Raw genomic sequence first — 211675 nt, 5'->3', positions numbered from 1 at the left:
TTCATGTACTTATTTGACATTTGTATATCTTATTTGGAGAAATGTTTATTCAAGTCTTTTGCCCATTTTTTAATCAGGTTCTTTTGTTGTTGTTGAGTTGTAGGAGTTCTTCATATATTCTGATTATAACCCTTTATTAGGCATATGAACTGCAAATATTTTCTCCTATTCCATATATTTCCTTTTCACTCTCTTGACTGTGTCCTTTGATGTACATAAGTTTTAAATTTTGATATAGTCCCTTTATCTATTTTTTTTGTTGTTGCCTGTGGTGTTATATCCACGAAATCATTGCTAAATCTAATGCCATGAAGCTTTTCCACTGTTTTCTTTTAAGAGTTTTATACTTTTAGCTCTTATAGCAATTTGATCCATTTTTAGTCAACTTTTGTATATGGTGTAAAGATCCAGTTTCATTCTTTTGCATGTGAATATCCATTTTTCTCAACACCATTGTTTGAAAAGACTTTCCTTTCCCCATTGAACGGTCTTAGCACCCTTGTCAAAATCATTTGACCATATGTGAGAGCTTATTTCTGGGATCTCTATTCTACTCTTTGGTCTATATGTCTATCTTCATGCTAGTACCACACTGTTTTGATTACTACAGCTTTGTAATAAGTTTGGAAACCAGGAAGTGTGAGACCTTCAACTTTGTTGGTTTTCAAGATTTTTCTGGCCATTCAGGATCCCTTGAAGTTCCATATGAATTTTAAAATGGATTTTTCCATTTCTTAAAAGAATGCCATTGAATTTTGATAAGAATTGCATTAAATATGTAGATTGCTTTGGGAGTATGGATATCATAAGAATATTAAGACTTCTAATCCATGTACACAATGATTTTCCATTTATTTGTGTTTTCTTTAATTTCTCTCAGAAACATTTTGTGGTATTCATTATATAGGTCTTTTGCTCCTTGGTGAAATTTATTCCTAAGTATTTTATTTGTTTTTATGTTATTGTAAATGGAATTGTTTTCTTAATATCCTTTATAGATCATAGTTAGTGTATAGAAATAGACTGATTTTTTTTCTGTGTTGATTTTTTATTATGCAACTTTACTGAATTTGTTTATTAGTTATAACAGGTTTTCAGTGGAATTTTTAGGGTTTTCTGCATATAAGATCATGTCATCTATGAATGGAGGTAACTTTATTTCTTCCTTTCCAATTTGGATGCCTTTTCTTTCTTTTTCCTGCCTGATTTGCTCTGCCTAAGATTTCCAGTACTCAATAGAAGTGTTGAAAGTGGGCATCCTTGTCTTGTTCATGATCTTAAAGGAACAGCTTTCAGTCTTTCACCATTGAGTATGGTGTTATGTTTCCTGTTTCTTAAGATGAGAGACATAGCATGATTGTATGAAGATGTAAATAATCCCGTTGAGGAAAAATATGATGAGGCAGGAGAAAGAAGGAAGTCTTGCTAGAGCAATATTTTTTGTTGTTGTTGTTTGTTTTTTGAGACAGAGTCTCACATTGTTGCACGGGCTAGAGTGCCGTGGCATCAGCCTAGCTCACAGCAACCTCAAACTCCTGGGCTCAAGCGATCCTTCTGCCTCAGCCTCCCGAGTAGCTGGGACTACAGGCATGTGTCACCATGTCCGGCTAATTTTTTCTATATAATTTTAGTTGCCCAGCTAATTTTTTTCTATTTTTAGTAGAGACAGGGCCTCACTCTTGTTCAGGCTGGTCTTGAACTCCTGAGCTCAAATGATCTACCCTCCTCGGCCTCCCAGAGTGCTAGGATTGCAGGCGTGAGCCACCGTGCCTGGCCTAGAGCAGTGTTCTTGAGTAGCTAAAAGGGACTGGTACCTAGTTCACAAGTGGAGGGGTTGGCCTTAGTGTAAGAACAAAAACAGTCAATTTATAGTCCCATGCTGGAAGGCAGGAGTATCTGGGCAAAGATGCTGGTGGGTAAATGTGGTAGCAGGAATATGAAAATGAAGCTCTAACCACAGATCTTAAAATGGCAGTCATCCTTTCATTGTTTAGAATTCATCTCAAATGTCACCTTATCTGAAGGAGCCCCCCCACCATCATTTCTACCACAATATCCTGTGCTATTTTCTTCATAGCATTTATCTCTATCAGAAATTGTCTTCTTTATTTATATCTTTATTTATTATTGGGTTGAAAGTTCAATGAGACCAGAGAGCATCACTCTTGTTCAGTTCTGAATCTCCAGCCTCTAAAGCAGTATCTAGCACATGGAAGGTACTTCATAAATCGTTACTGATTTCACTGATTCAATGAGAGGAGTGGACTGAGGACTGGACTATGAGGAAAGTGAGAAAACAATGAATAGCATTTTATTTCACTAAGGTCAAATAAAAAGATTTGCTCAACTGAGTTTGACGACCATAAACTATGTGTCAGGGTTCCAGTCTCAAGCCTTGTAATTTTTTTTTCTGGCAGTACGCAGCAGCCTGGGAACAGGATTCATTCATCCAAGGTCAGGGGTCGGGGTGCAAGGCATCTCCAGCAAGGCCCAAAGATTGAGCAAGTTGTCCTAATAAAACAAGGCTAAATAATGTGCCATAAACAGAGGAAGAAGTGTGGCAAGGAAGGAAAGATGTACTGAGAAAAGCAAGGGCTTCACTTCTACATGGCACTTTGTGGTCAGATATTTGGTGTGGTGTGACGGATTTTATGCTGAAAGAGTGGAATATTAGTCATAGGACTTCCTTTTCTGATCCCAAATTGGGTTCCCTGTAACTTCCTCTTTTGTTCCTGTTCTGTCATCTGGAACCAAACAGATTTTAGTTCTTTTCTATACTAAGTCAATAGTTTTTTCTCTCAAAACAACAACAACAAAAAAGGTTTTTCTCATTCCTATCTGGTCTTCTCTTCTCCAACACAAATCCCATTGCCACTTCTAATGCTCAGAGCTCCTCATTCACCAGATCATGGGAGGTTCTTTATGAGCCACTGAAAATCACATACAGTGGAAAAAATAGAACACTGACTTGAATCTTCAAAAGCTGTTCATAAATTGCTAGTTCTTTTTTAGGTATGATATTATGTATGACTGTATGATGTTGTGGTTATGTTTAAGAAAGAATAGTTGACAAAGATATAACAAGGAAAGAAAACTACAAATAAATATCTCTTACAAATATGGACACAATAATCCTGAACAAAATACTAGCAAACCAAATCTAGCAACCTATAAAAAGAATTATATACCATGATCAATTGAGATTTATCCCAGGAGTGCAAGGTTGGTTTAACATCTGAAAATCAAGCTGGGTATGGTAGCTCATGCCTTTAATTCCAGCCGTTTAGGAGGCCAAGGCAGAAGAATCACTTGAGGCCAGGAGTTTGAGACCAGCCTGGGCAACATAGCCAGACCCTGTCTCTATAAAAAATAAGAAAATTAACTGGGCATGGTGGCATATGCTTGTAGTCCCAGCTACTCCAGAGGCTGAGATGGGAGGATGGCTTGAGCCCAGGAGTTGAGGCTTCAGTGAGCTGTGATCAAGCCACTGCACTCCAGCCTGGGCAACATAGTGAGACCCTGTATCTACAAAAAAAGAAAATTTAAAACAAAACTGAAAATCAATGTAATACATCAGATGAATAGAATAAGAAATAAAAGTATGTGACCATCTAAATAGATGTAGAAGAAATATTTGACAAAATTCAACACCTTTCATGAAAAATCACTCAACAAAAGGAAAAGAGATTTTCCTTGTACGATAAAAAACATCTGCAAAAAAATTAGTTGGAATCATACTTAATGGTGAAAGACTCTATGCTGTTGCCCTATGATCAGCAACAAAATAAGGATTTATGTTCTCACCACCTCTATTCAACATTATACTAGAGGTTCTGACCATAAAAACTAGGCAAGAAAAGGAAATATTGGCATCCAAATTGAAAAGCAGGAAGTAAAATTATCTAAATTCACAGATTATATGGTCATGTATATTACAAATCCTATGGAGTCACTAAAATACATTCGAACCAGTCAACGAGTTCAGCAAGGTTGCAAGATACAAGACCAATATAGAAAAATCCATTGTATGTCAATACACTCAAAATGAACATTCTGAAAATTAAATTAAGAAAACAATTCCATTTACAATAGCAGCAAAAAGAATAAATACTTAGGAATAGATATAACAAAAGAACAGCAACTTACACTCCTAAAATTACAAAATGTTGTTGAAAGAAATTAAAGAGCTAAGTAAATGGAATAACATCCCATGCCCATATATCTTAATATTGTAAGATGGTAATTCTTTCTTAATTCATCTACAGATTCAGTGAAATTCCTTTTTTACCCCGCCTGGTGCATATGAGCTATTTACCAATTGCTTCTGCGCCTGTTGCCCCTTGCCCCGGCCCCTTGCCCCAGGATGGGGGCTTAGATCCAGGAGGGTGGGTGGTCCTGCCCAGGGGTGGGTCCCAAACAGACGGACAGATTGGACCTTCTCTCCCTCCCCAGGCCATGGAGGCTGCTGAACAGAACCAAAAGTTTTCTGTACTGGTTTACTATGCATAGAGGAGAGGGAGCGCAGTCCTTCTTGGCAGCTGCTTTCCTCGTGGCCACAATGAGTTTGCTCAGCTCCTCTCGCTTCCTGTTGGTGAGGATGTGTGTCCTCCCACCCTTTTCTTGATAAACTTGAGGGCCCGTTTGTCCTTGGAGACCCTGGCACCTCCATGGCATGCCGCTTGTGTGGGGCAAAGCCACACCTCTCAGATCACACCCCACATGAACTTGGTATTCTTGTTGAGGTGCCCGCGGGAGCGGCTGTGCCTTAGCTTGCACCTGTGCTTGACCACCTGTGGCCCTTGCTGAGGCCCAGGGCCATGGGGTAGCACACAGCCATGGCTGCTACTCTTCGATCTCAATGAAATTCTTATAAAAATCTAAGCTGGTTTCTTTGTCTAAATTGACAAGCTTATTCTAAAGTTTATGTGGAATTTCAATGGATGTAGAATGGACAAAATAATCTTGTGAAAGAAAAACAACGTTGGAGGACTCACACTTCCTGATTTCAAAACATATTGTGAAGCAACAGTAATTATGACAGGGTGACACTAGCATAAGGATAAACTTAGAGATCAATGGAATAGAAATGAGAGTCTAGATATAAACCCATGTGTCTATGGACAACTGATTTTAACGAGGGTGTCAAGAGCAATCAATGAGGAAACCTTAGTCTTTTTTTTTTTTTTTTAAGAGGTGGTGTTTCACTCTGTCCAAGATCATAGCTCACTGCAGCCTCAAATTTCCGGGCTCAAGTGATCCTCTGCCTGAGTAGCTGGGACTATAGGCATGAGCCACTGTGCCCAGCTAGTCTTTTCAACTAATGGCAGGGGACACCTGGATGTCCACATGTAGATGCATGAAGATGGACCCTTACCTCAGATTACACACAAAAATTAACTCAAAATGGAATAATGGCCTAAATATAAAAGCCAATACTATAAAGCTCTTAGAAGAAAACATAGGGACTAATTTCATGATCTCTCATTTAGTAATGGATTATCAGATATGACACCAAAAGCCTGAGCAACAGAAGAAAAAGTAATAAACTGGACTCCATCAAAATTAAAAACTTTTTGTACATCAAAAGACATCAAACAAAGTAAAAATGCAACCTACACAATGGGAGAAAATATTTGCAAATTATATACCTGGTTATGGTTTAGTATCCAGAATTTTATTTGGAGAGAGTTTTTATAACTCAGCAAAAAAAAGACAAATAACCCAAATAAAAAATGGGGAGAGGATTGAATAGCCATTCTCCAAAGAAGATACACAAATGCCTACCAAGTACATGAAAAGATGCTCAACATTATTATTCATTAGTAAAATGCCAAAAACCAAATAACCAGAATAGAAACTGGGCAAAGAACTTGAATAGACTTTGCTACAAAGAAGCTATATGGCTAAAAAGCACGCGAAAATGCTTAAAATCATTGGTCATTAAGAAAATCCAAATAAAAAATGTGATACCACTTCACATTCACTCATATGACTCTAATCAACAAATAAACAAACAAAAAATGAAAACAAGTATTGGCAGGAATGTAGAGAAAATATGAACCCTCATACATTACTGGTGGAAATGTAATATGGTGCAGCCTTTGTGGAAAACAGTTTGGTAGTTCATCAAAAAGTTAAACAGGGCCAGGCACAGTGGCTCATGCCTATAATCCTAGCACTCTGAGAGGCCAAGATGGGAGAATTGCATGAGGCCAGGAGTTTGAGACCAGCCTGAGCAAGAGCAAGATCCCATCTCTACAAAAAATAGAAAAATTAGCTGGGCATAGTGATGCACGCTTGTCCCAGCTACTCAGGAGGCTGACGCAGGAGGATCACTTGAGCTCAGGAGCTTGAGGTTGCAGTGAGCTATGAAGATGCCACTGCATTCTAGCCCAGGTGACAGAGCAAGGCCCTGTCTCAAAAAAAAAAAAATGTAAACACATAATTAATTACCATATGATCCAATAATTCTACTCCTAGTTATATACTCAAGAGTATTGAAAAGGGTATTCAAACAAAGTTTTGTACCAAAATGTTCATATCAGCACTATTCACAATAACCAAAACATGGAAACAATTAGAGTGTCTATCAACAGATGAATGGATAAACAAAATGTGGTATATACATACAGTGGAATATTATTTAGTCATGAAAAGCAATGGTGTACTGATACATGCTACAACATAGATGAAATTGAAAACATTATGCTATGTGAAATAAGCCAGAAACAAAAGCAAAAATATTGTATTATTCCACTTATATTAAATATTTAGAATAGGCAAATTCATTGAGACAGAAAATATATTAAAGATTACCAGGGTCTAGTGGGAGAGGAGATAGGGAGTTATTGCTTAATGGGTACAGAGTTTCTGTTTAGGAAGATGAGAACATTGTAAATAGTAGTGATGGTTACACAACATTGTGAATGTGATTAATACCACTGTATTGTACACTTAAAATGGTTAAAATGGCAAATTTTATGTAATGTAGTTTATTCGATTTTTTCTATTTTTAATTTAAATTTTTTTTTACTTTTTAAACTTTTTTGTTAAACACTAAGACACATATACACACATTAACCTAGGCCTACACATGGTCCATATCATCAATATCACTGTCTTCCACCTCCCCGTTTTGTCCCACTGGAAGGTCTTCAGGGTCAACGACATGCAAGGAGCTATCATTTCCTATGATAACGTCTTCTGGAATGCCTCCTGAAGGACCTGCCAAAGGCTGTTTTACAGTTAACTTTTTTCAATAAGTAAGGGAGCACACTCTAAAATAATGATCAGAAGTATAGTAAATACATAAATCAGTAACATAGTCATTTATTACCATTATCAAATGTTATGTACTATATATAATTTCATGTGCTATGCTTTCATACAACTGGCAGTGCAGTAGGTTAGTTTACACCAGCATCAGCACAAGTGTGTGAGTAACGCACTGCATCGCCACGTTACAACAACTAGGGTGTCATTGGGCAACAGGAAGTTTTCTGCTCCATTATAATTTTATGGAACCACTATTGCACATGCAGTTCCTCTTTGACTGAAACATTGTTATGCAGTGCATGACTGTGTATATTTTATCAGAATAAAAAATAAGACAAAAGATTTCCAGTCAATATCCTAACTTTACACCTTAAGGAACTAGCAAAAGAGCAAACTAAACCAAAAGCCAAGAGAAGCTAGAAAATAATAAAAATTAGAGCAGAGATAAACAAAATAAGAAATGGAAAAAAATACAGAATCAACAAAACCAAAAGTGAGGGTGGCCTGGGGAATCCCACGCTTGTGGCTGGCGTCTGGAGTGACGGCAGTCATGTGGAAAGCTGTGCCCTTATCCTGTGAAGTCTGGTCCAACTCCAGGTAGTTGGTATCAGAAGTCATTGCAGTTGATATTAGGCAAAGTAGAGTTTACTAGAACAACCCTGACTCACAAATGTATGGTTTGTGAAGAGAAAGACTGAAAAGATGGAGAATTAGGAACCTGCAATTCCTGAGTGGGTGGCCACAGGGTCATCCATGGTATGGAACAGCAGCTGGGCTGGGATCAGTTACCGAAGGTAAAAGTTACCAGTGGAATTTAGAAATGATTGATTCAACTCCTGCATGCATGAGGAAATGTAACTAACAAGAAAAAAAAAAGCTAAATATACAGCCCCTTGGTTATTGTTCTGATTTTTTGTATCTTTTTCTTTTTTTAGAAATGGGGTCTCACTCTGTCGCCCAGGCTGGAGTGCAGTGGCACGATCTTGGTTCAGTGCAGCCTAGAACTCCTAGGCTCAAGGATACTCCTGCCTCAGCCTCCAGAGTAGCTGGAACTGCAGGCGTGTGCCACTGTGCCAGGCTTGAATCACATACTTTAAATGGGTGAATTGTATAGTATATTAGTTATATCTCAGTAAAGCTATTATTAAAAAGAGTTTTTATCCTTTACAGATACATACTGAAATAGTTGTGGATGAAATAACAGGATGTCTGGGATTTGTTTCAATATAACTCATGGGGGAAGCTCGGGGAACAGGAGAAATAAGAGTGGCCAGCAGGTGGTAATTGGTGCCGCTGGCTACTGTGCATCATACTATTCTCCCCACTGTTAGACATGTGTGAAATTTTTTTATAAAAGAAAAAAAGAACCCCATGCAATATTCTCTGAGAAGAGAAGGGAGTGTCACTTCCCTTGATAAGTTACTGTCCAGAGCCACCCCACCCCCAGCCCCTGAGCCCTCAGATGAGGGACATGAATTATTGAGGGGAATCTGAGCAGTGTGGCAGCCATGGAGTATGGAGAGGTGGCGAGTGCAGGGGCTGGTTTGTGCCAGGCAGCTCAGCCCCTTCGAGGGACCCTCACTGCCTCTCCCAAGCCGCATGCCATGCTGACCGTGGTGGTAGAAGTGGAGCTGGGGAAGGGGTCAGGTAAGAAGCCCCCATATTCATACTAAGGAAGCCTCTTGGGAGAGGAGAAGGGCTGGGCCAGGTCAGGTTGGGAAACTGAGGCAAAGGTGGAGGGCAGGACTCAGGGATCCTAGAGCTCAGTTTCCCTCATGAGAGCTGATCTGAAGTCTACCTTTCTCAGGCCCTGAGGAGACCGGTACCCCCACACTCCTTCTGGAGGGGCCCACAAACGTCTGCCTGCTTCAGCCAGGGGCGCAGGAGACTCAGGTAGAGGGTGCGGGGTGCGGGTGCGGGCAGGGGAGGACGGGAAGGGCGCCGCTGACCCCAGCCCTGCCCGCAGAAACAAAGCTTCGCCTTTGACAGAGTCCTGGGCCCTGATGCTGCTCAGGTAGGGGGGCTCAGAGGGCGATGGGAGGAGGACGGGAGTCCGCAGGCCCCCGGATCCTGGGGTGCTGACTGCCGCGCGAGCCCCTTTATTCAGGGTAGGCTGGGACAGGGCACCCGAGACAGAGGGACGTGCCTGTGTCCCCTGCAGGAGGCAGAACAGGAGCTGCTGGCGCGTGTCCAGTGTGCACTGGGCTCTGTGGGCCGAGGGTACAGCGTGGCCCTGTTGCTCCGGGGCAGGGAAACACAGGCGCCCCGGCTGGTACCTCAGGTGAGTCCCCGAGGAGCCGGCAGGGCACAGGCCTCTCGAGGCTCAGGTGTTGCCTCCTCCTCCCCCCTCAGCCGGACCAGGCGTCCCTCCCCGGGGCCCCCACGGCTCCCTGGGGTCCAGGCCGGAGTCTCGTCAGGGCCGGTCACGCAAAGGGGAGTCTGGGCGGACAGGCGGAGGGTGACGGAGGGGCGGCGAGCAAAGGTCAGATCTCCAGGGAGGTCTCGTCTTCACCGTTACCACTAATCCTAATAATGAAAATAAACTTGAAAATGTTGTTTTTGAGCCTTCACAAAATACCCCCGCATCAAAATAGCTGCCTCAGATCTCGTCCTGGGCCCCGGACCGGCAAACAGCAGGTCCCACTGAACATGTCTACTCACTTTCCGGCTCGCCGTGAACGTGAGGGCTGGTGCTATTTCTGTCCTGGACACCACGTCCCCAGCGCCCGGCACAGGGCCTGGCGCAGACTTCACCTCAGGAAACGCTGAAGGCCGGACGAAGGCTTCCTCAAGGCCCACTGAGCGCTTCTCCGCTTTAGCTGCTGCGGACGCTGTTCGAGGAAGCGCGGCCGCGCGGCCGCTCTGACCCCGCGCTCAGTACGCTCAGCCTGGTGCAGGTGAGACCCCTGCGGGCGGGAAACGGCGGCACCTGCGGGCCGGGGCCACGGTCACGCCGAGAGACAGCCCGGGGCTGAGAAGAGCTTGGGTCCAGCTTCACTCCCCAGCGCGGGCTTGCCCCTCTGACCGTGCAATGGCTGGATTCTTGGTGCCCCGTCTGGCCCACAGGAGGATCGCATGAGCCAAAGGTAGGGGAAAGGCTCAGTCTGTAACAGGTGTGCTTGTGTGATCCCAGCTCGGCCCCAGTGGAAGGACCCGGGACCTGCTCTCTGCAGGGGTGGAGAACCTGTCGGTGCTGGATGTGCCCCCTCTGGGCTTGTGAGTGTTCAGGGCCCGCTGGAGTCTGAGGGTGCTTGTCCTAGGCAGGCAGGAAGCTCTGGGCTTGGGGTCATGCTTACGGGGCCAGGGTCTGCTCTGAGGACCCCCTCACGCCTCCTTCCTTCATCCACATGCCCATCCCTCTCACTCCTCTCCCCCACTTACACTTCTTCAACTTGACCCCAACCTCCATGTCCTGACTCAGTCATTATCACAATGGGTGATTTTGAGCATCACACTGAGTAGGACTTCAGTTTCTCCATCTGGAAAGTGGGGGCAATCCCAGCTACCCTGTTTCTTTCACTGTCAGATCACAGGAGGAAAAATAAGGTCATGAACATAAGAGGATTTTAGGGAGATATACTGAGCCTGGAGCCTTTGGGATGACTCTTACAGGCTGTGGGGACCTCTCTGGGCTCCCCAATGCAGACGTTCTAGGGGGCTGGACAGAACCCTGGTGCTTAGGAGCTGAGTTCAGCCTCCCCTTCCTACAGGGTGGTGGAAGATGCCAGTGAAGTGGAGGTGTCTGACTCAAGAGCTGCCTCAGAGTTGTACTTGCAGGCCACAGAGGGTGATGGCAGGTAAGGACAGGAGGGTACCTGTTGCCCTTTACCCTTTAGACATTTAGCCTTAGCCCACCCTCTCCTTCACAGGGCCTGCTGTTTGCTCACTCTCACCATGTCCTGCCCAGGGCCTGACCCTCCTCAGGGGCCTGAGATCTGGGGTGTCTGGCGAGGGGCCTTGCGGATCCTGCAGCTTCCAGGAGCCCCGTGAGTCTGAGGGGTCTTCTGACTGCATTGGGGGCTGAGGTTGGGGGTTGAAATATGGATGTCAAGGCCTAGGAAAGCATCAAAGTGTCTCCTTTCCTCAATTCCATCAGTAAGGGCATCCCAGAGCCCAGGCTAAGATCCTTTGTTGGCAGACAATGTGGTCAAAAGCAACTGGGTAGAGAATTAGTAAAACCATTAAATAAAAATACATATTTTCAGCCATTGTTTTTTCAAACGTTGGTAAGTACACCAAGGGAAGTTTTGCAAATAGTGTTCAAGTATTTTTGTCTGATTTTTCAGATTTTTTGTTTTTCTACTCCTTTTTTATTTTTTTATTTCTAATTCATTTTCAACCACTTATATTTCTTCTGATCTATCAGACTGAAAACTTGGAAAGACCCTAAATGTTCAAAACCAAAATTGGGAAATTCCCAAGGAACCATACCTTCATATCCTTTACATCCTTTACTCAGTGCCCAAAAGTTATGAAAACATGATGTGGTGATAGAAAATAATCATCTCAAACCAACTTGTGCAGTTTGTAATATCATGGAAACATTGCCAAATTCAAAAGTGCCTTAAAAAAAATAGAGAAAATCAAAAAAGAAGAGGAAAATGTACCCTAAGTTCCAGACTATTCTAAAGTCTTTCTTTGATTATGTAAGATTCTTTTAAAAAAATAACATCTCTATTGAAGTATAATTTACATACCCTAAAGTTCACTCTTTTAAATGTACAATTCAGTGACTTTTATTAATAGTATATTTGCAAAGTTGTGCACTGACCATCACTATCTAATTTTAGAACATTTTCCTCACCCCAGAAATGAAACCTGTTCCCATTTACAGGCATTCCCCATCCTGCCCTGACTCCCAGCCCAAGGCAACCACTAATCTACTTTCTGTCTCTATAGATTTGCCTCTTCTGGGCTTTTCATATAATATGTGATCTCTTGTGTCTGGCTTCTTTCACTTAGCACAGTGTTTGCAAGGTTCACCCATGTTGTAGCATCAGAACTTCATCCTATTTTTATTTTTTATTTTATTTTATTTTTTTAAGACACAGGGTCCTGCTCTGTCACTCTGGTTGGAGTGCAGTGGTGTCATCACAGCTCACTGTAACCTCAACCCCCTGGGCTCAAGCTGTCCTTCTGCCTCAACCTCCTGAGTAGATGGGATTATAGGCATGTGCCACCCCACCCAGCTAATGTTTTTTTTTTTATTTTTATTTTTTGGTAGAGATGGGGTCTCATTATGTTGTCCAGTCTGGTCTCCAACTCCTGGCGCCAAGTGATCTTTCTGCCTCAGCCTCCCAAAGTGCTGGGATTACAGGTGTGAGCCACCACACCTGGCCAGAACTTCATTCTTTTTTATTGTCAAATAATATTCCATTGTATGGATATACCACCTGTTGTTTATCCATTCATCCATTGATGGAAATTTAGGTTTGTTTCCACTTTTGACTATTATAAATAATGCTGCTATGAAGAGTTATGTACAAGTTTTTGTTTTGACATTTGTTTTAAATATTCTTAGATATACCAAGAAGTCATATTGCTGGGTCATATGGTAACTCTCTTCTTAACTTTCTTTCTTTTTTTTTTTTTTTGAGACAGAGTCTCGCTCTGTTACCTGGGCTAGAGTGCCGTGGCGTCCTCCTAGCTCACAGCAACCTCAAACTCCTGGGGCTTAAGCGATCCTTCTGCCTCAGCCTCCCGAGTAGCTGGGACTACAGGCATGCGCCACCATGCCCGGCTAATTTTTTTTTCTATATATTTTTAGTTGGCCAGATAATTTCTTTCTATTTTTAGTAGAGACGGGGTCTCACTCTTGCTCAGGCTGGTCTCAAACTCCTGACCTCGAGCAATCCACCCACCTCAGCCTTCCAGAGTGCTAGGATTACAGGCGTGAGCCACTGCGCCCGGCCTGTTCTTAGCTTTCTTTCTTTCTTTGTCTTTATTGAGGTGAAATTCAAATAATATAAAATTAACAATAAACCATTTTATAATGTACAGTTTAATGACATTTAGTACATTTACAGTGTTGTGCAACTATCTAGTTCCAAGACATTTTCATCCTTCCAAAAGGAACCCTGTACCCACTAAGCAGTCACTCTCCATTTCCCCTTTCCCCAGCCTGTAGCAACCACTAATTGGTTTCTGTCTCTATGGATTTACCTATTATGTATGTTTCATATAAATGGAATCATATAATGGGTGACCTTTTATGTCTGGCTTCCTTCACTTAGTATAGCTCTCCACATTGTATCAGCACTTCATTCCTTCTTATGGCCAAATACTCTTCCATTGCATGGATATACCACATTTTTGTTGATCCATTTATCAATTATTAGAAATTTGGGTTGTTCCACCTTTTGGCTATTATAAATAGTGCTGCTATGAACATTCATGTACAAGTATTTGTTTGAATACCTCTTTTCAATTCTTTTGGGTATTTACCTAGAGGTGGAATAGCTGGATCATATGGTAACTCTGTTCAACTTTTGAGGAACCACCATTCCACAGTACTGCACCCTTTTATATTTCCACCAGCAATATATGAGGGTTCCAACTTCTCCACATTCTCACCAATATTTGTTATTTTCCATGTTTTTGATTATTGCCAACATGGTAGCTATAAACTAGCATTTCATTTTTATTTGATTTGCATTCCCCTAATGGCTAACTATATTGAGCATCTTTTTATATGCTTGTTGGCCATTTCTATTTCTTTAGAGAAATGTCTATTCAAATTCTTTGTCCATTTTTAAAATTGGGTTGTTGTATTTTTCTTATTGAGTGGTAAGGGTTCTTTATATATTCTTTATACTGGACCCTTATCAGATCTATGATTTGCAAACATTTTCTTCCATTCTGTAGGTTATCTTTTCACTTTCCTGATAGTATCTTTTGATGCACCAAGGTTTTTAATTTTTATGAAATCCAATTTATCTATTTTTTTCTTTGATTGCTCATTCTTTTGGTGTCATAGCTAAGCAACCATTGCCAAATCCAAGGTCAGGAAGATTCACCCCTAGGTTTTCTTCTAATAGTTTTATAGTTTTATCTCTTATACTTAGGTCATTGATTCATTTTTAATTAATTGTATTAGTATGGAGTAATGGTCCCACTTCATTCTTTTGCATGGGACTATCTACTTCTCCTAGCATTGTTTGCTAAAGAAACTGTTCTTTCCACACTGAATGGTCATGATACCCTTGTCAAAATTCAATTGACCACATATATATGGATTTATTTCAAGACTCTAAGTTCTATTCCATTGATCTCTACATATCCATTATCATATTATTAAATTTCCCTTTTATTCCTACTGTGTTGAGTATTTTTATCATGAAAGGGTGTTAGATCTTATCAAAGGCTTATGCCAATGCCACACTGTTTTAATTACTATAGCTTTGTAGTAAGTTTTTTTTTTTTTTTTTTTTTGAGACAGAGTCTTGCTTTGTTGCCCAGGGTAGAGTGAGTGGTGCCATGGTGTCAGCTTAGCTCACAGAACCTCAAACTCCTGGGCTCAGGTGATCCTACTGCCTCAGCCTCCCGAGTAGCTGGGACTACAGGCATGCACCACCATGCCCAGCTAATTTTTTTCTATATATATTTTTAGCTGTCCATATAATTTCTTTCTATTTTTAGTAGAGACGAGGTCTTGTTCTTGCTTAGGCTGGTCTCGAACTCCTGAGCTCAAACGATCTGCCCCCCTCGGCCTCCCAGAGTGCTAGGATTACAGGTGTGAGCCACCGCGCCTGGCCTTGTAGTAAGTTTTGAAACTGGGAAGTGTGAGTCCTCCAATTTTGTTATTCTTTTCAACATTGTTTTGGCTATTCAGAGTCTCTTGCGATTCCATATGGATTTTAAGATTGGCTTTTCAATTTCTGAGGGAAAAAAAAGCCATTGCGATTTTGATAGGGATTGCATTGAGTCTCTAGCTCTCTTTAGGAGGTATTGTCATCTTTATGATATTAAGTCTTCCAATTCATGAACAATGAGCTTAGGGTGTTTTTCCATATATTTAGGTCTTCTTTAATTTCTTTCAGCCATGTTCTGTAGTTCTCAGTGCATATGTTTTGCATTTCCTTGGTTAAATTTATTTCTGAGCATTTTACTCTTTTTGATGTTGTTATAAACAAAATTATTTTTTTCATGTCCTTTTGGGACTGTTTATTGCTAGTGTATAAAAATACAACTGATTTGTGTGTGTTGATTTTGTATCTGCAACTTTACTGATTTGTTTATTAGCTCTAATAGTTATTTTTGTGTGTGGATTATTTAGGATTTTCTCTATATAATAAAATAAAGATCTATATAAGATTTCAAATCTGCCTGGTGCTGCACAAAAGTTGTTGGAAATAGTCAACCTTTCCCTCAGAATGTGATTCTGTCCAGTTTCTTTCCCCATCCACCAATGGACTTCTTTCTTCCTCTCTCTCTCCCTCTGGCAGAGACTGCCCCCTGCTGCGGGTGTTGGCTGGTGAGGTTGCTGGTGAGGAGGTAGAGGGCTCTCTGCCCTGGATTATCTCAAGGCTTCTGGAAGGAAACAACTACAGTGGCCTACTTCTCCACCTGGACCCCCAAGGTGGTCAGGGGAAGGGTGTGGGGTTCTTTGGGAAGCTCTGGGATGTGGCCTTAGGCCTGCCTCATAGTCACCCAACTAGCCCCAGCCCCAACCCCAGCCCAGAGAGGGAGCCTGACCTTTTGGGAGGGCCAGCTCCCATTGGGAGTCCCAGAGTACCTAGGCTGCTGAAGTCTGGGGAGGTAAGGGCAAGGTCAATAGTACAAGCAACCCCTCACCTTTCAGAGGCTTTCAACAGTTTACCAAGTATTTTTGCACTAATACTTTCAATTCTAACTACAACCCCATGAGGCAGATACAATTTACAAACAAAGAAAGGGAGGCAGGCCTAACTTATAGATGAGGAATGGGAGGATCAGAGAGGGGAAGGGACTTGCCTATTTTCACACACCCATTAAAAATCAGGCCTCTGAAAGGATATGATGTCAGGGATTTGGGGGAGGTCAAGATGGAGGGTATAGATCAAACAAGAATGGCTATGAGTTGATAATTATCCACGCTGGGTGGATGTTTGAAATTTTCCATAATAAAAGAGTAACAAAAGGGTCTGGCTCTCTGTTTCCAAAATCAACAAACACACATTCACTTGGCCAACAAGCTCCCAGACATCCCCGTGCCAGGCCCTGTGGAATGAGGAAGCTAAGTTGGGGCAGTTCATACCCTCGAGGATAAAGCAGCGAAGGGCAGACATGTTTCTCTCTAGGCCAGTTTGGTATCATGATGAAGGGCACGAGCTTTAGTGTCAGACAGAACTGGGCTTGAATTTCAGTTCTGCCACTCACCAAGAAGTCGCTGGACCTCCTCAAGCTGCACTTGCCTCATCTGGAAAATGGAGGGGGAGGCAGGCTAGATTAGCGTTTCTGCCTCATTGGAGTGTGGGTGGATAAAAAGGGGAAATCCATGAACAGCCTTGGCAAAGTGCCATCGAGCATGTATAAAAGCCTAATAGGGTTAGATATTTTTATGACTAGTACTACTAATCAAAAGTAAAATTATCATAGGTAGTGCGCTTTGGAGTCCACAGGAAGGAGTAATTCACTCTCAGTGTCCTTTTACTAGGTATCTCCTTGAGTTTGCTCCAGGCTGCTCTGCTCGGGGCCTCAGGAAAGAGGATGGAGGTGAAACAGGTGAGGCCCACCCTGTGGGATGCAGTAGAAGAGGCTCGGGCCCGCCGGGCTGGCCTGAGCACCCTACGTTTAAGCCTCCTTGGGGACACTCTGACGGACAATGGTTTAAGCCAGCTGGGCAGGGCACTGAGGGAGCTACAGGTGAGCAAGGTGAGGCCTGGGGGCACCTGGGCCAGCCATGGCCAGTGCCCACCTTGAACCTTCTCTCCGTAGGTGGTAAAAGCATCAAGCCAGTGCCCAAGAAGCCAGGCGCTGAAAGGGGCCAGAGCTGAGGGGCTGCCAGAACCACAGGTATGTCTTTTCATCCAACCTTCTGGGAGCTCCATTTATATCTGCCTTCTTGTCTTCTGTTAATAGAGCACTATGAAGAGGCTCCCCCTCCATTCATTCATTGATTGATTGTTCCCAAACATTTATTGACCACCTACTACGTGCTGGACACAGTGCCATGCAGGCCGTGGGAATTCCCTGTCCTCATGAAGTTTATACATCCTGGGAAGAAATAATCACAACCCCATAATCAGTGCTCTGAAAGGCGTATAAACGCAGGGTTCTATGGGGCATCTAAGTTAGCTTTGGGAAGAGAGGGAAGGAAGACTTCATGGAGGAAGGGATCCCTAAAGGAGGTCAGCAAAGATGAGTGAAGAACATTCGAGGCAGAATGACAGGTACAGACTCAGAGGTAAGCAAGTGCCTGATCTCTTTGGGGGACTACAAGCAGCTCAATTTGCTGGAGAACAGAAATTGAGGAAGAGAGTCAGGAGAGGACTGGAGAGGGCAGCAGGGGCCAGGTCATACGGACTTTGTAAATCTACTGAGGTGCTTGGACTTTGTCTTGAAGATCAAAGGTGAGCCACAGAAGTATTTTAAGCAGGGAAGACAACATTGCTCCCATTTTCCAGGTGAGCACACTGAGGCTCAGAGAAAACACGTGAAAGATGTGAGCCCAGGGTCACAGGCATAATCAGGCAGCAGAGGTGCAATCACGGTCCTTAGGCGCCTACTCTCCTGCTCTTTCCTCTCTGTAGGTCGCATGGCCTTTCTTATGCCGAAGGCAGTGCTGTCTTCCATGATTTGCCATAGGGTGGTTGAAAGGCTGCACCTGTCCAGCCTCTCTTGATCCTTCTCTTCCTTTTTCATAATTACTTACAATTTGTTCTCACAGCCTTGCTCTTTGGGAAGTAGGCTCGTTAGCTCGCATTTACTGAACGAGTGCCTCGCTGCTCAGTGCTTGAGGTGTATTGCCTCATTTCTTGCTCTCTATGGCTTTTATCAGCTCTATTTTATGCAGAAGGACATGGAAACTCAAAAGGCTAGTCACTTGCTTGAGGTAATATAGCTAAGAAAAGGAGGGGCTGAGACCCTGATCTGATTTCAAAGCCGTGAGCTTAATCTACGCTGTCCTGGGAGGAAGGGTGTGGAATTTTCACTCCTGGTATCTTCTCAGCAGGTGACAGACTCAGCAGCAAGCCATAGCTCAGGCCTCAAGGGGGAGCTCCAAGGTGGGTCTGGGGCTCAGGGGATAGCTTGGGGTGGGGAGTCTTCTTCACCTTTGAGGTGATCGAGCACATTTTCCTCTAGGGGCAGGAAGAACAGCATCTCTAAGTCCTGGGCTCCACCAGAAGAATACTCATAGGGACTCTGAGGAACAGGTAATCCCGCATGTACCCCAGGAACAGCTGGAAGCTGTTGAGGGAGTGAAGAGTTGCAGAGGCCAGTCTGCCTCCTGCTTACCCTGCCCGACATCAGGGAAAAGCAGCAAGCTTCCGGCAAATAAAGGACCTGAATGGCTACTGCATCCCTAAGGGAGGAGCATGAGGAGGGACTATTTTCTTACTGCGTTGGATTAGGGGTATGGGAGCCAATATTTTCCCCCTTCCTCCACGGCCTTCCGAGTCTCTGCCCAGGCTATAGGCTCTTCCAGGCCACTTATATCCTGGATGTAGTTTTGGGAGTAGCCTCTGCACTCACGGGCTTATGGCTAAGCCTAGACTAATGCCACCTAGGCCCAGCAGGTCCCAGATATGGCCCTGCAGTTCTTCCTGGCCCAAGCCCGGAGGCAAAGACTGCGAGAACAGCACCAAATTTGGATCCGAGAGAAGCTCAAGCATTTGGAACAGGAAGAGGAGGTGGCAGGTGACCAGGTCAAAGGCCTGGAGGAGGTGAGGAGGGTCAAGTCAGGGCCCTGAGGCTCTAATTGGTCCAGGCACCTCGCTGGGGGCTGGGTCCAGCATCAATCTCAGCAGACTGATCCAAACCCTCTCGTGGCCCTCACAGCCCAGTGGGGATGGATGAGGCAAGTCTCAGTGCCAAGTGCTGCGATGGGGGAAAGTGGGGCTTGTGGGAAGGAAGAGGTAGATCTGACTCAGGCTGAAGGAAACCAGAGATAGTACCTAAGCTGAGGCATAAAAGACAAACAGATGTCAGCCAGGGGAATTCACTAGACTCTGAGCTTCATAAGGGCAGTTAGTGCTTATCATATAGGGCACTCAATAAACGTAACTTGTGTGAACAAATTAAGCAACAGAACCTGTGTACGTAGTGGTGGGTGGCCACTGCAAATTATCCAGGCTGGCTGGAGCCGCACAGGTGCATGGTCGGAGGCAAGGCTAAACAGACAAGTTGCCACCCTTCTGGGTTTGGCTTCTACCCCTAGGAGGACGGTGAACCGTTGGAAGGTATGAGTCAGTCGTCTCAGCTCTGTCCTTCACTAGCCATGACAATATGGGCAAGTTAGGTCACTTCTCTGATCTACTGTTGCCAAATCTGTAAAATGGCAATGCCCCATATGGTTATTTGGTAAAATGAGCTAACACACAGGAAGTATTTAGCACAGAGCCTGGCACACAGGTGGCACTCAACAAAGGGTATGTATTACCACTGAAGGCCTGTGAGGAAAGGCAGAGATGGCAACAGGAGCAGACAGTGCTGAGACTCCAGCTGGAGGCCCTTGAGGCAGAGCGGGACGCCGCAGAGCAGGACCTGGCAGTCCTCTATGACCTGCACGTACAGGCCACCCGAGCTCGGACCTGCCACATGCTGCAGGTCAGTGGGGATGGAGGGCGGCCTCGAGCTGGTTCCAAGGCTGGCTCACTGACAGGCATCTCTGAATTTGGGCACAGGTATTCCGAGCCTGGCAGAGGCTGTGGAAGGAGCAGGCCATGACCACAGGGCATCACCACCGCAGCCTGCTGGCTGGCGTCCTGCAAGACACCATCAATCTGGCCACACAGAATCAGGAACTCCAAGCCCAGAACCAGCAGCTTCGGCAGGGTGCAGACTGGGCTGGGGCAGTCTTGCTGGATCCCTGCCCTGGGGAGAAATCTGGTGATCAGGAAGCCTTCAGGGGAAGTTTCCTCTCTCCTCATTCTTGAGGGTCCTAGAAGGGAGAGGGAGGGACACAACAACCAAGCTGATCTTCATTATGGATAATTAACAACATTAACCATGTCTCATTGTGCCAGTCCGTCTCTACTGCTTACCATTTCATTTAGCCTTTTCGGCTACCCCATATGGTAGGTACCATTTGATCCTCATTTCAGAGATAGGCAACTGAAGCTAGGAGAGGTTAAGTAACTGCTTAAGGACAGTCAGCTAAGTGGCAGAGGCAGAATTCAAATTCAAGTCTGGCCATAGTTCGTAGTTCTACATCACAGATAGTAGTTGTTCACAAACTTTAACGTACATCAGAATCACTTAGGGAGCTTGTTTAAGGGGGAAAAAAAGTCCCAAACCCTACTCCCAAAGATTCTGCCTTGATAGGGCTTGGATAGGCCTAGGACTCTATTTTTACAAGCTCACCAGGCATTGTACCACGGAAACAGGGCCTGACATTCCTCTGGCCATGATTTTAAGACAGATGACAGAAAGGAATCATCAGTGAGGGAACCAGAGGAAATGAGAATTAAACCCACACCGGTGTTTTTAAGAGTTTTCTAGCCTAGAGTCTAGTTTGTCTTGCTGGGCCCAGTATCAGGGAAATTTCAAAAGCTCTGTGACAGGGAACAGTCTCAGATCCATGGAGCTCCCAAAGAAAATAGTACCTCTGACAACAGCTTGAAGAAAACAACTTTTTCTCTTAGTCTAGAAGTTACCCCAGAATTAAAATACTCAAGACTCCAGGGGAACAAGACTATGTTTGAAGGGGGTTGTGCAAATAGAAAACACAGGACAATCATGGCTGTGGTTGTAGGAACCACCCTACACTCTAGAACACTTTATTAAGAATTTATTGCTTATGCAGTTAGAGACAATGATTGAGCTACAGAAATTTCCTGTACCTGGTCCCAAGTCACTCTGTGTAGAGCTTCCTCAGGCTACTGGGAGCTGGGACACTACTAGGCAGAGGCAGGACCCAGAGTGGGAAGGATGGCACCTCCTAGGAGCCTTAGAGTGGGCAGTGGGCTCAAGAGGGCCTTTGGGATGAGCAGAAAGTTCAGGAGTGTAGGCTTAAGCCAGGGCCCAGGGGCAACATTCCCTGAGATGAGTCAAACCCCAGCTATCTCTGGGGTTTCCAGAACAAAGGCTGGGTATGGGAAGCAGCACTGCAGATGGAGAAGGGGTGTCTCCAGGCATTGCTGGAACTGGGGAGACCGGCAGAATGGTCTGGGTGAGGGTTGTATAATCTGTGGCAATTTATTGGGCTTTCCTGCATGACAGTGGAGTGGTTGAGCACTCCTTATGAGGGAATCATGCACCACAGCTGGGCTGAAGCACCCAGCACCAGGCATGGGGGCAGTGGGTCTGCTGGGGTGACTAGGTAAGGAAAGCCACCTGTTGCCCACACCCCACTTTGAGCAACTGTGTTCATGCAGGACAAGGCAGGGAGCCCACCCCCATCAGGGGGAGCCCACCCCCATCAGGGATGGGGTCATTTATCAGGCCTAGGTATTGATGCTACGCTAACTCCTTAGCCTGAAAGCTTGGTGGGGTGGGGTGGGGTGGTTAAGAGTTTCCATAACCAAACCCACTCTTCGCATCTGCTAGGGGTACCCATCCACCCACCTCCAGAGACTAACCTGGCTGCTCTCACGTCCCCAGCTTTCCTCACAAGGCACTTGTTACAGGGCTGCTGAGAGGAGGGGACGGGCGGCCTGGGAAGAGGTTCTGATGGTGACACCCAATCCACAGGGTCAGGGGCTAGCGGCTGCCATAGTACAGGCGCACAGCCAGGCCGATGAGCAGCGTGGCCAGGAAGAAGGCGCCTGTGAGCTGCAGCCGCAGCAGGGCTGCTGAGAGCACGGCATTGACCACCAGCGAGCAGGACACAACAAAGAGGCGTGTGATGCTGCTGCCGTGCTTCATGACAGCTGACATGAGCAGTCCATTTAGCGCCTGGCTCAGCACTACAAGTGCTGCCCAACCTGAGAAACCCTCCAGGAGGCCTGGGCCAGGGCCACCGCCAGCATGCAGACCTAGGTTCAGAAGCACACCGAAAGTGTAGAGGAAGAGGTTCTGAAGGGCCAGGGGCAGCCGCTGTTGCTTCATGAGCAGTTCTGTGTACACAGATGACAAACCTGAGATGAGGCAGTACAGGATGAGCAGCAGCAGTCCCAGCGGAGTGATATGCAGGGGCATGGGGCTGGCATTAGCAGCTGGAGGGGGCCCAGAAAGGGTGTTCCGGGGGTCTTGAAGGCCACCTGCTGCATAGCAGGCCCCTGCAGCCATCAGCAGCAGCACTGCTAACCCTTGGCGTGCAGAGAGGCGGTGCCGGAGGCAGAGGCAGTAGAACAGCGCTGTGCTTCCAATCTTGAGATTGCTCAGTACCTGGTAGGTGCTGGGGTCCATGTAACGCTGAAGATAGATCACCAGGTTGTTGTTAGCGCCATAGAGCAGGGCTGATAGTGCAAAAGGAGCAGCCTGGCGCCAGGGTGGGGCCCCCTGGGGCCATGCTTGCCAGCCCACCAGGAGGGAGAAGGCGCACAGCAGTAGCTTGGTCAGCTCAGTCAGCAGCACAGCTGAGGAGGGGCGGAAGGGCACTTGGCCATCCACATGGCACAGCGCCAGCAACGGGGCATGGGCACCATACATGGCAGTGGACAGGAGTAGCATCAGGGTCCAACGGGCCTGCCTGGGACGGCCCAGGCCTGGTATACCCCCGTCCTCTACACTCATGCCCACAACAGACCCTAGGTGGCCTGCGTAGTTAGCAAGGGGCAGTAGGGATTGTGACACCTTTGGGGGAAATCAAGTTATGGGGCTGGCTCCCAGGAGGGAGGAGCTGTGGTACATTGCCAGAGAGAATACTGAGGATCAGACTCAGCTGCAAACTCCATAGTCCGGGATTGAAGAGAACGGGCTGGTGGCCCTTGAAACCAGAGTCTTGGGGCCAGTTCCACGGAGTTAGGGAGGAAAGGAGTCCAGAGTGTAGGATGACAAGCCACTGTCCACACTCTGCAGGAAAGGAAGCAAGGATGAATGTGGCAGGAAAAGCTGGAGACAGCAAATGGATGATAGCTGGGGAAGCCAGATAGAATGTCTGTGGTTGAAAGACCTCCACCTGCAGGCCCCAGCTGCTCATCCTGCCTCCCCCATGGCATCCAAAGCTAGTCGGGCCCCTTGCGCAGTGACCGCAAATAGTCCCTCAATGTCTTCTCCACGTTGGGCACGGCATATGCCTGAGCTGCGTAGATGCCAGTGCAGGTGCCCACGGCAAAGCCCAACACTGCTGATGCCCTCAGTTTGGCCACCACATAGCCAGCCAGGAATCCCTTGAGGAATGGAGAGGACAACAGCGAGCCATCCTGCAGAGAAAAACGCAGAAGGAAACTCAGCCAGGCTCTCCCCACTTCTCTGCCCAGGAGCTACTCAAGCTGGGATTAGAGCATTCCATCACTATTTCCTCCTCCCTCTAAACAACTGTGGTATTTTCTCCAAAGATTTTTCTCAAGGTCTGGAGCCAGAAAAAGAATCTAGGGGTCCTGGTCACACAATCTCAGAATCTTGGGGTCAGAAGGTTCCAATCACAGAACCCTACTGCCAAAAGGCCAGAGATGCCCCTGGGGAATCTGAGCCCTGCCTGTTTTTCCACCCTCATTTCTTAGCAGTAGTTCCCCCACTACTGCAGCCAGACTGACCTCCTCTCACCCCTCATGTTCATAATGCTACTTCCCATCACAAGGGCTTTGCATATGCTGTTTCCTTATAATGTTCTTTCCTCTGCTCTTTACCTAATTAACCCCTACTCAAGATCCCAGGTCAAGTGCCATTTTCTCAAAGAAACTTTCCTCAAGGTGAATGAGAACGGACCCTCAATAACCATTTGCTCAATAAATCTCTACTACCCACTCATCACTCAAGAGCACATTCATTGGACAATAAAGCCTAAGGTGGGGGCCGGGGTTGGGGGAACAGTCCCTACCTGTCCCACGCCACTGTTGACTTCATCTTCTACACGCCGCTGCAGGTGCTCCAGCTGGTTCTTGAGAAATGCCAGGTCCTTAAGCTTGGGCAGAGAATCCTAGGAACAAGGAGAGGCTAGTTCCAGCAGTTTGACCCAGCCCCATCCCTTGCTCAATTCTGTAAGAGGCTGGGAATTGGAGGGGTTGGGGTGAGGCAAAGAAACCTCTTCCTATAAAAGCTTCCTGAGATGGTAGTGGTAAATAAAGGAAGAAAGGCATCGAAAAGCACACAACTCACATAGGGGCCAGGGAGTGGGTGACAGATGGGATCTGCACCAGTAACTTTCAACACTCTCTACAAGAATTTTATATAGCAAGCAGTGCATAGAGAAGGCAGGAGGGACAGCTAGGGGACCTTCAATTAGGTCTATCAGGGAAGCACTACTGATTCGACTATGAACTCCCTGAAAAATGTTTTTGGCTGCTGTGTTCCAGTGCCTGACATAGGGACTGGCAAATACTTAGTAAATGTGTGGGTGATGCCAACATTCTTGACCAATGGTGCGTAATGCACTGAGGTAGTTCCCTGGACAATTTGGGGGTAAACCTGATTTCTCCCTTGGCTTTATCCCTTTCCGCCCAAGGCCATCCGAAACTGAATGTGAATGACTGCATGCGAGAGGCAATGACTGTGGGCAAGCGTGTGAGTAAATGAACTGAGTGATTTTGACCACACGTAAGTATGAAATTCAGAGTGTATGCGAGGGAGTGTTTGAATGAGGGTATTGTGAGCGTCCGTGTGACTGAAAACACCGCGTCTCTGGGAGGGAAATTTCGGGGGCTAGGGAGTGGGGCAGAGTGAGGAGGGTTTCAGGGTGAATGTGTTTGAGTGTGTGCTACTAACTGGGGATCGTGATGGCTCCTGGGAGAGGACACCTGGGGGATCTCCGGCTCCACCCGCCTCGCCTAATGCTACCCCCAGGCCACCCTCCACTGTTGAGGCAGTCGACAGGAGCTCCAGAGATAACAAGGGACACCCCCACCCCCGAGCCGCTCCAATGTCGCTTCTCCCCAGAACTAAAATGACCATGGAGCGCGAAGACCACCCACGACTGCGGATCTCCCCTACACGTTCACTCACCTTGTCATCCGCCATCTTCCCCGCCGAACTTGTTGCGCAGGCGCAGACCCGCCTCCCACATGCCACGTGGTACGGCCATCTTTATTGAGGGCGAAGGCATTTCCGGGGCATTTTTAGAAAGGGTGAGGTGGGGCTTTCCTAGTGACCAAACCCTGGCGGTCTCCGGTTCGCAGATACTTCTACGTGACCCCTCGCGTCGAGGCCCACGATGCGTGTGCGCGCGCATACGGCCAGGGCGCGATGATCTCACTAGTGCGCGCGTCGCTTGGACGGTCTTCCGCCACCTGATGAGGTCATAGTTGTGCGGTGGTGTCTGCTGGTCGGGTGACATCCTTGCGCCTCCCCCGGACCCACGCACGGAAACACGCACCCACTCGGGGATCCAGCCGCCAGTCTACACGCGCCACCCCTCGAGCCCGCCCCTACCCGCCCCCAGGACCTGCCCCTGTTCCGCCCAGTGTTTGTGCGGCGCCAGCTGGCCCGGCCGTTTGCAGCTTCGGAGGTCGCGCTGGGCTGAGAGTGCTCGCTGGCAGAGCCCGGCGGGGACGCAGCCGGCGCTATGCTGGGCAAGGATTACATGCTGGCCATCATTCTGGTCAACTGTGATGGTGTGCACGGAGGGGTCTGGTGGAAGGACTAGGAGCTGAGGGGGCACGAGGAGTGCAAAGGGCTACGGCAAGGCTCAAAGACAGGGTGGGGAATATGTCTCGGTGTGAGGACCAGGTCTAAATGAACCCTGATCTTTAAATGCGGTATCTTCAAGATTGGGGAACTTGGACCTCCAGGCTAAGAGCTGCTCCCTTTGGGATGGAAGGAGGGTTATGACAGGATGTTATTCTGAACTCACAAATAATATGCACCCCCTCTCCAATCCTGTGTTCATATAGATGACTTGTGGGTGGACCAGAGTCTGGAGGGGGAGCCAGGCCTGCCCCCTGGCTGGAGGAAGATCCGAGATGCTGCAGGTACTTACTATTGGCACGTACCCAGTGGTAGCACCCAGTGGCAGCGCCCAACCTGGGAACTAGGAGATTCAGAAGACCCAGGAACGGTAGGTGGAAGTACGAGGAGGGGTCCTGAGCCCATGTGTGGACCTAGGCCTGCTGCAACACTGACTAACCCCCACTCTGCAGGGGTCCGAGGGGATTTGGGGACTGCGGCCCCCCAAAGGGAGATCCTTCTCCAGCCTGGAGAGCTCACTGGACCGGAGGTAACAGGGATGGCCATGCAAAATGAAAGGCTTGGGGTTCCATGGCATTAAAAAATGCAGCTGAACCCCACAGTCTGCTTTCCAGCCCAGGTTCTGGACTCTGTTGATGTTTTGGGTTGTATTGTGTGTTCTTGACTCTCAGTATTTTGAATTTTGTCCCTTGTTCTAAGCTTGTCTTTATGTGTTCCTTTCCATATTCTCAGTCCTGACCTATCGTTTTCTACAAGTTGGCCATTATCTTAGGCTTTGCCTGTGGGGGTTCCTATCCTGTGTTCTAGGGTCTCTTGTTCCAGTTTGGGGCTCTGGTCCACATATTTGACCCTGTTCCATGTTTATGACTTTTATTCTATATCCTGTGTCTGGGTCCTGTGTCCCAAATTTTCCTTCAAATTCTAAGTCACACTTCATATTAAGCTAACTTAATAGGTCCTGGGCTCTGCCCCACTCTGGTTTTATTTATGGTGTTACATTCTTTGTCTTGTTTCACATCCCGTGCTTATCAAGTAGTCTGGGTCTTACCAATGCTACCACTGTAGGAAATGTGGTCCTCTTACTAGCTCTGCTCTGTTCCAGTAACTCTCTGTCCTGGTATGGTGAGGAATCCTACATCCAGAGCATGGAGCCAGGAGCTAAGGTAGTGACTTGGGCCTGAGGGTATTGGGAGGTCCCAAGGGAAAGACCTGGGGTGGGATTGGACTTAGCAGAGGTGATCAAGGGTGAAGGCAGGGGGTACCAGAGGGTTTACACATGTGGAGCCTGTGGCACCTAACACCCTACTTCACCACTAGTTACTCCTGCCTCTTCCTCTAACCCGTCAGTGCTTTGCAGTCCGCTCTCTGGGCTGGGTAGAAGTACCCGAAGAGGACCTGGCACCGGGAAAGAGCAGTATTGCCGTCAATAACTGCATCCAGCAACTGGCCCAGACCTGCAGCCAGAGCCAGCCCCCAGATGGTGCCTGGGGTGAGGTGAGCTGGCTGGGCACCCCCCACCCCACTGCAGCGGTTCAGCCCAGGGCCCAGCAGAGGTAGTTGTCCCTGAATTGCCTGTTCCACATAGCAACCACCTGTATCTGAGCTCTAGGCTGGCCTCTGACCTTGGCAGGGTCAGAACATGCTGATGATCCTGAAGAAGGATGCCATGAGCCTGGTGAATCCCCTGGACCACAGTCTGATCCACTGCCAGCCTCTGGTGCACATCCGTGTATGGGGCGTGGGGAGCTCCAAGGGCCGGTAAGGATGTCTACATTCCCCCAAGCGAGAGCTACTTCTCCCTCCCCACCTGCAGGCTGTGATCCCCACTGATGCTGATCCCCAGTACTTGAGCCCCTGGATACAGATCCTCTGACGTGGACCCAACACTGCCTACCCTGCCTGGTCCAGTCCTGGCTGGGGAGGGTGGGTCCGACTCAGCAGGGACAGATTGGGGAGAGCCTGAGAGGTTGGGCTGATTCTCTTCTGTGCTCCCACATGCTTCCGGAACAGTGACAGGTGAGTGACAACCAGGTGCCCTGAGCCCCAGCCCTGACCTCTCTACTCCATCTGTGCCATATCCCTAGCCTGACTTCACAGCCTCCTGCGGGCACTACAAGCCCCTGCCTCTAACCAGCCTCTACCCCAGCCTCATCTCTGCCCCTGCCAGGGACTTTGCTTTTGTGGCGGGTGAAAAAGACAGCTGTATGCTCAAGTGCCATGTGTTTCGCTGTGATGTCCCTGCCAAGGCCATTGCCAGTGCCCTACATGGGCTCTGTGCCCAGGTAAGGGCCATGGGTGGCACAGGGAATGTGGGTATAGGGCTGGGTCTGAAGCTTCCAAGGTAGCTGGGCAAGGGTGGTATTGGCCTCTTTACCCTAATCCTCCCCTCTCCCTGTGGCTCATGCTGGCTGCATTGTGTTTCAGATCTTATCAGAGCGAGTAGGGGTCAGTGGTGATGCCCCTTGCTGCTCCCCAGACCCCATCTGCCCTGAAGACCTGCCACGGCAAGGTATGGGGAAGGAGGTGCTGCATTGCTGCCTTAGGCTGCTTAGGTGAAACTTGGTGTCGGGGAGGGGGGGATGTTCCTGGTTGTTTAGTACTTCTCTGGAGATAGGGAATTTCTGAGAGGTGTGGTCCCAGGGGTCCCAAGCTCTGAATTGGAAGAGCATCTGTAGGCCTTTATTCTATTAGTACCAGCTCTGGCCTGAGTCCTGACCCACTCATAAGGATGGGGAAAGGGGTAGTTGAGAGAGCTCTCCCAGGCCAACTTGATGTATATGTTTATTTCAGTGGAGCTACTGGATGCAGTGAGCCAGGCTGCTCAGAAGTATGAGGCACTGTACATGGGGACCCTGCCAGTCACCAAAGCCATGGGTAAGGACTGAGGGGATTAGATGGAGTGGTCTGCCTAAGGTCAGGGGAAGGTGGGTGAGCCAGGGTCTACTGTCATTTCTCAGTCCTCACATGGCCTTGTATGGTCTGGGATGTACCAGCCTTCCTAACTCAGAATTCTAAGCCCAGCTCCAGGTATCCTATTCACATTTCTGAGTCCCAAGTCAGTGAGAGGGGTGTAGATACTCCCTACAGACCCTTTCTTTCTTTACAATTGGGAGACACCATGGTGGGCATGTTCCCCCAGGCATGGATGTACTGAACGAGGCCATTGGTACCCTCACCGCCCGAGGGGACCGAAACACCTGGGTTCCCACCATACTCAGTGTGTCTGACTCTCTCATGACTGCACATCCCATTCAGGTATCAGAAGAGGGTGAAGTTGGGGGCTGTGGAGGGGTGAGCAGGGATGCTGAGGGGTCACTGCTTGCTGCTGGAAGAGTTCAGTGGGTCTAGCCAGTCGTTGGCCCTCTAGTGACTAGGCCTCGTGTGGGCAGGCAGAGGCCAGTGCAGAGGAGGAGCCATTGTGGCAGTGCCCTGTGCGCCTTGTGACCTTTATTGGTGTTGGCCGTGACCCACATACCTTTGGCCTCATTGCCGATCTGGGCCGTCAGAGCTTCCAGTGTGCAGCCTTCTGGTGCCAGCCCCATGCAGGTGGACTCTCCGAAGCTGTGCAGGCTGCCTGTATGGTGAGTTAGGGGTGGGAATGGGTGGGTGGGATTGCCCTGCAGCTGCTCTCTACTGTTGACTGGGGCTCAAGATTGGCAGCTTCTCCAGAGATCATAAACCTGGGCTGACTGTGGCTCACTAGTGTTTTGGCCTTAAATGCTTTTTTTAGTAAGTTTTAATTAACTACCAATATTTAAGTCCAGGACATTTCACATAATAACTGCTATTCCTGTTTTTCTTAAAATACTAGGAGCTCTGGCACTGCATTCATGCATATAAATGTCAGCATGCAGCCAGAGTTGTGTAGGGGCTATGCCCTATAAGGTGGGCATTGTCTGTGTTTGTCTGTTTGTCTCATTTAGGTTATTTCCTGGCATTTGTGGGCATTTGAGTGTGAGATGCTTACACTCTGTTAGTTTGGTTCACTCATGCATTCAACAAATGAGAGTGCCTACAGGCTATCAGGCACCATATTTTTTACTTATTTATTTTTCAAAATGTAGCCATGCTTGGACAGGCACCATATTTGACCCTAGGAATTCAGTGGTATGGAGGGCACAACTTTTGCCTTCACAGAACACTTAGGAAGGAGGGAGACAGACCAGAAAGAACTTGTACACCACAGATTGATGGAGGAGGTGGCCCCTTCAAGGATCAGGAAGGGCCGGGCGCGGTGGCTCACGCCTGTAATCCTAGCACTCTGGGAAGCTGAGGCTGGTGGATCGCTCGAGGTCAGGAGTTCGAGACCAGCCTGAGCAAGAGCGAGACCCCGTCTCTACTAAAAATAGAAACAAATTATCTGGCCAACTAAAATATATATAGAAAAAAATTAGCCGGGCATGGTGGCGCATGCCTGTAGTCCCAGCTACTCAGGAGGCTGAGGCAGTAGGATTGCTTAAGCCCAGGAGTTTGAGGTTGCTGTGAGCTAGGCTGACGCCACAGCACTCACTCTAGCCAGGGCAACAAAGTGACACTCTGTCTCAAAAAAAAAAAAGATCAGGAAGGCTACTTGTAAGAGGTGATAGAAAACCAAGAGTTAAAGGTTCCAAGGAAGAAGTTAGCTAGGTGAAGGGGAGTGGGGCAGGTGTGCCAACCACGGGGAACCTCAGCTGTGAAGGTGATAAAGGTGTTAGTGGATTGGAGTGTCTGAAAGAATCTAGTGTATCTGGCATGCAAGGGCAGATGTAGGGAGAGACAATGCAGAGAAAATGGCAGAAACCAGGTCATAGAGGACCTTAGAGGCCAGGGTGATGAGTTTATTTTATCCTGGGGCACTAGGAACTGTTGAAGGGTTTTGAGCCAGGCAGGAAAGTCAGGTTTGTGGATTAGGAGGACCACTTAAACTATACTATGGGTAAAAGATTTGGAGGGCACAGGAGGGGTGGTAGGAAGGCCAGTTAGGACCCCATTGAGTAGTTCAAATGAGAGAAGATTGAGGGCACTTGCATTGGTAATGAAGTTGGTTTGTACACCCTCCCCTTGACTAGGGAATCTGCTTTGCTAGGGACTTGGTCCACACCAGTGAGAGATGGAGGAGAGGCAGCATATTGGTAGGTACAGCTAAGAGTACAGGCCACAGTCAGAACTAGGTTTGAGTGCCAATTCTACCACTTTCTGGCTATGTGACCTTGGGCAAGTCATATACTCTGAATCTCAATTTCCTCATTGCAAAATGGGGATAATATGGTTCATAAATAACTGAGTTATACAAAGCACTTAGCATAGTATCCAGTCCTCTTTAAGTGCTCAATAAATATTGTTTTATGTTTTTGTTATGGGGAGTGGTGTAGGGACTCCAGATGTGGCCAACTACTACCTTCATATCAGACAGAAGCCTTGGCGAGTTCTCTGTCCTACAGGAGCTTTCAGGGATTCCAAGGGCAGAAAGTAGCTTGATCCTCACATTCCCCTTCTCCCTAGGTTCAGTACCAGAAGTGTCTTGTGGCCTCTGCAGCTCGAGGCAAGGCCTGGGGTGCCCAGGCCCGGGCCCGTCTGCGGCTCAAGCGGACCAGCTCCATGGATTCCCCAGGAGGTCCCCTGCCCCTCCCCCTGCTCAAAGGAGGGGTTGGCGGTGCAGGGGCAGCCCCTCGAAAGCGGGGTGTCTTCTCATTTCTTGATGCCTTCCGACTGAAACCTTCTCTGCTCCATATGCCCTAAATTTATCTGGAAGGGCTGGGGAAGGCGGCTTTGGGTCCATGCCTAACTGTATCTATACCCCTTCATTACCCCGAAGCCTGCACCCTCTCACCCCTTGGAGCCTTCTCTGCCTGTCCTTCTGATCCTTGGCCATCCTTTATTTATTGCCCAGTTTATTGTTTATATGGATGACTGAGAAGCCCTGTACCACAGCCTAGGACCCTGGCTCCCCTTTCCTTGGGTCCTTATGTTCCTTGCCCCTGTCCAACCCTGGACAGTTGGCTCTACCTCAGCAACACTTTATAGCAAAATCAGTGCAAATAAAAATCCCTCAGTGACCTCACTGGGTGTGAGTATATTGGAATTGGGACAGGGCTGGGGGCTAACAACCTGTGTGAGATAAGTGTCTTTGTGTCTGTGCCTGGTGTTGGTGGCTGCCTGTAGTCATATGAGGGCATGGGTGTGATGGAAATCTTACTTCATTCATTCAAGGAACATATTTTCTAAAGTCTCCGTGCCAGGCACTAGGCTAGGAGCGGGGGATGTAATAAAATAGTTAGGGAGAGGAACAAGAGTCAAAAAAAGCAACACATAAGATATGGTGTAGTAGAACTAAGAAACCTTGGTTGTGGGAGCTTACGTGAGACACTTAACCTGGCCTGAGGCATTAGAGAAGGCTTCCTGAAGAGTTGACATCTAAGCTGAGTACTAGGTAGCGAGGCTAGAGAAAATGAATGTGTTGATCGTGCAGGACAGTGAACAGAGTTGAGGCTCTAGAAGTCGAGCTGGTCAGATCACAGAGGGGCACGTGTGGGACAGGAGCTTCTGGTGGTTCGAACTTGCTCCTGAGAGCAAGTGGGAGCCACTGGAGAGGTCGGACCCAGAGAGGACGAGCGCTCCTAGAGCGCCAGCTCCTGGAAAACAGCCCCGTTTGGTGCCTTGTGACCAGGATCCCGAAGGTTCATTAGCTGGAGACCTCGAGTCCCTTAGGCAGTTGGCGCAGGGTCCTCACAAGTGGCTGCGCACGGCTGCGGACCGTCCCAGCAAGGGCTCCAGGCGACTAGCCTATGGGGAGCCACGCCTCTGCGCGCCGGCCGAGCGGCCGCCCCGGAAATGACGCGCTGCCCCGCTGGCCGTGCGGAAGTGGCGATGGCGGAGCTGTACGTGAAGCCGGGTGAGTGCTGCGGCCGGTCTAGGGGCGCTGGGTTCTCGCGGCGGGCTGGGGGCAGCCAAGGCGCGGGGTGCAGACCTGTCTCCCTCAGCCCCCATATAATCCTCCGGTGAAATCCCAGTGTCGCTTCACCTCCGCAGGCAACCAGGAGCGCGGCTGGAACGACCCGCCGCAGTTCTCATACGGGCTGCAGACCCAGGCTGGCGGGCCCAAGCGCACGCCACTCACCAAGAGGGTCGCCGCTCCCCAGGATGGATCCCCCAGAGGTGCGTGGGGACCCTTTGCGGGGAGACCGGCGGAGAATGGATGGTGTCAGGGATAAGCATGTTCCGAGGGCCTTTCTCTTTCCTCCGAGGACTCCCTAAGGAGAGAGATTGGGGCCCCAGTAAGGGGCTCATGGCAGGCACTTTTCCGAGCCCCCTCTCTGCTGCTCAGATTAATAAATGGTATGTTGGTTTAAAAAGACTTTCTATATTTTCACCTTAGGTGATCATATCTAGACCTGTGGCTTTTAAATTTTCAAATTTGACTTCCAACCTAGACCTCTGCCCACAACCCCATAGCGGTATACCCATTTGTCTATTCTACCTCTTCATTTGGGTATATAAGAAGCATCTTAGACTTAATGTGTTATTCAATCATTCACTTATTTAATCACTGTTATTTACTGAGCACCAACAATGAGCCAGGCACTGTTTGAGGGTTAGGTAGACAGCAGCGAACAAGACAAAAGGTCTCTGCTTTCAGGGAATCCACACTCTAACACTACAGTAAAATAATAATGGTAAGGGGTCCAAGACAAATAAAACAGAGTGATGTGATATGTGACTGATGAGTTAGCTGACTTAGGGGCGGACATTTAAGCCACACAAAGATCATGCAGAAAAGCTTTCCAAGCGTCAGAAAACAGCTAGTGCAAAGGCCCTGAGATAAGAACACATTTGGCCAATTCAGAGACTGAGGGAAAACAGAGTGGCTAGAGCATAGTAAGTTTTGTAAACCAGGATACGTAAAGTTGGAAGCCACTGAAAAGTTTAAAGCAGAGGCTGCCTTTCCCCCTGAGAATTTCCTAGGGTATTAAGTGGGGTGTGGCCCCCAGAAAGGGGCTCAGGTTTGATTCTTTCAGCGACTTCCATTCTCCACACCTTTTCCACTCCAGAAAAATATAAGGCAGAGTTTCTCAATCTCACCACTATTGGTATGTTGGGCCAGATAATGCTTTTTTATGGGGGAATGTCTTGTATATTGTAGCATGTTTAGCAGCGTTGGTGACTTCTACCCAGTAGATGCCAGTAGCACCCACTTGGTGGTGAGAACCAAAACTGTCTCCAAACATTTGCCCACGGGCACAATCTTCCCAGCTTCAAAACCACTTCATACATCTTAAAAAAATCACTATGCCTACAGTGTGGAAGACAAGATTTTAGGGAAGAAGTGGAAAGAAAAAAAAGTGGAAGAGGGAAGCCTAGAGAAGATAAGAGAGGCTGGGATGCAGAGTATAGCTGGAGAGATGGCTTTTGAAAGGTGCAGGAACCTTTCATCTATTAGAGGAAGAAGGACAGTGGCTACAGATGCAGTTGGGTTAGAAGTGGTGGTGGGAAGATGAGAGCTCCTATTAACGAGCTCTATTTTTCTCAATGAAATATGAGGCAGAGTCAGAAGTAGACAGCACAGAAAGGGAGAGAGGGGGAGAAGGTGGAAAAGTTTAGATATATGAAAATAGTTGCTCTAAATAGTGGAAAAACGAGGCAAAGTGTCCAGGCAGTGTTTGATACCTTTTAAAATCTGTGGCCATGAATTTAAAGTGTAATTCATTAGCATGGTTCTGTTTTTCCTCCCAAGTACAGGCAAGTTGGCTTTAACCAGGAAAGTTGGACAATAGGAGGTGATAAAGGAGGTAAGAGTATTTATAAGGGAGTGATTTTAATGCACCATGAAGTCAAAGTAGCTAAACTGGAAGGGTAGGAGGGGTGATCAGATTTTGGAGGTGATAGTGTCGTTAACAAGGCAGAGGGAAATGAGAGGCTGAGGTAGGGTGGGAAAAAATGACTATTGGAGTAAGGAGGTCAAGTATTCGAGAGGCCAAATTATTAGATGAATTAATTCATGTGGATGCTGATACCCAAAAGTAAATTCTTGACTTTTCTCTAGTCTTTTTTCTCAGTGATTCCCATTACCCAAGGGTCATCTTGACTTTTTTCTCCCTCACCCCCAATCCACCAAGTTCTATTGCTACCTCCTCCTAAATAAACCTCAGACCACTCCATTTTCCCTCATGTACTCTTTCACCCGAGTCCACACCAGCATGCTCTCTTTCCTGGACTACTCAACTCCTCAGCTAGTTGTGTCTGCCTCCGTCCTTGACCAGTTCTCATCAGTTTTTCATAGCATACATCAGTGTTAATAATTTTCAGACACACAGGCCTTGTTTCTGTCCCTTGAACAAGTCAATACTTTTCCTGCATCTAGGCATTGCCCTTACCTACACCCGGTACATATTCCTTCAACTCTTCATAGCTGCATCTATCTCATCCATTATTTCTCAACTTAATAAAAACAGCTAAGGCTGGGTGCGGTGGCTCACACTTGTAATCCTAGCACTCTGGGAGGCCCAGGCAGAAGGATTGCTTGAGGTCAGGGGTTCAAGACCAGCCTGAGCAAGAGCAAGACCCTGTCTCTACTAAAAATAGAAAAAAATCAGCTGGGCGTGGTGGCGTGCTCTTGTAGTCCCAGCTACTCGGGAGGCTGAGGCAGGAGGATCGCTTGAGCCCAGGAGTTTGAGGCTGCAGTGAGCTATGCTGATGCCCTGCACTCTAGCCAGGGCAACAGAGATTCTCAAAAAATAAAAATAAAAAAATAAAAACAGCTAAGTTTGAACCCAAGCTTAGAAGTTAAAAGTAACTCGCTGAAGGTCAGAGTGGGTGAGCTGGGATAAACTTAGTTGTCACATCAGAAGACCTTCCTTGAACTCTTAGTCTAGATAGATCCCCCTGTTCATCTTTATTACATAATCCATTTTATTTCTTTGTAGCATATAACACAATTTGGTAATTTTCTTGTGCCCCCCCGCCCCGCCCCCGCCTAGAATTTAAGCTTTCTGAGGTCAGAAACCTAATCTTTCTGTTTTACTTTTCTTATTTTTGGTCCCTAGCACATTGTCTGGCATATGGTAGAGACTGCATAAATACACATTTTTGAATGAGTTGTGCCAGAAGCCCTTCTTAGAAGGGGCAAATTTAACATTGAGCTTCTTGCATATTTAAGTCATCTTGCTTGATCCTGCTCTTACCTTTTCAATCCCCACCTCAGAGACTTCTGGGCTTCCCGCAATGGGGCCTCCACCTCCTTCAAGTAAGGTTCCCAGGCCCCCACCTGTGGGGAGTTGTCCTGCCTTTGGTGTGGAGCCCACAAGTTTCCCAGTTGAGTCTGAAGCTCTGATGGAGGATGTGCTGGGACCTTTGGAACAGGCATTGGAGGATTGCCGTGGCCACACGAGGGTAAGCCCTGGCACTCCAGAGGGTGGAGAGGGCTCCCAGTCATAGCCAGATGTGGGTACAGCGCCCAGAGGTAGACCATCTGACACTATGGGCAATGGCTATTAATTCTTTTAGCTACAGACCTTTTCAGAATCTGTTAGGGCCTTCCCAGAAAAATGAACACAAGATTTCAGGAGGGTTCAGAGGACTTCAATAGAAGAGGCTTGTGGGAACAAGAGTTGAATTCAGCTCCCATTAGTGAACCGGTAACAGCCTGATTTTCTGTACCTCCAAGCCATTCAGAGCAGATCCTGCTGATTTTGTGCTCAGGAAATTATACTGTGCTCAGTCTGGGAGAAAGAAATCTCATTTATACTGTTTCCTAAGTCTGTGGAGGCAAGGGATCTAAGGAATGTCTTAAAGGAAAGAAAGAGGGAGTGTCGTGGTAATTTCACCTCTTTGGCTTTTAGTTTCCTTATTTGTGAAGTAACATAAGCTTCTGAGGGTCTGAGAAGCCTTTGAAATTTAAAAATTCTAGCCATACATGCATTTTTCTTGGGAGGAGATCTATAGGTTTCATCAGGTTCTCAGTGGGTGCTGCTAACTTTTGGGTAAAGAACCAGAACTCTGAAGATGAAGTGTAAAGTTCCTAGGCCAGAGAAAGCAGGTGCTTCCTACATGGTGCTGCCATCACCTCCCCCTGTTGGGTTGGCAGCACTGAATTGGGAGGGGCTTCTGTCTCAGAAGCAGGTATGTGATGACATCAGTCGACGCCTGGCACTGCTGCAGGAACAGTGGGCTGGAGGGAAGTTGTCAATGCCTGTAAAGAAGAGGATGGCTATACTAGTGCGAGGTATGGGTGGGTTCCTTGGTACAGCCTAAGTCCCTCATCTTGCCATGACTGGCTGAGCTGGAACAGGTGCTGAGATTTTGACTGATTGGGAGGGGAGGTACAGGAGCTGTCTCTTTTATCCTAGGCTGCTTGCTCAACCCCTCTCTTTCCTCAGAGCTTTCAAACCACCAGTGGGATGCAGCAGATGACATCCACCGCTCACTCATGGTTGACCATGTGACTGAGGTCAGTCAATGGATGGTGGGAGTTAAAAGATTAATTGCGGAAAAGAGGAGCCTGTCTGCAGAGGAGGAGGCCAATGAAGAGAAATCTGCTGCCACAGCTGAGGAGAACCAGACCATACCAGGCTTCCAGCAGGCTCCATAATCCTGTGGGTTCCCCAGACTCACCTGACACAATCTCCTATGCCTTGGTGTGGGAGGCCTTCTTTCACTTGGCTTCCTCTTACCACCAGGGAGGCTGTCTGTCTCATTCAACCTGACTTACCTCTGTGGGAAGAGGTTCCACCTGGGCCAGAGGGATGTCGTTTGTTACCCATTAACACATGCAATTCAATAAAAACATCTCAGTGGTGGGCTTTGGGTAGGTGGGAGAGATAGATGAGCCCTTCCTATGCCAAACTGGTCCCCTCTGTTGTCCTCAACTTCCCTGCTCCCTGTGTACCCTGCAAACTGCTGTTCTCCTTCCTCCATTTATCATGAAGGGCCTTGCTGGGCACGACCAGATTGCTGACTACCACTTTCCCCAAGATTAGACTAAAAAGCACATTCCTCAAAGACTGTCCTGTTTGCACTGTATCACCCTTGAGGTGCCACAGAGATTAGAAACACATTGGGGTTTTTGCTGTGTAAACTGAAGGATAAAAAAAACCAGATTACTGAGATTTGGGATCATAACTTTATCTGATTCACCACAGTAGCATCTGCCTCATACTGGCCTTCAACGGGGGCCCTAAAGTCTGTTCTAACCCTTTGAGAACAGAGCTGCGTGGAAAGGGACAGAGAGCTCCTTGGTGGATATCATCTTGTGAGAAGGGAGGTTACATGTTTTCAGTGTTGGAATAGGGGGACTAGTGAGAAGCAGAAAAGGCATGGGGGAAAGACTGGGGATGACTATAGGCAGGGACAGCACCTCTTTTCCAAAAGTCCTGCTTTGGATAGGGGAGGAGCTGCTGGGGAGGCTCAGTCCCAGGAGTGTCGCTTCCTTGAAAGGCAGGAACAGCCTTTGGCAAGGGCCTGGCTACTGCTGTGTATGGTTTGGCAGCTCCACTAGCCTGCCTCATTCATTGCTGCTAAAAGTGGGCCGGGTGGAAGCTGGGAATGAATGGACCTGGGGCCCTTAGCTATATGGCTGAAATGGGGCGATAAACATTGAGGAGAACACTGGAGCCAAAGCATTTCTCTGAATGTTTACTAAGCAACCAGAAGGTGACATACTCCATCCCCCACAGTCCCAGACCCTAAGCATAGAGGGCTTGGGGTTGAGAGGAGTCCCTACAGACCAAAGAGAAAGCAGAACCAAGGGCTTGGCAAGTTGCCCACTCCTATCCCTGGTCTAGCTGCCTCAGAACTAAAGGAGGCCCAGAACCAACAAATCACTCCCTTCCAGATAAGATGAGGCCAGCTGGCCTCTGGATACCCCAGAAGAGGGTGGCAGCAGTGGCCGAGGGATCCCTCTATAACTCCACACACAGGGTCATCTGCACTGGATTAGATGTCCATTTCAAATTGTGCATCACCTGGAGACAGAAAAGGGAGGAGGACTGGTTGCTGGTCTGAGAGTCTGCAGGCTCACAGCATCAGTGCAGAAACCCCTCTTGGAAATGAACCCCCACTCTACTTCACAGGGGCATTTGAACTCAAAGGCCGGGGCAATTCTTAGTTTCTGCTTTCCTTACCGGGTATCTCTTCCTCTGTCTCCTTCTGCTCCTTCAGCTCCTCCAGCTTGGAGGGTGGGGCTGTTGGGGGAGTTGTGACCCCGGGAATCTGAGGAAGGCAGCAGGGTTGTGTCCGGGCAATGAGTGAGTTCTTGCACTCCAGCAGGAACTTTCGGTCGTAGTTGATCCTGGTGCCTGTCAAGGGGTAGGGGCTACGGTAAGAGTCAGGAGTTTGGGTACAGAGGCTACTGGAGCCCCAGACACAGGCCTTCTAGGAACTGGGGGTTGTGGGTGGTGGTGTCACATTTCCCTGTGTATCAAAGGGCATCTGCTCTGCAGTCCTGCTAGGATCTTAACTGACAAGACTTCACAGCAATTAAGTCTTCTAGGCGTAACCAAGATGTGGCTAAAAACCATAAACAACTGGGGGATCCCAGCAGGTTCAGGCAGGGGCTTTAGGTTTGGGGGAACATCAGGTCTTGGCTCTAAGAAGAGCACCAAACTTGGAGCTCAGGTACTGAAGGCTGCTGCTCTGGAACTTCCTTGCTTTGGTTCACAAGATGGGGCCCAGCCTTCCAGCCTCACTTAGATCAAGAGGTCAAATAGCAGTTGTGAAGGGTTTCACCCAGTGTTACCACCTGGGCTATTATCTCCTGCAGGGAGGAGCTGCGTTCCCAGTGAAACACAGGGACATGCTGTTCTTATCCTGACCCCTCCCAAGTCCTATAAGGCTCAGCCTAGCCGAGAGGAACTTGGCCTGTGTGGTGTCCTCAAAAGGCCCTACCCTCTTCTCTCCCCTCCCCTGTGGCAGGAACTTCTGGGTCGGGTACGCAGCAGCTCGTGATCCCAGGCCATCAGCCAGCTGCACGTAAACGGAGCATCCACTCCCAACTGCTCTAGCTTTGCAAGACCGGGTGTTTCCTGCCCAGGCCACGCTCAGTTAGGGGCCTCAGCTGTTACACTCAGGAGGCAAAGTCGCAAGGGGTGGGAGCATGTGCAAGGCGCCCAGAACCCAGCCCCCTGTGAAGGATTACAGCCACATACCGGAAGCCAGGCTTATGGCCTCGCTGCATCACTTCAAGGTTTTTGGGAACTGAGCTTCGGCTCCAAACATCCTCACCCAAAGCTACAAACAGCAGAGGGGCCTGCGCACGCGTCCAAGGCCCGCAAATCCACACCCCCCCCCCAACCCACGATAGCACGCACGCGCTGGTTTGCCCGCAGCCTGCGGACCCGGACCCGGACCCGGCCCCGGCCACCTGACCTCCCGGGGTAGTGGCGTATAGTGTGCCCCCTGGCGTGGTGCTGTAGCAGTCGGGCAGCCGGTCCCGACCCCCGGGAATCGGGCAGCTTGTGGACGTGGACATAGCGGGCAGAATCAGGAAGGAAACCAGCTGGTGGTCGCGGAGCACTGCTGAGTCTGAGGCGGACTCTGCCGACCACGTGCAGCCGCGGGCAACAACACTAGGACTACGTCACGCCCGCCGTCATTCAACCTGGCGAGGGGCCCCGCCCTACCCGCTAGGGACCAAGCCTTGGCTCAGAAAAAGCTGGAAAGGGTCTGAGTCCCAGTCCCCACACCGACCTCCAGTTCCTCCTGGCCTAGCACTGGACAACCTGCCTCTGAGTGCTGCAGCAGCTCAGCTATTTACTATTTACAGCTGCGCACTGGGGGCAGGTGAAGGAGGGCAAGTGTTGCTGTCCAGTGGTAACTCATCCATTCCTTGCAGCAGTTTGGACAGTAAAGCATGGTTAGTAGCCAAAGTCATGTATCCTTTAGGAGAGGAAGCTGGGATTCAAACCTGAGTGCATCTGATTCCAGAGCCTGTGCCCTTTCACCACAGCTGTGTACTGCCTTCCATAAACAATAATAGTACAGGGTGAGCACCTAGAATGGCCTGGAGCACAGCAGGAAGGGGAAGGTCAGGGAGGGCTGGCCGGCTTTCTGAAGAAGTGATACCTGCACTCATTTAATTAAAAGGTAAGTAAAAGCTGGGGCATAGGGGAAGCTACATGAGGCATCGCCAGTGGGGAAGCTTGTCCACTGATCTCTGGACTACAGTTAACTAAGGAAGGGCAGGGGGGTGGTGAGGAGGGCTTGGTCTTTAGCTTTCAGAAAAAAAGTAGGAGAGACTTTGGCCTTGGAAATAAGATTTTTTGATGTAGGAACAAAATGATAGGCAAGAGACATGGTGGTAGAGTTAAGTACTACGTCTAGTAGCTATACACACTAAAAATCTTGACTTCATCTAGTTGTCCTCTGTTTGGCTTCCTCAAAATCAGTACTGCCCCATTCCCACCCCGCCCCCCAAAACTAAGTGAACTATTTGCATGCATTTATCAATATGACCTCAGCTCAGACTTCGTATTTTCCCTTAGCTCTGATTACTCATTTTTAAAAAATTGTACTTTATAAATCAGTGCTGCTCAAACTTTAATGTGCATATAAATCATGTGGAGATCGTATTAAAATGAGAATTCTGATACAGGAGGTCTGTGGGAAGATTCTGGATTTTTAATACAATCCCAGGTAATGCAGATGCTTCAAGTCCTCAGAATCACATTTTGGGTAGCAAGGGTATGTATATTTTTTGTCCCCTCAAAAGGTTTTTGAGTCTCTTACAAAATGGTACATGCCTAAATGAAGTGTTTTAGCAGTGCTGGAGGGTAGCTTGCAAGCAGATTGTGGAGAGCCATTTAAGATAACTCAGCTTTGTGTTTTTTTTTTTTTTTTTGATAACTCAGCTTTTACACAAGGTGATGAAGTAGTCTGATGGGGGGAATGGGGTAGAGGATGGTGAGATTGAAGGTGGGGAGTCCAACCCAATAAAACCAGTGGGCAAAAGAGCAATGGCTATGGGGATGGAAAGAAGTGGATGAGATTTCAGATACACAGAGGAGGAAGAATAAGATGATCCATTAAGGGTGGGGGTGAGGGAAAGGGAGAAAAGTCTGGATAATTCTCAATCTTTTGGCTTGAAAGTCTTGGTGGCTAAGTAGTCCCAACTAATACAATAAGGAAAACAAGAAGATGGGCATATTATTGGTTTCAAGTGCAGAGGGAGAACCCTGGGTTAAGTGACTCCGATTTGGGTGTAGTGAAATCCAAGAGAGTGGGATGAGATCACTGGGGAAAAGATACAGTGTAAGAGGAGGCCTGGGCATATCAACATTTATTTAAGGGGTAGTAAAGAAACAGGATTCACCAAAAGAGACTGAGAAAGACCAGTTAAAAAAAAAGAGTAGGAGAGAAATGTCAAAGGTTTTCAAGAAGGATCAGTGTGGAAGTGAGGTCTTCCTTCCACTAATCTCTACTACAAAACAGCAGCAGCAATTACTACTACTATAATGACTACTGCTTGCAGCTAACTTTTCTGGAGACACTGTGTGCTATAAGGGCTAGGGACTTGGTATTTGGCTTTAGAGAGAAAGCCAGATTCATTATCCATGCAACCTGGATGAAGGAACAGGAGTTTAAATCAAAGGGCCAATACTATTTCCCCATTAGAACATGGAAGCTTTAAAAACAAAATACCTATGCCCAGGTCTACCCCCAGAGATTATGATTAAACCCACAAGGAAATATCAGGTCTCTGCTACCAGGCAAAGTGCTCTGGACTCACACCAGTAATATTAAGATAAAACAGGAATGTGAAAAATAATTACAAAATAGGTTTGAAATCAGATCATCTGATTTATGACCTTGTTTTTCAAATTAGGTCTTGAAGCCCAGAATTAGGGCCTTTATGAGAGGTAGTCTTAACACACTTAAGTTTTTGATACTTAAAACCACCTTTCACCCATTGCCTACAGGAGACAGAGTGAAGGTGAAGGAACCTGCTTGTTGGCTAATGACAAATCACTGAGGATGAATAGAAAATGCAGCATTATCAGAACCCCTCACCCCAAGACAGGGTCCATTGGGAGGAAATCACAACCAGCCACACTTCTTGGTAGAAGTGCTTCTTGCTAGTCAGAGAACAAGATGTTCAGCAACTGTTTTCCTACAGGCTTGCTTGCCTCTTCCTGGGTTTACAACGTGGTCCAAAGGTCTTAAAACAGTTAGATAGAACCACCTATACTAAGTACTCCTTTTTGTTTGGCTTGAAACTATAATGTGACCAGCCTTTCCCCTTCTATAAGCTAACTCAAACCCCCAAGGATGGTCTCCTCTTGCACTAGTATTGAGATTTAGAACAGGATTTGGCCACAATCTACATGAACAGATGGAAACTGTAGTTTCAAGTCCTGGGATTTCTTACCTCTGGTTAGGAGAGGCCACCATTGGCTGTCCAACTCTCTTCTTTGGTCTGGTTAGCTGAGTTGATGGGATTTCCCCTTTGAGAGCAGGGACTGAAGGAAGCAGACTGGCCTATAAAAGGGCAAGTCAGCACACTGTAGCCACAATAGGTTTAAAGGGTCTTAAAACATCAATAATTTTATTGGTGGTAGAATTTTATTACATTGAACACTATTTGAAATAAGTGGGTCCAGAAACCTTGATAATATAGTTTTATTCCTTGAAAGAGCTATTATTCTCACAGGGTTTGATCTATGACTTAGCAAGATGTTTCTTAATGACTTGAGGGCTCCCTATGGATATGCAAGGTTTTCTTCTGCCTCCACTAAAATCTCAAAATCAATACGGGCTTCCTCAAGAGCAAGCTTTTGATTCCTTATCAGAACCAATGCTAGGGGCTCTCAAACCACAGCACTGTAAACATTCTAATGGCTTCCAGTATTCCCATACATTATATTCTCATTCACAAGAAAAAGAAGAAAACCTGTGTTAGAACTAGAAGGCTCTTTTGAGTTCATTTAAGTTCAATTTCATTTTCATGTTTCATGTTTACCTCAATTGATGAGGTAAACAAAGCCCAGAAAGGTGAAATGACTTGTGTAGCGTCATAAAGCTTCAGTGGCAGAAATGAAAATAGAATTTAGGCTTCTGGTTACTGTTGTTCCACTGTATCCATGCGTCCTCCCCCCATATCCCTTGTATATTTTGAAAGTTATTGAGTTCTTACCTGAGCTAGGTTTTATCCAATGCTGAAGTTGGTAAAATAGTAGAAAAGGAATGCCAGGAAGAGGCAGGCAGAGGAAGAAGAGATTATAGCAGGAGAAATGAGGTTGGGAATAAGCTACTGGGATCCAAATAGTCAGAAAGAAAGGAAGGAAGTGCTTGTAAGAGGGAAGGGAGGATAGCATCCCAAAGAACTATTCCCAACTGCACAACTGATGTTTCTTCCCAATTCTCCTAAAAGTTCCTCATAATTGCGTCCCTTCCTTTCATGGGTTTTTGTTTCTGACCTGAGATAAAATTTCTCATTCTGTTGTCCTCAAGGTACAGAGTATGAATTTAAGGGCTCCTCCAGACAATTAAAATATACTGTAGATAGTTAAGATAGAATAAAACTCACCTTTTTGTCCCACTGAATAATTTACTAAATGTTATCTCTCATTAGTGTATATTTCATCAGGAGTAGTTTCATTCATTTCACTAATTTTAGGTAATTTTTTGGTTGTTGGTGGTAAGTGGAAACAACAATATATGTAGGTGATCTGAGGGGGTCTTTTGTCCCCCCTGCAAAGGTCAAGGGGCCTCTTGAGAATACTTGATGTGGTTATTGATCACTACAAAGGCAGTAGCTTCAACGCCAGTGACACTTTCCAAATCCATTCAAAATAGAAAATAAGAAATGAACTTAAGGAAGTTTTCCTATATGTAAGATGATATGGAAGACAAAAGAACCAGGTTATGTCTAACATAGAACAAACATGGTATGTCTGATCTGATGCTGGCCTTAGGACCTGGGCAGAGAAGATTAAGAATTTCTGTTGGCATAAGAATAGAAAAGTGCTGCTAGTATGCTGCTGCCTCTAGTTACTACTCTTTCTCTATGCATCCTCCTTTGCCTTGATAAGTTTTGGCTTTTCTATCAGCCTCAAACATTTTCTTTTCTTTTTTATATTGCCTATAGATAAGACCAGGAAATTCAGCTATATTAAAACAAATAAGTTGATGACTATCATTTTCAGTGGGATAACTCTTCCTTCTTTTTATTTATTTATTTTTTTTTGAGACAGAGTCTCGCTCTGTTACCCGGGCTAGAGTGAGTACCATGGCGTCAGCCTAGCTCACAGCAACCTCAAACTCCTAGGCTCAAGCGATCCTACTGCCTCAGCTTCCCGAGTAGCTGGGACTACAGGCATGTGCCACCATGCCCGGCTAATTTTTTTTTTCTATATATATTTAGTTGTCCATATAATTTCTTTCTATTTTTAGAAGAGACGGAGTCTCGCTCTTGCTCAGGCTGGTCTCGAACTCCTGAGCTCAAACGATCCACCCGCCTCGGCCTCCCAAGTGCTAGGGTTACAAGCGTGAGCCACCGCGCCCGGCGGATAACTCTTCCTTCTTTATTGCATCAGATTCTTGGCATAGCCTTTAGTTTGTCCAAAACAACGCATCCCAGTGTTCCTGTGTTTAGCTTGTTAAACATACTGGCTCTTCATTCTTGGGGCCATGGAACTAAAGCCCAAAGTGACATATTTATAAACAGTACTCAGCTGATTCAACAATACAACAGAATGACAGGAGTCACCCCCCCTCTTATGTCTTAACTCAAATAAAACTTAAAATACCTATAACCAAATAAATCTTTTAGATTTAAAAAAAAAAGTCAGAAAGCACCAAAGGAACCTGAAGTTGATGATTTGGTTGTTCCTCAGTTTGTTTAGTGTCATCTGATTTAAATCCAATGATTCTTATTGACAATCTCATGATCTATAAAGAGCAAAACCTATCAATGGCCTATCTGCTAAAGTTAGGTAAGATACATTGCCAGGGCTTGAAACTTTGTCACACACAAAATGATATGGAAGACAACAAGGAAACAAGGAATGTTTAACACAGAATAAATAGATAACTAGTCTTAAAAGTGCTTTTTCAAGGCAGTCTAAGAATGGACTCTAAAGTGTAAAATGTTAGAAGCCTGTTACAAATACAGTATTAATGATCTGGTTCATTATGATGTGGATAGGGTGGTACCTGCATGACCACTGAAAGGATCACACCCCACTTCTAAACACTGTTCATCTTTTTATTGAATATTCTGGTAAATATTTCACATTAATACAGGCTACATTAAGTAGAGCCACTATATGACAAGAAATTTACTCAACTTTTTCCTTTTAAGTATGTAAACAATTATACATGTATTTACCACCCTAAAAGGTTGAAATATGTAATCAACTAATTCTCGTCTGCATACAAGTAGCATTCAGTATGTTTAGCCAAAAGCACTAAGTTCATCTGATCTTAAGTTCAAAATGGCTAAACTAACCAGAGAACATAATCAGGTGGATAGGAATCAGTTTGTTCTTATACAATGGACAATCAAATTTCCATTGCTCAGAGAAAATTTCTTAGTTAGGCACATTAAAAAAAAAAATCCCCAGGGTTCTTCCAAAGTCATAGGTTTCTCAAACAAGGCTAAAGAGTTAAGACCTTCTAACTTAGTTGACATATTTGAGATGCATGTTTCCAATATGAGGTGCCCACGTGCCAGGCCAAATCTGAAAAGGGGGAGGAAAAATTGGAATTTCTAATTAGGAATCTTTAGATATTTACAAAATGAATATATAAATGCAATGGTAATTCACTGTTTCTGCCTACGAAGAATACACATACATGAAATAAAATGTTTAGTAGCATCATCTTGATATTGAAAAACTTAATTCAAATCAAAATGGTTGGTTCATGACTTTTGACATTCAGAATTTGCACTACCCACAGAATTAAAAGTATGACACAACAAATCTGAAAAATTAAAGAGCATTAAAGCCCATTTTACCTGTTGGGCATCAGTGCATTCAGTAGAATTTTGGATAACTTTTATCATAGGATTCCAAGCAGGATCTGGGTTGTGAAGTCCATTAAACAGAGGGCCTCCTGGAACATCAGCAAGCTGAGGATGGGAGGGTATTATGGTGCCTCCATACATGGAAATTGGCAGTCCCTAAAACAGGAAAAAAAGGTTTAATCATAAAACTTTTATAAATGATCCCAGAATACCAGCTTAAACCTCTTCAATTTCCCTCATTCAAAGAACTCCAGGGCTAGGCATGGTGGCTCACACAGGAGGATCACTGAGACCAGGAGTTTGAGATCAGCCTGGGTAACATATCAAGACCCTGTCTCTAAAATAAACAAAGAACTCCAGAGGATCCTGTAATATAGCATGGCACGATGTTGAGAAAGCAAAAGTGTTTACCTGTATCCACATTTCTCAACAAGGAAGAAAAAAACCTAAATTCAATATCAAGTCATCAGGAAATTTTCCATATTCCATATTTGATGAAAACATTTAATACCCTCAACTTTCCCATATTTTAGTTTCACTAATAAAGCATGTGCTAAGAAGAAAAAAGGGAACTCTACATGATTACTTCCATCCATAATCCGGCTTTCTGGTAGCCAGAAAGCTGTCAGAACAGACAAGAAGGCATCAGAGAGCTCATGGCCAACTGTTTAGAGAGACAGAGGCCTCTCTCAAAGCTGTGGCAGCAGAACACAAATCCCTCAGATGTTTTAGGTGGACAGGGACATCTTCAGGATGATGTGAGGACAAACTAACTGTGGACAATACTACCCACTCTTGAAATTGAGCAAAAGATCTGGCAACGTCACAGAAACAAAAGGGACAATTACTTCAATACAAACTATTCTTTAACATGTGACTACATTGACTGGTGAAGTGTCAAACAAGTTACAATGATGTTTGTCAACTCACTTTAGAAAAATCCACAAAACCGCTTGCCATAGGCTGATGAAAAATGTTAGAGGGGGCTACCATTCCAGAATCGTCTCTCTCCATTGGTTGGTGCTGAGAGAATGTGCTTGGGTCTGATAATTGTTGATGCATTGGATGGTTCCCTATCACAGACTGCGACCAACCTGATAAGCCTTCTAGAAAGAAGAATTGAAAACAGTGTTTGATATTTATTTAGATAAAACAATAATACATTACGACTTTATTTGTTTTTCATACTAAATGTGATCAAAATCTTTTCTCTGAAGAGCTCAGGCACATTCATCACAATCTTACAAGCCAAAAAAAAACAAGTTCCTGGAAAACTGGGTGAAGTCCCTTGAATACCTCACTCCACTTTGTCTTTCAAAAGATAAAGTGCTCTCTGAAAGAACTCAAATGATTGTTTAAGAGGGAAAGGACACTCACTTTGAATCTTTTATTTCTGATCAACTCTATATATCATCCCAATTAACATTCCAGACCCTGAGATTGGATTGGACTCCTCATAAGTGTAAATACCCTTCCCTGACTGTTAAGCACAGGAATTAAGTTTTGTTTGTTTGTTTCTAAAAAACTAAGTTTTAATGGCAAACTCGTAACTTATTTGAGATACCCTTCTAGAGAGAGGGTAAGGTAATTGTACCTGACACAGCGTTGACACCAAATGACCAGATTCCACTGTGTCCAACAGGAGCGACAAAACTGGTCCCCACAGGGGCTTGTGCAACAGACCCTCCTTGCCGAATCCGGGCCAGTCTCTCTGTTCCAATCGGGGGAGGTATTTTTCGATCCTGACTGGCACTGCCTCCTTTTGGTTGGCCCAATGTTGGTGGGGCAGAAGTGGCTGAAAGAGGTGAAGATGATCCCGAAGAAACAGATGGAATAGAAGAGTCACCTGGTGGCAAAATATTTCTCTATTGTTTTATTACATATAAAAACTTAAGAATATGAGAAGCCTTGTTGGAAAGATCTATTCCACAACATAGGTTCTGTAGAGAAATATTTCATAAGATCATTCAAATGAAAATATGTAATTCTATAAACATTGGCCTAGACTACTTCTGCCTATATTAAGCATAAAACAAATAGTCTAAAACATTTTTTCCTGATTGAACTGATCAAGGCTAGAAAGGAAACAGGCCACGTTTTGCTCTAGCTCTAAATAATCTTCTCAAAACATATATTGTCACATTTTAAATTAACTAAAATGTGGCAATGTTCACACAGTACCAAGCGTATTATATGCAAAACAGTTGGTAGCCCTCTATACTTACTAGTTCTTTCCTTTTTTTCCCTTTCTATAGCCTTTTTTTTCCCATAAAGAAGAAACATTAAATGTTAGCAAAGGATTGTAGGCTTAATTCAAACCTCTGATTCTTAATGGTACTCTTAAGTAATTTGGGTAGCTCTGCTTGTCAAAACATCCAGTACACTGACTACCTCCTGATGCTCATTAAAAAAAAATAAAATCCTCTTCAATTCCACATACTTAAGCTATTCTAAATATTGAAACAAATAAGTCAGAACAAAGGAATACTTTTACTTATAAATGGCAATAATGTAGTTTCATAAAATAAATGAGAAATCATACCAAATTAACCATATATATAAATTCAACAACTTCTCAGATTTGAGAAATGATGTCACAGCACTGCCCCCAAAGGGTCCTTTTGTAAAACTACTTGTAGTACCTCCTTTCTTGATCCAAGTCCCAGTACAAACATTTCTGGGTTGGAATAGCTTGACCCGTCTCATGTTTTCTATCCTACAAATGACTGACAATTTTTTGACAAGACTGCAATACAAACCTTGAGTATCTGCCTACCATTTAGTTTACTAATGTTTAAAACATAGTGTTCCCTGAAATAAATGATTTAGTAACTTATTCAAAACTCTCTGGGAAGAGTTCCTCCAGGATTCCTACATGAGTTTGAGGCGCTTGTCCAAGGATGGGGAGAAAAATGTTGTCTGTTGAAACTAGGAGTCCCAACAGGAGCTGGCCCTTGCAGGAAAACCCTTGTTCCTGGTATGCCGGAAAAACTTGTCAGAGGAGCAGAAGTGGAAGATGGGGAGCTGCCTGATGGGTCAATGGATGGTAACCCTGAAATAAAACATGTCCAAGACATCCAATTAGCCAAGGCTTTAAAATTAAAAGTTCGAGGTTTACTTATTCCCTTTTGAAAAGGAAGACAGCTTGTGGCTCATTTTTGTGGATCACAGCAAAAATAATCCATTTATGTGATACTGTATTGGCCAAACCCTTTTTTCTTCTTACAATCCAGAAGAGTATCACCAAACAGCACTAGATATAGAAAAGTGAACCCAATGGCAGTCACCTGTAGTAATATTTTGGACAAATCTCAAAGCTTTTAATTGAAGGAGACATGAAATGAGAATATGTTGTAATAAAGTGGTACTCATCAATAACTTCTTTTGTGGTAAATCTGAAAGTACAACTTTTCATCTATATAACTACAGTCATTTCCGATGGAAGATGAGTAACAAAATCTACCATCATGTCCTTCCTGACAAGGAAGAAAACCATACTATGAAACTAAGAATAATTTCAGTATTCTATCTGATAAAAAAAATCAACAGTTACAAACTATATCAAAACTTCTATCTAGTTTCTATAAAACTGAACTTAGCCATCTTCTCAAATTCCATTTATTTCTCTGGAGAAATGTATTAGGAAAGGGGACAAGGGCCTGAAAAAGAATTATAGGTGCTTATTTCAGGAAAAAATAGTTAACATGAGCATCAAAATTGTCAAAACTTATCTCAAGCAGATGTTATTTTCAAAGTTTTATTTCCCATCCTTTTTATAAAACAATTTTGACATGTAATTCAGGGATTTTAGTATATTGACAGGATTGTACAACCATCACCACAATCAATTTTAGAATATTTTTGTCTCCCTTAAAAGAAACTCCATACTCATTATCTGTCCCTCACTGTCCTTCTCACTGCCATATTTCTGCTTTTAAGCAACTGCTAATCTACTTTTTGTCTCTACAGATTTGCCTATTCTGGACATTTGGATAACTTGATGTGTTTTCTACTTATTGCAGACTTTCATTATGGTGCTCGGCAACTATTACCCTGTGCCCTTTTCTGAAAATAAATAAATAAACAAATAAAATTATATTTTCTAGTGCTAATGAAAGTAGATGTTAGGGTAGTGAGAATTCTGAATGCAGCTTTAAAAATTCTATAAAGTAGGAAAATAATCATTCCTATCATAGCCTCTTGTTAATATTTTTACAGTGAAATTTGTCAGTCTTTTGTAAAGATTATAATACCTGCATTTTAGGCAAATAAACAGATGCTACATAAATGTATTTTTTAATAGCTTTGCTGAGATTTAATTCACAGACCGTACGATTCACCCATTTAAAGTTATACTGCTCAGTGACTTTTAGTATACTTACAGAATTGAGTATTCATCACCACAATCAATTTTTGAACATTTTCATTATCCTTAAAAGAAACCCTGTACCCTTTAGCCATCACCCTCTCTCCCTGTCTTCCTGCAATCCCTCCATCCTAAGTAACACTAGTCTACTTTTTGTCTCTATAGATTTGCTGATTCTAGACATTTCATATAAATGGTATCATACAATATTTGGTCTTTTTTTTTTTTTTTTTTTTTTTGAGACAGAGTCTTGCTTTGTTGCCCGGGCTAGAGTGAGTGCCGTGGTGTCAGCCTAGCTCACAGCAACCTCAAACTTCTGGGCTCAAGCAATCCTACTGCCTCAGCCTCCCGAGTAGCTGGGACTACAGGCATGCGCCACCATGCCCGGCTAATTTTTTCTATATATATATTTTAGTTGGCCAGATAATTTCTTTCTATTTTTAGTAGAGACGTGGTCTCGCTCTTGCTCAGGCTGGTCTCAAACTCCTGAGCTCAAGCGATCCACCCGCCTCGGGCTCCCAGAGTGCTAGGATTACAGGTGTGAGAATATTTGGTCTTTTGTGACTAGCTTCTTGCACTTAGCAAAATGATTTCTAAGTTCATCCATGTTTTTGTTTATTTTCTTATCAGTTGATGGACACTGGGTTATTTCTACTTTTTGGCAGTTATGAATAATGCTGCCATGAACATTTGTGTACCAGTTTTTGTACAGACATAGGTCTTTTGCATAAACCTAGGAGTGAAATTACTGGGTCATTATGGTAACTCTATGTTTAGCTTTTTTAGGAACAATGAAACTGTTTTTCCAAAGGGGCTGTACCACTTTACATTCTACCAACAGTGTATAATGCTTTCAATTTCTCCGGACGCTTCCCCATCTTCTTAAGTATTTTCTTCTTACCTGAAAACTAGAAGAGTAAACTATTTCCATGAAAGAAGAGCATTAACAAAAGAAACCAGAGGGACAATGAAGAAACGGAGCCGCGCTTATTAATCCTGGGCCCTAGAAAGAAGGTCAAGGATAAATGTTTCTATCACAGCCTAGGCACTTCACCCTGGAGCTTCTCAAAATCTGTTCCAGTTTCCCAAAATGAAAAGTTATAATAATAAATGCCTATTTATAGAAAAGAAGAAAACAAATTCTAGAGAATATTTTGGACCACTGTCTTACGCAGGCTTATATTTCTATTTGAAAGATGATATAACAGCTGTGTTTTCCTGAAAAGTAAATGGAAATATATCTGAAATGAAAGCTAAAGCTATACATATCTATAACTCACAAATAATTTTAAACAACATAGATCAATTTATAATTAGCAAAAAAGGTAGCATGGGCTATGGTACAGTTTTCCAACTGGAATAGAAATGCTAAGTGGTAGGAGGCTTCTTTTTTTTTTTTTTTTGAGATGGAGTCTTGCTCTGTCACCTGGGCTAGAGGGCCGTGGTGTTAGTCTAGCTCACAGCAACCTCAAACTTCTAGGCTCAAGTGATCCTCTTACCTCAGCCTCCTGAGTAGCTGGGACTACAAGCATGCACCACCATGCCTGGCTAATTTTTTCCTATATATTTTTAGTTGTCTAGCTAATCTCTTTCTATTTTTAGTCAAGATGGGGTCTTGCTCTTGCTCAGGCTGGTCTCGAACTCCTGAGCTCAAGTGATCCTCCCACCTCGGCCTCCCAGAGTGCTAGGATTACAGGTATGAGTCACTGCATCCAGCCAGCAATAGTGCTTCTTACCCCCATTATGGGTCAGCCATGTTTCTAATTTGTTTTTCAGAATAGTGCAGATTGGATGACAATTTGGCTCTTAAACTCCAGAAAATACATTATGGTTCTTCAAATATCTTTAAGTCAAAACTGGTCTCATATCTATCTATATCTTTCTTAGGATGCGTCAGCAACTAATTTCTAATTTTTAGGAACCAATAGCTGAATCTAAGTTGGTCTTTTTAAAATAAGAACCTATAAATGATTGGATCTCTTCAAATAGCTGCATCTAATATTAATAATATAGAGTAATACTAAGCAAAGTTAAATCATGGTCTGGTGCCTAAACATCTTTGCAACTTCAATTTTTAAAATCTGAGAACTGTAAACAATCACTATAATTTAAAAAAAACCTGTAAATTTGGAATCCTTAAAGTACCCCATGAGCCCTTTTTATTAATCCTCTGACACCAATTCTAAGAAAATGGACTGCCATAAGGTATAACCTCCTTACTATGAGAGACAAATCATAGAGAAAATATAAAGCAGCTCATTGTATATTAGTGATTTACCTATAGCTCTTCTTTTTTGTCTGCTCTATCAGCATCATTATAAAGGGTCTTTACTATTTATGATACACTCTAATTTTTTTTTTAGAGACAAGGTCTCACTCTGTTGCCCAGGCTGGAGTACAGTGGTATGATCATAGCTTACTGCAGCTTTAAACTCCTGGGCTCAAGTGATCCTTCCATTTCGGCCTCCTGAGTACTCAGGACTACAGGCGCATGCCACCATGCCCGCCTAATTTTTTTTGTTATTTTCTCACTATGTTGCCCAGGCTTCTCAAACTCACGGCCTTGATCAAGCAATCCTCCTGCCTCAACCTCCCAAACTGCTGGGATTACGGGGATGAGCCACCACGCCTGGCCTCATTTCCTTAAAATCATGCATTAGGTACAAAACAAATGCTTTATTATTTTCTTGGAAGATTAAATTAGGCTGTGAGAGCCCCAAACTGAGCTACGGCAGTAGTTAATAAATAACTTACCAACTGGACTAGTAGAAACTCGCTGGGAAGGTGGTCTGAAGCCAGGTGCCTTGGAATTGTCAGGGTGCACATTTTCCAAGTGTCCAAGGACAGAGTTACCGAGGAACGCTGACTGAACAGTGAAAGAGGCATCTGCAGCAACTCGTGAAGACAGCGGACCATCTCCCCAACCCTGGTTTGCTGGCACCTGACTGCTATCAAAAAGACTGCTGAAGTGATTGAAAAGTGTAGCTGGGCCAAATGTAGGTGGCAAAGATTTATTTGCTGGGTTTATGTGCATTTGAGAACCATTCATAATGTTCATGGCTGACGAAAGCTGCACTGCAGCTGGTGGGCCTTGAGGTGCTGTTAAAGGAACTGGATTTGTAACAAAAATAGACTGGGGATCCTGGTGTATAGTTGCATTTGGTACCACTGAGTAAAAAGAACCTCTAGGCTGCATTCGATGAGAAACTCGAGGTGCTGGTACAGCTAATTGAGGTAAATTACTGGTGTCTTGATTATCAGTAGCAACCAGTCTGGGTGATGCCAAAGTCAATGGAGCAGGCTCTGAGTTAGATGCAAAAGGCATTGACATAGGACTTAAATCAGACACACTTGATGGCTGTGCCTCCTCCTGTGTGTTACTGGAGGGAGGAGTGGGACTACTGGATGGGTGAGTTTCTGGAGCTCCTGAGGTGTTGCTGGCAGAGCTACTGCAACTATTTGCAGTTGAAGATGGGATACATAGGTTTGCCACGGGCTGGTCCTGTGTGGACACTTTCTCTTTGGTGGGTGGCACGGCAGAGAAAGACTCCATCTTTTGTGAAGAAAGCTGTGCTTGAGGAGTACTTGCAGGTAGAAATGTGGTAGGAACTTGCCCACTAGTGATAGGTGCAGAGGAGACAGAAGGCAGGGAACTACAAGTGCTTGTCACAGAAGAAATCACTGTTGCTGGAGGACTTGTCTTAGGCACACAGGCAAACAACTGCTTTCTGACTGATGAAGGAGTCCGGGTATTAGTCACACACATTTGCTGACTTGCAGCAACTACAGAAGAGACAGTGATAGGACAACTGGCAGTAGCTAGTCCAGCAGACTCTGAGGGTAAAACAGTCCCATTCTGGTTAGGTAGACGGCTTGTATTATTATGCTTTGGAGAGCTATTTGTGTTTCCAGGATTCACAGGTCTTACTGGGAATGGTCCCCACGTGTTAGGAGAAGGTGAGAAGGTTCCTCCAAACTGAGCCATGGGTAAGCGAGGATGCCGGATCTGTTGCATAGTTTGAGCAGCCAGCAGGGCAAAATGAGGATGGGGATAAGCTAAAGGTAGAGAAACTGGGAAAGAAGAACGTACATTTGTTGGAACATTCTTATTAAGTTTATTAGTGGGCTGGAACGTAGATAATGTTGTTGCCTGTGAAGTTACAAGAGTTGGAGCACCCAAGGCAAATGCATTTTTACTGGAAGCTGCTGTGGTACCTACTCCAGATGAGAAGTTAGAATGAATGGATTTGGTGCTGGCAGGTGTTCTGATATGATTTTTAGGAATCAAGTCTTCCAATTCCTTAGCAGGATCTTGAATAAGTGCATTGATAAGTTGAACTGCATATCTTGTTGATTCTGTACCACCCCTGGGGAAAAAATAATAAAAACATAAAAAATCCAGATAATATTACCATCAAATAAAATTCTTAACTGTACCATATCTAACCAAAGTATGCTTCTTATAAAATATAATTTTTACTCAGAACTAGCAACATACATATTTCACAATTACCTTATTGTGATCATTCTCTCTCCATTCTTATCTTTTTGTTTATCCACATCAATGTGGGCACCAGTAACATCTTGTATTGCAGTGATGTTGCATCCTCCTCTTCCCATTATTCTGGACACCACTGAGGCTGGAACAGATAATTTCTTTGACCTATAAAATGAAGACTACATATGAGCTTATGAAATTCAATGTCTATGAATAGTAAATGTCTTTATTAAAACAGACATATCAGTAAGTATGTTCATGGACATCTACAGAATATTATTCAAACCTTAAAGAGGAAATTCTTAAAATTGAATGGGCTGGGTTTCTTTTGTTTTGTTGTTCTTATTTTTCTGATTGGTGCTGGGAGTTGTCATCATATTGGCCCTTTTTCAGAAACTGACCTCTTTTACCACATTGAATTTAATTTAATAAAGTTAAAAATTCCATTGCGATTTCAAACAAAAATTATATTTAAATCACTCAAAATCTAAGCATTCAAATCTGCCCAAACTATCACATATCAACTAAGATGTAATGGCCATATGTGTTAACTTTTTCTAACTTATAATAATGAATGCCATATTACTGAAATCCATACAGAATAATATATGCTAGCATATTCATTTTAAACCAATATCAAAGCTCATACTTAGTAATAAAAAATAAAGCCTCAGGTCGATGATGAGCTGGCATGTATTCTGAATCTAAAGTTGATTTTTAGTACTTTAGCTCTAGAATTACTGAGACCTGGAAAAAAAAAAGTCTCATATTTAAACTATAAAAAAGCAACTCACAGGTAATCCAAAAAAGCCAACATTGCTTGTGTTATATAAAATATGCATGCAAAATTTATATATAGCTTCTATTAATAATTTTGCTTTAGCATATTCTGGATTAGTACAGCACTGCAGTTTAAAGTAGTAACACATCCAAATTATTCATTAATTAATTAGGTAACCATTTCACAAGAGAAGGAGAAAGTTTATGAAAGTTAAAAAAGATGAGACTAATTCTACTTACCTCCGTACAACTTCTTTCCACCCTTCTTCTCTTTTCTGGCCCCTTTTAGGGCTAGTGAGATTCAGCTTTATGTTTGGAGAGCTTAATGGCAATGACACTGACTTGTAGCTCGTTGACAAGGAATTAGGATTCACTTCACCTTCAACTCTGAGAAGAGAAAAAAAATCGAGTCCAGTAAAATTTTTTTTTTTTTTTTTTTTTTTTGAGACAGAGTCTCGCTCTGTTGCCCGGGCTAGAGTGAGTGCCCTGGCATCCGCCTAGCTCACAGCAACCTCAAACTCCTGGGCTTAAGAGATCCTACTGCCTCAGCCTCCCGAGTAGCTGGGACTACAGACATGTGCCACCATGCCCGGCTAATTTTTTCTATATATATTTTAGTTGGCCAGATAATTTCTTTCTATTTTTAGTAGAGACAGGGTCTCGCTCTTGCTCAAGCTGGTCTCGAACTCCTGAGCTCAAATGATCCGCCCTCCTCGGCCTCCCAGAGTGCTAGGATTACAGGCTTGAGCCACCACGCCCGGCCTAAATTTTAAGATAGAAACTCAAGAGAGTATTCCTTTATGGACAAAGTTATGCTGAAATATTTCAATTAAAACTTGGCATATCAACTAATGAACAAGTCAGAAAAACAGAAACAGAGCAAAGAGTCCTTAGTACTTTAGTATTAAAATGAATTCCGAGGCCAAAAATTAGACCATAATCAATAAAAATGACATAGATAAAAATCAACGCATGCTAATATTTTCAACTTCAGACTATGAATCTTATAAAAATTTCCAATAATCTCACTTTCTAAGTGGCACATGATGAACATAACATGGATAAATTTCAGTTTTGAATATTGAAGACAGATAATGTGGTAAACTTAAATTGTTCAACACAACTTGTTCTTGGATAATGTACTTCAAATTCTTGTGCCAGGCATGAAGAAGGAAAGGTGAATGTAAAGTTAACAAATCAGAAAAATTTACCGTGTTTGAGTTTTAGAAGTGGCGGTACTCATCTTTTCTTCCTGAGAATGGAGGAGTAGTGAGGGGTACCTCCTATCACTAGAGCAATTCACATCCATAGTGAAATTTAACTCTTGGCTTTTACCACCACTGCTACTCTCACTGTTGCAGTCTGTGCTGTCCAAGTTATCTGAATCACTATTCCCACCTGCACCACCACCTCTAGGTTCTCCATTTATTTTATTTTTATCTGCCTTTTGCTGTGCTAAAGATATATGCTGTTCTGGTAAAATTAAATGTGCCGTGGGAGGGGTTTCCTTTGTTTTGTTCTTCTTATTTTTCCGATTGGTGCTGGGAGTTGTCACCACGTTGGCCCTTTTTTTCCCAAACACATTTGTGAATGTTGCAGATGTTGCAGAGATTCCAATTGTGGTCGTGGTGGTTGCACTAGGAGGTTCTATGGGAACTTCTTGCTCCACTGAAATTATCAAAAAGGATAAAAATCACACTGAGAGCCACAGATCTCAAAACAAATTCTGACAGAATATACCTCAAAACTCATAATAATGCAGTCCTTTAGGTCATATTTTCTTTTTACCAGTAGTCACTAATAAATAAAGAAAACTTTACTATTGTTAGAACAAATATACAATTTTATATTTTGATGTCTAAGTTGGTATAGTATATGCACACCATTAACATTCTTAAGATCTGAAATGCTAGCCTCATAAACTAACTAAAACCACAATATAGTTTGAATTTAGGAAATTTTTCAAATAGTACCTTAGAATTAGAATTTAAGTAGAGCAAAATTATTTGCTTACTGCAAGTACCGCCAGAAGGCACAATAAACAACTCATTGAGAGTAATGAACTCAAATCTTTACTGACATTTCACCCCTCTATATAGTCGAGCCTGAACCTAAGAATTTATTGAGAAACTATACCTCTTCCTAGTTTCTAATCAGGGGAGGAAGGGGTAGAAAACAACCAAAGAAATACTGGCAAACTTCTTAATGTATCACTTTTAGTATACATGTGATGTTTTACACAGTGACTTAAATTACAAATGAACTTCTTCAAATTATGTGCCTGCTTTTTTACCCTTCTGTTTTCTTGTATTAATATCCTTTATAAAGTAAAACATTTAGAAATATTTACTGTAAAAGTCAGGTGTCAATTTCAGATTAAAAGTGATCAAATATTTAACTGGAGTTAATTAGAGCAAAAGCACTCAAATTGATTAAAAAAGGAGAATTTTATCAGTCATTCACATGGTTCATTTCTTACCATCTTCATCATTCTCCTCTTCATCTTCATCCTCTGGTAGTTCTGAATTCTCTTTAGGTTTGTTTTCCTCATCTTCTTCCTGTTTCCTTTTCTGCTCCTCTTTTTTCTTTTTTCTCTTTTCTTTTCTTTTCTCTCTTTTAGCTGCAAGAGCCTGCTTTCTGCTCTCTTCTCTTGACTAAAAATAAAGTAGGTATATCATTTTACCAATAATGTAATAATTTAAAATAAAGAATGAAATGATATTTTTGTTTATGATACATGGGGCTTCCCATGGATGTCACTCTAAAAACACATTTATAAAAGCAACAAAGAAAAAATAAACTAGACATCATCAAAATTAAAAACTTTTGTGCTTCAGAGGAACCACCAAGAAAGTAAAAAGACAACTCACAAAATAGGAAATATTTTTGCAAATCATGTGTCTGGTAAGGGACTTGTATCTAGAATATATAAAGACATCTTACAACTCACTAAGGAAAAGATAACCCGATTACAAAATAGACTATGAAAACATCAAGTCACATACCTTAAATATATTCAATTTTTATCATTTATACCTTCTTTTTTTTTTGTTTAGAGACAGAGTCTTGCTCTGTTGCCTGGGCTAGAGTGCCATGATATCAGCCTAGCTCACATCAACCTCAAACTCCTAGGCTCAAGCAATCCTCTTGCCTTAGCCTCCCAAGTAGCTGGGACTACAGGCATGTGCCACCACACCCAGCTAACTTTTTCTATTTTTAGTAGAGACTGGGTCTCACTCTTGCTCAGGCTGCTCTTGAACTCCTGAGCTCAAGCAATCCTTCTGCCTCGGCCTCCCAAGAGTGCTAGAGTTACAAGAGTGAGCCACCATGCCCAGCCAATAAAGTTATTTTTAAAAAATGAAAAAAGCATCTGAACAGACATTTCTCCAAAAAAAATATACCAATGGCCAAAAAGCACATGAAAAGATAGATGTTCAATATCACAAGCCATCAGGGAAAGGCAAATTAAGACCACAATGAGGCCGGGCGCGGTGGTTCACGCCTGTAATCCTAGCACTCGAGGTAAGGAGTTCAAGACCAGCGTGAGCAAGAGCGATACCCCGTCTCTACTAAAAATAGAAACGAATTATCTGGACAACTAAAATATATATAGAAAAAATTAGCCGGGCAGGTGGCGCATGCCTGTAGTCCCAGCTACTTGGGAGACTGAGGCAGTAGGAACGCTTAAGCCCAGGAGTTTGAGGTTGCTGTGAGCTAGGCTGATGCCACGGCACTCACTCTAGCCTGGGCAACAAAGCGACACTTTGTCTCAAAAAAAAAAAAAAAAAAAAGACCACAATGAGATACCTACTTCATACCCACTAGAATGGCTATAATCTAAAAGACAGATAATAACAACTATTGGTGAGGATGTGGAGAAACTGACCCTTCATACACTGTGGATAGGAATGGTACAGCCATATAGGAAAATAATCTGGCAGTTTCTCAAATGGTTAAATATGGAATTACCCTATGATCCAGTAATTCCATTCCCAGGAATACACCCAAGAGAAATAAAAACATGCTCATACAAAAACTTGTACACTTATATTCATAGCAGCATTATTCATAACTGCCAAAAAGTAGAAATAACCCAGTGTCCATCAACTGATAAGGAAATAAAACAAAGTGTGGTATATCTAAAGAACAGAATATTTTTTGTATTTGGCAATAAAAAGAAATGAAGTACTGATTTATGCTATAACATGGATGAACTTTGAAAACATTTTGCTAAGTGAAAGAAGCCAGTCACAAAAGACCAAATATTGTATGATACCATTTTTATGAAATGTCTAGAATCAGCAAATCTATATAGAGAGAAAGTAGATTAGTGGTTACCTAGGATGGAGGGATTGTAGGGAAAGAGGGGCAGGGTTTCTTTTTAGGATAATGAAAATGTTCTAAAATTGATTTGTGGTGAGAAATACGCAATTCTGTAAATATACTAAAACCCACTGAGAATTGTATAACTTTAAGTGGGTGAATTGTATGGTTTGTGAATTAAATCTCAGTAAAGCTATTAAAAATACATTTATGTGGCATCTGTTTATTTGTATTATAATCTTTACGAAAGACTAACAAATTTCATTGGAAAAATATTAACAAGAGGGTCAGGCATGGTGGCTCACACCTGTAACCCTAGCACTTTGGGAGGCCTAGGGGGAAGGACTACTTGAGGCCCGGAGTTTAAGATCAGCCTGCGCAAGAGCAAGACCCCATCTCTGCAAAATTAGAAAAATGAGCCAGGCATGGAGATGTGAGCCTGTAGTCCCAGCTACTCAGGAGGCTGAGGCAGGAGGATCACTTGAGCCCAGTAGTTTGAGGTTGCAGTGAGCTATGATGAGGCCACTGCACTCCAGCCTGGGCAACAAAAAAAAATTGACAAGAGGCTATTACAGAAGTAATCATTTTTCTACTTTATAGAACTTTTAAAGCCACACATTCAGAATTCTCACCACCCTAAAGTTTTGCTAACATCTACTTTAGTTAGCACCAGAAAATGTATATATATTTTTTCAGATAAGAGCACAGATTTTGAACAATTTCTAAAAAGGAAAATTATTTTCCCACTCACCTTTTCCAGATCAAGTTCCTTTAAAAGAATACTTGCATTCTTATTTGCTTCTGCAGCCTGCTGGTCTTTAGCCTTCACAATCGTCTCAACACATTGGTGACATTTTTTCAACAGTTCCTATAGAAGAAAATGGAATTATGTGAATATAGAAATACATAATATAAAGAGGCCAAATAAAATTTGAGCTGATGAGCACACTAAAGTGCAGCGATTAAAGCTGAAACAACTGAAAATTCACTAAACCAAATTAAGCTATCCTCAATCTTTCATCAAAATAAGGTACCATTTCCTAAAAAAGTTGCATGTTCTTAGAAAACCTAATCAAGCTAATGGTTTAGTAATGAATCTTAGGTGTAGTCACTGTAATTATGGCCCATAGTAGGAAGGAAATCTCAAAATAGTTTATCAAAAGCATTATTTGGTCAGGTGTGGTGGCTTACGTCTGTAATCCTAGAATTCTGGGAGGCCGAGATGGGAGGAATGCTTGAGGTCAGGAATTCAAGACCAGCCTGAGCAAGAGGGAGAGGGAGAACCCATCTCTACTAAAAATAAAAAAAATTAGTTGGGTGATTAAAAATAGGAAAAAAAAAATTAATTAGCCAGGCTCGGTGGCACATGCCTACAGTCCCAGATACTCGGGAAGCTGAGGCAGGAGGGTCCCTTGAGCCCAGGAGTTTGAGGTTGCTGTGAGCTAGGCTGATGCTAGGCACTCTAGCCCGGGCAACAGGGACTCAAAAAAAAAAAAAAAGATTATAACCATCTATTTTGCAAATGGAGAAACAAACTAAAGGATGAAAAGGTCAAGTGATCAATCTTTTAGAGCTGCGGTTCCCAACCCCCAGGCTACACAGCTCCACCACTCTCCCCACCCACGGACTCCCTGTCTGTGGATAAATTGTCTTTCATGAAACCAGTCCCTGATGCCGCCAAAAAGGTTGGGAACCGCTGTTTTAGAGGACAAAAAGAACAAGTTCCTAACTGCACACCTAGGCATATCTTTCCACAAAGAACAAAAATGTGCTTCAATAGCCTATTTTTTTTTAGTTTTAGTTTACTGTCTCACAGAATTTTTATTTAAAAAAAATTTTTTTCAATAGCATATTAAACTTACCTTATCTGTAATAGTTGCTATGTATCTCATGCATTCTATATCAGAAGGGAACTGATTTACTTCCTTCACCAAATATTGAACAACTTTTACATGACCCTGTAAGAAGTACAACAAAGAAAATACACAAAAGAATCCCTTAAAATTTTGCCCATATGCTTAACAACTTAAAGAGTAAAAAGGCAGATTAATAGGTTGAGATAGTTTACTAAATTTAAAATTAAAATTATGAAAATAACAACAGTGTTCACTTTATAAACAGAAAAATGTAAGCACAACATGCTCAGGAATATATGGTGGACTAAAAGTCATTTCTCCTAGATTTAATCAGTATACTTCCAACTGAAAGTAGAAAAGTTTTTGTATAAAAATATCTCCTAGAACAAATCTATTAATAAGATAAAAATTGATGATTTAAAATGAACTTCAGTGTAAGAGGGAAATGAGTCCTAAACAAAGAGGATTTCCTAGATTTCAATGCATTATTTTGGTTCTACCTTACTAAACTAGACAAGGTAGATGATCACATTTTTCTGAGCCCTATGACTTGAATCTAAATAAAGCACTTTCTAAATGCCATTATCAGGGGCAAAATGCTCTGTAATCAATTCTAAACACATCTATTTCTCCTCCTAAGATTCTAAAACATCTTCAAGAATTAGTCTGAACCAAGAAAAGAAGAGTGAAGACCCAAATAAAACTAGAAATGAAAAAGGAGAAATTACAACACTATAGAAATACAAAAGATCATCAGAGACTGTTATGAACAACTACACACTTACAAACTAGAAAACCTAGAGGAAATGGATGAATTCCTTGAAATTACAACCTCCCAAGATTGAACCAGGAAAAAATAAAACTTCTGAATAGACCAAATATAACAATTAGCAAGAAAGAATCAGTAAGAAAAAGTTCTTAGAGTTTTCTGGGTATAAGATCATATCATCACCAAACATAATTTTACTTTCTTTTCTCCAATTTGGATGCCCTTTGTTTTTTTTTTCTTGTCTGATTGCTCTGGCTAGGCCTTCCAGTACTATGTTGAGTAGACATGGTGAAAGTGGGCATCCTTGTCTTGTTCCAGTTCTTAGGGGAAATGCTTTCAACTTTTCTCATTCAGTATGATGTTGGCTGTGGGTCTGTCTTGTATGACTTTTATTATTTTGAGTTTTGTTCTGTCTATGCCAAGTGTTTTAAGGGTTTTAATCATGAAGGGAAGCTGGGTTTTATCTAATGTTTTTGCCACATCTATTGAAATGATCATATGGTTTTTGTTTTTAATTCTGTTTATGTGGTGAATCACATTTATTGACTTATATATATTGAACCTCCTTTCAATCCCTGGGATGAAACCCACTTGATCATGGTGAATTATCCTTTCCATGTGCTGTTTGATTTGGTTTGCTAGTATTAATATATTGTTGAGGATTTTTGCATCTATGTTCATCAGAGATATCAGTCTATAGTTTTCTTTTTTTGTTGCATCCTGTCCTGGCTTTGGTATCAGGGTGAAACTGGCTTTACAGAATGAGTTACAGAGGATTCTCTCCTTCTTGATCTTTGGAACAATTTCAGTAGGATTGGCATCAGTTCTTCTTTGTACAAATGGTAGAATTCAGCTGTGAATCCATCTTGTCCTGAGATTTTTTGTGGTTGTTGGGAGAGTTTTTGTTGTTGTTGTTGGGCGAGTTTTTGTTGTTGTTGTTGGGCATTCTTTTTTTGTAAGACAGTCTTGCACTTATACCTAGGCTGGAGTGTGGTGACATGATTATAGCGCACTACAACCTTAAATGCCTGGGCTCAAGTGATCCTCCTGCCTCAGCCTCCTACGTAGCTGGCACTACAGCTGACACCACCACGCCTGGCTGATTTTTTAATTTTTTTATTTTTTGTAGAGACGGGGGTCTTATTGTGTTGCCCAGGCTGGTCTTGAACTCCTGGCCTCAAGCAATTCTCCTGCCTCAGCAACCCAAAGTGGTAGGATTACAGGCATGAGCCAACTGTGCCTGGCCTCAATATTGTTAAAAAGACAATACTGCCTAAAGCAATCTACAGATTCCATGCAATTCCTATCAAAATACCAACATCATTTTTCACAAAATTAGAAAAAACAATTCTAAAATTCACATGAAACCAAAAAAGAGCCCAAATAGCCAAAGCAATCCTAAGCAAAAAGAACAAAACTAGAGGCATCACATTACCTGACTTCAAATTATACCACTAGCGTATAGTAACCAAAACAGCATGGTACTGGCATAAAAGTAGACACAGAGATCTATGTAATAGAATAGAGAACCCAGAAATAAAACCATACACCTATAATCAACTGATCTTTGACAAAGCAGACAAAAACATACACTGGGGAAAGGACACACTATTCAATAAATGGTGCTGGGAAAATTGGATAGCTGTATGCAGAAGAATGAAACTGGATTCCTATCTTTCACCATACACAAAAACTAATTCAAGATGGATTAAAAACTTAAATGTAAGACCTGAACCAATAAAAATCCTACGAGAAAACCTAGCAAAAATTCTTCTGGTCATTGGACTAATTTTAGGCCCTAGGCAAAGAATTTATGACTAAGACCCCAAAAGCAAATGCCACAAAAACAAAAATAGACAAATGAGACTTAATTAAACTAAAAAGCTTCTGCACAGCAAAAGAAATAATCAAGAGAAAACAGAGGCCAGGTGTGGTGGCTCACACCTGTAATCCTAGCACTCTGGGAGGCCGAGGCGGGTGGATTGCTCGAGGTCAGGAGTTCGAGACCAGCCTGAGCAAGAGTGAGACTCGGTCTCTACTAAAAATAGAAAAGAAATTATCTGGCCAACTAAAATATATATAGAAAAAATTAGCCGGGCATGGTGGCGCATGCCTGTAGTCCCAGCTACTCGGGAGGCTGAGGCAGTAGGATCGCTTAAGCCCAGGAGTTTGAGGTTGTTGTGAGCTACACTGATGCCACGGCACTCACTCTAGCCAGGGCAACAACGCGACACTCTGTCTCAAAAAAAAAAAAAAAAGGGGGCATTATTAAAAAGTCAAAAAAACAGCGACTTCGGTTTTGATGTTGGCATGGATGTGGGGAAATGGGAACATTTATACACCATGGTGAGAATGTAAACCAGTACAACCTCTGTGGAGATCAGTATGGAGATTTCTCAAAGAACTAAAAAGTAGGTCTACCATTCAATCCTATAATCCCACAACTAGATATCTACCCAGAGGAAAATAAATCATTATATCAAAAAGATACCTGTACTCATATTTTTATCACAGCACAATTCACAATTGCAAAGATACGGAATCAACCTAGGTGTCCGTCAACTGATTAGTGAATAAAGAAAATGTGGTGTGTAGATATATACCATGGATTTCTACTCAGCGATAAGAAAGAATGAAATAATATCTTTTGTAGCAACTTAAGATGGAACTGGAGGCCATTAGCCTAAATGAAGTAACTCAAGAACAGAAAAATAAATACTGCATGTTCTCACTTATAAGTGGAAGCTAAACTATGGCTAGACAAGGACACACAAAGTGGTATAACGGACACTGGAAACTCAAAAGGGGGCATGGTGAGAGGAGGTGAGGTATAAAAAATTACCTATGGGGTACATGTTCACTATTCAGGAGATGGGTACACTAAAAGCCCAGATTTCATCACTATATAATATATACATGTGACAGAATTCTACTTTTACCCCCTAAATCTATTAAAATTACATTGACACAATTAAAAATAAAAGAATTAGTCTGATCGAGATAAAAATCAGAAAAGTGGTACCTCTAGAGCAGGGCATGAGGGAACCTTCTATGGTTATGGAATTTTGTACCTTTATGGGACATGGATTATATGTATGTATACAGTTATTAAAACTCATTAAATCCTGCACCTTAAGATTCATGCATTTCATTATATGTAAATTATACTTCAATTAAAAGAAAAAAAATTTTAAGAATTAAGTTTAGAAAATATTTTAAGACATATAACTTACATTGCTCTCATAGCTATTTAGTGACCACCTAGTATGTGTCTGACACTGTGCTAAACAACTGGGCATATAAACAGTGCTGAAAAAGATGGTCATGACTCTTAGTCCTCGTGGAAATTCTAGTCTTGTTGGTGAGATAGATATTTAAAAGGGTTTGAATATGTAATTACAAACTGGGATAAGGAAAATAAGAATTCAACTGTAAAAGAGAACTACAGGGACCTTTTTCAGATTGATTGTTAGGGAAAGACTTCCTGAGAAGTTACGTTTAAAATGGGAGCTAAAGAATGAGTAGAGAGGTGCGCCAAGAGAAGAGCAGGGGAAAACATTTCAGGAAAAGAAAACCAGTGAGCAAAGGCCCTGAGGCAGTTGAAAGTTTAGTGCATTCTAGGCCAGTGACTAGAGTATATAGTAGAGCAAAGGGGGTGTCAGCATGAATGATTGGTCTGGGGAGGTTGCAGGGTTTTATAGACCTTGTTGAGTAGTTTATAGTTTATCATAATTGCAATGGAAAGCCTTCTTCAAATATAGCAGATAAATGAGCCTTAATAAATATAGGAGGTATGATAAGTTTTTATGAGTCCACTCCTTTTTGTTCCTCCTTAGGTAGAGAAAACATTCATCTACATAAAACATCTTTCCTTAAATCTCATGTTTTATGTACAACAACACAACAAAAATAGTCAAGACACCAAGTGATTTAACAAAGCTGCTTATAGTGAACTCCCACATAGCTCTTAGATTTAGGCACAAAAGAATTTTGGGAAGATAGCAGTGATTTTTGTATGGAAATATACTCAATTCTTTAAAATCAACTTATCTTTCTCACGTGGTTTCAACTTAGAATTGGCTTAAAGTTATAATTTTACCTTTCCCCACCCCCCCCATATCAAATTACCTTGCGAAATGCTGACATAAGGGGTGTGATTTTCCGGTTATCTGCTGCATCTACATCAGCACCTGCTTGCACTAGCAATTGTACTACATCAAAATGACCACCATTGGATGCCAGCCAAAGTGGTGTATTTCCCTTCTTGTTACGAACATCAATGTGGGCTCCCCTATAAACAAAGAATGTTAATACAGTTTGTTTCCATAAGAGACTCACTTCTTCTAGTTTCCTCTGTCACCTTTTATCTTTTACAAAATAACATGCAAATAACATTTCTTTAAAATGTCAATAAAAATAATTTGATTAACTTAAAAGGCTCTGAAAAGTGAAAGGAACCATAGAAAGTTCTATATATAGTAATAGAAAATTACTCACCTATGAATCAGGAGCTCACAGAATTTGTAGTGACCTTTGTCTGCTGCTATTGTTAAAGCAGTATCTCTTGAGGAAGGCACAGGCGGGGCATTGACATCTGCTCCTTTATCAAGGAGAACTCTTCCAACCTCCGCATATCCTCCAGAAGCAGCTTCCATCAAGGGGGTGAGACCAGTCTGTTCAAACCAATAAATTATGCAACTAATTTACATAATTCCTTTAAAAGATTAATTAACTTTTAAGAGGATTCTAGGTTAGGCACAGTGGCTCATGCCTGTAATCCCAGAATTTTGGAAGGCTGAGGTGGGAGGATCACTTGAAACCAGGAGTTTAAGACCAGCCTGAGCAACATAGCAAGACCCCATCTCTACAACAAAATAGAAAAATTAGCTGGGCATGGTGGCGTGCACCTGTATTCTCAGCTATTCAAGAGGCTGAGGCAGGAGGATCATTTCAGTCCAGGAATTTGAGGTTCAGTGAGCTACAATCACACCTCTAACCTTATGCCCAGGCAACAAAGTGAGACCCTGTCTCAAAAAAAAAAAAAAGAAGATTCTAGTTCTGATTTGCTCTTAGAGCTAAGCAGTAAGTGTCCATCAGTGGATGAATGGATAAAGAAATTGTGGTATATATACACAATGAAATATTATTCAGCCATTAAAAAATGAAATCCTGTCATTTGCAACAACATGGATGGAACTGGAGAACATTATGTTAAGTGAAATAAACCAAGCACAGAAAGACAAATCTCACCTGTTCTCACTCATATGTGGAAACTAAATATTAAAACAATTGATCTCGTGTAGACAGAGAGTAGAATGATGGTTACCAGAGGCTGGGAAAGGTAGTGGGGAGTGGGGATAAAGTGGGGATTGTAAATGGGTGCAAAAATATAGTTATCATTAGATAGAATGAATAATATTTGATAGCACAACAAAGTGACTATAGTCAACAATAAGTTATGGTATACTTTAAAATAACTAAAAGAGTGGAATTGTAATGTTCCTAACACAAAGAAATGATAAATGCTTGAGGTGACAGATACCCCAATTACCCTAATTTGATTAATACACATTGTACTCCTGTATCAAAATCACATGTACCCTATAAATTTATATAACTATTATTTGCCCATAACAATTAAAAATTTAAAAAAGAGCTAAGCAATATTCAGTCTTGAATTTTACTAAACAGCAAGTGAAAATTGTTAGATTCAGTTAGACATGCTAGAATGAACTCACTTATAACATACTACCACCTCATGCTAAAAGAAAAAGAAACAATTTCATAACTTTAATACTTTTATAAATGTACTCAGAGAATAACTTCTTCATACAATGAAGAGATATAATATAGATTTCTCTAGGATTTTCAATGGATAAGTGTGCCATAGTGAATACCTATACTAGAAATAGACAAACTGAATGGAAAGACTCATTTCTCTTTGTGTGATAAAGAGTCCAAGAGAATACTATATCACCTCTATTCTAAGATTAAAAGAATGTAAATGTTGCATTAAACTTTAAGAAATATAACTAAGGAAATTCAAGGAGAAAATTTCCATTCAAACCTTTCCAATTTGAAATGACTACCAAATTGGCTGTTGGCTGATTATAATCCACCTAAGCTACATTTTTCTAGTGTTCTAAATATCTAACAGTTCTAAGCAAAGACATTCAAATCACAGACATACTAACTCCTATTTTTTAAATGCCAAATAGTCATGAAACTGTCAGAATCTGTCATGGTCAGATTAGATTTTAGCTGTCCTAATTTTATAATCTATGAACTAATTTTTTGCTTGGGGTTTTTGCCAATAGTAAGCACATGCCTCATTAAAGAAGTTCTTTAAAAATCTACATTATAAGACTAATACGAAATAATCTTACTACATTCAAAAGTTGCAAACTGCAATGAATGGTGATAGAATGTCACCAATCACTATATAGCATAATTCCCTGGCCCTGCCTTGAGGTTGAGGTTATCAGTTTTAACTTATGACAATTTAAAATATTACATTCAATTTGAGTTGAAATGCCATGTTCTTTCTCCTAGAAATATATCTGAAATAGTTGACAAGTTATAAAATGCTTACCTTTGCCCTATGTTCAACATTGGCTTTTCGGTCCAGAAGCAAACTCACTACTTCTGCTCGGCCCTGGAAACAGGCCAGGGTGAGAGCTGTGTTCCGATTGGTCTCTATCTGGGCATTAATATCTGAACCCATATCAAGCAGCAGTTTCACTGCAGGAACATGTCCATTCATTGCAGCCAACATCAGGGGAGAAATGCCTAGTTTACTCCCAGTCCTAAGGGGGGAAATGTGCTTAGAAAATTAAAATAATATGTTGCCTATTATTTTTAAAAAGCATTAAAGATGAAAACATTTCACTAAAAAGAAGGGTTTGTAACGCCAATGAATAGATTTTGTTTAGATCAATAATAAAGAATTCCTATTCTTTATTATTTTAAATCTCTTTAAATATTATTTATATTTTAAAAATCAAAATTTAAAACAATCCCTATTTAGAGATTTCCAACTATGTATTAATATAACATTTCTAACTATACATAACAGAATACTTTTTGAAATGAGACCTCTTTAAAGCAGCCACATTACTAAAACAAGCTGGTATTACTTATAACAACATTATAGGAATAATTGTTGGCTTTGCAACTTTAGTACTATCTGAATTTAAAATGGTATCTGTTGGCCGGGCGCGGTGGCTCACGCCTGTAATCCTAGCACTCTGGGAGGCCGAGGCGGGTGGATCGCTCGAGGTCAGGAGTTCAAGACCAGCCTGAGCAAGAGTGAGACCCCCGTCTCTACTAAAAAATAGAAAGAAATGATCTGGCCAACTAAAAAAAAAAAAAAAAAAATTAACTGGGCATGGTGGTGCATGCCTGTAGTCCCAGCTACTTGGGAGGCTGAGGCAGTAGGATCGCTTAAGCCCAGGAGTTTGAGGTTGCTGTGAGCTAGGCTGATGCCACGGCACTCACTCCAACTCGGGCAACAGAGTGAGACTCTGTCTCAAAAAAAAAAAAAATGGTATCTGTACAAACATTTAAAGGGTAGAAACTTAACTGTAAGGTAGTAACTTAATAATCATGAGTAATAAAATGAACAGTTGATACCTTGAATTAATTTCTGCCCCAGCATTAAGCAGAATCTTAATGATATTAACATATCCCCCAGATGCTGCTAGACTCAGCGGTGTATAATCAGACACGTTCCTATGTTCTTTATTTGCACCTCGAGCCAGCAGCAAGTCTACCACCTACAAAATAAAATATGAACAGAGAAAGAGTTTACACCAAGGGTTCAGCTTATGAAGGAAGCACAAAGAAATGGGACATACAACTTCCTTGTCTAAATATCTGACTTTTTAATCACATTTCATCAGTCCCTAAATATTAAAATGTCAGCACTAGAGAAATGGATTCAATTTAATATCAAGAAATTTAGGCCGGGTGCGGTGGCTCACGCCTGTAATGCTAGCACTCTGGGAGGCCGAGGCAGGTGGATCGCTCGAGGTCAGGAGTTCGAGACCAGCCTGAGCAAGAGCGAGACCCCATCTCTACTAAAAATAGAAAGAAACTATCTGGCCAACTAAAATATATATAGAAAAAATTAGCCGGGCATGGTGGCGCATGCCTGTAGTCTCAGCTACTGGGGAGGCTGAGGCAGTAGGATCGCTTAAACCCAGGAGTTTGAGGTTGCTGTGAGCTAGGCTGATGCCATGGCACTCACTCTAGCCCGGGCAACAAAGTGACACTCTGTCTCAAAAAAAAAAAAAGAAAAGAAATTTAGAACTCTGAAATCCCAATTATATTGAAATAACAGGATGTTACCCTTTCTATAGGTCAATTATTGGGCAATGAATTTGCATTTCATATGCATTAGAACTGTGGTTCATTCAATTCTACTAAATGTTAGGATAAAGGGAATTTTTATTTGGCCATAAGGACAAGAAACAGATTCCTTAAAACGTCAAACGTCATTTATATTCTAATTAAACTTAACAAAAGTATCTCATTCCTCATAAAGTATATGGAACATGTCAAAACATGCAAATTTTACTCAGGCAGCTAGAATATTAATTATGTGTATATATTAAAATACAAGTAAAACATTTACAAAATGAAAATTAAATTAACAAACCTCCTGACGGCCACCAGAACATGCCAATGAAAGTGGAGTATCCTTAGTTCGTTCAGACTGTGCTTCTATATCTCCACCTTTATCTAATAGGATTTCAACAACTCCAACATGTCCTGCTGTTGCTGCCAGGATCAGTGGTGTGAAACCTAAATCAGAAAAAAAAAATCTTTGATTCCAATCGTTGTTCTAAAATATTAAGAGGAAAAAAAAAAAAGAAAAGAAAACAAAAATCTCAAACAAATTTATTTTGTATTTATTTTAAAGCCACTATTTTCAATTCTCTATTATGTTAAAAAAAAAAAAAAAAACTTCAGGGCAGTTACTAATTGATATTTAACATAAAACTGCTCTAAACCCCAAGTTGTTAGTGACAAAAACATATAAATACCTGATAAAAAAGAAATGCTAAGACAATAAAAACTATTATATTTATAATGAACTTTGATGTCTCTGAACAAACTACCGTTGAATTAAGGAGAAGGGCAACCGCAACTTGTTCTACTTCGCTAATAATCTATTATCTAATTTTTTGAATTTTTGGAGAATTATTTGGCTCTGCAGATTAATGAATCCTGATATTCCTAATTGAAATATGCTTATCTTTCTTATCACCAAGATGGTCTAAGAACTATTCATTGGTAGTGAAAAACCTACAATTGTTTTCTGATGTATCTACACTCAGATTTCATTTCTGACTGACATTTCTTACCTTTTTTGTCTCTGTGCTCAATTTTGGCATCCCGTGCAATGAGTACGGATACAAGTTCTTCATGGCCACCTGCGCAAGCTAGTGTTAATGCTGTGTCATGATTGCTCTCAGTCTAGAAGAAGAAAAAAATAAGTTAGGTTTTTTTTTTAACAAAAGCATTATCAATTGAAGAGCAAATAATATTTCTTTTCACAATGACTTTACAATGATAATTTTCCTTTCCAAAGGAAATCAGAATGTGCAAAATAAGTTTAAATAAAAGCAATCTACTCACATGTGCATCAATGTCAACTGAAGGATACACAGGGGGCACAGATTGGGAAGCCATATTGCCTGGAGTCTGTGAACAGGGTTCAGGTGTAAGACACTCTGTGGTCTGAGAGGAACTGTTTGAACCAGTGGGCACTCTGCTACTCACAGCTGAAAAACAATATTCATATTGCTAAATTCCACTTAAAACAGTAAGGTCATTTGTACACAGAAAAACACAGAAAACAGAAATTTCCATAGCAGTAATATATAATAGTAGTTAAATCATAAGCTTTGGAATTAAATAGACCTACAGTTGAATACTACTTTCAACACTAATTTTCTGATCTTGGGCAAGTAACTTCTCTGGGCCTCAATTTTCCTTATATGAAGAATGGGGATAATAATAGTCACCTGCACTGGAAGGCTGTTGGAAAGATCACTTGAGATAATGCAGGTAAAATACTTAACACAGCAGCTGATACTTAGTGCACATACAATAAATGGGTAGCTTTTTACAAGGTCAACAGGCAGAAAAGAGTTTCTAATAAAAAAATAAAAGGTGTTTTATATCTTAGTTTATAAAAGCCAACTAAGTAAAAATATCCTGTGGACAATGCAAAAAAAAAAAAAAAAGGAAGGAGAAATAGGGGAATGGGAACAAGTTAAAATATTTCTCATATAAATAGCAGGAAGTATGTGTTTTTAAAATTCAATCTTTATTTTGAAAATTTGCTAAAATAAATCAATGTCTGAAAGTCCAAATATTTTTAAAATGAACATCAAGCTCTACTTGGGATCTCAAAATTTGGTGTCTGAATTAATTGAAATCACATATTTTATATCTCTAAGTATTTCTTTCTTTTCAGAGACAAAGTCTCACTCTATCACCCAGGCTGAGGTGCCATGGTGCAATCATAGCTCACTACAGCCTTGCACTCCTAGGCTCAAGTGATCCTCCTACCTCAGCCTCCCGAGTACCTGGGATTATAGGCATGAGCTGCCATGCCTGGCAAGTCTCTAAACATTTCTTATGTTTCATAAGAGATAAAGTTTGACTTACAAAGGGGGAAATAGGACTTATCTCAGAGGGATATTGGGAGTAGTCCAGGAAATACTATATATAAAGCATTTAACACAGTGTTTGGCACATAGATAGTACTCAATGAATGTTATTATCAGATACTTTATAGCACTTTAAGTACTATTATTCACTGTATTAAAAGATAAAAACATTACTATCCACTCAACAAACAAAAAACCTCAGAAAAAAACATATAATCATTAATAATATACAGAAAGTTAACAAAGCTTCAATGATGGCAATAACGTTATATTTATACCCAGACTAAAAGTCAATCAAAAATACACAAGATTTATAGGAAAATATAAGCATTTTAAGTGTTAGAAAATGTTTTCTCTATAGAATTCTGATATCACTAGATCCCATTCAAAGATACTGTTCACAAGTATGAATGACTCAGTTTAATATGTTATAATTTAAATAATTTAGCAAAGTTTAAGATGCCTGTATATGTTTCTACATAAGATATCCCACCCTCCTCCTCACCAATATGTATAACCATCTTGACAATAAAAATTTCCTGTAGTTTCTGTCATCACACAAATAACATAATTTATTCAGTTACAAATGGGAATGATTACCATATATGTTTGTTTCACCTATAAGAATATACAAAATGGAATCAAAGCTTAAAAATGTTTGTCATTCAATAAATTAAAAGCATATAGTATTTTGTTATACCTCCTCCATGCAGCTGATATGTTTAAAAAACAGCTCAAAAAAAACAAAATACTAAAGATCGATATATTGTAGGACCTTTCTAATAGGAAGACTTTAAGAGTGGTCCCATAATTATTAACATATACCTTAGTAAAGAATTACTTTTCTATTATTATTTTATTTATTCGTGTTATCTTTTTTATGACAAAAACCAGATATTTTTAAAATTTTAAAAAGTTGCATAGAGTGTTATGTCAGAATATGAGGCTGTAAGAGACTTCTTTGGAGAGTTGGCTTTTAAAAAATACTTTTGTGCATTTAGCAGGTCTGTTACCAAAAATGTGTTATTATCAATTACTGCACATTTTTGTATTACATTATCCTAGAAGCGTTTTTTCTCCCTATAATAATGACAATCAGAAACATCCCACAGAAAGTGACTTTAACAGGATTAATTACAAATTAAAAGTTACAAAAATAAAACTAAAAAGTAGCAAGTGATTTAAAAGGTACATGTGAAATAAAGGTTGTATTAAGAGAAAATTATACCAGGATTATAACATTTTCAAAAATTCTAAAACATTTCCTACTTTTGAATGAAATATCTCTAAAAATGATTACTACAAACTGCTACCACAAAGGTCAATATGTAATTCAAATTAAATGTATACACTATCCTAAAATGGGGTAAGAGAAGAACTAGGTGTAATATTCTACTTGATTCTTTATGAAATTGAAGATAGTTTTGTAGGCAGTATGGAAGAAAATAATAAATTTTACTATAAAAAATTCACTGATACTAGGTATACATAAAATATATTATGAGGTTTTAATAAATTTAATGGCTATAAATTGTTCTTTATAATAGTAACTTTATTAAATAGTTTCATGTAAATAAAAACCTACACATACAATATTAACATTAGAGAAAATGATTATTTAAAGACATTTTATTGTAAATCCCCTCAAGATAAGAGGATTTTCTGATTATTTATTCTTAAACCCACATTGACTACCACAGTTACTTAAAGCAAGATACTTTAAAATTGAAATTTGTTTTAAGAGAGCCTATTAAGGTACCAACAATAGTAACAATGCACTAAAAAGTCACAAAACTATAATAAAACTTACATGTACATCAAATCTTAATATAAAAATAAGGGAACTATTATTTAATAGAATTTAGAAGTCTGAGCAAATAACATTATCTTTAAGCTAAATCAGAACTTTAAGCTGAAACAGATGCATTCTTATTACATCTAAGGTTCTTAATCCTAGTTGAACTAAGTTTGAATCTTGGCACTTACTAACAACTTAATTTCCCTAAGAATTAGTTTTTTAACAGAAAACCAGAGGTGGGAAAAGGACCTATTTTATAGGATTATTATAAATAGCCCATGAGATAATATATATAAAGCACTTAGCACAGAGCTTGGTGCATGGTAAGTGCTTAATAAATGTAAATAGATTGATATTAGTTAATTTGTAACCAATGTTCTTTTTACATTAGAAATGAAATTTTTATTAAATGTTTCTAGAACTGTTCAATGGTGAAAGCTATTTTGAATTTCTTTAAATTGCTTTAAGTTTCCACATTCAAACTTTGAGAATCACTTGCTATTACAGTATTACCTGTTATAAGCCCAACACTCACTTTCAGAGGAAAAGGACTTGAAGAACCATGCTCCTAATCAAGAGTTTATATACATTCCGTCTGGGACTATACCAAGTATGACACACATAGTAAGTAAAATGCAAAGTTAGTTAGCTAGTCAAGTCACAACATTAATAAATTATGTATATAACCAACTCATTATCACAACAATATTTTGAGAGAACAGCAATAAAGAAAAAATACTCATATTTAAAGAGTGAAATTTACTATTATATACACATATTCTCTAAAGTAAAATTTTAAGGTGTACAGTATTCTCTCCTTTATTAAATATGAGGGGTGAGAACTAGATTTAATTTAGGTAAAATTAACTATATCTTTGGCCTGCTCTATAATCTTACCAAAATATATTAATATATTTTACAATTGTAGAATTAGGTAGTAACCTAATTCACCCTAATTTTTTCTACTTTCAATTAAGAAAGTTAAGAAAAACTTGGACTTAGAAAAAAAATATTTTTAAATTTTAAGTAAGACAGGTCATCCATCATGACCTGATAAAGAAAATACAATTATTGCCATGTATTTAAAAACAGATAACCTCCATAAAAATGAAAATTTTTATATGAAGATAATTTTTGTACTTATGGCTGATTTAAAAGTTAAAAACTTATTAATAAAAGAATATTTTATAATGTGGTAGCCATTAATGTCTAACACAAATTAAATTTTGTTTATATTAATATTATATATAATTAAAAGATTTTCTAAGCCAATTTTTGTTTGTTTGTTTGTTTTTTTGAGACAGAGTGTCGCTTTGTTGCCCGGGCTAGAGTGAGTGCTGTGGTGTCAGCCTAGCTCACAGCAACCTCACACTCCTGGGCTTAAGCGATCCTACTGCCTCAGCCTCCCGAGTAGCTGGGACTACAGGCATGTGCCACCATGCCCGGCTAATTTTTTTTTTTTCCTATATATATTTTAGTTTGGCCAGATAATTTCTTTCTATTTTTAGTAGAGACGTGGTCTCGCTCTTGCTCAGGCTGGTCTCGAACTCCTGACCTTGAGCGATCCACCCGCCTCGGCCTCCCAGAGTGCTAGGATTATAGGCGTGAGCCACCGCACCCGGCCCTAAGCCAATTTTTTTAAAGTTTCATGTGAAATTTATAAAAGACCAATTTAACAAATAACTTCAGTAATACTGATAAAATTTCACTTTCCATATAAGAACCATCTGTAAATACTACCATAAAGTTAACACCTTCAAGTTCCCGTTAGAGCTCTTTTTACATTCCTTAAAAGAAAAAAAAAAAAGTTCTGAGTTATACCATAACTGAATAGATCAGTAATAGGAGTTTCTACAAACCACATACTTACTTCGGAACATTACAATGCTGGTTACAGAACCCTAAGTCTTAAAAATGTTATTCCTAGTTTACCAGTTTCCTCATTATTCATAAACATACTTCACACTCCAAAATCTACTTTTACCCAGATTAGAAATTAGAACTATAAATCAACTATAAGAGTGTATTCATAATTTATAACAACTTTCAATGCTAATGATACAAATTAATTTAAGTGGCTATTGGCTGAAGATATAATAACCCAATTTAAAGAATAAAGAGCCTAGTTCCTTAAAACATTTCCCAGCATTTTAATTTGTTTTAAGGAAACTAAGACATTCCTCCTCTGCACAATGATACCTATTATATATCAGAGGATCCTCAAAGGCAATAGCATAATTCTATAATCATTGAAGTCATACACAGGCCCAACAAAATTCCTGATTGAAGTAATCTTATTCCACATTTTAAAGGATTCAGTAAAGATTAGGAAGACTAAAGGCTCACAAAGAAGAAAGAAAACTGAGATAGCATAATTGGAATGGGAGGAGGGGAGGAGAATATAACAAGAGGAAACAGACAACAGTAAGGAAAAAAATGTTGCAATCAAGAGACAGAGGACTGGCCTGCCTTTGAATATCACTCCAGCTACATCTTAGTTCTTGGTCTTCATCCACTGTCAACAGCCATTCTGGCTGCATTTCTGAACTGGGCTCTCATGGAGGTGATACATTCACCAGCCATCTTTAGGAAGGTAAATGATTAATTGCACTGTTTTCCCACTGCTGCAAGGACAATGAAAGGGAAAGTAAACTTGTGCACCTCAGTTCATATCTAGATGTAATTTTCCACACAATAACAAACAAAAACATATACTTTTAAGGTTATCAGGCCTTTCTTTTTTTCTTTTCATGTGTGGGTATGTGTTTGGTGAGTCTGGATGCTTTCATCAAGAGTCAATATAAAAATCCCAATCTTCAAATCATCAAGTGATGATAACCACAAATCTAATAACATAGAATGCTTACTTTTCTCTGAATGATCCATTTAATTAGAAACATTTAAATTGATCTAATGAAATTATAAAGAAAAAGTAATGTGATTTAAAATTACGATTTCCAAACATGAAAATCACCAGCAGGAAAATTTAATGTATGATCTTATGTAAATATCTACAAAGCCTACAAAGAAATTCCACTTTGAGATTGCCTATCCAAGACACAACACAGGGTGGTTTTGATACCACAGGACTAAAATAAAGGATTAGGGCAACTTTATTTCTTTGCCTTTACAATGTGACAAAAAAGAAGAGGGGGAAACACATTTTTGTGTGTTAGTGTTGTTGACCTTATTTAAATTCACTTCCAAAATACCTCAAGAAATAAGTAATTTTATAAAGACAGTTCTAAAATGGAAAATACAAAGTCTGCATTTTGGGAGGGGTGTGTAAAGAAGTGGAGCACACAGATTAAAGAGAAATTATTACAGATATATTTCTTAACCCACCTGCTATCAGGTCATCAAGAGTGTCGGTAAGCGTCTGCGCTGGAGTTGCAACCATTAGTCCATCTGGTTCTTGAACTAAGAGCCCCTGATCATGTCCAGTAATAGCAATCTGAGGCTGTCCTACAATCTGCTGATTACCTGATACTTTCTCAAGTTCAAGAGAATTTGTCCCATTAGAACCTAAGCCACTGGAAAAGTTACACTGTGGAGATGATAAAGGCTGGACTGGGACAAAATCAATTTGTTCTGCTGATGGTGGAGACTGTTGTTCTTCATCAATATCATTATCTTTAAATAAGATTGTGTCAACCTGAGATAACTCTGAAAAGTGATCCTCTGGGAGACTACCATCTCTTTCCCCTTCTGGGAAGACTCCTCTATGAGAGCACTGCTGGTGTAGAGAGACTGTGTCTTTCTGACCTTTGGTTTCCAAGTATTCTTTGGTAAATTGCTGCTGTGTTTTCATCTGCAACTGCCTTTCCACTTTCTGCAGTTCTTTCAGTATTTTCTTCTTCTTCTGGACTTGTTCTTCTCTGTTCTTTTTAAGTTCTTCTATCTTATCCTTGTTCAGAGGTTCACCTTGAATTAACTCCAATGACTTAAGCTGTGCTTTTTCAATAGCACTAATTCTTTGTCCCAGTTCATTCAGCTTGCCTTCAGTCTCCTCTACTATGCACTCCAAAGGCTGGTATGGGTGAAAAGGTGGCAGTAGGTCCTGATCTGCTACCTGCAGGGAACTGGACTTCTGCTTGGATGTACCTAAGCACATGAAAAATGTTTGAAAAAGTGCCATGCTAAAAAAAAAAAAAAAAAAAAATCAGCCTCCCCTCCCACAAACACGGACCTCCCTCCCAAAACCCTCATAACTAATTCTGTAGAATGAATGTTCAAAGAGTCACACCAGTATTAGGTAGATTAAAGCCTATATTCTCCAGAAAGCAGAGTCTGAGAAAAGCAAAGAGAAAAATTTTTTTAAATTAATAAATAAATAAATAAAGCCTACATTCATCTGTTTCACACAGCACAAACTGGAATGTTGCCAATTCAAAAAATGAGAATTTTTAAAAATCTACACTTTAGGATAGGAAGATTTTGGAAATTAAGACAGAGCAGAGAGAAAAAAACAAAGAGGAAAGAAATCCTGCTGATTAGATTGGACTTTTTAAGGAATATCAAATCTAAAGCAGTACCAAAATAGTGTTGAGGATACCATTAATGCTAGCTTAATAGCCATTTAGAACAATTGTTCTTTTAGCAATATTAACTGTATTAAGTAAAGGTTATTTATGATAAGAGACCAAAACTTATACATCAAAGTAGGGAAAAGTACTTTTCAAGTTGTCAAAATATTTTTCATCTTATATTAAAATATGTGAAATCAGTTTTTTCAAGACACATCTTTCTAAAATTCTCCATTAAATAAGTCTTTAAAACTTCTGCACCAGCACACTATATTAAACTTCTATCACAAAGGACAATTATCCTGAGTTTAAATAAACCCTTCAAGTAAAATCTATAAGAGAAACAATGAATGATCCTAGGAGAAAAATCATACTTTGCATATAGGGTTACTCATATTGACAGTGTTTGTTAAAAACAAAGGAAGTATATATTATTTTAAGATTTTAAATTGCGTTTAAGTTACTCCCCTCATAACAAGTCAGCTGAAAATAATTAAAAATAATATTAACAATCCTAACATCTGGATGTGAAATGGGGGAAATATATTTTTTCATGTACAATAACTACTCTGAGACAAATTCAAGTCTTTATCTTATTTAGGAAGAACAAGGACTATTCATTAACAAAAAGGAACAAACTACTGATACATGCTACACAACATGAATGAATCTCAAAAACATTATACTAAGTGAAAGAAACCAGACACAAAAGACCACGTATTATGCAATTCCATGTATATAAAATCTGTAGAGAAAACGCAAATCTATAAGGCAGAAAGGGAAGTAGTGGTTTCCAGGGCTTCTAGCAGTGAGAATGAGGATTAATCACAAACAGGCATGAGAGATCTTTTTGGGGTAATGGAAATGTTTTAAAACTAGATGGTGGTGGTGGTTACACAACTCAGTAAATATACTAATATTCACTGCATTGTACATTTAAAACGAGTCAACCTTACAGTGTATAAATTAAACAATAAAACTATTTTTAAAAAAGAAATAACTGGGTAAAAAATGGTTATCTGTTATTTTGGACTGCAGTCAACATATGTAAATAACATAGGTAATTTGGGAATTTTTAAAATAAAATCATCTAATGTATTAAAAATTATTCTTTTTTTTTTTTTTTAAGACAAAGTCTTGCTCTGTTGCCTGGGCTAGAGTGCTGTGCCGTCAGTCTAGCTTACAGCAACCTCAAACTCCTGGGCTCAAGCAATCCTTCTGCCTCAGCCTCCCGCATAGCTGGGCTTACAGGCACATGCCACCACACTCGGCTAATTTTTCTATTTTTAGTAGAGATGGGATCTTGCTCTTGTCAGGCTGGTCTTGAACTCCTGACCTCAAGTGATCCTCCCGCCTCAGCCTCCTAAAGTTCTAGAATTCCAGGTGTGAGCCACCCCAAATGACCTGGAAATGATTCTTAAGTCCAAAGGAAAAAAAGTGACTTAGATGTTAAAATGCTCTGAATTGCAAGTGGATGACAAAACCACTGAAGGAAGGAAGAAGAAAAAAAAGAGAGATTCATCTGCCTTTTGCTAAAATGGATCTCAAAACCGCAGGTAGCTCAAACATACGCAACACGCATTATTACTGAAAAAATTATATGGTTTTCCCCTAGATACTCTCTTTAACAAGGTAAGAAGACCACAGTTCCAATATCACTGCAATCATTTTCAGAGGCTTAATCATTCCTTAAAAGTAAATTTCAGCAAAGTGCATTGTCTATATTCAATTATATATTTCTTTCTGAGTAAAGGTAGAGAAACACTTTATTCTTTCAGAGCAAAAAAACAGATTTGTAAGCTAAGGTTTATTACTACTTCCATAAGACTGCATAGGAGTCCATGTTTTGATTTACAGTATTTGTCTAAAGTGCCCAAAGACAATCAACAAACAGTTAAGAAGAGGAAGGTAAACAGTCACAAATAGCAATGTATAAATCCACAGCACAGCAAGGAAACATTCAGTCCTGTAATAAATTCAATGACATCAGAAGAGTAAATTTAGAAGTTCTGCAAAGACTGAATGCTCCTTTAAACACCTGTTAATTTCAAAACGCCCTTATATAGCTACAATGTAATTTATATTTAAGATTAAGGAAAACTAGGTAACAAGACTGGTTGGTCATTATGTTGTGACCACGTTGGACATTCACAGATTTAAAATCTTTATCAATAGTAAAATAATCCAAATTAAGACTAGAATTTTGAGGATAGAAACAGATAGGAATGGCCCTATCTAGTTAACAAATAATATGCAAGAAGCTTGGAACAGAAGATTACTAAGAGTACTTTATTTAAATCAATAGAGAGACTATAAGTTCAAAACGTGTATAGCATTAAAAATGGAAGACAGTGAAGGTAATGCACAAAAAGCAGTTCTTCCCAAAATAGCCAATGGCTGAGGATCTGTAACTATGGAGTAAGATTGCCTAGATACACATCAAAGCTCTAACACAAGCTATAATATCAAGAATAAATCAGGTTGGTGGAAAACAAATAATGTCACCTAATTATTGCTTGAAGCTGAAGCAACATCTTTAATTTTGGAATAAAGTAGATTGTGACAAGTATTCTTTTAGCAACAAAATTTTCAATAGGCAGTGCTTCTGGTGTTATAAGACACCAGAAAATAAAGGTTCTATGTCCTTCAAACATCGCCCCTGTCAGATACAAACAAATAAATCTATTCATTGGTATTACTCAGTGGCACCATAAAGTACTATTTAGAAATACAGGTAAAGTCACCATCTTATCTTTTTGGTTTGGTTTCTATCCTACATCCTCTGCCTCTTACTATTCCTCCATTAACAAATCTAGATAAAGTTTGCAGTAGAAGCCATGATAACAGAGACAGGTTAAACATGGCCTTTATTTTTTTACGGGTAGTGAGGGAATGAGGTGGACATATACTTGTCAAATATTTAGTTTACTATCGAAATGAACTTAATTCTATTAGTTATTTTTGTATCTAAAATAATTAGTACACTGTGCAATAGAAAAATAATGGCCAATGGAAAAAAATACATGATATAAAGATGGATTTAGACTAGATTTCATATTTCCTTACTTGGTTTTATCTAATCAAACTTAGTCCTTGTTCTGCAATTCTCTTGCTTTCTTATCTTACATCATCACACAGCACCCTACCAGAATGATTTCTGAACAGCATTCCCACTGGGTCTTAAATAGAAAATAAAGTTGATTAAGTAGAACTGAAAATAACACAGTACGCCAAATGTGGTAGAGTATTTATTACCTAACAGAATTTGTGTTTTGATAAATAGATATATGTTGTGTCCTGGGTTTCAAAAATACTTCTTATTGTGATCACAGTCAAAAATAAAAGCCACTGGCCTAGAATTGGTTCATTTTTCCACTATGTCTAAATGTGTGTCTCAAAATTTCCCAAACAGGGCACATTATACATCTTTAACACAGCAGTCTCTTAACCAAGAATGTTCAAAGATAGAGCATCTGTGTTACATGCTAACAGATTAATTCAACCTTCTTCCTTTTACTGTAAGAACTTATATTTTATTTATTTATTTTTTTTGAGACAGAATCTCCCTCTGTTGCCCAGGCTAGAGGGCCGTGACGTCAGCCTAGCTCACAGCAACCTCAAACTCCTGGGCTTAAGTGATCCTCCTGCCTCAGCCTCCCCAGTAGCTGGGACTACAGGCATGCACCACCATGCCCGGCTAATTTTTTCTATATACATTTTTAGTTGGCCAGATAATTTTTTTCTATTTTTAGTAGAGACAGGGTCTCGCTCTTGCTCAGGCTGGTCTCGAACTGCTGAGCTCAAAGGATCCACCCATCTTGGCCTCCCAGAGTGCTAGGATTACAGGTGTGAGCCACCGCGCCAGGCCAGAACTTATATTTTAAAAGACATTATTAAATTTGGGCATACGTAAATCCACATAAGCATGATTACATAATAGAAATTGACTAAAGAATATTAGCAGTAAAATTTCCAGAGTCTATTATCATTCACTGTATATATAATTTTTCTATATAATTTTAATGATTTGATATAAAAATGTGAGAACTTTTCATGTTACCTACTCCAAAATACAACTCTAAGACATAAAGCAGCATGTTAATTTAATTCTTACTTTACATGTATACTTCTGTTTTCAATCTCTTTCCCACCATTCTAGAATGCTACTTCTTTATTTTTTTAAACATCCTCTTTAACCACAGTATCTTTGTTCTCAAAAATCCTTAATTTTCTTCTGCTTTCAGGACAACCTATATTCTTAACCTGGAATTCATTTATTTATCCAACAAATCTAGTACAAGCAAGGCATGGTGGACCATACAAAGATAAACAACATAAACCCTGCCCTTGAGGAGCTTACAGTCTAAGAGGGGAGATAATATCCCAAAGCAATTCTTACACAGATCCATAAGGGGGCTAGTACTAGGATTTTCATCATAGCATTGTCTGTGGTGGTGGCAAAATAGAGGAAATCTGGGTACCCATCACTCGAAGAAAGCACAACTAAAGCGTGGAGGATATAAACGGTGAAGCACTATGCTGCAGGTATAAACAATCTAGAGGTAGAAACATGGATAGATCTTAAAAACAGTGTTGAGTAATAAAAGTAAAAAATAAAATGAGATTATTCTATAGCACAATACCATTTATGTGAATTGAAAATATACACAAAATAATAATTTACAAGAACTTTAAGAACAAAAGTAAATACACACCAAACAGTAGAATGATTGCCAATGGGGGAAGTAGAGGAATAGGAAGAGGAATAAAAGAGAATAAATAAAACAAGAGAGAAGCCATGATGACAAAACACCAGAAATTGATTATGATTAATTCAACCCTCTACATTTAAGCTCCAAAGGGGAAGGGAGTGAGCAGGAGTGACAAGAGCCAGAAGGAAGATCCAATAAAGCACTGTAGATGTTCAGAGAAAAGAAATTACTCCTCAAGATGGCTTGAGGTATACATAAAGATGTACTTTTTTTATCAACATCATTTTAAATGTTTTGCAGCAGATTAGTTCTAAATCATGCAATTGTAGAAGATCAAAATGAGCCTTCTCTTTTAGAATCTCTGCAGAACCAGTTATTACACGCAAGTTAGATACAGAAAGTGGCTGCAATCAGAAAATTTCTTTACAAAATTGATTTTGGAAAGGGAAAGGGATTACATTATTTATGCATCCTTTCCTACCTGCATATTTATGACTACAAGTAATAAAGTTAAATAATGCTAGAACACTAAGCATATCATGCTCACTTAGTTTCATATTTTGTTTATGGAAGTGATTCTGAGGCCTCTGTTAGATGCCACCTAGAATCTCAAATCCTTGAAAACCAACAACAGATAAGTGAGATTAGTTGTCTTAATCAGGAGGATATGGATCAAGATGGATGAGCCTGTACAAAATGGTACAGTACACATCGGACATAAAAGAGAAGAATCTCTGAGTAGGACACATATCAAACACCTGGGTAAGATTTAAGGGCACGAAAACATTTTAAAAGAATAGAGATATGAATAATAAAAAGATTTATTGAAAACAGGAGCAAAAGGTTATAAGAACTTGAAATGATGATTGCTACAGAAGGAAAAGAAAAGTCCTAGAAAGTAAGAATTCTTTGTCTATCCTTAATCATATACACTACAGAGAAATAATATATGGACTTAGACAAAGCAAAAACAAAAGGGTCAAAAAGCAATTTCTTCACTCAAGGGAGATTTTTTAGAAACATAAAAGAGAAGCTTTAAGAAGAAAAAGCAACTTTAAGGAGAAAAAGTAATAATATATCTTTAATTATTTAAGATAGGTTTTTCTATCCCAGTAATGCAGTGTGCACTTTTACATCATCAATTGATTTTTCTTAACTCAGAGTAACATAAGAATATTATGATGTACACAGTTTATACTAACATGACACCTTAATAAGATGCATTATCACACTTTGATCCTGCATAAGTGTTAGGCTGGAAATGCCACTGGTTGATATCAACAGCAAGTATTCAAGTGTTTAGATATAAGCATTAATTTTCTTCCTCCCCTAATAATTTGGTAAAATTAAAGATTCCTTAGAAGGCTAGTTTATTTTTATACTATTCAGTAGGTAATAAAATATCAACATGAAGAAAATAAGTAAATAGTATATTTCAGTAAGCAAAATTATGATTACTCACACTTGAGCACCAACTTAATTCACTATGCAAATAGTTCAGATCATACATATTAAATCTAAATAAAAAATGTTTTATTTCCTCTCTGCACATATTCTGTCTAACTTATTTCTTGGTTACTCTGTGGCTTTATGTTAATATTTTTTAAAAACTATTCTTATTTAGTACTGAATTTCCCAAGCCAAACTTAATACAGTTCTCTATAGGGGTTAGCTGTACAAAAGCCAAAAATAACAAAAATAGAGGCATTTAGCTTAAAATATTTCACTAAAGGATGCCAGCTGGTTATGATGCTCAGATTCCTTAACAAGTACATATTCAATTTGCTTTTTAATTACTAAGATTAAAAATAAGAAAATCTTGAATAGCTAGGTATCTAATAGAAAACTGCTAAAATAAGCTTAGAGAGACTACAAGTATTTCATCTCTAAAATTAATAGTTTAGAAATTAAGTAATCCTTGGTGAATGCCCTCAAAACTTTAAATTACTAAAACCGGCCTAATTTGAAGGAAGCTTCTCTATGCTGCTCTAACAGTTGAAGCCAACCTACTTTTCTTGTTTTTTGTTTTGTTTTTTGAGACAGAGTCTCACTCTGTTGCCTGGGCTAGAGTGCCGTGGCGTCAGCCTAGCTCACAGCAACCTCAAACTCCTGGGCTTAAGCGATCCTCCTGCCTCAGCCTCTCGGGTAGCTGGGACTACAGGCACCTGCCACCATGCCCAGCTAATTTTTTCTATTTTTAGTTGTTTGGCTAGTTTCTTTCTATTTTTAGTAGAGACGGGGTCTTGCTCTTGCTCAGGCTGGTCTCGAACTCCTGAGCTCAAATGATCTACCTGCCTCGCTCGGCCTCCCAGAGTGCTAGGATTACAGGCGTGAGCCACCGTGCCCGGCCTACTTTTCTTAAACCATAGTATTAAAGATACTAATATACATTTACACATCTCATTGTGATTTCAATAATCTAGGACTTGATTATCATATACTAAATGAACCATGTTCATAAATTTGTTTTTATGTAGATTGATATATAGATATATGTGTGTGTGTGTGTGTGTGTGTGTGTGTATATATATATAAAAAACAGGGTTTCACTCTGTCAGCCAGGATGGAGTACAGCAGTGCAATCATAGCTCACTACAGCCTTAAACTCCTGGGTGTAAGTGATCCTCCTGCCTTAGCCTCCTGAGTAGCTAGAACTACAGGCACACACCACCATACCAGGCTAAAGTTTTTAAAATTTCTATTTAGAAATGAGACCTAGCTGTGTTGCCCAGGCTGGGCTTGAACTCTTGGCCTCAAGCAACCTCCCTGCCCTGGCTTCCCAAAGTGCTGGGATTATAGGGGTGAGCCACCATACTCACCTCTATGTAGTTTTAAAAATTCTACACATTACCTATTTTCTTTATTTCAGAGAACTCATATATTAAAACTGGACATGATTATCAAATGAAGGTAAATCTATACATGAAGGTACTTTTCATTTACAAATGAAAAGAACAGAAACTATCCAAACTCATAAATTTCAATCCTTTAAATAGTGTATACTCCTTAATAGTCATTTGGATATTATTTACATACATTTTGATAGTTATTTGTCCAGGTTCACATATTGATAGATGGTAACCCACTATATTCAGCATTACATGAATGAAACTATAATTCTTAAACTTCTCACTCATTAACTAAATCAATGTTATAAAGACTAAACTAAATAGCAAACACTTTCTTCATGTTATACTATTGTTTAAAGAATTGTCAAATGGAAAATCAAGGTCTAATAAATTTTTGCTACTTTAATATAACCAAGAACTTGGTTTTGTTTCTTAAGTATTTTCATCTCTGTCAGATGAAAGCTACATCTAGCAGTGTGTTAACAGGGAAATAAGAAGTAGTCATTTTTCCTAGCCTTTATGTCTTTTCTATTTTAAATAGTCTGTAAGACTATTTGAATTTGTCAGAATTATTTACCTCAATTAACCATGGGTACACAATAGCTGTGTACATTTTTTGATTTATTAATTAGGTGAAAAAATACCCATTGTAAGAAAATAATTCAATAACTAACCTTTTTGTACTCCTAAAAGGGCAGGAGAGTTCTCCTGCGAAGTTCTGTCAGGTTCCTGGGGAGGTACAACCATGGCAAGTGTATGCATTGGTACACGTGGAACCTAAAAAATCAACTCAAAAAAAAAATCATCTCAGACCAAAAGAATAAAATAAAGGCTCATAAATGAAACAGAGATACTGTTTTAGGTTTCCTTCCTATACTACCAAATTCACTTTATTTCTTAAAGCTTAAAGAAAAAACAAAAAAAGCCTTCACCGAAGATTAATTTCTGAGAATAGTGATTGAACAGTCAGGTAATCTATAAGTAATCAATGATTTAAACTAAATGGAATTAATATTCCTCTCTTGCTGAAGATAAAGACTTGCTGGTTCCAATTATACCTAAACCTAGGAATACAAGCCACATATTCACTATTTACTAGCCAATTTACCCCTGTTCAAATTCTACACGTATTAAAATAACCAAGATATTTCTTGAATTGGGGTATGCTAGCAATTCTCAGGAAAACTTTGTAGAAAAGAATTTAGGATTTCGCTGAACTTAATACACTTGGTATACTCTCTACATTCTCTCCATAACTTTAGGTAAAGTTTAAAGTTACTTCCATGAATTTTTAGTGCATACATCCTGGCTATCTATACTTTCCTGGTTGACAAAAGCCATTATCTCTATGATAATATGGGCCTTGGAGGTATTATGAAAAAACTTTTTTTTGGTTCAGGATTATGCTCAATGTATTCATTAAAAAACAGACAAAAACCTGGAAGATCTAGTTGTAGTAAGGTAACAACATGGAATACTTATGATTATATTTGATATTAAGTGGTTTTTAAGCACCACTATTTTCAATAAATAAGACAATAAAAAATTCCATGTACCTTTGAAGAAAATAAATCCTAAAGAATTTAGAGTCATGATTTTCCTAATACATAACAGAAAACAGAAACAAACCCATTTTGCTTAAAACTGATTTTAAACAAAACTTCCAATCACTTTGAAGAATATTTATATTAACAAATAAGCTCCATTTTACTTTACCTGAGATTGATCTTGAGAAGGTGGGGTGAGGTGAGACACATCTGTGCTTGGAACTGACAAAACATTATTCGGATAATCCAACAGATAAGAAACAACATTAGTATGGCCACCCTTTGCAGCTTCAATGAGCATTGTTGAGCCATCCTGAGGAAAAATTGACATCATAATTAATTCTTTGTAAATTTCTTCTTATAATCCAATTGATACACATATTTAGTTTCCTAGCAGTTCATATAAAATCAAAACTCATTTAAACAGTAATAAATTCTAGCACTAAGAGATTGAACATATATATTTTTACTTTTTTTTTTTTTTTTTTTGAGACAGGGTCTCCCTCTGTTGCCCGGGTAGAGGGCAAGTGTTGTCATAGCTCACTGCAATCTCAAACTCCTGGGCTCAAGTGATCCTCCTGCCTCAGCCTCCCAAGTAGCTGAGCCTACAGACACGCGCTACCATACCTGGCTAATCTTTAAATTTTTTGTAGAGCCAGGGGTCTCATTATGTTGCTCAGGCTGGTCTCAAACTCCTGGCCTCAAACCTTCCACCTCTGCCCCCCAGAGTGCTAGGATTACAGGCATGAGCCACCACACCCAGCCCGTTTTACGTATTTTTATAACAATATATTTATTATTTACTTATTTTTAAGTAGAATACCTTGAGTCGATGAGTAGGGTCAGCCCCATGAGCCAAGAGTAGCTCAACAACTGCCAGATGGCCTCCTGCACATGCCAGTGACACTACAGTATGATCATTATTAGCTGTAGCCCTATTCACATTGGCACCTTTGAAGAAAAATAAACACAAAACTTAGAGAAGGATGAAATCAAGACAGTATCATTTAAAGATTTTTTTGAAGTGTAACGTAGATACAATAAAGTACACAAATCATAAGTGTTATAGCTAGAAAATTTTTCACAAAGTGAACACACCTGTGTAACCAGCACCCAGATCAAGAAACAGAACATTATCCACATACCAGAAGCCCCATCTTGTGCCCTCTTTCGATCACAACCCACCCCACCAATGGTAACCACTACCCTGACTTCCAAACTGGTTTTAGTTTTTGAACTTTATATGAATGGAATCATACAATGTACTCTTTTGTGTCTGGCTTCTTTCGCTCAATATTATATTTGTGAGATTCATCCACATTGTTGCACGTAGTTGTAGTTCATTCATTCAATATCACTTTTAAAATGGAAAATCTAGAAGACTAATAAATATATAAAGGTTAACGAAAGCATCAAATAATATCATTGTATGTAATTCTCAAAATGTTTCCAAGACATTTTTTATTTACTTCTACAAAGTGGCAATATAGCCAGGTCTCAAGTAGAGAAGACAGATTTTTTTGAAAGCAATATTAAAGAGAAATATAATTCTTCATACTGTGTATTTTTAAGAGTCTGGGGAACCTGGATATGAAGACAAGGTTATCCAATATCCAAATATGTTAGTTGAAAGGGTATTTAGTAAGTTGTTCAATAGCTCTGTATAATATGACCTGAAAAAAGTCTGAAGGCAAAATCCCTTAACTTCATAGCTTCTTTTTTGATAAATTATTTTTGACCCCTGAAAAAGGAAATGGTTTTTAGTTCAGCTACCTTTAACAATCCCAAAAGGTCTCAACTAGAAAGTTAAGACTATAGAAATATTCATTCTTCATTCTTCCTTAATTTGACTTATAAAATAAGTGAGAGAAAAATAAGCCAATACTATTATTATTTCATCTTCAGAAAATAGCCAGCTGAACCTAATGCTAACTTGCATAAAAGTACCTTTTAGGAAAGGTAAGACATAGCAATGAATATCTTTACATTAGCAACATGAGATTATTTTAGATGACGGGATTATTTAGTCTAGAAAAGATAAAATCAATGTGTTCCTATTCCTGACAAGCCTGATTATATTCTTAGTAGGTTGGATATGACTAAATTTCCTTTTTAGTAAAGAAACATAAAAGAACTCGAAGGGTATTTATTACTTCTGTGTGGTTGAGGTAAACAGCTTTTACAAATTATGTTACAGAACTTATGTAAAGATATGTCTTACTTGGCAGCAAAAATGTGATATGAATAAAATAAACCCAGTTTTATCTAATTAAAGAAGAAAACAAGTATATTTAAAATGACAAGATCTTACCCTACATTTTTAATGTCACAAAATGTCAGAATTCTATTAGAATATAAATATAAAATTTTTATTTTAATAACATGACACCACCTGAGTAGATCTTCCTTGCATTTTTATCATCCTATCCTAGGACCTTTTATCAGATGCCAGTGTACCTCTGACACTATACAAAGAGTTAGGTTGAACAAAATGAAATTGCTGACATTACCATTTTTGATCTATAAATAACGATTTTGTGTGTGTGAGCTCAGACAGAAGAGCATATAAATGACAATTTTATTAGTTCAACCTAACATTGGTTCAGCAGCATTTCACTTTTCTATAGTGAACAATTTTGAACTAATCATTTATCCATCAGCTGAAATTCTTTGCCTAAATATATTCTTCTAATAATAGAATTTCTAGAGGAATATAAAAATAAGACCCTATAAACTCAGTTAATTCAACTGTACCAAAAACAAGTACCACAATAGCAAACTTTCTCTCTGGCTTCCACCCCCATCTCCAGCAGAATTGCCTTATGATTAAGTGTTGAACATCTACCTAAGTAAGTATAGCTGGGCATTTTATATTTTGCTTTTCCAACTTTTGGGAGCAACCATATGCTATCTGGTTGATGAAAATTAAAACTCATAAAGAAAATCCCCAGTACACACCTCACAAACTCTATGCTTACTAAATAAGATACAACAAAAGACTAGAAATTTGTACTGCAGGTAAAGCAGCCTTAATATAAATATAAATTGCAAATTGCAAGTTTAGGAATTTTCTTTTCAGAAACTGTAGCCTCTTGGAAATGATAACTTGTACTTTCTTTACCTTTGCTAATAAGAAATTGCACAGTGCACAAATGACCAGCTCTTGCAGCTTTCATCAAAGGTGTTCTTCCACCTTCAGATTCATGCTCCTAGTAGAGAAACAGAAAAATTAATCTATCAGTGCCAACTGATTAACCACCTATTTTAAACACTTAGTACTAATGATATAAGAAATAATGAGGATTTAAAAAAAAATTTTTTTTAATTCATTGAGGTGCTGGGGATTGAACCCAGGGCCTTGTGCAAGCCAAAATGCGGCTTTAATACTTAATGTAGCCACTTCTACTGCCCACCTCAATTCTTCTAACATATAGGATTTTCAGTCCACACTAGATGGTATAACATTTTTAGGGCAAGTTCAGTTTTGCATACCGAACAATAACCATTAAAGATAAGACTAATGTTTAGTTTGGTTTCCAAACAGAAATAACTGCATTCTAATTCTCAGTTTAAAAAGATGTTTTCCTAACTATTCATCTGGACTGTGAAAAAGGAACCTTACTCCTGTGAGGTGATTAGAAAGATCTTGATCTTATATCAGAAGCCAATAAGAGCTCTATCAAAGGATGGAAACAAATTCCTGAAGAAAAACAATATGGTATTTAAGGAGTAAAGGAAAAAGAAAAATAGACCAATGGGTAGATTTTTTTTTAAGTAAAAAGTAAATACTTGAATGGTCAAATGTTAATGGTGCAATCTCATAATAGCAGAGATTGCTATTCTTTCTAGGAAGTTTGCCAGCAAGAGGAATGAATGATAAAACAGCTTCTAACCATACCTCATACCAAATGCCACTAAAAGAAATTTTCTTATATGGTGAGTAGTACTATTTGTAGGGAGAACTGTGAACGCATTACATTCATCTAAGTATTAAAATGTAGCTAATATATTGCTTCCATGAAAAGTTCTCTCACCTATCCCCTCTTTCACTATGTATGTATGTATGTTTCACAAACATACAATTTCTGTTGTTCTGGTTCTCCTTTGTTACTAAGAAAAACTTGATAAAGAACGATGACTATGTTAAAGCTTTATTTCAGCTCTATCCTTTTAATTAACTCGGAAAAATCCTAGACACTCTGCCAACAGAATACAATTTAGTCTGTTTACATAACTGTATCTGATCTACAAATCAGGCAAAACAACAGTAAGATATCAGAGTAGATTGTCAATCCAATAGAAATTTGACAAGTGACAGAAATCCCACTCTAAAAGATGTTTCAAAAAAAATCTTTATAGTGCAGTTATCCCACAACCTCCTATAAAAATTAGTTTATGTTTTGACTTTTTAATTGTTATACATGTTATTTAGAAAACAGTCTTCATTAATTCTAGGTTATGGAAAAGATGAATAACTATAAATAACGCCAAAATAATTTGGCTTTAGAATAGATCTTGAACTCATATTCAAATGTAGGTAAATCTAACATTCTGGCAATTTATTTCAAACAAAACAGAATATATACCATTAAAAGTGACTCAGAAAGACCTAGAAAATTGTTTGTCCAGTTTTTCCTTTTTCTTTCTTTCTTTCTTTTTTTTTTTTTGAGACAGAGTCTCACTCTGTTGCCCGGGCTAGAGTGTCGTGGCATCAGCCTAGCTCACAGCAACCTCAAACTCCTGGGCTCAAGTAATCCTACTGTCTCAGCCTCCCAAGTAGCTGGAACTACAGGCATGTGCCACCATGCCCAGCTAATTTTTTCTACATATTTTTAGTTGTCCAGCTAATTTCTTTCTATTTTTTTTAGTACAGACGGGGTCTTGCTCTTGCTCAGGCTGGTCTCGAACTCCTCAGCTCAATCGATCTACCTGCCTCGCTTGGCCTCCCAGAGTGCTAGGATTACACCTCGCCCGGCCATTTGTCCAGTTTTTCCATCCAACTGATTTCTGAACAATCATTACAACCAATTACATCCTGGAAACAAACTGTCCCTTTAACAACTTGTTATTTCCACTCCTGACTAGATCATTTCCTATGATTGACTTACACCTCTATGAACTTCTCCGTCATAAACTGCAATCATATATTAGTTTGTGTCTCCTCCTAGAAATCATAAGCTCCATGAGAGCGATAATCATATCCATTTTTGCTAACCATTGTACACCTAATGCCTAAACAATGAAGTGATATATTGAATACTGTTTACCAAGCAAGAACCTAAACATAAATGATCTCTCAAATACTCCCTCATAGTACAGAGGTGTGAAGTTTTTATTTTCTATTGGGTAAATAAAAGTTCACTAAACATGAAATTAAAATGCTAGCTAAACTTGAGAGAAAGACATTGATTATCTGCATTTGATAATACGTTATTACTAGAACATGCGTGGGCAATATTAATGTCACTTTTCCTTTCTTTCCCTTTTTCTCTTTCTTATTTCTTAAGCCTGGCAGTGACACCCATCAACATAATCAGGTCCCATGAGTAATGGCACAGACTAAAGATTTTGAAAGCCCTGATTAGAATGAAATTTTTTAAATAACTTAATTTTGTATATTTAAAATATTACTATAACTGTTAAAAGAAATAAGAAAGTAAAGTCCCAAGACCCTTACCCTAAGTCGTTTCAAAATTCAACATACTAAGAAAATTCCTGAAATAAAAGGTGTAAAAAAACTACCTATTTTATTTTCTTCCCTATAAATTCATTCATTCATTTGGTTTTGAACAATACAATTACATTTGGGGAAATAGTTAATAAAACAATGCCACGTCTTTATAATGTATTTGTAGTATTTTATGTCCTAAAATTAATAATGCACATCCCACAACATAAAACATTTGCCCAAAGTATCTGATGACTAAATCCTTCTTTTAAAATAGAATCAAATTTGTATGTGCTCTACTACTTACTTTTTTGAATGCTGTATTTATTAGTATAGACAATATTTGTTCAAGACCAATAAAATGTTAGGATATAAATTATTTCTGATTTTTTCCCTTCATAAACACAGAAAATTATTTTCCAAAGCTACAAACTTAGATATTGTGCAGTTTAAGTTTAACATTTCTTTTTATGTTCTTGGGAATAGCTAGAATAAATTATATATGAATTATCCCTTGAAACTTTGTTAAAATTCATTCATAAATCTATCTGGACTCCTTACCTTCATTGGATGTATAATTTTAAACTGATTCAATTTATAATATATGGTTATTGTTCTATTGAGGTTTCCTATTCTAGAGTCAATTTTGATAATTTATATATGTACAGCAAAAATCAGTATTCATTTTATCTGAGTATTCAAATTTATTGATGTTCATGACTGCCTTAGGAATTTTAAAGATTTCTACTGTATCTAATAGTTATAAGTCACTTTAAGTTTATATTCTTTATCTGTGCTTTTCCCCCTAAAAAAATCTGTCTGGCTTACTTTATCTATTTTTAGTAGTCTTTTTTTTTAAAAAATCAACTTTTAATTTTGCTCTTCATCCTATATTTCCTTTCTTATCTCTTTTTTTATTGTTTTCTATTGTATTAACTTTTTTCCCCAAAATATAAAGGGGGTAAAAATGTTTTAGGTTACATGGATCATTTCTGTAATGCTTGAGTCCTGGCTATAGGTGTGCCTGTCACCCAAATAGTGTTCAGAGTATCCATTATGTAGGTTTTTCCCCCCATCCCCTCCACCCCTACCCCTCTGGTTAATTTCACTGAGTTTTACTTCCCTCTGTGCGTGTGTGTGCTCATTAGTTAGTTCCAATTTAATAGTGAGTACATGTGGTATTTGCTTTTCCATTCTTTTTTTTTTTTTGATATAGAGTCTTGCTTTGTCACGCGGGTAGAGTGCAGTGGCATTATCATAGCTCACTGCAACCTGAAACTCCTGGGTGATCCTCCTGCCTTAGCCTCCTGAGTAGCTGGGACTATAGGCGGGCACTAGCACGCCCAGCTAATTTTTTTTTCCTTCTATTTTTAGTAGAGACAGGGTCTCACTCTTGCTCAGGCTGGTCTTGAACTCCTGAGCTCAAGCAATCCTCTCGCCTCAGCCTCCCAGAGTGCTAGGATTACAGGTGTGAGCCAACACACCCGGCCTGTTTTTCTATTCTTGAGATACTTCACTTAGAATGGTCTTCTGTTCCACCCATATTGCTGCAAAAGGTATTAATTCATCTCTTTTATGGCTGAGTAGTACTCCATGGTATACATATACCACATTTTACTAATCCACTCAAACTGATGGGCACTTGGGTTGATTCCACATCTTCACAATTGTGAACTGTGCTACAGTAAACATTTGAGTGCAGGTATCTTTTTGATGAAAAGTCTTCTTTTCCTTTGGGAAAATACCCAATAGTGATGGCTGGATGGAATGGTAGGTCTGCTTTTAGTTCTTTGAGGAATCTCCATAGTGTTTTTCATAAAAGTTATACTAATTTGCAGTCCCACCGACAGTGTATAAGCATTCCTTTCTCTCTGCATCCATGCCAGCATCTATTGTTTTTGGACTTTTTAATAAAAGCCATTCTGACTGGGGTGATATCTCATTGTGGTTTTAATTTGCATTTCCCTGATGATTAGTGACGATAGGCATTTTTTCATACGTTTACTGCCCAATTCTCTTTCTTCTTTTGAGAGGCCTCTGTTTATGTCTTTTGCCCAATGTTTAATAGGGTTGTTTGGTTTCTTCTTGATGATTTGCTTGAGTTCTTCGTAAATTCTGGTTATCAGCCCTTCATTGGATGCGTAGCTTATGAGTATTTTCTCCCATTCTGTAGGTTGTCTATTTGTTCTGCTGATTGTTTCCTTAGGTGTGCAGAAGCTTTTTAGTTTAATCAAATCCCATTTATTTATTGTATTAACTTTTGCTTTTATCTTTATTATTTCCTCCTTCCTTTGTGCTGTTGTTCTCTTATTAGCTTTATTTAATTTTTTTCATTTTTAATATATTTATGTATAAAGCTGTAATTTCCCTTCTAAGAACCATTTTAGCTGTATTCTCCTCACCCCTCCACCAAGTTTGGGAGTGTAGTGTTTTTCTAGTAATTCAGTTCCTACTTTGTAATTTTTACTGGATGCCTCTAACCTCCTGAATTATGCAGATGTATTTTTCTTCAATTTCCAAATGTAAGGGACTAAAAAAGATTTTATTGCTGATTTGTAATTTTAAAGCAATGGAGATTAGAGAATGCAGCCCATATTATAAGGAGTTTAGGAGTTTCTCAGGACTTTTGTGAGGCCTAAAACATGGACGATTTTTATAAACATTCCATGTATTAGAAAAGAATATATAGTATATTTATTGGAAGCAGAATGCTAGCTCTCTGTAAGAGAAAACTTAATTTTTCTATTTTTAACGATTGTTTTATCTATTTGATATATCAGTGTCATAGAGAAGTGTGTGAAAAAATCCCACCACTACAAATGCAGATCTGGCCATTTTCCTTATAGTTTTGTAGTTTTCTATTTCATTTAGAAGATAAATTATGAGTTGCTGATTAGTAACTGATTATTATATCAGTTGGAGGAGTACCTGTAAAAATGCTTTTGGCTTAAAATTCCATTTTGTCTGATTAATATTGCCTTACATAACTTTGTCCATCACTCTATCAACCTTTTCCTGTCATTTTGCTTTAGGTTTGTCTACTGAAAACAGCATTTGCTAGATTCTGATTGTGAATCTGATTTCAAAAGTCTATGTCCTTTAACAATGGAGTTCTTTAATAGCTTTATATTTGTTCTAATTACTGATATATTTTCTTAAAATTAATCTTTTAAAAGTTATTCAGTACTTTCTCGTTCTCCTTCTGAACAACAAAACGATTCTAGAATAGCTTTTTTAACCCTCTAATATATCTTTTTGAATTTTATGGTATTGTCTAGAATTTTAGTACTACTAAAATTTTAGTTTTAAATATAAAAATTTAGGTTTTTAAACTCAAAAATTTCTATTGGTAATATGTTTTATCAATTTTTTGCTTACTGTAGCTTCTCGTATCCCATACCTTCCTCAATTTTCTTCTTATTCACGTATGTATCTTCTAGCAGTTCTTTTGACAAGGGTCTAACGGTGGTAAGCTCTTTTATTCTTTGTAGATTTGAAAATATGCTTATTTTTCCTTCTCAGGAATGGTAGTTGAGTAAAGAATTCTATATTGTGTTATTTTATCTTGGTATTTTGAGAACATTACTTCCCATTTTCTTTTGTGATTTATTATTGATGAGACTATCAAAAATTTGATGCTTGCTCATTTGTAGGTAATGTATTTTCCCCCTTGGGTAGCTTTTGAGATATTTTTCTTTACCCTTAAAAGTCCACATTTCATTTGTTCTGCTTAGTGATTGATATGAGTTTTCAGTCAAGGGTTTATGTCTGCCTTCAATTCTAGAAAATTCTCCATTATTATCTCTTCAAACATTTCCTCTCCCTTTCATTTCTATCCTCTCCTTCAGGAACTTCTAACACATGGATGGTGGAGCTTCTTAATCTATCTATTTTTTCTCAATTTCTCTTTCATATTTTCTGTCTCTTTATTTTACACTATATGGGGTATTATTTCTTGTTTTATCGTCTTATTTGTTAGTTCATTCACTCCCCCTTATTCAACTGTGTCTAATTTACTGTTTTACCCTAAATATTGAATTTTTCCCCTCAAACTTTATTTTATACTCTGTTCTTCATTCGGTCTTGGCCTTCTGGCCAAGTACCTGCCTGTTCTTAATATATTGTTTTATTATCTCACATTGTTTTGTGGCTATTGGTCATAGTTTAAAATAAACATGTTTAGAATTCTCAGGAATAATGTATTTTATTTCAGTTTCCTCGGGTATGTATTCTCCTGTTTTGCTGCTTTTTGTCTTCTTACATTTTGACTCTCTCTCTTGACAAAGATTTGCTCTTGAGCATTATAATTTTTATATTTGAGAAAGCTTGCTTTGCATGGGAAGTATTTTGTTTTGTTTTGGCCATCTACAAATGTATCCCTTAAAAGATGGTTTGGAAGTTGCCTCAGTCTGGCTCTTAGAGTCTGTTTCAGAATTAGGTCTTTCATTGGCAATTTAAGGGTTCTTGTCCCATAGAGATATTTCAATTCTGTTCCCATATCAAAGAATGGTATCCTACAAGTTTTTATAGTTACATTATTATCTTTGCTTCCTACATCAATTTGCTAATTTCTAACTGTAACTCTGGACAGTTGGTCCAGTTTTTTCCCATCTTGGTTCACAGGTAGGACAATATTATCCTGGTTCCTTGCTTTATTCAAGTAGACTAAATCTACTGGCCTGCTCTATGTGAGATGCATTCAGTCGAATTCTCCTATACAATTTGAAATCCCAGCCCCTACTGCCCATTTTTTTAGCATTAATTCTCCTTGGCACTGTATCTTCAGCTTGATTTCTAGTCCACAGAGATCTTTAATCTTGTTTCTGGCAGGCACAACTACATATTTTTAGATTCATTTTTCTCCCATATTTTATTTATAATTTCTATACTTGAAATGGTATGCCAGAGACGTTTCCAAATATACTAAAAGTGACTTTACCTTGTTGACTAGAAGTCATTTGTACTTTTTTATTTTTTTTTAAAACAGAGTCTCGCTCTTTTGCCCTGGCTAGAGTGCCAGGGTGTCAGCCTAGCTCACAGCAACCTCAAACTCCTGGATTCAAGCAATCCTTCTGCCTCAGCCTCCTGAGTAGCTGGGACTACAGGCATGTGCCACTATGCCTGGCTAATTTTTTTCTATATATATTTTTAGCTGTCCAGACCATTTCTTTCTATTTAGTAGAGACAGGGTCTCACTCTTGCTCAGGCTGGTCTTGAACTTCTGACCTCCAGCGATCCTTTTGCCTCAGCCTCCCAGAGTGTTAGGATTACAGGCGTGAGCCACCGCACCCGGCCATCATTTGTACTTATAATTAAACAACCTTGAGATACCTGAGAAGAACTCATTCAATACACAATAACCTAGAAAGAAAGAACTTCGCCTTTAAAATAAAAAAAAAAGTATTATTAGCAGTTTTGTATATTTTACAGGTAGTTTTAGATAAAAAATTGACAAGTTTCCCAATTTTAACTAGTACAATTTAAAAATATGCATGTATGCTATTCCTTAATAAAAAGTTAACATTAAAAAGTGAGAGGTGGCCAGGCGCGGTGGCTCACGCTTGTAATCCTACCACTCCGGGAGGCCGAGGCAGGTGGATCGCTCGAGGTCAGGAGTTCGAGACTAGCCTGAGCAAGAGCGAGACCCCGTCTCTACTAAAAATAGAAAGAAATTATCTGGCCAGCTAAAAATCTATATAGAAAAAATTAGCCGGGCATAGTGGCGCATGCCTGTAGTCCCAGCTACTCGGGAGGCTGAGGCAGTAGGATCGCTTAAGCCGAGGAGTCTGAGGATGCTGTGAGCTAGGTTGATGCCATGGCACTCATTCTAGCCTAGGCAACAAAGCGAGACTCTGTCTCAAAAAAAAAAAAAGTGAGAGGTCAGCCAGGCACAGTGGTTCACATGTGTAATCCTAGCACTTTGGGAGGCTGAGGCAGGAGGATCACTTGAGCTCAGGGGTTCAAGATCAGCCTGAGCAAAACTGAGACCCTGTTTCTACTAAAAAATAAAAAAATTAGCCAGGCATAGTGGCATGTGCCTGTAGTCCTAGCTACTTGGGAGGCTGAAGCACGAGGATTGCTTGAGCCCAGGAGTTGGAAGTTGCAGTGAGCTATGATGACGCCACTGTACTCTATCCCAGAAAACAAAGACAGATCCTGACTCCAAAAAACAAAAAAAGGCTGAGAGGTCACATTTAAAGTTTTTTGTTTTTTTTTAAACGAGACAGGGTCTTGCTTTGTTGCCCAGGCTAGAGTGCAGTCGCATGATCATAGCTCACTGCAACCTCAAATTCCTGGGCTCAAGCGATCCTCCTGCCTCAGCCTCTGGAGTAGCTGGGAGTACAGATGCGAGCTACTACACCTGACTGATTTTTCTATTTTTTGCAGAGACAGAATCTCGCTCTTGCTCAGATTGGTCTTGAACTCCTTGCCTCATGCAATCCTCCCTCCTTGACCTCCTCCCAGAGTACTTAGGATTACAGGCATGAGCCACCACGCCTGGCCTCCATGTTTAAAGTTTATTAAGGTAAGCTAATCACTAACAGGTAAAAGATATTGATAAGTATTAGCTTATTAATTATGAAATGTCCGATTTCCTTAAGTACTAAGTTTGACAGTTGATCTCTCTGACATTTCACTTTGACGCTTTATTTTATTTTTATTGTGAAGGCATGTCCTCATTCTTTCAAACACATGGTTTGGCTTATTGTTATCTTTCAATTTTTTTTTAGAGCAATTTTTGTGAAACCATGGCTAAGTCAAAAATTCGTGTTATTTTCGAATATTTCCGTTGTGGAACCAATCTGTGCAGACAGCTCAAAATATCAACGAAGTGTTTGGGAAGGATGTGGCTAATAAACACACAGTGTGTCAATGATTTGAGAAGTTCAGTTCTGGTGATTTTAATCTTGAAAATAAGCCACGTGGGCAACCTGAGACCAAGGTGGATAATGATGAGCTGAAAGCTGTAGTGGAAGCAAATCCACCTCAACCTATGCATGAATTAGCTGCAAGGTTTGACATTACTATTCCAACCATATTGGGCCATTTCAAACAAATCAGCAAGGTAAAGAAACTGGATAGGTACCATATGAATTACACTAGTGTCAGGAGAGAGATTGTCTTGTTTCGAACTTTGCCTTTCTTTGCTGCCGCAACATAAAAGTGAACCATTTCTACACCGTATTGTTACATGTAATGAAAAATTGATTCTTTTTGACAATCTCAAGTATTTGGCACAATGGTTGGATAAAGATGAAGTGCCAAAACACAGTCCAGTGCTCCAGTGCTGGTTTTATCCACTACAGCTTCATGAAACCTGGTCAATCGATTACAGTGGATGTCTACCGTAACCAACAGGACAAAATGACATGGATGCTTATGATTAAGCAGCCAAGCTTGGTCAACAGAGCCAGGCCAATCCTCTTGCAAGACAATGCTCGACCACAAACAACAGCTGCTCAAAAACTACAGAGGCTGTACTTAAAAACTCTGTCATCCACCACATTCACCAGACCTTGCACCAATGGACTACCACTTCTTGCAGGGTTTGGGCCACTTCTTGCAAGGAAAAGTATTCAATTCTCAACAAGCTGTGGAAAACACCTTTCCTGATTTCATCACCACTAACTCTCCAGGATTTCTTTGCTGCTGGCATAAACAAGCTACCGTTAAGATGGCAAAACTGTGTTGACAGTTTAGGTGCCTACTTTGATTAATTGTACTGCTTCTTGTTTGAGATATAATAAATTACACTTTTGATTCGAAATCGGACATTTCATATTTAATGATATTATAGATAATTAAAGCTCATAAGCTCCCTAAAGACTTGTTTATGAAAAATAACACTGCAAAATTCTGGTTCTAATGAATGAGCACTATGAAAAAAAAGGTGGAATTTTTTTCTGTTTGGCTTTAGATAACAAAACTTAATTTTAAATGAAATTAATTTTCTTTAAAATAAGTTGATTTCCCTTAAAATCACAGCCACAGAGCACCCAAGAAATATATTTAAGAATTATAACTATATCATAGAGGCAGTATCTCCTGGAGCTGGAGGGAGGACATTCTCTAGGGAGAATGACAAATCATGGGGAAAGGGAAAGAGACTATTTTATACACTATGTACTAGAGGATTCTGATACTCTCCCAATGGGGGGTATGTTCCTCCAACCCACCACTGTGTTTCAATTACCCTATTGATCTACTATTACTGATCGGATTCTTATCTCTCAGGAGAACTGAGATAGCAAAAAGATTAAGAGGCACTATCCTAGGGCTTGTGTTTAGCACATTTTCTAAAAACCACAAGTAACAGAAAAACCAAGTTATTCTGTTTGGATGGAAGAAGAATGATGAATTATAAAGCAAAGATGGAAAAAGAACACAACTCAACAACAACACAGAATAATCTGTACCGATTCTAGCAATGTCTCAAAGTGTGAAGTAGGGAGAACTCGTCCTCAGAATCTCCTGGGATATCAGTTAAAATGTAGACTCCCCATTTCAGATCTACTAAATCAGAACCTCTAAAAGTAGGGCCACAAACCTCATTATTCTGGAAAATCCAAATTTTGAGACTTGCAGCTAGAGAGATTTACAATAACATTTCCTCTAACAAATCCAGGAAGAAAGAAGTACTTTATCTGAAATAACACTCAGCTTTACATTCTTGATAGGAGCCTACAAATATCATGCAAACTGAGTAAAAGCTGACATTTTCACATAATATTTTATGAAATAAATTTATATACTTAGTTCAAAATAGAATGAATACAACAGCTTTTCATTCAATAAGCCAAGAATGAAGATACTTAATAAGCATCATAGTTAAGAATGGCTTGATACTGAGAAATGTATTTTAAATGGCCTAAGTTACTTGTGATCCAATCACAATTTATCCCTAATTTAAAAATTAAGAACTGCTCCTGAGTTTAAACAAATCTCTCTGGATTACAATCCATATTAAATTTGTTTGACTTTTAAAACTACCAGGTACAAATTTTTCACACATTTTTTTCCAAAAGAAATGTTTCATTTGAACAAATATTCACCTTCTTAAAAATCAATTTCAGGCCAGGTGGGGTGGCTCACGCCTGTAATCCTAGCACTCTGGGAGGCTGAGGTGGGAGGATTGCTTGAGGTCAGGAGTTCAAGAGCAGCCTGAGTAAGAGCAAGACCCCATCTCTACCAAAAACAGAAAAAATTAGGTGGTCATGATGGTGCACACCTGTAGTCTCAGCTACTCAGGAGGCTGAGGCAGAAAGATCACTTGGGCCCAGAAGTTTGAGCTTGCAGTGACTTATGATGACACCACTGCACTCTACCTGGGGTAACAGAGTGAGACTCTCTCTCAAAAAAAAATTCAGAATGAGATAATATGAGACAATTTTAAGAAAATTTGAAACTTTTAGTTTATAGAAATTAGGGCATAAGTAATACATAGTAAATGTTTCACTAATTTTTTTTTGTTTATTTGAGGATTATATAGAAACAGTTCAATATATCACTCTAAATCTGAGTTTCAGATTTTTGATGAACAAAGTTGAATGCAAAGGACTTTATAATTGAGACTTTCTCCGTAGGGTATCCTAACTCTCCCAATAAAGGAGAATGCAAAAGAACTATGTGAGTAAGAAAATCTATTTTCACCTAAGAGATTTTTTTAGGAATACCACTTAGAAAGTACACTAAGAAAACAAATTACTAGTAATGCAAATCTCTTTTTATTGGGACTTAATCTTTTTCAATTGAAGAGTATTTCCTTTGTCACCCAGCAGGGTCCTGGAACATGTTGGCTGGAATTCAGATATCCAAAGTTCTGGTTACCTAGAACATCTATTCTTTATGTAGTAGCTTACAAGCATCAAAGGCTACCCTCACCTGATGCTTGGCCGGATCTATGCCCTCCAAAATAGTCTTCGTGTCCTCCTGCTTGTCCTGCGAAAGGAAAAAGAAGAACTCACGGATCTTATTCCAAAAACGAAAATCACTCTTGGCCATGAAGACCTCGTGACTGGTACTTCAGATGCTGGGCTTTGTTAACTCAGGATCTTCAACTAAAAAGATTCTCATCTTTCGAGACCATAATCTCATGAGGAGAGTATGAATAATTTTTTTTTTTTTTTTTTTTTTTGAGACAGAGTCTCGCTTTGTTGCCTGGGCTAGAGTGAGTGCTGTGGCTTCAGCCTAGCTCACAGCAACCTCAAACTCCTGGGCTTCAGCGATCCTACTGCCTCAGCCTCCTGGGTAGCTGGGACTACAGGCATATGCCACCATGCCCGGCTAATTTTTTCTATATATATTTCAGTTGGCCAGATAAGTTCTTTCTATTTTTTTAGTAGAGACGGGGTCTCGCTCTTGCTCAGGCTGGTCTCGAACTCCTGACCCTGAGCGATCCACCCGCCTCAGCCTCCCAGAGTGCTAGCATTACAGGTGTGAGCCACCGTGCCCGGCCATGAATAATTTTTTAGGGTGTGATAATGTGGTTTTCTACCAATAAAACTTCAATATAAACCTTTGTATATGCAGAAATAATTCTGTTGAATTATTTGAACTCATGACTTTGTTTCAAAATAAAATTAAAGGCATAAAAACATGAGCAACATTTAAAAATATCTAGCCACGGAAAATAATGAAATCAAGAGATTTGGGAATATCAGAAGTTGGGGGGAAAAGGAGAAATACTATAAGATAAATAGTTATGTAGCTTTTCCCCCCATTATAAATGTACTTAGTGCTCATGTTTTACAACTAAAACAAGAACCTTGAAAGAACTTGAGAGATATAATATCTGGATTTTCTCTAGATCTAGACTTGACAGAGAGAAACTATCTGATGGTGAGACATGGATACAATTGAGGAAACAGTGACAAGCTTTCCAGTCATTGACCAGAGTCAACTAAGTCTCCAAATAAAAGTAATCTGACCTAGAGAAGGCTCCACTCTAAGTCACTCCAATTTCCTACCTAAGTGATGTATTTACCCTAAGGGGATACATGCTCCTATGGTATAGATTCAGCAATAAAGTATCCAGAGACAACTACATGATTTGAAGAAGCTGACTATTAAGACTCACTTCCTTTCCCTGTCACCTACCCACCCAATATTATTTTCAACAAATAGCAAGCCCCATTTAAATATGAAGAATAAGCACAAAGTATCCAGCATGGAACCTATCAAGAAGTTCCTACCAAGACAGTAACAGAATAAAATTTTAGTCAAATATTCCCCTATTCTTTCAAATAAATTAAAGAGAACAAGGACTGTTTAAATAAATAGCTAAACAAAATGATACAACAAGAGATTTAAAAGTTAGTTGGAAAAGTAGAAGAAACAGGTTGACCCATACCTAATCCAAAAATCTGAAATCTGAAGTGCTCCAAAATCTAAAACTTTCTGAGTGCCAACATCATGTTCACAGGAAATGCTCATTGAAGCATTTCAGATTTTGGATTTTCAAATTAGGGATGCTCAACGGGTATATATTCTGCAAATATTCCAAAATCCAAAATCCGAAACACTCCTGGTCTCAAGCATTGCAGATAAGGGATACTCAACCTGTAATAATGAAACCATGAAAACCACATTAGAAACAGCAACAAGTATACAGAAAAAAAATAGTGACCTGGATGATAAGCTTAAGAAAGAAACTGCAGGGGAAAAGGACAAAGAAAAGAAAGGTATTAGAGAAAGATAATACAAACACGATACATATGAATAATAAATACCCCAAAGGAAGACAACGGAATAGAAAAAGAAGTATTCAAAGATATAACAGAAGGAAGCTTTCCTTGGGGGGGTGGGGGATGAGACCTAAAATCTTCACACAGAAAGCATTCACTGCTCTTCAGAAAAATCTGATATAATCAACATAAGACACATCCTGGTAAAATCACAGATGTATAAGTTTCATGAAAGAATCTTATGATAATCCAGGCAGAAAAAAGAGTCACATACAATGAAGAATAATCTAGCAGGCTTTGGTAATATTCAATTCCAGAAGATAGCAGTATAAAGGGTTTTTAGACTTTTGAAGGGAAAAAAAACAAGTGATTCAATAATTTTATAAATGGCTATATTTATTTATAAATACAACATACAGTATTCTCAAAAATGCACATAATTATGAACTCCTTTTTTGAGGAGAATAAATTCAAATCAAAATACCAGTACTAATCAGCCAAAAGATGAGTCAAGTTAAGGAACTCAGAAGTTAAGAAGCTATATAATGTGAACAAATAGTAAACACTGAATCCACTTACATATAATGTGGATATGTATATTTAAGGTTAAAAAACTGTGAGAAATAGGGCGATAAAACAGAATGTAAATGTTAAATGTAAATGAGAAAGTTAAAATAAAATAACTCATAAAAGTTCTATGGTGGAAGATACATTAATCTCTTTGTCTTTCAGAATGTAGTCGATGCTGTCTGAATATTTGATTTTTAAAAATCTATTTGATTTTTTAAAAAATTTCAAAATATTTCAAAATTTGCATTTGTAAATGATGTCTCAACACTCTTCCAGAAAGTAACTTTACTCCTGTGTTTTCTATAGTTCACTAAAGCTGTGGGAGCAACAAAACAGGGCTACTTGAAATATAATGAGAACATTTTTTTTACATAATGCAAACACTGGGACTATGATCAGAGACTGGAAAATTAAATCATTTCGCCATCCCCCAAAAAACAGAAAGAAGGAAGGAAGGAAAGAGAGAAAGAAGAAATCTATTCATGTTTGTGAGAACGTGGGGTATCAGAAGGTCTCAGTTGTTAATAAAGGTATAGACTGGTTCAACATTTTTGAACACTTTGGCAATAGTTATTAAAATTTCAAATGTAGACCCCTTGATAACCAGCAATTTCACTTCCAGGAATTTATCCCTATAGATATATTCACAAAAGTAGCAAAGATACATAAATTTGCTTAACAATATTTACTGCAATATCATTTAATACTTAAAAACTGTTACCTACTCAGACATTTTTGAGTGGATAAATGGTTACATGTAGAACACTGTCTACCTGTGAAAAAGAATGAGAAATCTATTGGAACTGACATAGCAGGATGTTACATTACATATATAATATGTATATGTAATATATTTATGTGTATTTGAATGTATAGAAATGTCCAGAAAGATACACAACGTATTACTTAAATTAAAAAAAAATCTTATAAAAGTGGGCCTGGTGTACATTTTCGATTTTTTAATATTTAATATAGAAAATAAACTGATTCTGGCCGGGCACGGTGGCTCATGCCTGTAATCCTAGCACTCTGGGAGGCCGCGGTGGGAAGACTGCTTGAGCTCAGGAGTTCGAGACCAGCCTGAGCAAGAGCAAGACCCTGTCTCTACTTAAAAGAAAGAACTTAGCTGGACAACTAAAAATATATATATAGAAAAAATTAGCCGGGCATGGTGGTGCATGCCTGTAGTTCCAGCTATTCAGGAGGCTGAGCCAGGATTGCTTGAGTCCAGGAGTTTGAGGTTGCTGTGAGCTAGGCTGACGCCACGGCACTCTAGCCCAGGCAACAGAGCCAGACTCTTGTCTCAAAAAAAAAAAAAAAAAATATATATATATATATATATATATATATATATATATATACACACACATATATATATATTTCTTTTAGATCCTAGTACTACATAATGCTAATATATTTTAACAAAAACTTTCTTACAAGAGTTTACACCATATTATACCTGTAGTCACACCAAATACCAAAAACAAACCTGGGTCCAATAAACAAAGATGCTATGCAGAGAAGGGACACATAAAGAAATAGTCTTCATTTCAGTACACAATCATTTCCATTATAGTATTTAACAAGAGATACACATAGCAGAAAGATATAGACTGATTTGTTCAAGGCTCTCTGCTTATAGCGTAAGCTCTATGCTTATAAAGTAGTTAAAATGATTCTGCATATTAAAGAGGATGAACTTTCAAAAAACCTTGGAATTAATGGATGTTTTAGTTCATTTAATTTTTTTATTTTCAAAACGAACATTTTAAGTGGCCTATTTAAGAATACTAGTGTAAAAATTTTAAATAATAGGATTATTTAAATTTAGACAATTATTAAGAAGTTAGATAAGCTCTATAACAATGAACAAAAATATCCATATTCTCTAAATATAATGGATATTCAATGTGCTTCTAATGAAAAATATCTGTATTTTTAAATCAAAATGTTTTTAAAACTAGAGAAAATGAAGTTTCAAAACAACTGTTTCAAAAATGCAATTTAGAACATGCACATATTTTAAAGATTTACCTGAAAATGTTCAAGTATATCCACTGTTCTGGCTGTGAATTTTTTAAAAGCAACACATAAAATTCCTAGATTTCCTTTAAAAACTGAGTTCTAAATTATGCCTACTATACATTTAGAATGAAAAGTCCTAAAACATCTGTTTCATCTCAGGAAACAATAGCAGAAAACCAAATTGGTGCATTAAAATATTTTAAACCATAATTAATATCCTCACTGATTCTAGTCCAAAATATTTTAAAGAATGGGAAACAGTTTTTAATTTCCTTCAAAAACAAAAATATAATATCAAAACCTTCAATATCTGGCAAAAGTTAAGGTCTAAAATCTAACAAAGCATAGAGGCTGGTCCAGATTGTGTTCCAAAGATTGACTTGCATACACTTATTTAAAACTGAGGGTAAAAATAGTTTCCAAAAACCTTTAGCTTCGCAGGTTCACACACACAAAAAATCTTTTTAACTTAAAGAATTAGCAAACCTAAACATCAAGAACAGACCTATAGGATGCCAGGAAATACATCTCCACTGCATGTAATGGGAGTGGAGTCTTCCATCTGCAAACCACTGGAGGAAATTACTATAGCCCAAAACCGGTACTAGGAAGTGGCTGGCAGCAAAGAATGGAGAACAAGTAAGATGGTATTGCCTTATAAGGTAAAGCTAGTAAAAATTATCAGTCACTTTTTCTGAGGACTCAGGGACTAATCTGCCTGCTTTACTCTCTGATGCTTCATCTTTCTGACTAGGACTTTTTCTTTCTTCTGGCCTATAGTAAAGTCTGAAATTATAAAATTTAATCATAGCTTTTAAATATCAAAATTATTATAGTTTCCCATACTTTCTATATTTTATTTTCTTTTAAATTTTTTTTTGGAAAGGGGTCTCACTATGTTGCCTAGGCTGGAGTATAGTGGCTAGTCACACTGCTGCTTTGAACTCCTGGGCTCAAGCAATCCTCTCACCTCAGCCTCCCAAGTAGCTGGGACACAAGGCCATCCCCACCATTTCCACATTTTCTATGAAGAATAGTATGGCTTTTTATAATCAGGAAAAGAAATAATATTAAAATTTAAATATCTCTCCACAGATAGCCAAAGCATGCAAGGCAGAGGCAGTATTTTTTTTAAATTGCTCTCCAAGCCAAAAGGCAATATATTTTTAAAAGTTAAAATCAATATATAAAATAATTCAAAAGAAGAAAAGGAAAAAATTATACACATGAAATTATTAAATCTAACAGTATTTATAATAGTGAAAATTGAAAAATAAGTCAGAAGTTCAATAATTAAGTGAATGATTATGGTTTATCAACTTGACGAAATATTGTGCAAGAGTCCTAAATAGAGACTATGTAGCAATATGGAAAAGATAATGACAGAATACACACTGGAAAAAATACAAAATAACTGTATTATACTATGACTATAATTATATGTAAATATGAATGCAAAATTCAATTGCAAAACAGAAAAGTAAATAATTGCTAGAATAATAGCATTACCTTTGTACATGATAATTAAGATATGGCTTTATCTGAGCCATTTTTAATTTTACATTTTGAACGTAAATAATTACGGTAAATCCAAATAGTTGTATCTGTTCATTCAATGGAATTCTTCTAAGGAACTAAATCATAAACACTCTACCCAATTTCAGAAGACTAGAAGACTATAAAAATATTTAATAACAGATTTTTAACTCAGTCAAAATCAGTATGATTTTTCTGTACATTAGAATACATTTAACAAATAGTTCCTCTTTTTCCTATTTAACTTTCCCAGAACTCTCAACAGGTTAAGACAGTGACTTTTCTCTAGAAAATGAAAGGAAGAGAGACTCCAGTTAAAAATTCAAGGGATAAGAGTATTAAACTTTGCTTACAATATCTAAGCTTTTATGCTTTATTCTATTTTATTTCAAGTGCTGAAATACTTCATTTTCTAATTTTTATAGATGATCCAAAGCAACTCTAAAAAAGGAAAAATGATATAGAAAGAAATCAAAAGATTGAGATCTACCTATCTGTCATAATTCTCAGACAAAAAAAAGAGTACAGCTATCAGAAATTTTAACTGACAGAGCAGATCTTGATTAGTAAGAATGAATGGTAATGTCATCATTACAATATTTAGTATTAAATCATTAGTAGAAATGATATCATTTCTACTATTATTAGTGGAAATGATAATATAAACAGCATAATCAAACTATGCATTTATTTTAGTCAATAATTATTTTCCAACAATGTTCTCAGGATTGGAATATTGGGAAAGTCTGTTATTGGAAAAAATTTAAAAAGCAACACTTAACACAGTTTTTCTAAATAACTAACTAAAATTAATAAAGCTAATTTTCTACAACATTTATAGCTGAGTCTGTCTAATATAGTTTTTTAAGAAATATATAGGACAATTCTGGGAGAAACTCTAGAAAACAGTTTAAAGCACCCTCACAAAATAAAAACTAGTCAAAAGCACACATTTCAGCAAGAAGCATTACTCTTTAAGTGGAACCATAGTTGTAAGGATTACTATAAACATGAACCTGCCATCTAATTTGAAATTATGAAAAACCAAAACAGAAAATACTAAAAGAACAGAAAAAGAATAGAATTTATAATAATGTTGTTAGAAAGATGATTAGCAATAGTAGCTTTGTTTTTATGTCTAATCAGAGAAAAAACAAATCACTCAAAGTGGTGATGGATATATAATCACCCTAATTTGATCAATACACATTGTATACATGTATCAAAATAACATTTTGTACCCCATAAATATGTTGAAGTATTATGTGTCAATTAAAATAATACTAAAATCACTCAAAGTGATCTGACATATTCTATTCTACAAACACATCATTGACTTTACAATATGTGTAATAAAGGGCAGTTTAAAAGTATAGAAATGTCAAAAGGGTTGGAATGAAAGGAAGAAACAAATTAATAATTTACCTAAGAAAAAAATATGCTCTATTTAACACCAAGTATTTTCAAACACATTAAATATTAATACATGCAACAACTAGAATCAGTACCCAAGCTTTTTTTTTAAGTTATTATATACAAAGTATGCAAATTAATTATCTTGACTAGTGTTTTCTAAACATTAAGTATGAATGAATATTAACATTCAGGAGAAAATATTTGAAATTAAAAATATCTTACTAAATCAGCCCCTGCTTGAAGTAAAACATCTGCAACATCCGTATGTCCATTTTCACAAGCATAGGTTAAGGCTGTGTCTCCTGTTGCTGTTGTAGCATGCACATTAGCGCCTAGCAAACAAAACAAATCATACATTTACTTTGTGAACTATAAAATTATATCAGCTAGTCCAATTTTGCAATCTGGTGAAACTGAAAAATTCAAAATGTGAAAATAGAAAAATGCAATTTAAGCATCCTAATTTCCCTTTAAATATGCTTTATAAAAATACTTTTACCCACATAGAAAAGAACTAAACCATATGATTTTAAAAGACAGTATAATCTGCCTATACATCACTACACTAGTAAGATATACCCTAAGGAGTAAAAGAGCTATGAAAACAAAAAATATTAAGTAGTTTTCAGAAATCATATTGGTGGTAGTGTTGGTTTGTATTCTGAGGCAATTCTATGGATATTGTAGTATAAGCCAAATGAGTAATCATTTGGTGAAAACAGAAATTTTTAGCATGATTACGAGAAAACACAGATATAAGATTATTGAGCTTAAGAAAAACCCTGTGACTCTGAATTGGAAATACTGACATGAATGCATGATGTATTTTATCTATAAGAAAAATACATATTTCCTAGCCCTGACCAACTAAAAAGGTCTAGAGACAATGGTAGATCAAGTGGAAATAGCATTTCTATCTTAGATTGTGATCCTTAAGTACCATTTCCTATTAAATGGAATTAGGGCTTCTTATAAAAATGATTGATTCTAAGACTAGAACAGAAACTACCCAAGATGAGTCTAGAAAACCTTGCCGTATCAGAAAGCAAGGAAACTATCAGAGACTATAATGAGGTCTTATCAAAAGGATTTAGGAGCTAACCTTATTGATCAAAGATATTTAAATTGTCCCTTCTTCTGACAATTTTTACATCAAAAAGAATGATGACTGTGAATGTGGTAAAAACTATCATGTATGTTTAAATCCAAAAGTTCAAAATGATGTTCAAACCAAAAACAAACAAACAAACAAAACTGTTTACTAGTCACCTGTGAAGGATGCTAAGAACCACCTCATTATTTTGGAAACTGGGAAATAAAGGGGGGAAAACATTAAACATTTATCCTGCCAATCCTATATGATCTATACTTAATTTAAGGGCAACCAAATAGTTGATATGGGGAAGTTTCTCTTTAGAGATGTATTCCAGCTAATAAACAAGAAAGGAATAAAAAAATTTAGAATATCACCATTTTGCAACTCTTAATTAATGGATGTAAGAAATGATTATCAAAATCTAATAATATCACAAAAAGAGGGACAACTAGACATTCATTACCTCCTGAAGAAAGTACAAAAATACCATCTATGAAGTAGTCCATCAAAAAAAAAAAATCAAAACTGAATACAGGCTAGGCACGGTGGCTCACGCCTGTAATCCTAGCACTCTGGCAGGCCAAGGTAGGTGGATCGTTTGCACTCAGGAGTTCAAGACCAGCCTGAGCAATAGCGAGACCCCATCTCTACTAAAAAAAATAGAAAGAAATTATATGGACAACTAAAAATATATATAGAAAAAATTAGCCAGGCATGGTGGCACATGCCTGTAATCCCAGCTACTTGGTAGGCTGAGGCTGGAGGATTGCTTGAGCCCAGGAATTTGAGGTTGCTGTGAGCTAGGCCGACGACACGGCACTCTAGCCTGGGCAACAGAGTGAGACTGTGTCTCAAAAAAAACAAACAAACAAACAAACAAAAAAAACAATACAAATTAAGCCTCTAGATCTGACTACTAATTTATGGAAAATTCAAGGGACAGAAAAATAAGTTAAACAAAATCATGGACATAAAATCAGCAAAATTCATACTCTGGGAAGCCTAAAGGATAAACATTCCATTTCTTCAACCAAAAATTGTAAGAAAAATGACAGGGAGCCCATAGATTAAAAGAGACTTAAGAGACATATTAATCAACAGTGATTATACAAATCTTATTTCAATCCTGATTCAAACAACTCATGAAAGACACACATATACATTTATAAGACTATCAAAGAAATATGAAGACTGCTCGGATATTTGCTAAGGAACTATTATTAAAAAGTCTCAGGCAGGAAAATGGTATTGTGGTTATTTTTATAAATTATCTTTTACAGATATATACTGAAAAGATAATTTATAAAAATGTTTTATTTTAAAAATTAAGTTAAGAATATTTATTTTAAATAAAAACAATTTAAAAAAATAAGTGGGAAATGGGAGTACAGATGAAGTTAAGATTGGCCATGAATTAAACATTCATATTTTAACTGGGTGATGGGTTCTTAGAGTTCAATGTACTATATTCTCTATGTGTGTGGAAAAAATGTCATAACAAAAAGGGTTTTTAGTGGTTTTTAACTGTATAGGCCCTACTGGAGTTGTCTTTAGTACAACACTATAAGAACTTCACATAAATAAATCACACCTAAACCTAGGGGAAAAAATTTTTAGGTAGTGATCATATAAAAAAGTGATTCTCAAACACTGAGATAGTTCTGGGAACTATATACTTCAAATCAGCAAAAGGAGCTAAATATTAGAATTAATGGTGATGCTGTAGAAAAAACAATGTCAGGAGTTCTAAGTTTTAATGTTGGCTTTGTCACTATTAACAACATCATTATGCATCAGTTTCCATATCTACATTTCTTATTACACAGGAACTGGCAGCAATTAATAGAGATAACACAAGAGCTGAGCAGATTGCTTGTTATTCAATAATTTCTTTTTTGTTTGTTCGTGTTTCTTTAGAGACAGGGTCTAGCTCTGTTGCCCAAGCTGGAGTGCAATGGCACAATCATATCTCACTGCAGCCTCAAACTCCTGGCCTCAAGCAATCCTCCTGCTTCAGCCTCCCAAAGTGCTGGTATTACACATATGAGCCACAGCACCCGGCTCTGTTATTTAACAATTTCGTAATAAATATTCATCCCGTCTTTGAAAAACGTTGCCCTGGGTAGAGTGCAGTGGTGTCATCATAACTCACTGCAACCTCAAACTCCTAGGCCCAAGTGATCCTCCTGCCTCAGCCTCCAGAATAGCTGGGACTATAGGCTCATGCCATGATGCCCAGCTGATTTTCTTTTTTCTTTTTTTGAGACAGAATCTCACTCTGTTGCCTGGGCTAGAGTGCCATGGCATCAGCCTAGCTCACAGCAACCTCAAACTCCTGGGCTCAAGCAATCCTTCTGCCTCAGCCTCCCAAGTAGCTGGGATTACAAGCATGCGCCACCATGCCTGGCTAATTTTTTTCTATATATTTTTAGTTGTTCAGCTAATTTCTTTCTATTTTTTTTTTTTTAGTAGAGACCGGGTCTCACTCTTGCTCAGGCTGGTCTCCAACTCCTGAGTTCAAACGATCCACCCGCCTCGGCCTCCCAGAGTGCTAGGACTACAGGCGTGAGCCACTGCGCCCGGCCCCGGCAAATTTTCTATTGTTAGTAGAGACAGTGTCTCACTCTTGCTCAGGGTGGTCTCGCACTCCTGAGCGCAAGCAATCCTCCCACCTCGGCCTCCCAGTGCTAGGATTTATAGGCGTGAGCCACCATGCCTGGACATAAGCCTTTTTCTAAAAGGCATTTTTAATTTTTTAATTTAATTTTCCTTTATTTTTAATTAACAAATAATATATATATATGGGGTACAATGAGATGTTACGATATATGCATATGTTATGGAATGATTAAATCAAGCTAATTAACATATCCATCACCTCATGTATTTATTTCTTTGTGTGAGAACATTTAAAATATACTGTTTTAACACATTTGAAATATACATTATTGTTAACTTAGTCACCATGCTGTGTATCAGATCATTAAAATGTGTTCCTCCTGTCTAAAAGAAATTTTGTACCCTTTGACCAACATCTCCCCTCTCCCCTACATCCACCTTCTTCCCACCTCCCTACACTCTGATAACTACCATTCTCCTATCTATTCCTATGAGTTCAATGTCTTTAGATTCCACATATAAGTAAATTATTATTTGTATTTATCTTTCTGAGCTATAAGGAATTTTTAAAGCCACATACCAGCAGCCAACAAATATTTAACCAACTCCAAGTGTCCTTCCTGAGAAGCCTCCATCAGAGGTGTGGAACAGCCAAGTTCTATATCAGCCCCTGCCTTAATCAAGAAATCGGCAACTTCAGAAAATCCTCCACAGCAAGCCAAGGTAAGAGCAGTTTCTTGGGTTTCTTCTGTCTGGGCATTTATATTTGCTCCTGGGAAAACATAAAAATATATTAAACTAGTTACAAGAGACTTATAATAAAGATACCATTTTTCTGAATTGTGATAACCATCTCTATCTTCTCTGCTTCTGTGGTTCTTTCCAGGGTGTTAACAACTTATTTTATCATCAATGCAAAACGAAATGCATATATATATATATATATATATATGTGTATATATATATATATATATATATATGCTAGTTATAGTAAATTTCACTGATACTCACAAAAACATCCAAAGGAAACTGATTTTTTTTAAGTGAAGTAAAACTGTTTTACCTTGTGCTAAGAGTAGTGCCACCATCTCTTCGTGTCCTTCCCGAGCAGCTTCCATTAAGGGAGTGTATCCTTCATCATTAACTTCTTCAAGATTTGCTCCCCTTTCAATAAGTAGAGCTGCCAATTCAACATGCCCTCCACAGGCAGCTAGTGTCAATGGAGATTCAAATGAATCCGCAGGCATATTCACTTGAGCACCACTATCCAAAAGCAAACGTGCCACCTCTACATGTCCATCCTGCATGCAGATTTTCAGAAGTAAAGCAAAAGGAGAGAAATTTTTTTGTTTTGAGATTTTTTTAAGTGCAAGAAAAGAGATGGGAAAAAGATAGAAAGGAAGAAAACAGAAAGGAAGATTAGAAGATTTAGCTTATCATGCTCATCTGAGCCTTACCCGAAGTTCATTAATATTATTTTTAAATAATTTAAAACTTATTTTACCTTACTTTGGAGCAAGCCCAAAATTCTCCAAAAAAATTGGACTTGGTGATATACAGTCACAATTCCAAATAATTTTGAATTTCCACATTTTTTGAAGTTCAAAAAACTGTTAGATCCACAGTCAACAGTACATCAAAATAATTAGTTTATACTCATGCCAGGTCAAATATAGCCATACCCTCAAACTCAGGTGTCATATTCAAGTATAGAAACAGTATCAGATCTATTTTAAAAACAAAGGCTTGGCAAAAAAATAACACAACAAATTCTGTGAAGTCATAACCACTTGGGATTATGTCACCAAGACAAACCCCTATGGACTGATACTACCCTATATTTTCCCTCACTACAACAGCTTGTTGCAATGACGCAAAAAATTTTACAAAGATTTAAAAATAAGTATCATATTCATTTGTAAATGATTTTACCATGGGCCCATTTGCATGGATAGTAAGGCAATTAACAATAAAACATTCTCATGGAAAGTATCCATTCTATCCCTCTATCATCATAAATACCCTTCCTTGATTTCAAATTTTTGACTTCAAAATTTATATAGGCCTCAATGATGCCTGTTGTGGCACATAAAGTCAGATGCTATGTTGTTCTATATTTCAAAAATGACCGAGGTCGGGTGCGATGGTTCATGCCTATAATCCTAGCACTCTGGGAGGAAGCCTCTTGAGATCAGGAGTTTGAGACCAGCCTGAGCAAAAACAAGACCCCATCTTTACTAAAAATAGAAAAAATTAGCCAGGTGTGGTGGTGTACACCTGTAGTCCTACCTACTCGGGAGGCTGAGGCAGAGGGATTGCTTGAGCCCAGGAGTTTGAGGATTGCCTGAGCCCAGGAGTTTGAGGTTGCTGTGAGCTAGGCTGACGCCATGTGCTCTAGTCCAGGCGACAGAGCAAGACTCCGTCTCAAAAAAAAAAAGACCAAAATATTGCTAATGAAGAATCTACAGAGTACAAAAATAAGGCTTTATAAGATTAGATGATTCTTTTATTAAAGAATTAATTAGGCCGGGTGCGGTGGCTCATGCCTGTAATCCTAGCACTCTGGGAGGATGAGGTGGGTGGATCGCTCGAGGTCAAGAGTTCGAGACCAGCCTGAGCAAGAGTGAGACCCTGTCTCTACCAAAAATAGAAAGAAATGATTTGGACAGCTAAAAATCTATATAGAAAAAATTAGCCGGGCATGGTGGCACATGTCTGTAGTCCCAGCTACTCGGGAGGCTGAGGCAGTAGGATCACTTAAGCCCAAGAGTTTGAGGTTGCTGTGAGCTAGGCTGACGCCACGGCACTCACTCTAGCCCGGGCAACAAAATGAGACTCTGTCTCAAAAAAAAAAAAAAAAAAAAAAGAATTAATTAAACTCCACTTTCACCACTGGAGATTCTAGCTCTAGCTAGAACAATAGTACTGGAAGTTCTAACTACAGCAATGACACAAGAGAAAGAAATAAGGGGCATCCAAATTGGAAAGGAAGAAGTCAAACCATCCTTGTTTGCAGACGATATGATCTTATTATCTAGAGAAACCTAAAGACTCCACCAAAAAACTATTGAAACTGATAAACATAGCCCCTTCAGATTTGTAAAACAAAACAAAACAAAACAAAAAAAACCACTGTTAAACAAATTCAGTAAAGCTGCAGGATACAAAAATCAACATACAAAAATCAGTAGCATTTATATATGCCAATAGTAAATAATCTGGAAAAAAAAACAAGAAAGCAATCCCATTTACAATAGCTACAAATAAAATAAAATACCCAGGAATAAACTTAACTAAAGAAGTGAAAGCATTCTATAATGAAAACTATAAAACACTGATGAAAGAAATTGAAGTGGACAAGAAAAAATTGAAAGATACTCCAGTTTATAGATTGGAAGAATCAATATTGTTAAAATGTCCATGCTACCTAAAGCAGTCTACAGATTCAATGCAATCCCCACCAAAATACCAATAGCATTCTTTACAGAAATAGAAAAAAATAATCTTAAAATTATATGGAACAGAAGACCCAGAATAGCCAAAGCCATCCTGAGCAATAAGAACAAATCTGGAGGAATCACATTACCTGACATCAAATAATACTATAAAGCTGTAAAAACCAAAACAATGTGGTATTGGCATAAAAACAGACACATACACTAGAGGAATAGAATAGAGAACCCAGAAATAAATCTACACATCTATAGTAAACTTATCTTTGACAAAGGTGCCAAGAACATACACTGGGGAAAGGACAGACAGTCCCTTCAATAAATGGTGCTGGGAAAACAATACCTATATGCAGAAGATTGGACCCATATCTCTCACCACATACAAAAATCAAATCAAAATGGATTAAATACTTAAATATAAGACCTGAAACTATGAAATTAACTAAGCATTGGGGAACCACTTCAGGACATTGGTCTGGGCAATGACTTCTTGAGTAACACCAAAGCACAGACAACCAAAGCAAACTGGACAAATGGGATCACACCAAGCTAAAAAGCTTCTGCACAGCAAAGGAAACAATCAACAAAGTGAAGAGACAACCCACAGAATGGGAGAAAATATCTGCAAACTACCCATTTGACAAGGGATTAATAACTAGAATATATAAGGAGCTCTAACAGCTCAATACTAAAAAAAAATCAAATAATCCAATTAAAAACGGGCAAAGGATCTGGACAGACATTTCTCAAAAGAAGACATAACAAATGGCCAACAGGTATACGAGAAAAAGCTCAACATCATTAGTCATCAGAGAAATGCAAATCAAAACCACAACGAATTATCATCTCACCCCAGTTAAAATGGCTTTTATACAAAAAGATAGGCAATTAATAAATTGTCAGAGAGGATGTGGAGAAAGGGAAACCCTCATACACGGTTGGTAGGAACGTAAATTAGTATAACCACTATGGAGAATAGTATGGAGTTTCCTCAAAAAACTAAAAATAGAACTACCATAAGACCCAGCAATACTACTGCAAGGTATATATCCAAAAGAAGGGAATTCAGTATATCAAAAGCTATCTGTACTCCCATTATTATTGCAGCACTATTCACAAAAGCCAAGATTTAGACTCAACCTAAGTGTCCATCAACAGATGAATCGATAAAGAAATTGTGATACATATACACAATGGTATATTATTCAATCATAAAAAAGAATGAAATCTTGCCATTTGCAACAATATGAATGGAAATGGAAAACATTATGTCAAGTAAAATAAGCCAAGCACAGAAGGACAAATCTAGCATGTTCTTATTGATATATGGGAACTAAATATTAAAAACATTATCTCATGGAGACAGAGAGTAGAATGATGGTTACCAGCAGAAAGGAAGCATAGCAGGGAGGGGGGATAAAGTGGGGATGGTTAATGGGTGCAAAAATATAGTTCAACAGAATGAATATTTGATAGCACAACAAAGTGACTATAATCAACAATAAATTATGGTATACTTTAAAATAAAACTGGAACTAAAATGTTACTAATATAAAGGAACAATAAATGCCTGAAGTTGACAGTCCAATTACCCTTATTTGATTAATACACATTGTATGCCTATATCAAAACATGATATGAGCCCTATAAATACATACAACTATTATGTACCCATAATTAAATATTTTCTAAAGTTTTAAAAAATAATTAAAGAAACCTTAATTGTTAAATTTCAGTATCCATCAAGAGTTTCATTATGCTTAACTAAATGACTAGCTGAGCTTTAATCACTTTTGATACAATGCCAAAAACAGATGACTTCACATAAAAATGTTAGTTTTACTAATATTTCAAATATATGTAAAATAAAATATATTTTAAGCAAATTACTGTGTTGCGTTATCTGGTATTTGAAATAAATTTCTAATTGAAAAAAAAAGTAAGGATTTTAGGGAACTGCTATTGTGCCTACTAGTCCCTCCTGACTCTCAATAAATTGTTTTACTTGAATTTAAGATTCTTTATCTTAAATACATACATTAAGAGAGGAATTGTACTAGGTACAACTATAAAAGCCAGGGCAGATAGGAGAAGCTGTTTGGAGGCACTGGACAGCAACCAAGCTAGGGTTATCACTGAAAAAAGTAGTACATGAGATGAACCCTACATTTACTCCAGCTTTCTCCCCGTGGACATCTTCCAAACCTATTTCCCTTCCCTAAGTCATGGGAAATAAATGCCAAACAGAGAGTGAACATTTCACTGGGCAAAGGAAACAAAGATCAGAATATGAGCCAGCCAAGACAGTTAGGTCTTGGGGAGTGGGGGCAGGGTACCAGAGAAAAAGAAAACATAGAAAAGGAGTCCCAAAAAATCTATACAAAATTCTCTTCAGTTACCTGGGCAACTCTTGAATTGAGCATGCCAAGGATGGGACTCCAGGAAAGCCTGGAGATCTTGGGAGTTCTGACTCAGCCAAAATGGACAGACCTTGAGGAATAAGCCAGGATTTCAGCTGAGATTGTAGAAGGCTATCCATAAGGACTAAGGAGTACACCGTAGGAGGAAGGGCAAAGCTGAAATCAAGCCTCACCAGGACCAAAGTGATCTACTGGTAATTCAACTGCTTGCTAGAACAAAATTTAATAGGCTTAAAAGGAGGACAGCATAATATAGAATGCCTAAAAGGTATCATCCACAATGTATGGCTTATAATAAAAAATGAATAGATGTAAGTGACAGGGAAAAAGTGACTTACAATCAAAATATAAAATAATCAATAAAACCAATCCCAAGAGTGACTCAAATATAGGAGTTAGCAGAAAAGGACCTCAAAATAACTATTAATGATATGTTAAACAGAATAAAAGGGAAAAAATGAATGAAAAAATAAACTTCAACATAGAATCAGAATATGAAAACACCATACCAATAATTTTATTAAATGTAAATGTAGGTCTAAGCAAACCAAATAAAAGAGATTGATGAAGTGGGTTGTAAACATGACCCAAATGTATGCTATTTATAAGAAACTCACACTTCAATATAATGCTATAGGCAGGACAAAAATATGTATCAGGCAAACAGTCAAAAGGAAGTAAGAGTAGCTACCTTAGTATCAAATAAGGGAGACCTCAGAGCAAAGAAAATTACCAGAGACAGAAAGAGACTTTATATAATAATAAAAAGGTTAATCAGCCAAAAATACAGAGCACTTCTAAAATTGTATATGCACCAAATAACAATGTCCCAAAATATAAAGAAGAAACAACTGAAGAAGAAATGGGCAAATCCACCATTATAGCTGGAGATTTTAACACCTCTCTCTCCACAATCACTAGAACAAAACTAGATAGAAAATCAGAAGAATATATCTATCCACATGATCTACCTGACATTTAGAGAATACTCCACCCAATAACAGCTAAATATACAAACTTTTCAAGTCCCCACAGAATATAAATCCACATACTGGCCATAAAACAAATCTCAGAAATTGAAAAAAACCTGGAATCACACAAAGTGTGTTCTCTGATCACAAAAGAATCAAACTAGGAATCATTAACAGAAAGATAACAGGTAAATATTCAAACTTTTAGAAACTAAAAATAGCAATTTTACTCCTACCCAACAGAAACAATCACTTGTGCCAACCAAAAGACATGGATAACGATGTTCAAAGAAGCTCTATTCTTTTTTTTTTTTTTTTTCTTTTGAGACTGAGTCTCGCTCTGTTGCCTGGGCTAGAGTGCCATGGCGTCAGTCCAGCTCATAGCAACCTCAAATTCCTGGGCTCAAGCAATCCTTCTGCCTCAGTCTCCCGAGTAGCTGGGACTACAGGCATGCGCCACCATGCCCAGCTAACTTTTTCTATATATTTTTAGTTGTCCATCTAATTCCTTTCTATTTTTAGTAGGGACAGGGTCTCAAACTCCTGAGCTCAAATGATCCACCCACCTCATCCTCCCAGAGTTCTAGGATTACAGGCATGAGCCACCGCGCCTGCCCAGAAGCTCTATTCTTAACAGCCAAGGTCTGGAACCAACATAAATGTCCATCATAGCAGATTGAATAAAGAAATAGTGGTGCATTTATGCAATGGAATACTACACATAAATGAAAAAAAGCAAACTACAATAAAGTGGAGAAACATGGATAACCTCACATGCATAATGTTGAATGAAAGAAGTCAGACACAAAAGAATACTTATTGTATTATCAGGCCGGGCACAATGGCTCATGCCTATAATTCTAGCACTTTGGGAGGCTGAGGTAGGAAGATTACTTAAGGCCAGGAGTTTAAGACCAGCCTGAGCAAGGGCAAGGGAGAGACCCTGTCTCTACAAGAACTAGAAAAATTAGCCAGGTGTGATGGTGCATGCCTATAGTCCCAGCTACTTGGGAGGCTGAGGCAGGAGGACTGCTCAAGCCCAGGAGTTTCAGGTTGTCAGGTTGCAGTAAGCTACGATGACGCCACTGCACTCTAACTAGAGAGACAGAGCAAGACCCTGTCTCAAATGAAAAAAATAAAAATAAAAAGAATACTTACTATATTATCCTATTTATATGAAGCTCAAAAACAAGAAAACTAATTTATGGTAACATAAGTTAAAATCATAGTTATTCCTTAAGACTGGGTGGGGGCATGAGTGAGCCTTCTGGGGTGCTATGTCTTGATCTGGTTGTTCCATGGGAAAATTTTATATATATATATATATACACACACACACACACACACACACATATATATATGCATATATATATATATACATCAAGCAATATATTTAAGATTTGACAGTTTATTATATGTGATATCCAATTTATAAGTATTATATTTTATCCATCATTTATAGGAGTGTGAGAAAATAGTGTTTTGTTCTGTTTTTTTAAGAGACGGGGTCCTGCTCTGTTGTCCAGGCTGGAATGCAGTGGCATAATCATAGCTCACTGCAGCCTCCAACTCCTGGGCTCAAGTGATCCTTCTGCCTCAGCCTCCCAAATAGCTAGGACTAAAGGTGCATGTCACTACACCTGGCTAATTTAAAAAATTTTTTTTGTAGAGATGGCATCTCGTTCTTGAACTCCTGGGCTCAAGCAATGCTTGTATCTGTGACTCCCAAAATGCTGGGATTACAGGTATGAGCCACTATGCCCAGCAAAAGTAATTTCTTTCTTTTTTTTTTTTTTAGAGACAGAGTCTCGCTCTGTTGCCTGGGCTAGAGTGCCATGGCATCAGCCTAACTCACAGGAACCTCAAACTCCTGGGCTTAAGCAATCCTTCTGCCGTAGCCTCCCAAGTAGCTTGGGACTACAGGCATGCACCACCATGCCTGGCTAATTTTTTTCTTCCTATATATTTTTAGTTGTCCAGATAATTTCTTTCTATTTTTAGTAAAGACAGGGTCTTGCTCTTGTTCAGGCTGGTCTCAAACTCCTGACCTCAAGCGATCCTCCCACCGCAGCCTCCCAGAGTGCTAGGATTACAGGCGTGAGCCACCGTGCCCAGTCAAAAATAATTTCTTTAAAACATATTCTTGATATACTCTATAATCAAATAGTAATTTAGTTCATACGGTTTCTCAGGTTAAAAAAAAAAGTTATTTAAGGGAATCTTTAAAATAAATGTATTAAATATTCCAATTGCTAATCCATTTATACAGATTATTAGCTCAGACTTTTTTCTACAATGTACTCTACTGATTACCTTGAATATCAGTATGTGTTTGGTAGAGCAAGGATACAAGAACACCTCATTCAGAAATAATACAGCAATACAGCTATGGTTTGAGAATTTTTTATATTAAGAAAAATAACAAAATTTCTTAGGAGTTGTGCAAAGATAACAAATTCTTTGTCACACCCCCTCATCAAGGATTAACCTCTTCCCTTCCTTGAATGTGGGCTGCACTATGACTAATTTAATCCACAGAATTTGAAGAAAATGATGCTGTGTCAGTTCTCAGACTCTTAGAATGTTAATCCTTAGAATACAGCTAACTTTAAAGAAGCACAAGACAGCCACAGGGAGAGACCACCTATGGAAAGACAGAGGTCCCGACCCTCCAGCCATCCCCACCTAGGTGCCAGACATGTGAGTTAAGCCATCTTAGAAATTCTACCCAGCTGCATGAGAAATACCCCATCAAGAGAGACCAACGGAAGAACCATCTGATCAATTCACAGAACCATAAGAGATAAGTGGCTGTTGTATTAAGCCACTGTTTTGAGTGATTTGTTACACACAACAATAGTCAATAAAATAAAAATTAACATAGCCAATAAGCTTACTTAATCACATCACAAAAAAACATTTGTACTTCCAGGTACTTTTCTTATCATTAAATCTGTCTTAAAAACTTCTCAGAATGCTTTGAATTTCTTAGTATTTCATGTAATCTTTATAGATATGCATAGATGCATGATATCAATGTGCTTACAGAAAAAGAAAAATGATTTCTGGATTGACAGCATTAAAGGTGATAATTCTCTCTCTCTCTCTCTTTTTGTTTTTTTAGAGAGGGGATCTTGCTATGTAGCCCAGTGGTCTCAAACTCCTGGCCTCAAGCCATCCTCCCACCTCAGCCTCCCTAGCAGCTGGCATTATAGGCATGAGCTATCACACCCAGCTCTAAACGGTGATAATTCTCTTAGATACAAAATGTTTGGATTAAAAATACAATGCTAGATTATTATCAAAAGAAACAGTTAAATGCTTTACAGGTTATCCATAGAGTATATGAGTCAATATATTTTGAGGTCAATTTTCTATATAAGATTATAATATGAAGCTATAAAGACAACAGAAATATGCCTACTATCTCCAAAATTACAGTTTTAGGAATAATATCCCTAAAGCCAAATACTTTACTTTAGGATTATATGTTACTGTTCTCTTCCAAAAGCAGATACTCAAGCATCAACTGTGTTTAAATTAGAATTGGGTTAAGAAATTATATAAACCAAAAACCAATTAATAATTCTTAAAGGTTTAAACACATATGATCTTTTCTTCCCACAAAATCTCAAATGAGTACAATTTAAAATTACCATGCAAGCCTCCATTAAGGCAGTGTGCATCTCATCCGTTTTGTGCTCTTGATCTGCACCAGCTTCAAGCAGAAAACGAACCATATCCAAATGGCCTTAAAAAAAAAAGAATAAAGTTTTTAAAAGAATTTACTATCCATTTAAAAATACAATGTATTGTATTTTTACTTAATACAAGTATTAAGTATTAAAATCTGGAATCTTTTTCTTTCAGATATCTACGCAAAAAATTATGGGAACTTACTCTGTATTCAGTAAATAAATCAGTAACAGTTTTACAAAGCTGATTCAAAACAATAAGCAAGTTCTCATAAAAGTCATATTATCTAGGTTTTAAAGGCTAAATTAGTCCAAAGCATATAATTCAAGTTAAGTAAAGCAATAATGCTTTTTCCTTGATTTAGTCTACATAAACCATTTATCAAATCAAAACACTGAAATCAAACAGAAAACCAACTAAAGTATCTTTGGATCACACTTTCCAGAAAAGCAGTTTTAAAACAACCATAAACTCACTGTGGCAATGAGCAGGCACAGAAAACTCCATTTAAAATAATTCTAGTTCTAAATATGCATTTAACATATTATATAAACAGCCTTAATAGTCAATAAGAAAAAGATAAACACTCCAGTGGAAAAATGGGTGAAGGATATGAAATGCTACTTCAGAAAAGAAACACAAATGAATATTGAACTGATAAAAAAGATATTAAACCTTCCTACTAAAGAAATGCAAATTAAAATCAGACACCATTTTTTATTACTATCAAAATGGCAAATATTAAAAAGAATGCTAACACCCAGTGTTGATGAGGGTATAGGGTGGGGTAAAGGGGATTCAAACACTGCTGGTGGGAGTTAGAATTGGTTCAACCTTTCCAGAAGGCAATTTGGCAATATGTATCAAAAGTCTTAAAAATATCCACACCCTTTGATCCAGTAATTCCACTTTCAGGAATTTATCCTGAGGAAATAATCAGAGATTAGGCAAAAATGTCTACACAAGGATGTTTATCACAGTGTTTTTAATAATAGTGAAAAACTGGAAACAATTCAAGGGTCCAACAAGAGGCAATTATGGTGCATCTATTTGATGTATTTGGCAGAGACTGCTAGTTCCCTACTCAATATCTATGCTCTTATTCTTTCTTAGTAACAGAACTCCGATTTTATATGGGTGGCAACATGCCTGACTAAAAGACTACATTTCTCTGCCTCCCTTGCAGCTAACTGTAGCCAATGAGACAGATATTAAGTGAGAATTACAAGGTGGAATTTCTAGGAAGACTTTTTAAAGGGAGCTTACTAAATTGGAAGGCACTCCTTATTTTGCCCTTATCTTCATCATCATTCCTAGAATATGGCTTGCTGGGGCCCTAGCCACCATCTTGGTTTATAGGTAACCTTAAGGACACTAGGATAGTGGAGTAGAAAAACAGAATTCTAAAATCTTGATGACAAAGGAACTGCCATCCTGGCCCTAAATGGCTTAATCTTGGACTTCTCTTTTGTTCAAATCATTATTAATTTAGGTTTTGAGACATATGCAGTCAAATCTAATCCTAACTGAAACAGTGAAATACTACATGATCATCAAGATCAAGATCATGTAGTATTTGCAGTTGTGTTACAAGAATATTTATTGAGATGGGAAAGTGTTCATGATACATTGCTAAGATAAGCAGACTTTTATAGTGTTAGAAATAAATAAATAAATTTTAGTGTTTAAAATATATGTATGTCTGTTTATAAAGATACTTAACATACTGAAAGTGCATACACTAAAATATTGTTTACAAGTAATGTTTTATCTTTAGATGGTAGCATTACATGGCATTTTTGTATTTCTTTGTGCTATTCTGAGTTTTTCAGGTTTCTTATATCAAGTTCATATTATTATTATTTGGGTATGTATTTTCAAATAAGCATTGGAAAAAATCATATAAAATAGAAATTATTAAATAATGGAAACCCTTTAAATCTGTGCTAAGTGGTTTGATTTACTTCATAGATAACTGAATAAATCTGAATTAAATAATAAACATAGACTGAAAAACTATATTATAGGAAATAAAGGCTATTAATAAAATGACTTTACTATATAATCTCTTATAAACTAGATAATTCTGTAGCATAGGAAAAACATAAGCAATACAAAATTAACTCAAATATTCAGTTATTATGAAAAATTATAAGTGTTCATGCATATATAAAGTACCTTTGTAGCATGCAAGTGTAAGAGCACTTTCTTTGAATTCGTTAGAATGAGTATTGATGCCTGCACCATGATCTAGAAGAACTCTTGCAACTTCCACATGACCTGCACTAGCTGCTTCCATTAAGGGGGTATGTCCATTTTCATTATGATCTTCTATATTTGCACCTTCATTAAGTAGCACTTTCACAATGTCAACAAATCCTCCAGCACAGGCATAAGTTAATGCAGTATTTCCTAATAAAGAATGAAAAGAAATATAAAATTATGACACAACAATTATGATTATGGTATCGCTTTAGTTATACCTCTTCAATTCCCTTACATGAACCACTACAAAATCTCAAGTTTTTTTGTCATTGGTTAGAAGCATCATTTTAATTTTCTTAATAATCAGAAGATTTTCTTAAAAGCCCAATACAGGCCGGCCATAGTAGCTCACACCTGTAATCCTAGCACTTTGTGAGGTTGAGGCAGATAGATCTCAAGGCTAAGAGTTGAAGACCAGCCTGGCAACATAGTGAGACCCCATCTCCACAAAAAATTTAAAAATTAGCTGGGTGTGGTGGTGCATGTCTGTAGTCCTAGCTACTCAGGAGGTTGAGGCAGGAGGATCTCTTGAACTTAGGAGTTTGAGGCTGCAGTGAGCTATGATCACACCACTACACTATAGCCTGGACCTGACCCTGACTGTATTAGCAAACCAAAAAAAAAAAAAAAGGACAATACAAAAGATTACATATTATAAATGTCTGGACAATATAAAATGTCCAGAAAAGGCAAATCTGTAGACACAAAAATTAGACTAGTAGTTGTCTTGACTGAGGTGACTACAGATGGGCACAAGGATCTTTTTGTGGTGATGAAAATGTTCTAGAATTAGATAGTATTGATGATTCCTTACTAAAAATTATTGTACACTTAAAATGAGAATTTTATGGCATATGAATTATATCTCAATAAAACTGGAGCTGCATTTGGACTGAGCCTCAGGGTGAGTAGGATTCCCGTAGGCAGAGAAAGATATCTGGTATCATTTAAGTAATCAATTAAGTAAAAGCAGGTGACTAGAATGGTGAGCATATCCTCATGGAGTTGTAGTGCAGAGCTATGGGTTTCAGCCCTGATGTCTTCCTACACTGACTACTGCTTTGGAGTACAGAAGGAAGACTCCTGGGAACTTATACTTTTAACAAGCTCCCCAAGTCCAACATGCAGACAGTAGATACAATTGTTAATAAAATTAATTAACTAACTAAAAAATGAACTTGACTAAGAACTTACTGGTGGAAAGATAAAACAATTTCCTTCCAAAAATTTCTATTTTCCCAATGAAGTATGAGTTATAGCAATCAGTGGAAGTGGGGAAAGGTAGGTGGTTTGAGTGGTGTTTGAAATGGCCATATGGAGAGTATAGTGAGGAGTCCATCAAGTAGTCTACACTTACTGTAAGGTATATAACAATCCCTTCCTTCTACATAGTGTACCTACTTTAGCTTAAAACAAAAGGGAGGCTTGATCTCAGGCAAGCTCCTGCTTCTCTCAAAATGTTCACCTGCTTTTCAAAAATAAAGGTACCAGGCCGGGCGCGGTGGCTCACGCCTGTAATCCTAGCTCTGGGAGGCCGAGGCGGGTGGATCGCTCGAGGTCAGGAGTTCGAGACCAGCCTGAGCAAGAGTGAGACCCCGTCTCTACTAAAAATAGAAAGAAATTATCTGGCCAACTAAAAATATATATACAAAAAAAATTAGCCGGGCATGGTGGCTCATGCCTGTAGTCCCAGCTACTCGGGAGGCTGAGGCAGTAGGATCGCTTAAGCCCAGGAGTCTGAGGTTGCTGTGAGCTAGGCTGATGCCACGGCACTCACTCTAGCCCGGGCAACAAAGTGAGACTCTGTCTCAAAAAAAAAAATAAATAAAAAATAAAAAAAAAAAAATAAAGGTACCAGAACAATCTGGTGGTTTTCAAACTCCGCTCCAAAGAACTTCAGAATCTCCCAAAGAAGTTACTCAGGGACCACAGAAGGAGATAAGGGAGGCCTAGGGACCAGGAATCTAAGCCCCCGCCTCAATTTATCCCTACTTTAGATCAACTCCCCTTTTGTCTGTGTACTATTATATCTGTGTTTCAACATACTATTTTTATTTTGTTCAAAGTTAAGGTTCTTTGGCAGAAAACTTTAAAGCCCACTGAATTTGATGATCCCCAAGAATCCTCAAAGAAAATAAAATACTTCCTTGATAGCAGCAACCTCTTTATTGAGTATTTCTCAATAAAATATGAGTAAATGAATATGTACATAGCATAATGCTATTAACGAGAAGCAAGTTTGGATTTTATCATCTTTTTTCTTTTTTTGAGACAGAGTCTCACTCTGTCTATTGCCCGGGCTAGAGTGCCGTGGCATCAGCCTAGCTCACTGCAACCTAAACTCCTGGGCTCAAGCATCCTCCTGCCTCAGCCTCCGGAGTAGCTGGAACTATAGGCACGAGCCACCATGCCCAGCTAATTTTTTATATATATATTTTTAGTTGTCCAGCTAATTTTTTTCTATTTTTTTTAGTAGAGACAGGATCTCATTCTTGCTCAGGTTGGTCTTGAACTCCTGGTCTCAAAGGATCCACACGCCTTGGCCTCCCAGAGTGCTAGGATTACAGGCATGAGCTATCATGCCGGCCGATTTTATCATCCTAATTTTAAATATTTTGCTGTGGCTCAGCAACCAATGAACGCCTTCCCCCCCAAAAAAAATTGTAGTATAGCAGTGCAATGAAATATTATGCAACCTTTAAAAAATCGTTTGTAAAAAATAGTTAATAAAATAGAAAAAATGAAGTCACACAAAATTGCACACAGGGTGTGATTTCAACTATGTAACTTTATACATCAAAAATACTGGCAGGAACTAAATTAACATAGTAATAGTGGTAACTTCTGTGCCACAGACATTATGGGAAAGTAATCCTTTATTTTTTTCTACTTCTCTACATTTCTCAAATGTTATAATAAGCATATGTTACTTTTATAACCAGACAAAAAATTCAGTAAATACTAGGCACATAGCCTTTGCCAGACCCGTAGGGAGATAAAGCAATGGAATGCAAGAGGGGAATTTGCATTCCTTATCCTTCTTGATAAGGACCTATGCTGGAGTGGCAGGATGTGCAGGGGTCCTAGGAATTAGCTGTTTGATAAGAATTCATTACAGGCCGGGCGCGGTGGCTCACGCCTGTAATCCTAGCTCTGGGAGGCCGAGGCGGGTGGATCGCTCGAGGTCAGGAGTTCGAGACCAGCCTGAGCAAGAGTGAGACCCCGTCTCTACTAAAAATAGAAAGAAATTATCTGGCCAACTAAAAAAAATATATATACAAAAAAATTAGCCGGGCATGGTGGTTCATGCCTGTAGTCCCAGCTACTCGGGAGGCTGAGGCAGTAGGATCGCTTAAGCCCAGGAGTTTGAGGTTGCTGTGAGCTAGGCTGATGCCACGGCACTCACTCTAGCCCGGGTAACAAAGTGAGACACTGTCTCAAAAAAAAAAAAAAAAAAAAAAAAAGAATTCATTACAGTGGCTATTCTGGCCCAGTTACTCTACTCCCCCGGAAAAATTCTCTATAAAACCCAAGGCTCTCCCCTTCCCTGTGTGGACACTCTTTTCAGCCTCCACCCATCTGTACCCAGATGTTCAAATAAATAGCATCTTGTTTCGCCTGAGGGTTTGTGTGTCTCTCTCTCAGCTCCGGACCCAACAAATAATTCCGGTCGTTCACCACCACTCTCTAAAATAGATTGCTTTCTTTTATGTAAATGTCAGAGATATTTCCTATATTTAATTAATACAAGGAGCCACTTTCAAGAGTTCCAACTATAGTATGCACAAAGCTGCTCAGTCGAAAGAAATGACAGGCAGAGTGGTTCTCCTTTCTAAGACTAGTGCTCATTCTATTCTTAAATTTCATATAAAAACAGAAAAAAATAGGGAAACAGCAGGGCTAGCTTGGTGGGTGGTAGCTGTAGTAGCAGCAGCAATAGCAATAGCAGTAATGGCTTTTTAGTCATTTGCAGTATTGCCATAGCACTTAAGTACTTAATATTCTGTTGAATAACTATTGTTTCACACGTTACTCAGTATTTTCTCTTTGACTAAATGGCAATCTACTTGAAGACAGAGATTACACTTAATATATCTCCAACTGGACAATCACAGAACAGGAAATAAAAATAAACAAATACATTTTGGTCAAATTAAATCAAATATTTAAAAAATATGTGACAAGCTTTAAATGAGTTCGTATTACTCTTCAATACTATACAGATGTCCAATAATACTATGTATGAAACTTTTATAATTTCCTTAATATGTTAAATACTTGCTGAAGAACAAAAATATATTCTGGGAAGGGTTTATCACATTAACTGCCATGTGAGTTGTATTTAACTGACATTAGTTTTGAGCCCAGGGCCTTGTGAAGCTTATGTCATTCACATACACATCTCTACCTTGGAAGCCACATGAACTATTTTTCAAAGTTTTTATTTTATTTTCATAACAAAACACCATGGCCCCAAGGAAAAATTTTTTCTTCTAGTGTGACCGTCAATGTATTATTACATATTTTTTCTACTTTTTTGTTTTTTTGAGGGGCTTTTTAATCTTTTATTTTTTATTTTCCTTGCCACTAGACCTCCAGAGACTGGGAAGAGTTTATCATAAACAGGTCATTTTCCCTCTTTTCATACTTCCTCAGCTTATCATATTACATTAAGAGTCATCTTGAAACATCACTTTCAACATTTTTGTAATCAAAAGTATTCTAATGAATTATCCTTCGAAATTACTCCTTTTTCTTTCAATACTGTACAACTTGGAAACACTTAACATTTTCTTTCTAAGTATATTCACTTCTTAATTTTCTTTTACCTCTCCTTTATACAGATTTTTTCATAAGACAATTCATTGTTTTAGGCACATTTTCTTCCTGACACATATCTTTAACCTACATTTACAATATCCCCCTCAGCATAACTCCTCCAAAAGAAACATTTATTTAAAAGGTCATTATCCCTTGGTCTGCAACTTATTTCCTGACTTTGTTTTGTGGAGTTTTATTTATTAAGGGGGTAGGGAGGGTCGGGCGCGGTGGCTCACACCTGTAATCCTAGCCCTCTGGGAGGCCGAGGTGGGTGAATCACTCAAGGTCAGGAGTTTGAGACCAGCCTGAGTGAGACCCCGTCTCTACTAAAAATAGAAATAAAAATTATCTGGACAACTAAAAATATATATAGAAAAAATCAGCCGGGCATGGTGGCGCATGCCTGTAGCCCCAGCTACTCGGGAGGCTGAGGCAGTAGGATCACTTGAGCCCAGGAGTTTGAGGTTGCTGTGAGCTAGGCTGACACCATGGCACTCACTCTAGCCAGGGCAACAAAGTGACACTCTGTCTCAAAAAAAAAAAAAACTAGGTTACATTTAAATATTTATCTAATGGTATGGAAAACTGATGTGCTGTCATTATTTAAATTTTTTTTAACGATGTGGTTGCCTCGCTAGCACATAAATTAAATCCAAAGAAACTCACTACCAAATCTATAACTCAAGACATATGACCAAAGCTGCTCCTATCTCCATATTTATACTGTGAAGCATAAGTAAATACTTACTGAGGATTACTAAAAGAGTAATCCTTACTAGGGTAGCTTTTATGCTACATAAGAATATCTCATTAGAAAATGCATTCAGCACACTCAACATGAAAAACCTAAACACTCTCAGGTTTATCTATCATCTAAAGTCAAGGGAGTTACATTTAAGTGAGATAAAGAATCATAGGAGATATAGCTCATAATTTTGCCTCTTTACACATTGTTATATATATCATTGTCCCAAAAAAGAAAATTGTCCCCAGCAGAAAAACTATCAATCTTTTTTTAAAAAATAAAATTTTGTTGTGTATATTTAAGGTACACAACATGATGTTATAAATATAGTAAAATTGTTACTATAGTGGAATAAATTCACACACTCATTATCTCACAGTTACCCAATTCTCCCCCCCCCCACCCCATGGCAAAAGCAGCTGTGATTTACCCATTTAGCAAAAATCCTGAATATAATACACTATTAGTAACTATAGTCCTCATGCTATACATTAGATTTTTCAGCTTGTTCATCCTACATATTTGCTACTTTGTATCCTACATGTCCCCATTTCCTCCCCCAACCCTGGTAACCAATGTTTTATTCTCTATCTCTATTCGACCTTTTTTTCCCCTGAAGATTCCACATATAAGTGAGATCATGCAATACTTTTCTGTGTCTGGCTGATTTCACTTAGCATAATGTCCTCTAGGTCCATCCATCTTGTACCAAAGGGCAAGATGTCCTCTTTTTTAAGTCTGAATAAATCCCATTGTGTGTGTGTGTATGTATAAATATATACACATACTATAAAAACTGTCAATCTTGACCAAACAGAATCTAAGTTTGTTTTAAAGACTTATGAAGATATCAAATTAATATGTATTTTACTCAGAGATCCTACACAAGAGTTAAGATTTTTCTGTAAGTTTATACTGGTTTTCCCCAGGAATCAATTTTTTTTCTCTTTCAGGTTACAATGAACTGTGTCAATTTTCCCCCAATTAATGTATCACTCTCTACATACCTGTTGCAGACTGGGAGTTGACATCTGCATCATGAAGAAGTAATAATTTCACAATGTCTAAGTAACCTCCACTGGAAGCTGCCATCAAGGGAGTTATGTCTCCTTTATTCCCTCGATCTTCAACATTAGCATGCATAGCAAGCAATACCTTTAAAACATATATATACACAGAGAAATTGTTAATTCATACTATTAATAGTATTTCTAGAGAATATACTGAATCTATGAAGATATTCTTTTAGAACAGGGAAGGGTGAGGAAAAATCAATAGAATCACCTTTTAGGAAAATATACAGGTCTTCACTACTCAAAATGCCAGGTTGTATGTAACATTTTACAATACCATTACTTTTTTTTTTAAGAGACAGGGTCATGCTCTGTCACCCAGGCTAGAGTACAGTGGCATGATCATAGCTCACTGCAGCCTCAAACTCCTGCCTCAGTGATTCTCCTGCTTCAGCCTCCCAAGTAGCTGGGACCATAGGGGTGTGCCACCATGCCCAGCTAATTGTTTTTATTTTTGTAGAGACAAGGTCTTACTATGTTGCCCAGGCTGGTCTCAAACTCCTAGCCTCAAGTGATCCTCCCGCCTTGGCCTCCCCAAAGTGCTGAGATTACAGGCATGAACCACCCCACCTGGCCTCGTTATTACTCTTTAAATAAAGTAGGTAGTCACATTAGCAATTCAATTATAAAATGTGACTGCTCTTGTCAAGTAATTTGTATTGTGCTTGAGGTTATCTAGCAAGATAGCAGAACTATTCTCATAAGACAGAAACTGATAAATATAGGACTAATTCCCAATACTGCTCTAACATAGAAGTAAAAAAATTAAAACAATTGGAGTAATCTGAATGGAATGAAAATAACAACTACTTTCCATTACAATTGTGTATTACTTCGAAAAACAAGTTTAAAATATGATTATTATTTCTATTTGTTTCTTATTCATCAGGATTAGTTTTGAGTAAGTAGCAGAAAAACAGACCAATGTTAGTTGTATGTACAGGCAACAAAACAAATTGTTCATCTGTTTCTATTTTACCTACTGCCAAAAAGGGAAGGAGGGGAGGAGAAGACCCTGGCCTCTAATTATAATTTCTTTTATAAGTGATAAAAATAAATAAAATATCAAACCCTTGCACGATTTTAATCAATGAAGAGTATTTCTGCTTACTTGCGCTAATTCATAATACCCTGCGGAACAAGCCAAACACAGCAGGCTTTCTCCTTCTTCTGTATGTTCATTTACACTTCTGCCTTCATCTAGCAATTTACGAACAGCATTGACATCCCCATCTGAACAAGCTTCTGCCAGACTGCGACTGAAAACAAAACCATTCAATAATTACCTCATACAGAAACACACAGGGCCCTATAATAAATTACATTAAATATAAAGAGTTAGTCATACACAGAAAAATGTTAATATAGTAAGAGAAAAATAAATTGTATGAACATCTTAAATGCTGAGCATCTTGTTTGGAACTCTAATTATTCATGTATATCAACCAAGCCAGAAAGCCAGTAAATGAATTTGAAAATAGCTGTCATTTTTATCTTCCAAAATCTTCTAACATACTGTAACAAAGCATTAAATAGACCAGTTTTTAAACTCTACTAGTATAATGGTTCCCAAGGACATTTTGGGGTATAATCCTATAACTTAAAAATGTATTTGGTAATAGTGAAGGTGAAAATCTTAAGAAAACAATTTTACTGCAGAATGACTAACTAGATCAATGACTCTCAAACTTTAATGTGCATACAAATCACTCACATTTCTTGTTAAAATGCAGATTCTAATTCATTAGATCTGAGGTAGGGCTTGAGATTCTACATTTCTAACAAGCTCTGAGGTGATGCTGATACTGCTAGCCCATGGACCATATTTGAGTAGTAAGCAATTAGCTTATTGTATTGATAACTCATTTCATTTATTACTACTCAAGCAGTCAGTTTAGAGTTTGCTACTATAACCTTTAGAATTATCTTCCTTCAAAGTGGAAAACAGGTGTTATTCAGTTTGGATTTCTCATAGACTCTAGTATAGTACATTTCACAAGAATGCTCAATGAATAACAGTTGAATGTAAGAATAAAAATATCCATTTTTATACCTATATAATACATATACATTTATATTTCCACTTAAAATATATATTCTGACATTCATTTGGCTAAAGTTTATAAGCTCTTCCAAAAGATATATTTAACAAAAACTGGCTACTGCCCCAAATCTACAAGAAAATGTCTAATACACAGCTGAAGTCATGAAATACATACGTGTCCACCTGTCCTGCATTGTGGCCATTTTCTGCTTTCATCCGTGTCAGTGCAGCAGCAGCTTCATCCAGTGCACAACTAACTGAGGATGTCAGTCTCCGGAGTACCTCAGGATCTGCAAAAGCTTTACCATCAGCAGTTGACAATTTGCCAATTCCTTCAGTGTGCATCAATCAATCAGGTAGTGCAGGGCAAGAAAAAGTATAAAAGTGCAAATTGTAATTACATTTCTAAACACTATTATTTAGGGGAAAGAAATGGCACAGTATCCATAGATAAGGCAGCCAGAAGATAAGATTGATAATTTCAATTCTGTCACTATGTCGAAAGTCCATGGCATAACCACCCATGTTTTAGTCTATCTTTACAATGCACAAAATATTAATTTGTCCTCTACCTAACTCCAAATGTAACTTAATATAATGCTTATTGTATGAAACCATTGAGACTTCTTTCCAGTACACAGTCATACCATATGATTTCTAGTACAGGATATCTGCCTACATATATTATTTTCAGCAGTAATGAAGGGGATATTCTATAATTCTATAACAAACAATCCAATAGTTTCTTTCTTTGGTCAAATACCCACTTAGAACAAACTTCTAGGGCAACATTTTAAATTAAAATAAGTTCATACTTATAAATACAATAAAAATTAAAAAATCATATATACAACATCCAACAAATTTATATCATCATTTATAATGAGCTACCACACAGTTTACTAATAATATAAAATGAATGCAAACTAAAGCAGTAAGATACTATTTTTCATCTATAAAATTGACCAAAAAAGTTATTGAGGTATGAGGCCCTCTCAAAAACTGTTGATCGAAATATATACAGATACAAACTTGGGGCACTAATTTGACAAAAGCAATCAAGGTTTTAAATACAAATACCCTTTGGCCCAGTGATACCACTTTCTAAAAATCTGTCCTATAGAGATAGTTGCACGAGTAAGAATAGTTACAGATATATAAGGATATAAACAATTGTATAATTTGTGCTATTGAAAAATTAGGGATAAGCTAAATATTCCTGAAGAAGGAATTGGTAAAATTAATTATGGTGCATCCAAGCAATAGAATATTCTTACCCTTTAATAAAAAGAAAGATCAACATAAACTGTCATGGAAGTATGCCCACAATAAATTAAGAAAAAAAAAAAAGTTATAATACGTTTTGTATAGCATGATTCTATTTCATTTTTAAAAACTTATGTATGTTCAAATATATACATAGATGTATATCACCACCATATATCAAAGTATATGTAAACATTGAAAGACAATGGGAAGGCTTTATTATCTACTTAATACAATTCACATTGCTTTAGCTATTTCGTATGTATCATATTTATAATCTAGAAAATAATTTTTAAAGTCTCTTTTCTTTTTGAGAGTCTCGCTCTGCTGCCACGGGTGGAGTACAGTAGCATCATCATAGCTCACTGAAACCTCAAACTCCTGGGCTCAAGTGATCCTCCTGCCTCAGCCTCTGGAGTAGGTGGGACTACAGTAGAGCACCACGACATCAGGCTACTTTTTCTATTTTTAGGAGAGATGGGGTCTTGCTCTTGCTCAGGCTGGTCTTGAGCTCCTGAGCTCAAGCAATCCTCTGCCTCAGCCCCCCAGAATGCTAGGATTACAGGTGTGAGCCACTGTGCCCGGCCTAAAGTCCTTCTTGATATGGCTTTGATTCTTAATTTTCTCTAAGAATTTCAAAGAATCTTAAAGAAAAAAATATTTTCAACTTCATTTTGTTTGAATTAAAATAGCATCAAGAATTCCATCTTCCTTAAGAAGGGCTAGCAATGTCTACTACAATCTCATAATTAAAAACATAAACTTAAGTCTAAAAATTCCTCTAAAATGTTATAGACTTAACACAATGTCTAAAAAGCAAGTGAAAATACTAAAGCACAAAAAAAGTATTCATTAAACAATTAACTTGCACTGATCTTAGAAAAGGGCACATTACTTTAAGTTACATCTGACAATTTCTTTGGACACAATATTATATTCAACAATGTCTAGAGTTTAAATTGTCAAAATACACAAAAATTTAAAATTCAATAGTTTCTGGCCTGGCATGATGGCTCACACCTGTAATCCCAATACTTCGGGAGGCCAAGGCAGGAGGATTGCTTGAGGCTAGGAGTTTGAGACCAGCCTGAGCAACACAGTGAGATCCTGTCTCTACAAAACATAGAAAAATTAGCTATGATCACACCATTGCACTCCAGCCTGGGCAACAGAGCAAGACACTGTATTTAAAAAAAAAAAAAAAAAATTCAATAGTTTTCTGATACCTCCTTGAAGACAGAAAGTCATTACTTTCAAGGTTTATTTTCTAATAATATACGTATAAAAATAAGTGATTCTAAGGTATCTTGCTACTTAGACCAGATTTACTAAGAACCAAAAGAGAAAAGAGAGGGAAAATGCTTAATGTGCCAGAAAAGAGCCAGTCCTAAATGAGAATCATAAAGTGTCCAGAAGAAAAAGAAATGAGTTTAAAGCCCTTAATCAGGGGTCATGGAGTAGTACTCACAATACGAATGAAGTTCAAGCCTAAACAGGAATACAGATGTACTACCACCAATAATCAAATATGTCCTTAGGAAGTAAAAGAAATTAGTCTAGAGAAGACCAGGAGAAGTGTAACACCTCTTCTCCACATTTCTCTCTGTTCTAAGAAAAACAAATGTAAGGTTCCAAAGCATAGAAAAAAGATTAGAAGGTAGCATGATACTGCCATTTCTGATGTCATATAGTACATGTATAAATCACAACTTAGAAATTCACAAGAAATCTAGACTAGAAGGGAGGGACACCCAATGTAATTCATCTTTATACTTTATTTTGTTCAATCTAATTTTAAGTTTCAATCAATTCCAAAAGATGTAATTCATAGTCATACTTTATTTTGTTCAATCTAAGTTTCTATCAATTTTAGTCCACATTAGATGGACTAAAAGTCAATCTGCTACAAATTGTACCTATGCAAAAAGGAGTTACAAGATGACAGCAAGTAAACACATCCCTAACACAGTATCTGTGTCTTTCCAAGAAAAATACAAAAATGCTGAATTTCCTTCATCTCTTACCTTCCCCCTAGTCATTATTTGGTGAAATGTAACACTGTTTTTTTCCTTCAATATGAACCCCATAACTTCATGAGCCCCATAACTATGTTTCAGTCAAACTGCATATATGACAGTGGTCTCATAAGATTATAATGGAACTGAAAAATTCCTATCACCTAGTGACGTCCTAGCCATCATAACATCATAGCACAATGCATTATTCATGTGTTTGTAGTGATGCTGGTGTAAGCAAACCTACTGCGCTGCCAGTCATATAAAATTCTAGCACAAACAGTATATATGTGCTAGTACAGTATGCACTACTTGATAACGATAATAAATGACGTTATTGGTTTATGTATTTACTATACTATACTTAATATTATTTTAGAGTATATTCCTTCTACTTATAAAAAAAAGTTAACTGTAAAACAGCCTCAGACAGGTCATTCAGGAGGTATTCTAGAAGAAGGCATTGTTATCATAGGATATGACAGTTCCATGTATTATTACCACTGAAAAACCTTCCAGCGGGACAAGACATGGAGGTAGAAGATAGTGATATTGATTATCCTGACTCTGTTTGGACCTAGGCTAATGTGTGTGTTTGAGTTTATTAACACAAAAGTTTAACAAGTTTCATTTAACAAAAAAGTAAAAAAATTAAAAAAAAATAGAAAAAAGTTTATTGAATAAGAATATAAAGAAAATATTTTTGTATAGTTGTGCAATACATTTGTGTTTCAAAGCTAAGTGTTATTACAAAAGATATAAAAAGTTAAAACAAAGTTTAAAAGTTGATAAACTAAAAATATTATAGTAAGCTAAGGTTAACCTACTACTGAAGAAAGAAAAATATTTTTTATAAACTTAGTGTAGCCTAAGTATACAGTGTATATAAAGTCTACAGTAGTGTCCCATAATACCCTAGGCCTTCACCACTCACTCACTCACTCCTCCAGTTGAGCAACTTCCAGTCCTGCAAGCTCCACTCATGGTAAGTGCCCTAACAGGTATACTACTTTTTATCTTTTATATCACATTTTTACTGTATCTTTTCTATGTTTAGATATATTTAGGTAAACAAATACTTAACATTGTGTTACAATTGCCTACAGTATTCAGTATAGCAACATGGCTTATAGGTTTGCAGCCTAGGAACAATAGGCTATATTATATAGCCAGGTTTGTGTAAGCATATACTGATGTTCATATAACAATGAAATCACCTAATGATGCATTCCTCAGAACCTATCGTTGTCATTAAGCAACGCATGACTGTATGTTAAAACGCTACTGTGATTTTTCTGAATATCTATTTTTAATAGTTTATTAAAGTACTCAGAAACTGAATGAAATTTTCTATATTTTTAAAAACTTTATTTTGGGCCGGGTACAGTGGCTCATGCTTGTAATCCTAGCACTCTGGTAGGCCGAGGCGGGAGGATTGCTTGAGCTCAGGAGTTCGAGACCGGCCTGAGCAACAGCGAGACCCCGTCTCTACTAAAAATAGAAAGAAATTAGCTGGACAACTAAAAATATACATAGAAGAAAAAAAAAATGAGCCAGGCATGGTGGTGCATGCCTGTAGTCCCAGCTACTTGGGAGGCTGAGGCAGAAGGACTGCTTGAGTCCAGGAGTTTGAAGTTGCTGTGAGATAGGCTGATGCCACAGCACTCTAGCTGGGGCAACAGAGTGAGACTGTCTTTAAAAAAAAAAAAAAAAATTATTTTTAATTTTCTGCATTTTAATAGCTTTAATATAGAATAACGTAAAAATATGGCACTCTAACAAGTTTCTAGACACTTTTTAAAAATAAGCTATAAATTATTCATCTGTATTAACTCTTTATGTGTATATAATGTGGACATATATTTATCTTAAACAAATAAAGGGAATGTTATACAAAGGGAATGTTATACAAAGGGAACATATCTCAAAGGCCATATACAGAGATTAGAAAGATTCACTTCCTTCTTAAGAGAGATAAAAGGCTTTTACTATACTGTAATGTAAACTTTGTATAGTAAATAGCAAGTAGGTTGTACAACATAAAATAATAAGTATTATTATTTTGAGAAAGCATGCTTCTCACAGATTTTTCTTTTCTTTTTTTTTTTTTTTTTTGAGACAGAGTCTCACTCTGCTGCCCCGGCTAGAGTGCCATGTTAGTCTAGCTCACAGCAACCTCAAACTCCTGGGCTCAAGTGATCCTCCTGCCTCAGCCTCCTGAGTAGCTGGGACTACAGGCATGCGCCACCATACCCGGCTAATTTTTTCTATATATTTTTAGTTGTCCGGCTAATTTCTTTCTATTTTTAGTAGAGACGGGGTCTGGCTCTTGTTCAGGCTGGTCTCAAACTCCTGAGCTCAAACCATCTGCCCACCTCGGCCTCCCAGAAGTCCTAGGATTACAGGCGTGAGCCACCGCGCCTGGCCTATCACAGATTTTTCTTTTGTGCTACTGCAGAACATGTAGTTGACATAGCTTGATATATTTTAGTTCAAGTTTGTGTTCAATTTTTATATAAATGTATAATAAGTAAAAAAGTTATTTATAATGAAGTTAAACATAGATTCAAGTGAATAAGTAATCAACATGCAGTTCCTCAAATCAGTTAAGATAAAGAAGCCATAAATTGATTAACTCATCTCCCATATTTTTATTTTATAATATAATTGGTAACAGGTAAGTTTTCCTTAATAACCAGCTGATTATCTTAATACCTTAAAAATGTTAGCAATGAGCCCAGAAATCTAAAATGTGAACATTTTCTTTAGGAAATAAAAAGTAAAATAAAATTTACAGAAATTTCAAATTTTGTATAATGTTATATAATTTGGGGACAATTTTGTGTAACTTTGTAAAGAGATCTAGACTTTTAAAGAGATGAAGAAGAATGAACAAAAAATAAAGTACCTGCTGCTTCTAGCAATGCTTCTAGTCGTGCCTGTGTCTCTGGATCCACAGTGCGTAAGTCTGCTCCTTCTGCAGTACTTGATAAGAATATCTCTGATGTTGTTTTAAGCACTGGGTTATCCAGATCTTCTTGGTCCAAAATAAATGATTCAACCTGTTATGAATTAAAGATGCAATATCAATATCCATGAAACTGTTATCAATACGATTAAAATAACTACAATTTAAGATAATACAGCTTCTTATTTGGAATTTAAATATAACCAGATAAATTACTGTAGAAGTAAAGGGATATGGGAAGAAACTTTGAGGGGGCATTCCAACTATCTGCTTTTCTTCAGACATGACTACAGGTATAACCCAGACACACTAGATTAAAGTTTCCTGGAGAGCATTATATCTTCTGTGCCTAGCACAGAGCATGAAAAGCAGTATTTACTTTTTAATGAAACAAGTACATGAAAATAACTCATAGGAAGATGTATATAGGACTAGATAGTTAAAAAAAAAACCTTGATAGCACAGATAGGTCATTAAGGCACAGTTTTCCTCTTTTCTAAATACTTTATTCAATTCTGACTCTAAAATAAAATAAGATTTAACTCACTTTCAAATATTGGGAATCCTACAGACAGGAAAGCTACCTGAGTTTAGAAACCGTACCTATATGTTCATTGTTCTATCCTTTGGGCCTAAGAATACCTGGCACATAGTAGGCATTCAATATATACTTATTGAAATGAATGACTAGTATAGGCAAAAATCAATTTATAAAAATAAACATGTAACCCTCTGATTTCAAATAAAATCAGTTTGAAATGAATTTTCATAACGAATAAAATATGCACAAGCTTTTTGGGAAGTAATTTGGGAATGTGTATCAAAAGACTTTTAAACGCTTATGCCCTTTGACCCAGCAATTTCATTTTAAAAAACTATCCTTAAAAAATTATCTGAGAGCCAGACAAAAATTAATGTGCAAGGATGTTCACTGTAGCATTAGTTAAAATTCCAAAAATGAGAAAATATAACTACAATAGAGAATTTGGTAAATGCATTTTGTACATTTATGTGATAGACTACATTGTAGTCATTAAAAACAATGTTTTTGAAGTATATTTAATGGCACGAGAAAATATTCATAAAATTAAGTAAAATCTACAAGATTCAAAGCAGTATCCTTATTTTGCTAAAAGTATATATGTATATGTATATAAATATGAACACATGAATACTAGTGTATATACTCATGAGTACATATTTATATACCTGTATTTGCCTATAATATGTAAATATGTATAGCCAGGGAAGTTAACATATTTGCACACAGATTTTTTTAAAAAAAGGAACAGAAAGAATAAGTACTTCTCCAAGGTCACACAGCTAATAGATGGCAAAATAAGGTTTCAAATCCAGGCAATAAAGCTACAGAGTCAATGCTCTTATAATCACTAGGATATACTACCTCACATATTTACAAACAAAGGACCACAGTATCTGGACTACATTATTTGACATATCTGGCCAGTTGGTCATAAGTTTTCACGATGGACACCAAATAAAGATACCCTAATAAAGATAGTAGAGTTAAAATGACTTAGATACATGTTATTCTCTATTGATGTACTGTAATTGTACAAAATGAATCTTTGACTTCAGATCTAATAGCACTGAGCCATGTACAATATTGAACACAGCCTCTTTAACATCATGCCATTCTAGATCCATGCCAATAGATAATGTAGGCAACCAGTTGCCAAATGACCTTGAAATGTAACTGCTTGGACAACAAAGAGTTAGTTGCATGGCCAGGAAATTATGAGATATTTGCAGATATACATACCTGCCAGTTGGGAATATGGATAAAACCATCATTCTAGTGAGAAAATCCCAGAATTGTTTAATTAAAGATGGTATTCAGAAGTTAACATTTTTATTTTACAAATATTGTTATGTCTCATATAACATTTTAAAAATCCAAGTTAAGGATTTCCAGTTCTCTCCCATTCATTACTTCAAAATTTACCAAAGGCCTATTATACACAAAGCACCAAGAAAATACAAAAATGTGGTAGAAGAGATAAGAAAAACTCCAACAACTATTATAAAAGACCTGAAAGAGAAATAAATGGTACAACTACATGCATTCATGAGGGAGAAATCACTTCTAGCCTCAGTAATCTATGAAGATTTTGCATAAGCAGCAGCATTTGAACTAGGCTTGAAGGATACAAAAGTTGCTCACAGGGATGGAGGTGGGCAGAAGTGGAAGTGTATTTCTGATAGCGAAAGGAAATGAAATGGAAAATGGGCTTGATGATGCACTTAGGAAGTGACAAATGGTTCACTCCCAAAAAATGTAAGGTTCTTCATGTATTGCTGGTGGAAATATAAATGGTGTAGCCACTGTAGAAAAAAAGCTTGGCAGTTCTTCAAAAGTTAAACATAGAATTACCACATGACTCAGTAATTCCACTCTTAGATTTATACCCAAGAGGAGAATTGAAAACATATAAGTTCATATAAAAACTTATACACAAATGTTTGTAGCTGCACTATTTGTAATAGCCAAAAAGTGGAAACAACCCAAATGTTCATCAGTGGACGAATAGATAAACAAAATGTGGTATTATCCACACAATGGAATATGATTCAGGCATCAAAAGGAATAAGAACTGATGCATGATATAACGTAGATGAAACCTTGAAAACATTATGTTTAGTGAAAGAAGGCAGACATAAAAGATTGTATATTATATGATTCCATTTATAAGAAATGTCCAGCATAGGCAAATTTATTGAGACAGACAGTAGATTAGTGGTTGCCTAGGGAGTGGAGGAGGGAAAACTGAGAGTGACTGCCAATGGGTCTTAAGTTTCCTTTTGGAATGATGAAAATGTTCTGGAATTAGTGGTGATTGCTGCATAACCTTGTGAATATTCTAAAAACTACTTAAATATAGACTTTAAAAATGGTAAATTTTATGGTATGTGAACTATATCTCAATTTTTTAAAAGATATATGTACCTAGAATATAACTACAGCATTAGGCTGGAAAGAACAACTGGGGATAGATTTGAGTAAGACCATGTAAAAGGTGGCAGATTGTACATTGCCTACCTAGTCACCACCATTAGGAAGAGAAAGAACCAGTAGCAATGCCCTCCTCAGTATAGATGATGTTAGTATCACATATATAAGACAACACATTCCTAAGTGCTTGGGAAGAATCAAGTTCAGAAGAAAAATACAAAATGGTGATGTGTCCCTTGCTTCAGAGGGCTTATAACTTCTCTTTGAAAAATATAATACATAAAACAACTTAACTGAGTTTAATTCTACTATGTTTTCAAGTGCATGAAAATTCAAGTTTCAATCAGGCCACAAGACATAATGAAAAGAATATTGCAGTAGAAATCAGGAGAATGAAGTTCAAGTACTAGTTCTATTAGGCACTGTTTGTAACTTCAGACATATCAATTAATCTTTCTGACATTCAATTTCTTCTTCAATCAACAAAGACAAGATCTGCCCCACCTACCTTATAGGACTAGTGAAATGATGAAATGAGGTAACAGAGGAAAAAGCATTTTGAAATAAAACACTATATAAATATAATTTTTAGAATATGATTCTGTATAATTATATTTCTTTTGTCCTGTCCACAGTATCTATTTTCTATACATTTTAAGTAGAATCATAAGAGAATCTAGCATTATACATTTTTATCAACACTTATTCAAACTTTTAAGTGTAGTTTTAGGCATTTTATATTTAAGATCTGACCCACATGATCAAATTTCAAACAATCCCAATACTGGAGGGAAAAACCTCAGAATGAGTTATAGTTATACAAAACCATAAACAGAATGATTTGAATACATCTGTGTCAATTAGATGTTCCAAAAGGCACTTCAATTCTACTATTTCCCTCTCTAAAAAAATTTTTTTTTTTTTTTTGAGACAGAGTCTCCCTCTGTTTCCCGGCTAGAGTGAGTGCCGTGGCCTCAGCCTAGCTCACAGCAACCTCAAACTCCTGGGCTTAAGCGATCCTATTGCCTCAGCCTCCCCAGTAGTTGGGACTACAGGCATGCGCCACCATGCCCGGGTAATTTTTTCTATATATATTTTTAGTTGGCCAGATAATTTCTTTCTATTTTTAGTAGAGACGGGGTCTCGCTCTTGCTCAGGCTGGTCTCGAACTCCTGACCTCGAGCGATCAACCCGCCTTGGCCTCCCAGAGTGCTAGGATTACAGGCGTGAGCCACCGCGCCCGGCCTCCCTCTCTAAAATTTTAAAAGTAAGCCTGTCTCAATGTGGAATTAATAAAAGGACAAAATATCCAGTTATGCCTATTGCTTTGGGAACCTTTGAGGGATTGCTTTTGGCAATTCATAAATATCTTACACAATAAACCTGCTGAAACTTACTCTTGCAATTCAGATTGCAATAGCATTATCTCAAAATGTATCTGGCCAGCCAAGATGGAAACCATTTATAGCTACATGGAGATACTGATATTAATATATTAAATATGGCCAATCCTGTACATTTAATATAAAAGGCTTGGTGATATAGTGCAAAAAGCATCTAAATATAATGGATAAGCCCAAAATAATGGTATGTCTAAAGAAATTAGTCTTCATCATGAAAATGAATACAAAAGCCTCATAATTTCTTACATATAGCTAAAACATCACAGTAATTTCATTACTGCCTAGTAATACCGTTACATAGCTCATCTCTATCCAAGAGCTACATTCAGCAGCAAATAACTACATATACCTATAGTAGTACTATTTTTGCCAATGGCAAGAAAGTTTATTCCAACCTTACAGAATTTTTTTTCTACCTCTAATTAGGTACAAGAATAAAAGACGGAGGAATACGAGCAGGCAGGAATATGGCCCACCAAAAACTACCTGTTTTTCCCTTTGTGAGTAATCTCTCCTTGAAATACTAAAGGCAAAAAACTGTGTTTTCCTCCTCGAAAGTTTTTTTCTCCCTTCCCTTCTTTTAAAAAAAAAAAATAAGAGCGTGGCTTTTAGATTCAATTGAACAAAAAGGAGGACTGGGGAAAACGAGAACAAGCATTTTATCCCATTTTGACATTTCAGAAATGAACCACCAGATGGCAACAGTTACCAAAGGAGAATAACTACAGACTCAGCTATTATCACCTAAAATATCTGGGTTAGTCAGTCACTCTGGGCAGTCTAGTTAGAAAAATCATTTATTAACCCGTCTATGATTTAACTAAAACTCACTTCCACTTGAAAACAATTTCTATCAAGCAAGCAGTACCATAAATTAAAACCTTCAATAACGCAAATATGCTTTAAGTCTTATACTACAATAGTAAAATAATAAAATCTCACATTACACTAATAACCAATTGTTATCTTCTCTCGGGCTATATTTCTAGAAATAGTATTGTTAGCTAACAGAGAAAGTAAGTTGGTAATAAAGAACATTCTCTCATAAACATTTTATTATATGTTTGTTTATATATTCTCTAGAATACCATGTAAGCTCTCAAATATAAATAAAAAATGCGTTGTTCACCTGAGAAACAAAGACAGTCGAAATAAATTTTATTTTTTAAAAATGCATTGTTTTGGCCGAGCACGGTGGCTCACGCCGTAATCCTAGCACTCTGGGAGGCCAAGGCAGGAGGATCGCTCAAGGTCAGGAATTTTAGACCAGCCTGAGCAAGAGCGAGACCCTGTCTCTACTAAAAATAGAAAGAAATGATCTGGACAGCTAAAAATATATAGAAAAAAATTAGCCGGGCATGGTGGCACATTGCTGTAGTCCCAGCTACTCGGGAGGCTGAGGCAGAAGGATTGCTAAAGCCCAGGACTTTGAGGTTGCTGTGAGCTAGGCTGACGCCACGGCACTTTAGCCTGGGCAACAGAGCAAGACTCTGTCTCAAAAAAAAAAGCATTGTTTTCCTTAGAGCCCTTTTAATAGACAAATGGATTATGAAACTTTTATTTTTAACATATTAAATAAATTTTTGAGTTAAGGACTCAAATATTAGTAGCCACAAATTTTACTTCTGGTAGCTTGTAAGAACAATCATTACTCCCACTGATTATAATTGTGAGGAAGTTAAAGGAAAGACTAAACCTTTATTTCATACTACCTCTCCTCACAAATCAAAAATGAAGCTCCCTTAAGAAATTCAAATTTGATCACCCAAAATGGGAAGGTAAATAAACATTTTAAACATACAAAATACACAGTTTTTAAAATGTACTTGCTAGTTCTCTTTTTCTTTCTTATTCACAATTTGGATAGGCCAACATGTCTTACCTTCCCCCATCCAAAGTAAGACCTCTACTTTAAATCAGGATCAGCACTTACACGAATTTTAGAATGCTGGTGCCTTACTACTGATCTCTATTCAGAACACCCAAAAGGATGGGCCAGTGTTCCAAGACTTCATTACTGAAGGATGTAACAATTCCTTTTTGCAAAACACACAACAGTAGTATCCACCACAAACATGCCCCAAGATCCACAAAAAGGAAGAAAGTAATACAGTTGCAATTCAGGACCAAAGAATGACAAATTTAGGAATGAATTTTACTGACACAAACAGGCCTAATATAATCAACAATAACTTGAAATGCTAGAATAAAAAGGCTGTATCATTAATATAAAAGCTTGTATTCCCAATTTGAGACCCACAATCCTCTCTTCTCAAAAAACCATAAATGATGAAGCTGATATCTCAGGTGCTAAATAAATAAATAAATACATTAATAGTATCCTGGGTATCTGAAATTGGTTAGCTTCACATAGCACAGGAGAAAACCACCATGCATTTCCTAATTCCAAGATAAAGCTGAAGAAAAGTAACTCCATTTTGCTCAGCCACAAAAACGTCATCTCTAAACTATTGTTTTAATATAGAATCTATTAATCTTTTTTTTTCTTTTTAAGAGATGGGGCCTCACTCTGTGACCCAGGCTAGAGTGCAGTGGCACAATCATAGCTCACAGCAACCTCAAACTCCTGGGCTCAGCAGATCCTCCCACCTCAGCCTCCCAAGTACCTGGGAATACTGGCATCCACCATGCCCAGCTAATTTTTTAAATTTTTTGTAGAGACAGGGTCTTGTTATGTTGCCCAGGCTGCTCTCAAATCCCTGGCCTCAAGTGATCCTCCCACGTAGGCCTCCCAAAGTGCTAGTATTACAGACATGAGCCACCACACCCAGCCTTCTACGATCTTTTAAAGTCTCTAATTAAAGATTGGAGAAAGAAAGGTCTTTTGAAAAAATATTATCTACCATTAATTAACTTCCTTTTTAAAAAGTAATAGGCTACCATTAATAAAATGCCTTAGCTGGGTGTGGTGGCTCACACCTGTAATCCTAGCACTGCACAAGTCTGAGTCTGGAGGATCACTTGAGGTCAGGAGTTCAAGACCAGTCTGAGCAACAGTGAGACCCCCTCTCTACAAAAAAATACAAAAATTAACTGGCCATGGTGGCATGTGCCTGTAGCCCCACCTACTGCAGAGGCTGAAGCAGGAGGATTGCTTGAGCCCAGGAGTTTGAGGTTGCAGTGAGCTACCACTTTAGCCTGGGCAACAGGGTGAGACTCTGTCTCAAAAATAAATAAATTAATTAAATTCCTCATATGTATCAAGCTTTTCCATATATTACTCCATTCAACTATCTTAATTACTTCACAAAGTAGATTAACTGATTTTCATTTTACTTGGAAAAGCTAAGTGACTTGCCCATGATCACATAACCACGAAGGGATCTGAAGCCATGTGTTGCAGGCTCCAAAGTTTACATCCTTTTCACTACACCAAACTATATGAAGTGAATCTTCCAAACAAATTAACCAGTGACTAAGCAGAAAATCTACAGCTGTCCTAAGGTCACAGTTTAACAATAGTAATGTCAGAGAGAACTTTGAAATTTAAATTAAATATAATAGATTATCATGCCCACTAACTAATCTGCCAGTGTTCTTAAAGGGACAGACAAATCATGCTTTCATTTAGTCATTTCTGACAATTTCACCTACATTATCTCTAACTATACACATACAACAAAAACAAAAACATCTGTGCCACAATAGGTTGTTTTTGTTTTTGTTTTTGACAGAGTTGCACTTTGTTGTCTGGGATAGAATGCCGTGGTGTCAGCCTAGATCACAGCAACCTCAAACTCCTGGGCTCAAGGGATCCTTCTGCCTCAGCCTCCCGAGTAGCTGGGACTACAGGCATGCACCACCATGCCTGGCTAGTTTTTCTGTATATTTTTAGTTGTCCAACTAATTTCTTTCTATTTTTAGTAGAGATGGGGTCTCGCTCTTGCTCAGGCTGGTCTTGAACTCTTGAGCTCAAGCCATCCGCCCCCGCCTGGGCCTCCCAGAGTGCTAGGATTACAGGCGTGAGCCACCGTGCTCTGCCCACAATAGGTTTTTAGAAAAGATGACTCCTCAAAACACTCATTAGAAAAGTCACAAGGAATGAAGCACCTGGCAATTAAGGCCAAGGATATCTTAATGTTGAAGGAAGAAAAATTATTCTATATTTTTCCAATCATAATAAATGTGTAAGGCTGAGGTTAGAAAGAAGTCCTGACTCTTGCCCATTATCCTAAATAGAAAATAAGCATTGAACAGTACAAAGAAATACTCAATTTTAATAAGTTAAAAAGAGCAAACACTCGTAAAACTCCAATTAATACCAATAAGGAAGAGAGTATAATGACTAAAAGCAAGGACTCTTAGAATATGAGCCCACCACTCACAGTGTGATCTTAGCTAACTTGTTTGATCTCGCTTCACTTCATTTTCCTCAATTGTAAAATAAGAATAGCAGTAGCTACATCACAGATTATTGGGTGATTAAGATAATACATCTAAAATTGCAGAACAGTACTTAATTGCTGTTAATTGCTCAACAAATATTAGTTATTATTATTAATAGTACTATTATTAAGGTCAGTTTGCCTAAGGACCTCATGTTCTTTTACTTTCCACTTCACAAAAATAATATAAAATCCATTATAATTGTCTTAGGCTAAAGAAGTAACCTGAGCACGTTAAGCATTACACATACATTGACTCAATATTTATTAAGCCAGACTATGTGCCAACATTCTACTACATACTGGGAACACAAAAAAAAATTAAGACAAGATTCCTGCTCATTAAGAGAAGACAGATAAACAAAAGCAATGAAGTATTCAGATGCTATAAAAGATAGTTATATACAGACGAGGGGAACAAAGAGGAGGGAATGGTCAATTCCAACTGGTATAGTAATGAAGACATCAGAGATGATGACTCAAAACATGAAGGTATCCAATAGGATGGGGAAGAGGAACAATAGTTACAGCAGCAGTGAAGAGCAGAGCAGTGGTTATAAACATGGGCTTGAAAGTCCAAGAAATCTGGATTCAAATCCTGGCTCCATCACTAGTAGACATATGACTTTGTGTATGTTGCTCCAAAAAGTCTCTAAGCTTGAGTTTCCTCATCTGTAAATTGGAAATAACATCACTTTTTTCATATGGCAGTTGTAAGGTTTATTTGAGAACATAGTGGTAAGTATTTAGTGCAGTGGACAATAAGCACTCAACATATTGTAGCTATTATTATGATTCTAGAAGTCAAAGCAGTGGAAATATATATACCAGGGCATATACTAGCTTGATATGTTCAAAGAACTGCAGCAATTTGGTATGGCTAAAATATAAAGAGCAAATGAAGTAAGGTACAAAAAGGATATGGTTAGAAAGACAGACAAAAGCCAAATCCTAAATAACCTTTTAGGCCATATCAAGGAATTTGGATCCTTTACCTAAGGAAGGGAAAAATTTTAGCCAAAGGAGTGATATGATTGAACTGGTATTAGAGAGTTTACTCCGATAGGAAGGTAGAAGAATTGGAGCAGTATATATAATCCTGGAGGGAGAGAGAAAGAGCGAGAGAGCAAGCCAGAGATTACTGTAATAGTGCAGGTTAAAAATGATGGTTTGATTTACAGCAAAAGCAATAAGGATACAGAGAAAGGGACTGATTAGAGGTGTGTGGTGAGAAGCAGCAGCAGGTGTGAGCTCTGAGGTCTCTGACTAGAGTGACTAACTTTAGGACAGTGCCATTTACAAAGGTGGGGAAAAAAGGGATAGGAGTTGTTATTTCTTAGAGCTCTGGAGGCTGGGAAGTCCAAGATTGAGAGGCCCACAGCTGGTGAGGCCTTCAAATTCCATCTTCACATAGCAAAGGGCAGAAGGGCAAGACAGCACAGGAAAGAAAGCAAACAAAAGAAGGGGCCAAATTCACTTTTATAACAAAGCCACTCTAGTGATAACTAATCCACTCTCATGATAATGACATCAATCCATTCATAAGCTCTCATGACCCAATCACCTCTTACTGGGCACCACCTCCCAGCACTGTTGAACTAGGGACCAAGTTTCCAACACGTGAACTTTGAAGGGCACATTCAAACCATAGAAGGAATAAAGGAGGAAATGATGAGTTCATTTTTAGAACTAGTGATCCTGAGATGTTTACAGAACATACACATCGTAGGTAATTTGAAGGCCTCTTAACAGAAAGCTAAAAGAAGTGAGAGAGAAGCCACATGGATATCTAAGAGGAAAATGTTCCTGACAGAGGAAATTGCAAGTGACAAAGGCCCTGAAGCAGGACAGGCTTGGAGAGTTTATAGAACATAATAAAGAAGCAGTTGTGGTTTTGCTCAAATATGAGTACAAGACAATCTTATGCTGATGGACTATGCATCTTTGCATTTTAAATCAGTGCTCCTTTAAACCTGCCACCCATCAATTTCCTGAAGCAAGACACTCAAGGATCAACCTTTATAGTGATCACTCAACTAACACAGGAACTAACACAGGACAATGATCCGTATATTGAATTTGATAGCTTTTATTTATTTATTTTTTTTTTGAGACAGAGTCTCGCTCTGTTGCCCGAGCTAGAGTAAGTGCTGTGGCATCAGCCTAGCTCACAGCAACCTCAAACTTCTAGGCTCAAACAATCCTTCTGCCTCAGCCTCCCGAGTAGCTGGGACTACAGGCATGTGCCACCATGCCCGGCTAATTTTTTTTTTTCCTATATATATTTTAGTTTGGCCAGATAATTTCTTTCTATTTTTAGTAGAGACGGGGGTCTCACTCTTGCTCAGGCTGGTCTCAAACTCCTGACCTCGAGCAATCCACCCACCTCAGCCTCCCAGAGTGCTAGGATTACAGGTGTGAGCCATTGCACCCGGCCTGAATTTGGTATCTTGAACCGTCAAAGAACCACGAGAAAATTAAATGAGGTGATGAAATTAAGTGCATAATGCCTAGAACACTCAAATATAATTTATTAATATCTGAAAGGAGTTTAAAAAGGCAAATATAATTTGAATAAATAATTTACCTTGTTTTCTCATTCCCTAAAATGTTCATATTCCTGAAGACTGATATCCTTAAGGGCAGGGAGAACATTCATTCATCATTGTCATTCCAAGGCCCAGCACAAAATTTAACAAGTAGGCTCTAAATAAATAATTGTGGGCTGGGCGCGGTGGCTCACGCCTGTAATCCCAGCACTCTGGGAGGCCGAGGCGGGAGGATCGCTCAAGGTCAGGAGTTCGAGACCAGCCTGAGCAAGAGTGAGACCCCGTCTCTACTAAAAATACAAAGAAATTATCTGGACAGCTAAAAATATATATAGAAAAAAAAATTAGCTGGGCATGGTGGCACATGCCTGTAGTCCCAGCTACTCAGGAGGCTGAGGCAGGAGGATCGCTTAAGCCCAGGAGTCTGAGGTTGCTGTGAGCTAGGCTTACGCCACGGCACTATAGTCCTGGTAACAGAGTGAGACTCTGTCTCAAAAAATAAACAAATTAAATAAATAAATAAATAAATAAATAAATAAAATAATTGTGAATAAATAAATTCCCTCTAAAATACCAGTCATACTAACCATGGACTCTAACCTCCAAAAGACATAATTCTATTATGCAAGACATGAGTTCATACCCCCTCAGTGATTTTCTTCTGTAGAGAATGAGTGAATAATTTCAACAGATTAGCCACAAATAGATAATATACCTGTGATATTATATTATCATATTATTCTATGTTCTGTTGGGGAGTGGGTAATAGATCAAATCTATAACTTAAATATAGCCTTAAATAATGGTCTCTTCAAACTTAAAGAAAAAGTTTTCTTTGCTAACCTGTCAGTCAAGTCCCAAGTAAAACAGGTACCAAAACATAGTAGACTCATTGTTCATAGAGTCAAAATAACTAATAACCTAACAAAATTGAGACCACTTGAGCAGTGACATCCAAGATTTATTTTTGCAATTTGAACATAGAAGTGATAACACTGGCTTGGGTGCCAAGCAAATTGTATGTTATTTAAATGCTGTTGTTAAAAAGATACCAAATACAAAAATTCTAATTACGATATTTTCTATTTTATTCCTTTTATTATCCTGGAAAAAGAAATTCTGTCCACATTCTTCTTAGAGACTATAGTTTGTTCAGACTACAATTATGCAAACCAACCAGCTCCTCTCTCTTTAATTTTTTTTTTTTTTTCCCACTTGGGTTAAGACTTGTCCAATTCTCTCTTTAATTTTATCTCTTCTCAGACATGCACCTAGGCTTTGCCAGGAAGGAGATGCATGGAAAATAAACACTTGCTCTCCTGGTAGTCTGGCAAACCACAGGTTTAAATCACATGAATTCCCCTCTCCACCTTTAGCATATATGGAGGGGCAGAAATTTCAACAGCTAGAAAGTTATGGTGGGTGGTCTGAATCTTTTGTGTATGACCACAAATTCAGCATCATATTAAATAACACCTATTACACTTCTCCTGAACACCAGATCAAGAGAACAAAAACACATCCAATAACCCAGAATAACCAAAACAATTTTGAAAAATAACAAAATCAGAGGACTTACACTTTCTGACTTCACAACTTACCACAAAAAGCTATAATAATCAACACAGTGTGGAACTGGTGTAAGGAGACATATAGACCAATAAAGAGAATACACTGTCCAGAAATGAACACTCACATTTATAGTTGATTGATTTTTGACAAGGGTGCCAAGACAATTCAATGTGGATAGTAACAGAATTTTCAGCCAGGCCCAGTGGCTCATGCCTGTTATCCCAGCACTTTGGGAGGACAAGGCAGGAGGATCCGCTTGAGGTCAGGAATTCAAGACAGCCTGGGAAACATAGCAAGACCCCATTCCTACAAAAAATTTCAAAGTTAGCTGGGCATGGTGGCAGGTACCTGTAGTCCCAGCTACTCATGGGCTGAGGTGGGAGGGCTGCATGAGCCAGGAGTTTGAGGTTGCAGTGAGCTATGATCATGCCTCTGCACTCCAGCCTAGGTGACAGAGCGAGACTGTCTCAAAAAAAATAAATAAATAAAAGATGAAAAGATGCTCAACATTATTAGTCATTAGGTAAATGCAAACCAAAATTACAATGAGATACCACTCCACATTCACTAGAATGGCTACAATCAAAAAAATGAAAAATAATAAATGTTACCAAGGATGCGAAGTAAATGGAACACTGTGCATTGCTGGTGGGAATGTAAAATAGTACAGCTGCTATAGAAAACAACTTTGCAGTTCCTAAGAAAGTTAAACATAGAGTTACCATATGACATAGGAATTCCACACCTAGGTACATACCCAAGGGAATTGAAAAGACATGCTCATACAAAAACTAGTATGCAAAAGTTCATAGTATCATTATTCATAATAGCCAAACACAAAATCAATCCAAAAATCATCAACCAATGAACAAAATATAGTATAGCCACCAAATGATTTATTATTATAATCTAATCTATTATTCTAATACATGCTACAATACATAGAAATCTTAAAAACATTATGCTACAAGAAAGAAACCAGGCAAAAAGACCACATATTGTATGATTCTGTTCATATGAAATGCCCAGACTAGGCAAATCCATACAGACAGAAAGTAAATTAGTGGTTATCAGAGGCCAGGGCAGGGAAGAATGGGAAATGACTGCTAATGAATATAGGGCTTCTTTTTGGGGTGAAGAAAATGTTTCAGAATACATAGTGGTGATGGCCACACAACTTTGTGAAATATATTAAAAACCAATGAATTTTACATTTTAAAGAGTGAATTTGGCCAGGCACAATGGCTCACACCTTTAATCCCAGAAATTTGGGAGGTCAAGTTGGGAGGATCACTTGATGCCAGGAGTTCAAGACCAGCCTGGGCAACATAGTGAGACTCTGTCTCTTCAAAAAATAAAAAAATTAACCAGGCTGGTGGCACACACCTGTAGACCTAGCTACTTGGGAGGCTGAGGTAGGAGGATTGCTTGAGCCCACGAGTTCAAGGCTACAGTGAGGTTAAGATCAGGCCACCGCACTCCAACCTGAATCACAGAATACTACTGTCTTTAACAAAAAAAAAAAAAAAAAAAAAGAGTGAATTCTATGATATGTGAATTATATTTCAATTTTTAAAACTCTAAGAATTCAAAATACACTTCATAAATTTGTTATATTTCACATTTTGATAAATGTACTGTGGTTATATAAAAGAATATCTTTGTTCCTAAGGACTATACACTGAAGTACTGAGGGGTAAAGAGGCATGATGTCTACAAATCATTTTCAAATGGTTCAGAAAATAAATTATTTATTTATGAAAAGAGAGAAAGAATGGGACAAAACAAACACAACTGGTGAATCTGGGTAAAGAATATATGGGAGACATTCCTTGTACTATTCTAGCAACTTTCCAGAAAGTTTGAAATTATATCAAAACTAAAAGTAACAAAAAAAAATGCATTCAATATAATTGCACTATTGTCCCTTTTGGAATTTGCTCTTTGGTAATGATGGTTTGTTTCACACATGTTATTCAATTTAGCAAGCGTACAATTTTTAAGGCAAAAACAAAAATGTACAGATTTGGCAGAATAAGAAAACACACCAAAAAAAACAAAACAAAAACAAAATTAAGGCTGACATAGAGCTAAAAGTCCTTTCAGAGTGTAACACTCAAGGTATCAACTGATGTGGGATTCTGTAAAACGCCTATGTCAAAACTTTCTCAATTCTATATCCTTAAAGAAAATACTGGCCGGGCGTGGTGGCTCATGCTTGTAATCCTAGCCCTCTGGGAGGCCAAGGTGGGTGGCTTGCTCAAGGTCAGGAGTTCAAGACCAGCCTGAGCAAGAGCGAGACCCTGTCTCTACTAAAAATAGAAAGAAATTATCTGGCCAACTAAAATATATATATAGAAAAAATTAGCCGGGCATGGTGGCGCATGCCTGTAGTCCCAGCTACTGGGGAGGCTGAGGCAGTAGGATCGCTTAAGCCCAGGAGAGTTTGAGGTTGCTGTGAGCTAGGCTGATGCCACGGCACTCACTCTAGCCAGGGAAACAAAGCGACACTCTGTCTCAAAAAAAAAAAAAAAAGAAAGAAAATACCACAGGTTCATTTATCTAGGTTTAATACCATGAGAGAGTTTTTCCAAAACTGAACTCCTCTCTAATCGTATAAAGGATAAAAAGTATTCTTCCTACCATCTAATCAATATATATATAAAGCATCCTGATCAATCACAATATGAGGACAAATCAGAAAAAAGAAAAGGATTATATTCCAAAAACACCTACTCAAAGTAAACATCCCATGTTATTTGGGTTCAAAGGCTTCAGGGAGAACATCAATGAATGCTCTGGCAGTCTCTCCATTATAGATGCTTTTTAACATTTCGTCAAGATTCATTTGCTAATATCTACTGTGATAAAACAACTACATAGGATTTGTATTAACAATTTTTTTCACCCAAAGCAATCTATAGATTCAATGCAATCCCTATCAAATCCCAATGGCATTTTTTGCAGAAATAAAAAGACCCATCCTAAAATTCATATCGAATCTCAAGAGACCCTGAATCCCTGAATAACCAAAACAATACTGAAAAAGATGAACAAAGTTGAAGGACTAACACTTTCTAATTTCCAAACTTACTACAAAACTATTGTAATCAAAACAGTATGGGGCTGGGTGTGCTGGCTCACGCCTGTAACCCTACCACTCTGGGAGGCTGAGGCAGGAGGATCATTTCAGCTCAGGAGTTCCAGACCAGCCTGAACAAGGACAAAACCCCATCTCTACAAAAAAATAAAAAAATTAGCCGGGCGTGGTGTCATGCTCTTATAGTCCCAGCTACTGAAGAGGCTGAAGTGGGAGGATTACTCAAGGCCAGGAGTTGGAGGTTGCAGTGAGCTATGATGACTGCCACTGCACTCCAGCTGGGACAACAGAGGGAGACTGTCTCTTAAAAAACAAAACAAAACAAAACAAAAAATCAGTATAGTACTGGCATGGGGCAGACATATAGACTAATGGAATAGATCAGAGAACCCAGAAATAAACCCTTTTATATATGGTCAATTGATTTTTGAAAAAGGTACCAAGACCATTCAATGGGAAAATAATGGTCTTCAACAAATGGTGTTGGAAAAACTCAGTATCCACATGCAAAACCATGAAATTGGATCCCTATCTTATACCATATAGAAAAATTAACACAAAATGGATCAAAGGCATAAATTTAAAAGCTTAAACTATAAAATTCTTAGAAGAAAACATAGGAGAAATTTTTCATGACATTGGCTTTGGCAACAATTTCTTGGATATGACACCACAAGCATTGACAACAAACAAAAAAACAGATAAATTGGGTTTCATCAAAATTAAAACTTTTGCACATGAAAGGGTACTATCAACATTGAGCAAAGACAACCCATAGAATGGGAGCAAATATTTGCAAATTATGTATCTGCAAGGGGATTAATACCAGAATATATAAACAATTCCTACAACAAAACAGCAAATATAATTTTTTAAATGTGCAAAGGATTTTAATAGACATTTATCCAAAGATGATATGCAAATGGTCAATAAGCGCATGAAAAGATGCTTAACAACACTTATCATTAGGAAAATGCAAATCAAAACCACAATGAGATAGCACTTTATAACCATCAGAATGGTTTTTATCAAAAAACACACAAACAAAAAAAATCAGAAAATCACCGCTGGCTAGAATGTGGAGAAACTGGAACACCTGTGTTGCTGGTAGGAATGTAAAATGGTATAGCTGCTACAGAAGACAGTATGGCAATTCCTCAAAAAATTAAAAATTGAATTACCATATGATCCTGCAACTTCATTTCTCGGTTTATACCCAAAAGAATTGAATGTAGGTCTCAAAGAGAAATTTGTACACCTATGTTCATAACAGCATTATTCACAATAGCCCAAAGATGGAAGCAATTCAAGTGTCCATCAACAGATGAACAGATAAAGAAAATATGGTATATATATGACAACGGAATTTTTTTTTTGCTTAAAAAGAATGAGATTCTGACATGTACTACAACTGGATAAACCTTGAAGACACTATACTAAGTGAATAAAGCCAGTAAAGAAGGACAAATACTGCAGGATTCCAATTAGAGTGTCAAATTCATAGAAGGTAGAATGGTAATTGCTAGGAGCTGGGGGAATGGAGAATGAGGGAATTAATGGGTACAGAGTTTCAGTTTGGGAAGATGAAAAAGTTCTGGAGATGGCTGGTGGTGACGGTTGCACAAAAATGTGAATGCACTTAATGCCACTAAACTGTACACTTAAAAGTGGTTAAAACAGTAAATTTTATATTATACATATTCCACCACAATTTAAAAACAAAAGCAAAAAAATGGTTAAAATGGTAGATTTTTATGTTATGGATATTTTACCAAAAGTTTAAAAGAAAACTTGTTCTCAATCTAACTTGTCCTCATTACAAATTTTTAAACACATCAAACTTACCTTGGCAACTTAATAAATTGTTCTTTTGTTCAATTCTTTGATTATTAGGGATAATCCCTAAGAAATTGCCTTCTCTTTTCAAAACTGCATACTAATACAGGTGAATCAAATCACTAGGATAAAGCAGTATATCTGTATTTTTTAAAAACACCCTTTCTACTATCAAAAACAGTATTCAGTAAGGGGGAAACTTTGTGAAAACAGAAGTGTGCGTAGTGGAGGAAGAGCAAAATGTGCTCTTTGACAAACAGTTGCTAAATTTCAGGCCAATAAAAAAGAGTCTTGTGTACAACTTCACTTTCTTCCTGGTTTAGGTAAACTTGGCACGAAGAAAGGCAAACCAGTCAATCATTGCAAGGCAACTGATCTTCATGTATAGGAACCATACACTGTCAGTAACTACCAACAGAATAATAAGGATTTTAATTTTTACAAAATAAATAGAGTGTAACAATATTACAAAACAAATATTTCCCATATTGGCAAAGGGGCAAAGTTAGGCATATGCCTTTCTTTTTTTTTTTTTGAGACAGAATCTCGCTCTGTTGCCCGGCTAGAGTGAGTGTCGTGGCGTCAGCCTAGCTCACAGCAACCTCAAACTCCTGTGCTTAAGCGATCCTCCTGCCTCAGCCTCCCCAGTAGCTGGGACTACAGGCATGTGCCACCATGCCCGGCTAATTTTTTCTATATATATATTTTAGTTGGCCAGATAATTTCTTTCTATTTTTTTTTTTAGTAGAGACGGGGTCTCGTTCTTGCTCAGGCTGGTCTCAAACTCCTGACCTCGAGCAATCCACTCGCCTCGGCCTCCCAGAGTGCTAGGATTACAGGCTTGAGCCACCGCACCCGCCCGGCCAGCATATGCCTTTCTATATCAGTGGTTTTAATTATTTCTTAATCTTTTTAAACGAATCATGAAAGTCCCGAACTTTCCAAGTAAGTTCATTACAACTGTGGTCCCCAACCCCTGGGGCCATGGACCAGTACTAGGGACCAGGCCAAGAGCTCTGCCATTCCCCCCCACACCCCCCTTAACAACACCACCACCACCACCCGACCCCACCCTGGCCATGGAGAAATTGCCTTCCGTGAAACTTGGGGGTGGGGGGCGCTGCACAGCAGGAGGTGAGCAGCGGGTGAGCAAAGCTTCATTTGTAGAAGCTTCATCTGTATTTACAGTGCTCCCCATCCTTGCATCACTGCCTGATCTCCGCCTCTGCCCCCGCCACTCATGGAAAAATTGTCTTCCCTGTAACTGGTCCCTAGTGCCAAAAAAGTTGGGGATCGCTGCATTACAAAATGTCCTTAGAACAATGCTCCTCCTATGCTCCAATGGTATACCTTCTTATACTGATCTATTATATGGCTGTGAACAATTTCATTTAATAATATGAAACTTTTCCAACAAGGCCAACTACGGATGTGCTAGTTTGAGATAGGCATTTCTTAGGCAATTAATTAAATTCATTAGTATAATGCATCAAAAGAGACACAGCAGGACAATCTAGCAGGTAAGATAACTAGAATGCAAGTCAGATGATCTGTTAGGTCATTGAATATGCAATGTCCAATTTCAAATCAAAAGTTTAGTTTAAGGCCGGGCATGGTGGCTCACGCCTGTAATCTCAGCATTCTGGGAGGCCAAGGCGGGAGGATCGCTCAAGGTCAGGAGTTCGAGACCAGCCTGAGCAAGAGCGAGACCCCGTCTCTACTAAAAAAATAGAAAGAAATGATTTGGACAGCTAAAAATATATATATATAGAAAAAATTAGCCAGGGATGGTGGCGTATGCCTGTAGTCCCAGCTACTCGGGAGGCTGAGGCAGGAGGATCACTTGAGCCCAGGAGTTTGAGGTTGCTGTGAGCTAGGCTGACGCCATGGCACTCTAGCCTGGGCAACAGAGTGAGACTCTGTCTCAAAAAAAAAAAAAAAGTTTAGTTTATTATATCTCAAACAAGAAGCAGTACTGGCTGGATGTGGTGGCTCACGCCTATAATCCTAGCACTCTGGGAGGCCAAGGCAGGAGGATCAATTGAGCGCAGGAGTTTGAGACCAGCCTCAGTAAGAGTGAGACCCCTGTCTCTACTAAAAAGGGAAAGAAATTAGATGGGCAACTAAAATTACAAAAAAAAAAAAAATTAGCCAGGCGTGGTGGCACACACCTGTAGTCCCAGCTACTCGGGAGGCTGGGGCAGGATGATCGCTTGAGCCCAGGAGTTTGAGGTTGCTATGAGCTGGGCTAATGCCACAGCACTCTAGCCCAGACAACAAAGCAAGACTCTGTCTCAAAAAAAAAAAAAAGAAAGAAAAACAGCACAATTAATCAATATATGCACCTAAACTATTGACACAGTTTTGCCATCTTAATAGCTTGTTTGTGCCAGCAGCAAAGACGACTGGAGAGCAAATGGCAATGAAATCGTGAAAGGAGTTTTCCATAGCTTGTTGAGAATTGAATATTTTCCCTCGTAAGTAGTGGCCCAAACCCTGGAAGAAGTGGTAGTCAGTTGGTGCAAAGTCTGGTGAATACAGTGAATAACAGAGTTTCCAAGTCCAGCTGCTGTAGCTTGAGCAGCATTGTTTGTACAAGTGGCCAAGCACTGTCTTTCAAGAGGATTGGCCTGTCTCTATTGACCAATCTTGGCTGCTTAATCGCAAGCATCCTCATCATTTCATCTAACTGATTGCAGCAAACATCTACTGTAATCGATTGACCAGGTTTCATGAAGCTCTAGTGGATAACACCAGTGATGGACCACCAAACAGACCATTAGCTTTTTTTGATGAATATTGGGTTTTGGACTGTGTTTCAGCACTTCACCTTTATCCAACCATTGAGCTGAACACTTGATATTGTCACAAATAATCTATTTTTCATCACACATTAACAATACAATATAGAAATGGTTCATTTTTATGTCGTGACAGCAAAGAAAGGCAAGCTTCAAAGACAATTTCTCTTCTGACACTCTTCTGACGCTCATTTAATTCATGCAGTATCCATCTATCCAGGTTCTTTACCTTGCCAATTTGCTTCAAATGGTCCAATACTGTTGGAATAGTAACACCAAACCTTGCTGCTAATTCACAAGTAGGTTGAGATGGATTTCTTTCCACTACAGCTTTCAGCTCATCATTATCTGCCTTGGTCTCAGGTCACCCATGTGGCTCATTTTCAAGATTAAGATCACCAGAACTTAACTTCTCAAACCATCAACATACTGTGTGCTCATTAGCCACATACTTCCCAAACACTTCATTGATATTTTGAACTGTCTGCGCTACACTGGTAACACGACGGAACTCATATTCAAAAATAACACATCCTGACTTATCCATGGTTTCACAAAAATTCGTCTAAAAAAAAATTTGAAAGATAATCACAAGCCAAATCGTGCAATTAAAAGAATGAGGATGCACCTTCACAACAAAAATAAAACAAAAAGTGTCAAAGTGAAATGTCAGAGATATCAACTGTCAAACTTGGTACTTAAGGAAATCGGACATTTCATACTTAATAATCCTCTTCTACTCCTGACTACTACACATTAACTGTGTGATCCTGGGCAAGTCACTTAGTTCAATAGTTCCCAGACTTTTGAGGCTTTACCCAGAGCCTTGACATGAAGTTTACAATGTGAATATTTTGTCAAATACTGATATTTTTAATATTCATTTTATAAAAGTAGGTAGAGTATTATCTCAAAATATAAAAAAGTAAAAAAATAGCTTTATGATAAATTCACTATATTGTCCTCATTTTCCTCATTTCACTTTAGATCTGTGAAAACTTCTACAGTGACTAAACAATGATTTATTGGAGAAAAAGCATTTGGTAACCAAAAACTATTTCTTAATCTGAGGAAGCAAAATAGTAACAGGCTCTAGATTTAGTATTGGATTCAAATCCTAACTTTACCACTCACTAGTTGTATAACATTTTAACCATTTTTTTGTTTTTTAGATTCATTACTTCATTTCTCTGAGCCTACATTTATTCATCTATAAAAATGTAGATAATAATACCTACCTCAAAGGAGTGTTGAAACGATTAAATAAAATAACGAAAGTATCTAGTACGGTACTGGCATATAATATGCATTCAATAAATGGTAGCAGTTACCTAAAATGAGATGAGACAGGATTATCACCAAGATTCTATGACTCTATAGACAAGTAACAAGAAAGGGAAATGTGATCAATAAAGTCCAAGAAGACAGATATATTGAAATAGTTCATTTATCATGGGTAAAAAAAATAAAATTAGTATTATTTCTTACAACTTTGGTTCTAAAAGAAGGTAAATTTGGCAAAAAAAAATCTGGTAGAATTGTCATTTAGTTTTACTTGCTAACTCAAAATTTATACTTTTTAAAACTGCTTTTCTTTTCTTTAAAGCAACATTTTATTTATCTTATCTATCATCAAATCAGAAGGCCAGAATTGATTTTCAGAGGTTATCTAGTCCATTACTCTACTACCAGATAGAGTCAGAAAGGAATGTGCTTAAACTCATCTCCATCCTTCATTCATAACATGCTTTATCACTTTAATTTTTTTTAAAAGCCTAAATCTCTCTCAAACTTACCATTTAAAAATATCATATGAATAATATGTTACTTTTTGTGTAACAATAGGAAAAATACATATACATATTTGTATTTTCATAAAGAAATTCTGAAAGCATATATAAGACATTAAAAGTACAGAGGTCAGGATACTTGGGAGAAGGGGTGGGATCAAGAGTTCACTGCATTCTGCCCTTACATTACTTAGACTTATGAACTACATGAATGCAATCACCTATTGAAAATATACTAAATAATGACCCCCTAAAAAACACTCTCATACTTCAAATTTCACAATAAGGTTTTCCTCCACCCATACTAATTAAGTCTGCCTTGATCCACCATTCATATAACCATACTCATCAATCAACACATCATTTTATAGGTAAAGTCTTAAGGCTTTACAGAATGAAGCTTGTGTAAGGTTGATATCCATGCAGTATATAACAAATTGTTACAGTAATAACAAGTAACTTTTTCTTCAATAAACATTTCCAATGTCTCCAAAATTTGCCTACTAGAATACAAAGTCAGATTTCGTATTTTATCACTACTGATGGTAAATTAATGGAATAAAGCATTTCAACTTTGAACAAACTGAAATTTCCCATAAAGGTTTTTGTAAAATTCATTTTCATGAGCAACTGAGGTTTTGGAAAATACATTTTAAGTGAAACTTCCCCAAAATGATGAATTTACTATAGAGAATTTACAGCAGTACATGCTAGTTTTACATTAAACCTTTCAGTACCTTCTATTTCTCCCTTGCTCAGGTTATGAAAGTAAGCCCTGAGATGCTATTGAAAGCCGTGACTCACCTTGTTTACCTGAAGTTTGAATACAGAGTATTCAGGACAAAATTGCCATCCTGATGACAACAGTGGCTTCTAGACCAGTGGTTCTCAGTCAGGGGTGATTTTGCTCCCAGGAGACATTTGGCAATATCTGAAGAATTTTTGGCTATCACAGTTGGGTGGGTTCTACTGCCATTTAGTGGGTAGAGGCCAGGGATGCTGCTAATGCATAGAGGAGCCCCTCACAACAAAGACTTATCTGGCCTAAAATGTCTATCTGTCGCTGTTGAGAAACCCTGCTCTAGATTGTAGATCATAAGTAATCCTAAAGGAAATAACTCTTCTCCTTTCCTACTGAAGAAAATCAAGAATGAGACTTCTGTATGGCCTGTATTTTTTATTTTAAAAGTAATTTTCAGGAAAAAAAATCCCTAACAAAGCCTCTGCTATAATTTCAGTGTTATATATAATTTATGTGTGCTTTTACATAATTGTAAATATGGTACCTGCCTCAAGAAAAAAAATCTCAATGTGATTTATAAAGCTATGCTTTCTAATTTGATATCTGTCTTTAAAGTGTGTGTATATGAACATGTATACACTCATACATAGATATATAGACCTAGAAAATTTACTGAAAGAGTTTTAATATTGTTTACCTTAAATAATGGGATTTGAAGGGTTACTGAGAGTGGAAAGAAGTATTTGTACTTTTCACCTTGTATCTATACCGTTGAATTTTTCACCATAAGATTATATTACTTTTATAATAATTTTAAAAGAAGGCTGTCACACATATATACATATGCATACATTCTTATACAGTATATGCATACATTCTTATGACAAAAACTAAAAATCATAAATCTCACCACAGTCTTTTCTTTAGGAATTTTATTATTCTTTCAACTTGTTTAAAAACAAAAAAACCTACAATTCCAAAATTAACATTTAAAAACCAGTTTTTTAAACTGGGCATGGTGGCACATGCCTGTAGTCCCAGATATTCAGGAGGCTGAGGCAGGTTCGAGACAAGCCTGGGAAATACAGCAAGACCCTGTCTCTAAAAATAAAAAATAAAATTTTAAATGGTTTTTAAGGAATTTTTAACCTGACCTCTATTCTGAACAATGTGCTCAGAATAGAATTTTGATGAGATTCATTGCAGTTCTGACTCTTCTAATCAAGGCCTTAGAGTCACAGCTAAGAAATATACTCAGAATGCCTGAAGAGATACAAAATATTTACTTCAACATTTAAAACAACAAGAACCAAAATTCCAAATGGTAGTATTCCCTAAGACTAATATTAAAAATTTATTAAAAGACCTAAGTCCCTCCCTTGAACCAAAAGATCTTTTGACTTGGCCAGCATGGGAAAGCAACTTAATTTTTTTTAGTTGGCTCTGATAATAAATAGAAAAGGGGTCCTTAGTATATCTACTTCTCTGCACACAAAATGTATAGAACTTCAACTAATTCTAGAGCAAATACACTGTATCCACATTTCTTACTCACTTCTCACCTAGTCCTGTCCCATTTAGAAAACTATACAAACTTAACTCCCAAACTACACATGAACTCATCATCTTTCTGGATGTCTAGGTACTTGCTTCTAAAATATTTAGGAAAGATGAATGTGAAGATTTTAGTATTATTCATCAAATGCCAGTTAGGTGAGTATTTTTTGAAGAGCATTAGTTATGATCCCTTCACACTGGAAATTCAAAGGCAATAACATAGGAGAAAACAGCTCATCTTGTCAGAGAGAAAACAGAAAAGGCAAAACATTTGCTTGGGCAAAATAGGTCATTTCATTCACAAAGACATAGACTATACCCTACCACATACACTATAGAGCAGAGACTAGATATGCCAGGAATTTCCTTCCTATGTGATAATGGGAGAAATGGGACATAAAAATAAAATTTCCTTTCTTCACAGGTTAAGAAAGAATCTACATACACACTGAGCCATCATCTTGGGTTAGGCTAAAGTCTGTGCATATCCTCAAAACCTCCATTCCAAAAAAGTATTAAAAAGATTGATACTTAAATCCTTTTTAGGCACAGAAAACATAAGTAAACAGAATATGGGATTCTTCTACCATTAACCACCACTAAATGGGTGTAGGAATCATAAATACATGACTTGTACAATAAACTACAAAAAAACAACAAAGGTGTGGGTTCAACCCACAGCTTTAACCACATGGTATGGAGACTACAAATTAAATTATATATATATAAACAGAGAGAGATGGATTGATTTAAGACTTTGGAGGTTCACTAGCACTCTATCACTGACGAAATTTAAGAATACTACTTACATAAAAGTAAATGAGTGCCATGTGGAGTGATGTGTGCCTGCCTATAAGTCCCAGCTAATTCGGAGGCTGAGGTGGGACGATTGCCTGAGCCCAGGAGTTCAAGCCTATAGTGCACTATGATAAAGCCTGTGAATAATCACTGCACTCCAACCTGGGCAACACAGTGAGATCCTGTCTCTAGAAAACTTAATTAAATAAATAAAATAAAGCAAATGAGTGAGGTTTCATCTCACCCACAGCAATTATGCAAAAATGGTAAGAAAATCAGGGGACACCCTCTTTCCATTACATTTAAACCAAAGCAAACTTTTTCAGATCCTCTCTTACAGGGTTTCAAAGGAAAATAAACTTTAATCTTTAAAGTCTAGGGCAAACCCCCTACGTCATTTCCTAGCTAAAAAGTAATGTGTTCTAGCTTCATCTCTCATCAAGTTTTACTGAAAGGGTAAAAGAAAGCCTTCCACAAGCCCAAGAATGGGGGTGCGCCAGAGACTCTCCCCATAACTGCATACAAATAAAATCGTTGTCCCACCTTGGCTTAGAATTTAATTTCCCTTATGATGAAAATTCACAGACACAGACATTCAAGGGACTATGACCCGTTATAACCCATACAGTTTTCTCCAAAGCAAAATGTTGGGGTCAGAATGTACTAAGATTTTAAATCAAAAGAAACTCCTGTTCAGACCTAGAATAAGACAATGCACTAACTATATTCTGCAACCCACAAATAATTTCTCCTTATTCTTCTCAAATACAAGAGCCAGGATCGTTAGTACAAACAGAGAAATTCCTGTACTTTAACACCAGGACCAGAGGTTAAAATAATTGGTCACAGGGGATGAACCAGGGACCTTAGAACTAAAATAGAAGGAATACTCTGAGCACTTAAAACAATAGTCATCACAGTACAGTACCATGTCCAAGCCACAGACAAGAGAAAAATATATTTATATATAAAATATCTCCTTTTCTCCTAGAGCCCAAAAGAAGATAATGCCTACCATCCTAGGTTGCTCAGACCTAAAAATTGTACACGTAAGAGTATACACACAAGAGTTAAAAGAAATGAAGGACCTCCCTGCAAAAGAAAAGGTGTCCATAGGGAACCTCACCTTCTCAAAGCCTAAAACCCTCAGAGTTCGGCTATCCAGCTATTCCAAAGCTCAGAGATGCACTGGAACTTCCTTTTCCTGTCTAACTTCACAAAAGGTCCCAAGTGCAGGAGTCACGTGATTTTTCAGGGTACAAGCTGAGAGATCCTTAATACTCACCTGTCTCGAACTAACTAGTGAGAATAAGAACCCGCCCTTAAGTACACAAGTAACGCATACACACGGCATAAAGCAAATAAATGTACCCCTCAACTTTGGAGAGAGGCATATAATAGAAAGGATCTTTGAGCTAGCTAGCTCTGTCTGTCTCTGACTCTTTCTGTTTGTCTCTCTCAGTACCAAGGGCAGGGACTCGGGCAAGACCCCGCCCCCGCCCCCATCTCCAAAGCAGGGTGGGCGGGAGGTAGCCTGAGGAATCCTTGTTCCCGCGCGAAGCTCACAGACCAAAGGACTCCCTATTGTGGGTACGAATGGTGACGGGAACCCGTCCCGCTCGAGCCGCGGACTGAAGGGTGAGCCCAAAGCTCACTAGGCCCGCACCGCTGCCACCACCGCATGGAGCCTACCGCTGTCAGAGAAGTACTTCCCCCGGGAAGCGGGAGGGTGGCCCCGGCCCAAAAGAATTCAAGCCTCACGCTGTGTGGGAAGTAGGAGTCCTGGAGCCTTACCTCGGACACCTCGTCCTCGTCGCTGCCAGACGCACCACCTCCACCCCCGGTCCTCAGCACAGCAGCAGCCAACTTGAAATCCAGCGCCGCGTCCCCTCCGCCCGCACCGCTGCCGCCGCCGCTGCCACTGACTCCCGGCGCGGGCCCGGCCTCCCCAAAGAGCCTCACGGTGCGGATCCCCAGACCGACCCCTCCCGGCGGAGGCGGCTCTGAGGCCCCGGCTGGGGCGGATCGCGGAGCCACCGAGTCCAGGTCCTCCTCAAAGGAGGTGCCACCACCTCCGCCATCGGTCAGCATGGTTCCCACGCGGAGCCGGAGACGCTGCCGAGTCACTCGCGGCCACCGCCGCCCCTGATCCCGGGAACGAGAGGAGCAGCAGGAGGAAGAAGCGTCTCCTTTCCCCCGTCCCAGCAGCGCCACTAACTTCTCACTGCCTAACCTGCTGCCTCCCTCCCCCTCGACTTGCCACTGGCTGCAGCTCCCCGGCGGCTGCAGATCATTGGCCAAGGTAACCCGTCGTTCAGGCTCTTCGTCACGCGCCGCTCGCTGGCTCGCGGCCCCCAAGCTGCGTTGACCCGCGCAGGCCTAGGCGGTTTCGAACACCCGCCTCCTTCCACCCCCCCACAAGCAGACTTCCGGTCTTTTTCTCTGTCTATTGGTCAGCCCCGCTGACTATCGCGCCACGACCTTAAAGTGGATTAGTTGGCCTTATTGTCAGTCATAGTGACGCCTAACAATGGGAGACTTCATTGGCGCTATAAAGTGTCGGTCATTCGTCACAGGACGTCGCGTGGTACAATTGGTCGACGAGGTTACTATTCATCCCGCCTCCATCTGAGGTGACGGGAAAGGGCTGGGGAATTTCCACTTCTGATTAAAATGACGGCTTAAGTAAAGACCCTCAAGAATTGCTAAAATTTGAAGCTGACTTCACCCTGCGCTTGGTGAAGCTTATACAGCAAGGGTCCTAGAGGCACCAAAGTAACGCAGCTCCCACCTGTCGCTCTCCGCCGGGCGCCTGGACTGTGACGGGAGAGCAACTGCACGGGGATTGGAGGAAAGAAGCGATCAGTCTCAGCGAGGCTCCACCTTTCTGCCATTGCCTGGTTGGAGGAGCGTAGCGTCAGTCACCGGAGCGGTCGCCGCCTCCGGGACAGGTGAGGCTGCGTAACCTATCTGTCTCTGGCTATTTGGGCGGGAGTAGGGGGCAGAGCTGCGAGGGACTGGGCGGATGCTGCTTCGCGCCTTCAGCCTTTCAAAGTTGAGCCCAGCGCGCGGAGCTGAGGAGACCCGGGAGCTGCTTGAGATGGCCGCCCCTGAGGTGACTCGGCCCGCTTGCGTGCCAGGACGCGGCTGGGCGCAGCGGTTTTACAGCATTCGGGCGGGATCGCCCCGCCGGGCAGCGTTCTCTTGCGTGCGCGCGGTGCCGGGCCTGAGGGCTGGACAGCGCCATCCCTCAGTACCGGGAACTGTCCCACCAAGCAAGGTGGGAAGGCCGCGAATAGCGCGCCGAATCCGACCACAGGGTTGAATGCGGTGGTGAAGCGTGTGTGCTCTGGCACAATATCGAGTTCTGGTGCCGCCACTTATTTGCTGTGTGACCTCGGCGCGTTTGTTGTTTCATATCTGTGACTTTCAGTTCGTTCATCTGTAAAATGAGAGTAATATTTCGTACTTTCCTCGTTGGGTTGTTGTTATGAATAAATTAGATGATAACATATAGCGCTTAGCAAAGCGCCAAACTTGAACGAAAGACAGTTTTGTTAGTTACTGACTCCTCTTCAGGAATTCTCCGCCGGCCTCTGGGTCCTGCCAGCCAAACTAATTCTAGTCAGATCTCTGATGCAAAACAAGCCTAGCTAAGGTGGTCTCTCCTGCTCTAATGAGCTCGAGCCCTTGCTCTCGCTCTCGCTCTCGCTCTCTATCTTTATCTTCTTTGGCAACGAACGGGGGTAAAAAAAATGCTCAGGTTCCAGATCCTATAATCAAAGATTGAATTTGTATGACAAATATCCCTTAACCTAGAGAATGTCCACATGATAACAGAGGTTGGCTAATAACAAAAGATATGTCATTTTCTCCTCTCTTACAACTTTAACAAAGGGCTTTATATCTTTTTATTTATATATATATTTTTAGTTGCCCAGCTAATTGCTTTCTATTTTTAGTAAAGATGGAGATCTCACTCTTGCTCAGGCGGGTCTCGAACTCCTGACCTTGAGCAATCCTCCCTCCTCGGCCTCCCAGAGTGCTAGGATTACAGGCGTGAGCCACCGCACCTGGCCTAGGGCTTTATATCTTGATTGTGTAATATTTAATCTATCTTAAACTACTATCTGAAAATTGTATAAAGAAAATAATGATTTTTTTTTTTTTTTTTTGAGATAGAGTCTCGCTGTGTTGCCCTGGCTAGAGTGAGTGCCGTGGCATCAGCCTAGCTCACAGCAACCTCAAACTCCTGGGCTTAAGCGACCCTCCTGCCTCAGCCTCTCCAGTAGCTGGGACTACAGGCATGCGCCAGCATGCCCGGCTAATTTTTTGTATATATATTTTTAGTTGTCCAGATGATTTCTTTCTATTTTTAGTAGAGACGAGGTCTCACTCTTGCTCAGGCTGGTCTCGAACTCCTGACCTCGAGCGATCCACCTGCCTCGGCCTCCCAGAGTGCTAGGATTACAGGCGTGAGCCACCGCGCCCGGCCGAAAATAATGATTTTTTTAAAATGACTTTAAAAGTTGATTCTGCCAAACATTTATTTAAAGAACATTTTGAAGACTGTGAACATTTCTTTGGCTTGGTAATTGCTCATTTTGACATTTCACATGCAAAGGACAGTGTTTTCTATGAGCAGAACATGTTAAATGTTCCTTCTAGGTAAATAAGTTGTAGAAAATGGAAAAAATTTCTTGTACCTATTCTAGAGAACTATTTTGATGTAAATGTCATACACACTGGCTTTAGTTAGCATTTGTGGAACTTAATCACCCTGTATACTCAGTGCTGTTTACATTTTCAAGGCATGTGTGACTAGGTCACAGTCCAAACTAAAAGCACCGACAAAAGAAACCTAGCACTGCCCAACCCACTTCAAAGCTGGGTTATCCAGAATTGGTATGGATGTATCCTTAGGCAAAAGTAGGTATTGGAGGCCGGGCGTGGTGGCTCACACCTGTAATCCTAGCCCTCTGGGAGGCCCAGGCTGGAGGATCGCTCGAGGTCAGGAGTTTGAGACCAGCCTGAGCAAGAGAGAGACCCCATCTCTACTAAAAATAGAAAGAAATTATGTCAACAGCTAAATATATATATACAGAAAAATTAGCTGGGCATGGTGGCGCATGCCTGTAGTCCCAGCTACTCAGGAGGCTGAGGCAGAAGGATTGCTTAAGCCCAGGAGTTTGAGGTTGCTGTGAGCTAGGCTGACACCACAGCACTGTAGCCGGGGCAGAAGAGTGAGACTCTGTCTCAAAAAAAAAAGTAAGTATTGGTAGTACAACATTACAAAGAAATTACTTGTCATTCCTACCACTAATACAAAAATAACTCCTGATGTAACTCCCTGAACAAACTCATTAAATTCTTTAAACAAATATAATGAATCTCAAGGACAGAAGGAAAGGAAATCTGGGTACATACATTTTTCCTAGTATATTTGAGAGGGAAAATATACTCTACTTCGTGCCTTGCAACCAACCCTGCATATAGCTAAAGAAATAAGTTTGAGCAGTAATATTTGTTTCACCTAGACCTCTACTTAAGACACTTGTCAGTACTTTGACAGCATGGGAGTTAGGAACTCCTAGTCTCCTAGATTTTGGTGAGTACTATATACATTCTGCATTAAATGTGATTTAATATTTCTGTATGTTCTATATTCCTGTGGTTTTACAAATGTGAAAACGGAATGAGAAAACCCAACCATGTCAAGTAATACATTTGGTGAATAAATAAAATCACAGTCAATGTATTCAGTGTAAAATATCAATAATTATTAGTGTGACTTGGTGTGTAACCTTGATTTTGATATATCTTAATATGGTATTTACTAGTAAAAAAAAGTAATACAGTGATTTTTCAAAGGCTGAATGACTGGCTCCCTCAAATCCTACTTAAAAATATATTTCTTAAGCTGGGTAAGGTGGCTCACGTCTGTAATCCTAGGACTTTAGGAGACCAATGTGTGAGGATTGCTTGAGGTCAGGAGTTCGAGGCCAGCCTGAGCTAGAGTGAGACCCTGTCTGTACAAAAAATAGAAAAATTATGGCCGGGCGCGGTGGCTCACGCCTGTAATCCTAGCACTCTGGGAGGCTGAGGCGGGTCGATCGCTCGAGGTCAGGAGTTCGAGACCAGCCTGAGCAACAGCGAGACCCCGTCTCTACTAAAAATAGAAACAAATTAGCTGGCCAACTAAAATATACATAGAAAAAAAAAATTAGCCGGGCATGGTGGCGCATGCCTGTAGTCCCAGCTACTCGGGAGGCTGAGGCAGGAGAATCGCTTAAGCCCAGGAGTTTGAGGTTGCTGTGAGCTAGGCTGATGCCACGGCACTCACTCTAGCCAGGGCAACAAAGTGACACTCTGTCTCAAAAAAAAACCAAAAAACAAAAAATAGAAAAATTAGCCAGGCATGGTGGCACATGCCTGTAGTCCCAGCTTCTTGGGAGGCTGAGGCAGAAGGATTGCTTAAGCCCAGGAGTTGGAGGTTACAGTGAGCTATGATGTGACATTGCACTCTATCCCAAGCAATAGAGCAATAGAGCAAGACTCTGTCTCAAAATATATATATATATATATATATATATATGTATGTATGTGTGTGTGTGTATATATATATATATATATAGGCATTAGAGTAAAATGTTTTTCCATAGAAAGTCAGTGGGAATATTTATTAGGGTGTATATGTAATGTGTTTCAAAGTACTTTCTTCCTTTTGACCATTTTGCAGACAGGGAAAGAAAAAGAAAAAAGGGAAACTGTATAGCCCAGGGATTTTTAAAACTTCTAAGGTAATAAGAGGCTTCCTTTCTCATAATATGAGATTCATCAGCTAAATTATAGATAGAGGGACTTTAGCTACATGTATGTACTTCTTCACATGTCACCTACATTTTCTCAAGACATTTAATTTCTGTATGCTAGTCCATCTCAGTTCAGCCCATCTATACAAGGAAAGAAGAAGTAAATGAACAAATTTGTTGCACTTGGATGCTATGTCATTTAACCTTTATGGTAATCTTATTCGGATTTCACCCATTTTATAGATGAGGACAGTGAAACTTCAAAAATGTTAAATAACTTGCCCAATATGGAAAGGCTGGGATTTGAATCTATGTCCGCTTTATCCCAAAACCCATGCTCTTCCCACTATATCACATTGATTTCCATGGTACCCTCAAAAGCAGAGGAACTTCATCAATCAGGTAAACATACTCCAGCTATTATATCCTTCTTATAAACCTGCTAATTAACACTCTAGGTGGAGTGATCCCTAACTACCACCAAATATATCTTCCTCTTTTATAACAGTTGGAAACATTTAATTTAAAACTTTTCTGGTTTCTCCAACTTTATGGTTATTTTACTAGACAATGTAATTTCACACCAAAAAACTCCTACATTCACATGGTTCAAAGTTCAAAAGCAATAAAAAGAATATAGATGAGGAAAAGAATCCTTTTACTTTGCTCACTAAACACCCAGACCTCCTCTCATAAGCAAGCCATGTTATTAAGTTTTTAATAAATATTCATTTTTATTTTGTTTTAGGTAGTGTTCAATGACCTATTGATAAACATCCTTCCAGAGATTGTTATACGTATGTGAGAATTTCATACACGTCAATTTATTTTTTTCTGTTTTTAACACAAATGGCGGTGTACTATATACATTTCTGCACTTTACTGTTTTCACTTAATTTATTCTAGAGATACTGTGCTCTTAGACCTAGGAAGTTTGTGTGTCCACTTGACCTTTAGAGGTACACTTTAGGGTACATAACTTCAAAGGCATTTTACATCACAAAACAGTCATCACTACAAATCAAATACCATACATGCAGGGGAAAACTATTATAGTAGGTCACACATAAAACCAAGATGTTAATAATAATTATCTCTGAACAGTGGAATTATAGAGATTTTTAATATTTTTTTCTCTTTTTGAATGTGTTTTCTGGGCTTTTTTTTAGTTTTCCTACAGTGAACATATACTTTTTGTATAATAAAAAATTAAATATCACTTCAAATAAGTTTTGCAATTTTTTTTATCTGTTCATTCAACCAACATTTATTCAATTCCTGCTAGGTGCGTGGCACTGTGCCAAGTGCTTTACAGAAATCATAAAAGAGGCAAAATACTTAATCCACTTCCTTCCAATTACCCTGACGCATATATTTATTGACTGATGATTAGGTAGGCAAAAAGTACATGAGATAATAGGAACAGTCTTAAACAACTGAAAGAAAAATTCAAGACATGGTAAACTATTTACAGAGGTATTGAGCAGATATGAAGTAAAAGAAATCAAAATGGAGTGAATTTAGCGAACAGCTTTAATTATAAGCATTCTGAGCTTGGACACTGAGGGAAATAGAAGATGTAAGGCATTCTAAATGGAAAGGAGTGATAGGAATAATGACAAAGAATTGAAAGTCTTTAAATTGTGTGTCAATTTAAAAAAGAATGACTTGGTCAATGCAGAGAAATCAGAAAGGGGATTAAAGAGAAATTTGGTTAAAGAAATAATGAATACTGGAATGAGAGCTTTAAATTTGATTGAATAGTTCATAGACAGCTATTCAGTTTGGTTGAATAGCCACCATAGTTCTTGAAAAGCAGAGATAAAAATTGTTAAATAAGCCAGGGCGGTGGCTCATACCTATAATCCTAGCACTTTGGAAGGCTGAAGCAGGAGGATCCCTTGAGGCCAGGAGTTCGAGACCAGCCTGAGCGAGACCCCATCTCTACAAAAAATAGAAAAATTAGCCGAATGTGGTAGTGTGCACCTGTAGTCCCAGCTACCTAGGAGGCTGAGGCAGGAGGCTCGCTTGAGCCCAAGAGTTTGAGGTTACAGTCAGCTATGTTGACGCCACTGCCCAGGTGATAGACCAAGATCCTGTTTCAAAAAAAAAAAATTGTTAAAGGAAGGTTACAATTTTTTTGTTTTAGGTGCATTATATAAATTTGATTAGAATAAAGAGATACTAGAATCTAGGAAACCAACACTCTTGCTGTTGCTATTAGTCCAGGTATAAAGTAATGAAGGCCTGGATTAAGGGAGTGGCTATCAGAATAGAGAAAAAGAAACTGCAGTAAGCATAAAGAATCAGCCGGGGCAAGGGACTCATGCCTGTAATCCCAGCACTTTGAGAGGCCGAGGCAGGACTATCACTTGAGGCCAGGAATTCAAAACCAGCCTGGGCAACACAGTGAGACTCCATCTCTACCAAAAAATAAATTTAGCCTTGCACAATAGTACACGCCTGTAGTTGCAGCTACTCGGGAGGCTGAGGCAGGAGGATCACTTGAATCCAGGAGTTTGAAGTTGCAGTGAGCTGTGATCATGCCACTACACTCTAGTCTGGGGAACAGAGCAAGACCCTGTCTCACAAAAAAAAAAAAAAAAAGAATCAGCTTGACTTGGTACCTGATTAAGTGTGGGGAGCAAAAGAGTGAAAGGAACAAAAGTTACTCCAGATAAATTGATACAAACTTTCTGAAGAGAAATGTGGCATTATGTATCAAGATCCTTTCTTTAAAATTTTATTTCTACCTATTAGAATGGGTAAAATCCAAATAAGTGATAATACCAGTTGCTGGTGAGAATGCAAAATAGCATAGCTGCTTTGGAAAACAGTTTTTTTTTGTTTGTTTGTTTTGTTTTTTTTGAGACAGAGTGTCACTTTGTTGCCCTGGCTAGAGTGAGTGCCCTGGCGTCAGCCTAGCTCACAGCAACCTCAAACTCCTGGGCTTAAGTGACCCTCCTGCCTCAGCCTCCCAAGTATCTGGGACTACAGGCATGCGCCACCATGCCCGGCTAATTTTTTCTATATATATTTTTAGTTGTCCAGATAATTTTTTAATTTTTATTTCTATTTTTAGTAGAGACGAAGTCTCGCTCAGGCTGGTCTCGAACTCCTGACCTCGAGCGATCCACCCACCTCGGCCTCCCAGAGGGCTAGGATTACAGTGGAAAACAGTTTGAAAGTTTCTTATTAATACAAAGCCAAACATAGTCTTAACATATGATCCAGCAATTATACTCCTAGGTATTTACCTACTGATTTGAAAACTTATGTATAGGGAGTTCATATCCAAAGTTACTTGGGCTTGAGTCTTCCTGGCAGCCAAAAATTAAAAAAAAAAAAAACTTATGTACACACAAAATTCTGCATGTGAATGTTTATAGCAGCTTTATTCATAATCACCAAAAACTGGAAGCAACCAAGATGTCCTTCAATAGATGAATGGATAAACAAACTGTGGTATAGCCATACAATGGAATACTATTCAGCAATAAATAGGAATGAACTATTCCCATGCAAAGACACAGATAAATCTTAAATGAATATTGCTGAGTGAAAGAAGACTGAAAAGGCAGTATACTGAATGATTCTTACATGACATTCTGGGAAAGGCAAAACTGTAGATCTGGTAAACATATCAATGATTGCCAGGAATTTGGGCAGGAAAGGGGTTGAATAGGTGAAGCACAGAGGATTTTTTAGGGTGGCAAAACTATTCTGTATAATACTGTAATATGGATACATGACACTATACATTTGTCAAAACCCATAGAACTTTACAGTACACAGAGTAGACCTACATGTCTGAAAAAATTTTTGAAAATCATTTAGTAGTTCAGAGGATCCCAGAAGGGAATTCAAACTATGACAAAAGAATCTAAGTGTATTACAGATGTGTGACACACCCTCACCAAAGAGAATGGGGGAGAAAGGTACTGACCCACATAACTCTGAAAATGAATAGCTGTAAGAATAAAGGCAAAAGAAACAGCACATAAGCACTGTACGCTAGTTGTTTGGGGATATGCGTTAATTCTGAAACCACAATATATGTGTATTGGAATCGAACAATTGTGTAAATGGATGGCAGGTAGTGGGAGCATAGTTTCTCACTGTTTGGGAGATCACAGTTAAGCAAGGAGAGGAGGCTGAAAATGATCCATGTGGTAATGGATTAGAGTTGGAGACATCAGTATGAGTTGTTTAGCTTAATATAGATAGAAGTGGATACATGTGGAAATATGTATAAATATGTGTATATACACGTTAGTATGCACAAATATATTTCCTTGCCCTCTCAGCTGAGAGGTCCTAGAAACAATGGCACCCCAGTAGCCACACACACACCTAGCACTCAGATCTTAGTTTTTAATATCATTCTCGAATAAAAGGAACTCAAGATCCTTGGAGAAATGGCTGATTCTAGGACCAGGGCAGGAGATATACAAGATGAGCCTGGAGCATCTTTTAGTGCCAGAAAGTAAGAAAGTATTAAACATAGATACACACACACACTAATCATAAGAGACACAGGAACTAACTGAAAGAGCTCCCAGTGACCAAAGCTGGAACAATTTGAGCAAAATAAATAAATAGTATTGGATTATAATCCAAAGTATAAAATAAATATGGATTAATCCATATAGATATAAATAAATGAATGAATGAATAAGTAGGGAGAATAGATAATCTTCCATGCAAAAGAATTCCAAATATTTTGTGTAGATACTTTGCCCTCAGGAAGGTAAAACATTAACTCCTCTCTTCTTAAGTGTGGGCTGTGCATAGTGACATCCTTCCAAAGAGTACAATATAGAAAGGGGGTGGAGGGAAAGAGTAACTTTATGGTGGAGCAATCTGACAAACACTACTTCAGCCAGGTGACCAAGATTAACATCAACAGTGATAAATCATGTTGATGGTGTGCACCCTTGATATTATGTGATTAGAATGGCACTTTACCTCTTTGATCTTCCTCCCCCAAACCCATAATCCCAGTCTAATCATGAGAAAACATCATATAAATCCCATTAGAGGGACATTCTACAATACCTGATCAGTGCTTCTCAAAATTATAAATGTTACCAGACAAGAAAAGTCTGAGAAACTGTCACAGCCAAGAGGAGGCTAGGGAGACATAATGACTAAATGTAATGTGGTATCCTGAGTGGGATCTGGAACAGAAGGACATGAGGTAAAATCAAAGAAAACCTGAATAAAGTATAGATTTTAGTTAATGCTGTATCAAGTAGCAAATAATAATGTATCAGTGTTGACTGATTAATTGTGACAAATGCACCATACTAATGTGAGATATTAATAGAGGAAATTGAGTATGGGGTATATGAGAACTATCTTTTTTTTTTTTTTGGAGACAGAATCTCACTCTGTTGCCAGGACAAGTGCCATGGCATCAGCCCAGCTCATAGCAACCTCAAACTCCTGGGCTCAAGCGATCCTCCCGTCTCGGCCTCCCAGAGTGCTAGGATTACAGGCATAAACCACCACGCCCAGCCTCTGTGTACTATCTTTACAACTTTTCTTTAAATCTAAAACTATTCTAAAATTAAAAGTTTATTTTTAAAGTTATTCCTTTAGACTTCTAGGAATTTATCTTTTAGAGTTAAAGAGACATGGGCAAAAAACTATCTAAAGGCTATTTGTACTGTTATGTCAGAAAAAAGATCAATATGACCTAAATATCTAACAAAAAATGGTTAACTCAATTATGGGATACAATTTCATTCTTAAAAATGACATTTATATTATATTAAATAAAAAGTCAAATTATAAAACAAAAGGTACATATTAGGTTATTAAGTATGAAATTTCTGTTTCTTTAAGTACTGAGTTTGACGTTGATATCTCTGACATTTCAGTTTGACACTTCTTGTTTTATTTTGATCCTCAGTCTTTCAAATGCACAGTTTGGCTTGTGATTATCTTTCAAAAAGATTTTTTAGAGCAATTCTTGTGAAACCATGGATAAGTCAAAAAGTTCATGTTATTTTTTAGTATGAATTCTGTCATGGAACCAATGCAGTGTAGACAGCTCGAAATGTCAAGGAAGTGTTTGGGAAGGACGTGGCTAATGAACGCACAGTACATCAATGGTTTGAGAAATTCTATTCTGGTGATTTTAATCTTGAAAATGAGCCATGTGAATGACCTGAGACCAAGGTGGATAATGATGAGCTGAAAGCTGTAGTGGAAGTGAAGCCATCTCAACCTATACATGAATTAGCAGCAAAGTTTGATGTTACTGTTCCAACAGTATTGGACCATTTGAAACAAATTAGCAAGGTAGATGGATATTGCATGAATTAAATGAGCGTCAGATGAGAAACCATCTCAAAGCTTGCCTTTCTTTGCTGTGCGATATTAAAGTGAACCATTTTTACACCGTATTGTTACATGTAATGAAAAATGGATTCTTTGTGACAATCACAATGGTTGGATAAAGATGAAGTGCTGAAACACAGTCCAAAACCGAATAGTCATCAATAAACACTAATGATGTGTGTTTGGTGGTCCAGCACTGGTATTATCCACTACAGCGTCATGAAACCTGGTCAATCCATTACAGCGGATGTCTACTGCAACCAGCTGGACGAAATGATGAGGATGCTTGCGATTAAGCAGCCAAGATTGGTCAATAGAGACAAGCCAATTCTCTTGCAAGACAATGCTTGGCCACATGTTGCACAAACAACACTGCTTAAACTATAGCATCTGGACTTGGAAACTCTCTGTCTTACACCACACTCACCAGACCTTGCATCAACTGACCACCACTTCTTCCAGGCTTTGGCCCACTTCTTGCAAGGAAAAATATTCGATTCTCAACGTGCTGTGGAAAACACTTTTCACGATTTCATCACCACTCACTCTCCAGGCTTCTTAGCTGCTGGCATAAACAAACTACTGTTAACATGGAAAAACTGTGTCAATAGTTTAGGCACATACTTTAATTACTTGTACTGCTTCTTGTTTAAGATATAATAAACTCGGCCGGGCGCGGTGGCTCACGCCTGTAATCCTAGCACTCTGGGAGGCCGAGGCAGGTGGATCGCTCGAGGTCAGGAGTTCGAGACCAGCCTGAGCAAGAGCAAGACACTGTCTCTACTAAAAATAGAAAGAAATTATCTGGACAACTAAAAATGTATATAGAAAAAATTAGCCGGGCATGGTGGCACATGCCTGTAGTCCCAGCTACTTGGGAGGCTGAGGCAGAAGGATTGCTTAAGCCTGGGAGTTTGAGGTTGCTGTGAGCTAGGCTGAGGCCACGGCACTCACTCTAGCCTGGGCAACAGAGAGAGACTCTGTCTCAAAAAAAAAAAAAAATAGGATATAATAAACTACACTTTTGATTCAAAATCGGACATTTCATATTTAATGACCTAATACTATTCCCAGTACACTAAAATGAATAGAATATTTCCATACACAAAATTACATACACCAGACAGAGTTTATCTATGGATGGTGGGATAATAGGTGATTTTCATTTATTTATGTTTTAATTTTTCTATAAGTAATGTACTACTCTTGTAATCAGGAAAAAATCAGTAAAGAAAAAAATCACTATAAGTATAAAATCAGGGGGCTGATCAAATGGGATATTTATTGGCAGTGTTAGGAAAATTGAGCAGGAACAATCGTTTTCAAGTGAAGAAGATGATGATGGGTTCACCCTATGTATTTGGTTTCAGACAGCAATAGGAAGAACTTAGCCTAGGTAGAAAATTACTTGCTGAGTCAGCCAGAAACCTTCAAGAGAAACATGCTGAACAGAAACACGGGTAACTATCTTTAATGTAACTGGAAAGAAATTTTAAAAAGATTTCAAGTGGTAGCCCTGCTTTTTGTAAAAGGTAAACTCTCTGCAAAAAGGTCATATTGGTTCGCAATGAAGATTAAGCCATTTTTCCCCCAGATGAGTCCTTGGTAAATATTTTTGTGTATTGCCTTCATTGGAAGATGTATACTGAAAATATGAGTGCTAGTAGCAATTCTGTGAGCTTTTCTCCTCTCAGTACTAATTAAAACGGAAAGCCAAAAATCACCCTGAGGAATAAGTACCAGCAAGTGTATAGGAGTTCTTCCTAGATGCCCTGGTCCACAATTGGGCAAGAATAGGGTTCTAAGAGCCTGCAATCAGTAGATCCCTTGGAGAAATCCAGAACCATACCATGTGCATTACAATGAAGTCCTCTGCCTCCCCTATCCCACACTTGGGAAACCTGAGTTTCCTCTTTCACATGTACTCTTACACACTGCAACTTACCTACCTTCTCTAGAAGCTCTCCTTGGCTAGTACTATGTCCTGCCACAGACTATAGGAGTTCCCAGGACTGGTGAAAGTTTGGGATCTTACAGTCTGAGCACTTCCCTGATGAGAGAACAGCTAAATAGCAACCCCAACAGCAAGAATCAGCTCATTTTACATGTTATGGTGGCATGGCATTTAGTAAATTAGCATTTTTGAGTCAGAAGGAGTCCTCTAGTTTTGCATACTCCCTTTTTTAATAGAGGAGTAAATTGAGGAGTGGGCATTAGGGTCAGTATCTCCCAGGAAAATCTCTGAGGTGACCCCATCCATCACCCTTGATGTTTCCTGTGAGACTCAGAAGTACATCATTGCTTATCAAAGTGAGGAGGGAGCAGGCCCAGGACTCCAACTTGAGCAATTTTGGCTTATAAGTGAGAACTGAGTCACTCTGAAGGCTGATCTCGGAGACTCTTAATGGAGTGTTTGAACTCAACTCAATTTGCCACACCCCTTGCTCACCAAGGCTGGCCTATAAATCAGGAGATGCAACACGGCGTTCACCTGCAGGGCAGGTAACAGTGCCATCTACCAGATGTTCTTCCCCAAGAAAGTGGCTATGCCCCAAAAGGACACCTGTGGAAAGTCTAGTTGAGACATGAGTCTGATACAACAAGCTCACAGAAGCCATAAGAAAAATTATGGTCAGCAATCTACTCTGAAACTTTTCACCTAGAAGGCCTTCTCTTAGACCCTGGCATTGGCATAATTGGTGGCAAGGGGAAAAAAATAGCCAGAGTGGACTTCCCCAGCAGAGATTTAATAGATGCAAAAGGTTTGTGAGTTGAAAAGAATTGCCTCACCATTACAGTTATGTAGGACACCTGTCTTGAGAAGTGGGCAGTCCTGTCTGTGGCCTCTGGAGTTTGGTGCAAGGCCTAGACTATCCCAATGCCTCTGCCCCATAAACTGGCAAAGTTTTTAATCAAGATTGAGCCATACTAGAGTCTCCAAAGAAAACAGCGATACTGTTCTATGCACCAGGGATTTCATATAAATATTAGATTCCTGGGAGTGACTGAGGACTCAGAAATATTTAAAAACCCTTTAGAGTACTAGATAGACCACTATTCAGAGCCTGGTAATCTCATGCCCAACAATTATTCTCACAAGTTCCCTGTTGCATTCTCATATACCATTAGCAGTAATGTAAACTGATACAGTCTTTAGCGAAGTAAGTTTGGAGGTATCTTTAAATTTTTTTAATGCACATACTCTTTGATTTAGCAAATCCATTTCCAATTCTGGGGGAGAAGTGGCACAGAAACACTTGCATATGAACTCAAAAAAATACGTGTATGAGAATATTCATTAAAACCTTACTTGTCCATCCATCAATGAGGAAGTGGTTAAATAAGTTGTGGTACATTCATACAATGACCTACTATACACTTGTTAAAAAGAATGAAGGAAATCTGTATGTAGAATGTCCATGATATACTGCCAAGTGAAAAAAAATGCAATTATTTCAGTTTTTTTAGTAAAAATATATAATTTTATTTGTTCATATATTGTCTGAATTTGTTTAAAATGAGCATATAATACTTCTGTAATAAAGAACTATTTCCAAAAGCACCCCAGTTATTATTTTAAAGCCAAACTGTACAGAATTTGTAGATTTTTTTATTATTTAAAAAAATATTTGTTTTTGTTATTAATGTTGCTTATCCAATAAATTAAAATTAGGAGGAAAAAGAAAATTAATTAAAATTTAGAATGTACTTTTTTAGCTTAAATCTAGGGAGTTACATTTAGCTCAGAGAAATGCAAACTTAGGGGAGAAATATTTTACATATTCAGCATACACACACATACATAGGTGTATTGCCACAGTTCTCAATATATAGTCTATAGACTGACTCCTGGTGTCTTCAAGACCTTTCAGTGAGTTCATGAAGTCAAAACTGTTTCCGTTATAATTCTAAGATATTATTTTTCACTACGATGACTTTTGCACTAATGGTATAAAAACAATGGGCAATAAAATTGCTGGTACCCTAGCACAATATTAGGCAATGGTACCAAACTACTAGCAGTTAATGTATTCTTCCCCACTGGGCACTCAAAGGTGGGGGACAGCTAATTTTATTAAGAATGTCCTTGATGAAGCAGTAAGCATTAAGTTATTAAAACTCAACCCTCCCAGGTCAGGCTCAGTGGCTCACGTCTGTAATCCTAGCACTTTGGGAGGCCGAGGCTGGAGGATCGCTTGAGGTCAGGAGTTCAAGATCAGCCTGAGCAAGAGCAAGAACCTGTCTCTACTAAAAACAGAAAAAATTAGCCAGGCGTTGTGGAATGTACCTGTAGTCCCAGCTACTCAGGAGGCTGAGGCAGAAGGATCACTTGAGCCCAGGAGTTTGAGGTTGCTGTGAGCTAGGCTGATGCCACGGCACTGTAGCCCGGGCAACAGAGGGAGACTCTGATTCAAAAAAAAAAAAACAACTCAACCTTCTCTAGTTTGCATCACTGCACAATTATCCCCTTTGTACATGGATATATTCACAGGAGGTGAACAAATACAAGTCTCTGAAAACAACCTGGAGAAATCTCCCAAGACCATGGTTCTTCCCTTGGGTTCACTTAGCTAGTAGGTTTCTGGAGTTGGTATTGGAGAATTCCCCAGTTTTTACCCAGCAGTGGTAATTCCTATGGTTTTAAGAAGCCCTAGAGGTTTTCAACCTCCCTGTCATGACCCTACTGATAGTTAAGGTTCTGGCCCCTACCTTTTTTTATTTTTTAAATAGCTTTATTAAAATATAACTCACATATCACACAATTCACCCAAAGTGGCTGAATTCAATGACCACTGCATTTTTCTACATCCTTGCCAATATTGTTATTATCTGTTATTTTTATTATAACCATCCTGGTGAGAAAGAATGATATCTCATTGTGGTTTTCATTTTTATTTCCTTGATGGCTAATGATGTTGAACATCTTTTCATGTACTTATTAGCCATTTATATATCTTTTTTGAATGAATGTCTATTTGAATCCCTTGCCCATCTTTATTTTTTTACTTTTTAGAGAAAGGATCTTGCTCTGTCACCCAGGCTGGAGTGCAGTGGCATGAATCATAGCTCACTGCAGCCTCGAACTCCTAGGCTCAATCAATCCTCCTCCCTTGGCCTCCCAAAGTACTGGGACTACAGGCATGAGCCATTGTGCCCAGCCTGCTTGCCCCTTTTTAAATTGGGTTATTTGTCTTTTTATTACTGAGTGGTACGAGTTCTATATACATTCTAGGTCCAAATTCCTTATCAGATATATGTTTGGAATATTTTCTTCCATTTTGTGGGTTGTCTTTTCACTTTCCCGATAGTATCATTTGGGACATAGAAGTTTTTAATTTTGATGATGTCCAATTCATTTTTCTCTTTTGTTGCTTATGCTTTTGGTATCATATCTAAGAAACCATTGCCAAATCCAGAGTCATAAAGATTACATCTATGTTTTCTTTTAAGAAGAATTGTTTTGGCTCTTACATTTAGGTCATTGATCCATTTTGAGTTAATTTTTACATATGGTGTGAAGTAGGGGTTCAACTTCATTCTTTTGCATGTGGCTATCCAGTTTTCTCAGCACTATGTATCAGAAAAACTATTCTTTCACCATTGAATTGTCTTGGCAACCTTGTCAAAAATTAATTGATCATAAGTGTGAGAGTCTCTTTCTGGACTGTCAATTCTATTGACAGGACCACACACACTGTTGTTTTGTTTTTTGTTTTTTTTTGAGACAGAGTCTCACTCTGTTACCAGGACTGGAGTACGGTGGCATCAGCCTAGCTCACAGCAACCTCAAACTACTGGGCTCAAGCAATCCTCCTGCCTCAGCCTCCTGAGTAGCTAGGACTACCGGCACATGCCACCACACCTGGCTATTTTTTTTTTTTTCTTGCCAGGCTAATTTTTTCTATTTTTTTGGTAGAGACGGGGTCTCGCTCTTGCTCAGGCTGGTCTCCACCTCCTGAGCTTAGGCGATTCTCCTGCCTCAGCATCCCAGAGTGCTACGACCCAGCCAACTGTCTTGATTATTATAGTTTTGTAGTAAGTTTTGAAATCAGAAGGTGCAAGTACTCTCAACTTGGTTCTTCATTTTCAAGATTGTTTTGGCTACTCCAGGTTGGCCCCTACTATTGTTACCCCAAGTGACAAGGCCTCTCCTACACTGCCTTTTCCAAGGTATCCATTATGATAGCCTACAACCCTAATTCTCACCCTCTCCATCCTTATCCTGCAATATTTTCTCCCTCATTCCTCTACTCTAGCTACATGGGCCTTCTTTCAGTTTCTCAAACATTCCAAAGTGCTTTGTGCCTGATGACCTCTGAACTCATATTCCCTTTGCCAAGAATGTTTCCCCTCCACTCCCTGCCTCCTATTATTAAGGCTGACTTCTTTTTGTCATTCAAGTCTCTGCTTAAATGTTATCTTCTCAGAGAGGTCCCCGTGCACCCCCACTCTAAAGTAGCCACCCATCAAATCCTCCCTATCACATTAGGCTGTATTATTGCACTTATCACTGTTTGAAATTATCTTATGCATATATTGTTATATTTGTTTATTTTCTGTCTCCCCCTACTAGAATGGAAACTCCAGGAAAGGAGAGATCATGTCTTATTTAACAATAAATTCCTACACACAGAACACTATCTGGCATATAATAGGTATTTAGTATGTATTTGTTGAACGAAAGAGTAAAAGATTAATAAATCCCTAGGCAGCCCCCTTTAATAAGATTCAGCAGCAGGAAGAGAGGTAAGAGGCAGTGAACTGTTCCTCAAACCAGGATTGCTTTCCTGTACTCACCTTCTTCTCTTTCACACCAGTCATCAGTTCCTCCCTCCTTTCATTCAAAGATTTACTCCTAACTAATGTCTACGTATGTTTGAGAAGTAGATAGAGACACATTCCTGCCTTTCCCAATCTCTGCTCTGGATTGCTCTCAGAAAAAAAAAAGTATCAAAGATGTCTCTGACCATAGTATATATGGACAAGTACACACTCAGATCCATTTGCAGAGACAAAAATCTGGTGTATTGGGAAACACGAGGCACTTGACAAGGATACAGAACTAAGAAGATAAAATCCTAGAACCTCAGGCAGAAGGCCCAGGAATTCACATCACAACCTTTGATTTTGATGCCCACAAAAGTTTAAGAACCACTGTCCCACAGGTATAAACGAGAGAAGCCTAGGTTACTGACATGAAGGAATTTCCCCTGGGGCTTGGGAGGCTTTAATACCCCTATATACATCCCTGGATCATTCATCTAAGGTTCTTAAAGAATGTTACAGGCACCATTTAACCTTTGCAGCACCCTAGACTGAAAAGCCAGGCTCTTGGCCCCATTTTATAGACAAAAAATTGAAGCCTATGGATTAGAGCCAGGAAAGGAATATCTCAGGTTCATATGGTCTGGAATGAACAAGCCAAAGGTTACATTTGAAGCCAACACTGACCTCAAAATCTTTTCCCCTATGACAGTGGTTCTTAATCTGGGTACTATAGTACACTTAAATTTCTGTGTATTTGTACCACTCCTTGACTGTAGGCAGATGATAATTCAGCTGGCTCCTTGTTACTCAAGTCTCAACTTAAAGTTCACTTCTTCAGAAAGTCCTTCTCTGAACACTCATCTTAAGTAATGTCTTCTATCGTATTACTTATTACCCTATTTTAATTTCTTCAGAGTACTTGCCATTATTTGAGATTGTCTTTTTTGTCTCTCTTTCACTATAACGTAAACTCCATGAAGTCAGAAACCTTATCTGACAGTACATTGTTGATGTTCAATAAGTATTTGTTGAATGTTTAAATAAGTCTAAATGAAGATGTTTTCAATAATATGTAGATGCTGTTGAAATTAATAAAATATACATTTATTTTTAAAGTCTAAACTTAAATGATACTTTTGGCATGTATTTTTCTCAATCAATAGATACTTAGACTATCATTTTAGGGTTTTTCTTTTTCTTTCTTTCTTTTTTTTTTTTTTTTTTTGAATACAGAGCCTTGCTCTGTCACCCTGGCTAATGTGCAATGGCATCATCATAGTTCACTGCAACCTCAAACTCCTCCTGAGCTCAAGCAATCCTTCTGCCTCAGCCCCCCAGTAGATGGGACTACAGGTGTGGGCCACCATGCCCAGCTAATTTTTCTATTTTTTTGTAGACACAGGGTCTCACTTTTGCTCAGTCTGGTCTCAAACTCCTGAGTTCAAGTGATCCTCCTGCCTTGGCCTCCCAAGTGCTAAGATTACAGGTATGAGCCACCACGCCCAGCCTGGGTTTTTCTTTTTCTTTTTTTTTTTTTCACTTCAGAAAATTTTGAGGGTACAAGTGTTTTTTGTTACATGGAGGGTTTTTCTTTATAACATTAAACAAAAAAAAGGGCCAGCAGAATTTTCATTTCTGGCCTTGTATGGATTATAATTTCTGAATAATCTTCCTAACCAAAACAATTAAAATGGTAAGTTAAATATAATTTTTAACTTCAAAATTTATAATGAGATGGCACAAAAGTGAGGAGTTAGAATGGCTCCCAAATAGTAAACTCCAAACAAAGTTTCTTGAAACATTTTCTTTACTTACTTTCTTTTTTTTTTCTTTAAATAGAGTCTTGCTCCATAACCCAGGCTGGAGTGCAGTGGTGCAATCATAGGTCACTGTAACCTTGAATTGCTGGGACTCAAAATATCCTCCTGGGGCTCACGCCTGTAATCCTAGCACTCTGGGAGGCTGGAGGCGGGTGGATCGTTTGAGCTCAGGAGTTCGAGACCAGCCTGAGCAAGGGCAAAACCCTGTCTCTACTCAAAATAGAAAGCAATTGTCTAGACAGCTAAAAATATATATAGAAAAAAATTAGCCAGGCATGGTGGCGCATGCCTGTAGTCCCAGCTACTCAGGAGGCTGAGGAGGCTGAGGCAGAAAGATTGTTTAAGCTGAGGAGTTTGAGGTTGCTGTGAGCTAGACTGATGCCAATGCACTCTAGCCCAAGCAACAGAGCGAGACTCTGTCTCAAAAGAAAAAAAAAAAAAGATAGGTGGATTGGGGCAGGGAGAGAGAAGCCTTCCCTTCAGCTAACATGTCACTCTCCGTGGCATATGGACTCCATGTGCAGACAGGCCCAAGGAACGGGTGGGCCCCAAAGCCAAGCAGCAGTGTGACACACAGGCAAAGGGTGAGAAAATGGAGCAAGTGGGGAAGGCTGAACCGAAGGACCCAACGAGGAGAGGGCAGGAGGGCAGGAGGAGTTGGGCCTGGAACACTTCCTGGATACACTTAATTTTCCTCCAAAATTGGGTTTCATCCTGGGGACCTTGATTCAGATATGCTATCTTCTCCATAAGGGTTTTTTAAAAATTGAGCAAATCGGAGTCCCAGCCATTCTAGCCATTTCGTAGTCACTGTTACCAGGCTGGCCTGGCCTCAAATCTAGACATTTGTGAAAGATCCTGTGATTCTTCTGCTCAAGAATTTTCAAAGATCGCCCCTTGTTTACAGTAGTCCTTAGGCCAGCACGCAAAGTCTCCCCCTGTTTGGCCTTAAGCCAGCATGTAAAGTCTTCCGCGGTCTGGCAGGCAGCAAGCCCTGTTTCAGTTGCAAGCGACAAGAAGCGCATGCAGCTCAGTCTAGCATGGAAATGCCAAGAGAGCAGGGTCTTTGTCTCTTTTGTTCACCACTCTTTTTCCAGACCCTAGAATGGTGCCTGGAACTTAGAAGGTGCTTGACAAGTGTCTGTTGAATGAATAATGAGACTAGCTTAAACAAAAAGCAGATAGTATTTGCTCTGGCAACTAAGAGGGACAGGAGTGGAACTGGTTCCAGAACCAGAAAAAGAAAAAAAAAAAAAATATCCTCCTGCCTCAGCCTCCTGAGTAGCTAGCACTACAGGGACACACCACCATGCCCAGCAAATTTTTTTATTGTAATGTAGAGATGGAGTCTTGCTGTGTTGACCAGGCTAGTAATTCCTGGCCTCAAATCATCCTCCCACCTTGGCCTCCCACAGTGCTGGGATTATAGGTGTGAGCCAGCACCTGGCCTACTTACTTTCTTAACTCTTGGTTTTGCTTCCATGTCACTGGCTACTCCTCAGTCTCCTCCTTTTCCTGGTTGCTCCTCTACCTCCTACCTTTTAACACTGAAGTGTTGTAAGACTCAGTCCTAGATCTCTTTTCTCTTTTTTTTTGGAAGACAGTCTTGCTCTGTCACCCTGGGCAGAATGCAGTGGCATCATCATAGCTCACTGCAACCTCAAACTCCTGGGCTCAAGTGATCATCCTGCCTCAGCCTCCCAAGTAGCTGGGACCAAATTAGCTACCATGCCCGGCTAATTTTTTCTATTTTTAGTAGAGACAGGGTCCCACTCTTGGTCAGGCTGGTCTTGAACTTCTGACTTCAAGCAATCCTCCCACCTCAGCCTCCCAGAGTACTAGCATTACAGGCATGAGCCACCAAACCCAGCCCTTGGCTCTCTTCTCTAACTGTACCCATTCTGTTGGCAATCTTATCTAGTCTATGTTTAAAATATAATTTATACTCTAATAAACTTACAAATTGTTATCTTTGGCTCAGATCTCCCCACAAAGTTCAGATCTCCATGTCCAGCTGCCCATTTAACATCTTTATTTGATTGTCTTAAGGCCATCATAATGACCAAATATGAACTCAGTCAATGGCAATTCCATTCTTCCTGTTGCTGAGGCCTGTTGTTGGAGTCATCTTTGACTTCCTTTTTTCTCGTGTCCCAAACAAGTAGGGAAAGGAAAATGCAAAAGAAGAAGAAAAGATAAAAATAGCTTAATCAATCTAAAATAAGGTAAGAGAAGGGAAAAGAAACAGAAAAACAGGACAATAAAAACTAAATAAAACAAAATCAAATATATTAGTCATTACTGTAAATGTAAATGTACTAAATTCTCTAGTTAAAAGACAGATTGTCAAATTGGATTTAAAAACAAAAATGGGGGGCCAGACACAGTGACTCACACCTACACTTTGGGAGGCCAAGGCGTGAGGATCACTAGAGGCCAGGAGTTTGAGACCAGCCTGGGCAACATAGTGAGACCTTATCTCTACAAAAAATAGAAAAATTAGCTGGGTGTGGTGGCATAGGCCTGTAGTCATAGCTACTCGGGTGGCTGAGGCAGGAGGATCACTTGAACCCAGGCATTTGAGGTTGCAGTGGGCTATGATGACACCACTGCACTCTGCCCTAGGAAACAGAGTAAGACCTAGTCTCAACAAATAAATAAATAAATAAAATTTTATGAATTAAAAAAAACAATCTAGCTATATGCTGGTTACAAAAGATATACCTAAAATATAAGAACAAAGAAAGATCAAAGAATGTAAATATATAATGTGGGTAAATTCTAAGCACAAGAAAGCTGATTGAACTATATTTTCAGCAGACAAAATAACTTTTTTTTTTTTTTTTGAGTCTCACTCTGTTGCCCTGGCTAGAGTGAGTGCCGTGGCATCAGCCTAGCTCACAGCAACCTCAAACTCCCAGGCTTAAACCATCCTACTGCCTCAGCCTCCCGAGTACCTGGGACTACAGGCATGCGCCACCATGCCCGGCTAATTTTTTCTATATATATATTTTAGTTGGCCAGATAATTTCTTTCTATTTTTAGTAGAGGCGGGGTCTCCCTCTTTCTCAGGCTGGTCTCGAACTCCTGAGCTCAAGCAGTCCACCCGCCTCGGCCTCCCAGAGTGCTAGGATTACAGGCGTGAGCCATCATGCCTGGCCTACAAAATAACTTTTAAGCAGAAAGAATTACTGGTCACTACAAAATAAAATCATTACAAAATAGTAAAGGTATCAATTAACCAGGAAGATATAACAACTCTAAACTAGAAAGCACTCAATAATACAGCTTTTAAAAATACATAAAAGCAAAAACTGACAAATCTTTAAGGATATATTGCCAAATTCATGATCATACTAGGTATATTAACATACCTCCCCTGGTATTTGATAGTTCAAACAGACCAAAAAAAGTCATGATATATTTAGAAGATTTTAAACAGCACAATTAAGAGGCTGGTCTAATAGAAATATATTTTTAAAAATTGCTCCCAACAATTAGAAAATAAGCACTCTTTACAAGCACACATGGAACTTTTACAAAAATTGACAATATGCCAGGCCATGAAGTTAGCCTCACAAATGTCTAAATATAATTAAATTAGAAATCAGTTACAAAAGGACAATTAAGGGGAAAAAAACACATTTGAAAATTTTAAAAGTGCACTTTTCAACTTGTTTTTTTTTTTTTTTTTTGAGACAGAGTCTCACTTTCTTGCCCGGGCTAGAGTGAGTGCCGTGGCATCAGCCTAGCTCACAGCAACCTCAGACTCCTGGGCTTAAGCGATCCTACTGCCTCAGCCTCCCGAGTAGCTGGGACTACAGGCATGAGCCACCATGCCCGGCTAATTTTTTTTTTTTTTGTATATATATTTTTAGTTGGCCAGATAATTTCTTTCTATTTTTAGTAGAGACGGGGTCTCACTCGTTGCTCAGGCTGGTCTCGAACTCCTGACCTCGAGCGATCCACCCGCCTCAGCCTCCCAGAGCTAGGATTACAGGCGTGAGCCACCGCGCCCGGCCTACTTTTCAACTTGTGAATCAAAGAAATCATAGTAGAAATTAGAAAATACTTAAAAATAAATGGTAATCAGAATACTATGTATCAAAACCTGTGTGATACAACTAAAGTGGTACTTAGGAAATCTATAGCAGTGGTGCTTACGTTAGGAAATAACTAAAGCTCAAATAAGGAGCTAAGAAATCAGAAAAACAATAATAAACCTAAAGAAAATAGAAGGAAGGAAATAAAGAAAAGAGCAGAAATTAATGAAGTAGAAAACATTCAGTAGAGAAGATCAACAAAGCCAAAAGTTAGTTATCTGAAAAGACTAATAAAATAGACTAACTTGCAAGAGTTAACCAAGAACAAAAAAAAGAGAATGCACAAATAGTATTAGAATGATAAGGAAATCATAGCTAAATGTGCTACAGAGATTAAACAGATAAGGGTTTTAATAACTTTATACCAATAAGTATGAAAACTTAGATAAAATGAATAGATTCCTGGAAAAATGCAATTCACCAAAACTGGCTAAAGAAGAAATAAAGAGCCTGAAAATTATAAGAAAAAATTTAAATCAGCCGGGCGCGGTGGCTCACACTCTGGGAGGCCGAGGTGGGCGGATCTTTTAAGCTCAGGAGTTTGAGACCAGCCTGAGCAAGAACAAGACCCCGTCTCTACTGAAAAAATAGAAAGAAATTAGCTGGACAACTAAAAATATATAGAAAAAATTAGCTGGGTATGGTGGCACATGCCTGTAGTCCTAGCTACTCAAGAGGCTGAAGCAGTAGGATGGCTTGAGCCTGGGAGTTTGAGGTTGCTGTGAGCTAGGCTGATGCCACGGCACTCTAGCCCGGGCAACAGAGTGAGACTCTGTCTCAAAAAAAAAAAAAAAAAAATTAAATCAACTTAAGCTTGCCACAAAGCAAGCTCCAGGCCCCAATGGCTTCACCAATGAATTCTTTGAATCAATAGAAAAATGGATAATTGAATTGTGGTAGAGTCATACAATGCAGTGCCATATAGCAATGAAAATGAACAAACTACAACAACATGCATCAAACACCATTTATTTACAAAATGATGTTGAGTGAAAGCAACAGTCACAGAAGAATTCATGCACTATGATTCTATTTATATGATATTCAAAAATAGGCAGAATGATCAATGTACATATACATAAGGATACATAAATAGGTGTTAAAACTATAAAGAAAAGCAAGAGAATAATTACCATAAAATTTACGATAATGTTTACCTGGAAGAGGGATGCAATCTGGGAAGGACATACAGAGTAGAGGAGTACTAGAAAGGTACTAGAATACCCTAATTCTTAACCTGAGTGCTAGATACACAGGTCTTTTTTCATCATTATTCTTTAATTCTCCTTCTAGTTATACACTCTAGAGAAATTCTTGAACTTGCAGAAGACATCTTATATATAGTCTTTTGTAGATATGTTATCTTTTTCAATGTATAAGATTATTCATTCTATGCAGATGACAGAATCAGGTAGATACATGTGTACTGACATGGGGAATATGTCCAATACATATTAAGTGACAACCATATTGCAGAACTCCACAGTATAATCCCATTTTAATAAAAATATTAATGTGTCCATTGAAAAAAACTGAACAATATACACTAAAATATGAATACTAGGTATTTCTGGGATGGTATCTATTTCAGAATTATATATTTCTGTGTACATTTCTGTTTCAATATTTTCCAGTAACCTCATTTACTTTTGTGGTTAAAAAAAAACAATAATAAGATTATTTTTATATGTGTAAAAATCTTTGAAATAAAGGAATACTTATTCTAGAAAGAGGGACTTTTTTTTTTTTTTTTTTTTTTTTTTGAGACAGAGTCTCACTTGTTGCCCCGGCTAGAGTGCCATGGCGTCAGCCTAGCTTACAGCAACCTCCAACTCCTGGGCTCAAGCAATCCTCCTACTTTAGCCTCCCAAGTAGCTGGGACTACTGGCATGCGCCACCATGCCCGGCTAATTTTTTCTACATATTTTTAGTTGTCCAGCTAATTTCTTTCTATTTTTAGTAGAGACAGGGTCTCACTCTTGCTCAGGCTGGTCTCAAACTCCTGAGCTCAAACGATCCGCCTGCCTCGGCCTGCCAGAGTGCTAGGATTACAGGCGTGAGCCACCACGCCCGGCCGGAAAGAGGAACTTTTTCTCCTTTTTGCAAGCAGAAAAGAGTTCTCTGATGGGCCCCAGATTCTGTAAAGGAGAATTTGTGAGAACAGAAAGTTCAAATTGGGAAGGGCTTCTAGGCTCAGGTCCCTTTAATGGGTGGAGAGTGAATGGGGCCTGATCAGTCCTAGCTCATCAGCTTTCCTAAGGACACAGCAAACCTACTTGCTCCTTGCCACTCTCCACCCCCAGCTCAGGAGGTAACCGAGGTCTTGGCCAGCTGCCCTTCAGTCCTGCCCCATTGCTCCAGGTCCCCAGCTGACTAAGCATCTGGCAGTTAAGCCAAAGGCCAACAATGTCCTGACTTCATGAATAAACACCTGTGAACTGAGAGAAGACATGGTGAGGCCAGAGCAAGTGCTCAGAGACATAGTACTACAAATAACAGAGCAAAAGGAGTGATAGGGATAAGGAAAGCCCAGGACATCTTGTTCTGGGCCAGCCAGTGAATTGCCCTTTCTCCCTCAAGCTCCCCAAATTTTCCATTGCATGTGGTGGAGGCTCTTAGGTTCTAGGGCTTGCAGAATCATGAAGAGGAGTGTGTTCTGTGGCCCCAAAAGAGAGTTCAGCTTACCAAGGGCAAATAATTCCAAGCCTATGCACATGTTGTGGCCTCTGCTTAGAACATTTTCCCTCCATCTTGTCCTAGCTCCTTCCCCTCCCTCCCAGAGACAGGATCTTCCTATGTGTCCAGGCTGGAGTGCGGTGGCTATTCAAGGCATTATCATCACACCCTACAGCCTGGAACTCTTGGCCTCAAGCAATCTTCCTGTCTCAGCCTCCTGAGTAGCTGCAACTACAGGCACACGACACTAGGTCCTGACTAGCTTCTGTTCATTCTTTGGATTTCAAATTATGGACCACTTCCTCCCATGACCTTACCCACACCAACTCCCACCACTCCACCTTCACTACCTTTCAAGAAGGAATTAGAGGCTTCTGCTCCTAGTGCCTGTGCTTCCCTTATCCAGCACTATTCCACTCTAACAGTGGAATAGTTTGTCTGACTCTCCCACTGGGACTTCAGCTTCCTGAGGTCAGGGACTATGGTTGTCTTACCACTATATCTCTAGTACCAAAATACACCATGATAAGTACTCAGAAAATGCTTGCTGTATGGATGAATAAAATGAAGGAATGGCAGAGAGGGCCAGTAATAAAGAATCCCTCCACTTGTCTATAGAGTGTGGTGCTCAGCAGCCCAGGGGAGGAGCCTCCTGGGCTAGGGAAAGGAGCACAGGCTCTATCCTCTCTTCCCCTTCTCCCCACTCTTTCCCATTCTTTTGTCATTGCACCTGCCCCTACACCGCCCCTCACAACCCATCTCCACATCCCATTTGGTGTAAGTTTGAGCTCCCTCTACTGACCAGACTTCAGAACTGCAGGGAGCCAAGCCCACGTACCCTTACCTGTTTCATTCTTCCCTCTGGACAGACCTTTCTACCCCTCCTCCCCCACTCTAGGTCTCCTAAAGGACTGGAGTATGAAGAGAAAACACTGGAGGTTTCTAAGGTCTGAGCCCGCACCTATCCATCCTCAACGCCAGGAGCACTTCCCTCACACCCTTACCTCATGCTCAGTTTCCCAGGGTCTCCACTCCCAGACTCCTACTCCAGCTAATTCACAGAGATGTTGATTTCTGGAGCCTTTGGCTGATACATCAGCTCTGACTGTGGGAGAGAGATCCCAAGATGAGTTGGGAATAGACAGAAAGACAGAGACCAGGAGAGACAAGCACAGAAGAAAGGACCCAGTGGCAGGATATAAACCCACCGTGAGACAAAGCAAAGACCAGGGTTGAAAAAGACAGCCTATTAGGGCTGTTACCTGAGCCCTTTCCACCTGGGCCCCTGTCCTCTTAAGAAAGATTTCCCTCAGCCCTTCAGTCTACCTATGTCAATACAAAGCTGAGGGGAGTTATTGCATTGATCAGATCTTCAGGCTTAATGGAGATATTATTTAGGACAGCTCCTAGACAAGAGTGCTCTCCCAAACCCTGCCCCATTCCCCTCAGAAGACCCAGCCTGGAGCTCACATCTTCACTGTCACTTCCACTGAATGGGTGCTCTGGCTCCAGCACCTTCTCAGAGTTGCTTCTCTCCTCCTCTGGCATCAGCTCGTCCAGCCAGAGGAGTTCCTGTGGTGAGAAGACCCATTCCAGTGCCTTTCGGACCCCCACCAGGCCCAACAACTGCGGGAACAGAAACATAGCCCAGGGCTGTCAGCAACAGTAGCAGGAACATTAATAATAGTAACATTTACTGAATATTTCCTGTGTGCTAGGCATTGTGTATCAGCTTCACAATGCTAAAACATTCCTATGAGATAGATACAATAATTATTCCCATTGTACAGAGAAGGAAACTGAGACCTTGAGAGATTGGTTATTTCTGAGAGATCATACAACTGGGATGTGATAAGCAGATTGGTTCTACTGCAAAGCCCATGGCTCCTAACTTCCTCAGTGAGTAAGACTAATGCCAGAAGCCACCTGTGTTGTTATTTACTGAGTAACAAAAGGGTCAGCATTTCCTCTCCTAGGACCTCAGTTTTCTTCTGGCTTTTATATTCCTGTATGTGGTTGATCAGCCCAAAGAGGTTGGGAAAGGAGTTGAATCAGGTATTCCAGGACTAGCCCAACTCTAGGTGTCCCTCTGCCACCTTTCTTTGTCTTAGGATTCTCAACCCAGCAGAGTCACGGCAAGTGACAGGAGATTCTTCCTCTTGTGGAGCCTTTGGTCACCCTTCCAGGCTCAGAGTCTCCCAGGACCCCCCAAGACACTGCCCAACCCTGACCCAAGTCACCACGAGGGGGAAGATGATGGCTGCAGGGGTAGACTTGATTATCCAAAGCAGACCCAGGCAGGAAAGCTGGATGGCTGTGAAGAGGTGGACCCTGCTCAGAGGTACATGCCGCAATAGCAGCAGGTCTGGCTGATGCTTTGCTGGCATTAACAGTAGCTGCACTCTTTTCATGAACTGGGGGAACAAGAGCAAGAGGAAAGTAGGACAGTCAGGTAGCCTGATAGAAGGGTATCACTGTTAGCTACATCAGCCAGCATGGTGGGAGCAGATGGCTCCCTTGGCTTCTCCCCATCCAGAGCATGGCCACAGAGTCCCTGTGCCCAGGAGAGATAGGAAAAGAGGAGAGTAGGAAAACTGGCAAGTGTAGGCAGGAGATGCCAGCAGGAAGGAAAAAAGGAGTTGCTAGGTGATTTTAATGAGCTCACCTGGATGCTGCTCAGTGCTGCCACCCCCATGTACAAGAAGATGCCGTAGAGCACAGGCATTGGGATGAACTGGTAGAAAGATGTGGAGAGCTGGCAGAGGAGTTTACCTCTGCCAACCACCCAGATACCCCACCTTAGTCTCCAACCCCTGCCTAGCATCTAGCATGCAAGTCTGCCCAGGCCTTCCCTTTCCTTTCACACTTTGCATGTCTGATCTCATTGAATCCTCACATTAATCAGAGGAAATAAATTCTATTCTCCATTTTACAGATGGGGAAATTGAATTTCAAAGGGATTAAACTATCATAGTCCCCTCTGTTTTTTTTTTTTTTTTGAGACAGAGTCTCACCCTGTTGCCCAGGCTAGAGTGCCGTGGCATCAGCCTAGCTCACTGCAACCCCAAACTCCTGGGCTTAAGCAATCCTCCTGCCTCAGCCTCCTGAGTAGCTGGGACTACAGGCATGCACCACCATGCCCGGCTAATTTTTTCTATATATATTTTTAGTTGTCCAGATAATTTCTTTCTATTTTTAGTAGAGATGGGGGTCTCGCTCTTGCTCAGGCTGGTCTTGAACTTCTGACCTCGAGCGATCCTCCAGCCTCGGCCTCCCAGAGTGCTAGGTTACAGGCGTGAGCCACTGCGCCCTGCCCCCTTTGTTCTTTATGCTTCCACTCTACTGGTCTCCTTTCCTTCCCTCAGCATGCCCAGGTTTGTTCTTACCTCTCGTAAAGCCTTTTGCTTTACTATTCTCTCTACCTACAATGCTCTTTCCCCAGACTTTTGCATGGCCACTCCTTTACTACTCATGCCTCATCTCATGACACCCGAGAAAGGCCTTCACTGACCACCTGATCTAAAGTAGCCCCTGGTACTCTTCATCACCTTATCCTCTTTTGTTTTTCATAGAAATTATCCTATTTCCTTGTTCTAATATTTAAAAATCTGTCTTCTCTCACCAGACTGCAAGGATAGAAACATGATCTCTTTTGACCACCATTATATCCCCAGTACCTAGAACAGTGCTTGACATAAGGCTTATGCTCTGTAAATATCTGTTGAATGAGAGCCACCTAATTAGTAAGTGGCTGATCCGGTCCATCTGGCTCTTTCTGCTGCTCCACTCTCACCCAGCCTCCATGACCCTTCCCTTCCCTAACCTCTTGTCATCCTGCCAGTGACTCTTGTCTGATACTCTCCACACCCTCCTTGACTGCTTTGCTGTCTTGGCTTGTTCAACCTTTCTGCTATTACTTGTTACTTAATTTTTGTTTGTGTGTGTTGCTGGTAGGGGCTTGGTTCCATAATCCTTTTCAATACTCCCCTGTCCCCCACTTCTCCCAGGTACCTAGCAGAGTCTTGCACACGCAGATGTTCTTATAAACCTCTGGTGAGGGAGAAGTGAAGGTTTTTGCTTCAATGTTTTTGTGGGGTGTGATAACCATACTCTTAGGCTTGCTGGGAGGCTGGAGCAAGGGTAGCCTAGAGGTTGGTGGTGGCACACCCACACTCTGCTCCACTGGGTAGAAAGCGCACTGGATAAGAGTTTGAGTTCCCAGATAGATCTGAGAAACTGGCCCTCTTGGTGGGCTCTTGCAAGTTACTTTCTCTCTTTAACCTTCAGCTTCCTCATTTGTTAAGTACATATGCCTCTCAGGGTTAATATGAGGATTAAATGAGATCAGGCATGGAGAAAACTTAACACAGTGCCTGGCACATAGTAAGTGTTCAACCAGTGTCAGTTCTTGCCATACATATTATTAGTACTGCTCTGACCCTGATTCTAGCCTAACAAAGGTACCTTGAGCACAGGTGCCAGGAAGATAGAGACTCCTGTAAGAATGAACACCACCAGGCCTGTCAGCCTCTGTTCCCTGTGAGGAGAGAGGAGTTTGCTCTGGTCTGGGAGAGCCCTGGGGCATCTAGGCTGGAGACTCTGGCCAGACACCAGTACAGACCCTGGTAGCAAATGGAAACTAGAGGGATACCCCAATAGGTCACCTGGAGGGACCCTTAGCTTGATGTGACAAATTGGTGGAGATGAAGGGGCAGAGCACTTCAATATAGAGTCCCAGGCTTCTCCATCAATTCAAGTTCATAGTTGCTCTTTTTTTTTTTTTTTTTTTTGAGACAGAGTCTCGCTCTGTTGCCCGGGCTAGAGTGAGTGCCGTGGCGTCAGCCTAGCTCACAGCAACGTCAAACTCCTGGGCTTAAGGGATCCTCCTGCCTCAGCCTCCCGAGTAGCTGGGACTACAGGCATGCGCCACCATGCCCAGCTAATTTTTTCTATATATATATTTTTAGTTGGCCAGATAATTTATTTCTATTTTTAGTAGAGACGGAGTCTCGCTCTTGCTCAGGCTGGTCTCGAACTCCTGACCTCGAGCGATCCACCCACCTCGGCCTCCCAGAGTGCTAGGATTACAGGCGTGAGCCACTGCGCCTGGCCCATAGTTGCTCTTCATTTTTATTTTTTATGTTGATGGAAAATTGGCAATTTTTACACTGCTGTGAAGACTTATATTTCACAATTTACAAAGTTGATTTCATATACTTTAGACAGATCGTGTTTCCAACAGTTACAAAATTGTTCTGGAAATGGATTCCTTTGTAACTTCTACACTGAGTGGGGATTATTAGGTTGCATCTTCACTTCAACCCTCCTCCCAGTCCCCATGGCTGAAGGAAGAGAGGGTAAGATCTGACTCACCCAACTCAGAGCCCAGAACCCACCCATTCTGCCACTGCAGTGCTTGTGGGGCACCAGCTTAGAATTAAGCTGCCCAGTAACACTGCCATGCACCTCACTACCCAACCTTGCTGCCCACTTCTTACTCTAGCCTCCTGAATACCAGCCTCACCTGATGCCCAGGAAGCTGGGGGGCTCCCCGGGGGCACAGGCTCTACTTTCTCTCCGAAGACTATCCATGTGGGCCAGGGAGATGACGGTGGCTGAGACGTACCAGGGCAGCCCAAGTACTGATGTGAGCAGCATCAGCATAGCCACACAGAAGAGATCCAGATGGAAGCCAGCTCCCTTCTGCAGGTAGTGGTGGGGGCAATGAGGATGAAGGTAGCCCAGGCCTGGTCCCTCTGTCCTCTAAGTTGGGAGAAGGGAGCTTGGACCCCACCCTGGAGCTTCTGTCCCTTGGTCTAGGGCCTTACCCAGCAAGCCTTACCCGTAGTCTATATTCCGCACGGTTGAGGATGACTGCTGTGATCTGCTGGTCCATAAAGATGAGGATAGACAGCAGCAGGGCAGGCAGGGCAGCTGCCACACTCAACCACCAGGGGTTGGCTCCAAAAGGCGACACCAGCCAGCCACGCCCAGGGAGCGTGGGCTGCAGGAGAAGTATTCCATGGACAGGTTGGAGAGGGTCTCCCAAGAGCACCTCACCTGCACACCTTAGCCTTGGCATTCTTCCACAACCTGCCTCCCTGCCCCCAGCCATGAGACACTGGATGCTAGGTGGGTGTGTGTGCACAGCTGGTTCAAAGCATCCCTGTCCCTTAAAAGAGGGAGGGGTACCAGCTTAGAGGTTGGGCTGCAGCCAGGGGCTCTGAACTTTGGTTCAGGGTCCTTCCTTCTCTGGAAGAGGAGGAGGTGGTGGATGGGGCCTGCCTATGCTTCTTGGTATTCAGATCCCTCCTCCCTAGGCACCCCCCCCATCCAGGGTGGGGCGAGTCAGGCTTAGACCTGCCTTGATCTGGGGCAGGGGCAGGGGAAGGGCTGGGTGTGTCTGTGTCTGCTCTAATTACAAGCGTCTGTGTGGGGGAGGGGACCCCAGAGCCTACCCCAGTTGAGCCCCCACTGCTCTACTGTCCTGGGGAAAGCTGGAGAGGAGATCTCCAAATGCACAGGCAAAGTCTAGGAGTCAGTGCTAAGACTTGTCCTGCACACGGTCATGCCCTGGGGAGGAAGCTTCAGTTTTACTGGATCCAAGCAGGCAATAGGGGTGCAAAGAAGAGAGTGAAGAGTAGTAGAGTGGGTAGGGCCAGGCCAAGGGTGGGAAGAGCCCCCAACAACCATAGCTAACATTTATTGAGGACTTGGTATGTGCCAGGTACCATGATAAGTGCTTCATGATCTTCTGTAAACCTCAAAACAACTGATGCCAACTGTTGGCATTATATTGTTTCTATTTTATGGATGAAAAATTGAGGCTCAGAAATGTGCATTAACTTACCTAATGCACAGCTAGGAAGTGGTAGAACTGGAATTGAAACTCAGGGCTGGCTGACCAGAACCCATCCTCTTAACCTCTACCCTCTAATAATGTCTGCTGTGTATTCTGTTCTCACTTATGTGTCTGTTGCGGTACTTCATTTAATCCTCATGACAACTATGTGGAGCCATTATTATTACTATTTCTAGTTTACAAGTAAGGAAAGAAGCTTAGAGGAATAGAAGTGTGGGATTTATGCAGCAACCAGTCTGCTGGCCCTGGTTTCCCCTCTGTACCCCCTTCCCCATCTCTCACCTTGAACTCTCTGGGCACCATGAGCTTCGGTGTGGCTAGGCCCAGGAAGGCATCAAGGCCACAGCACAGCAGGATGGCCAGGACTGAGGAGAAATCGCTGAGTACCTTGCGTACCTGGCCACACAGTGGAGACTCAGTCATGGGCAGGCCTGCCATCCCCCTCCTTCCACATCTTTCCAGTTCGCAGACAGGACCCAAGACCAAGAGCCAGGCCTTTCCCACAGAAAGAAAGGTGACACTCACCACAGAGGGGAAGAAACGGCTGGTCTTCACATGCTTGAGGGCCATGGCAAAGAGGAAGGAGGTAAGGAAGAGGAGGAGGGAGAAGAAGGCGATGTCTGGGACTGTATGACAGCCAGGGCCACGAGGGTGGCCACCCTGCTGGACGCACTCAGGCGGAGGCAGCAAGGATGCATTGATCAGGCCTAGGTCCTATATGGAGGGGTGGTCAGGGATGGGGCTATGAGCAGCAAAGTAAACGTCCTGCTCTCCTAAACCCACCTCAAGGGAAGAAGGACCCACGGAGGAACCAGGTGCCCAGGATGGGAGGTCTCCAGCCATAGAGACCTAGAAATGGCTGGGCCTCAGTGACCCATGAAGATTTCCCTAGCTTGTGGGGTGCAAAGAGCTAGGAACCAGAACTTTGGCCTCCACGCTTTCTTTCCCAAACCCTCCTAAGTAGCAGTCCCTCACCATGAACAAGATGTCATCTCTGTCTTTTGGCCTTGTCCTTGTCCATTGAGACTCATTTCCTGGGAAGCAGAGAATTCAGGTGTATGTCCCCTTCCCTGGGAACCTTCTCTAGCCCCACAGGATTCTAATCTGATGGGTCCAGCTAAACCACAGAGTTATTAGTTGTGACTCATCTATCTGCTGACTCCATCACTACCAAGTGTGTACTCCTCAGGACATTGTCTCACGCCCTCATCCCCTCAAATTCTCTATCCATCTGTATCCATGGTGCCAACCACAGGATCTGGCCACAGCAGATGCTCAGCAAATGTTGGCTGAATGGATGAGTACACACATCTGTGTGTTTCCACCAGGGCCAGAACTGGTCTTGTCCATGCCTAGCACAGAGTCTGGCACACAATAGAGAGGACACATCTTCCCCAGTACTGGTGTTGCCTTCCATGTGGAGGGATATATGCAAGCGCAGCCTCTCTCCTGTTCAGTCACTCTCACCCAGGGGAAGAGCAGTGGTTTATTTGTTTGGTGAGTTTGAGAGATGAAGGAGGGCATGCCTTCCTCTCCCCTCTCTCAGGTGTGAGCTGCCTGCTTGGTGTGTGCATTTGCCTCTGCTCCCCAGGGGCAAGACAGTGCTGTCTAGGGCTGCCATGACTGGGTGGGTAAGTCTAATTTTGGCTTCATCGTTAGGAAGCCCATTCACTCATAGATATAACCCATGTTCTTTTATCAGTGTCATCAGAAATTAAGACGATATTGGGCCCTCCTTTGTCTTATTTCTCAATTGATTCAGAACCAGAGTGAGAAAAGCACTGCTGGTTAATTGGGTGAGAAAATACTCCGCATTTTGCTGAACTTCACCAGGGGGACAGTCAAGGGTACAATTCCTCCCCCTCCGGCATCCTTCCTCACCTACCAAAGGCTCCTATTTCCCTCACCTACCTCCTGGGCCTGGGTATTGGCAGAGGCAGCCATAGGCGGGGGACCCAGGCCTCTGGATGGGATAGGCATGGGCCAAGTTCAGCATTTTGCCCACGGCATCATAGATGAAGATGAGGCTGATGAGGGCACAGAAACCTTCCTCAGTGAAGCGGGTGAAGTAGCACACCAGCACACTGGCCTCTGTGGCCACCAGCACCAGGCAAAATGTAGCCACCCAGATGCCCACCCACAGGCGGAAGGGCAGGTAGTCCAGGCTGTAATCTCTGTGAGGGTGAGAGATAGGCAGGGCTTGGCAGGGCTCTCTGCTCCCCACCTAATCCAGGTCAGGTGCCCCTTGAGCCAGACAGATAGCTCCCACCCTCTCCTATTGAACCAGCCAGGAACAGGCTGATGAGGTAGCCAGTGAGGGTCGCGAGAGGTGGGAGGAGCTCTCCTACCTGCTGAAAGAGAAGAGCAGGCGTTCAAAGACCAGCACTGGCCCTGTGCTGCTTAGGATGGTGAGGGGCTGGCCTGCCGTCAGGCAGAAGGCAGCTCCAGCCACCGCTGTGCCCAGGAAACTTTCCAGCACTCCCTGGAAGCCGAAAGGGGCTCAGCACAGGACCCTGTAGTCCTCAGTACAGGAGCCCAAGCTTCCAGGAAGCCTTCTCCACTCACCTGTAGTCCCAGGGGAAGGAGACTAGCTGGCAGGACAGCAAAGCTTGTGCCTGCCCCCTTCACACAACCCCACTCACCTGGGCACCGTTCGTGGCATCTCCCAGCAAACCACCAAAAGTGATGGCGTTAGTGATGGTGGCCAGGTAAATGTAGAGCACAGCCGAGAAGCACTGGGGGTGCAGGGCGTCCAGGAAATCGCTGGGGTACCACGAGGCCTTCCTGCGCACGTCCTGGACAAGGCCCCCAAACAGCCTCCCGCCCGTGGGTCGTCAGGATCCAAGTTCCACACCCCATGCCCGCGGCCCCGCTACTTTCCCTGTGGCCGGGTGAGCCCCTGCCACAGTGAGCACACACTTCTGTGCCCCTGTGACCCCAACCCTTGCTCCTACCCAGCTCGCCCCACCTGCTGGTCCGCTGCAGCTCCGGGCTGGGCGCGTGCGGCCCGTGGCGGTGCCTGTCCTCAGGCTGGGTCACGTGCGGGGCGGTGAGGCCCTTGACCTCGCGCAGTTGAGAGAGGAGCCTGAGAAGGGGAACCTCAGCTTGCCCGAAGCTCGTGGCGCCCTGCCCCCTGGCGGCTGCTCGTGTCTCTGCGGCTAAGGGCCAGGTTCTGACCGTGGAGACGAGGGCTTCAGGAAGGGACAGGTCATACTGTGACCTGTGAAAGCCAAGCTTGGGCGGCGGAAGGTCCTTGTTCAGGTCTCATAGCAAGAGAGTGGTCGAGCAGAACTCAGGTCTGCTGAACTCCAAATCCAAAGATAGGTCCTTTTCTCTTTCTTGGGACTCGGCCTCTCCTCAACAATGGGATTAGACCCGGGGCCTGCTGGGAAGGATCTGGGTACCTTTTGTGCTGAGAGGGCAGACATTTGGGTGGAGGAATACGGGCTGTCGGGTCCCACCGACCTGGAGGGAGCACTGTCACCTCCTCTAGGAAGGTATCTAAGGCTGCCAGAAGGTCATGAAGGTTGCTGGCCCGGCGAACTGACCACTGGAATTGCTGGGAACAAGGGCTCAGAATGAGTGGTAAATGCACATCTGGAATTCTACATGCATTTTTGCAGTCTCAAAACTAGACATACACGGGTCATATAGGCAAACAGGTCATTCACACATTCATTCATTCAGTGAGTATATTTTGAGTGCCTACTGTGTGCCAGCACTGGGCCAGTAATGGAGCTGTACTGGGAGCCAAGGAAACTGCAGTCCCCATGCTCATGGACACAAAGCCACCCTCTGGGCTTTGTCCACACACAAGCTCACTCACTCACATGAGCCTATGCACGTGCACATACACACACACCTGCCCAGCTCACCGGGTCACTGAGGAGGACAGCTGCTGCCCGGCCCATCTCATGGTAGCCCTTTGCCAGCATGGGGGGGCCCAGGAGAAGGCAGAAAAACCTGAGGAAGGAACCAGGCCCCAGAGAGGGTCAGAAGCTGCTTTCCCATTGGGTAGCCCTGGCCTCTGATGCTCAGCTCTGACCTCCCGACCTGCACCCATCCACACCCTTACGTGCACATCTACTCTGCATCCCTGACCACTGCCCTCTCTCCAGACCTCTGAGCTTCATCCCTACACATCCTCAGAGAATGGGGTGAAGACCCCCCAGTCCCCTCCCCAGTAGAGGCCCTTCATCTGGGCTGCAGGATCCCTGTATCCCACTCAGTAGCCTCACCTGCTGGGGAGGGGCACCTCAGTAAGGGGCCCCAGCACCACTGGATCCTGTAGTCGAACAAAGGCCCCCAGTGGCTGTGCCAAGGAGCCCAGCTCTCCGGCCAGCACAGTCCCTGCCTCAGCCCCTGGAGGCAGCCTCTGTCTCAGGGGGTTCTGATGCTGAGAGGGAGTTTGAGAAGACACAGAGTACAAAAGATTATTTGGGGAGGGCAGGACCTCACCTGACGAGGGGTCCAGTGGAGGGTGGGCTTTGTTAATTCCTAACCCTTCTGCCAGCCCTGCCCAGGGAAAGGCCACAAACCTGTTCCTTCAAGGGAGTTTCCTCATCATAAGAAGACTTGCTTTGATGGGTAGATCCTACAAACCAGGATTATGCAGTGACAAAAAGCACAGGCTTTGGGGATGGATCCACCAGGGCTCCCTAACCAGTTTTGCCACTGACAAGCTGCGAGAACTAGTGCATACTCTTCCCTGAGTTTTCTCATCACTAAAATGGGAATAATTGTGGCACTATTTACAGGGTGGTTGTGAAGGTTAAATAAGATACTACATGTCAAGCTCTTAGCACAGTACCTGCCAAGTACATCGCTTCATAGAACTTGATTGTTATGATTCTAGCCCTCCCAGTCTTCTCCCCACAGCATCACCACCAGCTTCCTCTGGCCCAGGATGGTGCAGGGGAGATCTAGGACCCTCCCACCCCAGGGTCTTGGTCCTGGGCCCAGGGAGGAGCCTCTCACCCCAGCAGAGCCTGGTGCCTGTGGTCTGGATGTGGTGCTGGGGTCTCTGCAGCAGCAAGGCTTGCAGCTGCCCCCTCAGCTCAGGGCTCAGCGACTCCACCCTGGTCACCTGCTCTGGAGAACAGATATAGGGCTCAAACCCCTTCCTGAGAGTTCCCTAGCCCTCCATTCTTCCCCTTCCCCCTCCACTCAGGCCCCTTTCCCTTCTGGGAGTTTCAGGGAATGCAGGGACCAATGAACTTGCTTCTCTACTCTGGTTTTCCATCTCTACCTTGTAACAAGGATGGACAATCCCTAGGGTGGAACGGGGTGAGCTCTGGAAAATTTCAAGACTTTGGGGGAAATCCTAGGGAAATGGCATGGCTACCCAGGCCCTCCCTGCAAAGGATCCCAGCCTACCCACGAGCTCCAGGAGGCTCTGAGCTGGACAGTCCAGCAGTACAAGGCCCTCGGCCAGCAGGCTGCGGAGCTTCTGGAAGCTGGGCAGAGCCACGGTAGGCACGTGGGGGGTGCTCCACCGGCCTGCATCCACCTCCAACTTCTCTTCAAATAGGACCCACCTGTGAAGAAAGGGGATAGATAGTGTTATTAGGGGCATCTCTTCCACACCCAGGAGCAGGAATGCAGAGGAGCCAGTAAGTAAGGCAAGGAAAGTAAGGCAATAGGCACATCCTGGGCCCAGTGGTGTAGAGTTGGGCCCTCCCCTGGCAGTTACCCTTCATCTTGGGTCTTGGGGAACTCAAAACTAGACTGTAGAGAAGGCTGAGTATCATGGAGGGTGAGGCTCCAAAATAAGGAAATACAGAGAGGAAAATCCTAATTTTTGGTGAGAAGCAGCCCCACAGGAGGAGCTGAAGGTCATGGAGGAGGCCCCAGGTGGGGAAGGGGAAGGACTCCATAGAACTGGCCTGGCTCCCACTCACCTGCCTGTCTCTCTCCACTCCAGCACCTGGGGCCAGCCCAGCAACTCATTCAACTGAATGAATAGCAGAGGGTCCTTGGGTACCCCCAGTTCCCTGCTGTCTGTGTCTGAGGGGCCATCGGGGCTGGGGCCAGGGCCAAGGCCACTACCCAGCTCCCCTGAAGGAACATTTTCATGAGCACTAGAGGCTTCAAACTCCTCCTGGCCTGGCAGTTTCATCCTGGTGAGGCTTGCAGAGACTCTCAGAACCAGTGCAGTTCTAGGTTCTGAAGCCAAGAGCCCTCTGGCTATCTACCTTTATAATGCACCCTCCACCGCAGCACAACACAAACAGGGTGAGGCCTGTTGACTCCAGAGCCTACCGGTCACTCACTTCCCGTACTTGCTCCCCCCACCCCCTGCTGGCCTGAGAGCGTTTGCAAGGCTAACCTGGCTTTTTCCAGACTCTCCAAAAATGCCCAACCTGGGGCCAAAGCGTGTGTGTGCATCTTCTCTGGGATCAGGTCTGACCCCACTGTGTTTTGTGTAAATGAACAGGAGTAAATGGCTGGCCTAGGTCTGAGGGCTGACACCCTCATGTTATGCTGCCCCCTAGCCTGTATCAAATACAAACACCAAACACCCAGGACTGTTTTGGGTGTCACCAACACACCCTGGAGGCCACACACACACTCATTTGGACAAACATTGACCTAATAAATAACTAGTCTGTAGAAACAAGGTGGGGTA

At 39.7% G+C, this 211675-nt stretch overlaps 7 protein-coding genes and 1 non-coding gene across 27 annotated transcripts; 4 read left to right on the top strand and 4 right to left on the bottom strand.

Moving 5' to 3' along the window:
- Nucleotides 1-9278: 9278 nt before the first annotated feature.
- Nucleotides 9279-20427, top strand: LOC123638733. Its single transcript, XM_045552567.1, has 14 exons — nucleotides 9279-9289; nucleotides 9388-9556; nucleotides 10095-10172; nucleotides 10409-10491; nucleotides 10986-11072; nucleotides 11145-11261; nucleotides 15720-15853; nucleotides 16910-17118; nucleotides 17191-17268; nucleotides 18425-18479; nucleotides 18559-18629; nucleotides 18984-19139; nucleotides 19864-20022; nucleotides 20100-20427. Exons 1-14 carry the CDS (start codon nucleotides 9279-9281, stop codon nucleotides 20349-20351), a joined length of 1659 nt encoding a protein of 552 aa, XP_045408523.1. The 3' UTR covers nucleotides 20352-20427.
- On the bottom strand, nucleotides 20270-23091 carry LOC123637860 (probable UDP-sugar transporter protein SLC35A4). The gene is made up of 2 exons (XM_045550984.1): nucleotides 21996-23091; nucleotides 20270-20356 (listed from the first exon to the last, which is right to left on the bottom strand). The coding sequence occupies exon 1, from the start codon at nucleotides 23089-23091 to the stop codon at nucleotides 22117-22119; it is 975 nt and encodes a 324-aa protein (XP_045406940.1). The 3' UTR covers nucleotides 20270-20356; nucleotides 21996-22116.
- Nucleotides 23092-23369: 278 nt separating this feature from the next.
- On the bottom strand, nucleotides 23370-25708 carry SLC35A4 (solute carrier family 35 member A4). Its single transcript, XM_045550988.1, has 3 exons — nucleotides 25459-25708; nucleotides 24338-24436; nucleotides 23370-23720 (listed from the first exon to the last, which is right to left on the bottom strand). The coding sequence occupies exons 1-3, from the start codon at nucleotides 25471-25473 to the stop codon at nucleotides 23523-23525; spliced, it is 312 nt and encodes a 103-aa protein (XP_045406944.1). The 5' UTR covers nucleotides 25474-25708; the 3' UTR covers nucleotides 23370-23522.
- Nucleotides 25709-25728: 20 nt separating this feature from the next.
- Nucleotides 25729-32179, top strand: APBB3 (amyloid beta precursor protein binding family B member 3). Of its 2 annotated transcripts, none has more exons than XM_045550981.1 (12): nucleotides 25729-26066; nucleotides 26346-26509; nucleotides 26592-26668; nucleotides 27242-27302; nucleotides 27487-27633; nucleotides 27770-27897; nucleotides 28307-28421; nucleotides 28564-28648; nucleotides 28930-29013; nucleotides 29279-29394; nucleotides 29646-29720; nucleotides 31621-32179. In XM_045550981.1, exons 1-12 carry the CDS (start codon nucleotides 26018-26020, stop codon nucleotides 31855-31857), a joined length of 1338 nt encoding a protein of 445 aa, XP_045406937.1. In that variant the 5' UTR covers nucleotides 25729-26017; the 3' UTR covers nucleotides 31858-32179. The 2 variants fall into 2 exon arrangements, with proteins under 2 accessions (XP_045406937.1, XP_045406936.1); XM_045550980.1 differs by having other exon boundaries at nucleotides 29529-29720.
- A 351-nt stretch (nucleotides 32180-32530) lies between these two features.
- Nucleotides 32531-38219, top strand: SRA1 (steroid receptor RNA activator 1). Of its 3 annotated transcripts, XM_045550985.1 has the most exons (6): nucleotides 32531-33010; nucleotides 33148-33273; nucleotides 34855-34904; nucleotides 36305-36504; nucleotides 37228-37336; nucleotides 37491-38219. In XM_045550985.1, the coding sequence occupies exons 1-6, from the start codon at nucleotides 32904-32906 to the stop codon at nucleotides 37700-37702; spliced, it is 804 nt and encodes a 267-aa protein (XP_045406941.1). In that variant the 5' UTR covers nucleotides 32531-32903; the 3' UTR covers nucleotides 37703-38219. The 3 variants fall into 3 exon arrangements, with proteins under 3 accessions (XP_045406941.1, XP_045406942.1, XP_045406943.1); XM_045550986.1 differs by lacking the exon at nucleotides 34855-34904 and having other exon boundaries at nucleotides 32917-33010; XM_045550987.1 differs by lacking the exon at nucleotides 32531-33010 and having other exon boundaries at nucleotides 33190-33273; nucleotides 34850-34904.
- A 513-nt stretch (nucleotides 38220-38732) lies between these two features.
- Nucleotides 38733-171897, bottom strand: LOC123637857 (ankyrin repeat and KH domain-containing protein 1). 17 transcript variants are annotated; one of them, XM_045550962.1, is made up of 37 exons: nucleotides 171453-171897; nucleotides 144071-144224; nucleotides 138057-138213; nucleotides 136949-137096; nucleotides 135772-135919; nucleotides 129112-129345; nucleotides 126894-126988; nucleotides 117458-117695; nucleotides 116975-117166; nucleotides 112902-113011; nucleotides 105331-105387; nucleotides 92902-92989; nucleotides 90604-90731; nucleotides 89950-90093; nucleotides 88908-89010; nucleotides 79492-80250; nucleotides 73309-73454; nucleotides 73035-73146; nucleotides 72326-72471; nucleotides 71299-71441; nucleotides 70259-70472; nucleotides 68164-68339; nucleotides 67795-67957; nucleotides 62904-62999; nucleotides 61793-61909; nucleotides 59198-59372; nucleotides 57930-58386; nucleotides 56959-57105; nucleotides 55954-56103; nucleotides 54195-55807; nucleotides 49950-50126; nucleotides 48669-48920; nucleotides 48005-48180; nucleotides 47066-47230; nucleotides 43475-43584; nucleotides 39234-39407; nucleotides 38733-39074 (listed from the first exon to the last, which is right to left on the bottom strand). In XM_045550962.1, the coding sequence occupies exons 1-37, from the start codon at nucleotides 171747-171749 to the stop codon at nucleotides 39071-39073; spliced, it is 7965 nt and encodes a 2654-aa protein (XP_045406918.1). In that variant the 5' UTR covers nucleotides 171750-171897; the 3' UTR covers nucleotides 38733-39070. The 17 variants fall into 17 exon arrangements, with proteins under 17 accessions (XP_045406918.1, XP_045406921.1, XP_045406920.1 ...); XM_045550965.1 differs by having other exon boundaries at nucleotides 48669-48869; nucleotides 171453-171887; XM_045550964.1 differs by having other exon boundaries at nucleotides 88908-88962; nucleotides 171453-171887.
- Nucleotides 56612-56688, top strand: LOC123639061. The gene has a single exon (XR_006735628.1). It is a non-coding gene; the product is annotated as a small nucleolar RNA SNORD45 (small nucleolar RNA).
- Nucleotides 171898-197699: 25802 nt separating the features above from the next.
- On the bottom strand, nucleotides 197700-211197 carry SLC4A9 (solute carrier family 4 member 9). Its single transcript, XM_045550961.1, has 22 exons — nucleotides 210948-211197; nucleotides 210424-210584; nucleotides 210025-210138; nucleotides 209586-209641; nucleotides 209286-209443; nucleotides 208923-209010; nucleotides 208452-208606; nucleotides 208016-208132; nucleotides 207690-207864; nucleotides 207396-207529; nucleotides 206959-207221; nucleotides 206023-206081; nucleotides 205573-205761; nucleotides 205330-205443; nucleotides 204028-204189; nucleotides 203710-203888; nucleotides 202650-202722; nucleotides 200851-200919; nucleotides 200426-200599; nucleotides 199656-199811; nucleotides 199190-199290; nucleotides 197700-197947 (listed from the first exon to the last, which is right to left on the bottom strand). The coding sequence occupies exons 1-21, from the start codon at nucleotides 211163-211165 to the stop codon at nucleotides 199237-199239; spliced, it is 2868 nt and encodes a 955-aa protein (XP_045406917.1). The 5' UTR covers nucleotides 211166-211197; the 3' UTR covers nucleotides 197700-197947; nucleotides 199190-199236.
- Between the last annotated feature and the right edge of the window lie 478 nt (nucleotides 211198-211675).

Source organism: Lemur catta, chromosome 5 (genome assembly GCF_020740605.2).
Source record: "Lemur catta isolate mLemCat1 chromosome 5, mLemCat1.pri, whole genome shotgun sequence".
NCBI classification, from domain to species: domain Eukaryota; kingdom Metazoa; phylum Chordata; class Mammalia; order Primates; family Lemuridae; genus Lemur; species Lemur catta.
Note: the sequence above shows the minus strand (reverse complement) of the source record. Positions and strands in the feature narration are given on the sequence as shown.

What these genes read in the sequence shown, in the direction of transcription:
- LOC123638733 (XM_045552567.1), top strand. An exon ending in CGCCCCGGCTGGTACCTCAG is followed by an intron (nt 9,557 to 10,094) that starts GTGAGTCCCCGA and finishes TCTCCGCTTTAG; the next exon opens with CTGCTGCGGACGCTGTTCGA. An exon ending in TCTCCACCTGGACCCCCAAG is followed by an intron (nt 15,854 to 16,909) that starts GTGGTCAGGGGA and finishes TCCTTTTACTAG; the next exon opens with GTATCTCCTTGAGTTTGCTC.
- LOC123637860 (XM_045550984.1), bottom strand. Translation starts at nt 23,091, where the DNA reads ATGAGTGTAGAGGACGGGGGTATACCAGGCCTGGGCCGTCCCAGGCAG.
- SLC35A4 (XM_045550988.1), bottom strand. An exon ending in TCAACAGTGGCGTGGGACAG is followed by an intron (nt 23,721 to 24,337) that starts GTAGGGACTGTT and finishes TTTTCTCTGCAG; the next exon opens with GATGGCTCGCTGTTGTCCTC.
- APBB3 (XM_045550980.1), top strand. Translation starts at nt 26,018, where the DNA reads ATGCTGGGCAAGGATTACATGCTGGCCATCATTCTGGTCAACTGTGAT. An exon ending in GCATGGAGCCAGGAGCTAAG is followed by an intron (nt 27,303 to 27,486) that starts GTAGTGACTTGG and finishes CTAACCCGTCAG; the next exon opens with TGCTTTGCAGTCCGCTCTCT. An exon ending in CTGTGCAGGCTGCCTGTATG is followed by an intron (nt 29,721 to 31,620) that starts GTGAGTTAGGGG and finishes CCTTCTCCCTAG; the next exon opens with GTTCAGTACCAGAAGTGTCT.
- SRA1 (XM_045550985.1), top strand. Translation starts at nt 32,904, where the DNA reads ATGGGGAGCCACGCCTCTGCGCGCCGGCCGAGCGGCCGCCCCGGAAAT. An exon ending in CCAGGATGGATCCCCCAGAG is followed by an intron (nt 33,274 to 34,854) that starts GTGCGTGGGGAC and finishes TCCCAAGTACAG; the next exon opens with GCAAGTTGGCTTTAACCAGG. An exon ending in AATAGGAGGTGATAAAGGAG is followed by an intron (nt 34,905 to 36,304) that starts GTAAGAGTATTT and finishes TTACCTTTTCAA; the next exon opens with TCCCCACCTCAGAGACTTCT.
- LOC123637857 (XM_045550962.1), bottom strand. Translation starts at nt 171,749, where the DNA reads ATGCTGACCGATGGCGGAGGTGGTGGCACCTCCTTTGAGGAGGACCTG. An exon ending in GGTATTATGAATTAGCGCAA is followed by an intron (nt 135,920 to 136,948) that starts GTAAGCAGAAAT and finishes TATGTTTTAAAG; the next exon opens with GTATTGCTTGCTATGCATGC. An exon ending in GGGGCAGAAATTAATTCAAG is followed by an intron (nt 70,473 to 71,298) that starts GTATCAACTGTT and finishes TTCCCCCCTTAG; the next exon opens with GACTGGGAGTAAACTAGGCA.
- SLC4A9 (XM_045550961.1), bottom strand. Translation starts at nt 211,165, where the DNA reads ATGAAACTGCCAGGCCAGGAGGAGTTTGAAGCCTCTAGTGCTCATGAA. An exon ending in CTGCTCTTCTCTTTCAGCAG is followed by an intron (nt 207,222 to 207,395) that starts GTAGGAGAGCTC and finishes TCACCCTCACAG; the next exon opens with AGATTACAGCCTGGACTACC. An exon ending in GCCGTTTCTTCCCCTCTGTG is followed by an intron (nt 205,444 to 205,572) that starts GTGAGTGTCACC and finishes CTGTGTGGCCAG; the next exon opens with GTACGCAAGGTACTCAGCGA.